The 229,064-nt window shown below is 43.7% G+C and overlaps 4 protein-coding genes and 1 long non-coding RNA gene across 8 annotated transcripts; 2 read left to right on the forward strand and 3 right to left on the reverse strand.

Annotated features, from left to right (window-relative positions):
* Positions 1-88,958: 88,958 nt before the first annotated feature.
* LOC149985101 (uncharacterized) lies at positions 88,959-90,121 on the reverse strand. Its single transcript, XR_016490382.1, has 2 exons — positions 89,885-90,121; positions 88,959-89,783 (listed from the first exon to the last, which is right to left on the reverse strand). It is a non-coding gene; the product is annotated as an uncharacterized LOC149985101 (long non-coding RNA).
* Positions 90,122-100,859: 10,738 nt separating this feature from the next.
* On the forward strand, positions 100,860-166,038 carry LOC110489695 (nuclear factor of activated T-cells, cytoplasmic 1). Of its 2 annotated transcripts, XM_036948320.2 has the most exons (10): positions 100,860-101,479; positions 105,121-106,237; positions 108,168-108,324; positions 118,227-118,429; positions 122,502-122,674; positions 124,005-124,145; positions 135,571-135,626; positions 138,156-138,288; positions 144,725-145,399; positions 164,342-166,038. In XM_036948320.2, exons 1-10 carry the CDS (start codon positions 101,347-101,349, stop codon positions 164,395-164,397), a joined length of 2,844 nt encoding a protein of 947 aa, XP_036804215.2. In that variant the 5' UTR covers positions 100,860-101,346; the 3' UTR covers positions 164,398-166,038. The 2 variants fall into 2 exon arrangements, with proteins under 2 accessions (XP_036804215.2, XP_090055684.1); XM_090199558.1 differs by lacking the exon at positions 144,725-145,399 and having other exon boundaries at positions 100,890-101,479.
* Positions 166,039-172,532: 6,494 nt separating this feature from the next.
* LOC110489712 (riboflavin transporter 2) lies at positions 172,533-179,768 on the reverse strand. Of its 3 annotated transcripts, none has more exons than XM_021562497.3 (4): positions 179,320-179,768; positions 174,357-175,441; positions 173,905-174,028; positions 172,533-173,601 (listed from the first exon to the last, which is right to left on the reverse strand). In XM_021562497.3, the coding sequence occupies exons 2-4, from the start codon at positions 175,394-175,396 to the stop codon at positions 173,389-173,391; spliced, it is 1,377 nt and encodes a 458-aa protein (XP_021418172.1). In that variant the 5' UTR covers positions 175,397-175,441; positions 179,320-179,768; the 3' UTR covers positions 172,533-173,388. The 3 variants fall into 3 exon arrangements, with proteins under 3 accessions (XP_021418172.1, XP_021418181.1, XP_090073070.1); XM_021562506.3 differs by lacking the exon at positions 179,320-179,768 and adding an exon at positions 176,610-176,927; XM_090216944.1 differs by lacking the exon at positions 179,320-179,768 and adding an exon at positions 176,317-176,428.
* Positions 179,769-186,336: 6,568 nt separating this feature from the next.
* Positions 186,337-225,426, reverse strand: LOC110489774 (microtubule-actin cross-linking factor 1, isoforms 6/7-like). The gene is made up of 40 exons (XM_036948417.2): positions 225,022-225,426; positions 219,813-220,594; positions 219,491-219,547; positions 219,137-219,307; positions 214,724-214,890; positions 214,389-214,548; positions 212,681-212,765; positions 211,972-212,216; positions 211,623-211,742; positions 211,259-211,366; positions 210,925-211,143; positions 210,174-210,377; positions 209,669-209,900; positions 209,076-209,302; positions 208,723-208,845; positions 208,523-208,624; positions 206,328-206,429; positions 205,960-206,124; positions 205,557-205,712; positions 205,161-205,358; positions 204,728-204,856; positions 195,769-195,939; positions 195,307-195,462; positions 194,899-195,105; positions 194,567-194,686; positions 194,240-194,409; positions 193,761-193,920; positions 193,398-193,592; positions 192,983-193,108; positions 192,278-192,421; positions 191,573-191,761; positions 191,048-191,162; positions 190,218-190,387; positions 189,768-189,930; positions 189,343-189,497; positions 189,132-189,206; positions 188,870-188,987; positions 188,333-188,487; positions 187,977-188,094; positions 186,337-187,852 (listed from the first exon to the last, which is right to left on the reverse strand). Exons 2-40 carry the CDS (start codon positions 220,512-220,514, stop codon positions 187,827-187,829), a joined length of 6,405 nt encoding a protein of 2,134 aa, XP_036804312.2. The 5' UTR covers positions 220,515-220,594; positions 225,022-225,426; the 3' UTR covers positions 186,337-187,826.
* Positions 198,583-202,987, forward strand: LOC110489783 (E3 ubiquitin-protein ligase TRIM35). Its single transcript, XM_021562694.3, has 6 exons — positions 198,583-199,976; positions 201,016-201,111; positions 201,200-201,430; positions 201,533-201,555; positions 201,642-201,769; positions 201,879-202,987. Exons 1-6 carry the CDS (start codon positions 199,581-199,583, stop codon positions 202,406-202,408), a joined length of 1,404 nt encoding a protein of 467 aa, XP_021418369.3. The 5' UTR covers positions 198,583-199,580; the 3' UTR covers positions 202,409-202,987.
* Positions 225,427-229,064: the final 3,638 nt, after the last annotated feature.

The following is a 229,064-nucleotide window of genomic DNA, read 5'->3' on the forward strand; positions in this document are numbered from 1 at the left end:
GCATTTCAAAGATGATGGTACAAAAAAATACACATTTTCTTCGTATTATTTTTGACCAGATCCATTGTGTTATATTCTACTACATTCCTTTCACATTTCCATAAACCTCAAAGTGTTTCCTTTCAAATGGTACCAATAATATGCATATCCTTGCTTCAAGGCCTGAGCTACAGGCAGTTAGATTTGGGTATGTCATTTACGTAAAAAATGGGAAAAAAAGGTGGCTAACCCTAAATCAGGGTCACACAGTGTTTCTTTAAATTTTTTAGAGTTACAGTTCATATAAGTAAATCAGTCAATTGAAATACATTTATTAGGCACTAATCTATAGATTTGATGACAGGAATCTACACACAATATACATTTTTGCAAATGTATAAAAAATAAAAAACAGAAATAACTTACTTACAAAGTATTCAGTCTCTTGCTATGAGGCTCGAAATTGATTATCCTTGAGATTTTTCTACAACTTGATTGGAGTTCACCTGTAAATTCAATTGATTGGACATGATTTGGAAAGGGACACACCTGTCTATATAAGGTCCCACAGCTGACAGTGCATGTCAGAGCAAAAACCAAGCCATGAGGTTGAAGGAATTATCCGTAGAGCTCTGAGACAGCATTGTGTTGAGGCACAGATCTGGGGAAGGGAACCAAAACATTTCTACAGCAGAAGGTCCCCAAGAAGTTTGGAACCACCAAGACTCTTCCTAGAGATGGCCGCCTGGCCAAAATGCGCAATCGGCGGAGAAGGTCCTTGGTCAGGGAGGTGACTGAGAACCTGATGGTCACTCTGACAGAGCTACAGAGTTCCTCTGTGGAGATGGGAGAACCTTTAGAAGGACAACTATTTCTGCAGCACTCCACCAATCAAGTATTTATGGTAGAGTGGCCAGACGGAAGCCACTCTTCAGTAAAAGGCACAGGACAGCCCACAGCCCCAAAAGGTACCTAAAGACCAAGATTGAACTCTTTGGCCTGAATGCCAAGTGTCACATCTGGAGGAAACCTGACACCATTCATACAGTGAAGCATGGTGGTGGCAGCATCATGCTGTGGGTCTGTTTTTCAGCGGCAAGGACTGGGAGACTAGTCAGGATCGATGGAAAGATTAACGGAGCAAAATACAGAGAGGTCCTTGATGAAAATCTGCTCCAGAGCTCAGACTGAGGTGAAGGTTAACCTTCCAACTCTACAACTACCCTAAGCACACAGCCAAGACAACGCAGGAGTGGCTTCGGGACAAGTCTCTGAATGTCCTTGACTGGCCCAGTCAGAGCCCGTATTTGAACCCGATCAAACATCTCAAGAGAGACCTGAAAATAGCGATGCAGCGACACTCCCCATCCAACCTGACAAAGCTTGAGAGGATCTGCAGAGAAGAATGGGAGAAACTCCCCAAGTACAGGTGTGCCAAGCTTGAGGTGTCATACCCAAAAAGACTCAAGGCTGAAATCGCTGCCAAAGGTGCTTCAACAAAGTACTGAGTAAATGGTCGGAATACTTATGTAAATGTGATATTTTCAGTTTTTTTGCTTTGTCATTGTGGGGTATTATGTGTAGATTGTTGTTGTTATTTTCGTCAATTGAATCCATTTTAGAATAAGATTGTAACATATACATCACAGAAGACTGAAAAAAAAGCATCACAGAAGACTGAAATATAACAAAACCACTTGACATAGAAACACCAGATTTTCTGTGCTTAAATGCTTGAAAAATGTTTATTAATTATGAAAGATATGAATAACATTCCACCCATGATGCCACTAAAGGGTGATTTGGTCATTTGACTGCAGGAAAGGGTTACTGTGATGGCACAAACATACTTACAGCATACTAGGTGAGACAGCCTCTGTTGGAACTGATAAAACGTGATTGAGCTTTTTCCTCTCCAAGATGTGAGATTTTGAGTTGGTCAGATGGAAAAACTAAGAAAGAAGGTTCCCTTTTTTTTATCTTTTTAATAATTCTGTCAAAGAATAAATGTATCTCTTGCAGCTGTAACACTGTAACATTGCGAGCCGTTGATAATTGAGAGTTATCCCATCGCCATAAAGCAGTCTAAGACCACAGTGTGGTGGGCAGACTTATGTACCTGTCTACAAACCCAGCCGCTTTGTAGGCAACATATTACTTTTGAAGATGAAAAATGGCTCAGGCAAAGTTTTGCACGTACAGCCGGATAAAGTTTATCTTCGGGCAAGCGTGGCTGCCAGCAAAACTTCCAGAGAACTTTAATCTTTCCTTTCGAAAGCTCACCTCTGATTTCTATTCGGAGGGGAGGCGGGTGCTGACAAGAAGCAGGCAGGGAGTGTTTTGACACCCGCCTGCGGGAAATGAGCACAGGAGTGGGTCTGCTGCTCTGTTGCAGTGCTCTGTGCTCTGCCTGCCGTGGTGTTGGCTGTTATACTCTGCTCCACCGGGGCTAGTTCATTAGAGAAGTTATAACTTGGTGGAAATAACTTATCCTAAGTAAAGTACTTCACCAAGCCAGCCCTAGCCACAGGAAGGTGCCTTTATTGAGAATAATCCATCAGGGTGATCTGATGAGGTCCTGATAAATGTTTAACCCAAGGGGTACATGATAAGTAGCTTATTAAATGTCACAGATATGTGATCCGCGCCGGGCGATATTACATGTGGTTGCCTCGCTCGCCCTCACACATCATCTGGGGGAAAATGTCATAACAGTGATGCCCTGCTGTTGTACAGCATTGACAAAAAAACACACCACAGCACCGAAGCACACTAGTAACGGTGAACACTATTGATATGGCCAGTGGATCAGATCTCGTTTTGACACACTGCCTAACTTTTTCAGCGAAATCTGACAAAGACACAGAGCCAGAGAAATAGAGCGAAAGAGAGAGAGATACAGCAAGAGATAAATAGATATACCGTGTATATAGATAGGGGGATACAGGAGAGAGAGAGAGAGAACTAGTGCCATTGCTGTCAGTAGAGGGCTTGCCTTAGAGGGAAAATGTCAGCACTGTCGATGAGAAGGAGGTCTTGATGTCACAATGATAGGTTTCTGTAATGGGCACTTTGAGAGAACTGCCTTCTCAGAATCATACAGTCTGGCATGTAATTCATGTTGGTGCATGGTGTGTCTGTGTGTGATAGAGGGGGAAAAAATTCTAGAAGAGAAACAGAGCTGTAAGCAGTCTCATATTTTTGTTGTTGAGGCTGGCAAGTTTTTTTGTATAGGATGTAGTTTATTTCGCCTCCACGTTAAATGTTGAATATTTTTCCAAAACTAAATTTAGCTACATAATTCAATGTGAAAAAAAATATGTAGATTCATTTTCAATGAGGGCAATCATTGATATGGTTCTTCTCACTTGTCTCTCCATCAGTCTTCAACTCGATCGGCGACATAGATAGAGAGAGATACATCTCTAGCATTTAAACCCTCTGCCCTCCTTCCAGATAAAACATGTGTAAGACATATTGAATCAGGGTAGAAATCATAAAATATACACTAGCGTTTAAAAGTTTGGGGGTCACTTAGAAATGTCCTTGTTTTCCATGAAAACATACATGAAACGGGTTGCAAAAATGAATAGGAAATACAGTCGAGGTTATAAATAATGATTTTTAATTGAAATAATAATTGTGTCCTTCAAAGAATCCTCCATTTGCAGCAATTACAGCCTTGCAGACCTTTGGCATTCTAGTTGTCAATTTGTTGAGGCAATCAAAGAGATTTCACCCCATGCTTCCTGAAGCACCTCCCACAAGTTGGATTGTCTTGATGGGCACTTCTTACGGTGGTCAAGCTGCTCCCACAACAGCTCAATAGGGTTGAGATTCGGTGACTGTGCTGGCCAGAATAACAGCTGACTGCTTCTTCCCTAAATAGTTATTGAATAGTTTGGAGCTGTGCTTTGGGTCATTGTCCTGTTGTAGGAGGAAATTGGCTCCAATTAAGCGCTGTCCACAGGGTACGGCATGGCATTGCAAAATGGAGTGATAGCCTTCCTTCTTTAAGATCCCTTTTATCCTGTACAAATCTCCACTTTACCACCACCAAAAGCAGCCCCCAGACAATCACATTGCCTCTACCATGCTTGACAGATGGAAGCAAGCACTCCTCCAGCGTCTTTTCATTTTTTCTGCATCTGACGAATGTTCTTCTTTGTGATCCGAACACTTCAAACTTAAATTTGTCTGTCCATAACACATTTTTCCAATCTTCCTCTGTCCATTGTCTGTGTTCTTTTGCCCATCTTAATCTTTTCTTTTTATTGGCCAGTCTGAGATATTGCTTTTTCTTTGCAACTCTGCCTAGAAGGCCAGCATCCCGGAGTCGCATCTTCACAATTGACGTTGAGACTGGTGTTTTGCGGGTACTATTTAATGAAGCTGCCAGTTGAGGACTTGTGAGGCGTCTGTTTCTCAAACTAGACACTCTAATGTACTCTAATGTCCTCTTTCTCAGTTGTGCACCAGGGCCTCCCACTCCTCTTTCTATTCTGGTTAGGGCCAGTTTGCTCTGTTTTGTGAAGGGAGTAGTACACAGCGTTGTACGAGATCTTCAGTTTCTTGACAATTTCTCGCATGGAATAGCCCTGATTTCTCAGAACAAGAATAGACTGACAAGTTTCGGAAGAAAGTGCTTTGTTTCGGGCCATCTTGAGCCTGTATTCGAACCCACAAATGCTGATGATCCAGATACTCAACTAGTCTAAAGAAGGCCAGTTTTATTGTTTCTTTAATCAACACAACAGTCTTTAGCTCTGCTAACATAATTGCAAAAGGGTTTTCTAATGATCAATTAGCCTTTTAGAATGATAAACTTGGATTAGCTAACACAACGTGCCATTGGAACACAGGAGTGATGGTTGCTGATAATGGGCCTCTGTACGCCTATATCGGTATTCCATTAAATATCAGCCGTTTCCAGCTACAATGGTAATTTACAACATTAACAATGACTGATACTGATGATACTGTATCTCTGATTTATGTTATTTTAATGGGCAAAAAAATGTGCTTTTCTTTCAAGAACAAGGACATTTCTAAGTGACCCAAACTTTTGAAAGGTATTGCATGTAATTTGATCAAGTAAGGATTTAAAGCGTCATTGTGCTTGTCAATAAGGGATGGTGGTGGATTGGCGGTATCATATTGACTTCTACGTATTAATACTCAGTGTCCTACTGGACCATCAGACTGATTGTTTGGAATGTAAATTATGCTACTGATGGCTCTGGTGACTGACGGCTTGAATTCCAATTAATCAGTTGCTTCATCAGTTTCCCTAATTCAGATCAAATATCTCCTGAGTGCACACTCCTATTTCAGTGGTATTAGGATAACCAAATGCTTTGGAAGTAATTTTCATCAATCTCATGTAAATGCCAATACTTCTTAAGGGCCCAGTCCAGGTTGAGGTCGTAATGTCTTGTGTGTGTGTGTGTGTGTGTGTGTGTGTGTGTGTGGAGCTTGTGTTGGTGTGTGGATAAGTTGACTTCATTCATACTTATTATCTACTGCATATTACCTTGTATAGCACTGTATGTTTTTTGTTGTTGAATGTGATGCAGTCCATGTTTTGGGTCTTTTGGGTTCTTCAGTGTGTGTGAATGTGTGCTTGCATGTGTTGTCTAGCGCATGCCCACGTTGCTAGTGCTACCACTCTTACCTAAAGTAGTAAAACATCAAGATGGCAATGCCTTGCCCCGGTGTAATGTCTCCAAACTCAATGCCCTTCGTCTTTTGTCTCTATGTATACTAATATGTTAGCTCTGTCTCGTTCACTGTAAGTCAAGGACAGGCTAGCTTCCTGTCGACTAATATTACTTGCCTGTGTAACGTGTTTATGACAGGTCATGTGATCCCCTATGTAATGACAGCTATCTCTCTATCTCCCACATTACCTGCCCTGAAGTGTTCTGCCCTATTGTGATGTATACATATCAGTTGATCTCAAAACCCCAGCTGCCTGCCATCAAAGCCCTCACCCCACAACAAGCCTTGTCAATTAGACAAAATAAAATCAAGTATTCATAAGTAGCCTGTAATGGGATATTGGCTGACAGATTTAATAATTCAGTTTTGCTGAGGCTTAACTGGCATTAGTTTGTAGCTAAGGGTCGCCTTTGTAAAGAATTCATCAGAGACAATGCGAGGAGTGAGAAGATGCACGTAATTATGCCTACCTCGTTTACTTGAGTTCGCCACAAATTAAAAGGTAGATCTCTAAAGAGTGATTGGCCGTTTAAGCATGCCGCGCAAGCAAAGGTACTGTAATTTGATTTATGAATTTGATCCTTCCCAACCCCTTATTTCATTCATCAATGTTTCAGTGGGAGCAATTATGCATTGGTGCCCCCACTCTTCATACCTCTATTATCCAGGCGGAATATCTTTGTCAGTGGGTGTGTAATGGTATTGCTAAATATTCTATAATGGCCAAATGAGACCTGCTCTAACACCCATTATTAGCTTGCCCTTTTCTCCCAAATTGAACTTCTTTTTTGAATAATTGCCTTTGACTAGATTAATGACAAGGATCATCTAAGAGGGTATGCAGGAACAGAGAGGTTGTCATGTCCGGCATCCATCTTGTGATCTCGGCCTCGTCTTTGACATGTCCTTTTTATTGTCCTTCTTTTGCCACATTGTGAGATCTCGTCTGCCTTCTGCCAATATGAATTCCAAGGGACAGTGGAGGTGGAGTATGGATGATCCAGCTATCAGGCTGTTCCTAGGTATGTCCTTGGCATATTGGACTTTTAATTGTATTCACATATACATTTCAATACCGGGAGTGGAGATAGTATTGCTATAGTGCTATGTTGCGAGGATTGTATTGGTCTATCATACTAGCTTACCTTGTTTTATTGTGTTGTGTATATATATATATATATATGTACAGTAAATGTGTTAGCTTTGGTAACACTTTATTTGGATAGTCCATCTGTAGATGCTCAACAGACTCTAATTTTCAACTAACTATCTACTAACCCTAACCCTAGCTCTAACCCTAACCTTAAGCCTTAACCTAACCCTAAACTTAACCCTTACCCTAACCCTTATTCGAAACCTATTCCTAACAATTTAAAGTACACATTTCAGTGACTACTGTATGAATAGTACTGCATAGTTCATTGGGTTTTTCTCACACACTGTACATCTACAGAATGCATTCATCAATTTGACAAAAAAAATAACCAATCATTTGAAGATATTTCAAATGTCTATATCTTTGAAGGCACACATTTTTTAATTATTCAGCAAAACATGGTCATGTACTTTACTGTAACTGTGACTATCTAGTTGAAATGATTTCTTTACATTATAGCACCATAACTATAACACTTACTTTAGCACAGCCGTCTCTGGTCCACATTTCAGTGTATGTGATGGCATTCCAGGGTTAGCATTTTCTAACACTAGCATGTCAGAGACGGCTAGCCTCTGGCTGCAAACCTCTAGTTGCAAACCCTACCCTGGTCTCTTGTCATGTGGGTTCTCTCATACAGGAAATCATGTCTGCAATGTCATAAATGCACTGGTACACTTCCTGTCTATGGGGCCTGCTGAATTTATTTGGGATACTTAGAGCATGAAGCAAAAAGTATCCACGATGTCATGCCCTGGCCATAGAGAGGCTTTTTATTCTCTATTTTGGTTAGGCCAGGGTGTGACTAGGATGTGCGTTCTATGTTCTTTTTTCTATGTTTTTGTATTTCTGTGTTTTTGGCCGGGTGTGGTTCTCAATCAGGGACAGCTGTCTGTCGTAGTCTCTGATTGAGAACCATACTTAGGCAGCCTGTTTTCCCACTATGGGTTGTGGGTAGTTGTTTTCTGTGTCTGTGTTTCACCATATAGAACTGTTTCGATTTTCATTGTTTCACTTTGGTTATTTTGTATTCAGTGTTCAGTTATATTTCATTAAAATGGACACTTACCACGCTGCGTTTTGGTTCGATCTTTCATACTCCTCCTCAGATGAAGAAGATCGTTTCACAAGAGACCAAATATATGCTTACACGTTTGTCATGAAAATGAACCATCAATCAAAAAACAACAATGCTTACTGTATACTCAGAAAAAAATGTGCTATCTAGACCCTAAAAGGGTTCTTCGGCTGTCCCCATAGGATAATTCTTTAAAGAACCCTTTTTGGTTCCAGGTAAAACCATTTTGGTTCCAGGCAGGAATCTACATAGAACCAAACGTGGTTCTCCTATGACCACAGCAAAGAACCTTTTTGGAACCCTTTTTTCTAAGAGTGTACATTCACTCTCCTCTCTTTTAAACAAGGCCTTTCTGAAGTGTAGCTGCTGTAGGAGGATTAGTCCTCAGTCATAATTGATTGGTAGATATGTTAATGTTTGAAATACACTGCGGCCTGCAGCTTTACGTTAGAGAACAAGCTAATCATCAGAAAGCTGGCAGCTGAATAAAGCCAGGTGTTGTGTGTTTAATCTGCCGAGAAGCCGTAGGGGGGGGCATGTAGAAACCTTTGGGGGGGGGGGGGGGGGGGATAGGCATCTCTCTCTCCCAGTGGCAGGAGAGAACAAACATAAATCTTCTTCAACAATCTATTTTCCATCATACTTATTCACAGGGGACATCTCAAAGTGGTCTTTACCCTTTCTGTCAATGGCTGCCCTCATACATCAATTTCATAGAGAATTATACCCCAGATCGATGTGGTTCACGACCGGTAAGCATTTGTCGAGCCCTGGTGTGTGCCGCCTCACTGCCTTGCTCTCAGTGTTCTCAGGCTGAGCTTGCTGACCATCCACCCATGCCTGAATAATTCACACCATATAGTGCAAGCAATTTAGGCATAACGTTAGCGTTTATTAAAAGGTCATATTCTAGATTATTTTATGCCTAAAAATAATAATATTACATCTAGATTTATGATAACATAACTCAAGAAAAGGAAATAAAGCTAATTATAAACATAAATAAAAATGAACATTTTATGTTGGGATTGAGGTAAGTGTTATGGACACAACACTTATGCATAGTATGCATAGGTCCTCTATATAAGGTTTTTCCTTTTTTAGTTGTAGCTTTTACTAAGGTCAAACTTTATTTGGATAGTCCAGATTTTCCATCTGTAGATGCTCTACAGATGGCCATACTATCAACAAACTGTCTGTTGATAAGCAACAGCGTGCTACGGTTACGGTTGTCTTTAGTGTCAGATATTTGTGCATACTACGTATCATTTCTTTAATTGACCCCTTTTCTCTGCTCTTTTCTGTTTGAGGCATTGTGTTTGAATGTGAAGGAATGTACTTAGCCATTTCACTTTGTGAATGTGTGTGGGGCTAACTCCTAGCCTGTCCTGGCTCCTTCATGGCTCTCTATTGTCGACCTGCCAATAGTGTAATCAGATAATACCACTGAGAGGTCAAAAGCACTGCAAGCTTTTAGCTTCAGATTTCTGTCACCTTTAACAAACTAAAAAAACTCCAACCTGAAAGCTTGATGCAAGAGCCTATTTCTCTGAAATATATTATTAGTAGAATAGGCTGTGGTTTGGGCTGAGCATCAAATGACCTACAAAGACAATGCATTATGCAACGAAGGATACTATATGTTCTTGGCATACATGTGAGTTAAGTCCATTTTTATTTTCTTGAATAAGTCAAATCAAAAGGAAGATAAATGAATGATGGAGTGTATCTAACAGAATGAAAACATCATCAAATTCATGACTGTTCCAGTCTGAGGTTATGTGAAAATTTCAGTTCCTTGTCTTTTCATTTTCCATCGTGAGCGCTGGCCTACAACGTTAAGTGGCCATTACTGGAAGGACGGTGTATAACAGTAAACTCCGTCCCCCTCATCACCAGGTGCCCTGTTTCATGGCCCATTAGAGAGAGGATAGTTTAAACTAAGACCTGCCTGAAGCACACCGCTACATGGGAACCCCACCTCCCTGCATCACAATGTGATGCACAATGTGATGCGTATCCACTGATACCAGACTGCCCTGGCCTACCGGATCACTGGACTGTACAAGCACCTGCAGTCCCACACAGGCAGATGGACACCTGCACTGTATCATGGTGTAAAATAGTAGAAAAAAACATAGTCCTACCTTGGAAGACCTGAGACACAAAACTGTGGTTTTTGTATGCTATACCACGGAGAATGGCTTTGTCCTCTTCCATCATATTCTGTGGAACCCAACCCACAAGGGATTGGAGTGAGGCCAATCACAGAACATACTGTCTACAATCAAGTTGAAGTCAAAGGGCATGATGTATAACAGCCGTCTTGTTCGTCTTTAACCCTGGTGTCACGATAAGCTTCTTGTGTGGGCTCTGACTTCGGTAACTCCCCAAAGTCTTCCCATGCTGCTGCCCTGGCAGGGATCCTCTCCTTGTGTAACCTTATTTACATTATACTCTAATGAAAACATCACCTTTAGCTTCTCCCCGAGTTTAAACAGGACAAAACTAGTATCAATTAGGCTCTGAAAAATGTTTCTACAGATGATGTATTCAAAAGCGAGACCTCTGTGTGTCTTTCTTTCATCAGGTTGCCAGAGGGGGGAAAAGGGCTCTGCTTTGTTTATGTTTTGCTTGGCAATCATTTGGAGACAGCCGGTGTCACCAACCAAATAAACGGACTGGATGGAGTACATACTGTACGTACCTCTTCATGTCATTATACCAAACTGTTCCGCCCCTTGTTTTGTAGTGTGGTGTTTTTGCTGATATAGTAAGTACCCCTGTAAAAAAAAAAAAAAAAAATGAAACTGTATACTCTTTGACCCCAAATGTCAAAAAGCCAGGAAATTGACCCTTCCAAACACAAACCAAAACCATTTCCATAATGCATGGAACTATGTCATTAGTATTCATCTATCCTAATATTCAATAAAACACACATTATTTGTTATGAGGTCATGGTGGATGTTAAAGGGGGAATGTATCGCTACGACCCGCACTACTAATCGAGTCATACACTTTGTACAATTCTCATTAGGAATATATTAATGGATACACAGTGTACATTTGAAAGAAGACACGCATTAAGAAATTGGCCGGTGTCTTGCTGCATTGGTAGCAGTGTTCTGTGGGAGTAGTGCAAAGAACATTTCATTTCATCTGTTTGAGCTGTGACTACAGCTGCCATCAACATTGAGCTTTTGTCCTTCAGCATATGCCATTCACTATTATTCTGTGTCATTCTTGGTGTTCTACGCTCTGTCCTTGAACCCCTGCACCTGCCTGTAACCATCACCTGTTCGATCTGATGCTGATAAGGGAGGTGACTGACGGACAGTAAGGAAGTCCAGGTGATGAGACGATCTGTCACACACACCCATCATCTTATGCGCCAGTGTAACCTTAGACTTCTGTGAGACACCGGAAAAAAAAGCAGCATCCTTGGCGACTGGGCCCTCTCGGAGAACCTTTCTACCGTTCCTCAAGAAGAGATGACACCGCCAAGATCTTTGCTTCAGATTTTGTTGTCTTCCCCAAGCACTTAATGTGATCAGAGAATTAAAATTTCAGCGAGTCATTTAATGATAGCCCTGAGCCACATGACCAGTGAAACCAAGCTAGGGTTTCCTACAGCGGCTCTACAAGTCATATCTGCTGCATTCAACACATTACAATCCCTCTTTTCTTTTTGTTTTTGTTTATATCTGAACGCACCCCTCCCTCCTTCCATTCCTGTCGTTGTTTGATGTGATCCGGTAGATTTATTATGGGCCATGAGGTCATTGTGATGCTCTGTAATTGGAGGGGCCGCTGAATTGTATTAATAAGTCCGTAGCGCAGTAAACTAGAGCATTTACATTTCCTTTGTTTTATTGAGCCGCTGTTCATTTTCTTTGTAACGAAGCTCTCGTTATGATTAGGAGGGCATATTTGAATGATCTTAAGTAAGATGAACAAATGTTGCCCTTGACCTGACAGAAAATATGTTGACGATAAAACTGCTTATGTCCCCGTTTGTATTATTAATTGCAAGACACAAGAGTGTTGGAAAAGCATGGGGTTGAATGGAGACATAATAAGGACATTATTCAGGGATGCTTTAGCTGATTAAGGCAGAGGATTAGCCGATCATTCCCTCCCTCCATCCCTCTCATCCCTTTTCCCTTCGAAAACCACCCCCTTTTCTTCAATTCTTCCCAATGTAGTTTTATTTTCTCATTTAGTGTAATGAATCAAATAGAGTGAGCTTGTTATGAGCTTTAGTGATTGGATGATCAGTGTGCCAGACCAATCATAAAGCAGCAAAGTGCATCATCAAGCAACGTTGCCCTGCCAAGCCACTTCACACTCTGGAAAATGGGCCGCAAACAAAGAATTCACACTTTACACTTGTATCGCTTTGATAGTAGTCTGCAGATGCACTTTGCTAATTTGCAAGCAGTGTGGAGCATTCCTAGATGGCAAAAGCATCAGTTACAAAAGTTGTGGGAGACACTATGAGTACAGTTCTAACAATGGTTGTAATGGTGTTGATAAATGCTAGCTACTAAGGTTCTGAGGAGGCATACAATCTTCTGTATAGGAATGTCTGGTTAGTACCTCTGTACCTCAGTGTTTGTGGGAGAATCTCAATTGCATCTCCTTGATTCTTTGAGTCCACTCGCCTCACCTCCTTCTTAAAACCCTTTGGATGATAAGGTCAGAGGTCCCGCCCCTCTGACTTTCACGTCCAACGGCTTTTGAGAAAGGAGGCGAGGAGAGAGGACGCGAGGAATCAAGGAGATGCAATTGTTATTTTCTCTCTGTCTATATCAACAACCTTGTTTGTTAACAGGAGTAACAGAGAGCATAATGTGAGGAGGAACGTTGAAGTGAGCTGGTATTAGAATAGCAACTGGAAGCAGATAATATTAGTTAAAAGAAGCTGTGCATTTTATGAATGTATGTCTCTCTGTAGCCTATCTCTATGTTTGTGTGAATTAATCTGTTTATGTGTCTGTTTCTTCATATCTGTGTGTCTGCGCATGTACTGTATGTCTGTGTAAGTGTAAAGTTGTCTGTGTGTCTGTATCTATGCGCCTGTGTCAGTGATTTTTTTCTGTATCTGTGTCAGTGTACAGTGTCTGTGTGTCTGTGTGTCTGTGTCGGTGTGCATTTGTCTGTGTGTCTGTATCTGTGTGTCAGGGGCTTAAGATGCTTTGTCTCATTAATGAGAGGCGTTCAGGTCTCCACTGGGACCTGTGGAAGATAATCTTCTCGTGTTTTGCTATGAAAGCGTTTCTGACCGTAACCGAAGAAACTCACTCGAACGACGGAGGGCAGAGCTGAATTATTCAGCATTTACAATCAATTTTACCCCCCCCAAACCCCCCACACCTTCCAACCTCACGCCACACACCCCACCTCCCATCATGGGAATGTTGACAATTCCCTGCACACTGACGTCTCAGGTCCTATAGCAACATGAGATAGTGTGAGTGTGTATGTGCATCACAAGTTTCATTAGTGTCATATTCAAGAGAACTGGTGTATTTTTTTGTTTGAGGACATTTGTAAAGTGTTTGAATTACTTTCTCTACACGGTTATTCCTCATGAAACTAAAGCAAAAAAATGACCATGATGTTTTGGATTTTCACGAAATGTAATCCATAGAAGGGTCCTTTGGAAGATATGTTGACATACATTTGACATTTGTATCTAAATGCATAATTGAGAAATAAGGAATCAATGTTTGCGTATTTATGACATTTATTATCCTGGCCACCATTAAGACTCTATAAGGTTTCGTTTGTAGGTGCTACAAAGCAAACATTGGAGTCATATGAAGCTTTACCACTTGCTCTGTAATTTGAGTAGTATTTTGATTTTAATAACAATTTTCTTACGTTCATTTATGGATATTGAAAAATATTAACATGACATCATACCATTTTTTATTTGGCACATTTTTAGAATATAATGTTAATCATAATGTACAATTAGGGATATCAACGTTCCAGAGTGGGGTCTCGGCTACTTTGCGTTATTATCCCATTTGTAAGCATTACCAACAGTGAATGTGAAAAAGGATTCAAAATGGTCACCCTCTGCCGGTGATTTGCAGGATGTGCAATGATACAAGTATAAGGAGGGCTGTGATTGGTTACATTGCCTACTATGCCAATTGCTCTGTGTAAAATGGGCCATAATTCTAATACTAGCAGAGGTCCCACCCTGGAACTTTGATATGCCCTTACATTATTACGTTCAACAATACATAGAATACATGTTCAATATTTTCAAAATGCATACATATATTTTTCAATATTCATAAATTGTATGAAAATTATTAAAATCAAAATACTACAGAGCAAGTTGTAAAGCTTCATTTGACACCAATGTTTGCTTTGTAGCAAAACAAATTAGAATGTTTTATTGTCACATACACCTGACAGGTGCAGTGAAATGTGCCGTTTTACAGGGTTAGCCATAGCAGTACAGCACCCTTGGAGCAAATTAGGGATAAGTGCCTTGCTTCTCTGTCCATCTTATGCTTTCTCTGTTTCCTCTTCGTTCACTCTCTAATTCTCTCTCCACAACTCTGCTGGGCTTAGGAGGGAAAAAAAGGGTGTTTTGTTCATTGCACATTATTAACTAGGCTTTTATGTGTGTGTGTGTCTGCGTGCATATGTGTGTGTGTGTGTGTGTGTGTGTGTGTGTGTGTGTGTGTGTGTGTGTGTGTGTGTGTGTGTGTGTGCCTGCATGTGCACCCATGTATGTGTGTACATATGTGCATGTGTGTATACGCACCAGTTTATGTATGTGTTTGTGTACACGTGCGTGTGTGTGGGGAGAGTGTATTAGCCGCCGTGGTATCAGCTTTCCAGTGGTATGATTCAGCCCTGACAGGAGGCAGCTATATTATTCTGTACAATAAGCTGCAGTATAATAGTGATGTGGATTACCTCAATTGTAGGTGATAACAGACAGGCAGTGGAGCGGACAGGCCGATACAGGACACCCACTCCTGTGTGGGAAGCCATATTAATTATTTCTTGTGTGCCCGTCAACTGTCTATCGGAGTGGGGGCCAAGGCCCCGGGGGTATGTACTGGGGGGGGTGGGGCTGTGACAAGTAGTGGTTTACGTTTTGTGAGTGATAAGCTTGTGATTCATTCACAATCATTTCATCAGGTGATGGATAGACTGTCTGTGTGTGAATGTGTGGGTATGTGTATGCATGCATGTGTGTGCGCGCATCTGCACGCACTCATGCGTGTGTTTGTGTGTATTTATCGGTCACAGATACTCTGATATGCCCTATCGAGCAGGAGGCCTTTGCTATGAGTAATGCAATGCAGTATGCAGGATTCTTTGTCAATGCTGGAATCATGGAGGAATGTGATACCTGGTTTAAGCATGATTAAATTGACACCCCATAGAGTGTCTCGGATACGTTTTTGTGCTCTTGATACTGCGGCCGGCGGCTTATTCAACACTGCTGCCTGTCTCACATTCGTTCAGAGTTTCAGCTGTCGTGCTGACATTGCATTGCAATTACAGAGAGTAAGAGGGTGAATGCAGTAAGCTCTGTGGGCAGAGTATCAGAACAGCACCACTCTCCTGCCTCCACTTTGGGATAAGTTTTCCTTTGATGCTAAAGAGCACAGATAACACAGAAATCAGCCAAATGAGGTGTAGCGGTCATGATTTTATGAATGTGTCCAGAATGGCACCCTATTCCCTACTTCTGACCTGAGCCCTATGGGCCCTGGTCAAAAGTTGTGCACTATTTAGGGAATATGGTGGCGTTTAGGACGCACAATCTATTCTGGTTCTTCAAGGAATCTCCCACAACAGGCCTGCTGCTATACAGTAAGCACTAAGCACATACACATGGCAGAGTTCCAAGCCATTCCTCTACATACTCATCTGTGGACCTCCAAAGGACTCAAAGGTTAAGGCTGGCTTCCTGAACATCTGCTCCTAACATCAAAGCTCTCTGGGCTATTTAAGTGTTTAGTGCCTCCAAGGCTTTGAAATTATGACCAGCATGTTCCTCCATGCAATATTTATTATTTACATAATAATAATGCTGCTATTGTTTATATTCACTTTGTTCTTTTTCCCTCTTTCCGGGATGCATGGCCCCCAGAACAACCACATTCATCAAATTTGTCATCAACAAAACTGAAATGAGAAATTAGTGAGGAAATAATTGACTTTGTCGGGCATTTTTATAGTTTTGAGCTTGTCCATGAGTGTGTGACCGTGTGTGCGTGCGTGTGTTCTCCCGGGTGAGTAGAATGGCAGGTCTATCCACTATCAGGTCACCATGTTTCCGTGATGGTTTTATTAGTGTCAGATAAGCAGGCAGCCAGAATAGGACTGAGAGAGAGAGAGAGAGAGAGAGAGAGAGCCACAAAGAGGAGCTTTGTTTATGGCCTTCATTCTTGGCCACACACAAGGCTTAGCAAGAGAGCATTTCCTGTACTGATTCATTCCCCCTTCTGTCATTTGCGTAACTTATGCCTCTATTAACAAAAGGGGAGAAATATCTAAATCTTTCTGTGGCTAAACTTATTTTTCCATTGACCTTCTCATGTTGCATGTTCAGGACGAGATCCATTTAAGTGTCAACCCATTAGTTATGACTTACTCACCTTAGCTTATTGGAAGATAACTTACAGATGTAGCTGTAGGTAATTACATTTTCAGTGCTGTGTCTTCGCTTTCTGTTTCCTCTTCCCTTCCCACTATTATGAATTATGAAGTGGGACCTTTGTTAGCGCCTTGTGCTAATTGAAAGGTAGCCTTTTTGTGTGTCTGCAGTTTGCCTAACTTGTGTGATCTCACAGCATCTGGTTTGCCGAAACCAGGCCAGGATTCAATCTAAGGCGTGTTATAGGGCAGGACACTTTAACAGGCCTTTAAAGGTTATCTGCATTTGAGCCGAAATGCGCAGCGTTTACAATGAATGCGATCTATGTGAACCTCCAGGGAAATTGTCAGCTGTAGTGACCTGCGCTATAATGCGCCTCGGATTGAACTATTATGCGCCTCGGATCCAGGCCTAAGTGTTAAACGTTTTGACTCTTTGCCAGATATTGTTCAAAATGCACACTTTTGTTTCTCCACCAGGAGTCTCACAGCAAAACATAATAAACTGGAGCCCTGAGAGCCAGCTACGTAGTAGCCCATTCTCCCGTCCTAGTGGGCAAAACTGTTTACAATTACATCATTAGCATGTACAGTATGCAGGTTATATGATGTATTTTCAACCAGAAAACCAATTTACAACAAGAAAATGATGAATGAATGAAAATGTCAGTAAGACCTCACCTGGCAACTGGGCAGCCTGGTCTCATAGACTAGATGAAACATAGTATAACGTAAATCAGGGACACTCAGATTAGGATTATATGACATGTTTGGTATGGTTACATAAAACAGAAGGTTACTTAATACAAATGTTTATGACATAAGAAATATAGAAAGCATATGCATAACCATGGTAGCAATTTTGGTGCGCATAGAATGGAATCGTGTGCATTCAGATGTGTGGTCCGCAGCAAATGTTCTTCACAATACACAATGTTCAGGACAACCTGACCTAACGTTAGCATTAGCCACCTAGCTAACCCTAATGATAGCCACCTAGCTATCGTTAGCGGAAACCACCTAGCTAACATTGGACACTACAAATTGTAACATATGATAACACGTATTGCAAATTAGTTGCATTTTGTACGAATTGCAATTAGTACTGTAGCATATCATAGTAATGGTACTTAGTAACATATCATACTAAATGTATGATGTACATACACAAATTAATACATACACTACAAGGCGGCAGGGTAGCCTAGTGGTTAGAGCGTTGGGCCAGTAACTGAAAGGTTGCAAGTTCAAATCCTTGTGCTGACAAGGTACAAATCTGTTCTAACCCTGAACAAGGCAGTTAACCCACTGTTCCTAGGCTGTCATTGAAAATAAGAATTTTTTCTTAACTGACTTGCCTAGTTAAATAAATGTTATGTCTACCCCTGAGTCCATGTTGAACTGGGATGCATGATCAATGAGGGGACTTGATGGACAGCGTGGTCACATTTGCCTAACATCCCAGCTACAAGAGTGAATGTGCTATTTAGCTGAGACGATGATGACACATGCAGCCCAAGCGTCCCTGGGGTGGCTCTCTATATTTGGGCCCAGGCTGTGTCACAGCACCACAGCAGCCTCTCTCTCTCTCTCTCCGTGTGTGGGCCTGCTTGTTTTGTCATCTTTTTCAAAGTGTTTAGGAATCATCTGCAACACTCTAACCTCAGCGTGTCTTCTGGCTAGTTGCACGTAAAGAAAGCACACATTTACAAGGCCACGAAAGATGCCCCTGTTCTGTTTAGGAGTAATCACACGCACATACACAAATGCACATCGCACAAGAACACTGCATGCAATTTTGAGTTTCTTGAATTGAGTCATGGCAATGGACTATGATTGGTACAGTTGTAAGTAAGAAATGGTTGTGCATATTGTATTTCTCCTAAATTCCAAAGAAAATAGTACAGTAAGTGACCCAATGGAGATTGACAATGTTACTGATGTTATGATCTCTCCCACTTTTTGTGTATGAATACTTTATACTCAGTGTCTGCCTGAAGTTTATCTTACTTGGCACATGTTGGTCAGTGTCTTTCATAACCACATATTGTAACCTACTATGTTGAAACTATGCAATAGTTGGCCCAGTGTCAGCAACTCTCCTTCCCTCTCCTCTCGTCCCAGACGCCATCTCCTAGGTTGCGTTGAGGAGAACACCTGAGACCGTTTCCATATGATGCACAGTGGCATTCGGGGAGAAAAGCCAGAAACAAGGCGGACTGTCTCACTAATGGGACACTTAGCCGTCTGGGCTTATGTCATCCTGTCCCAGTGCGGAGCATCCAATAGCCTCTCCTCATCTCCCCTCGCCTCCCCTATCTCAGCCATCCAGCCCCACGGCACGCCGATCGATCCTGCGGCCAGCAACCCTGCTGGCGGTCACGGCTCAGGCAACCGGAGATGTCAAGGCCCTGAGGTGTCCCCCTCATCGTCTGCGAACTCCCCCGCACACAAACCACCACACCCCGCCACTCCTGACCTTGACCTAAGTCCGGATAACCTAGGTCCAGTACTTTGTTGAATTGAGTTGGGATTGTGACAGAATAGCTACCTAAGATTGTTTCAGACCCACCGGGCACAAACGTCAGTACAGCATCTGGTTTCAATTTATATTTAGTTGAGTTTTCAACTAACATGAAATCCACTTGAAATCAACCAAACATTTCACACTGTCCATTGGATTTAGGTAAACATTTGGGTGGAAAAAAAGATGAAATTCCCTTTGGTTGATGATTTTTTTCAAATCCAATCCGTTTTCCACATTGATTTGACGCCATCACATAAAATGTTTTGGTTGAAATGACATGGAAACAACGTTGATTCAACCAGTTTTGCCCAGTGGGGAGTAACTTGTCTCGAGTGAGGACGACACTTCCAAACTCTCTTCCAAATCTGGATGATTCAACACTTCAGTAGATCTGGTGTGTTATCTTGATGTGGAACAGAGAGGCATACTTACACCAACAACATGTATGTTAAAAGCATCTACACTGAGCTTTATTGACAAATATGTTTAACACAAGTTGCTCATGTATAATGGAGCCAGAGGGGATGGCTGAGGTTTTACTTACTCCTAACCAACTGTGCTATTTTGTTCATTTTTTTTCGGTGTAGTTTGTTGTTTGTAACTTATCTTGTACATAATGTTGCTGCTACCGTCTCCTATGACCGAAAATAACTTCTGGACATCAGAACAGCAATTACTCACCTCCAAATGGAAGAAGAATGTTTCCTTAATGAGTCCGGCGGGAAGGATATACTACCAAATCCCCGTCATTTGAGTGAAGAAAAGATGGAGAAAGAGGGGGGGAGGCCTTCTGAGAATTCGTAAGACGAGCGAGTAAACTCCCACTGCCATCCGTTCTATTGGCCAACGTGCAGTCATTGGAAAATAAAATCAATGACCTAAGATCAAGATTATCCTACCAACGGGACATTAAAACTGTAATATCTTGTGTTTCACCGAGTTGTGTTTGAGCGATAACACGGATAATATACAGCTGGCAGGATTTTCCATACATTGGCAGACCAAATAAGCTACATCTGGTAAGATGAGGGGTGGGGGTGTGTCTATTTGTCAATAACAGGTGGTGCGCCAAAGTCTAATATTAAAGAAGTCTCGAGGTATTGCTCACCTGAGGTAGAGTACCTTATGATAAGCTGTAGACCACACTATCTACCAAGAGAGTTCTCATCTACATTATTCGGAGCCATCTATTTACCACCACAGACTGATGCTGGCACTAAGACACACTCAACCAGCTTTATAAGGCCATAAACAACAAGAAAATGCTCATCCAGAAGCGGCGCTCCTGGTGGCCGGGGACATTAATAGAGGCAAACTTAAATCGGTTTTACGTCATTTCTACCAGCATGTCGCATGTGTAACCACAGGAAAAAAAACTCTAGAACACCTTTACTCCACAAACAGAGATGCATACAAAGCTCAACTCCACCATCCATTTGGCTAATCTGACCATAATTATATCCTCCTGATTCCTGCTTACAAGCAAAAACTAAAGCAGGAAGTAGCAGTGAATCGCTCAATACGGAAGTGGTCAGATAACGCAGATGCTACACTACAGGACTGTTTTGCTAGCACAGACTGGAATGTGTTCTGGGATTCATCCAATGGCATTGAGGAGTATACTACCTCACTCATCGGCTTCATCAATAAGTGCATCGACGATGACGTCCATACAGTGACCATACGTACATATCCCAACCAGAAGGCATGGATTAGAGGCAACATCTGCACCGAGCTAAAGGCTAGAGCTACCACTTTCAAGGAGCAGGACACTAATCCAGACGCTTATAAGAAATTCCGCTATGCCCTCAGACGAACAATCAAACAAGCAAAGCGTCAATACAGGATTAAGATTGAATCCTACTACACCAGCTGTGATGCTCATCGGATGTGGTAGGGCTTGAAAACTATTATGGACTATAAAGGGAAAACCAGACGCGAGCTGCCCAGTGACGCGAGCCTACCGAGCGAAATGCCTTTGAGACAAGCAACACTGAAGCATGCACGAGAGCACCAGCTGTTCTGGACAACTGTGTGATAACGTTCTCGGTAGCTGATGTGAGCAAGACCTTTAATCAACATACACAAATATTGATGCTCTGTCATCTGAGCAAAGCCTCTATAATGAGGGGGCTGTATTAAAACAATGGGGGTAATACTGGTGCTCACATGCATAAGGCCTGATGAGAAAGGAGAGGGCTTCCTCAAAATCACCATACATGGCTTGCTTGGTGTTGCATGTCAGCAATGATCAAATAATCCCCATTCATATGTAATATTACAGAGGTACATAGCCAACGACAACAGAACACAATACAGGACAATGACTGGCGGTAGAAGACCTGGAATAGAGTCACATGGAACGTGAATGAGTTCAGGCATCCAGAGTCCACAAGATGAGTGACACACACACACACACACATACACACACACACACACACACACTCACACACACACACACACACACACACACACACACACACACACACACACACACACACACACACACACACACGCACACACACCTAAAAAATACAGGATACTGAAGCGTTGATACACTGCAAGCATGAAGTTTGTTTTCATCTGGACAGAATACGAAAGCAGTTATTGTGGACAAAAAGGAGGCTGATGCTATAACAGTGTTGTTTAGAAAACTTTAGACATACACAAAATGTGTGCATAGAGGCAGGCAAGTCTTGTTTGCGACTGTGTTGTATTTTAATATCTCCGTTATGCAAAGCTTACTAAAACACTGTGTGTGGTCCTGGCCTCTTCCATCTGGCCACGGTGGCCACTTTGTTGTCTTCGAACATCATTTTTCAACATTGGCCAGTGTTGCTTATAATAAGACCACGTTATGAAAATATTTAGTAGTCCTGACGTGCACTGACAAATTCAAATATCAACAAGGAGATATGGCAAAAAGAGCACCCAAAGCTCCGCTGCCATTGCTCCCATAAGCCAACATGAACAAATGAAATGAAGTTTATCGTGACTTTACGGGTCTATATTTTCTCATTCTATTTCGAGGATTTACTTTATAAACCTAGGAAATTCCCTGAGAGAGAAAGAGCCATTAGCCATAGGTGTTTTCGGAGCATAGTGGTCTACTGTGGCTGAGTACTTGAGTGCCAATGGGTCTTACTTTGACTACACTGTATTTATTACTGAGAACATACAATAAGTTAGTTGCTTACAGAGATTATTCTCTTCAACCCCGGTGAGCAAGGCCACACAGAGGAGAAAATGAGCAGGTTTAAAACAGCTCAGACAAGAGTCCAGTAAGTCCTTTACTTACGAATGACAGGTATGCTATTGTGGTTTCAGTTTGGCATTTACTGTATGTGGGGCATGGTGAGTACTAAAATAATCACCAATCATATATATATATATATATTATGTTTTTTGCAAAGCAGCCTGTAATGCTATAAGTGTCAGAAAGCATCAAAAGGGTTTACGACACCTAAACTGACACACCGTGCAACGAATCTGGTGTTATAATTCCACATTCTTTATGTCCTATGTAAGAATGAGCCTGGATGGCTTGGTGCCATACACTCGTCTCTCTCTGTCTCGCTCTCTCTCGCTCTCTCTCGCTCTTTCTCTCTCTCTCTCACTAATGGCTTTAGCATCCCTCCCTCTCTCGCAGTACAAACTTTGAGCCCATGCCGTCTCCCCTCTGGAGAAAACCAGGGGAGAGAAATATCAGTGTTGTGGGTGCTAATCATGTCGAGTGGTTTAAGCTTTTATAAACAATGTGTAAAAATTAGGCCATGCTAACAATCTGGTAATTCAGTAGCTGCCGTTGAGCTGCCACTATTCCATTCGGGGCGGGGATTATGAATGTGTGTGCAAAGCCGTTGCCCTCTTAATGAGGGGCCCATGATATTACAGCTGCTCACAATTAAAAAGGACTACCCTCCGCCCGCCAAAGCTCCCCTATGTAAATAAACGGTGGGACAGCGGAGGTGGGGCATGGTAAGCGCTGCAATAACACGGCTGATTTGGACATCTGGTGTCGTACGAGAAATGTCTCTTCCAAGGTTTTGACGTAATGAATTAATTAATCGGTCTTCCCCTGGGCCCGGGTGAGCTCACAGTCTAAGGCCGCTTCCATAGAAATATATAAAAATAGAATGGGATTATCAGTTCTAGGAAATCTATTTCTATGGCTGCATCCCTGCTCATTCTCAGGGGTGATCAGCAGGGCCGTGTTGTGGTGGGGTGGGGTGATCTAGGTCAGAGTGGTGAGTGATGTGAGGTCTCACCTCAGTGTTAAAGACCACCATACTAGACCTAACCTGGTGCTAGTACAGGCTTAATTCAAGTCACCTGCCAATGCTGTTAAAGGAAATGCTGTTAAACAAGAACAATTGGTCTATGTGTGGACTATGTATGAGTAGATGTTTGAGAGTCTATGTCCTCTCCTCTCCTCTCCTCTCCTCTCCTCGGAGGATAGTGTTTGACCGAATGTGCATCAAGACATCGTTCAGTAACAGGAAGTGGTTGTCATGCAGAAGTGTTGTCATGGAGAAACACCACTGACTTACAGGTCTCCATAAGACTTATACAATATTCCTATACAATGATTGGACGTGACCTCCACCTTTCGAATCACCACTTTTTTTGTTGTTGCCTAAAGCATAAATTCAGTATTTTTACAGCACCTTTTCCACGCAATGACCTGATACACTATACTAATGATGCATAGCAATCCAATGGGTATTGTGGTTGAAACAATGGCAATATCCGCTGTTTGACACCACTGCTTCCCCCACAGACAGTAATCAGTAATCAATCTGTCTGGATACATAGTTTGGTAACCTTGACTTTCTAGATAAAGTTGCACCTGTCAAAGAGAAAGGTCAGCTCCAGATGTTAATTAACCTGGAGGGGAATTAAGTAACCGGGGGTTTAGGCTTGACATTTAACCAAGACACCTAAGCCTATACATGGCACAGTGAGCATTTTATATTTAGACTGCTATATAGTTTCCATGTGCTGGAAACAATGGGCCGAACTGATACCAATATGATACACTGTCTGATGATGATTGATGCTATCACTTTTTCAAACAGGTAAAAAATAAACTGTAATATATTGGAATAATAATAACATTGGGATGTTTTACTTTTGTTATAATCATTGCTTAATGTACACTTCTCATTACTATCTCAGTGAAATACATTTAGTGATAGAATTTGTCTCGGTGTCTTTGTTTTCTTTTCGACATTGACGAGGTAGATCATACCTAGATCGTGAGTGCCTCCTGCTGTGTGGACTGCTTTGTGAAGGTGCTTCAGGGGTACCTGTCAGGGCTAGTACACAGGTGAGCGTTCCACACAGACCCACAGCATACAAAGCAGCAATGCTTAGGCAACACAGCCCAAAGCAAGTATCAGACATTCTAGAGACTGAATGCTCCCACCTTAAACAAAGTACAATTTACATAGGCTTTATGTAGAATGCATAAAGGGTTCATAAGCACTGCATAAATGCTTCACAAATCATAGACACCTTGCAGAGCAAAAGGTTAAGGAACACAGTGGAATGAAATATAGGTGGTAGTGGGGTAGATACTAAAGTAAAGAAAGGCTGAGGATCAACAACGATGTTATGTATCTCATTAAAATTAAACTGAATGAACTGTCTATACCTATATTTAAACCATGATACGGCCTATTTTAGAATGAAAAACACTTAGCTATACTTGCCACATGTAAGCTACAAGAGGAAGGATTCACACTTGTTTTCCTTCAGCTTCGTGGAACATGGACATGACAACTATCGTAGTTTACAAGTCGTGGTTATTCTTTTTTTTGACCGGTTTTCAGTGTTGTAAAATACTTAAGTAATACTTTAAAGTGTTTTCACTTAAGTCGTTTTGGGGGTATCTGTCCTTTCCTTTACTATTTGTATTTTTGAAAACGTATACTTTTACTTCACTACATTCCTAAAGGAAATCATATACTTTTAACTCCATGCATTTTCTATGACGCCCAAAAGTACTCATTACATTTTGAATGCTTAGCAGGACTGGAAAATTATCCAATTCACGCACTTCTCAAGAGAACATCCCTGGTCATTCCTATTGCCTCTGATCTGGTGGACTCACTAAACACATATGCTTTGTTTGTTAATGATGTCTGAGTTTTGGAGTGTGCCCTTGGCTATGCGTAAATTTAAAAAACAAGAAAATTGTGTTTGCGTAATATAAGGAATTTGAAATTATTCATACTTTTACTTTTACTTTTGACACTTAAGTATATTTAAAACCTTTTAGACTTACTCAAGAATTTTACTGGGTAACTTTCACTTTTCCTTGAGTCCTTTTCCATTTAGGTATCTTTACTTTTACTCAAATATGACAACTGGGTACTTTTCCCACCACTGCCGGTTTTCCGGCATAATTTCATGAAAATTCAGTAACAGGCATGAGTCCTTCCTCCAAAAGAGCTTCCTGTCTAAATGCTCCTTTCACCACACTCCAATGACGCAGTCCAGCTATGCCTGGCCTTATCCAACGGTGTGTGTGTGTGTGTGTGTGTGTGTGTGTGTGTGTGTGTGTGTGTGTGTGTGTGTGTGTGTGTGTGTGTGTGTCATGACAAAAGGCGTGACCCCGATGCAGACACAGGAGGCAGATGGTTGGAATTTAAGATGTTTAATCATCCAAAAGGAGTAGGAAAAAGAATGGTCGTGGACAGGCAAAAGGTCAAAACCAGTTCAGAGTCCAGGAGGTACAGAGTGGCAGACAGGCTCGAGGTCAAGGCCGGCAGAATAGTCAGGCAGGAGGGTACAGAGTCCAGAAACAGGCAAGGGTCTAAACCGGGAGGACTAGAAAAAGGAGAATAGCAAAGGCAGGAGAATGGAAAAAAAATGCTGGTTGACTTGAAAAATACAAGACGAACTGGCACAGAGAGACAGGAAACACAGGGGTAAATACACTGGCACAGAGAGACAGGAAACACAGGGGTAAATACACTGGCACAGAGAGACAGGAAACACAGGGGTAAATACACTGGCACAGAGAGACAGGAAACACAGGGGTAAATACACTGGGGAAAACAAGCAACACCTGGAGGGGGTGGAGACAATAACAAGGACAGGTGAAACAGATCAAGGTGTGACAGTGTGTGTGTGTGAGAGCAAGTATGCATACATGCCTCAGTATCTACAGCTGTTTGCATGCGTTTGTACATGAGTGTTTGTGGACGCGTTTACCTCTGGAACACACCATGCACAGCCTTTGAGAGCTAACGCGGCGTGCAAGGCAACATGGCCTCTATAGGGCGTGCGGGAGGGATCCACAGGAAGCTGCCAATTTACGTTGCCCAAACCTTCCCAAGCCATTGGCCTGATCTGAAACGTGCTGTGGCTCAGCCGTCGCCCGCCGTCCCCCTCATTTCACTTCTCATGGTCTGAAAACGAGCCTGTCATTAGTGGTTTTACCCTGTGACGTGGGGAGGCAGGGGGAGAGGAGATAGCGGTAGGAGAACCCCTCCCTCCTCCCTTCCCCTCTCCCCAATGGCGCTACTGTACGTGTATGACCCTCGCATCGCCATCTGGCCCACATTGGTGACTGCCACTGTCACCTGCTGATAATTAGTGTCACCTGCACATTGCGCAGTGCGATGAACACTCAGAGTTACCAGCAGCGGGCCGGGGCGTGCGGCAGCGCTTTTTAAGACAGCCCTGGTGCTGGTGGGAGAGAGAGAGAACAGAGGAGAGAGAGGGAGAAAGGAAGAGAGGACTCGGTCTCAAGGTGTAATGGAAAGGCTCAGGCCATCACACAGTGCTCTAATTATTGGCCTCCTCGCACGTTGCGACCCACAGACACGACTGACTGGTGAAAAGGACCATCTCCAAGCAGTCTGTGCACCTAACAGTGCGTCTATGACACAACCATGGCAGATAGGTCCAAGTCAGAGGACTTGACAGAGTGTCATGTCTGAAAAATAGTTTGGTGCCTGTTTTCTCAAGATACTGTACATGATTGTTTGTCTGAAAGTAATTTCTGATATTTGATAGTTTTGTCTATTTGTTTAAGTAGGCATTTGGGACTTCCATTTTGAACTTTTATCTGAGGATGTACTTCAATTTTCAGTGGCAGAAGAAGCTTATTTGTGGAATAACGTTTGTGGGATACGGTTAAGAGTTAAGCCCTGTCCGGGGGTGTCCTCGGAGTGGGCCACAGTGTCTCCTGACCCCTCCTGTCTCAGCCTCCAGTATTTATGCTGCAGTAGTTTATGTGTCGGGGGGCTAGGGTCAGTTTGTTATATCTGGAGTACTTCTCCTGTCCTATTCGGTGTCCTGTGTGAATCTAAGTGTGCGTTCTCTAATTCTCTCCTTCTCTCTTTCTCTCTCTCGGAGGACCTGAGCCCTAGGACCATGCCCCAGGACTACCTGACATGATGACTCCTTGCTGTCCCCAGTCCACCTGGCTGTGCTGCTGCTCCAGTTTCAACTGTTCTGCCTTATTATTATTCGACCATGCTGATCATTTATGAACATTTGAACATCTTGGCCATGTTCTGTTATAATCTCCACCCGGCACAGCCAGAAGAGGACTGGCCATCCCACATATGCTCTCTCTAATTCTCTCTTTCTTTCTCTCTCTCGGAGGACCTGAGCCCTAGGACCATGCCCCAGGAATACCTGACATGATGACTCCTTGCTGTCCCCAGTCCACCTGACTGTGCTGCTGCTCCAGTTTCAACTATTCTGCCTTATTATTATTCGACCATGCTGGTCATTTATGAACATTTGAACATCTTGACCATGTTTTGTTATAATCTCCACCCGGCACAGCCAGAAGAGGACTGGCCACCCCACATAGCCTGGTTCCTCTCTAGGTTTCTTCCTAGGTTTTGGCCTTTCTAGGGAGTTTTTCCTAGCCACCGTGCTTCTTCACCTGCATTGCTTGCTGTTTGGGGTTTTAGGCTGGGTTTCTGTACAGCACTTTGAGATATCAGCTGATGTACGAAGGGCTATATAAAATAAATTTGATTGATTGATTGAAGCCTTTTTTATCAAGGTAAATCTCAGATATTATATATTTTACTGTATTTATACAATGAGCTAATGTATATATTATATTTTTCCTCTTTCTAAAATGTATTATCAAAGATCTACATGCATTTTCAAAGATCAAAATGCAATGGTAAAATTCCTACATTGCAGTCTCTCATAATGCTAAAATATTTTGCTGACCACATTCCATGCTCTTGGTGACCATCGTGACCCAGGTCACAGGCAGCACACAAGGTTACCCAGTCACTCATATGTTTACACTTCCAAATCACCGACCTTTGCTTTCACAGGAAACTCTTCTGGCCTCATATACAGTATCTCAGTGATAAATGCTTCCCCTCAAATATTTAGAACGGGATCGGAAAACCACAATAACATACTAGTTTAAAATAGGCCCATCGAAACACAAGTGGCTAGTCAGATAGCATCCCTTTTTTTTTAGGTCTGGGGAAATCCTTTTCACACGCAGGGGAGGTGGATAGTCTGGGAAAGCTGGAATAATCTTACAATCTCTCCATTTCATTGCTGCATCACTACATTTATGCATTACGATAAAAGAAGGGTAAAGGCTTAATTAAAGGTGCTGAACACACTTCCACTGCTTTGTCATCACCTGATCTAATTACAGGTTGCAAACGCCGTCCTTCCTCTTAGCAATCATATCTGTGCTACTATGTAAATCCAAATAATCACAAATGTCTTACGAACTCTAGGGCAACATAACACCAGTCACGAGGCCCCATCTGTGCTGTTGCGCGGGCGTGTTGAGCGGCCGGGCACGCTGGGACCAGAGGTATAATATTAATGTATTTTCCTTGTAATTTGGGGAACGGGGAAAAATGCCCTGATTGTAGTTCCTAAACTGTCCCCAGTGGTCTGTGAGAAGCTGATAATTGTGAGCTGGATAGATGTGTATATCAAATAGTTTACAAAATGAAGCCAGCTGTGTTTCCCCTGCATACTGTGGCTTCCTGACACGCATCATTAAACCTTATTAGCTACTTCCTTTAGCAGAGATGCTCGCCCCATCTTCCACCCCTCATATTAACATTTTCTGTCCCTCCGACTGGAAATTATTTGCTTTATTGTAGAGTATCAACTCGGTCGTAGTTTTCTGACGCAGTGTAATTGGTACTTTGGAGTATAATCATGGCTAAGGACTGTGGCGATGGCTTACTGCAGATTGGGATCGTTGTGTTCTGAGTTCTCTCCTTTCATCTCCCTGTGTACTTTTCATCTCATCACTCTATCAATCTGCTACCTTTTCCCATAGGTCCCCTCCTCTCCTGTGTTCTCCCTGTTTCTCACAGCCCATTAGCTTTGCAATGGCTCATAGAGAATCAATTGGAAAGGATCACAATAAAAGGTAAATATGAGAGTGGATGCTGCAATGCTCCTGAGCACGCATGTGCGCATGCAGGCACACACGCCAATCAGACGCAGATTGTGTTCTACTGACAGCCCAATCTGAGCCAAATGGCAGATGATTTGTAGTATAGCGGCTGTCAGGAAAAGTATTTGGATAAGACCATGTTCAGGATGTCAAAAAAAGAAAAGCTACAAAGCGTAAATCAAGATGACCCATTCCATGAAACGAAGAAGAGTGAAACGAATAAGAGTGACAAATTGACTGGTAGGTGAAAACTACATGTAGGTGGATGTGTGAAGTGGATGAGTGATTGATTGACTAGAATACTGTAGTAATATACTACACTGTATTAGTAGATGAATGTGAATGATAGATTGTCGCTGAAGGTTACTAAATGAAAGTCAGGCTTTGATAAGCCCACGCTGTAGAGATGATGTACTGCAGGATGAAGAGGGCTGGCCTTGTTGATGTAACACAAAGTTGTTGAAATAATTACTGCCATGTACCTGGGTGGTCCCTCTGAGAATAGTGTGTGTGTGTGTGTGTGTGTGTGTGTGTGTGTGTGTGTGTGTGTGTGTGTGTGTGTGTGTGTGTGTGTGAGAGAGAGAGAGAGAGGGAGAGGGAGAGGGAGAGGGAGAGTGAGAGTGTGTGGTGGGTGGGGAGAAGGGGTTTAGTATGGGGGGTGGGGTGGGGGTGGGAGTGATGTTTACGATTGATAGCTTCATATGCAGAGAGATATAATAACAGCAAAGGCAGTGATGATATTAAATTAGAGCTGTTAACCCCTCCAATGCTGGATAGATTGATGGGGCCATCTTACAATGGGGCCCTGTTAATGGGCAGGAAGGCCTCTGAATGGCTGGGAGAACAAGTGAAGTAAAAAGTGACAACAACCAATCGAGTGATAAGTTACTGAGACGTCCTAGGGTCATTTGTCATAGGGTCACTGTTTGACCTTAAACATGGTCAGATTTTAAGTTTATTGCAATCAATTATGAGACTAAGTCTTATTAAATTAGGTATTTTACACAGTCATTCTCAAAATACAATTAAAATAAGAAAGAAGAACCCAGATGTGCATGGTATACTGAAACCTCTATTGTTTGTCAAATATGTCACAACACACAACAGGGATCCTGATATCCCATGTGGATCGATGACACCCGTTTGTTCTGTTAAAGACCGTTGGTCATTGTTCATCTGGGGAAGAAACGTATTTTAACCTAAATGTGTCACGGAATAATATTTTATAACTGTTTTCTACATTAACTACTATTCCGACTATAAAAACTAGTAGGACTCTTATGCCAAACTTCGATTTTTGATTGGACAAACAGATGAATGAGTGACAAGACAACAGAGGGCAGTGGAAAGGGATATCTTGTATATTTTTCTCGGAGAGGAACCCCAGATGCCCTTGAAGCTTTGTCGGGTGTGATTTGTAAATGAGATAGTAATACAGACCCTTGGTATTGCTCTTGGCGCCCCAGTCATCAATTAAATAGCGACAATAATAAATGTATACATTCAGAGCCATTTCGCGCAGCTGACAAATGATTTTGCCCTTGAGCTATTGACATTGCCCGGGAATAAGCTGTGTCTGTCCCCGTTGTGTGTTCTGCCTGAGATCCCCCCCCTCTTTTCCTCAGCTGCCTGCCGCACAGAGACAGAGGGTGTCCGACGACACGGCAGACGCATATTCATCACGAACATTGGCGCATGCATACAGTACACACACAAGCACACGCACACCAACATGAGCACAACGTATCAACCTCGGGCGCACAAACCTTCGGTCGTGTTTGTTTCAAAAGACCAATCCAAGGAGGAGCTACTAGATCAATCTCTTAGCTTTAAATGGGGTTTGGATAGATAATGGTAAAATATTCACTCTGAATTCACTGATAGTCTCTTTAGATTGGGGGTAATTGGGTATTTTGCACGGCCCCTATACACTGACTGAATATGTAATGGCGTGTCCTCTTTAGGCGAGACTTGAGAATTGAACACAGCTTAATCAAAAGGGATCTAGACGTAACATGATGGTCTCCATCTCTCAGCCCCCTCCATTTCTCTTCTACACTTCCCTCCCAAACTTAATTTCCACAAACGTCAAGATAATGATTTTTTTGCACGGTCGCTGAGGCAAGTGAACCACTGTCCTGTACATACAGTATGTATCAATAGCAGTAATGTTTGCATCTGTAATATATTGTGCCTCTCTTCATCACCACCCAGTTCTCAAGAACACTATAGGAAGGGACTGGGATTTAGTGACAGCCAGCACTCCCCTACCCTCTCGCTTAAATTTGACCATTCGAATGCAGAGCTCTTGCCAGGAATCGCTATTTATATGGTGGAATGTGGTGTATATGGTGGAATGTTGGATCCCACGTACGTTTACCCACATGCGTCATAGGCCAAGTGCTGAGCTTGAGTTTTTTTTCCATTATGCATTTTGAATTTGAACGTTGAAGTGTTGTTTTTCATTTCCACTTTAACATGTCACGTGATTCATTCAACCAATTGGGTGAGTAATGGGATACCCTTATGAGGTAGAAAACAATAATTTGGTGAGGGATTGTGCCTTCGGAATGATTCATCAATAGATGTGGTTTTATCTGAAAGGGGGTTAACATATTTAAATAATGTAATTTTCATGGGGAGGGGCAGGTCACATGGTGAGTACAAAGGGCAATAATGTGGGAGTATGTGAGCTGAATCAGGGCGTATGCTAAGCAAATCAATAAAACATTAAAGGCAGCATGTAGAGAGTAGCCCATTCGGTACCTGTCTGCCAAGGGCAATGGTCTAGCCACTCAGAAAAGAGAGAAGGATTGAAGTTGCTGGGCTTGAGGAATGCTCTGGCACTAAGATAATTGGAAGGTAGTAGCCTTATGACTACAAATTGGTTTTTTTTGCGCTTCATCAATAGGTATTTTGACATGCGGCGTCCATCACGGCGCATCTCACTCTCGCCGCGCTGAACAGAAAACGAAGTGTCCCAATAATTTCATTAAATCTCGCCCCCCCCTTCACCCCCAGCAACCTCCTTTATTGTTGGACAAGAAAAGCAATATGGTATAATTAAGTTTGATTGGGGAGCGTGTTTCCTGTGCGATCTGGAGATGAACGATGTTACCATAGCGACGTGCATCTGTGACCACTGGTGCGTGAAACATAAAGCGGGGCGGGCTTTAGACCACAGAAGACATCTGTTAACCGAGTGTATCGACACTGACCCAATGTGATAGACGAAACTAATGGCGCTTAAATGAGAAGCCACATAATTTGTTGTTAATCTGCCATTGAGGTAAAGAGGTAGAGGCTCAGGTTGGCCGAGTTTTGACCCAGTAGGCCACTAGGGCACTTACCTCAACTAGGTAATCACTGGAGTGCTGTAAACAGCTAGTGTATGTGTCAGCAAGCAGCACCAACATAGCCCAGGTGATTTTAGCGGCCTATGTGGAGTAGTGGATCGGGAACTGCATTAATGATCTATATGGTCCATATTTACAGACCAAAAAAGAGTACAGTGCCTTGCGAAAGTATTCGGCCCCCTTGAACTTTGCGACCTTTTGCCACATTTCAGGCTTCAAACATAAAGATATAAAACTGTATTTTTTTTGTGAAGAATCAACAACAAGTGGGACACAATCATGAAGTGGAACGACATTTATTGGATATTTCAAACTTTTTTAACAAATTAAAAACTGAAAAATTGGGCGTGCAAAATTATTCAGCCCCTTTACTTTCAGTGCAGCAAACTCTCTCCAGAAGTTCAGTGAGGATCTCTGAATGATCCAATGTTGACCTAAATGACTAATGATGATAAATACAATCCACCTGTGTGTAATCAAGTCTCCGTATAAATGCACCTGCACTGTGATAGTCTCAAAGGTCCGTTAAAAGCGCAGAGAGCATCACGAAGAACAAGGAACACACCAGGCAGGTCCGAGATACTGTTGTGAAGAAGTTTAAAGCCGGATTTGGATACAAAAAGATTTCCCAAGCTTTAAACATCCCAAGGAGCACTGTGCAAGCGATAATATTGAAATGGAAGGAGTATCAGACCACTGCAAATCTACCAAGACCTGGCCATCCCTCTAAACTTTCAGCTCATACAAGGAGAAGACTGATCAGAGATGCAGCCAAGAGGCCCATGATCACTCTGGATGAACTGCAGAGATCTACAGCTGAGGTGGGAGACTCTGTCCATAGGACAACAATCAGTCGTATATTGCACAAATCTGGCCTTTATGGAAGAGTGGCAAGAAGAAAGCCATTTCTTAAAGATATCCATAAAAAGTGTTGTTTAAAGTTTGCCACAAGCCACCTGGGAGACACACCAAACATGTGGAAGAAGGTGCTCTGGTCAGATTAAACCAAAATTGAACTTTTTGGCAACAATGCAAAACGTTATGTTTGGCGTAAAAGCAACACAGCTGAACACACCATCCCCACTGTCAAACATGGTGGTGGCAGCATCATGGTTTGGGCCTGCTTTTCTTCAGCAGGGACAGGGAAGATGGTTAAAATGTATGGGAAGATGGATGGAGCCAAATACAGGACCATTCTGGAAGAAAACCTGATGGAGTCTGCAAAAGACCTGAGACTGGGAGGGAGATTTGTCTTCCAACAAGACAATGATCCAAAACATAAAGCAAAATCTACAATGGAATGGTTCACTAATAAACATATCCAGGTGTTAGAATGGCCAAGTCAAAGTCCAGACCTGAATCCAATCGAGAATCTGTGGAAAGAACTGAAAACTGCTGTTCACAAATGCTCTCCATCCAACCTCACTGAGCTCGAGCTGTTTTGCAAGGAGGAATGGGAAAAAAATTCAGTCTCTCGATTTGCAAAACTGATAGAGACATACCCCAAGCGACTTACAGCTGTAATCGCAGCAAAAGGTGGCGCTACAAAGTAGTAACTTAAGGGGGCTGAAAAATTTTGCACGCCCAATTTTTCAGTTTTTGATTTGTTAAAAAAGTTTGAAATATCCAATAAATGTCGTTCCACTTCATGATTGTGTCCCACTTGTTGTTGATTCTTCACAAAATAATACAGTTTTATATCTTTATGTTTGAAGCCTGAAATGTGGCAAGAGGTCGCAAAGTTCAAGGGGGCCGAATACTTTCGCAAGGCACTGTATATAACATCAAGGAGAGGGTGTCACAGTGGCCACATAACATCCTTAAAGGGCGAATCAAACTTTGTCAGACGTTTTCATACCTTGGGAGGGTAGTTAAGTCGAGCTGTGTCCATGTCCCACTGTATTTATTCCGTACTATCCATCCAATCCGTAAGCAACACACCTTCTCATACACCCAAGTACTTCTCTGCAGCTGCCAACCACAGCATCTATTTTTTGTGATGTACGTTCCATTCCTGCGGTACAGTTGATAACAATGGCCAGGAATGCTAAGAAGCCAACAGCACATTATTCCTATCACTCTCTATTATCCCCAGCCTGCTCACAGGGAGCCTTTTGGGATCTCACCCTGGACCTGTTTTACTCTACTACTCTCTTCACTGCCTAAACATACGACACCTTTTGTACTACTCTGATTGTTGCAAAACCGCAGATTCAAATTCCTTTTACAAGCGTTACCACGGAGACCTGGTCGTATTCCCGCGAGAACTCGCTGGCACACAGACGATGCAGGAAGCAAATTTCAATCTGTGGTTTTAGGAACTTGTAGGGGATGATCAAGCAGGCAACGAGTTTACGACGCAGCGGTCAATTTTCCCAAACTTGAAGTTGTTTACAAAGTAAGAGAAATCTTTTAAAAAACTACAGTGCACAAAAAGAGTACTTAAAGGTCTGTAAATGAATGAAAGTAAGTAAAACTGTTCTAACTCCTCAAGCATAGATGCAGGCACAACCCCAAAAGTGAACTCAAGCCCTGATGTTAGCACACAGAATATAAAGGGAATGGCCAGTTACAAAGATAAACATAAATGACCTAAAATGTTTAGCATTAACACGATTTTAAGCATAAATGTGCTAATTAACGCATTTTAAATAGAAAATTCTAGTGTAACATTTTAACCTGGGAAATCCATTTCCCCTATGCTGGATGGAGGTATATCACCCAACGCACCCCTCCATTTCAGGATAATAGGACATGCCAATTAGCATCACCCCCTCTAACTAGCATGACCTGGTCGCCAGGCTGTAGACAAGGTACCAGAAATGACCTGCAAAAACTAAAATTGTAAAACATAGAAATAAGTATTAGATTAAGATTTAGAATGAATATATGCAACAATTCAATAAAGGTGTGTCTTTGGTACTTGAAATGAACACCATGTGTTGGGTCATTATCACAACAGTAGTAGGTCTGATTACCAACAATGACAAGACAGCCTAGAGGGAGGAGGTGAGGGCCCTGGGAGAGTGGGACCAGTAAAATAACCTCTCACTCAACGTCAGGAGCTGATCGTGGACTTCAGCAAATAGCAGAAGGAGCATGCCCAAATCCACATTGACGGAACCGCAGATGAGAAGATGGAAAGCTGATACTTCCTCGGCATACACATTACTGACAATGTGAAATGGCCCACCCACACAGACAGTGTGGTGAAGAACGCCTGACACAGCGCCTCGTCAACCTCAGGAAGATGAAGAAATTTGTATTGGCCCCTAAAAACTTCACAAACTTTTACAGATGCACAATTGAGAGCATCCTGTTGGGCTATATCACCGCCTGTAACAGCAGGGCTCTCCAGAGGGTGGTACAGTCTGCCCAACGCATCACTGGGGGCAAACTACCTAACCTACAGCATCTGATGTCACGGGAAAGCCAAAAAGATCATCAAGGACATCAACCGCCCTAGCCATGGCCTCTACACCCCACTATCATCCAGAAGGCGAGGTCAGTACAGGTGCATCAAAGCTGGGACCGAGAGACTGAAAAACAGCTTCTATCCCAAGGTTATCAGACTGTTAAATAGCCATCACTAGCCAGCTTCCACCCAGTTACACAAACCTGCACCTTAGAGGTTGCTGCCCTATATACATAGACTTGGAATCACTGGCCACTTTAATAATGGAACACTAGCTACTTTCATAATGTTTAAATAATGTTTACATACTGCTTTACTCATCTCATATGTATATACTGTATTCTATTCTACTGTATCATAGTCAATGCCACTCCGACATTGCTCAATCTAATATTTATATATTTCTTCATTCCATTATTTTACTTTTAGATTTGTGTGTATTGTTGTAAATTGTTAGATACTGCTGCACTGTTGGAGATAGGAACATAAACATTTTGCAACATCTTCTAGATGTGGGTATATGAATTTGATTTGATTTGATTGGGCATGAAAGTTTGGTCCAACTCAATGTTAAAGTTTGAAGGATAGGGATATTTAGCTGTGCAGCTACATGTGACTGTCACACAGCCTTTGAGTTAGAAATGACCAGATTTGAAGGTGAAATATCCCTTTAAGAATAACAGTAAAAGGCAAATGACAGCCCGCTTGGAGTTTGCCAAAAGATTCTCTGGTCGGATGAAACCAAGATTGAACTCTTTGGTCTGAATGTCAAGCGGGAAACCTGGCACCATCACTACGGTGAAGCATGGTGGTGGAAGCATCATGCTGTGGTCTGTTTTTCAGCGGCAGGGACTGGGAAACTAGTCAGGAAATAGGGAAATATGAACAGAGCATAGTAGAGAGAGATATTTGATGAAAATCTGCTTCAGCGCGCTCAGGACCTCAGACTGAGGCGAAGCTTCAACTTCCAACGGGACAACAACCCGAAGCACACAGCCAAGGCAACGCAGGAGTGGCTTCGAGACAAGTCCCTGAATGTCCTTTAGTGGCACAGCCAGAGCCCGGACTTATGCCAGATCAAACATCTCTGGAACAGACCTGAAAATAGCTGTGCAGTGATGCTCCCCATCCAACCTGACAGAGGTTGAGAGGATCTGCAGAGAAGAATGGAAGAAACTCCCCAAAAACAGGTGTGCCAAGCTTGTAGTGTCATACCCAAGAAGACTAGAGGATATAATCGCTGGGCCTTAAAACGTCTGAATACAGTACTTATATAAATGTGATATTTCCCTGGCTTTTTTCCTTCATACATTTGCAAACATTTATAAAAAAAACTGTTTTTACCAAATTTAGAATAAGGCTGCAACGTACCAAAATGTGGGAAAAGTGAAGGCGTCTGAATACTTTCCGAATGCACTGTATGTGGACATCCCGTTACTCCCAAGGGGCCCAAGAGGATTACGTCAAGTAAGTCATGGCCTGTCCCCATTAAACATTTTTGTTTAGTTCTGATATCAAATATGTTCCTTAGCGTCTGCGTCTGTCTCTGATAAACACAGACCTCAACACGAGACAACAGGAAGAGACTCACATAAAGTACTATCTTCTGTCTAGTTTGATGTGCCATGATGTCCAGTTTATGGACTTTGGTTTTTTGTTTTGTATTTGTGTAAACTCGTTTTGTCCCAGATGTACACAGATAAGCGACTGTTTAGTTTACTGTTTGTTTAGGCGTCCTCTCGTCTGTTATTGCAGCCATAATGACAAACAATAATAACAATAACAATATTTTATCAGCAAAATGATTGGCCTAAACAGTGAGGAGAATTTGTGATGCTAGCTGTGGTTTACACTCACTTGAGGCAGTATGAGGCCAGTTGAATGTGATGTGTTATTTGGCCTCGGTGAAGCACTCACCATCTCCCTAGTCACCATTGATAAGACAAGCCAGCTGAATGTGACAGTTCCTCCTTCATTGGCTGAAAAGGCCCTATGAGGTAACATAAAATGTGACTTTTAGTTTGGAGACAAGGAAAATGTTTAAGTGTATCCCCATTCTCTTTCTGCCCTCTTTTCCTATTTTTTTTGTGTTACTGGGCAACCAGTAGGATCCTTTCTATAGAGGCCATCTTGGATTATATACGGCTGGTATTGCCGGTATTTCCCAACCAAAAAGGTAAAACAATTAACCTCTCATTTTAGAGGGATATTTCTTTAAAATTGGACAGTCTGGGAATCAGTAATAAACCTAAGTGCCGGAATGAAGAAAAAGCTCCTTTTAAAGTCATCTACCTTGGGGAGCACACCACTGGAAACTCTCAGGCTATTTTTAATACTTGAAAGCAGTTAATTAATCCTATCCAACACATGTTACAGCAGCAGGCAAATGAAGACAAAGTCACTGTGGACTGAGGTTACATGCTTCTTATTACAGGGACTTGATAAACTCCACCCTAAGCCTTAGAAATGGCTTATTGGGAAGCATGGAAGAAAGTTATTCTCAATAAGCCTGTCATTTTACCAAAGAACTGAGCAGGAGAAATTGTGTCTTAAGTTAAGGGAAGTGTGTCCCTTTCTGTCCAATGAGGTAATTTTTAGACAATATTTCTGTCCTTTTAAAGGGACCCTTTTTGGCTCACCAGAGGCTAAAAAAAATGTATAGCCTCTTTTGAAAATCATTAATATGTATGAATGTAATGAACACGATGGGAGACAGAGAGCTAGTTTCAAGAGCACCACAGGAGGAGGCAGGTAGCTGGGTCCAGGGGCAGGCAGAAGGTCATACACAGGGGGTCCAAAAAGGCAACAGTACAGGCAGGGAAAAGGCTAGTAACGTCATCTGGGAGATCAGGCAATAGGTTGATAACAGTAAATCTAAAGACCATGCTGGGAATAGGCAAAAGGCATCGTTAGTGAAGCAGGCCAAAACTATCATACATGGGCGGATTAAATCACAGGTGAAAACCAGCCCAGCCCCCAGCCCAGCCCCCAGCCCAGCCCCCAGCCCCCAGCCCAGCCCAGCCCAGCCCAGCCCAGCCCCCAGCCCAGCCCCCAGCCCCCAGCCCCCAGCCCCCAGCCCAGCCCAGCCCCCAGCCCCCCCCCCCCCCGAAAAGAAGTGTGTCACAAAACAAACAATACCTCGCAATGATGGGGTGCAAAGAACTGAACTAAATAGTGTATGATAATGACATACAGGTGTGTGAACAGGTGATCAGAAATCAGGTGACTGTGATCTGGAGAGTGAGCTGCGTTCAGGGGATCTACTTGTTTGAGAGTGTGAGTTGGAAGCAGACATTACAAAGGACAGGGCTTATTGGTTGGGCTGTTCATGTTTTGAATGTCACAAACAGTTTGCAGTGTGGCCTAAACACAGGAAAAGCTTACCTGCCATAGCGGTATGAAGTTATGTATAGTACTGTACATTCTTTTATGAAGCAACAGCTTGGGAAAAATATTGAAACAACAAACTTACAGTATCTATATATAAAATACATGCATGACTACCACTTTACCTCAGAACATTTTTGAGAATTCAAAGCACTATTTTTCATAAGTCACACACAATACACAATAAGTGTACAATACATACATTTGTTAGGCTTCTGCTTTAGTCCCTCTGTTTCCCTCCTATCAGCATGACAATGACAAAATGCATGCTTCTTGTCGTGACAGAGAGGAGCACACTATAAAGTGTTGTGGAAGATTAAGGTTCGGAGAGATGAGTCAGGATTGGCTGACATTTAGCACAAGCGCGTCAGAATCCTCATTGAGCGCCTAATTCCAGTTATTACTCTGCTTCAACTGTTGCATGATGGGAACAGGACGATCAGCAGTGTCTGGCAAAGGATACGTAAACACACCTTGAGTCACTCGAGGAAGTTGATATGTATAGAAGTTAACTGCCAATCCAACTACATGAATTCAGTACAGCGAACAAAATGATTAGTTATTGTTACTTAATCATATTGTTGAATTCAGGCCTGTAGACATCCATAGCCCTACTTCAGTTGTTTAATTTAATGTGAAATGGGTGGATAGTGTCATTGTATTTCTTTTGCCTTTATTTAACTAAGTCAGTTAACAATGACGGCTTAGGAACAGTGGGTTAACTGCCTTGTTCAGGGGCAGAACTACAGATTTTTACCTTATCAGCTCGGGGATTCGATCTTGCAACCATTTCGGGTACTAGTCCAACGCTCTAACCACTAGGCTACCTGCCATATCACCCTAGAGGTGATATTCTGTGTACAGTGTACAGGCTCTCTGCCTATTCCTCTAAGTAATCCAGGCTATGAAAGCCACCTGTCACTTAGTGCAGTTTCACAGCATCGTCACGGGGCCCATCGATCTGTGTGCTTTCTTTTTGAGTGTCCCTCGCGTTATTAAGATGACAATAGTCTGTCAGGGTCCCCACTGTAATGCAGCGCACAGATCCATTATAACCCGATTAGATTCCCTTCTCCTGGAAGCGCCTCTCTGTGACGGAGAGCATAATCTTTAATGGAATTTGTGTGAAATTAAATTATACGAGCATCAATAAACATAACATAATTCAGAAGAGTAAATGGGCTTAATTTATTGGATGGGTAGGCGTAATGGCACCGGTGTGTGTAGAATGAAGATGTCAAGGAGAGGGGTTCAGAACAGCGGGCTGGCAGATACAGCATCCACCATGTGTGTGTGTGTGTGTGTGTGTGTGTGTGTGACATGAATGTCCTGCGGGCATGAAAATGGAATAGCAGGCGACTTGAATGGAAGGCACTGTGTGTGAGAGCATGTGCTCAAAGTTCTAAGGACTATACTTTAATGGGCATGGTATACACACACGCACGCACACACACAGACTGCGAGAGCGAGAGCGAGAGAGAGAGAGAGAGAGAGAGAGAGAGAGAGAGAGAGAGAGAGAGAGACAGAGAGAGAGAGAGAGAGAGAGAGAGAGAGAGAGAGACAGAGAGAGAGAGAGAGAGAGAGAGACAGAGAGAGAGAGAGACAGAGAGAGAGAGAGAGAGAGGGACAGAGAGAGACAGAGAGCGAGAGAGAGAGAGAAGGAGACAACGAAAGTGGAAAACCAAAATATTCAATTGGGAGACCGTGAGATAGAGATGGATAGAGACAGAGGAATAGAATAAGGATGAAAAGGTGTGCGGTGACGCTCGGAGGGGGAGGGCTTGATGGAGTAGCTCTGCAGCTGTAACAGTCAAGTGTTTGATTGTCCGGGTTGGGAATCGCGCGAGGTTGTCATTTTGCATCTTAACCTTTGGAGGAGCTTTCCTTTTTAGGGTGGGAGGTTAATAATCAAAAATGATCTGCTTCACTAGAGCAGATAAATTGTGTCAAACACAGCTGGGACAGAGTGGCACTGACTGTCTACCACAGCGTTAAATTGATGGTTGTTGCGGGAGAGGAGGGGGGGGGGAAATCCCCCTCGCTCTACTGTATGACATGAACAGACTTCTAGGTGTCACATTTGGTTCTGCTCTTTCGTTTTGTGACGAATCACAGTCAGAGTCGAGGCAGCGCGGATGTAGAGAGGGCTGTGGACGAGACGTGGGAATAGAGTGAGGCTGAAATGGAAGGAGTTCCTTCAGAGGTCGCTCAGAGCTGTCAAGTTGTTTTGACATGATTATTTTTGTCAGTCAGAATACACATGTTTATAAAGTGCATCCACAATGTTAGCTATGCTGAAGAGGGGTTTATGCACTGCAGGCGCACACGCACACACAGCCGCGCACACACACATGCACACATGCAGGAGCACACACAGACACACACGCATGCGCTCACATACACAGACACGCAGACAGACACACACAGACAGACGGACACACAAACACACGCACACACACACACACACACACAAAATGAGTCGCACACAAACCACCAGCTGTTGTCACATTTTTCTCCAGCCAACCTAACTGTATTTGAAAGATACTGTATATGAAAGGCTCCTCTTCTTTATCCCATAAATCTGTGCCGTGGAGGGTAAAACAGCGAAGTAAGAAAAGGAACAGAGACCAGGCTGGTTTACTTTATCATCTTTCACCCCCCAGATTTGTAGCGGTAATCGAGGATAACTTACAGTATAATCTTGTTTGTTCCTTTCTTAAGTGTAGCGATAGCATCTCTCCGGTTCATGGCTATGGAGAGGGGGAAGAGAGGGGAGGAGATGGGGTTGGCAGTAGAAGGAGGGAGGAAGGAAGAGCGAGGCTGTTGCATAGCATTCTTTGTGTAGAAATCCTATAGTGCTGGTGTTTTTGACCGGCTGCCCGGCTGCTCCACACCAGGATTTACGGCCTTCCCGCCTGCTTAATGTAAGCACAGCATTATCGGGAGAAACCCGGGAAGGAGAGCAATAAATATCCAAGATATAAGGGGTCAGCAGGGGTCAATCGGTGAGGAAGGTCCCTGTCATAATTTGTTTAAGGAGCAATATTCAATAGCTATTTTGGGGGGGGGTGGTCGATGGCCAGTGGGGAAAGTAATGCAAACACTTAATTATTCAGTGAGATGTGCTATGGTTCAGAGTCCGACAACCGTTGCCACATCTCCCAGTATAACCATAAATCTGGGTTTAAGCCACTTCATTTTCTCACCGGTTAGTGACACCATTCTGATGACTGGTGTATTTTGTTGTTTCTAACAATGCAATTTGGATATTTAGTTGCTGAATGTTTAACTCACATTTTGATTTTAGTGTTATCTGAATGATTCATGTCCATGCACAGTATATCAATTAAATGCATTTCGTATCCCATGAAACCACACACATCATTGGTTTTAGGCAAGCAATATATATTTTTTTGCGCATTGATGTGTCTTTCTGTCCAATGAGGTAATTTCTAGGCCATATTTCTGTCCATTTTGGGGACCCCGTTTTGCTCAAGAGCACCCCCAGAGGCAAATGTTATATACATAGCCTCTAATGAAGAAAGCAACACTTCCACACATTTTACCTGTTTACCATGATGTAGGCATATTTACATAATTCAAGTTAATTAAGACAGACACTTGAATTGTATATATTTGACTAAAAACCTTGATTTGATAAAAGGCACCATGTCCAATAGCTAACGGTGCATATTTAAATTACAGCATTTACTTAGAAATAGGTGGCTTCACTGTATATAGATTCGCAGTAGTTCTAATGGGATCTCCAGTCAGAAGTAATACTGCTCTGTCCATTGACCTACCATTTATTTGATATAAGCTGCATCATTAGAAGTCTGATGTTTAGGACTTGGCCCTGTGGGGGTGGAGAGGAGGCACTGATGGGACAGGAGATACATATCCTGCGTCAGGAGAGGCCTATAGAAATGTAAGCCTTGTTAATTATTGAAAAGGCTGGCAAGTGCTCAGAGTTTAACCGATAGAGTGAATTGGAGATGAGGGTCTGTTCGCTCACTGTCAGCCAGGGCTAAAACGTGTTAAAAACACTGTCTGGGCTAAGGCGCACGCACGCACTATCACACCACTTTTCCCATGATGAGGGTGTGGTTGATGGATTGTCCCGCTTTTCCCAAGGTCTGAAATTGGCATTCCCCCCCCCCTCTCCAGCCCTCCAGCTCAGCTTTGGACTGGTGGTGTAAGTGTATATTTATTTATTTCCCTTCTAATACTCTCCTTTATCTCCCGCATTGTTTGTGGGCTTGTGAGATTGATCAAAATGTCATTTTCTTGGGAGAGGAAGTGGGGAGAGAAATCAGTCTGCACTGTCTGACAGTCAGGAAACATCTCTCCGTCTTGCCTTCATACTTTCACCCAAGGCCCAGCATCTTTGTCTCTTTCTTCTGTCTTTCTCATCTCACCTCCTCTGTCTCTTCTTTACCAGTCATCCTTTCACTCTGTTTCTCTCTCTCTTTCTCTCACCTCACCTTTTGTTATTGTGTTGACCATGTTTTTGCTGAAATGAGTAAGAGAATTTGTGAGATCATTATTCCCTTTAGCAGAGGGATGGAGGGAGAGAGGGACGGAGGGATGGAGGGATAGAGGGACGGAGGGATAGAGGGATGGAGGCTGTGGCTGACCCCTAATGTAATGAGGGATCGTAAAGATAGTCGCTGCGCCCCACTGCTGGCAGGCCATGCTGTGAACAGGGCCCTTTGGTGACCTTTGACCTCGAGTGGTCATAGGTGAGTGCTTGGATGTGGACTTTAATGACCGAAGGCTCTCATGAACGGGTCATTTTTCGCCCCAGGAACTGGGGGGTCTTACAGGAGAACAGCCTCAGGGCGGTGTGTGTGTGTCTCTACTGTACGAAGAGCCAGAGGGTATACTAAAACACCCGGGGTGTATTCATTCAGACCAATACCATAGCAAACAGTTCCAAACACTTTGCAATGGAAACCCTTTACTCCAAACGAAAAAAACGTTTTGCAACAGGTCCCTGTTCTGTTCTGTTTGCTTCTGTTGGCTTCCGTTTGGTTCATTTGGTTCCTAGTGAATACACCTCTGTGCCATGTTCAGTATAAGAAAACGTTGTGGAACATTGCGGACATAATGTCATAAAAATTAAGCTGACATCATTTCTAAATGTCAGATTGGCATGTTTGTTCTTCATAAAATACACTGCTCAAAAAAATAAAGGGAACACTAAAATAACACATCCTAGATCTGAATGAATGAAATATTCTTATTAAATACTTTTTTCTTTACATAGTTGAATGTGCTGACAACAAAATCACACACAAATTATCAATGGAAATCAAATTATCAACCCATGGAGGTCTGGATTTGGAGTCACACTCAAAATTAAAGTGGAAAACCACACTACAGGCTGATCCAACTTTGATGTAATGTCCTTAAAACAAGTCAAAATGAGGCTCAGTAGTGTGTGGCCTCCACGTGCCTGTATGACCTCCCTACAACGCCTGGGCATGCTCCTGATGAGGTGGCGGATGGTCTCCTGAGGGATCTCCTCCCAGACCTAGACTAAAGCATCCGCCAAACTCCTGGACAGTCTGTGGTGCAACGTGGCGTTGGTGGATGGAGCGAGACATGATGTCCCAGATGTGCTCAATTGGATTCAGGTCTGGGGAACGGGCAGGACAGTCCATAGCATCAATGCCTTCCTCTTGCAGGAACTGCTGACACAGTCCAGCCACATGAGGTCTAGCATTGTCTTGCATTAGGAGGAACCCAGGGCCAACTGCACCATGCCAAACGTCCTGCACAGTGTTGGGCTGTAAACACAACCCCCACCTGTGGACGTCGGGCCCTCATACCACCCTCATGGAGTCTGTTTCTGACCGTTTGAGCAGACACATGCACATTTGTGGCCTGCTGGAGGTCATTTTGCAGGGCTCTGGCAGTGCTCCTACTGCTCCTCCTTGCACAAAGGCGGAGGTAGCGGTCCTGCTGCTGGGTTGTTGCCCTCCTACGGCCTCCTCCACGTCTCCTGATGTACTGGCCTGTCTCCTGGTAGCGCCTCCATGCTCTGGACACTACGCTGACAGACACAGCAAACCTTCTTGCCACAGCTCGCATTGATGTGCCATCCTGGATGAGCTGCACTACCTAAGCCACTTGTGTGGGTTGTAGACTCCGTCTCATGCTACCACTAGAGTGAAAGCACCACCAACATTCAAAAGTGACCAAAACATCAGCCAGGAAGCATAGGAACTGAGAAGTAACCACTCCTTTATTGGGAGTGTCTTGCTAATTGCCTTTAATTTCCACCTGTTGTCTGTTCCATTTGCACAATAGCATGTGAAATTTATTGTGGTCACCACCTGCAGAACCACTCCTTTATTGGGGGTGTCTTGCTAATTGCCTATAATTTCCACCTGTTGTCTGTTCCATTTGCACAACAGCATGTGAAATGTATTGTCAATCAGTGTTGCTTCCTAAGTGGACCGTTTGATTTCACAGAAGTGTGATTGACTTGGAGTTACATTGTGTTGTTTAAGTGTTCCCTTTATTTTTTTGAGCAGTGTATGTATATTTGATCGTTCCACAACATTGTGCCCTGCTGAATGTGCCCCAGCTGTAAGTGGTCAAACTACTCCCATCATGCCCTGTCAGTAGATGTCCGCCCCATTGGTCAAAATAAATAATGGAACAAAATACTGCATTGCTAAGGACGAAAATGAGCAAGGTGCGCCCTGGTCACTGCCAATAAAGTGCTGAAACGACTGCTTAGTCAGGTCCAACTAATCATGTCCCTTTGTCAATGTATTTGAGACCAGTGAATCGTTGTCAATGACATGAGCCATTACTGTCCTGACCTCCCGGCTCTCATGGGATAAATAACCCATAGATATCATTTAGAATTGACAGGCATTCATACATAAACATGACATTTTTTCTTTTTTGGGGGGGGAACTCATGGAGAGTCTGAATGAAAAGTTAGCAGAAGAGTGTATTTGGATGTGAATATCGGTCTGTGGGTTGAAGTCTTCCCTTAATGCATTCACACACATTAAGAATAAAATGAACACAAAGCAAGTTCATAAAGACCTCTTTTCGTCTTTTTCTCTAAAATATCTTTGGAATGTAAAAATAGCTCTCATTTCAATGTAGATAGTTTACCATCAAAAAAAGGGGAAGCCTCTTTTCAACTCTAAATTCTATCTTTGCGTTATCACTGGTCCTGTAGATGCACATGAAACAGAGCTGATAGTTTTGACTGGGGACCATAGATACTCTTTCTGTGTGATAGAGGGCATTGCCACCACCCCCTCTCTTATTAGCTCCCCCTGATAATCGCACACAGGAGGGACCCAGGAATTTCATTCCACATGGTTGGTGCTGTTTTTTGGGTCATTTCAACCTCTGTTTTCAATTGGAGAGAGGAATTTAAATTTCATACACAACCACTCGAAATGACTCATGATGATCTTCCTCTCCCTGAACCTCTTGCAGGCTTTGAAAATACATTTCCTTGAAACTTAAAGAAAATGACGCTGATAAAAATGTTATCTCGACGACTAAAAAGGAACCCGTTATTTTATAGCTCTCTCTGTGAAGCAGTGGCCTGTTTTTAGCTCTCTGTCTCTCTAATGGTGTTGTGCTGCTACACGAGGTCTCTGATGCATCATGCCAGGTGGTCATGTAAATGGTTGAGTCATAGAAGCACCTGTTGTGGCGAGAATAAAGACTGCATGATGATATTTTCACATGGATGGGATAGTCGACTTCCTTTCTTACCAGGTTACTCCAATATAACCAGGGAGGAATGAAATGCTGGTGAAGGCAAAGCTGCACTACCTTTGTATACCATTTCTTATTTCCTGTGAGCGGATTGTGAGATATTTTCTGTCCGGGGCAAATTTACACATAGCTGTAAAGAGGAAACGGAAAGCAATACACATTTGTTTTACTTTTTTCCCCCCTTGTTCATTTCCTGATTATCAACATCCTTGGGTGAATTTCCTTCAACAAGGATCACTCTTTCCTTCCTATCTGTAGTAGTGAATCAGAGAAGACTTTGTGGTGTTGGGATAAGGTTTCGTGGGGACAGAGTAGTACCAACCACAGCCTCTCGCTGTCTCTGAGTCAGAGGCTCCCGCCCTTATAACACATGAGCATGTGGCTTAGGTGCCATTGTGAAACCAATAACCATTTTTTATTTTTTATTTTTTTTTATTTCACCTTTATTTAAACAGGTAGGCTAGTTGAGAACAATTTCTCATTTGCAACTGCGACCTGCCAAGATAAAGCATAGCAATTAGACACATACAACAAGACAGAGTTACACATGGAATAAACAAAACATAGTCAATAATACAGTAGAACAAAAGAAAACAAAAAGTCTGTATACAGTGAGTGCAAATGAGGTAAGATAAGGGAGTTAAAGGCAATAACTAGGCCATGGTGGCGAAGTAATTACAATATAGCAATTAAACACTGGAATGGTAGATGTGCAGAAGATGAATGTGCAATTAGAGATACTGGGGTGCAAAGTAGAAAGATAAATAAATAAATACTGTATGGGGATGAGGTAGGTAAATAGATGGGCTGTTTACAGATGGGCCATGTACAGGTGCAGTGATCTGTGAGCTGCTCTGACAGCTGGTGCTTAAAGATAGTGAGGGAGATATGAGTCTCCAGCTTCAGAGATTTTTGCAGTTCGTTCCAGTCATTGGCAGCAGAGAACTGGAAGGAAAGACGACCAAAGGAGGAATTGAGATATACCTGCTGGAGCGCATGCTATGGGCGGGTGCTGCTATGGTGATCAGTGAGCTGAGATAAGGCGGGGACTTGTAGATAACCTGTAGCCAGTGGGTTTGGCGACGAGTATGAAGCGAGGGCCAACCAACAAGAGCGTACAGGTCGCAATGGTGGGTAGTGTATGGGGCTTTGGTGACAAAACGGATGACACTGTGATAGACTGCATACAGTTTGTTGAGTGTCGGAGGCTATTTTATAGATGACATCACCGAAGTCGAGGATCGGTAGGATGGTCAGTTTTACGAGGGTATGTTTGGCAGCATGAGTGCAGGATGCTTTGTTGCGATATAGGAAGCCAATTCTAGATTTAATTTTGGATTGGAGATGCTTAATGTGAGTCTGGAATGAGACAGTCTAACCAGACACCTAGGTATTTGTAGTTGTCCACGTATTCTAAGTCAGAGCCGTCCAGAGTAGTGATGCTGGACGGGTTAGCAGGTGCGGGCAGTGATCGGTTGAATAGCATGCATTTAGATTTCCCTGCGTTTAAGAGCAGTTGGAGGCCAAGGAAGGAGAGTTGTGTGGCATTGAAGCTCGTCTGGAGGTTAGTTAACACAGTGTCCAAAGAAGGGCCAGAAGTATACAGAATGGTGTCGTCTGCATAGAGGTGTACCAGAGAATCACCAGCAGCAAGAGCAACATCATTGATGTATACAGAGAAGAGAGTCGGCCCGAGAATTGAACTCTGTGGCACCCCCATAGAGACTGCCTGAGGTCCGGACAACAGGCCCTCCGATTTGACACACTGAACTCTATCAGAGAAGTAGTTGGTGAACCAGGCGAGGCAATCATTTGAGAAACCAAGGCTGTCGAGTCTGCCAATGAGAATGTTATGATTGACAGAGTCGAAAGCCTTGGCCAGGTCGATGAATACGACTGCACAGTAATGTCTCTTATCGATGGCGGTTATGATGTCGTTTAGGACCATGAACAGCCAACCACACACACATGAACGCATGCGCAAACCAGAGGATGCTGCTGAGGGGAGGACGGCTCATAATAGTGTCCGGAATTGAGAAAACATGGTTTCCATGTGTTTGATACCATTCCATTAATTCCATGAATTACTAAGAGCCTGTCCTCCCCAATTAAGGTACCACACACATATCTCACTCAAAAAACACGCATCACAATTTGTATTGTAAACTTCCATTAATTTATCTAAAATATATTCCCTTAAATACCAACCTACACTTACCAAATATTCCATACTTATGTTATCTTATTCTAGCCTATAACATTTATTTGATCTAATGTCTAACCTTATCTTACTACTGCTACAAAGTAAATCACTTGAGCTGTCAATCAGAAGTTTCAGATCGGAGACTTGGAGAGATAGGAAGCCAAAGGCCACAGCCAACTCCACCCCTTCCTGATCCTCAGAGCTCACACACCGCCTGCCCTGTGGAGTCTCCCCTACCTCTTACTCCTTCTCATCCTCCTCCTCCTCATTGTCCTCAACCCAAGCCTATCTCAGTCTCTTGTAGAACCTAGAGATGCCCCCCATTTCTGCTGCTCAGACAGAAGCTGGTTGTAGCTGTACTGGATCCAAGTAGTCTGTCTGCACCGGCCCTCCCAGTGCTTTGCACATCTGGAGAACTCAGAGAGAGGCTGGGCGGCCTTCTGCACTGAAGCATCACACCAGGTAGAGGCAGCAGGCTGGACAACATGAAGTAGGCTTTGGGGGGTTTGAGGTTGGCTTCTGTGCCTGTCCGGTCCATGGTGCATACTGGTCGATTCACTGAATGCAGGCAGCCATTCTTGAGAAATGGATAGTCATGGATGTCAGAAACAGGTTGCATAACTACAGTAAGTGTCGTTGACAACAAAACTGAGTACCAACAAAGGATTCTACGTTTAAACATTGCTGTATTCAAGTGTGATGTCATTGTATTCAATGGATGCGGACTAGGAACATACAGACATGTTTCTAGGACGCGGTAAAGAGGTCAACGGAACGCAGACCGTGGGGGATAGAAGAAGCACTGGCTGGCTTCTCATCAGATGAAAACGGAAAAATACTGCAGCTGGAGATTATGCAATAATTGCAACAGAGGACACCAAGCGACCACCTGGTAGATGTAGTCTCTTATGGTCAATCTTCCAATGATATGCCTACAAATACGTCACAATGCTGCAGACACCTTGGGGAAAACGTGGAAAAGGTAAGCTGACTCCTAGCTCATCCACAGCCATATAAGGAGTCATTGCCATGAGGTGGTTTAAAAAAATGTGTCACTTCCTGATTGGATTTTTATCTGGGTTTCACCTGTAACATCAGTTCTGTGGCACTCACATACAATATTTTTGCAGTTTTGGAAACGTCAGAGTGTTTTCTTTCCAAAGCTGTCAATTATATGCATAGTCAAGCATCTTTTCGTGACAAAATATCTTGTTTAAAACGGGAACGTTTTTCATCCAAAAATTAAAAGAGCGCCCCCTATATCGAAGAAGTTAAAAGAACACCAAATTGATCAGAAATACAGTGTAGACATTGTTAATGTTGCAAATGACAATTGTAGATGGAAACGGCCTCACAAGTCCTCAACTGGCAGCTTCATAAAATAGTACCCACAAAACACCAGTGTCAACGTCAACAGTGAAGAGGCGACTCCGGGATGCTGGCATTCTAGGCAGAGTTTCTCTGTGTTTTGCGGGTACTATTTAATGAAGCTGCCAGTTGAGGACTTGTGAGGCGTCTGTTCCTCAAACTAGACACTCTAATGTACTTGTCCTCTTGCTCAGTTGTGCCTCGCACTCCTCTTTCTATTCTGGATAGAGCCCGTTTGCTCTGTTCTGTGAAGGGAGCAGTACACATCGTTGTACGAGATCATCAGTTTCTTGGCAATTTCTCGCATTGAATAGCCTTCATTTCACAGAACAAGAATAAACTGATGAGTTTCAGAAGAAAGTACTTTGTTTCTAGCCATTTTGAGCCTGTAATCGAACCCACAAATGCTGATGCTCCAGATTCTCAACTAGTCTAAGGAAGGCGATTTTTATTGCTTCTATAATCAGGACAACAATTTTTCAGCTGTGCTAACATAATTGCAAAATAGTTTTCTAATGATCAATTAGCCTTTTAAAATGATACACTTGGATTAGCTAAAACAACGTGCCATTGGAACACAGGAGTGATAGTTGCTGATAATGGGCCTATGTAGAAATTCCATAAAAAATCAGATGTTTCCAGCTACAATAGTCATTTACAACATTAACAATGTCTACACTGTATTTCTGATCAATTTGATGTTATTTTAATGGACTTTTTTTTTCTTCTTCTTTCAAAAACAAGGACATCTCTAAGTGACACGGTAGTGACACGGTAGTGTCACTTAGAGATGTCCTTGTTTTTGAAAGAAGAAGAAAAAAAAAGTCCATTAAAATAACATCAAATTGATGTTAGTGTCACTTGATGTTAGTGTCACATCAAATTCACGGTAGTGTCACTTAGTGTATGTCTGATGTGGATATATTTATCTGTTTTCACTGCATAACATTTAGAAGTAGTCCCTTTTCAGGTTTAGAAGAAGTGATTGCTAAATGCTAACTCCCGTTCTTAATATAAGCTGTAAGCATACCTACATAGAGAAATGGGTGGTGGTAGTCAAAGTTGTGTACTGGTTGACAAAGTTCTGTTGGGGTTGACATCCATACAAGCGTTATACGATGTTTACCTCAACATAGTGTGAAATACACATATAAACAATAGCCTAAATGTAGGCATATTTTTCTGGGGGGAAATGAGGAGATTCGGGATCTTGCCCCCACGGCATCATTCCCTCATTAGTTGTCATGGCATTTCCATTGTTTTGGTCGAGTTCCATTGACCACATTACCGCATCTACACTCAAGAGTCGATGTTCATGTCATAAGGAATTCCCCTCGACGACGCCCACAAATTGGGGAAAACAAATGTTATTTCCCACTGTTAAAGAGCCAACTTCGTTGTTTATTTTTAGTTATACAGAAATAACTAAGCATTCTGAATAGCTGCTGTGTTGTTCAATGTACAATGTACCAGGTCAAAAATACAGACCTTCGGTTCGCAATGCTCCTAAGAAGGAAAATAGAGCCTGCGAGAAGAGCCCTGTGGCTTCCGGCTATTCACCGTGGGAGAGTGGGAAATGTGGGGACCCGGTGTCCAAGTAGGCTACACTTAGCTGTGTGTGTGGAAAACATTTAATCACAAGTAAAAACCCTTTCATTGTTTATTATGGTCCTTTTGTAACTCAACTCACTACTTGTAGATGTATAGTTTGTTTGTTTCTGTTGTTGGTTTTGGCTAGCTTAATGTTCCGGTCGGTAGCTAGCTAGCACTCACGTGGCTGCTAGCATAGTCATCAAAAGGGACTTGAAGGAGGCCCTACAAAATTACGTTTCCTAAGTACTGTCAAAGCTCGGAAGCAGGCAATGTTGAAAAGTAATCTTTAGACATGTTATTGCAATTGACTAAATCAAGAAGACAACAAGAAAATTGCATTCTAAAAAGGCAACATTTTTGCTGTGAGCAAATGGGGTAACCTAGGTAAGCACAGGTTTTCCCCACAGGTGGGCGGGGCCACAAAATTCTATCTAATACCGACTGGGACTATGTAAGTGTATTTTTATGATTCAGAGTGGCAATGGATTTAAATAAACACTGGCTGTTTTCAACCGCTGGCTGTTATCAAATTGATTGTGTGATGTTAACATGGAATTGTATTTTTATGATTTGGTATTGACATCACAATGAAATGCAGTGGCTTGAGTGATGCAGAATATCATTGCAATGGAGTTTAATATTGGCCATTCAGAAATGCACAAATAACCCATACTTTTTGTGGTATGCATGCAGATATTATTCAGACAAGCGGCACTCCGCGCTCACAGGTGGTAAATCATTGAAAATGATTAATTTGATCCAATGCAATTTTGTCTGTGAGAACAGACAGTAAAGCAACCACCAAATAATTTTCAACACAATGTTGTTGTTTTTTTCTTTGCTTCATTTCAGTATTATGATCTTGTCCCCTTATTAAACAGCTGCACTTTAAAGTAGCCAAGGAGCCCTCCTCCATCTCACCCTCCACAGAGGCCAACTTCTGGGCCAACTAGTATCAAAGTGAACATGATGAGTCCATAAAGACTGATAAAAAGCCTGCTAGAGCCAGGTAGTGCTGCTGGCCATCTCTCTCTCTCTCTCTCTCTCTCTCTCTCTCTCTCTCTCTCTCTCTCTCTCTCTCTCTCTCTCTCATTCCGACAGCCAAGCATGGCCCAAATAATAAACAGATGGCCATCACCAAATATAGCCAGCTCCAGTCCAACACTACAAAGGAACCCAAAATGAAATGATAGGGTATTAGCGGGGGAGATGCAATTTGCAGGTCAAAATGTAATGTTAACCTTTCACTGTGCAAATTGAAAATTAACCTTTGGGGTATTGAATTATCCGCAGCTGATGCCGTCTACTTGTGCAGGGCAGGCAGACGCTGTTTCTGCTGGAAGGAAGGAGAGGAGGAAGGAACGGTGATGAAACGGGCTTTATGTCAATTGTGTGCACTCTTCAAGAGGAATTTTAGTCAAGGAAATCAGGCGGAGATTGAGCATTGAGGGAGTGAAGACTCCACTCTGGAGTTCCTTGGAGTTCCTTGGTTCTCTCTATCTCACATATATTTTATTCAACCACATATTAGCTAGGATCAGGGTTAGTCTGTTGTTTTCCCACTGACCATAATTCCAACCAGCTCCACATAACAAATAGAAACAAATAGAACAGCCTAATGTATTTGTTTCGTTCCAGACACAAACAAAATGCCAGTCATTTTTCATCGAATTATGATTTCCTGACAAGGAGCCCAGGTCCGGAGTTATTTTCCAACCGATTTTCCTGATGAATGCATTTATACAAATCGCTGGCCTCTTTTCTACTGTTCTCAGAGAATTATTCCAGGCCTAAAACCCTCAGTGCAAAAGACTTATAATGCTAACCTTGTCATATTTAGTAGCTGTCAGCAAAATGACCACAGTACTGGGGCCAGTCCTCGTAAAGTGGCCTATTCATTATACTAATCTCATTAGTTAAGATCTGTTAAGTAGTGAACGGTTTTAATGCATGCTTTTCCATTTTAATTATTTATTGACTATAAATACATTTAAGTGCATTAGGGTCCTGGGGCGAAGAGCATGCAGAGAGGTCCCTAATATATAATGGGGCAAACACATTATCTAAATGTACACATCTAACTAATCATGCATCAGGCCATATCAATGTGAAGCCTTGACATAAATTTCTGTTTGACCTCTGACCTGGGTCATGCCCTCTCAGGGTTTCTGTCACACCGGGGTCTTAACGCTTCCTTGAAAACTACTTTTAAAAGAAAACGACAGATGCCATTGCCGATCAGCAAAACTCAAGCCCTCTCCCACCTCTCCCGAGAATAGGCCCCTGTATTGTTATATGTAAATGCTAACAGAGTATTTCTAAATTGTTCCGCGGTTAATCATGTTACAGATTAAGAATCATTTGTGGATTAGTATTAAATACATGAATAAGCGTTGCATATTAGCCCACATGGTGAGTAATGGCACGCTGAGGAGAGGAAGTGGAGGAGGCTGTTCTCTCTCTCTCTCTCTCTCTCTCTCTCTCTCTCTCAGTTTTTGCGGGGTACAATTATTGCTCTCAGACATATAGAGGACCTATAGTTATTGACAGTCCTCACCACAACACATTGGCACAAGGCATTGTTCTAGTTGACAGGGACACAAGCTCCTTGTCCTCCATGTCTACTTGCAGTGGATTGCTCGTTTGTGTAAGTACTTGTAAATGTGACTCTGAATTGTGTAAGTATATCTCTCGATTCAAACTCTGAAGGGTTAATGCTTCCGTGCTGCCATCATAGAGTTTTGGCAAGCAACACATGCCAGTGCAAATCAGGATTTATAACATAATTGTATGTGTCTGGTTACTGTATTAAGCCGATTAGCGGATTAAAAGCTTTCAGCATCATTGAACTGTACATAGAAATCTCTAAATGAAATGATGCAGTGTACATGCTTTAATGACTACGTCCTTTGTCTATTTCGCCAATTACGGTATGCAAACAGGGGGGCGAGTGTGACGCGTCTAACATGTGTTTTACAGCGTGAGGTACTGTGTTATTTATCCTCTCCTCTTCAGCCTAGCAACCTTGTTGTAGTGCTTCATAATTATCCTGCCGTTCCAATATATTATGGGCTCTATGCATTATGTCAGCAGAGGCAATCAATGTGGGGCTAACACGATTGGATATATTACAGTTATTTCAGGGGCTGGCTAGCTCACTGAGTAGAGTGGCAGGCGTATGGTCATAATTGCATTGGCTATATTTGTGAGTCAATACAAGCTGAGGGCAACTTAATTTAATTAGTGGCCTGTGATTAGGAGCTTTTCCCAGGAGTAGATGGATGAGGCCGTATGTCATAATCATAACAATGGTGTTAATGATGTACAGATCACTGTAATATCCACTCCGTGTGTGTGTGTGTGTGTGTGCGTGTGTGTGCGTGTGTGTGTGCGTGTGTGTGTGTGTGCGTGTGTGTGCGTGTGTGTGCGTGTGTGTGCGTGTGTGTGCGTGTGTGTGCTTGTGTGTGTGTGCGTGTGTGTGCGCGTGTGTGTGCGTGTGTGTGCGTGTGTGTGCGTGTGTGTGCGTGTGTGTGTGTGTGTGTGTGTCAAGTCATACTAATCATTATCCACAGCCTGCTATATTATTGAGTTCTAATTATTATCTGTTTCTCCTTACTTTTCTAGTTATTGACTTTTGGGGGTAAGCTCATTTTGAATGTGTATTATTTTAGAAAGATTATTAAATTGAACAACGCCCCTGTATACATTTATTTTTTCCAAACTGAGCTCCGCTATAATTCATTGTTTTAGTTTAAAATTAAAAGGAGCTAAAACGTCCCATGCCATCAGACAAAATACTTTTTTCACCATTTTTTTCAACTAATTTATTTATCAATCATATATTAGCTGTGGAGATGTTGTTGCCTTTGTTTTATATAGGGCTGTTGACAGGTGGCCTGAAGCTCCGATATTTATATCTTCAGAGTAGAAAAATGGGATGACTTGCCTTCTGTCACCGTACGACTTAATGAAATAACGCAATCACATCAGATTTTTGGCAAAGTTGGCAAATTCGTGTGAAAATGAGAGTGATGTTTTTGGTGACTTTTATATTGGGGGAATAAGCCCTAAACCCAGCATGTATTATTTTGATATTTACTTATTTATTTTACCTTTATTTAACTAGGCAAGTCAGTCAAGAACAATTTGTTATTTTCAAAGACGGCCTAGGAACAATTGTTCAGGGGCAGAACGACAGCTCGGAGATTCGAACTTGCAACCTTTCGGTTTCTAGCCCAATGCTCTAACCACTAGGCTACCCTGCCGCCCCAATTTACATATAAATGTGTTTTGTGTGGAAAATACATAAATAAGATAAATACAACGTTGTCGTCAATGACACCCTCAAGACTGCAATTTACAATTCAAATGTTAATGCAGCTGATTATATTCAAGAACAATTTCTTCTTGACCTTCTGACCTCAGGGAAGGTAAAAGAACAAGCCTGCTTGGGCTCAGATTCTGTTTATCTGTGGTTATTCACAGTCCTTTTCAAATCAAATCAAAGTTCATTTGTCGAAGCGCGGGGGCGTTAGTCGGGCTAATTGAGGTATTATGTACATGAATGTGTAGTTATGTATAGTTAAAGTGACGATGCATACAGTGTATATGATAAACAGAGAGTAGCAGCAGCGTAAAGAAGGGGTCGGGGGGGTGGGGCACACAATGCAAATAGTCTGGGTAGCCATTTGACTACCTGTTCAGGAGTCTTATGATTTGGGGGTAAAAACTGTTGAGAAGCCTTTTGGTCCTAGACTTGGTGCTCCGGTACTGCTTGCCATGTGGTAGTAGAGAGAACAGTCTATGACTAGGGTGGCTGGGGTCTTTGACAATTTTTAGGGCCTTCCTCTGACACCGCCTGGTGTAGGGGTCCTGGATGGCAGGCAGCTTTGCCCCAGTGATGTACTGGGCCGTACGCACTACCCTCTGTAGTGCCTTGCGGTCGGAGGCTTGCGGGTCGGAGCCGAGCAGTTGCCGTAACAGGCAGTGATGCAACCAGTCATGCTCTCGATATTGCAGCTGTAGAACCTTTTGAGGATCTGAGGACCCATGCCAAATCTTTTTAGTTTCCTGAGGGGGAATAGGCTTTTGTGTTTTGTGATCTTTGTTCTGTCAACTAACGTCCTCTAACAATTCCCTTAAAAACCCGTACAGGAGCATATACTGTACAATATATAACATATCAAATATCATAGAGCAAACTGTGTACTGTATTACTACTGCACCTATCAGTCTAATTCATGTTACACATACTTTAATTTAAAATATCCTGCATGTTGATGTTTGTTTCTATATTGCATGCCAGCCTTTGAACATGCAAGTATGAGTGTATACAGTGCCTCAAGAAAGTATTCACATTCCTTGAACTCTTTCCACATTTTGTTGTGCTACAGATTTAATTTAAAAGGGATTCAATTGAAATGTTCTATCACTGGCCTACACAGAATACCCCATCATGTCAAAGTGGAATTATGTTTTTTGAAATTTGGGGAAATGAAAAGCTGAAAAGACTTGAGTCAATAATTATTCAACCCCTTTGTTATGGAAAGCCTAAATAACTTCAGAAGTAAAAAATATCCTTAATAACAAGTCACATAATTAGTTGCATGGACTCACTCTCTGTGCAATAATATTGAATGACTACCTCATCTTTGTACCCCACACACACAATTGTCTGTAAGGTCCCTCAGTCTAGCTGTGAATTATAAACCCAGGTTCAACCACAAATACCAGGGAGGTTTTACAAAGACTCCCAAAGAAGGGGACCTATTGATAGATGGATCTTAAAAAATAAAAAATTCAAGCAGATATTAAATATCCTTTTGAGCATGGTGAAGTTATGAATTACACTTTGGATGGTGTATCAATACACAGTCACTACTGTGCAGTTGGCTCAGAGCAGGGCAGCACGACTGGCCCCTAAAAGTACACGGAGAGCTAACATTAAAGACATGCATGTCAATCTCTCATGGTTCAAAGTGGAAGAGAGATCGACAACATCATGAATTGCTTTCGTAGGAGGTGTTGACAAGCTGAAGGTACCAAGCTGTCTGTTTAAAATACTGGCGCACAGCTCAGACACCCATGCATACCCCACCAGACATGCCCCCAAAGGTCTCTTCACAGTCCGAGCTGTGAAGAGTCCAGAACAGACTATGGGAGGCGCACAGTACTACATAGAGCCATGACTACATGGAACTCTATTCCACATCGGATAACTGATGCAAGCAGTAGCATCAGATTTAAAAAGCAGGTAAAAATACACTTTATGGAACAGCGGGGACTATGAAGTAACACAAACATAGGCACAGACACATGCATACACACACACGTGACAACATACTCACTATACACACACACACATACACATGGATTTTGTGTTGTAGATATGTGGTAGTGAAGTATGGGCCTGAGGGCACACACTTATTATAATGTTTTTAAAATTATAGAACTGAAAAGTAGCTGCTACCACGCTTCATATTTTTAAGCATGGTGGTGGCTTCATCATGTTATGTGTATGCATGCCATTGGCAAGGACTAGGATAAAAATAAACAGAATAGAGCTAAGCATAGGAAAAATCATAGAATCAAATCAAATGTTATTTGTCACATGCGCCGAAAACTACAGGTGGGGTTAGAAGCTGTTTAGAAGCCACTTGGACCTAGACTTGGCGTGCGGTAGCAGAGAGAACAGTCTAGGACTAAGGTGGCTGGAGTCTTTGACCATTTTTAGGGCCTTCCTCTGACACCGCCTAGTATATAGGTCCTGGATAGCAGGAAGCTTGACCCCAGTGATGTACTGAGCTGTACGCACTACCTTCTGTAGCCTCTTACGGTCGGATACCGAGCAGTTGCCATACCAGGCGGTGATTCAACCAGTCAGGATGCTCTCGATGGTGCAGCTGTATAACTTTTTGAGGATCTGGGGACCCATGCCAAGTCTTTTCAGTTTCCTGAGGGGGAAAGGTGTTGTCGTGGCCTCTTCACGACAGTCTTGGTGTGTTTGGACCATGATAGTTTGTTGGTGATGTGGACACCAAGGAACTTTAAACTCTCGACCCACTCCACTGCAGCCCCGTCAATGTTAATAGGGACCTCTTCGCCCCTCCTTTTCCTGCAGTCAACGATCAGCTACTTTGTCTTGCTCACATTGAGGAAGAGGTTGTTGTCCTGGCACCACACTGCCAGTTCTCTGACCTCCTACGTATAGGCTGTCTCATTGCTGTCGGTGATCAGGCCTACCACTGTTGTGTTGTCAGCAAACTTAATGATGGTGTTGGAGTCGTGCTTGGCCACACAATAATGGGTGAACAGGGAGTACATGAGGGGACTAAGCATGCACCCCTGAGGGGCCCTAGTGTTGAGGATCAGCGTGGCAGATGTATTGTTGCCTACCCTTACCACCTGGGGGCGGCACATCAGGAAGTCCAATATCCAGTTGCAGAGGGAGGTGTTTCGTCCCAGGGTCCTTAGCTTAGTGATTACCTTTGTGTGTAATATGGTGTTGAATACTGAGCAATAGTCAATGAACAGCATTCTCAAATAGGTGTTCCTTTTATCCAGGTGGGAAAGGGAAGTGTGGAGTGCGTTTGAGATTGTGTCATATTTGGATCTGTTGGGGCGGTATGTGAATTGGACTGGGTCTAGTGTTTCCAGAATGATGATGTTGATGCGAGCCATGACCAACCTTTCAAAGCCGTTCAGGAGTACACATGTTTTTGGTCATGTAGTGTAAATTGGCTTGAAAATATATGGCAATAATTGAACATTACTATCTGGCAATATTCAACAACCATCTTGACAGAGCTTGAAGAGTTAAAAGAAGAATAAGGTGCAAATATTGTACAATCCAGGTGTGCAAAGCACTTAGAGACTTAACCAGAAAGACTCAGAGCTTTAATCGCTGCAAAGGTGTGTCACGATCGTCGTAAAGAGGAGACCAAAGCACAGCGTGATTAGAATACATTCTTCTTTTAATGAATGAAGAACACTTAAACAAAAGTGACGCTATGACAATGAGTGCAGACACAGGCAACTACACATAGACAATAACCCACAAAATACCCAAAGAAGATGGCTGACTAAATATGGTTCCCAATCAGAGACAACGATAAACAGCTGCCTCTAATTGAGAACCACTCTAGGCAGACATAGACATACATAAACACCTAGATGTTAAACAACCCCATAAACCTACAAAACCCCTAGACAGTACAAAAACACATACATCACCCATGTCACACCCTGACCTAACCAAAATATATAAAGAAAACAAAGAATACTCAGGTCAGGGCGTGACAAGGTGATTCTAACATGTATTGACTCAGAGGTGTGAATACTTACGTATATGAGATATTTCTGTATTTCATTTTCAATACACTTGCAAAAATGTATACAAATATGTCATTATTTGTTATTGTGTGTAGATGGGTGCCAACAAATATCAATTTTATTCGTTCAGGCTATAACACAACGCAATTTGAAATAATTCAAGGAGTATGAATAATTTCTCTAGGCACTGAATGTGTATTGACCACATGCCCCTAGAACACAGCACATCTAAAGGAAGTGGCTATGTCCACAGATGTCCACGTGGTGGCAGTGTTGTGACTGTCTGTCTGGTTTTGTCTGTGTGCATGTGCACGTGTATGTTTGTGTGTGTGTGTGTGTGTGTGTGTGTGTGTGTGTGTGTGTGTGTGTGTGTGTGTGCGTGTATGTTTGTGTGTGTGTGTGTGTGTGTGTGTGCGTGCGTGTGTTCGTGTATGTTTATGTGTGTGTGTGTGTGTGTGTGTGTGTGTGTGTGTGTGTGTGTGTGTGTGTGTGTGTGTGTGTGCGTGTGTGCTTGTGTATGTTTGTGTGTGTGTGTGTGTGTGTGTGTGTGCGTGCGTGCGTGCGTTCGTGTATGTTTGTGTATGTTTGTGTATGTGTGTGTGTGTGTGTGTGTGTGTGTGTGTGTGTGTGTGTGTGTGTGTGTGTGTGTGTGCGTCCGTGCGTGCGTGTGTTCGTGTATGTTTGACACTGTTGATCTGTTGATTTGACCCAGTGCTAATCAGTGTCAGAGGGCCTAGTCATGCTGTCCTGTTCTGCGGCTGACACCGACTGACACTGGGCTGAGAGGTGGAGGGACGGGAAAAATACCCTCTTGCCCAAACGCCTTCATTTATGGCCCTAAAATATCCCCATGTAGACTGCATGTTTATTAGTCATGTATCAGACGTTTGGCTGATAGACACACATGCTCATTACCCGTTAGTGTTGCTTCACAAGAGACCAATGAGAGTCATCAACAGTCAGCACGCATCACAGATAAAGCACAATGGGGTAGGGACTCACTCAACTCATAGCAAGAGAAATCAAGAAAACATGTTATAATAACTTTCATGTATAAGCCATTCATAGATCATAGATAAAACGTACAACAACGACGTGGTAAGTTAAATATTTTGGACTGGAAATAGTGGGAAAAGACTGGAAATTTAAATGTGTACCCCAACCCTAAATTTGACATATGCATATCAATAGCAATAGCAGGTGTAAGTAATAAGCTGAGTTTGCTGTAATATCTTATTAGATACAGCTGTCTGGATCGGGAAGAGAATCGGAAGTGTATAGATTGTGAGATTCTGAGTAATGTGTGATTGAAATTAAACACATCAAATTTGTTCTAACTGAAATTAAATAAATTGATATTTAATATGCAGAAACAACTAATAAATGATAGACAGAATCCCATGACTGGATAATGCATGCTATGATGTGCGCTTACTGCCCAACAAGGTAGATGCGCTGTCAGCGAACATTAAATTCCAACGGGACTTTCGAGATATGAGCTTTGTTTTGTTTCCCCCGAAACTTGGCTAAGGGAGGATACACGTGTTGAATCAATGACTTTTGATAGGGTTTTCTCTTGTGCTTTTGGATAGAGACAACAACAGTATAGGTAAAAAAGTGTGGGGCGGAGTATGTTTACATGTCAACAACAGTTGGTGTACTGCTGGACATATCACAATCAAACAGATGTACTCCATATGCACTCCGTATGTACTCCGTATGCTGTATGTTTTAGCTGTGAGCTGTAGACCATAATACCTTCATTGTGAGTTCACAAATGTGATTGCCCTTGTCACTTAGATCCCTCCTTTAGAGAACGCAAAGTGTGGCATGGATAGTAAACAAACAATCATAGAGGACCTGCAGAGGGCATGTCCAGATGGATTTATTTTCAACTCAGGGGATTTTAACCACTGCTCTCTATCCTTTGTTCTCCCCAACTTCAGGTAATTTGTTAAATGTCCCACTCGCAATTATAAGACTATTGACTTGCTGTATGCTAATGTAAAATATGCATACTTATGCAGTGCTCTTCCCCCTTTGGGGCAATCTGACCACAATACGATTCAACTCCTACTGAAGTGCAGATCAATTGTCCAGCGCCAGAAGCCCAAAACCATCATGGTATGAAAATGGTCACAGGACAGCTGTAAAACTCTGAGGGAAGTGCTTTGAGAGTACACTTAGAAAAAAAGGGTTCCAAAATGGTTCTTCAATTGTCCCCATAGAAGAACACTTTTTGGTTCCAGGGAGAACCCTTTTTAGTTCCACCTAGAACACTTTTGGGTTCCATGTAGAACCCTCTGTGGAAAGAGTCCTACGTGGAACCCTATCTGGATTCTATGGCAGTGGTTAGACACCGGTCAATTGGTCGATCTTCAAGGCATTCCAAGTCGATCAGCAGACATTTCTGTAGAAAAGCCAACAATAAACGCTTGTGATCCTTTTTTCAAATGTATTATTATTTGTGTTACGCTGTTGATTTGATTCAGAAGCCCTGCACACCGAGTAGGCAAAGTGTTCGCATTTTTAACAATTTAATATGTATGAAAGACAAACTCCACCTGCCAGGCAGACCGGGAGATCTTTAACTAAATCAAGTTAGCCTACTGCACTGGCCTATTGAACATGTAAAATCATCGTTCCTACAGCTTTATCGAACTCGCCACAGCAAAGTTTGATACTGGCCTATATGCAGTACCAGGGGGAGACTGTCAAAGAATAAAGCAAACACCTGCTGTTTTTATGAGTCAGTTCACTCATAAGAGGTTATTCAGCACTGTCAACATTGTTTTAATTCAACACTATTACAAAACATAAAACTTGCTTCTCCCTACTTCCACTTGGGCTGCAAGGATTGAGTAGCCAAGTGTATCGATAGCCCTGTGTTTTTTTTATTGTTCGCAGCTCCTCGTGTCTATTTTAATATCAAGGAATATTTCACTTTCTCTGGTCATAGGAAAATTCTTTTGAACGGTCATCCAACTCGGAATTTCAAGTCGAAAACTCTGGCATTAAACTCTAGCATCTTTCTAGAGCTCCGACATTCTGAACTGAAGATCACTGACGTCATGATCTGACCTAATACGACCGCAGAAACCTACCCACCTCCTGGTTCACTCTCTCCACCTGCCCATTACTCTTGGGGTGATAACCGGAGGTCAGGCTGACCGAGATCCCCAGACGCTCCATAAACGCCCTCCATAACCGGGACGTGAACTGGGGACCTCGATCAGAGACGATGTCCTCCGCCACCCCGTAGTGCCGGAAGACGTGGGTAAATAGCGCCTTCGCAGAATGTAAGGCTGAAGGGAGACCGGGAGACCGGGAGACCGGGAGGAGACGGCAGGACTTACAAAACCACAACAACCAGGACCGTAGTGTTCCCCTGAGACGGGGGAAGATCGGTCAGGAAATCCACTGACAAGTGAGAACATGGCCATTGTGGAACGGGGAGGGGCTGTAACTTCCCTCTAGGAAGGTGCCTAGGAGCCTTACTCTGGGCGCACACCGAACAGGAAGAGACATAGAACCTAACGTCCCAAGCCAAGATGGGCCACCAATACTTCCCCCTGAGACCCCGCACTGTCCTCGCCACACCAGGATGACCCGAAGAGGGTAGGGTATGAGCCCACCAAATCAGTTGATCACGAACACCAAGCGGCACGTACTTGCGACCAGTCGGACACTGAGGAGGCGCAAGTTCCGCCTGTAACGCCCGCTCGATGTCCGAGTCCACCTCCCATACCACTGGTGCCACCAGCCTAGAGGCTGGAAGGATGGGAGTAGGATCGGTGGGCCGATCCTCCGTGTCATGGAGACGAGAAAGCGCGTCGGCCTTCGTGTTCAGGGAGCCTGGTCTATAAGACAGGGTGGACCTGAATCGGGTGAAGAACATGGCCCACCTTGCCTGATGCGGATTCAGTCTCCTAGCTGCCTGGATATACTCCAGATTCTGGTGGTCGGTCCAGATGAGAAAAGGGTGCCTAGACCCCTCAATCCAGTGTCTCCACACCCTCAGGGCCTTTACCACCGCTAACAACTCCTGGTCCCCCACGTCATAGTTACACTCCCCCGGACTGAGCTTCCTCGAAAAGAAAGCGCAGGGGCGGAGTTTTGGTGGCGTACCCGAGCGCTGTGATAGCATGGCACCCACCCCAGCCTCGGACGCGTCCACCTCCACTGTGAAAGCTAAAGAGGGGTCCGGGTGCGCCAACACGGGGGCATCTGTGTACAGCGCCTTCAACCTATTGAAGGCTCTGTCAGCCTCTGCCGACCACCTCAAATGCACCGGTCCCCCCTTCAGCAGTGAGGTAATGGGTGCCGCTACCTGCCCAAAACCCCGGTAGTAATTGGCAAACCCTAAGAACTGCTGCACTTCCTTCACCGTGGTTGCAGTCGGCCAATTACGCACGGCCTTAACGCGGTCACACTCCATCACCACTCCCGAAGTGGAAATGTGATAACACAGGAGGGAGACGGCTCGTTTGGAGAACACACACTTCTCAGCCTTGACGTATAGGTCATGCTCCAGCAGTCTACCAAGCACCTTGCGCACCAGAGACACATGCGCGGCGCGGGTGGCCGAATAGATCAGAATATCATCGATATAGACAACAACACCCTGCCCGTGCAGGTCCCTGAGAATCTTGTCTACAAAGGATTGAAAGACGGCTGGAGCATTCTTTAACCCATACGGCATTACGAGGTACTCATAATGGCCCAATGTGGTACTAACCGCGGTTTTCCACTCGTCTCCATCCCGGATATGCACCAGATTATACGCGCTCCTGAGGTCCAGTTTTGTGAAAAACCGTGCTCCGTGAAATGATTCCACCGCCTTAGCGATGAGAGGTAGCGGGAAACTAAACCCCACCGTGATGGCATTTAGACCTCTATAATCATTGCACGGACGCAGACCTCCCTTTCTTCACAAAAAAGAAACTCGAGGAGATGAGTGAAATGGAGGGCCGAATGTACCCCTGTCCCAGAGATTCCGTGATGTATGTCTCCATAGCCAACGTCTCCTCCTGTGACAATGGGTACACGTGACTCCTGGGAAGTGCACCGTTTACCTGGAGAATTATCGCACAATCCCCCTGTCGATGAGGTGGTAATTTAGTCGCCCTCTTCTTACAGAAAGTGAAAGCCAAATCGGCATATTCAGGGGGTATGCGCACAGTGGAACCCTGGTCTGGACTCTCCACCGATGGAAACTCCCATACATCTTCCTTGACAATCCTCTGACCACCCCACGAAATCCTAGCATTGTGACTAGCCAGTCAGGGAACCCCCAGCACCACTGGAAACGCAGGTGAATCGATAATGAAGAGACGAATCCGCTCCTTATGATTCCCCTGTGTTACCATGTCCAGTGAAACTGTGGCCACCCTGACCAACCCTGACCCTAATGGCCGGCTATCTATGGAGTGCACAGGGAAGTGGGGATCTATCGGCACTAGCGGAATACCCAGCTTGATGGCGAGTCCGCGATCCATAAAGTTCCCAGCTGCGCCTGAATCGACTAGCGCCTCATGCTGGGAAGTGGGAAAAAAAATCAAGAAACAAAATAAATACAAACATGTGACCAAGAGGGGGTTCTGGGTGAGTTTGGTGCAGACTCACCTGGGGTGACCGAGAAGTGTTCCGCCTGCCTTCTCGACTCAAAGACGGGCTCCCCCAGCACCGGTCAGCCGTGTGTCAACTCCGACCAGGAGGAGTGCAGGAGGAGCCTCCTCCTCCGGTACCCCTCGGCACGCCCCCCCCCCCCCCCCCCCCCTAACTCCATAGGAAGGGGAGCGGGAGTGCTAGGTGGTGGAACAGACAGGACCCTCTCCGAACGCCCACGGGCAGCCAGCAGATTGGCCAGCCGGATAGACATGTCAATTAGTTTGTCGAGGGAGAGAGCGGCGACCCAACACGCTAGTTCCCTGCAGACGTCCTCCCGGAGACTACACCGGTAGTGGTCTATCAGGGCCCTGTCGTTCCACCCAGCCCCAGCGGCAAAGGTCCGGAACTCCAGCGCAAAATCCTGCGTGCTCCTCCTCTCCTGCCTAAGATGGAATAGTCGCTCACCCGCCGCTCAGCCATCTGGAGGGTGGTCAAATACGGCACGAAAGTGGCGGGTGAATTCTGGGTAGTGCTTCTTCGCCGAGTCTGGACCATTCCAGACCGCGTTGGCCCACTCCAGAGCACGACCCGTCAGGTTGGAGACGAGGACACTCACACTCTCCTCCCCCGAGGGAGTTGGTCTCACAGTAGCCAGGTACAGCTCGAGTTGGTGCAAAAAAACCTGGCACCCAGCCGCCGCTCCATCATACTCCCTCGGGAGCGCAAGACGAAGTGCGCCGGAGCCGGATGCGGAGGGAGGAGAAGGTAGACTCGTCGGAGGAACCGGAGGTGCAGAGAGGAGACCACTCCTCTCCCATCGGTCCATTCTCTCCATCATCTGATCCATCGCCGATCCTATCCGATGGAGGACGGTGGTATGATGGAGGACGCGTTCCTCCATCGATGGAAGGGGATTGGCAGCTGCTCCTGGTGACTCCATTAAAAGGTGCGGGATTCTGTAACGATCTGGGTGTAGTGGGTGCGAAGTCAGGCGCAGGAAGCAGTGAGTTCAGGGGAGTGCTCTTTAATGCACTAACAGCGAACATAAGCCACCCCACGAAACACAGGGTGCACACAAACCAAATGCCCCAAACACAGGGACTTAAACAGTCCAGCAAAACCCCACGAATTGGGAAACACGTAAACCTCATTCGTACACACCTGTCACACAAAACAATCCCGCACAAAGAACAGGCGGGCCTGGTGGTAATTATAGCCCGACTAATCAATCTACACACAAAACAGGTGCAACCAATCAACAGAAAGGGGGAAAAGGATCAGTGGCAGCTAGTAGGCCGGTGACGACGACCGATGAGCACCACCCAAACAAGAAGGGGAGCCACCTTCGGTAGGAGTCGTGACAACAACTACCTTATACACACAAGTGTAAAGGGATAAAGAATATGTACATACAGATATATGAATGAGTGATGGTAGAGAACGGCATAGGCAAGATGCAGTAGATGGTATAGAGTACAGTATATACATTTGAGATGAGTAATGTAGGGTATGTAAACATTATATTAAGTGACATTGTTTAAAGTGGCTAGTGATACATTTTTTACATCAATTTCCATTATTAAAGTGGCTGGAGTTGAGTCAGTATGTTGGCAGCAGCCACTCAATGTTAGTGCTGGCTGTTTAACAGTCTGATGGCCTTGAGATAGAAGCTGTTTTTCAGTCTCTCAGTCCCTGCTTTGATGCACCTGTACTGACCTCGCCTTCTTGATGAAAGCGGGGTGAACAGGCAGTGGCTCGGGTGGTTGTTGTCCTTGATGATCTTTATGGCCTTCCTGTGACATCAGGTGGTGTAGGTGTACTGGGGGGCAGGTAGTTTGCCCCCGGTGTGCAGACCTTACTACCCTCTGGAGAGCCTTACGGTTGTGGGCGGAACAGTTGCGGTATCAGGCGGTGATACAGCCAGACAAGATGCTCTCGATTGTGCATCTGTAAAAGTTTGTGAGTGCTTTTGGTGACAAGCCGAATTTCTTCAGCCTCCTGAGGTTGAAGAGGCGCTGCTGCGCCTTCTTCACAACACTGTCCGTGTGGGTGGACCAATTCAGTTTGTCCGTGATGTGTACGCCGAGGAACTTAAAACGTACGACCCTCTCCACTACTGTACCGTCGATGTGGATAGGGGGGGTGCTCCCTCTGCTGTTTCCTGAAGTCCACGATCACAGCATACTGTATACCAACTGAAACTCACAAGCAGTGCTCGACTTGGAGTGGAATAGGTTCCGGTATTCATTTTGGCTGCTGGTACTGTTTACGTTAACAGTAGGTGCAGGAGTTCCACATGACTTTTGAGCTAATATTCTATAAGAGGAACAGGAGTTCAAGCAGTAGAAAATGTGTAGTGCCAGTACTCGGCTCCTTTGAGCTCCTGCCCAAGTCAAGCAAGTTAATAAAAAATACAAAAATGTTCCATATTATGTGTATCTCCGATAAGCTACAGTACCCAGGAAAGGGCTAAGAACAGCCCATATGAGTGTATGTAGCCTTAGAAATAAGGCCGATTCAATCAATAACTTGCCAACGTCGGATAACATTCATGTACTGCCCATTTCTGAAACTCCTTCCTTTGATGATACAGCAGTAGTATTATAATAATATGACATCTACACAAAAGACAGAAATGCCTATGGGGGAGGGGTTGCTGTGTATGTTCAGAGCCATATTCCTGTAAGATTTCACGTCAAATGTACAGTAGTTCAAGAGATGTGGTTGCAAGTTCACCTGCCTCGTGTAAAGCTTCTTATTTTAGCATGCTGCTATGGGCCACCAAGTACTAACAGTCAGTATTTACAACTGTGACTAATGTCTGTATTATGACCCAGTTTATCACTCAACCAACTACAGTAGAGTGCATGCCAATAGCGTTGGATCTGTGACATCCACTTTTATTGATCATATTTTCACTAATGCTACAGTTCCCATTGGCTGCGGTGATCACAACAGTGTGGCAATAACAAGGAAAGCCAAAGTGCCAAAGGTTGGACCTAAAGTCATTCATAAAAGATTACACAAAATGTTCTTTCAGGAGTCTTTTGCTGAAGATATAAAAAATGTATGTTGATCTGATGTGTATGAGGAAGTGAATCAAAATGCAATGGAAGCATTTGTAGAGTTATTCACGCCAGATGTTGACAAGCTAGCACCTGTTAAGAGACTGCGATTACTGTCGAAAAAGTGTATGGTTCAACAAAATGATGCAACGGGCAGTATTGTACAGCCATGATCGTATGGAACTCCCTTCCATCTCCAATTACTCAAGCAAACAGCAAAATTATCTATAAAAAAGGTATAGAACAACAATAGGGATTGTAAAATAACAAACTATCACATTCTAACACACACAATCTACACACACATTACTATTTGGTTATATTGTTTGAATATTGTTGTATTTTACATTTGTGTGACTGTTCTTTTCTATCAGTGTATCAGTGTCGTATTACTCGTCTTGTTTTATGTTTTTGTGTGACCCGAGGAAGATTAGCTGCTGCTTCGGCAAAAGCTAATGGGGAGCTGAATAAATCAAACCAAATCAAAACAGTTCAAACTGACCATTGCCAGGAAGGCTGCGGGTCCGGATGGAGTCAAACCCCAGGTGCTCAAGAACTGTGCTGAGCAGCAGTGCTGAATCCTGCACTTTATCTGTATGTAGTCACTGTCTACCTCCATTGTACCTATTCCGTGAAAATTCTCCTGCATTGTGCCTGTATCTCAAAATGCCAATGGGCAGAGCCTAAACATTTCTGGCCTATTGCACTCAGCTGGTGCGTAATCTCTAATATTAAGGAAGTCTCGAGGTTCTGCTCGCCTGAGTTAGAATACCTCATGATACGCTGTAGACCACACTATTTACCAAGAGAGTTTTCATCTTTTCATCTGTATTTTTCGTATCTGTCTATTTACCAACACAAACCAATGCTGGCACTAAGACCATACTCAACGAGCTGTATATAGGGCCAGAAGAAAATGCTGATCCAGAGGCGGCACTACTAGTGACCGATGATTTTAATGCAGGAAACCTGAACCATTTTACCTCATTTCTACCAGCATGTGCAACTAGAGGGATAAAATGCTAGATCACCTTTAATTCCACACACAGAGATGCATACAAAGCTCTCCCTAGCCCTACATTTGGGAAATCGGACCATAACTCTATACTCCTGATTCCTGCTTACAAGCAAAAACTTGATGAGGATTTATTTTTATCCATTTTAGAATAAAGCTAACGAAACAAAATGTGGAAAAAGTCAAGGGATCTGAATATTTTCCGAATGCACAGTATGTGCATATCCTAACAGAATACATGGATTACAGGCAAGATCTGCACTGAGCTAAAGGCTAGAGCATATAAGAAATTCCGCAACGCCCTTTGGCGAACCATCAAAAAGACAAAGGGTCAATACAGGACTAAGATTGAATCCTACTAAACTGGCTTTGACATTCGCGGCTGTGGCAGGGCTTGCAAACTATTACGGATTACAAAGGGAAACCCAGCCGAGGAATGCCCAGTGACACGAACCTACCAGACTAGCTAAATGCCTTCTATGCTCGCTTCAAGGCAAGCAACGCTGAACCATACATGAGAGCACAAGCTCTTCCGGACGACTTCATGATCACGCTCTTTGTAGCCGATGTGAATAAGACCTTTTAACAGGTTAATATTCAGAGCATGCGCTGACCAGAAGGCAAGTGTCTTCACTGACATTTTCAACCTCTCTCTGACCCAGTCTGTAATACCTACAGGTTTCAAACAAACCACCATAGTCCCTGTGTCTAAGAATGCCAAGGTAACCTATCTAAATGACTACCGTCCCTTAGTACTCACATCTGTAGCCATGAAATGTTTGAAAGGCTTGTCATGGCTCACATCAACACCATCATCCCAGAAACCCAAAGGTTGCATGTTCGAATGTCATCACGGACAACTTTAGCATTTTAGATAACTTGCAACTACTTAGCATGTTAGCTAACCCTTCCCCTAACCCTAACCTTTCAGCTAACCCTTCCCTTAGCCTTAACCCTTTAACCTAACTTCTAACTTTAACCCCTAACCGTAACCCCTAGCCAAGCTAACGTTAGCCAGCTAGCTAAAATTAGTTTTAGCCACCTAGTCACATACAGTAGATTACATTAGCCACAACAAATTCATACCACATCATACGTTTTGCGAATTCATAACATATTTTACATTTTGCAGATTCATAACATGTTATATGAATTGTAATTCGTAACAGGGTTTGCATACTGCCCCAACAGATCCCCAGAGGACGCAATCTCTATTGCACTCCACAAGAACACCGAGGTGAGGATGCTGTTAATTGACTACAGCTCAGCGTTCAACACTATAGTGCCCTCCAAACTCATCACTAAGCTAAGGACCCTGGGACTGAACACCTCCCTCTTCAACTGGATCCTGGACTTCCTGCCTGGCCACCCCCAGGTGGTGAGGGTGGGCAACAACACGTCCACCACACGGACCCTCAACACAGGGGCCACTCAGGGGTGCGTGCTCAATCTCCTCCTGTACTCCCTGTTCACCCATGACTATTTCACTATAAAGTCTACACGTTGTATTTGGTGCATGTGACCCATAAAATGTGTTTTGACCCTATGAGCACAAGACGTTGAAAATACATATTTGGGGTAAAAATATGTTTAACCGATTTTGCTCACTGGGAAGGCTAAATCCAACTGTTGTCGAAAACATTGTGTTCCTCGTCAACTCAGAAAGGGAAAGATTCCACGGCAGGTTACTAACAAACTCCGCTCAGGATTTTGAGCTCTTTCAAATGTCTCCATCAGTCCCCCTTCCCTCAACCACTGCTCCCCATGCGTTTCTCAGTAGGTTAGGTTACCCAACGTCTGCATAAGTAGCACACTTCTCTTTGTTGGCGGGGTAAATTGATATTTCACTCTTTTATGCAAACTGACACAACTCTCAAAAGTATCCCTGGTCCCCATCTACGCATGACATCACCACGTCTGCCTTGAATTAAAAAACAAAATGGCAGGATGAGAAATATGAGCGGATATTTGAATTTCAGTCACTATCGCATTTCCCTTATTTCACAGTCTGCGTCCATGGAATGTGTCATACATGTGAATATACAATGATGTGATCAGTCAGAGAGCGTTAGAGCCAGGGCAGTGGGGAGAGGAAAGTGCTGTGAATGGAGACTGCTGTGAATGAGAGACCATGGAAATACAGTAGAGTCTTTCTTACCCAGGTGGATTTCACAAGGAGGCCCAGCACACATTAAGGCAGGCATTTTCAACTCATCCGTCATGTAGCCTAAGACTTATTCATACACACACGTACGCGTGTGAGCACGCACGCACGCACACACACACACATACAAACACACATGCAACAAAAGAATGAAGAGAGGTCATCCACGGGGTAAAAATTGGTCCTCTCAATGAAAGAAGAAAACTGAAGAGACAGAGGACAACTGTCATGGAAATGTTTTACACATGCTGTACACTCTTAGAAAAAAGGGTTCTATAAAAGGTTCTGAGGCTGTCCCCATAGGATAACCCCTTTTGGTTCCAGGTAGAACTACTTTGGGTTCCAAAAGAACCAAAAGGGAGGGGTTCTTCAAGGGGTTCTCCTATTGGGACAGTCGAAAAACACTTTTTGGTTCTGGATAGCACCTTTTTTCCCCAAGAGTGTACAGTAGAGGCCTAAAGACATTTGAAAGCATAAATACAGATCAGAATTGAGTAACACATAGATATGAATGGAGTGACAATAGATCTGTAAATGAAGGGGAGGAGACAGGTTAAATAAAGATATTTTAAGCCTTGAGACAATTGAGACATGGATTATGTATGTGTGCCATTTAGAGGGTGAATGGGCAAGACGAAAGATGTAAGTGCCTTTAAACGGGGTAGTAGGTGCCAGGCACACCGGTTAGAGTGTGTCAGGAACTGCAATGCTGCAGGGTTTTTCACGCTCAACAGTTTCCCGTGTGTATCAAGAATGGTCCACCACCTAAAGCACATCCGGCAAACTTGACACCACTGTGGGAATCATTGGAGTCAACATGGGCCAGCATTCCTGTGGAACGCTTTCGACACCTTTTACAGTCCACGCCCCAAAGAATTGAGGCAGTTCTGAGGACAAAGGGGGGTTCAATTCAATATTAGGAAGGTGTTCCTAATGTTTTGTACACTCAGTGTGTCTAGGTCCATCCACTGATTCAACACTGGATGAATAGTAGTTTATTGGCTATGGCATAGCTTCTCTTCCCATATCCCTTACTACTACACAATAATTGCATGCTTACCAAAGAACAACTGTACAGTGCACTATCCCTGAATTTCACTCATCACTACAGTGGACGAAACAACAAAAGGGCCGTGTCCATTGATTGAATGTCCACCAGGAGGTGTAATGAAAGACATTGGAATGACACATTTTTCATGCAGTACTTATAATGACCAGTAGATTGCGCCAATGGCACATGAATCAAGGATGCAGCTTTTTTTGGTTCACCACACTCCATTTCAAAATTGACCTGTATTTGACTTATTGTGCTGTGTGACCATATACAGTACGAGCTATCCATAAAATAACTGGTACCAAAGTGACTTTACATCCCTAGATCATCTTAGAAACTGTCAATCAACAAGAGCCATTCAGGCTATAAAAGTGTGGTTATCCAGCACTGAGTTCTGTCATGTCCACTATTCTAAAACTCTTAAATCCAGATGCATTCTCAGTGACAGTTGGCAGCACAGTACATCTGCTTGGTGCCATCTGTCGGTGGCCTGTGGGTGTCTGGACGTGCCAAGGTTAAGGACCCCATGTGGCAGGCAGCTGAAGGGACATCCTGCTCCCCCTTCCACCCCTCCCCTTCCATATCACCCCCCTCCACCCCCCAGCCCCTCAGACCAGGGTGAGTTATATCAAACACTTCTCCAACCTGACTGATGGTATTTTAATTACTCTTGTCTGATTCCAGTCAGCGATCCAGACACCCACAACTTTCCATCTGCTCATATCCAATGTTCTTTCCTTCAAGCCCTTGTCTGATTGCTTCACACATCTCTACGATGCCATGATGCAGTATTGTCACGATTGTTCCTGTGATTAAAAGTTTGTGGTCTCGCTCTGTCATGAGATGTGGAACGCGATATCCTTGAGACTGAGATATTAAAGCACATCTTTATCTGCTAATGTCTGTTCCTATAGTTTACTAGCTCCTTTGGTCTCTGGTCAAAAATATACTCTAGATAGCCTCTGTGAATTTGTAAGCGCCTTCATATGGGAATCTATTCAAAGGAAGACATTGTTTCTCGTTATCTGCGATATTACAAATGGAAAGTTATGATGAATAAACCTATGAGCAATATAACTGTGGCTGACTGAGCAAAGACATCAGAACAACTTCCAATTTTGATAGTTTATTCAACGTGAAATAAACTGTTGGAAGCCCCAACGTCGATTTATGGTTGTAATCTGGGTTATTATGAGACGAAATTAAGAGTAACCGCAAACTTGACTAAATTGATAAATGGAGTTGAATTAACAATAAAACAATGTTTAGCCAACCAATCGACCTTGCATCACGTGTTATTTTAAGGTAGCATACAAATGATCATTGATGCTATATACAGTATGTGTGTCATTTTGTGCACATAAATTGGACTGTGTGTCCACAGTCCACCAACACAATGAATGTAGGAAAAAGAGAGGACCTCAGCTTGGGCACACAGAACAATACTGCAGTGTTTTCCTAGTGGAGAGTCCAACTATTTTGCCAGTCAAATCTGCATACCTAGAATGCAGTGAGGGTGGGTGGCGTGGTGAATGTGGCACACTACTAACACTGTTCTGTCTGTTTAACCTGCTGCGGTTCACCCTCAAAAACACACTTCTGGACATATGCTCATGTGCTCATGCTCAAACATACAATATGTGTACATATGTGTCACAGCTCAAAAGGACAGTGTGATTAAAGTAGATCAGAATAACATACTGTAATCCAAGGAAGCCAATCATACTCTATATTTTTTTGTTTAACACACAACAAGTACAGAACACAAGTGTACATGAAGTATCAGGATATGCCAGGGGATACAACAACACATTACACCCATATTTGACTGTCAATCTTGGGTCCAGGGGACCTCCATGGCCTAGCATCAGTCCCGGAGAAATGCCCAGACACACTTTACCATTCTGGGCAATGAGCAAGTGGTGGGAGACAACGAGGATCTCCCTCTAAAATAGAGCTTGGTGCCAGTTTCCCTCCAAAACCACATCACGGAGGCATAACTGGGTTATAATAATGCGTTTGGTGAGTGAGTTTCATAACCGTCTAGACATTGGGCCAGCGCCGCCATGCCAGTCTAGCAGCCTTAATATGAGACCACCTCTCCACTCCAGCCAGCCAGCCAGTTCACATCCATGATGAGATGTAATGGATTTCAGAGGCCATTTTCCACCTCCAGCTCAATTCAGGGTCTGAGGAGCTTTTAGAAGTAAACACGCACACGCAAACTCCAAACACTAATGTGTCCCAACAGAGGACCCAGGGCAGAAATTGGAAGTCTCAGCCGTCTGGAGACCTCTCTAACCAGACCCTGGTATTTCTTTCTGGGAAGTGTGGAAAGCGAGCCACACTGAGTCACTCGACTTTGAGTCAGAGCCGGTAAAGACTTTTAGAGGGGGAGTAGTGAGTCGGTGGAGGCCAGTTGGGAGCATGTCTATTCTCAGTCCGGCTAGCAGGGATTCCCTCTGACAAGACCTAAAGCCTTGCTAATCAGGACTTCTGTAGAGGGAGGGGTGAACGGGAAGTTTGCATGAAAGGTGTGTGTGTGTGTGTGTGTGTGTGTGTGTGTGTGTGTGTGTGTGTGTGTGTGTGTGTGTGTGTGTGTGTGTGTGTGTGTGTGTGTGTGTGTGTGTGTGTGTGTGTGTGTGTGTGTGTGTGTGTGAGAGAGAGAGAGAGAGTGATTGAGAGAGCGAGAGAGCAAGAGAGAAAATGAGTGACCGAGTGAGTGTGACAAATCTTGAGTGCGCTCGGCCAGCTACACAATTTACTGTCTGCGTGTGTATTACTATGACATAAGAACAGCAAAGACGTCATCTAACCCCCATTCCGCACAAGCTGTTAAATAAGAGCAGTATAAACAAACCAACAACTATGACACTCTTCAATCTTCCCAAATGCAAAAGTCTGACTTGATAACTCATTACAGCGTTGAGTGTATGTCTGAATGTGTCTGCATGTTTGCATTTGCATGTGTGTGTGTTTGTATGTGCTTGTGTGTGTGTGTGTGTTAGTATTTTTGTATGTTAGTCTGTCTGCATATTTGTCTGGCAGCATTGCTCTCCTCAATCTCTCTACAAGAGAATGATTAAGGGCCCAGACGGTTTCCCAGAAGCCCCAGGGTTACGTAGGTAACAGCCGTGAGCAGTGACACACACACACACACATTCAAACATTCAGACATACAGCCAGCGGTGTCTTGACACATGGGAGCTGCTGAGTAACAGTGCCTCCTGCTGCCAGATAGGCCAAGCTAACAAACCGTGAAGGCATGCAGACTTCCACAACCTCTTACCCAACCTGGAACGCACTGGGGAGAGATGTGTCGTCTCAAATGGATGTAGTATACAGTAAGGCATTATAATGCCAGCGCTCCTGTGAAAATACTCCATCCTTCAGCTAGCGCACTGATGGTTCTCTTAATGTGTTAAATAATGGATAGCATACGTGGATGAGGAATTTAACCAGGGGCGCAACTTTGGTTTTAGAAGTGGGGGGGAAGGGGCATTACCTGGTGGGTGGGGGGTCTGAAGGTCCTCCCTCAGAATGTTTTGGGCATCTAAAGCTAATTTTCTGCATTTCTACACAGTCTAATATGACCCTTTTTGGGTCATTTTGGGGAAACTTTTATTGTAAATAAGAATAGAACATGTTTCTAAACACTTGTAAATGAATATGGATGCTACCATGATTATGGATAATCCTGAATGAATTGTGAATAAGGATGAGTAAGAAAGCTATGGATGCAAAAATAACATACCCCCCCCCAAAAAAATAAATACTAACCTCCCATGTTATTGTGTTGATGTGAGGTTAGAATGTCTTGGGGGTATGATATTTGTGCGTCTGTAATGTTCTCACTCATCACTAATCACTATTTACTCAGGATTATCAGTTAAGTGTTTAGAAACATATTTTAATGTTATTTACAATAAAGTGACTCCAAAATGACACAATACATGATTTAACATTAATTTCTATTGGGAAATAAAATTATCTGAAACTCAGATAGAAAACAGCAAATGCATCAAATATCCAGCTTGATATAGTCATTGCGTGCTATGAATATGGGCCCGAATACTTCACTTTTTTGCTAATTTAATACACACATAAGGGAATTTGTCCCAATACTTTTGCTCACCTAAAATGGGGGGACTATGTACACAAAGTGCTGTAATTTCTAAAAGGTTCACCTGTTATTGATGAAAATATACTCAATTGAAAGCTGACCATCAACACTTTAACTTTCTAGTCATTTTTTAAATTTTAATTCCAAACTTTTATATATAGAGCCAACAGAAGAAAAAAATGCTTCACTGTCCCAATAAGTACGGAGGGCACTGTAATTCATATCATAGGCCTAAAAGTACTGTAGAACTCTTTTTACTTGCACACAGAGGTGGAAAAAGTATTCAATAGTCATACTTGAGTAAAAGTAAAGATACCTTAATATAAAAGGATTCACGTAGCCCAGTAAAATACTACTTGAGTAAAAGTCTAAAAGTATCAGATTTTAAATATACTTACTGTAAGTACAGTGGAAAAGTACTCAATTGTCATACTTGAGTTAAAGTCCAAAGTAAGAGTAAATGCTATACATTAAATTCCTTAAATTTAGCAAACCGGATGGCACAATTTCCTTTTTTATGACTTTTATGTTGACAGCTAGGGGCACACTCCAACACTCAGACATAATTTACAAAGGAAGCATTTACAGTGCCTTGCGAAAGTATTCGGCCCCCTTGAACTTTGCGACCTTTTGACACATTTCAGGCTTCAAACATAAAGATATAAAACTGTATTTTTTTGTGAAGAATCAACAGCAAGTGGGACACAATCATGAAGTGGAACAACATTTATTGGATATTTCAAACTTTTTTAACAAATCAAAAACTGAAAAATTGGGCGTGCAAAATTATTCAGCCCCCTTAAGTTAATACTTTGTAGCGCCACCTTTTGCTGCGATTACAGCTGTAAGTCGCTTGGGGTATGTCTCTATCAGTTTTGCACATCGAGAGACTGAAATTTTTTCCCATTCCTCCTTGCAAAACAGCTCCAGCTCAGTGAGGTTGGATGGAGAGCATTTGTGAACAGCAGTTTTCAGTTCTTTCCACAGATTCTCGATTGGATTCAGGTCTGGACTTTGACTTGGCCATTCTAACACCTGGATATGTTTATTTTTGAACCATTCCATTGTAGATTTTGCTTTATGTTTTGGATCATTGTCTTGTTGGAAGACAAATCTCCGTCCCAGTCGCAGGTCTTTTGCAGACTCCATCAGGTTTTCTTCCAGAATGGTCCTGTATTTGGCTCCATCCATCTTCCCATCAATTTTAACCATCTTCCCTGTCCCTGCTGAAGAAAAGCAGGCCCAAACCATGATGCTGCCATCACCATGTTTGACAGTGGGGATGGTGTGTTCAGGGTGATGAGCTGTGTTGCTTTTACGCCAAACGTTATGTCTTGCATTGTTGCCAAAAAGTTCAATTTTGGTTTCATCTGACCAGAGCACCTTCTTCCACATGTTTGGTGTGTCTCCCAGGTGGCTTGTGGCAAACTTTAAACGACACTTTTTATGGATATCTTTAAGAAATGGCTTTCTTCTTGCCACTCTTCCATAAAGGCCAGATTTGTGCAATATATGACTGATTGTTGTCCTATGGACAGAGTCTCCCACCTCAGCTGTAGATCTCTGCAGTTCATCCAGAGTGATCATGGGCCTCTTGGCTGGATCTCTGATCAGTCTTCTCCTTGTATGAGCTGAAAGTTTAGAGGGACGGCCAGGTCTTGGTAGATTTGCAGTGGTCTGATACTCCTTCCATTTCAATATTATCGCTTGCACAGTGCTCCTTGGGATGTTTAAAGCTTGGGAAATCTTTTTGTATCCAAATCCGTCTTTAAACTTCTTCACAACAGTATCTCGGACCTGCCTGGTGTGTTCCTTGTTCTTCATGATGCTCTCTGCGCTTTTAACGGACCTCTGAGACTATCACAGTGCAGGTGCATTTATACGGAGACTTGATTACACACAGGTGGATTGTATTTATCATCATTAGTCATTTAGGTCAACATTGGATCATTCAGAGATCCTCACTGAATTTCTGGAGAGAGTTTGCTGCACTGAAAGTAAAGGGGCTGAATAATTTTGCACGCCCAATTTTTCAGTTTTTGATATGTTAAAAAAGTTTGAAATATCCAATAAATGTCGTTCCACTTCATGATTGTGTCCCACTTGTTGTTGATTCTTCACAAAAATATACAGTTTTATATCTTTATGTTTGAAGCCTGAAATGTGGCAAAAGGTCGCAAAGTTCAAGGGGGCCGAATACTTTCGCAAGGCACTGTATGTCCCCTAATGTGTTTTACACCTCCAGCCGAGGAATTAGATTTCTGAGTGCATGATATTCAGTTTCACCTGTATATATATAGTATGTTCTATGAATGGTCTTAAGTTGTAGTAATTTATGTCTGAGACTACATGAACATGGCTGGGCATTCAAACATATCTGTATCATCATCAGTAGTGTGTCCAAGGTCTTCCTCACATTTTTGTTTTACATGTTTGGTGTAATCGGGAAACCCCTCTATCAACTCTAGATACCATTTGGAAATCAACTTTAGAGGTTTGACAGACTGCCTTCATAAATCTTCTTAGGGCTGAAAGTGTAGAGCGCCAAATTCAAACAACAGAAATCTCATAATTAAAATTCCTCAAACATACAAGTATCTTATACCATTTTAAAGGTAATCTTGCTGTTAATCCCACCACAGTGTCTGATTTCAATGGGCTTTACAGCGAATGCGCCAGAAACGATTATGTTAAGTCACCGCCAAGTCACAGGAGAATTCAGCCATTTTTCCAGCCAAAGATGTGAGTCACAAAAAGCACAAATAGAGATAAAATTAATCGCTAACCTTTGATGATCTTCATCAGATGACACTTATAGGACTTCACGTTACACAATACATGTATATTTTGTTCGATAAAGTGCATATTTTTTAACAATCTTAGGAGCTGTCATTTTATTGTAAGGAACTGAAGTTTTATCAGACATTTTCTGTTTTGGCCTCTGTTGTGTGTATGTATGTATTAATGTAGGATGTATCCAAAAATCTCAGTTTACATTGGCGTGTTATGTTCAGTAGTTCCAAAACATGCAGTGATTTTGCAGAGAGCCACATCACTTCACAGAAATACTCATAATAAACATTGATGAAAGATACAACTATTATACATGGAACTTTAGATAAACGTCTCCTTAATGCAACCGCTGTGTCAGATTTCAAAAAAACTTTATGGAAAAAGCATACCATGCAATAATCTGAGTACGGTGCTCAGAGACCAAACAGCCAAAGAAATATCATCCATGTTGGGTAGTCAACATTAGTCAGAAATAGCATTATAAATATTCACTTACCTTTGATGATCTTCATCAGAATGCACTCCCAGGAATCCCAGTTCCATATTAAATGTTAGTTTTTTTTCGATATTGTCCGATTTATGTCCAAATTCCTCCTTGTTAGCGCGTTCAGCCCAGTAATCCAAATTCATGACGTGCGAGCAGACGAGAAGTCGAAAAGTTCCGTTACAGTCCGTAGAAACATGTCAAACGATATATAGAATCAATCTTTAGGATGTTTTTAACATAAATCTTCGATAATGTTCCAACCGAAGAATTCCTTTGTCTGTAGAAATGCAATGGAAACCAAGCTAACTTTCACATGACCGTGCATGGTCAGCTCGTGGGACTCAGGCCCCACTTCACAGTAGAAGCATCAAACAAGGTTCCAGAGACCGTTGACATCTAGTGGAAGCCTTAGGAAGTGCAAGATGACCAATATCACACTGTATCTTCAATAGGGGCTGATTTGAAAAACTATAAGCCTCAGATTTCCCACTTCCTGTTTGAAATTTTTCTCAGGTTTTTGCCTGCCATATGAGTTCTGTTATAGTCACAGACATCATTCAAACTGTTTTAGAAACTTCAGAGTGTTTTCCATCCAAATATACTAATACTATGCATGTATTAGCAACTGGGACTGAGGAGCAGGCAGTTTACTCTGGCCACCTCTGGGCACCTTATTCATCCAAGCTACTCAATACTGCCCCCAGCCATAAGAAGTTAAAATAATTTCAATCTTTGAAGCTTCTGTATCTGCAGAAGTTCACCGCAGCGCAGTCAGACTGGTCTTTCCTGGTTGCCTGACCCTGCTGAGACCTATGGTCCTGGTTAGATGACAAATGACAAATAATGACAAATAACTATCTTAGTGTACATGTATACATTATATTATCTTATAATAGAATTAATGGTTCAATTATTGAAATGATCATTATTCCCAGATCCCAGATTGTAGAATGCATTCCAACTTAAGATGGAACTTTGTATCCATTCACTGATTGTTATAATATGCTGCAAAATTCACCTTCACCTGGAAGACACTGGTCTTCCCTGTCTGTCTGATGCCTGCTGGGACACCTGTCACCATCTGATCCTGCAAAGACAGGATAAGTATATTGTTGTGTACTGACTGTGCACCATGACAGTGAACCTGTAGAGCTGTATTGCGTCAGTGTAAAAAGCAGGGAATTAGTTAGGGAAACTGACAGATCAATAACGTTACATTGCTATACTGACTGTGATTGGGGCAAAAATGATATCTAACGTTAGCCAACTTTTGGCTAGCTCTAATGGTACATCAACTGGCAAAATGGAGCCAAGTTAATTTACTTCTGTTGAAACGCGACAAAACAACGGCTACAAAACATTTGCATGAACACAATAGCTATTAGATACTGCTAACTGACAAATAGCTAGAGCCTACAGCTGAACTGGTATTGCAGCTACTAGCTAGCAAGTTCATTCACTTCAAACAGAACTTCAGTACACATAGTCCTAAAGCACACATTTGCATTTTTTGTATCACCAATGCAATGATAATACTGGGGGAGACAAAAATGCAATTTCAGAATGTGGGGGGGTGTCTCCCCTGTCCCCAGTGAAAGTTGCGCTTCTGAATTTAACCAAGGGAAAAAGCGTTCTGCATCAAACGTCTACAACCTCATTCAGAGAGCAAGTGTTTAACAGTGCTTTACCCTAGAAAGGAGGCTGTGTCAACAATTTTATGCTGTAGACGAGTCTACACAGCAAATCAAACAATACACTGTCATTCACTTGAAGTGTTACTGTAAAGTTCCTGAAAGGAAAGTTATGTTTTCCATATCAGTAATCAATTCCTTCCTTTTGCCTTTTGTTTGTAGAGGACTGAGTTGCCATTGCTTAAACACACATCTCCTGCATGTCTGTCAATAAACCCGCCCTGAGCCGGATGCACAGTTCCTCTCTGCTTAGCTACTGAAGGTCAGTCCGTCTGGGCTAATCCTGGAAAGAGGAGAGGACAAGGAGAGGAAAGGGGATGAGAGGGGACGAGAGGAGGCGATATACAATGTGTCCTGTTTTCTCTCTGTACTGAAACTTGTCCTAGACTCACCACAAGTCTTCCCAGGGCATCCCAATTCAGTCGTCTGTTTGTCTGAGTGTTTTCTTGTTGTCAAACGACATTGTTTGCTCTGATTGTGTATTCAAGGCTATATACAAGGTTAGACTAAAACTCATGCAAATCCAACAGTAGCATCAGTCAATAGATCTGCCAAAACAAAGATTTAACATGACAATATAACAGTGTGTGAACTGTTTTTAATTGAATGCAAGTTCTTAAAACGCCAACTTAGTTTCATATTTAATGTGAAATATTCATTATCCATTACAAATGTTGAATGTTTTGGTACCACCGTTGTATACCAAGCTCACTGGGATAGACCAAGAGAGACATACTAAGTTATCTGCAGTAGTAGTGGTAGGATTTTCCAATGTTTTCCATGGAGGAATGCCACTCATTATACCATTATACTATTTGGTTTCAGTGTAGAGGGAGCAAACTGCAGCATCAGTGGTATTCCACTTGATTGGGATCATTGTCTGGGCTTAGGAGCACTGCTCTCAAAAAGGGAAAAACACACCATAGCTTTTGGCTGCAAGGTGGATATAACTTCAAATGTATTCACAAAGATTTGACCTATATTCCCAATGGAGGGATATCTTTCAGCAGACAATAATTGTTGTCCTTTGATTTGGTAAGCTGATCTACAGATGTAGGATATTAATTTGATCACCCTGTTGCAGAAAACCTTGTAGTATATTTGAGGTTTATAAAGGCTTCCATTTCCACTTGGAAATTTCAGAATTGTTTTTCCCTTACGAAAAATGTATTGGCTCAAATTAAGATCCTACATCTGTACTGTAAGCCTATCATGTAGAAATGACTGAATGGAAATAAGAGCCCAATTTGTTTTATACTACACCACCACCACAGCTGTGTGTGTGTGTGTGTGTGTGTGTGTGTGTGTGTGTGTGTGTGTGTGTGTGTGTGTGTGTGTGTGTGTGTGTGTGTGTGTCTGTATCTGTGTGTCCGTGCCTGCGTGCACATATGTGTTTGTGAGATTGACTAAATGGAACGCATGCCCTCTGAGTCACAATGTCTTGATGATAAGTTTATCCTGATGCAGAGATGTTCTCACACTCACACTGTGCGCTCGTGGGTATGTGTGTGTGTCTCTTCCATTGTACTGTACCTCGCTTACTATCTACAAGTGGAGCTAAGGTAAAATAAGTTCAGTTCTGGGGGGATATGTGCTCTGATAAATCAAGTCATTTGTAATTACAATCTAAAGTGAAATTGAAATCCTCTTGTTATTTAATGGCAAGAAAGGACACTCCAACAGTACAAGTACTGTGTGTAAGCCTAATGGGCCAATCATGTGTGTGCACACATCTGTTGTACTGTGCATAAATAAACCTTACACTGTGGTCCAATGGTCCTCGCCAAAGGCATGCATTTGCATAATTTAGCAGAAACTCTTATGCAAGCAGCAATTGGGGGTTAAGTGCCTTGCTCAAAGATTTTTCACCTAGTTGTCTCAGGGATTTGAACCAGCAACCTTTCAGTTACTGGCCCAATGCACTTAACCTTTGGGTTACCTGCTGCCTACAGGGTTTCTATAGTCTCTCTAAGGCTGTTGAACCTTTGAGGATCATACAGTAAATTCCTCATGTGATACTGGCTCATGTCATATCAAAACCAGATAGAAGTGAATCAAACAAAGGGCTGTCTATAAATATAGTGTGAATCACAACGCAATATTTCTAACAGGGTCTGGAGCATATTTTGGTAATTTTGTCCTCTTAGTAAAAGAGCAGTAGTTAAATGACTTTGGTTAACACGAGAGACACCCATTACTATTAGACAAATATTTATCCTATCCTCTTCTGACAACATCAAGAATGTATATCGGGTGTATTCCTCTTTTTCTGTACCAAAAAAAAATGAAACACAATCAAAAATTCCCATAATCAAACTCCCCTCACACACACACACCTGACCCGCTAACCCCACAGCCCCCACGTGACTTCAGAAAACACACTCCAATCTGGACAGCTGCCACGGTTTCCCAGCAACCCTCTCAAACAGCAGGAAGCAGACGAGGGATTCCGTCCCAGGGCCTGCGAGAAAGCGAAAGCCTTGACTAGAAACAGGAAAACAGAGGGCAGCCTTGTATTCTCATCCTCCACGCACAAATATCTACCCTGTGTTTTAGAGACCACTTCATAGTGCCAAGTTCTGCTCCTATACAACCTGACCAGATATACCCTTTTCACTGAGCCAAGAGGAGCCAAGCTGTACTGATCCATACTGAAATAGAGAATGTCGAATTAAGTTGTGGAAAGAAAATATCCAAGCCAGCACAAATTAGTTCGGGTAGGCACGATAGTGTGACAAGCTCTTAGAGGCTTAACAAGAATATGACTTACTACTACAAAACCAGCCATGGCAAGGGTATTTTTACTATTTCTACTGCAAGTCACAAGAGACAGCAAAGGACAGGTCATGGAATCACAGTCACATGTGCACACATTGGTCCAAGTCTCCTTGTAAACAAAGTCCAACACACACAACAGAAATAGCTCAGTGTACACCATATTCTGGTTCATAGTCGTTGTTCTGTACTCCAAACTATGTGTGAAATTCAGATTCGGAAACATATCGCTCCATCTAATCTAACTACATAGTTGAAGTGAAGTTCCCTGTACAATAGAGAGCAGGATAAGGTCCTGTTTAGGCTTGTCTCTGTACAAGTGCCCTACTCTGCCTGAGCAGGATGGTACTCACTACTCATTCATTCAACAAGGGAAGCAGAGATGAAAACATAAACATAACATACCGTGTAGAGCATGAGTTTATGACCTGAACGGACCATAACGTATTCAGACAGTCATATATTTTGGAAGTGGAGGCAAATGCAACAAACTCAGCAGAGGGTGTCCTATATTTTGACCAGCAAGAACAACCTACAGAGAAAAAATACAATATATCAAGTGGAAAAAAAGAAGAAGGACGGAAAGCGCCAGAAGGATACAGTAGTAGATCATCAACAATCTAATTGAAGGTGCTCTTTGTGGGGTTATTGGTCACCCGAAAAACAAAAGTGTACCAAGGCGCTCTTCATGACGTTGCCTTCATCGCAGTGGTATGTTCAACAAAACAAAATCTGGAACAATAGAAAAAGAGAGCTATGCAATGTCTCTGTGTTCAGCATTGAGCCAGAACTGCTCGATCATTCTGACAATGCTGTGATGTAGGCTACATACAGTGCAGTGTTTTTCACATCTACTCACCTGTTGTACACTTAATGGAAACGATGGTTCGAAAATAGCCATGAAAACCTGGCTGTATGTGACAACTAGTCAACCCCAATGTCAAAGGAGAGAGTGCAGCTTGATTCAATGAGTGACCTACACGCGCCGCTTCAGGATTCGGAGATTGAACCTGAATTTGTGAGTGACCCTTTACATCGGCATAGCCAGGGCTCTCACTGCACTAGACTCTATAAAGGCATTTAAATGCACTTCAGAAAGCCTGGAGAACCCCGTCATAAAAATGGCCTTGGCATATGTCCCTGGGTTTAAATCATCGTAATAGAGCCTGATGTGACAGTCATAGCCCAAGGAAAATGAAACCATCCACGCTCATAATCCCATATCATTACTGGATTTGCAACAAAACTAAACTAATACACATTTTTTGAGGGAAAACGTGTATTTATATAATATCATCTTGTCTGAAACTGACATTATGGTCTTTCTCGTCCGGCTCGCCAAATGATTCTCCATGTTAAATCTCCTGTTGGAAAATTGGGTCTATATGACTTGACATAGCATGTTATTGGCTACAGGTTTGGATAAAACACACATGCATACATGTTGCTTTGGTTATCCACAGTATATTTTACAACACAACAGACTGTCCCAGTCACGAAAGATCAAGATGGTACAATACAACAGAATCTAACTTACTTCACATCTGGTGATACAGACGTGTTACAGACTAAAGTTAAAAAATACAGTGGGGCAAAAAAGTATTTAGTCAGCCACCAATTGTGCAAGTTCTCCCACTTAAAAAGATGAGAGAGGCCTGTAATTTTTTATCTAGCTAACAATAATCTAATTGCAGCATTAACCATAAATACCTTCAACAAAATACAGTTTGTATAAGGACTGATCTTTTAAATAGGATTTGAGAATAGTATGCAAATTCTTGTGAATCAAGTCGTTCCATCGCCTTGCCAACACACCAGCACAGTAACCTGGTCCTATTTCTGACAGGTCTATAGATTAAATTTTAGTCAATGGCTGTGTAACAATGACCATCCTGTTCTCTGAGTGTACAAACCAGACAAACACAGCACTTCACTTCATACCCAAATGAGGAATCTTAAAAAAAGGGGGAAAAAGTCTGTTGCTAAACATACTGTGATGTCCAGACATGCCTAAGATAGCTTACAGCAGTTCTTCATTGTGAGCTGTAAGACAGTGAATTTTGCAGCTCCATAAATAGTAACAGAGGAAAAAGAGTGTGAGGTTTGTAGCTACAGGCCCTGGGTTGTCAATGAGTAGGCGCTGCAGGCACCATTAACAGCGACAGAACAAACCACAATCATTCACACCTTGTTGTCTGTATCAACAACAGAATTATACTGTCTTCCGAGCCACTCTGCTAGATACCCTCGGAGAGGACATAAGGAAGTGAGACAAAAAGGGGTCTTCCCGTTGTTACAACGGTAGCCTAAATAACAAGTGTCACAAGACAGAACCATGTGATGCTTGTGGAATTGATCATCCTGTCCTTTCCACAAACTATCAGCAATGCACATTTTTGCAAAATAGGTCTACACACTACTCAAATATATATTGACATGTACAGCTACTGTAGAATAAGTTTATTGATGTTACGGACTGAAATAAGTCTTTGCTTATTTGAGGTGATAAAATGTATGTAGAGTTATGTTGAGTTCCTACAACTGCCATGTACAGTGCCTTCATATTCATACCACTTGACTTATTCCACATTTTGTTGTGTTAAAACCTTAATTAAAAATTGTTTAAATATATATTTTTCACTCATCTACACACAATACCCAATAATGACAAAGTGAAAACATTTTATCTAATGTTTTTTATGTATTGAAAATGAAATACAGAAATATCTCATTTATATAAGTATTCACACCCCTAGTCAATACATGTTAGAATCACTGTTGGCAGTGATTACAGCTGTGAGTTTTTCTGGTTAAGTGTCTAAGAGCTTTGCACACCTGGATTGTACAATATTTGCACATTATTATAAAAAAAAATATTCTAGCTCTATTACAGTTTTTTTCGATGGCTAAACGACAGTGGGCACAACTGGAGTCACATGTGCAAAACTCTAACTACAGTCTGCACTACCAACAGTCACCTGAGCTAAACAGTTCACATCACCTGCAAAACTCATTCCAAGCAACACAACTCTTAACACATGGCTCAAAACACGCTCAGTGCAGCCAAACACTATGCACAACCCTCACTGAGATAACACACACTGCCACTCAGAACACACTGAGAGTAAAAACACTAGCATCAAACACCAATACAGAAAATACAAACTATTCATCATTACAGTTTGAACAATTTCAGTGACTTCATACAAAGTAATATTTTCTTCAAAGAAAAGAGTGACATTATTTCACATGATTTATTAAAATTTTTAGAACATAACAATTCTTTAAGGTAAATGAAAATTAGCAGTTTGCTTCAATAGTCTGTAGTAATTTACGGAATTACAGTAATGAGAAAAAAAAGGTAGAAACTAAAAGTACATACTGTAATTCGAACAAATAATTGAGGGGCTAATCCTGCCTCTCTCTAGCATCAGGCCACAGGTTTTCTTCAACATCACATCTAATGTTTTCTCTTGCCATGCACCTGGGGAAGAACCTTCTGGAGTGCCTTATCCATCCCTGGCAGTCCTCTGGACTCGTGTCCTCACATCCGGCACGCATGGCTTCCAAAAGAGACATTTGGTCATGTGGGTGGTGACCAAACACTTTCCACCTCCAGGCAGAGAAAAACTCCTCTATTGGATTGAGGAAGGGTGAATATGCAGGCAGGTACAAAACCATAAATCTGTGATGTGCTGCAAACCAATCTGTGACAGCTGCAGAGTGGTGAAAAGCAACGTTATCGCAAACTATGACAAAAACTTGGGGGTTTCTTACTGGCTCCCCCTGTTCTGCTGGCACTAGCTGAGCATAGAGCTGTTCTAGGAAAGCTATAAGCCTTTCTGTGTTGTATGGGCCAATGAGTGGTGTGTTGAGAAGCAAACCATCATTGGCAATTGCAGCACACATGGTGATATTTCCCCCCATTTGGCCTGGAACCTCCACAGTGGCCCTTTGACCTATAACATTCCTTCCTCTGTGCCGTGTTTTGGCAAGGTTAAATCCAGCTTCATCGATAAATACAAATGAATGTGGTCTTTCCAGTGCTTCCACATCCATTACTCTCTGAAAAACAGTAAGTGCACAGTTTTACTGTAGAAATGCTAGTGTTTTTTTTTTACTGTAAATATTTTGTATAGCTGTGTACGTAACCTCAGACGTCTTACCTGGACATATTGGTATCTTTGCTCTTTTACCCGTTCACTGTTTCTCTCGACCGGTACAGTGTATAACTGTTTCATTGTAACTTGGTGTTTCTTTAGGACTCGAGCAATAGTTGTTGTGCTGACAGAATTAACATTTTCAAATATATCATTATCAGCCAGCACTCTATCTTGAATCTCCCGCAGTTTTATTGCATTGTTGACAACAACCATGTCAACAATAGCATTTTCCTGCGGATCTGAAAATATTTTTCCTCTTCCCCCTGTTGGGGGCAGCCTTTGGGTCCTGTTGTAAAAATATATTTTACAGTCAAACTTACTGTAATATATATCTGTGTAAATATTCTATAATTGCAATACAAAATAGTTTCCTGTAATGTTTTCATTTACTGTAAGGATGTAACTCTCACCTGTTTGCATGATGGAAAATTCGCATTACAGATGCCACTGTGGATCTTTGCAGATTGGGTTGCACCCTCAACCCTGCCTCTCTCAATGAGAGACCATGGTTCACGACATGGTCTATAAGTGTAGCCCTTATTTCATCTGAAATAACAGCTCTTTGTCTTCTTTGTCTTCCTCCACGCATCCACCCTCTCCCTGCCACCCTTCTCCCTCCACGAACCCATCTTCCTTGTTTCATTTCCAAAATTAGTCTTTCTGAGCTCTACCTATATATACTGTAATATGTGTGTGTGTTCACTAACAAGTCTAAAACAAGACACCTGCTTAGCCTTTCAGCTGAAATTGCAATCAGCAGTGTTTGAAAGGCACAAGGCTGAAATCTATTCCGTTTTGAATGTGTGGTTCACAGTTTTGACAGCAGTGTGTTAGCATTTGAACAAAGTGCTGGAAATCCACAGTGTTGTGCAGGTTGTGGTTAAAGTCATGGGATAAGTGTGTAGAGTTTTGAAAACTGTGTTCAAGCAATGAAAAACGAACTAGAGTTTGGTCCACATGAACTGCTGCTGTGCAGACTGTAGTTAGAGTTTTGCACATGTGACTCCAGTTGTGTCCACTGTCGTTTAGCAATCGAAAAAAACTGTAAGTTGGTTGTTGATCATTGCTAGACAGCCATTTTCAAGTCCTCCCATAGATTTTCAAGCCAATTTATGTCCAAATTGTAACTAGGCCACTCAGGAATATTCAATGTCATCTTGGTAAGCAGCTCCAGCATATATTTTACCTTGTGTTTTATATTATTATCCTGATAGAAGGTGAATTTGTCTCCCAGTGTCTGTTGGAAAGCAGACTGAACCAGGTTTTCCTCTAGGATTTTGCCTGTGCTTAGCTCTACTCAGTTTCTGTTTATCCTTTTAAAAACTCCCTGATCCTTGCCAATGGCAAAATACCCATAACATGATGCAGCAACCACCATGCTTGAAAATCTGAAGAGTGGTACTCAGTGATGTGTTGTGTTGGATTCGCCCAAAATACAATGCTTTGTATTCAGGACATGAAGTTAATTTCTTTGTCACATTTTCTGCAGTTTTACTTTAGTGCCTTATTGCAAACAGGATGCATGCTTTGGAATAGTGTTATTATGTACAGGCTTCCTTCTTTTCACTCTGTCATTTATGTTAGTATTGTGGAATAGCAACAATGTTGTTGATCCATCCTAAGTTTTCTCCTATCACAGTCATTAAACGCTGTAAATGTTTTAAAGTCACCATTGGCCTCATGGTGAAATCCTTGAGCGGTTTCCTTCCTCTCCAGCAACTGCGTTTGTGACTGGATGTATTGATACATCACCCAAAGTGCAGTTAATAACTTCACCATGCTCAAAGAGATAAGCATGGTCAATTATGTTATTGTTTTACCCATCTACAAATATTGCGGGGCATTGGAAAACCTTCCTGGCCTTTATGGTTAACTCTGTATTTGAAATTCACTGCTTGACTGCTTTTAGAGATAATTGTATGTGTGGGGTATGGAGATGTGGTTGTCATTCAAAAATGATGTTAAACACAAATCCATAGCTCAATCTCCCCAGACTATCTTTAATTTGAGTATTTAATACACCTCTCAGGACAGTTGTTTATCACATTTGTTTACTCTGTTTTGGAGTGTGCTCTCTCAGTCACAATCCAGTCTCCACTGCACAAGTGAGTGTGACCATTATTGTAGGAGGTACCAGCCAGCATCGAGTAAAATGGTTTGTACCAATTTATCTTATGGCACATAAATGACCAAGTATTTACTTAGAAAGTACATAATAAAATGGTAACACAGCAATACAAAATATGATTATTCTGTTATTCTCAAGTGAATGCCATTACATTTCCATCTTTCATCAACTGGATGGACCCCAGTAAGGTATGAATGCTTGGCATGTCTTTTAGATTTGATTAGAGACAAGAGGGGCTGAAGAGCACAAACTGGCATCAATAGGTGTCATAGCCTTTCTCTCCTCTGATTCAGCTGGTGTCAGACACCGATGTTTCAATTTGCGGCCAGTTGATATTGTCTGTTGGAGTGTGTTTGAGTGAGTCTGTCTCTTGGAGAGTTTTAGAGGTTCGGATGTTTAGTGCTGCGTACTACAGACATGTAGCACGAAACATCTGAACATCTAAAACCCTCCAACAGACAGAACTCACTCAGACACACTTCAGAAGTCTTTAGCCAAGATCAACTGGCCGCTATTCATGAGTGTGCACTTGAACCGTTAAGCTTGCATCCAGAAATGACCATAGGAAGAGTACCAGTAAAACCAACCGCAGCAGCAGTCTTCAATGCGTAAATGTTGAGGGAGTGAATGTCTGTTTACAAGACAGAGCAATAATCGTTTTGCATGAAAACACAAGCGAGGAGCAGACTGCTCGTAAATCTCAGCGCAAGACATTCCATGTGGTTGCTCTTTGCGCTGTGCTATGTGTGTGTGTGTGTGTGTGTGTGTGTGTGTGTGTGTGTGTGTGTGTGTGTGTGGGATGCCATTGGGCCAGATGTAGAAGCGTTATAAATTATGACGTCTTCCCAGGAAGTGTATCATTAAAACTATGTGCGCTGTGCTGTGTGTGTGTGTGTGTGTGTGTGTGTGTGTGTGTGTGTGTGTGTGTGTGTGTGTGTGTGTGTGTGTGTGTGTGTGTGTGTGGGATGCCATTGGGCCAGATGTAGAAGCGTTATAAATTATGACGTCTTCCCAGGAAGTGTATCATTAAAACTATGTAAAAACACAATTATTAATTATTTTAATGACACTTTGAGATGAGAATGATATACAGGAATAAATACAGGCTGGGAAACTGAAACTGTCGGGGCATCAATAGGTGTCATGGCACCGATGTTACAATTACAATCAATAGCACATTCACAAGAATGAAGTTCCAATTCCACTTGCCAGGGTGCAATGATTCCTGGTGTGACTGCAGTTGTAAACAACCGGTAACGGACCCCCGTCATTGAGCTTTTCCACAATTGTCTACAGCTCCTTTTTTCCCTACCAATGGTTAATACCATAATTTATCTTCTAAAGTATGTGATGTGGCTTTTCACCCAGAAGCTCCGAGAAAGAGAAACAGCCAAGCCACAGTCGAAACCAGAAATCCACTGTAGGCAAAGAAAACACTGCATATACTTTCCCCTCTAGCAGAGTGCTTACGCTGCCCCAACCCTACACCGCCCGTCCCACAAGGCTCGGGATGTCTGCTGGTGATTATGTGTGATGATCCTCTTTGCTTAACTTGCCAGCTAGTTTTTCAGGTTAAGGGGGAATCCAGGGTTTTTCAGGACTGGCTCTGGTTCAAGATGAATTACTCTGTAGATTATTCAAACTGTCACTAATTATGGAGTCCTGGGAGTAGTAGCACCGATAGCAATATTTCTGATCTCCGTCAGTAGGAGTGCTAACATGGGGAGCCAGGGAGAGAAGAGCACAGGGTGTCCTGCCAATCCTTTTATTATGGACAGGTTTTATGATTGAAATGGGGGAGAGCAGGGATTGGTGTATTCACACAGTTTCTCCTACAATTCTATGTTGCTTTGTGGAAAGTAACTAGGCAAGTCAGTTAAGAACAAAATCTTATTTTCAATGACATCCTAGGAACAGTGGGTTAACTGCCTTGTTCTTATATTTCTCCTGTCTTATCCGGTGTCCTGTGTGAATTTAAGTATGTTCTCTCCCTTTCTCTCTCTCTTTCTTTCTCTCTTTCTTTTCTTCTCTCTCTCTGAGAACCTGAGACCTAGGACCATGCCTCAGGACTACCTGGCCTGATGACTCATTGCTGTCCCCAGTCCACCTGGCCGTGCTTCTGCTCCAGTTTCAACTGTTCTTCCTGCGGCAATGAAACCCTGACCTGTTCACCGGACATGCTACATGTCCCAGACCTGCTGTTTTCAACTCTCTAGAGACAGCACGAGCGGTAGAGATACTCTGAAAGATCGGCTATGAAAAGCCAACTGACATTTACTCCTGAGGTGCTGACCTGTTGCATCCTCGACAACCACTCTGATTATTATTATTTCACCCTGCTGGTCATCTATGAACATTTGAACATCTTGGCCATGTTCTGTTATAATCTCCACCCGGGCACAGCCAGAAGAGGACTGGCCACCCCTCATAGCCTGGTTCCTCTCTAGGTTTCTTCCTAGGTTCTGGCCTTTCTAGGGAGTTTTTCCAAGCCACCGTGCTTCTACATTGCTTGCTGTTTGGGGTTTTAGGCTGGGTTTCTGTACAGTACTTTGTGACATCAGCTGATGTAAGAAGGGCTTTATAAATACATTTGATTGATTGATTGATTTGATTACAGGTCCTACCATGTGGGCAATATCATGCTACAGTGCGTGGTGTGGGTGCAGGCTTTTGTTTTAGCCATGCAGCAGCATACTATGTTCTACTAATCAAAGACCTTGGTTAAAAACTACATACTTTTTTTTTGTTGCTTGGCATGAATGAAAGTCTCCCAATGGCCCTTGCAAGGTGAGATGACCCAGCCTTGGCCCCTGGTCTCAATAAATGGAGTTACACAGGGCCATGCACAGACCTTTCAGGGGGAACAGACCTTTCACATAATTCATATCTCGAAATTCATAACATACAAACGGCCTCTGTAGCCATTTTTTTCTCTCAATGTTTTAGCATAGGCCTATATATTTATGCAACAACGCATTCATCACATATTGTAAGCAAGCTAGTTGGAGTGCCTCCTAAACACATGACACCGGAAAAGAGGGTGGGCTGTCAGCTGATCACTGATGTTGATTGATGTACATCTGCTAGTTAGCTAGCTCCAAAAAAATTCTGATTGTGATTTATCTTAAATGCTCTTACATTCTTAAATAATAGCTTTATAGTATATTAGTAATAATCTTCTAACTCTTGATATATGCCTGGCTAGTGGCTTGTGTAGATAGTTTTCTATATATACAGTGCCTTGCGAAAGTATTCGGCCCCCTTGAACTTTGCGACCTTTTGCCACATTTCAGGCTTCAAACAAAAAGATATAAAACTATTTTTTTGTGAAGAATCAACAACAAGTGGGACACAATCATGAAGTGGAACGACATTTATTGGATATTTCAAACTTTTTTAACAAATCAAAAACTGAAAAATTGGGCGTGCAAAATTATTCAGCCCCTTTACTTTCAGTGCAGCAAACTCTCTCCAGAAGTTCAGTGAGGATCTCTGAATGATCCAATGTTGACCTAAATGACTAATGATGATAAATACAATCCACCTGTGTGTAATCAAGTCTCCGTATAAATACACCTGCACTGTGATAGTCTCAGAGGTCCGTTAAAAGCGCAGAGAGCTTCATGAAGAACAAGGAACACACCAGGCAGGTCCGAGATACTGTTGTGAAGAAGTTTAAAGCCGGATTTGGATACAAAAAGATTTCCCAAGCTTTAAACATCCCAAGGAGCACTGTGCAAGCGATAATATTGAAATGGAAGGAGTATCAGACCACTGCAAATCTACCAAGACCTGGCCGTCCCTCTAAACTTTCAGCTCATACAAGGAGAAGACTGATCAGAGATGCAGCCAAGAGGCCCATGATCACTCTGGATGAACTGCAGAGATCTACAGCTGAGGTGGGAGACTCTGTCCATAGGACAACAATCAGTCGTATATTGCACAAATCTGGCCTTTATGGAAGAGTGGCAAGAAGAAAGCCATTTCTTAAAGATATCCATAAAAAGTGTTGTTTAAAGTTTGCCATAAGCCACCTGGGAGACACACCAAACATGTGGAAGAAGGTGCTCTGGTCAGATGAAACCAAAATTGAACTTTTTGGCAACAATGCAAAACGTTATGTTTGGCGTAAAAGCAACACAGCTCATCACCCTGAACACACTATCCCCACTGTCAAACATGGTGGTGGCAGCATCATGGTTTGGGCCTGCTTTTCTTCAGCAGGGACAGAGAAGATGTTTAAAATTGATGGGAAGATGGATGGAGCCAAATACAGGACCATTCTGGAAGAAAACCTGATGGAGTCTGCAAAAGACCTGAGACTGGGACGGAGATTTGTCTTCCAACAAGACAATGATCCAAAACATAAAGCAAAATCTACAATGGAATGGTTCAAAAATAAACATATCCAGGTGTTAGAATGGCCAAGTCAAAGTCCAGACCTGAATCCAATCGAGAATCTGTGGAAAGAACTGAAAACTGCTGTTCACAAATGCTCTCCATCCAACCTCACTGAGCTCGAGCTGTTTTGCAAGGAGGAATGGGAAAAAATTTCAGTCTCTCGATGTGCAAAACTGATAGAGACATACCCCAAGCGACTTACAGCTGTAATCGCAGCAAAAGGTGGCGCTACAAAGTATTAACTTAAGGGGGCTGAATAATTTTGCACGCCCAATTTTTCAGTTTTTGATTTGTTATAAAAGTTTGAAATATCCAATAAATGTCGTTCCACTTCATGATTGTGTCCCACTTGTTGTTGATTCTTCACAAAAAAAATACAGTTTTATATCTTTATGTTTGAAGCCTGAAATGTGGCAAAAGGTCGCAAAGTTCAAGGGGGCCGAATACTTACGCAAGGCACTGTATATATATAAATATGGTGGTTAGCGAGAGTCTAGACCACCTGTGTTGCTACATGAGCAACTCATAGGGGGGGGGGGGGGGGGGTGCTGATGCAGCTGCTCCTCTCTATGTCTTAGCTTACTGCCTCTCTCTTCTGTGCATATCGGGCAGCCAGACCGAATATTGATGGTGATGCAAATCAAGTGGTATCAGTTGTTAATCAAATGTCGTGCTGCTGTGCCAGTACTGTTGATACTTAAACTAGGTAACGCCGTACAGGGCAGACCAACAGGCGCAACCAACCAACGGACGGACGGGGTGAGGGTGACGAACTTGAAGACGTCACGATGACTTGTTGATATTTATCATGTGTTACCTGAATGTGTGTAAAGCCTTTTTTTTTCTTCTTTTGCCTGTATGAAGTGTTGCTAATAGGCAAGCGGTAGCCTATGTAAAGTACCCACGGTACATAGGCTACCGATAGGTTTAAACACATCCAAGTAACACATGTTGAATGTCAACAGAAGTGATTGAATCATGATTTAAACACACATAGCTCAGGGATACAGACATGTCCTCCCCCTGGGAATTGGTAACCTTTGCACTCATACTCGCAAAACAGGATAAACCTTGCGCTCCAGAATGCACCGCTGTTTGACTGTCAACCTCTGACCAGGAACCGGACAGAAAACTCTCTTCAATAATGAGGCAAATCGTGGTAAATACTTTACATTTTCGGCTAAATGATTGGCTACAACATTGATTGGCATTGCTGTTATGACTTTAGTTGTCCTTGATGTCCTTTGTTTTAAATGTATTATTTTGTTGTATAAATGTTTTTGCGTTGTTGTTTGCTGTTTTCTTCAGTCTTTCCCTTTTAAGTTCATTCTTTTGGTTGTTGGTGCATTGGGGGGTTCTTGGGGGGGAGAGGAAATCAATTGTATTTTTTATTTTTCTTCTTGGGGAGGTGGGGCTGTGGCATGGGTCTCGAATGGTTGAAGGACAGGTATTGGGGAACTGTGGGGGGGATCTTGGAGCAGGGCGTTGACCCTGGATGCTTCTGTGTGTCGCTCTGAATGGGGATCTGTTGGATGACTGGTATGATGTAGGTATTGAGCGGCTTCACTGTAAGTATATTGTATGTTTCGGATGTTCAATAAATAAATAAATACATTTTAAAAGTACAAATATTCACTAATAGAACTAAAGTAAAACATTTAATAAAGAGTAACACAATAAAATGACATAACAATAACGAGTCAATGTGTGGGGTACAGGGTAGTCGAGGTAGGGTAGGGGTAAAGTGACATAGATAATGCATAGATAATAAACAGCGAGTAGCAGCAGTTTAAAAACAAAGGGGGGGGGGGGCAATGTAAATAGTCCGGGTGGCCATGTGATTAATTGTTTAGCAGTCTTAAAGTTTGCGGGTAGAAGCTGTTAAGGAGCCTTTTGGACCTAGACTTGGAGCTCCGGTACCTCTTGTAATGCGGTAGCAGAGCGAACAGTCTATGACTTGGGTTGCTGGAGTCTTTGACCATTTTTGAGGAACTTGGGTGGCTGTCATACATGTCGATCCAGAGCATCGCAAACATGTTCAATAGGTGACATGTCTGGTGAGTATGCAGGCTGTGGAAAAACTGGGACATTTTCAGCTTCATGATCTCTGTGCATTGAAATTCGTAGCTTATGCCTACCCATACCAGAACCTCACCGCAACCATGGGGCACTCTGTTCACAACATTGACATCAGCAAACCGCTCTCCCACATGATGACATCTGTCATCTGCCCGGTACAGTTGAAAACCAGATTCATCCATGAAGAGCACACTTCTCCAGTGTGTCAGTAACCAGTTGAGCATTTGCCCACTAAGGTCGGTTACAACGCCTAACTGCAGTCAGGTCAAGACCCTGGTGAGGACGACGAGCATGCAGATGAGCTTGCCTGAGACGGTTTCTGACAGTTTGTGCAGAAATTCTTCTGTTGTGTAAAACCCAGAGTTTCATCAGCTGTCTGGGTGGCTGGTCTCCAACATTCCCTCAGGTGAAGAAGCCGGATGTGGAGGTCCTGAGTTGGCGTGGTTACACGTGGTCTGCGGTTGTGAGGTTGGTTGGGTGTACTGCCAAATTCTCTAAAACGATATTGGAGGTGGCGTATGATAGCGAAATTAACATTCAATTCTCTGGCAACAGCTCTGGTGGACATTCCTGCAGTCAGCAGGCCAATTGCACGCTCCCTCAAAACTTGAGACATCTGTGGCCTTGTGTTGTGTTACAAAACTGCACATTTCAGAGTGACCTTTTATTGTCCCCAGCACAAGGGGCACCTGTGTAATGATCGTGTGGTTTAATCAGCTTCTTGGTATGTCACACCTGTCAGATGGATGGATTACCTTGGCAAAGGAGAAATGCTCACTAACAGGGATGTAAACAAATGTGTGCATACAATTTGAGAGAAATACAGTACACGTTGCATTTATATTTCTGTTGAGTACAATTTCAAGAGCTTTGTAATGTATATGGTAGGTTAGGCTAGCCTAATTTTGGTATTTTTGAGGTGAGCATATTATCACATTTTTTTACCCAGGTCAATATTATTTGCATTCACCTGGCTATTATGTTGTAATACAATTCTAATGAGGTCATACACTTGTAACTGTGGCTATGGATGTTCAAGTTATTTATGAACTAGGCCAGGGGTCGGCAACCTTTTCTTGGCCAGGGATCCCCATCATACATTAGAATTTATTTGTATTATTATTAATATGTTTATTGTACTTTTTTACGGACTCATGTGTCCCCCGAGAGCCATGCGTCCCCCGAAATACGACCCTGCCAAGCCGCACTGCCTCTTGACAAACCCGGGAAGCCAGCCACACCAATGTCAGCGTGCATGCAGCTGACACCACAAGGAGTTGATATAGAGCGATGGGACAAGGACATCCCAGCCGGCCAAACCCTCCCCTAACCCGGACGACGCTGGGCTAATTGTGCGCTGCCTCCTGTATCTCCCGGTCGCGGCCGGCTACGACACAGCCCGGGATCGAACCGGTATCTGTAGTGATGCCTTAGACTGCTGCGCCACTCAGGAGGCCCGGAATGTTTTGTTTTAATTCACGTCTTGTCTTATCATCAGGTAAATGATCATGGAAAGTAGAAGTAATCAACATCTTCAAATAAATAGGTTGAGTTGATCATTTTTCATTATTTTGACCTTCCCACATTATTTTGACATCCCCACATTGTTTTTTTAACCTTTATTTAACTAGGCAAGTCAGTAAAGAAAAAAATTGTATTTACAATGACAGCCTACCAGGGAACAGTGGGTTAACTGCCTTGTTCAGGGGTGGAACATTTTTTACCTTGTCAGCTTAGGGATTTAACCCAGCAACCTTTCGGTTACTGGCCCATCGCTCTAAACGCTAAGCTATCTGCCGCCCCATTATAATTATAATTGGAAGAGGAAGTGTAAACTAACATAGCCAATTAGCTAGAAAGGTCACACCGAACACATTTTCACTAAGAGCAGCTGTTTAGCTGGTTAAACAACAGTTAGTGTGTTGGCAAAAATGTATGTCCAAGTCAAGAAAGCTTAACAGCGACAAAGCCTATTTCCTCAATATTAGTAGTTGAGAAATAGAAAGTTAGAAAGAAGACATTATCTTATTTTCTACTGTAGGTATGTAATAACACATGTATTATTTATGTTGTTGCTAGCAATATTCATAACAACATTGAAATAAAAAAAGATTTGTTCCATTTTCTTTTGTTTTTATATTTTTGCGGACCCCTTGCAGTGCATCAGCGGACCTCTAGGGGGCCTCGGACCCCCGGTTGAATACTCCTGAACTAGGCTATCTGCATTCAAACTGCCCAAACTGACCTGAAAGGTGAGCAATGTAAGACACAAATAAATAGTCGAGGTTTTTCAAAACACCTCCAGACTCCCTCCCACGTATACAACAATGGAATCTCTTGGCGGACTCGATCAAGCACCGTCAGTCCTCCAGAAAGGAGCTTGTAGGCAGCGATAACGTCATTCCTAGAGGGGCGGCGCGCTGAACAGGAGGTGTTTTCCTGCTTTAAAAGGGATGGAGCCAGCCCCTTCTGACATGCCCTGTGTCACAGCTACCAGGAGTCTCAGGAAATCTTAATTAGGCTAAAGCATAACAAAACGACAGCAAAACTCATCTAACCATCAGACCAACCCCGAGTGTGTGAGAAGTGCTGTGAAGATAACCCTTTCGCATACTCTACTCTCTTTTCCATCTCAGTTTCTCTTGGAGTGCTGTCACGTAGATGAAAGTGTTTGAATTAATCTCAAATCAGCATTCGAGTTTACTTTTTTATTGACAAATAATGCGTTTATTTTTGTTTTGATTAATGCACATTTCTACAGCCTGAAATCGTTTTTTTCTCGCAGTTCTCATATGATACTGCCTGTGATATTATTGTCAACCGTCACCACCACAAAAGTAGACCAATCGCAAGTTGAATGCAGGATATCAGCTGTTTGAGATTCAGCTCCAAATTCAACTTTGGACCAGTCCTCCCAGCGGCTTTGGGAAAGGAACGAGGATTGCAGTTTCTCAACTCTCTCGCTACCGAGATGAAGTCTGCAGAAGAAGGTAACCGGCTTCACTGTCTAGCCTATATTTTCCGTTAATTTGACGTGGCAATGTTCAAATGTTATTATCTGACTGGAGTGCTTGTGTCATGTTTACTTTAATGATCCTCAAATCGTGAGTTGCTATCAATGAAATCATGCTTATTATTATTAAGGTATACACTACAATAGTTTGGGAAGGTTTCTTCTGCACCAATCGGTGTCGGTGTTTTCAATACAGGAGTCTCCTAAGTGCGCAATTGATGCTGTGCGTATCGCGCTATACCTGACGCGGTGAGGGGCATCCATATGATAACCAGAGCCCGAAGTGCGCGAGTAACACTTTTATAGCAATGTGTAGGCGACATTTGAGTGCAGGGAACGCTGTTTTTGGTAGGATACACTCATTTGTATGTTTTTTCCCCCAGGCTTCACAATGCCCTATATGTCAATAATCAATCATTCACAGCCCACATTTTGCTCTATTTATTTGACCATGTTGATTGAAAATATTCCTGTATGTTTTCATGGTTGTGCTTTTCCACCTTGACAAATCTACATCATGCATGCACACATATTTGGACCATCCACTTCACTGACGGTGCTCTATCTGCCATGACACTTAATTCAGGAAGTAGCTGAGGCTATTCCAGTGCTGATGTCATGGACTTTTTGTGGTTTGGGGATTTAATTTGTCTTTGAGGTTTCTAGATGTGGACGGGTGGGGGCTGTGTTATTTATTCATTTCAGTCCCTCCTAAGACTCATAATTAATAGCAGACACATGTGCGTTTGTGTGTGTGTGTGTGTGTGTGTGTGTGTGTGTGTGTGTGTGTGTGTGTGTATGTGTGTGTGTGTGTGTGTGTGTGTGTGTGTTTCTATGTGTAGCTTGCTTGGCTGGGGTATATGCATAACCAGTCTGCTTCACCAGTCTGCTGACAACTGCAGTATTGCAGACATCCAGTCAGACTCCTTTCCCTGTGACCCTGTATGGTAGCCTGTACCACCATACACACACACACACACACACACACACACACACACACACACACACACACACGCAGCCCCTCTCTCTACGGTGACTTAGCCACAACAAAAAAAGGTGCTCGTGATAACTGACTGCAAGCCACGAAGCCGCTGATTTTCTGAGCCTACAGAGGACTTTATCTGTGACCACCTAGCTCTTCCTGAGGTTCACTCTGTCTGGGCCGAGCAGAGCCCCACCATCTGTGTGAATGAAACCAGATTGTATTTAGAGACATGCAGATTGACTTGGTCCCATGTTCTGGGGGAAAGGATTTATGGATGGTAATAACAAAACCAGAGTGAAAACATTTTGGAATATGGTGACGAGAGAGAAAAGCAAGCCATGCGAGTCACTTTAAACTGCAAACGCGTATACAGTCTTAATAGTGCCATGATTTTGCAGATGTGATTACTTACTGTCATAAGAAATTCCTGAAAGCAAGTCACCGAAACAGAGCATCAGTGATTGTTTTCCTTGGATTTTTAGATACCATTATTCCGCAGAGCTCTCACCCTCAATTTGCTTTCTGTCACTTTGTTAGTTCAGAGTTCAGCAGACGCAACCTGGAAATGCAAAGCTCAAGATCGGCAGCGATAACACAAATGAGTGAAAGTCCCGATGTGTGTGGGTGGATGTAGCTCATGTGTTAGAAACAGAGAGTGTGCTGAGGCATAGTGTGCGCCACACACGCACACACGCACACACACACACACACACAGAAACAGAAGAGGGAAAAACAACTTGCAGTCAGCCCTGTAGTCAGTAGGTGTGTACCACCCCTCCTCAAAGTCACATTAGGTGGAGTGAGAAAGAGATCTGCATCCTCAGCACTAGTGGAGGGTCTGTCAGGAACGAGCACCAGAAAGGAACAGCATCTCTAAAGACAAAAGGAGAAGACAAAACAGACAGACAGACAGAGACAGACAGACAACAGTTAGAGCTGAGGTGTTGGAGGCTGTTCTCATCACCCTTAAGCTGAGGCTAAGATGAGCTCCCTTCGTGAAGAACCGGAGTTTGACTTCGACTTTTTGTTTGAGTACAGCCAAGGGGGAGAGTGTGGCCACAGGCCTGACAGAGGTTGGTGGTGACGGATCTCTGGATAGGGGCTGGTGTCTGTTCCTGAACTTGTGGTTGCTCAAACTGTTTTGGTGATTTATTTTGCTCTGTTGTGTATGTTTTACCTTATGCAGTTGAGCCTAGTGTGATTATTTTCATCTGCTTGTCAGAGCTGACTTATTCCCATGCTTTTTTTCATGTTTCTGGTGTGTAATTAATAATACATAGGCTACTTAGACCATAATAAGTATAGGACAATACACGTTTTGTTGTCCTATCTTGCTTAGCAGAATCATATACGTAGAGGCATTTAGGCGCTTGTAATTTATTATGATTACACATTATTATAAAATCTAATAATGTAGTTATGTTTGCTTCCCTTATTATTGCAAGCTTTGTTCGTGCCCTTTGGCCCTTTTGCTAAGAACATTTCACATTTGCATTCCCTTCCTTTGCTTTCTCCACCATAATGTGCTTTAATGTAAGTTTGTGTGCCTATAAGGTTTCATACTACTGTTAATTGCTTCATTGAGCAAATTTTTTTTTTATGAACTACTAAATACATTTCGAATTTGACCTGCCACTGTTTCTGGAAATAGTCTGTCGTGAACTACTTTTAGACAGTCTACCCACGTATTCTGTGGTGCATGACAGGTTCATCATTTCATGTGACGTGCTGTTTGCGTAGCTTTGTGGTTAACAAACATAGCACACAAGCTGGAAGGGGATTGCCTTACTCTAGTACACTGCACAACATTTGGTTGGTATTCATTTGAGATTGTAAAATAAAATTACCCTTATCAGACAGAAATCATTATATTGTAACAATTGTGTGAATTGTTAAAGTAAATATTTCTGTGTTTGTGTGTGTGTGTGTGTTGTGTGGCAGATCATGTGTGTATGTATCTGTTGTGTGTGTGTGTGTGTGTGTCCAACCATTTGTGTCTGAGCATGTATTCTGTATGTGTGTGATGCCTCAGCAGCTGTAAACTTTCTGACTTAATCACGAGCTCAAAGCATAGCAGAGTGCTGTTAGCGTTCAACATGGGCGAGCCCTAATTCACTCAGTGAGTGAAGCCATCAATCAAATAAGGTCTCCATCACTGCTTCGCTGGAGGAGGTCCTATAGTCTAGAGAGCACACCGTGGATCTCTGCACAGCTCCAGACGGACTGTTAACAATCTGCTGATATCTCACACATTTCATTGGACCTTAATCAGTTCAATAGACGTAGGGTTTAAGAGATCATTTTGGGATTTTCGGCAATGCAGCCCATTATCTACTCCCCCAGAGTCAGGTGAACTCGTGGATACCATGTTTATGTCTCTGTGTCCAGTATGAAGGAAGTTAGAGGTACTTTTGAGAGCTAATGCTAACTAGCATTAGCACAATGACTGGACGTCTATGGGTATCTGCTAGCCTGCTATGTTTTATAACCTGTAATATAGCTTTTATAAAGGCGTTATGAATGCATAGGTGACCTAAAGTAAAAAAAATCCTAAACTTCATGAAAAATACTGTTTGTGATGTCTTGGATGGTGGCCTATACTTACAGTGCCCTTGTGTGTTTGTATTTTCCAGATGCATATAGCTACACTCCAAACGTCAGCCTGTCCCTGCCACTGGGCATGGGAAATCCCTGTCTGGCCACCCAGTACCACACACTGCAGTCCAGCCCCATTATCTCCGTGTCCTCCTGCCACCAGACAGGCTACGGTCTCCACGATCACAACAACCACAACCCAGCCCAGGGCTACTACATGTCCCACGGCCTGAGGCCTAACGGGGCCCCGGCCCTGGAGAGTCCTCGCATCGAGATCACAGCGTACCACCAGTACCCTGAGGAGGAGGTGGAGGAGAGCAGCAGCATGGACCACATCGTCCACCACAAGCGGGGGGTCAACTCCATTGTGACCCTGACGCTACCAAACGGCGATGGCTACCGCGACCCCAGTTGCCTCAGCCCGGCCAGCAGCGTGTCATCACGTAGCTGCAACTCGGATGCGTCGTCCTACGAGTCTGGCTTTTACAACTATGACAACTCATCCCAGAACTCGCCATGGCAGTCTCCTTGTGTCTCTCCGAAAGGCTCGTCCTCTCTCCTCTCCTGCCCACACGCTCCTCTCGGCCCCCCCTCAACCTCCCCACACCACTCGCCATCCACCTCCCCCCTGATCGGGGCTCAAGCCGAAGAGGGCTGGGTGGGACAGGCCCCCTGTGGAAGCTCCAGGCCCAACTCCCCGGCTTGCAGCGGAGGAGGTGGCAGTGTTGGCGTGGGGAAGAGAAAATACAGCTTCAACGGCACCACCTACAGACAGCCAACCTACTCGCCCAACCAGTCGTCCACGCCTTCCCCGCGCGGTTCGCCCAGGGTCAGTGTCACAGACGACAGCTGGCTGGCCAACACCAACCAGTACACCAACTCTGCCATCGTGGCAGCCATCAACGCCCTCACCACCGACGGACTGGTCGACATGGGCGAGGGTGTCCCCGTCAAGGCCCGCAAGACCAACCTAGACCACAGCCCCACCATGAGCCTGAAGACGGAGCCGGGAGGAGAGGAGATGGGCCTTGGGAGCGAGCTCCTCCAGGAGGACTACATCTCCCGCCTGCCTTTCAAGAAGGAGAGCTACTGTGGGGGCTTCCTAGACGTGCCCCAGCACCCCTACTCCTGGTCCAAGCCAAAGCCCTACCTCAGGTAGGTGGAAATAAAATATTGCTGGACTGGGAAGGCTTGGCTCAATTAATTGTGCTGTATAATCATTTATTATCAACAGTTTAAAACAAAGTAATTTTGACGTCGGCAGGGAATTCACTTAGAACATAAGGCAGCATTGTTAAGCGTTATTAGGCCTTGAAAAAGACAATGACGCTCATGGAGCTGTTGACTTATTTCAAAAGATTTATGGACTAACATCCACACCACACGAAAAACAGTTCCTCCACTTGCACCGCTATTTTGCCATCCCAGGTTTTGTCTTTTTCCAAAAATAGACATGTTTGTTTATTGCAAGTGCCAAATTGTTTTTGTCTTCATAGACCGCAGAGAAAGGCAGCAGTCGAAGCGTAGTCGCTGTATTGCGTCCAAGAGGGCTTCTCTTTGAAGATACAAAACATTTCGTAAATCATATTTCGCAGGGAGGAGTAGTGTAGCACATGTGCCCTGTTACCATAGAAACCCCCGCACAAACAATACACACGGATAGACATACACACACATACACACACACACACAGACAGACTCCCTTCTTAACAAGGCAACCTTTTCAGTTCACGGCGACCCTTTCTCTGTTTTCTCTTTCCTGCCCTGGCACACTTTCCTGTTGGAAATCAAATGTTTGATTAAGATAATGCAGAGACAGGAAGTGATGGTGACAAGCTTGCTCAAGGAAACAGTTGGTGGGGTAATCACACAACCGGCTTCCCTGTGCTGTCATGTGCCCCCTCTCTTCTTTGGCCACTAAACATGATGTAATGTTCGGCCAGAACAGATAAAGCCTGAGAGGGGGGAAATCAGTTAGTTTTGGGTCAACAAACACCCTGAAAGTTCCAAGAGGATGCCAGAGATTGCTTTTCATGGCCAGCCTTTAGGTCAGGGGTTTTATGCTTCACAGGCATCCGGCGCAGTGAAATATTGTCTCGCAAATGTTTGTTTTGGTTCAATATCTCTGCAGTCTTCACATGGGAAGATAGGCTAATTCCCTGGCGACATCTGAACAATGATATTATGAGTGGCCAGCTGTGACACTTTCTGAGATACCATGGTCTTTCGGGTTGCCAGACAGTTGTCTGGTTACTTGGTGAGTTTGTTTATTTAAAAATAAAGGACTGTGTGGGATTCAATGTTTTTTGATGATAGCTCTACTTCTATTATTGATACCATCAATGCACTTAGGTTATCTATGTTAAGCCTTTAGGCATGTTGTATCATTGTGCTGCTGAAATGACTATGCCCCCTCCACAAAAGAATATGCTATCTAAAACCTGAACGGGGTCTTTGGCTGTCCCCATAGGAGAAACCTTTGTTGGAACATGGAACCCAAAATGGTTCTACCTGGAACCAAATTGGGTTCTCCTATGGGGACAGCTGAAGAACCCTTTTGGAACCCTTTTTTTTTCTAAGAGTCCGCTTCTCGACACCTGTCACAGCAATATAAAAAAAAAAAACACAGCAGACTAACCAGACCACATGCTTCTTTCATTTAGTTTCATTTAGTTTTCATCAAAAGAGCCGTTATTGCCCAGGCTTTAGGAATTACATACGTCAGGCTAGGACTTCAATTGATTAGATTAGAGCCAATGATGAAATGGAAAGGATCAGGACATTATTTAACAAGGGAAACATAGATCTGGATTTAAGTGAAATGGATCCGTCTTTGTGCATGCGTGCGTGCTTGTAGGTAGCCTGGTGGTCCTGTCTGTTTGTGTTTTATCCAACTCCTTTCTGGTTTCGTTCATTGTCATGCCATGCATATGTTTCCATGTATTGCATGATGTCTATAGAAGAGTTGGCTACGGCTCATACAGCTGGGACCAAGCTATTCTGTAGATTCTTATTTATATTATTATATTATAAATACTATCTATATGTTCCACACAATACCAAGCACGGCCTCTCTTCCTCATAGCTCCCTGCCCGCCCTGGATTGGCAGCTGCCATCTTGCTCTGGCCCGTACAGTCTGCAGATCGAGGTGCAGCCCAAGTCCCACCACCGTGCCCACTACGAGACAGAGGGCAGCCGCGGGGCAGTCAAAGCTCCGTCCGGAGGTCATCCAGTCGTACAGGTACCTTTCTCAATAATGTGTGTGTGTGTGTAGGTGTGTGTGTGTGTGTGTGTGCACCTGTGCGTGCATACATCCGTGCGTGTGTTCTCTATTATTAATGTCCCTTGAAGCCGGGAGTCAACCTACTGCAGTAAGAGGTCACTGTGGCTAGCAGTTGCACATATTGACACAATTAGCATGGAGCAGGACCATCACCTCTCGGTATTGTGCTTGGCAATGATTCTAGAGCTCACGTCACTCTCACCACAGCGGCCCAACACAGAGCTCCTTTCTCTCTAAGGCCGTCACGCTGATTTACTCAAGGTGGGGACCCTGGTAAGCTACTAAGACAGTAGTGTGTGAATGGGGGGGGTTGTGTGTCTCATTATATATGTACTGTGAATAAATATAACAACACATATGCAACTTATATATAAATACATAGCAAATACAGTATAGCGTAGCACATTGCCTATTAGAAGGGCTGAGCAAACCCTCTTCTCTTGGTCCAGCTTGATGGTTCCTACTTCTCTCTAAAACACTCAACATGTGTTGTTAGCACTGCACCCCGTTTTCCAAATAGATCTTTTCAACACAACTTAACGTGCTGAGTTTCAAGTCTGACAACAGCTGTTGCGCCCAACAAGGTGTCGTAGACATAGCCTGTCAAGTTTCAGTTTCTCTCTCTAAATTTAAAGTAATGACACCCCTTCATTAAAACCCTTTGTGTAACGACATACAAGTGCACTGTTGACCAACATTCAGTGTTTTGGCAGGTGAAACTGAACTTGATTTAGTTTAGTTTATACCACTTTGTGACTCAGGCTGTATGTCAGTCTTTAAGGGGGTCTAAGGAGTGAGTCAGGAGTAGGGAATTAGCATCCTGTGTGTGTACGTGGGAGAAACTTTTCACAGGTGGGTGATGGTAATGGTGAGTTGCTGTCTTACGACACGGATACTTCAGTGAAGTGAATTGAAAAGGAAGTCTACACTACACGCCTGAATAAACCCTGACGAATGTCTACTGAAAGCGTCAAGCATCGAGGCCCTTTTTCCACCGAGGCCCGTTTTTGATTCCTCAGAACCTTATCTCCTCGCCTCCTTCTCAGCTGTATTGGAGAAGGTCCAAGGTCCCTCCCCTCAGGTCTTCTACTCCAATGGCTTTTGTGGAGGAGGAAAAGAGAGAGTATGTGAGGAATCGAGGAAAGATTCATTGAAAGAGCCAATGTCACTGGGGTGCTGGGGTCCAAAAAAAATTCAGTGTAGAGTACTCGATTGAAAATGTGTTTTATTAAAGAGGTATCGACAGCTGTGTGTCAGCCTATGGTGGCAATATTGCAATGGTTCAGCTAAACATAATGACAGCTGCTCTAGTGACACATATTCTCACCCACTCACATTGTTTTTTACTTTTACTTTTACGGAACAATGATATTGGAGGTGATTCAACACCTCTAATATTACATTTGGAGAGAATTAGAATCTCTGGGGAATTTCACAAGAATCAAGCCTCTGACTGGACGTTTGTTGGCAGAGAATGATTAATGCAGAAGGTCAGGTAAATACTTGATACACACGAAATGAAGACAGAATTTCATCATGTCTTTCCCCGTGTGTAGGATGTGGGGGCACATATCTCTTTCTCTCTTTCTCTCCTTTCTTTCTTTCTTTCTTTCTTTCTTTCTTTCTTTCTTTCTTTCTTTCTTTCTTTCTTTCTTTCTTTCTTTCTCTTTCTTCACTCATCCTGTGCAGTCCCCATGGAGGCTGGTTAGGAGTGATAGGGCATGTTGTAGTCCCTGGGGTGCCCTGCTGTTATGAGCAATGAGTGGCAGGCGATCGGTGGGTGGTGCAATCATGGAGAATGGGTGAGTGTTTAGTGATGTGGGAGGGGGGACAAGGAAGACAGGAAGAGAGGGAGATGGAGGGAGAGAGAGCACATGCAGAGACAGATGTGATGAGGGCAGACGGAGAGAGTGAGGCGGTGGAAGGGTGTAGGGAGGGCAGAGGGAGGCGTAGGGAGCGGCGCAGAGGAAAGAGGGAGAGAGGGAGGGCACAGGGAGTCACCAGGCAGGCAGGCAGCTGGGTCTCGGCTGTGTTACCCCCAGAGAGACTCTGCTTCCTGCTGATTAGGGCCCGGGTGGCCCTGGGGCTGGGTGGAGGGAGAGGAAGAGGGGTAGGGTGAGGTGAGACTAGTCCCAGAGCCCATCCGATGCCTCCTCCCCCACCACCATCCTGGCCCTGTGGGCCTCCGCATCACTGCCGATGTTGCTCCTCGTGAGCCGCTCATTCCTCAAACCTCTCTCCCACACCGACATTCCCAATGCTGGCTAAAGCTGCACAAACACCAGCACTGGGGTTTTGGCTCAGGGTTGGACAGGCACAACACCTATGAGTGATTGTGACATATCCCATTGCTGTGCGCAACAGTTTAAAAATAACATGTTGAAAAACATGATGAGACACCGTGTATCTAAGCTATCAGTCAATGAAGCATTGCAGTACACGCTATGACCCCAAGAGCACTGACTGACAAACACCTGGCTGAAAAACAGTTACTCAAAACAATGTTTGCTACCTTTACAGCGCCACTGTTTCTGTCTTCATGACTGCTCAATTTGCTATCACGGAAGTCCTCCTGTTGCTCCTACTTAATGAACGGAGGTGTTTTTCTAATCCAAGCACACAGGCTCCCCTTTGTTCAGGAAACGTCCCTTTGTAACAGTGACATCATGCTCAGCTCCTAGCTCCGTCTCCTCCACCAGCCCCTCTTGCAGGATGAAGACGTAAATCTGGGGAGGCCCACTGCCGCAGCCGCACACTCGCGGTAACCTCCAGATTACGGGGTACACTGACTGCACTCTGCTGTCCGTATCCCCTCACACCACACCGGTTTGCTTTCTGGCTCCTCGATCAGATATTCCATCATTTGTTTTTGGAGATCGCTACAGTGCAGACCTCCTCCCACAGGCCTCTCAGCCCCTTCTCGTGATGATGTACCACGTCCTGACCCCCGCGGCCACTTTTCCACTTTACTTACTGGCTGCAGACCACAGCGCCCATTAACGGGATGGAGGGTCCTCTGCTCTACCCCAACTAGCCTCCAATTTCTCCCCCTGATGATTCACCAGGCTCCCCTCCTCTCACCACAGTTATGTCCAACGTCTACAACATAGTTTCTAAAGGCATGCTCAGGAAAAATCCAAACCTGATCTTCTACCTTCCTTTACACCAAAGACCACCACGTCATGATGGGATGTTTTTTTTCTCCAAAGAAACTGATATTATGATGGAATTGAATGATTGCCAAAGTGGAATTACATGGAATTATATTTGCATTGAGGGGTAGCGACCTGGGACGTGACCCTCTCGGGAAATTTCATTCAGGTATACATTGAGACAGGAAACCACAGGAAACACGTAGACACGCACAGGGCACACAGTGTTAGACGACACCTGTAGAATATTAGACCCATCACACAGTGTTATAGTAAGTACTACATATGGATAGAGTATATCTAGAATGACATGAAGAACCTTAGCATATGTGCTGCTGGTTGAACATGTGCTGTTTCCCCTTGACATCTATGCTGGCTGTGTAATGTCTTCGGCAACAGCTACAGTAAATGTACGTTCGCTGCGAAGACTGTCATTTATTGTGTTTTAAACCTGGTGCCGCCTCTTGTTTAAAACATGAAAGATGCCTTTTGTTCTTCCGTGCAGACTCCTGGGTTGTGTTCATCGACGAACACCGTAGTGAAACGTTCCGCAACACATATGAAAATGAGCCTTTCTTATTGGACAAGTTCTGATAGTGCCTCCCTGTTTCATTTCACTTCGAGAGCGTTTTTTCTTTTTTCGTTTTGCCCATACTGAACACGACCATGAACTGCTCTACAAGAGGCAGTCATGGCTGTTCGTCTGTGCCCCGAGGAGCAGTTAGGCTCCCATGAAACTGTGTTTTAGGCCTCCAAGGGGCTTCCCTTACTCACAGCCTTGGTATATTGGGCAACCACTAATTACCATTGAACAGCAACTGGAAAGAATTGGACTAAATGACTGCATTTTCACTAGTTTGAGGTGAGGACCAGAAGCCGCCAGATTTACGAGGCAAAACACTGGTTGCCAGCCTTTATATCAGGGGTAGACTGAAATCATTTACACATCACTCTGCCCAAATGTAATACCCTGTACCTGGGCTAAAACGTAATGCCTAGACATTTTGGTAACAAGTCGTCCTTTTATTTGGAATTTGGACTTTGCTGGTCTAGACATGGGCCAGGACTTGAAACGTTGCCCTTGATTACATGACATTGGGGAATACGCTTAAATACACACTTTGAGGAATATAGCCCCTTTGTCGCTTGTATAAAGAAGTGCCATTTGGAACCAGGGAAACCCAACACATTAACAATTCACATGTAGATATATGCATACTCTATGACTATGAGGCACCGGAGAAAGAGGAGGAGGAAGGGGATAATGAAGACAGTATGGGGGGAGAGAGAGAGAAATTGGGATGAGTGTTTGAATTGGGTACAGCGAAGTCTCGCCGTGTGACTGTCAGCACTTGAGAGAGGGAGCGCGAAAATGGGGGAAACCTGAGCTGCCCTCCCTCCTCTCCCTTCTCCCCCGCTTCCAGTCTTCTCTCCCCTCCACTGCATGCGCCACGTGGAATACGAGTCATGACATTTCTCCAGGCGGTGATGAAATCTCTGGGAGCTGGAAAGAGAGGGAAAGAGAGTGTTCCTGTGCAGGCCCATATTCACACTCTCCCCACAGGCCAGACTGTGCTGCTACTCACCAGCAAGTCACATTCTTAAACAAACATGTGCAAATCTTTTCTCTGCCATTTTTCAACCCGGTCTGTCTCTAGATCTTGAGCATAACACTTACAAGTGTGAAGTCGAGTTTTTATGTAAACAGTAAGTAAACCAAGGTAATAAAGCAACAGCTAAAAAAAAAAAGATAAAAAAAAAAAAAAAACTTAATTAAGCTATCACTGACAAGGACACATGATTCTCATTAAGAGGACATAGCAAACATGGTTTGAGCCCATAGGAAAAACCTCTTCAGAGCACCATCATCTCAGGGCTGAATTTTAGCAGCTATGATGATGGATCTGTAATGGTTCATGTCAAATGAATGGTGGAAAAGGACCGGGTGAGCTCTGGTTCTGAGCTCAACACCCTCAGAGTTACACATCATCAAAACCCAGTCTGACCTAGGCAACCCAGCTGTGTACAACAATTAACACTTCAGCTGACATATACAACCTGTTTAATTTGAGATTTCGGTCTATCCTGCATGGCATGTGTTGGAAGAGGAGATGCTGTCTAACCTGCCAGTAGATGGGGGTTAGAGGTGTAAATTAATTTGGCACATGCAGTGGCAGAAGCTGGTGTAGTGTGACAGCAGCAAATTGGGCTTCGATTCAAATTTGGTTGAAGATGAATATACGTAGCCCAGATTGACTACATTCATAGCTTAGCTAAACTCATCTGGTCAAGATTAGGCTGTGCATCAAGACTCATAGATGGCTAGAGACGCAAATGTGAATTAGGATTCACAGGTGTGCGAAGCCTCTCTCGTTGAACCACACTTAAGCTTTACGACGGTTCCTCAACTTTGTCTTTTCTTATTGCCCTTGTGAGGATTTAAAATGAAGAAGTACATTTTGCGCTCAGTTTGTGGTTGGTGTGTGTGGACTAGGGAACGTCACAGGAGCAGAGAGGGAAAGAGGTAGAGGAGATATGGAAGAGGAGAGCTGAGGGCTGAGGGAGCACATATGGTAAATTTATTGAGGGAGGTCGCCCAGGGGGGATCACAACCACGTTCATTTGCTGTTGGGAAGGCCAGCATCACTTGGAGGGTTGCTTGAACTCATTAATCACTTCCCGACCCCACCGGAGGACGCCACCGTCATCGTGCGCTACCGCAGCATTGCCGAGTGAAGGGATAAAGACTACCCCCAACACACGCACTTCACCTCTTGTGGTTTATCCATATGCAGACACGTGAAGGCTGAGGCTAAGGTAATGGTTGGAGGTCACAAAGAAATTCAATAGCAAAGTCTACCGAGGAGCAAAGCTCAAAAGGGACAGAGGCCACAGAGTGGCAGCCTGCCTTTTATTAAATCATAAAGAAATTATGCCATTTTTACGTTTTTTTTTACATTTTTGCGTTTTCAAATTGGTACCTCGTGCCCGGTTCCATCGGTTCCGTTGTAGCATGATGGTACAACTTTTTCCTTCCTTCTCGGTCGACTTGTCTATGTGTAAGTAACTGGTAGCATGTGGCGGCTAAGCGTAATTACCACTGGTGACACCGAAAGTAAAATATAACAAGGCGAGCAGAGAGAGAGGGGTCTGCTGGTGAGATCACTGCCTAGATGAAGTGCTCTCTGGAGACACAGAGACTTCAAGAAGCGCCTGACCCCAGCGTAACTCACTGATGACTAGCATGTGTGACTAGCACACAGCTCAGGACAGCTGCTGGAGACACTGTGTGGAGCTGTGAAGACGAAAAAAGGGGAAAGTGAATGAGGAAAGGAGAGTATAGCCTGCTTAACTAGTTCCCTTGATATCTGAATCAAACAAGTGATGATATCAAGTCGAGAACTAGAAAACCAGATCGTTTTGTAATGATTGCTGCTGGTTTGTCCATTATTGAGACCCTTGGATTGCATACGTCTAGTACTGTGCTGTACTGTACTGTGTTGAGACTCACCAACAGAGAGCTACTGCATGAGCAGGCATGAGCATAACTCAATATGTCGCACCAGCCAAATGATGCCTTCAGTTTGTAGATCACCTCACCTCACCTCACTTGTTTTCACAGTCACCTGGCAAGTTTATCGTCAGTTTGTCTCACCAGAGCAAAATGAGCTCAGTCGTTCTTCACTGTCTTCATAGATGCGTGCTGATTGTGTCTTCGGTTGGTCGTTCCCCTTTGTACTTGGCAGAGTGGGGTCCTAATTATTGGTTGTTACCAAGTGTCAACATGTCCAACAAGGCAGACGAATTACTGTGGACACAAGATTCCAATTACGTATTTCTATACCTTCACATACTCCCCAATCCCTGACCCCTCGCAAAGGTAATTATAAATCCATTAATCAGATGATGTCATAGGTTACATGTGGTCTGTGTTTTGTTCTATGACTCAATCCGTTAAATAAACACGGAGTCGCTTATTCCGTTTGACTCGCTGTTTTCAGTCGGACACAGCCGCGCTGAACTTCCATAAGACTGAACTTTAAGAAGGGGTTTTTGAAATGATACACACTTTTATTGGGGAGATAATTGAGCAATTTGTGTGATTTTTTTCAGATGGACGCTGTTTGGTTAGACCTGTCTAGTGGAAGTGATTTGTTTTGTGACGGTCTCTGATGTGGTCAAGGACCTAGCTGTGTGAAGCATTGGAGGTCTGTCCTTCGTTACCCAGTGTGAGATTTGCCTGTTGACTGTTCGGAACGGGTCCCCAATATTTGGAGGGTTTCTAGGTTTGGAGATTCTTCCAAGTCCACATTAAATGCACACACACACACGCACACACACACACACACACACACACACACACACACACACACACACACACACACACACACACACACACACACACACACACACACACACTTGAACAAACGTTGCCTGGGAGCTGGGAGGTCTAAAAATTTGGTTGCACCAGAAGTGGTCCATTGGGTTAGCAAATAGGCCTGGGTCAGGATTCTTACCCAAAAATGTCTGGTAACATTCACCACATTGAGTAATGTGCACCTCTGCCAATTTCTCCTGAGGTTGAAGTATTTTCCCCCTCTCCAAATGGGTTTCAACCATCCCCCATGCTGCTTTCTGCAGACATTGTTGTTGTAGATGGTTGCAGTTGTTCTAGATCAGTGCTCTCCAACCCTGTTCCTGGAGAAATACCCTCCGCTAAGGTTTTCGCTCCAACCCCAGTTGTAACTAACCTGGTTCAGCTTATCAACCAGCTAATTATTAGAACTAGATGCGCTAGAATAGGGTTGTAGTGAAAACCTACAGGATGGTAGCTCTCCAGGAACAGGGTTGTAAGAGCTCTCTTCCAGATGGTTGTCCTGGTTGTTTTATGGTTGTTCTAGGTGTTTTTGTTGCTGTTCTAGATGGTTGTCCTGGTTGGTCTATGGTTGTTTTAGATGATTCTAGTTGTTACAAGGTTGGCTAAATGTTCAATGAACTGACAGACATCGCCTTCTCACATATCTCTTGTTTGGCTATTGAGGCCATTGGAGATCACACTGAGCAACGCTGTCTACTAAGTCTACTGTACTATCTAGAAGATGTAGTAACCATCCCTGGTTTTTTTTGGTGCACTTGCTTTTATTGGGGAATCAGTAGCAGCTTAAGGTGGTCCGTGAGAGGAAGAGGGGAAGTGTAAAACTGTTTGAAGTGGCGGTTCCGATACAGGGGCCTCCTTTCATCTCTGTGTGACACCGTCTCTGGTTCCGTTCCTGAGCTTCATAGGCCTTAATGGAAATCATAATGCAGGTTCATAAATGCCCAGAGGCCAAGGGGTTGTATGCTGGCAGCATGCAAGGCACAAGTATGTGAATGTTTTTAACGGGAGTGATCTACTCGTAGAGAATAAGCTAGCCTTGTTTCACTGTGATCTGGTGTTTTCTTTGTGTGAAAGTCAAGCTATCCGTGTAAATGTGGCTAGCGGTTTTTCTTCTGTATTTTGCAACCAAAAAGTAAGTAGCTGGAGCCTATCTCCTGCTTCTGTAGTGTGAGGCAGCTTAATATGACAGGACACTAGTCTATCGCAGGGCCTTATCCTCAATCGATCTCCCAAGGGCCAAGCAGAGATGCATCGGGACCCATTTTTACAGTCTTTGGTGTGACTCGGCCAGGGATCGAACTCCCACATTCCAATCTCAGGGCGGCACTATAACCACAAGGCCACTAAGTTTATGATTTCTTGGGGCCAAACGCGGAAGAATGTAGTCAACAATGGAGAACAAACAGACGACCTAAGAAATAGGAACAAATCGATATAGAGTCATGAAATTTTGTTTCAACCGAGTGTGCGTGACTTTTGTCCAGAATTGATATTTTCTCATAAACATTAGTATTTTGATATTGTGAGTACTAGACATTTATTGAGCACATGTGTGGAGCTACTAATCATCTAGGATTTATTGTTCTTGAGATATTGCTGATCATATTAAAAAGCAATTCCATAAAGGATTGCATTTAAAATACTTAATACGTATGGTGCACCAGCAGAAATATTCAACGTAGATTGCCAAAATACTGTTTATGATTACCCCTTATGAATTCAACTCCATTTCTGACATGGAAATTAATGTTTACTAACGTTAGTCCATTGCTGAGGGGATCAAATCCTCATAAACATTGTGCATTCTGCTCAGAGGCAGACTTTTAAATTATCATCTTGGTTTTCTATTTGGTCTCCAAAATGGTCACTTTCCATTGAGTCACTGTCGACTGCTATCCTCTCATTGGGCACTTTTTTATGGTGCCTGTGAGGTTTTAATGAACAGTGAAGTGATGGGAAGCCAACCTCTCCATCAGCACTCGTGTCTGGCTGCCCAGAAGATCTCTACCCCAGACAGACTACCTCCAAAATATCAAAACCCTCTTTAACCCTCCCCTAAAGGGATGTACATTAACAAACCGCTCCCAAATTCAAAAAACAGAAGACACCAAGAATCTGGAAACGGGTCTCCAACCCAACCGAAAAACAAATCCGACCAAAGGGCCTATTTTCTGAAACCTCCCCCCTAAAAACCTTTCATTAAAGTGCTTCTTAACTATCAGTAGCTGATGTGATGTTCAATCTCTATTTCCCCAAAATGACGGGTTGTTTATGAGGTGCTTTAAAACCTGACGTTGGGTCTCACCTGGACTTCTTTGTTCTCCCGCCAGCTCTACGGTTACATGGAGAGCGAGCCCCTTACCCTGCAGCTGTTCATCGGGACCGCAGACGACCGCCTCCTGCGACCGCACGCCTTCTACCAGGTCCACCGCATCACGGGCAAGACTGTCTCTACCGCCAGCCACGAGGCCCTGCAGTCCAACACCAAGGTGCTGGAGATCCCTCTGCTGCCCGAGAACAACATGAGAGCCATGTGAGTGCTTGTCCTTTCACTCTCCTGTCACTCGCTCTTAACACTAGGAAAGCTAGGCCTCGAAGGGACCCCACTTTGAAGCAACGAGCAAGCAATTTGACTGCAATATTCTAACAGTGTAATAAATGCATTTCATATTTAATTATCATTTGGTTGTGTTTATGAAGGTCTTGGATAACATTAAAACACAATAGCATTTTCATTTGTTTGTGTTACTGTAGGCCAGGGATACTCAACTAGATTTAGCCACAGGCAGATTTTTCCTTGAGCGGATGATCAGGGGACAGGTACATAATTACAAATAATATGTAGACTGCAAATTGACCGCAAGAAGCCCAAACAGATATAATATTTGACATAAACAGAATAATTTCAAACCTGGCTTACGTTTATATACGATCGTGTCTTTCTATTGTGTGTGGGAACACTCGGGAACAGACTTCCAAAATTAAAATAACTTGGAGCTGATTATCTGGTATTTTATTTAACCTTTTTTTTAACCTTTTTTTTAACCTTTTTTTTTTTGCTCGCAAAACTTGGGCGAGGGCAAATAAAATCACCGGCGGGCTGCCCGTTGGGTAACCCTGCAGTAAGCTATCTGCTGCTGCACGCTCACACGTGGAGCGCATGAAACAGCGGTTCTTGGAGAGATATATATTTTGAGCGTATCTCTTCAATTTTGAGAGTTTTCTGACAAAAGTGTTTTGGAAACCTCAGAATCTGCTCTTTCTGATATTATATTGGATTCAAAATGTCTTCCCTGCCAAAAAAAAACAAGGCACGTCCTCTTAAAACGGCTTATAACAGAAATTCTGTTTGCGACATCGAAATTCTAACAAAACAACGGACTTATTTAGGAGGGGGGCCATGACTAACAATGGCAGAGATGTTTCTATTTTAAATTAATATGCAGTCAAAAGGACTGCCTCTGCGCTTCTAGTGTTAAAAATGGTACCCTTGCAGTATTTGCAATGATCACCAACTGTGTGTGTTGGAATTCAGGAAGAAAGACAACCAAAGCATGCCTAATACAGTGCTGTACACAATGTAGAGTCTAAAAGGAATAATGCCCAGGAAATCCAATAGGCCCTATTTCTGTTGGTTTTCTCCCCATTGCACCCAATCTGCCGTGTGCATAAAAAATATACAATTCCTGAAATCACTGTGCAGTTTTAAACCACTCTCCAACTCCGGATCTCCAGCAGGTCAGAAGGTTGTTCTCCGCAGGGTTCCCAGGCAGCAGCTCCTGCCCTGGGGCTCTGTTCACGCCACAATTGGTCTGCTGTCCCGAGGCCCAGGACTTTCTCTGATGGAGAAGGCAGCTAAATCTCAACTCAACCCCAACTCAATAAGCTCCATCACCACCTACTGAACTGTAGCTTTATTCTCCTCTGTGTTTCATTGGTATAATGTACTTTTTAGAAGACCTGATGTAGATTGACTGGGTTTATATTAAGTTCAAGTGGATTTTAATATTTGTTTGGATATTGTGGGAGGTTACAAAGATATTTGGCAAGCACCATGAGATATCAGATCTCTTTGACTAGAAAATGAACTTTGTTGGTTTAACATGGTTGAACCTAACATGCCTTTTGATTTCCAACAATTCTATGCTGACCTTTTTTGAATGTATCAAATCCCGACAGGGGATACTTTGTGGAGCTTCAGCCATTACACTTTACAGGGCACCATGGATAAATCTGATATTCGAGAAAACTATTCAGATGACGTCAGCTTTTCCCTTTTTTCGTCACCGTATAAGCTAGAGGGAGAGAGGCAGTGAACGTATATAGTAAAAACTGAGCCTCAGGGTTGGGGGTAGAACAGTGTAGGCCAGGTTAGTGTCCATTAGGTCACATCACTGAAAACGTTTTAAAGTGTATCGCAGCAGAACAAGTAAATGAGCATTTCTTGGTCCAGGTAGTCCTTCCATGTTTCAGTCTGTTTTCATCTCTTTGGTGTCTAATGAACACAGCCCGTGTTTTCTCTCTCTTCTGGCTGGAAGGGCCAGGGTCTGTCTGAGGAGGGTTGGTCGCTGACGGAGTCTTTCCATTGAGCTGTTAACAGTCAGCCTGATAACACTCCGGCTAGCCCTTTGCTCTCAAGCCAGCTCTCTCTCGCTCACTCACTGTGTGGGACGTTACATAGACGGCACTGTAGACAACCGATGTCAGACTCCAGACACATATCAATCTATCTCTTTCTTCCCGTATTATTGCCGATAAAGTTGTATCTGTTGTTTGGTATCCACCCATTGAAATGGATAGCAGCCAGTAGCTTCTGCTTTATTACACAGCATGTTGTCTCTGAGAATCTAGACAATTCTGGGCTACTTCTATACTATGCTTTTGAATCAGGTGGCATTCACTGAACAAGTCGAGTTGGTGTTGGAAACAAAATAAAATTCCACTCAACTAGTCCAAATGTGTCCGTTCAAATGTAGATTTAACCGTCAACATGCAAATATTTTTGGGGGGGTTCGGTAACCCTTTCCTGCCACCTTTCCTGTGCAACTGACTAGGTTTCCCCCTTTCCCTTTCCACCATCGCAGTCAGTGACTTCATTCTTTACTGACACTGTTCCACCACAAGTGTAGGATACATCTTGGAGTGTTTTTTTTATGACCAACAGTCGCCATTGCTGTCCCTACAGATCTTGACTTTGAGCTGACTTCACCATATCACTTCTGCAAGCCGTGATTGGCTGCTCCACACCATAGTTCATGAGGAGAGACACTAATGTTCATTCCAACAGTCGTTTGACAGTCAAATAGAGCATGGCACACTACCTCTAATGTGTTTGTTTTAAAACCATAACTGCATGACTGAACACTTTCATCAGGCATGTGCCACTAAAGAAACTTGTTGAAATTCTTCTTTCAAAAAAAAAGAAAAAAAGAATCACATTCAGATAGACCAAAATGAAGGGGGAAAATGGATTTGTGTAAAACTTGACATTTAACATGTTCCAAGAATTCCACCCAAAAAAGCTTCCGTGTAAAAATCATTGAAATGCCAAGCCATATCCCATATGTCATTTCCTGACTTTTTTTTACCAGCAACGTTTTGGTTTTAGTTTAATTTCTTGAAAGGCCAGTCTGAAAAGTGATGCCTTTTTTCCCCTAAGGTAAATCCTCCCGCAAAAAAAAATATATTCAATAAAATAAAATAAAATAAATAAAGACAACATAGGAAAAGCTCAATGTGACATCGGTTAGTAAGGTTGAAACCGTAAATGTTTGAAATGATAAAAGTATGAACAGTGTAGAGGGAGCATGTTTTTTTGGAGGAAAGGCAGAGGGTTATAAAGTGGCTGTGAGAATGCAAGCGGCAGCCAATGGGCTTTTCCTCTGGAGGAGACAGTGGAGAGACCAATGGCCTGGGCCGTGTTCATTAGGCACCAAATAGACGATAAACTGAGTGAAACAGTTGCAAATCGTTTTAAAGCGTGTTCTGTTACTTGCCCTAATGAACACTGCCCTGAAGATTGCTCCAGAGAGCTGTATTCTGGGGCACCAGGAACATTATAAGTCACATCAAAAAATGTAATGTTGTTCTAAGAAGAACCTAGCTACAGATGGGGTAGCGACTCAGTAGTGTTCTTACGGGACTTCCGATATCTGTGACCCGGAAGTTTAGACGAGACGTCTCAGAGTAGGGAGTGTTGATCTAGGGTCAGTTTTGCCTTTTAGATCATAATTAATCATATTATATGCACTCTTACCTTGGGAGAGGCTTTGCGGATCTGGCGCCAGTCTCTTTGATCAAATAGAGCTCCAGGACTTGTTTGTGACAGTGAACATATTGTACATCTGCATTATAGATAGTCTCTGTGGTCTAATGATGATGTCCTAATAATAACAGACTGTACTTGTTATGTTTATGTTATATGATGATACAGTATGATGCAGTATATTCCATCTGTAATGTATGTCTCGATATAGACTCATGATCGTGGCCTGTAATAAACTCAGGATTCTTGAGACAAGATGTAGCATAGTGCTCCTACAGACAGTATATTGCTTAGTACCAGTATGCTGATGCTAAAATGGATCCTCTCCCCTGTGCGACAGCATTGACTGTGCAGGGATTCTGAAGCTGCGGAACTCCGACATCGAGCTGCGCAAGGGCGAGACGGACATCGGGCGCAAAAACACACGCGTGAGGATGGTGTTCCGTGTGCACATCAACCAGCCCAATGGCAGGACCATCTCCCTACAGGCCTCCTCCAACCCCATCGAGTGCTGTGAGTATACACGCACATGTGCACACATACACACATATACACACACATGGATTCACCATCGCACACACACACACACATACACCCCCACACACAAACACAGCCACAAACAGACACACACACACACACACACAGCCACACACACACACACACACACACACACACACACACACAAAATGACTGTTCCTTATGAACACACATCCACAGGTGCACACACACAAACCCAATAACACTCTCTTAGCACGGAAATCAGTATGAGGTGGCCTTTTGGACCCAATTCAAATCTTTATATGATGAAAGCTATTTGCCAAGTCATTGAATGCATTGTACTTTAATTGATAACTGTGAGGTCAGGCACATATGTTATTTATCCCTCAGTGCATTTTATGACTTTATGCCTAACTTATTGTGGTGAGGCTACCCTATTATCACAGGTTTATGAAGGGTCAATACCCAGCCCTAGATCTGGCGGGGTTGGAAGAGTGTATGGAAACCGCTAACTATGTCAATCAGTCGAGTGTGTGTGTGTGTGTGTGTGTGTGTGTGTGTGTGTGTGTGTGTGTGTGTGTGTGTGTGTGTGCGCGCGCGCGCGCGTGGTCATGTCCATCCTGAGGAGATGTGTGTGGTAGATGGTAGGAATGTGCCAGTCTTGTAGTTTATAGTCCAAGGTTGATGGTGGCACATTTTTGATTGGTGACTACATTTTATTTATTTTTTTACAATGTTCTAATGGATCATTATTACAGATGAATGAATCAAGTACATTTCACAGTGATGTAATGACGGAGCATTGTGTGTCTGGCTGTGAACATGGTCTTGATAACCAAGAACCCCGAGGTACATTGATAAAAGCAGAGACAGGTGGTGGTTAATGCATGACCAAAGTATGACTCGTTATTTGGCTTGTTCCTCCCTGAGTGAATATGAAAAATAATGAATCTAGAAAGTAGAAAAGCTGATTGTTTTCATCCCATTTTTATATATTTGACAGTAAAAACAATAAAACATCTGTTGTCTGAAAATCAGAAAATGGCCAGTGGTGTTTAAAAGCCATTTGTAAACTGATAAGGCGGTTGCTAACCAACTCCTGCTGTGACATGGCAGAGTTGGGGAGGTAGGGGATCTGGAGGACCGGGGGCGGATGGGGAGTGGGTAAGGAAAGTCTCAGCAGTATAGAGTGCTGTTGTATATGTAGTATAATGTGTATGTCCGCTCGCTGTTTTTTTTTTTTTGTCCAGCTATTGTGCCAAGTTGGATGTGAATTAACACTCTCTGCTCGTGTCTGTCTGTCTGCCTGCCTGCCTGTCTGTTTCTCTGTCTGTCCCTCCTCCAGCCCAGCGCTCGGCCCAGGAGCTTCCCCTGATTGAGAAGCAGAGCCTGGACAGCTACCCCGCCACGGGGGGAAAGAAGATCCTCCTGAGTGGACACAACTTTCTGCCAGACTCCAAGGTGGTGTTCGTGGAGAAGGCCCAAGGTGAGTTAGGACGCAACCAGAGCAGCTACACACTCTATCACTATCTCTCTCTATCGCTCTCTGTATGTCTGTCTTTCTCTCACACTTTTCCTTGATATCTCACTTTTAATTTATCCCTCTGTCTGCCTCTCTCTCTCTCTCTCCCTTCATTGCGTTCCCTCGGTCTCCTCCCGTCAAAATAGAGCAGGGTCTGCCAGAGAGCCACATGTGGTGTGCATTAAGGAGCTATATTTTTTAACCGAACCGTATTTACATTTGTAGAAGTTTCCATTGCCTGTATAGTGGCGCTCGCCACAAGTTAAGGAAGGAATCACAAGCGGGGCATGTGCAACCTCTCTTTCTTTCTTTGCTTCTCTCTCTCTCTTTCACTTATTTCAAGTTACCTTCGTACAGATGTAGGATCTTAATTTGAGACAGTTTGCTACAACAGGAAAATAATCCTGCAGCAACAGGATTATAATTAATTGACATTTTAGTAGGGGTTGATACATTTTTTGTAAGGGCAAATAGGAAATGACAAACTCCTGCAACAACAGCATGATCAAATTAAGACATGGCATCTGTACCTCTGTCCCACCATTTATCCTGTATTCTCTCTCTCTCTCTCTCTCTCTCTCTCTCCCTCTCTCTCTCTGTCTCTCCATCTCACACTCCTTATCTCTCTCTCATGCTGCCACATACACATGCACACACACACACTGTCTCCCCCCTCCTGTGGCGTGATTTGTTATTACTTATTACTTGCATTTCACATTTTTCCCATTCATTTCCTCTTTGTGTGGGAGGGAGAGGAGAGATGACTATGTGAAGACACTGGTGATCAAGTTTACAAACAGTCATTTCCTTGATTGGGTCCAGTGAATCAAAGGCAACTGTACTGGCCAAGTATGGCCTGTGTAAACACGTGATGACGATGATGATGATGATCATGAGGAGATAGTGGATAGTGGTAGACATTTTCCAAGGAAAGAGGAAAATCCTACCTTTTCTTCATTATAGGTTTATATAGATATACTGTCTGTGGTGTTTCTTGGCATTTGTCAACTGATATTTACTGCTCATGTTTGAAGACGTTTGTTCTGTAAGAAGAGAGAGTTATATTTGAGAGGTTTTCGTAATATCTTCATTTACCCTCGTAGGAATGATTAGGAGTTGCTAGACAAGCTATAGAGGAGGGGCTATTCAGAAAGACGACTATAGGTACATTCCAACTCCAGGATAACTCAGTAGAATGGTACAAGACTTGAAGCATCAGCCCTGACACGTCATTATGTCCTGAGAGGGTGTCTGTCTTCTATTGGGTGAAGATGGCAGGCTCTAGGACTCTCTGCAGCTGCTTTATCAGCTCTGAGCGAGGTATTTGCTTCTGTTCTTTTGGAGAGGATTTCCCCACGCCTGGTATTATTGGCCTTGGAGTCTCCCTGTCATGAACACCCCTGCTGCCAAGAGTAACCTCTCCCCCATCCCCATATCCTCCCACTCCCGAAACCCCTTTATCAACCCCTTACCCTTCCACAGCTGTGTCATTGTGTCTCTCTCGCCCTGATGGCTGGCTGGCTCACCCCTCAGCCCCTTAGAGCCCACCGGGGTGAGGGTGGGGGATTGACTTGTTAATATGCTGGGACTAACTCCTCATGAAGGTGAATCCCTGAAGAGAGGGAAAGAGAGGGAAGATAGGGGAAGAGAGGGGAAGAGAGGGGAAGAGAGGGAAGAGAGGGAAAGAGAGGGAAGAGAGGGGAGAGAGGGAAGAGAGGGGAAGAGAGGGAAGAGAGGGGAAGAGAGGGAAGAGAGGGAAGAGAGGGAAGAGAGGGGAAGAGAGGGAAGAGAAGTAAGAGAGGGAAGCCCTGTCTTGTCCAGAACCCCCTTTACCCCCTTCACCTTTCATCCCCCATGCCTTTTCCCCCCTCCTACTCCTTCTGCTCTCTCGTTCTCTCTTGCTCTCTCCCAGCCCTGTCCTCACTATCTTTCTCTCTACTCGTCGGCCCGTTAAAGCAATTAGCCAATGTGGTTTGGAGTTCTGTGCTTCAGGGATCCCCACACGGCTGCCTGCTATCGACAATTTTAGTGGCTTGTTTTCCTTCTCAGTGGTGTCAAGGGAGTGAGACTTCTGAGAAGGTGCACAAAGTGAGGGATTTCTTTTCATGCCCCCCTCCTTTCTCCCTGACCCTGTCTCAGTGTCCTGTCTGCTTTGTCTGCTCTTATGTAAACAATAAAGGACCCAGTACTTCCAAGGGTCTCCCAGCTCAAAGCTCATTATCACAGTACGACACGCACACTGACACTGACACTGACACTGACACACACACACACACACACACACACACAAACACACACACACACACACACACACACACGCACACACACACACACACTTACACAAACACACACAAACAGAAACCTTTGTATAATAGTCACTTCACCGGAGTTGATACATCTGTAGAAATGTTCTTATGCTCTATTTAAATATTTTATGTAGAATGAAAACTTGGCATTTTGATCACATAATATTGCAGTTTGAGAAGCGTTTTTGAGTTTGGAAAATCTCTTATTGTTGATTTAGGTCGGGAAGACTAAAGAGGAAAAAAATGGAAAAGCTATCCAATGAAATATATTCATATTAAAGTTGTATGCCGTGAATCGGGTTTTATATTACACTGGAAAAAGTTCATGAGTCAAATTCATAGCCTTACACTAATTACACACACGCGCACAGACACACACACACACACACACTATAGCCATCACTGCTTGTGTTCCAGTGGTGACATCCATTACGGCTGAAGTGATTAAAGGTGAGGAGAGCTGCTCATTTTCTAGAATGTGCTCCAATAAGCACCTCCCGGAAAATTCCAAAGAGCTATTCTTCAAGCGCTACAGAAGAGCAATAGACAGGACTTACAGTTTTTTTCGATTGCTAAACGACAGTGGGCACAACTGGAGTCACATGTGCAAAACTCTAACTACAGTCTGCACTACCAACAGTCACCTGAGCTAAACAGTTCACATCACCTGCAAAACTCATTCCAAGCAACACAACTCTTAACACATGGCTCAAAACACGCTCAGTGCAGCCAAAAACTATGCACAACCCTCACTGAGATGACACACACTGTCCCTCAGAACACACTGAGAGTAAAAACACTAGCATCAAACACCAATACAGAAAATACAAACTTTTCATCTTTACAGTTTGAACAATTTCAGTGACTTCATACAAAGTAATATTTTCTTCAAAGAAAAGAGTGACATTCTTTCACATGATTTATTAAAATTTTTAGAACATAACAATTCTTCAAGGTAAATGAAAATTAGCAGTTTGCTTCAATAGTCTGTAGTAATTTACGGAATTACAGTAATGAGAAAAAAAAGGTAGAAACTAAAAGTACATACTGTAATTTGAACAAATAATTGAGGGGCTAATCCTGCCTCTCTCTAGCATCAGGCCTCAGGTTTTCTTCAACATCACATCTAATGTTTTCTCTTGCCATGCACCTGGGGAAGAACCTTCTGGAGTGCCTTATCCATCCCTGGCAGTCCTCTGGACTCGTGTCCTCACATCCGGCACGCATGGCTTCCAAAAGAGACATTTGGTCATGTGGGTGGTGACCAAACACTTTCCACCTCCAGGCAGAGAAACTCCTCTATTGGGTTGAGGAAGGGTGAATATGCAGGCAGGTACAAAACCATAAATCTGTGATGTGCTGCAAACCAATCTGTGACAGCTGCAGAGTGGTGAAAAGCAACGTTATCGCAAACTATGACAAAAACATGGGTGTTTCTTACTGGCTCCCCCTGTTCTGCTGGCACTAGCTGAGCATAGAGCTGTTCTAGGAAAGCTATAAGCCTTTATGTGTTGTATGGGCCAATGAGTGGTGTGTTGAGAAGCAAACCATCATTGGCCATTGCAGCACACATGGTGATATTTCCCCCCCTTTGGCCTGGAACCTCCACAGTGGCCCTTTGACCTATAACATTCCTTCCTCTGCGCCGTGTTTTGGCAAGGTTAAATCCTGCTTCATCGATAAATACAAATGAATGTGGTCTTTCCAGTGCTTCCACCTCCATTACTCTCTGAAAAACAGTAAGTGCACAGTTTTACTGTAGAAATGCTAGTGTTTTTTTTTACTGTAAATATTTTGTATAGCTGTGTACGTAACCTCAGACGTCTTACCTGGACATATTGGTATCTTTGCTCTTTTACCCGTTCACTGTTTCTCTCGAACGGTACAGTGTATAACTGTTTCATTGTAACTTGGTGTTTCTTTAGGACTCGAGCAATAGTTGTTGTGCAGACAGAATTAACATTTTCAAATATATCATTATCAGCCAGCACTCTATCTTGAATCTCCCGCAGTTTTATTGCATTGTTGACAACAACCATGTCAACAATAGCATTTTCCTGCGCATCTGAAAATATTTTTCCTCTTCCCCTGTTGGGGGCAGCCTTTGGGTCCTGTTGTAAAAATATATTTTACAGTCAAACTTACTGTAATATATATCTGTGTAAATATTCTATAATTGCAATACAAAATAGATTCCTGTAATGTTTTCATTTACTGTAAGGATATAACTCTCACCTGTTTGCATGATGGAAAATTTGCATTCCAGATGCCACTGTGGATCTTTGCAGATTGGGTTGCACCCTCAACCCTGCCTCTCTCAATGAGAGACCATGGTTCACAACATGGTCTATAAGTGTAGCCCTTATTTCATCTGAAATAACAGCTCTTTGTCTTCTTTGTCTTCCTCCACGCATCCGCCCTCTCCCTGCCACCCTTCTCCCTCCACGAACCCATCTTCCTTGTTCCATTTCCAAAATGAGTCTTTCTGAGCTCTACCTATATATACTGTAATATGTGTGTGTGTTCACTAACAAGTCTAAAACAAGACACCTGCTTAGCCTTTCAGCTGAAATTGCAATCAGCAGTGTTTGAAAGGCACAAGGCTGAAATCTATTCCGTTTTGAATGTGTGGTTCACAGTTTTGACAGCAGTGTGTTAGCATTTGAACAAAGTGCTGTAAATCCACAGTGTTGTGCAGGTTGTGGTTAAAGTCATGGGATAAGTGTGTAGAGTTTTGAAAACTGTGTTCAAGCAATGAAAAACGAACTAGAGTTTGGTCCACATGAACTGCTGCTGTGCAGACTGTAGTTAGAGTTTTGCACATGTGACTCCAGTTGTGTCCACTGTTGTTTAGCAATCGAAAAAAACTGTAACTTGACCTAACTTGAGCTTTCTATGCCAAACTATGGAATGGTACTGTTTTCCATTGCTGCACAGAGAGGCCACCTCCTTCATGCTGTATATCAATGCCCATATTTGATATTTTGCCATTTCCTTTGGTTGTGGCGGTCTAACTGGTGCTCTCCAGTCTTTATCGGTAGGATGTTCAATAGATGGGGTAAAGAGGTCAATGGAACTCGACCAAAACAATGGAATTGCCATGGTAACGTGCGGGGTTGGGAAAGATGCCGTGGGAGAAAGATCCCGAATCTCCATATTGCCTCCCCAGCAAAATGAGTCATATGTGTATTGTAAATCAAATCAAATCTAGGTTTATTGTTGTATTTCACAATAGGTTAAGGTTAGAATCGGAGTAAAATACTTGGATGGATGTCAAACCCAATATATGTTCATGTCATCGTCCCCAATCAAGTGCGTTACAGTTAAACCACGACTACTACCACCGATTTCTGTACGCTAGCTATGCTACCAGCTCATATGAACTTGAGTTAGCAGCCACTTCTTCTCAACCTGAAACGGGACCACTGTGAAATGTTATGCAGCGAAAAACAGCCAAACATATCCAAATCGGATATATCGCAGAATCCTGCGTGCCATTGACCTTTCTACACCGCATCTATTGTTCAAACTAAAACGTCATTACCTGTACAGAGACAGTTTGATTTGGCGATAAACATATAGAAGCTTGTTTTCAACTAGATAACGAATTGTCCGTTTTCCAACAAAAAGTGTTTGATTTGTTGTCACAATAACAGTGGTTAAGATGTGTAGTCGACCGGTATCCATTTCAGAGGCTCATAAAGGACTGTTCCTCTCCCTCTCTCCCTCTCTCTCCCTCTCTCTTCCTCTCTCGTGTGTTGTTTTGCTTGTTTCTCAATCCCCCTGAGACTCCCTCTCTGTAAAAAAAAGAGCAAAGCTCAAGGATGGTGGCACTGCGGGAGGGTTTAATGTGCCCAGGAATATAATTATTTCTACTTTTCAAATGCTAAGGCCGTCCCAATTGCTCTGTATCAAGGACCCGCAGGATGACTGATGCAAACAGCATATGCATGTGTGTGTGTGTGTGCATGTGTGTGTGTACATGTCTGTGTGTGTGCTGCCGCTGAGGGGTAGGGTAGCTAGCCTACGGGCCTGTTTGTGTGTTCAGTAGGAAGTGTTTTCAGTGACTCATCTGCGAAGGATTCCCTGAAGAAAGGCGAAGCGGAACAGACGAGAACAGAGGGGGAGGAGGGAGGGATGGAGGAGGAGTAGAGGGGAGAGAGCACAGGCTGGGTGAGACAAAGTGCTTTTCGGGAAAGCCAGGGGCAGGAGAGACGGATATTGTCCAGTAGTGGATGTCCTGCATCCGTTCCTTGGGTGTGTTTCACATTGTCGACTCTCACTGTTGACTCTCACTGCTGACTCTCTGCTTAGTGAGTGAGTTCCAACAAGGTTTTGGTGATGGCTATTATCTTTCAACTCCAAGCTCTGAGACCGATCTGTGATATTTCACCCACGTTTTGTTGAGAGAACTTTTGAAGTTACCAGTTGCTTCATAAGTATGATGTTACCCTCTGCATGCCCCATGTGGGTTGAGAGTGATCATAGTGGATGTGTTAACGGAGATTTGTTTTGCTGTGTTTGAGAGTCTCACGCTCTGTACCAGTAAGTACTGCTTTATAGGCTTTCGGAGTGATTATATTTATTTTCCATATCTCAGAGACTTTCCATTTCGTTTTGCCTTGCTGATCAGTTGGATTAGCTATGATGTCTCTGTTATTTTTATTACAGTGGTGTGTGTGTGTGTGGGGGGGGGGGGGGGGGGGGGGGCGTGTTTGTGTGTTTTGACTTTGCTCAACCCTCTCGTTTTGGCACAGGAGCAGGAAGGCATACCTGGTGCACCTTATCGACTGTGTGTTCTGGCTTGCCCTGATTTCCATGCATGGAGGGAGTTAGGGAAGTAGGAGAGGAGAGGAGGGAGTGCTGGGGAAAGCCTACACTCTGACTCAGAGGGGAGGGAGGGAATTCCCTTGTGAGCAGGATAGCTTTTACATCTGGTGTGATTGGAGCTGTGCCTGGAGGTCTGGAGCATACAGCACAGATATAGCTCCACAGCAGGGAAAGAGAAGTCAGGTCTGCCCCTAGCCCAGCACCTCTACCCTGGATCCCACTTCTAACTTTCCCACCCTACCACCTCTGTTGATATATTTGTCAGGTTTCACTGGTATAAGGACTGGCAGGTACTGTACCAGGTGTCTTAGAGACGCAGAAGCCAACCCCTGGTCTGGTGTGTGATGGACCCTGTTTGGCCTCCAAATTTACTGACAGTTTTTGCCAGACAGGTGGCAACAGAATTTTTGACAAATTTGATAACTGACTGTATTATAGAAACAGGAAAGAGGGATAGAGAGAGATAAAAGACACCCCCAAAATTATCTCTGGGAGGGACGAAAGTCGAAAAATAAGGCTGGCTTGTTTCACAAGTGCCTCTGCAATTAAGACGGGGTGAATCAGATTTTCCCTTCCCAAAACCACCAAAGTGAACATTCTTTGGCCAGTGGAAGTTGATGAGAGAGATGTCTCTCTCTCTCTCTCTCTCTCTCTCTCTCTCTCTCTCTCTCTCTGTCTCTCTCTGTGTTTGGGCGTAAACCAACCACAGGTCAGTGCAGGCACAAGTGTAAGAGAGGCCTGATAAGAAAGGTTCTTCAATAAATACCAGAGTGGTCCCACCATCCTGTCTTGCGTTCCACATTGTGTCTCCTGTCATTAACCAAATCTCCAAGCAATTACCGTAGAGAAAGAAAACATTGTTATTGTAGTCATGTGGGAGCATGTACTGTATTACATGAGTCATAGAATAAACATAGGGACCGTGTTGTTGCTTAGAAATACTTAGTCCTGGGAGTTGAGTTGTGGTTAGACGGTTTAAACCTCTCTAGGGTATGTGGGACGCTAGTGTCCCATCTGGCCAACATCCAGTGATATTGCAGAGCGCCAAATTCAAATACAGAAATACTCATTATAAAAAGTCAGAAAACAAAACATATTTTAGATAGGTTTAAAGATTAACTTCTTGTGAATCCAACCACGGTGTCAGATTTAAAAACGCTTTACGGCGAAAGAATACCTTACGATTATTTGAGAACATTTGAGAAAAGTTGACAAATGATTACAAACAGTAACCAGCCAAGCAGAAGCGTTACAAAACTCAGAAATAGAGATAAAATTAATCCCTTACATTTGATGATCTTCATATGTTTGCACTCAGAAGACATTCATTTACTCAATAAATGTTCCTTTTGTTCGATAAAGTCTCTTTATATCCAAAAACCTGTTCGCGCGTTTTCTTCAGTAATCCACAGGCTCAAACGCAGTCAAAACAGGCAGACCAAAAAATCCAAATTGTATCCGTAAAGTTCATAGAAACATGGCAAACGATGTTTATATTCAATCCTCAGGTTGTTTTTAGCCTAAATGATCTATAATATTTAAACCGGACAATAATGTCGTCAATATAAAAGGTAAATAAGAAATGCACTCTCTCTGGATTGCGCATGAAAAAGCTCTGTGACACGTCAGGGTCCACTCATTCAGACTGGTCTTACTCCCTCATTTATAAGAATACAAGCCTGAAAGAATTTCTATAGACTGTTGACATCTATTGAAAGGCATAGGAACTGCAAATTGAGTCCTAAGTCAATGGATACTGTAATGGCATTGAATAGAAAACTACAAAACACCCCCCAGAAAATACTTCCTGAACGGATTTTTCTCAGGTTTTCGCTTGCCAAATCAGTTCTGTTATACTCACAGACACTATTCTAACCCTTTTGGAAACGTTAGAGTGTTATCTATCCAAATCTACAAGTTATATGCATATCATATCTTCTGGGCCCGAGTAGCAGGCCGTTTAATTTGGGCACGCTTTTAATCCAAAATTCCGAATGCTGCCCCCTACCCTAGAGAAGTTAAACCTCTCCGTCAACTGTGTCCGGATGATGCTTCCTTCGTCAGTAGGTCCTTTGGTGTGTTACTGTGCAATGTGAGTCTTTTGGACTCTCCCCACCAGTTTAGATACGTTAAAAGGCAGCTGGCTGATCTTTCCCCAAAGGACTTTACTTGAGACAATGGTGTGTGTGTGTGTAAATCTTTTGATGTAAATGTGTTGAGTGCAATTGTTATTGACCCATATAGGGAGTTGCCATGTCTCCTACTACCACTGCCCTGTGTTATGACCAGTCTGATAGAGGGAGAGTTTAGGAGGAGGCCGAGGTATAGATGGAGGGAGGGGTTGTGTGTGGGTAGGGGCTCTGCGAAGTAGGGAGGGGCGGTTCCGTTGACGGAACAGAAGCGTTTTACAGATGTTGCACAGAGAGATAGAGAGAGAGCATAACATTTTGCGGTTCAGTCCTACGGCACTCTCTGTCTTGAAAAGGTTTGCATGCCACATATGTGGCTGTCTCCCGATTCAGTGAAGGTGAAGGAGAGAGAAGAGGGGGAAATGACTGCTTTTACTCTTTTTGTTTCCTCTTGTTTCATCTATTTGAAAAGAGTAGGAGGGTCTGTTTAATGGCTGCTTCTGTAGATGACAAACAGACAGAGGGTGAAAGTGAGGTGAATCGAAAGAGAATGTCAACGGGATTGAGAGGAGTAAGATCGGGAAAGAGAGGGAGATGAAGACAGATGGGGAAAGAAAATGAGAGCGCGAGACAAATAGAGAAAAAGAGAAAGAGAGAGAGAGAGAGAGAGAAGCCTGAAAAACATGTTTACTTGTGGAGGGTTGACGTCTAAGGTTTCCCCTCTTGGAGGGAGTCCCAGTGCGGGGGTGGGCGAGATTCCCTCTTGGTTCCCCAGATGTAATTTGAGGAATGAGCATTCCCTATCATCTCTCTCTCTCTCTCTCTCTCTCTCTCTCTCTCTCTCTCTCTCTCTCTCTCTCTCTCTCTCTCTCTCTCTCTCTTCCCATCTCACAGCCTGACGAGCATATCAGCTCCATGGCACATCATGATCACCTGCACAAAGCATCACACGGTCATATAGTTGTACTCGTCACCCTACTGAAATATCACAGTTGTCTATTTACTCACTTCATCTTTCTCTTCTGTCTTCATTTCTCTCACTTCTGCCTGAACTCAAAATAAAGAAATCTGTCTGTGATCTTTCTCAATGTCTGGCCTTCTCTTTTCCTCACTTTTAATATTGCTTTTTGGAAACAGATACATGGTGACTTCCATCCTCCTAAGCTCTCTCCCAACACCAGCTCCACCCTTCTTCACGAGGGATAGCAGGCCAAGCATGACTGGGATCTTTTCCTTCTCTTTTTGCGTTGTGAAAAATAACACTTTGGGAGAACAATTTGGTGTAGAGACCACATCTTATTACTTGGGTCTTTAGTTATACTAGTACAGCTGCCCAATGGCCATAACATATTTGGTGTTTGTTACTTCACACATATCTCACAGTCCTTATAAAATTAGGACCACAAGCATAATGATATAGTCGTCAGCCAGTGCCATAGACATCAGGGCAGTGCCACAGACACACATTGGCACAACTGTATTGCCAGCCAACACTGCATGGTAGTGCCACAGACAAAACTATATTGCCAGCCAGCATGGCAGTGCCATACACACACACACACACACACACACACACACACACACACAGGCACTGCCAGACATTGCGACACAGACACACAAAGGCTGGATATTGTCATTTCTATTTCTGACAGCCACTAACGAGTCACAGACTGTAAGAAAATGTGCTGTGGTTTGGGCCTGATTGTATAAACAGAGCACAAGAGCGTCTGTTCGCGAAGGTGTGGCATGAAGTCCCGGAGAGACCCAAAGAATGTGAGAGAACTGCTACAGCTACAGATTCCCGGCAGCTGCTGCAGATCCCTGGGCTTTTATTGCATGACAGGGAGGCCTCGACACCACAACACACTCTCAAGATGAAACGAACAAAAGGCGTTTATGAAGCAGAGTTAAAGCTGCAATATGTAACTTTTTTGGCCGATCCGACCATATTCACATAGAAATTGTAGTTATAGGTCTGTCATTCTCACCGAAAGCAAGTCTAAGAAGCAGCAGATCTGTTCTATGTGCGCTATTTCTATGCTTCCTGTTCGTAACTTTAGTTTTTGCAATTATATTGTGTGTGATTATGTAGTGTTTCATATTTTCTGTTGTCCTTTTTTATAGATGGACACCACCTATGGGAGACAGAAGCCAAAGTTGACAAGGACTCCTTCAAGTCTGTAAGTATTCCTCAGTGTTTTCAGTAAAACACAGTACTGTATTAGTTGTAGTCCTGTTGTTAAGATTGAAAGTGTAAATTGACTCAGTCATACATTCCATGCATCTTTCTCTTCCATTATATTACCCACCTCTCTCTCTCTCTCTCTCTCTCTCTCTCTCTCTCTCTCTCTCTCTCTCTCGCACTCTATCTCGCCCTCGCTCGCTCTCTCTCTGTCGCTCGCTCTCTCTCTCTCTCTCTCTCTGGCTCTCTCTCTCTCTCTCTTTCCCCCCCTCCCTCTCTCCCCCTGTATTTCCTTCCCTCACCTCCCTCACTTCCCCTTACTCACTTTGCTGATGTAACCTTTGCTAAGACATTACCAAGGAGAGAGATTAGTCATGTTGATTAGTCCATGCAATCCTGAATGGAATTTTCACACATTTTTCTCTCTCACAGTAAACAGAGTGATTGCACCTAGAGTATCTTGCTTCATCACCAACAAGCACCCCTCAGTAAACACACACGTTCACACGTGCATGCAAACACACACACACACCACCACCTTCTCTCTACTACTGTCGGTCATATTCATTAGGGCACACCATAGCAAACCATTTTGTACTGGGAAACGAAAAAGGATGTTTCTCATTGGACAAGTTTAGGTAGTCCCTCCCAGTTTCAGTGCATTTTCTTCAGTTTGTTGCCTAATGAATACTGATGCAAGCCCAGTTGCCCTACCAAACACCTCAGCCAGCGTAGCCAGACATTTAGGTCACTGTTCAACTTCTGGTTCAGGGAGGAGGAGCGCTTGAACCACTTTGTCTGAGCTCGGCCTTCCGCGCGAGGCCTGGCCTCGGGTGGATTATCCCCTTCCCTTTTTACCTGCTGTTTTCACGAGAGAAGTAATGAGAAAATAAACCAGTGCACCATTCTACTGATGCCCAGTCACACATTTAGGCCTACATTCTGTTCAGAAAATACAAGGCAAAGGGGATTCGTCAGAGGGGACGGTAAATGTTGTACGTGTCCCAGAAAAGCTACATGTGCTTCTGGAGTTAATTAAGGAGAGACTCGTAAAGGTCTGTGGGTGCGTCTGTGTCTTCGGGCGCACGTCAGGTTGTGTGATGACAATGCATTTCAAATCATCCATGCCCCCTCCCTTTTTTTTCTCTTTCGCCAGCTGGGTCTCCCCGTGCCTCTGTCTCCCTGTAAACGAACTGCTGTCATTGACAGTTGCAGGGGGTCTCGAGTGAATCATCGCCCATGGAACAGGGGTCGAAATATGGCGGCGTTTCAATTGATGATGATGTTTTTTGTTGTCATGTGTTTTCACGTTCAGGTGGCTGGCTTTGTCGCGTCAGGAGTGTTGAATGCGGCCTCCTCCTCTCTCATGCTTCAATGTTTAATTGGCCTTAAGGGCTGGCTGATATTAAGGCTAGTCCCACATGTTGGAAAATTACAGTGAGAGGTTGGGTTAGGTCGGTGAAAGACAAATAGTACCGTGTGCTTATTTGGCGCACCGACAAACAAGCCACAGTGTTGCTGACCTTTTCTCCCCTGCTGCCCCCGGCCACCGTTAGGTCACCCATGCTCTGCCTGCCATATGTTTTCATTATTCCTGTTTTTGATCGCTCTGCTCACTGGGTGGGAGGATGGGAGGGGAGGGGGATGGAGGGAGTGTTAGGTCATCGACACCTGTGTCTGTGCTGTCTTTGACCCCGTCAGTCCGGGGTAGACCTGGCCTATAAACAGACACACAGACATGTAGACAGACCCCACAAAATATGCTGAGCAACAGGGAATGGCTTCCTGCTCTGCTCCACCACCCCATATGGCCTGAGCTGGCCCCCAGAGAGAGAGAGAGAGAGAGAGGGGGAGAGAGAGGGAGAGAGAGAGAAAGACAGACAGGCTCTAGACAGGCAGACACTCAGTCATGTCCCAATGGCACCTTTGTTATGCACCTCAATCCCTGCTCTGCAGCCTCCAAAGTTCACGTTCATTACAGAGGTTTCACCCTGGTCCAGGAGCGACACGCTGGTCAGGGGCTGTGGAAACAAGGCCAAAGGCCTCACATCTCTCCGCTGTAGTAGTCCAGGGATAGGGTTCGAACCCCAGGCCCTCAGGGCTTCAGGCAGACACAAACAGGGGCGTGGTACACACTCTGGGGTTCCTGCTGAGCCCATCCAGATTGGGCCCAAGACCCAGCTCAGAAAGCTTGTTCAGAACACTCCTCCAGGGTTCCCTGAAAGCAAAACAAGCATACATACCTGCTAATTAATGAGTTGACACTCAGTACAGTTGGAGTTCTGTTTGTGTCTTAAGAAGAGCATTGATAGGGGTTGTAGGCCTAAACTAGGGATGGAAGTTCAAACTAAAATCTTCACCATGCCGTCTTAGTCTGATCTCATAATGTTCAGGTGATGCATGTTTTTTTGACATCATTTTGAAAATCTGCTCCGCTCACACAAATACACTGTGCACTGATCTACAGTGCGTCTGGAGGGTTCGTACTGTACGTGTATCCATTCTGTGCCGTTGCTGTGTGTTGTAGACCGCGCTGGTGGTGGAGATCCCCCCCTACAGGAACCAGAGGATATCCAGCCCAGTGCAGGTCAACTTCTACGTCTGCAATGGCAAGAGAAAGAGGAGCCAGTACCAGCGCTTCACCTATCTCTCACCAAATGGTAACCCCAACAACCTTCAGGTTTACCGCCTCCCTTACACATGGTTTGGGGGTTCATGTGTCCTACTAGTGTTGCTTGGTAAATTATGAAGGGGTCATACATGCTCATGCGTTATACCTGCAATGTTACCCAATTGTACATTTCGGTGGTTCCTCCTAAATCCTTTTCGCTCCACAAAAACACACGCAATCTGTTGTGGCTTCGGTAGGGCCTGACACCGCTGCATCACTGGCTCTGTCGAGCGAGGGCAGAAGTGAAGCTTGTGAGTTGTGTTTATTTGGTTTGCGAGCTTGCATTCTCCGGTGATGAGGTGTGAAGGGTTGACTGACAGAGCCTCTGGGCAATGTTGACGTTCAATTTTAGAAGTCAATCCCTGGACCGTCGACCTCACACACAACTCATGGGAACATCCGTCACACACAACTCACGTTCTGCACTGCACACTCACGTGCCCCCTGGTCTCCCCATTTATAGTTGGCTTGACACATTGGAATGTGAAGAAGATATTGGGATTAGTAGTCCTTTCACCATCTTACATCACCAACTAAATACCTCTCATTCTGGGCTCAGAGTAAATTGGCCAAATCCAAGTTTCATGCACAGACACATTGATATTGATTGAAATCCATTGATGCTGCTAGAAACAACATTGTTAATTATTCACAGCTTTCTGCATCTCTCTCTCTCTCTCTCTCTCTCTCTCTCTCTCTCTCTCTCTCTCTCTCTCTCTCTCTCTCTCTCTCTCTCTCTCTCTCTCTCTCTCTCTCTCTCTGTTAATTCAATGTAAGGGCGTTATTGGCATGGGAAACATATGTTAACATTGCCAAAGCAAGTGAAGTAGTTAATAAACAAAAGTGAAATTAACAATAGAAATTGACAGTAAACATTACACTCACAGAAGTTCCAAAAGAATAGGCATTTCAAATGTCTCTCTCTCTCTTTATATCCCATATTAAATTAAGAATCAGGTCCAATAGTGCTTTAAGGCAGCCTTCACCTTTAAACTGAGAAAAGGTGCTTCGTAGACTCCCTAAACAATTCAATGATCACCGGTCGCTATTGTAGCCTATGAGAGAGAGACCGCATCACCACCTTGACAACGAACAGAGGGCCCTATTTGGAGACGGTTGATGGGAGCAAGAGAGTGAACGAGAGAGTGAGTGAGAAAGAGATTGAGAAAGGGAGAGGTGAGGAGGGGGGAGTAGAGAGAGAGGGGGGGAAGGGAGAGAGAGGGCGAGATGAGACAGGACATTTTGGGGTAACTGACCTTAGCAGAGCGAACGAGCGAGCGTTGGGGGGAGGACAGACAAACTCTGTCCATATTTGGCAGGCCCATACGAAGCAGGGAGACAGACAAGGAGATAAGCTGTACAAGGAGAAGACTTATCATGCTTTGACCAATTGCATCTTCAAGTCATTTTCACAGAGAGTCAACATGGTCCAATTAACAGATGAATGGGGTGTGCTCTCTGTTACGATGCCAAGTAAACCTCAGTGGGGACCACACAAGCAGGGGCAGTGTCTTTATGACAGAATACAATGTACCACTAGAGTCACAGTCAAAGGCACATGCTGTGGTTCACCAGATCTTCTTATTTCTTATTTTGATATTTATTCATCTATTATAAACTGGATGGGTTGGTAACACTTTTCTAATAGCAATAAGGTATTATAAACTTAGCCGTGGTATATTGGCTGTATACCACACCTCCTTAACACTTAAATATAATTTATTCAACACAATAGTCAACAAGCAATAATAAACAACTCAGACAATACTGAGTAGCGATAGTGGCGCATTTTGCTACAGAGCTCATTTCCATCCGTAGTCCCTGAAAGTCCCTGAGTTTGCCACTCATCTAGTTTGACTCCATGTCTGTCTGCCCATGGGCACGTGTCTGGGTGAAGTGGCCTCTACTGTATATGACTTCAGCAAACAGTGCCGTTTTCAACTGTGCCGAGGTCGAAGAGATTATATCTGTCCAAGATAAGATGCAGGATGGCATCAAAGCAAACAGATCTCTTAAGTCACAATGAGGGTAATTATAACAGTGGATATATAAATAGCAGAGGAGAGGAAAACCTGGTTGTTTGCTTTTGAGGCTTTCACTGTGTGAGTGTTTGAACACTGTGACCAGGTAAGGGGAGGGGGGGGGGGGGTGCTACATAGAGTTTGTTCTCATCACTTCCTCCTTCACCCATCTGAGTGGGGCTTCCGGCGCTCTGCTCCACTTTAATCACTGTTGTGGTCGTCAATGATGCTTTCTAAAAAATTACTTTTTGTTCACGCTCGGGTGTGTGCTCGTCTCTGTGCTCATCTAGAAACCGCCCCTTAAAAGTAGCCCCGCTTGTTTGAAAAAAGTGAGAGGGCGAAAACAATCGATCTGCGGCCCTCCGATCGCTATTGAAAACAACGTGTATATTCCACTGTAGTCACGGGATGTTTTGCTCATTCATATCACAACATTATCAGACAAGTGTGTGAAAAGGTTTATTGAACGTGTTGACAGCCCAAAGCTTTCACTGTAGAACCTCAAACCTGTACGGAGCAGCTAAATGCCCAAGTAAGGAAACAAGAGATAATATGTATTTGAATCGTTTCCTCTTTATCCTCTAAATAGATCAGTCATATCTCACGGGAGAGGCATTGTTTCTGTCGTGTAAACATCATCTGATTCTTATCTCCCCTTTAGTTTAGTCACGCCTCAGAGCTAGTACGGATATTATTATCAGATGCCGTCTGGAGGATTGGAAACGATTGAGTCTTTGCCAGGTTTGACAGGTGAAGATAAGCTTGAATGACAAGGCTGTCACAGGCCTGTTTCGTCCTACACAAGCAAGAAAGGAGTAGCGGATTTGAACCGTTACTTTTTCCAGATGTTATCGGTAAATATTCTTCCCGGATTTCGTACAGGGAGTTTTTCAAATTGCCAATTAGCATGGTAATCACGCCGTTGCATATTGATGCCAAACAACAGAATGTAGATTGTCTTGTGAAACTTTTATTTTTATTTGTCTTTGTGTCTCTCAAAATGCTCTTCATTGTCCTCGCTTTCCTTTACAATGTCACGTCAGTCCAATGAATTTGATGACGAAAGCTCAGTAAGCTTGTCCGGAAAGTGCATTGTCATGAGTTACAATTTCAGAGGAGAAAGATCCAAGAATCTAAGCAATATGTCACTCTGAAGTTACTTTTTTTTTGTCGACTCTAAAATGAGCTGCTGGCAGCCGTTCTGGTTTGTATAAATCACCACATATCCGATGTTGCGACGAACATGCAGCACAAGTGTCCTTGTCTACCTCCTAGTGTGTGTGAGTGAGCGTTACTTCTCTTTTCCGAGCTCATTTCCAATCTTGCGTTGAGTAAAGACGTGACACGCCGCCCTTTTTCTTCTCTTTAAAGAAGAGAAAGTTTCACAGAACCACATAAAACAACAAACGCCAAAAGTGCTGGCGCTGACGAAAGCCCAACCAAAGTCAGTTCTCGGAATGGCTTTCATTTCACAAGCCGTTTTTGGAGGTTCCTCGTGTAGATCGGGTTCTATTATTAACACCAACGGGGGGGGGCTGCTGATTCCTGGTCGTAGGTTTGTGGTCTGAGACGTGGGAGGGAGGAGAGAGAGGGGTATGTTCAGAAGAAACAAGAGAGACACGTACATGAAAACTTAACAAACCGCACGCCGTGAACGTCTCCCCAAAGATGTGTCATGCTAACCAAACTGGAGACTGAGACGTTTCCTTGTTTCCAAGTTAGGGCAGTGACAGACACACACACGCGCGTAAACACGCGCAGACACACTCACACGCACCTTTACATGGCCCACGTAGACTAGGACAGCCAGATTGCGACCACAGTGGGACGTGGTGAATTAGACACCTGCGAGTTGATGACTACCACCATGAAGCACCGCCTGGTCGCTAAAACTAGGGCCTAGTCAGGTCACGTGGTCAGGAAAAACTCAGGGCCCTAGGTATAATGCATTGTGCACACTCTTTCCACAGTGCAATCAAAACAGCTCTTTTATGGAGACAGTAGGTCATCCACTCCATAGTTCCACTCTGAGAGCAGAGCAGCCAATCATAATGAGAATCAGAGTGCATCCCAGAAAACCCTCTTGCCCGGCTGTCTCTTCCCTTCACACGACAACTTACCGGGCCTAGGCCCTCTGTGCTCAACACCCCGCAAACCCGTCCTCGAACCCTCACCCCCATCCCTGGGAGGAAACCAGTTCCTAATAAATACTCAGATCAGGCCTGATCACTTTAATGCGAGCAGACAGACACAGACAGGCAGAGATGTGGAGAAAAACATGTGGGCCATAACCCGCAGGTTGGGAGGAAATAGAAGCCAGCTGGAGATGGGACTCACAGGGTGAATCTGCTTTCATGGAACTGGGAAGGGGAAGGTTGTGTGTTTGGAGGGGGACACACATGCAGATGGCTGGAAGGAGTGGTCAGAGAGACGGGGGGGGGGAGACATATTGAGGAATGATCGGTTAGAGTGGGGGAGACAAATAGAGCTGGGTGGAGGAGAGGCAAGCTCGAAGGATCCCTCAAAGGATCTCATTCCGCAGATAATGTAGGAGAGGGGGAATGTGTGACAGAGCGTTTGGTGAGACTATGCAGCTTTACAGAATAAATCAGATTGCTAAGTATTCCATGTATTGCTATGTATGTAGGGTTTACACTTTTGGGACTATTCCATTGGTTCCATTGCAATAGGCAAGCTCAATCAAATGCAGCTAAAATACTAGACCTAGCGTAAACCCGGGTCTGTACTATGGAGAGCCTGTTACAAGGCCTAGTATGATGTTCCCTAGTAAGTGTATGGAGGTGTCATCCTGGGACTTTCTTAAGGATACAGACCATACCTAGGGAGCCTCTAAGACAGATGGACCGGCCCCGTGGCTATGACAAGACTGACGTAAATGAGCTTCCCACTGGGTAATCACACCAGCTCATATCTCCCCAAAGGAGACTGGGGGTGTGAAAGTGAATCTCTCAGTTACGTCCTGTCCCAACAATAATAACATCATAACATCACGATAGGGCTGTTTTTCATCTAATCACAACACTCATTTATTCAGACAATGGAAGTAGAAGTGCTTATTAGTATTATTACGACCTTCATCAGGATTGACTTATTCTTACTTTGTTAGTAAAACGTAACTATTACAAGAAATACACTTATGATGGCCTGTTTGTAGGCTGAATAGAGTGTCAGAAGAGATTTAGTAGGCTGAATAGAGTGTCAGAAGACTTTGCCAAAAGACTTATGATTGGCATCAAACACTAACCGCACCCATTAACACATTTCACTGTGTGCAGAAAGAGCAACAGACAGTGCATGTATTGTGACTCAGAAGCGTTTTGTTATTCATCTGGGTGTCTTAATTCAAGCCTACAGTAGTTGTGTCACAGTACTCGTGGCAGAATCGGAGCACGTGGGGGTTTATAAAGGGTTTTCTCAGAGAAACTGGGTCTTTTCATATTTTCCTTAGGGTTTGGCTCTGGTGTGTGTGTGTGTGTGTGTGTGTGTGTGTGTGTGTGTGTGTGTGTGTGTGTGCGTGCATGCGTGCGTGCGTGCGCAACTGGAGGATATGTTTACATATCCAATAAATAGTGCACACGTCATGGTCAGTCTCCGAAAGATGAACACGGATCTTGATCACACATCCAGGAAACCTACTGTACAATGATTGTCAGTCCAAACTAATCAGGAAATGGCGGAAACATCTCCCAAATGGACTCTGAGTGAGTTGGAAGACGGCGGCATGAGCAAGTGGGGTCATAGCACTCTCCTCCTGCCATTAGCTGAAGTCAGAGCTCCTGAAACCGCAGGCATACCATACTCTCTTAAGGAGCACGGACCACCCCAATCAAATCATCCTTTTTATCTCTCTCTCTCTCTCTCTCTCTCTCTCTCTCTCTCTCTCTCTCTCTCTCTCTCTCTCTCTCTCTTTTTGTCCTGAGAGCAACAATTGCTTTTGGAGCACGGAAGAGGCCTAGGGGTCCCGGGCTCCTGCAGCAGCAGTCCATACTCTTTAAAGCACTCTTTCATAGGATATCAGAGCTGAAGGAGAGTCCAAAGAAAATAGCGCCGTTTCATGATTAGAGCCAGCTGTGGCTTTCTGCTCTGATGACTCATCTATTTTTTTGGGATGGAGGGGGGGTGGGGGGGTTCTGAGCTGGCGTTTGAGAGGCCAAGCAAATGACACAGTGTCTCTTTTAATCGCTGGTTGTTTGTTTGGTTTTGGAGGGTATCCTTCCCACAATCCATCTCACTACAACTCCTTTACTCATACACTCAGTTGCTCGTTCAGCCACGTGGACCTACGCAACGTTTCTAATCTGTCTTTTTTCTCTCTCTCTCTCTTTCTCTCTCTCTCTCTCTCTCTCTCCCTCTCTCTCTCTCTCTCTCCCTCTCTTTTTCCAGTCCCGATAATAAAGTCAGAACCGAATGATGAGTATGAGCCTCTGGGGGCTCAGGGGCTGTCTGTTCATTCCAAGCTCTACTATGGCCAACCCAGGCTCACTCCTATCATACCTGTGGGGGACGCTGACACATGCCTGGTCGGGGTTTATTCTCCCTGCCCGCCTTGCCATGGCAGCATTGGCAGCATGCCCCCCTCCTCCCCCAGGTCCAGCCCAACACTGCACGACCTGTCCCCCGTGTCTTACCCCAAGTGCCTCTCCACCAGCCCTACGCACGCCCACAATGGCCCCTTGGCGTCCGCCATCCAAGAGACGCCAGGGCTGCACCCAGCGCCGCTGGTCTGCCCTTCCTCACCCGACCAAGCTCCACTGGGCATGCTTCACTCCCAGGGCAACAGCCCGCATCACCTTGGTAACCCCAGTCCCCATGGCTTCCACCCGCTCTACCACAGCAGCAGCCCCTCCACCTCCCCAGGGTCCCACCCCTCCACTCCAGAGGGGGCAGCAGAGAGCCCGTTCGCCCAGGCACCAGATTACAGCCCCACCCAGGGACAGAGCCAGACTCAGGCCAGGAGCAGCCCTCCCAGCCTGCTGCCGGTGGACGCCAGCCCCCGCGACCTAGCCGTCACTGTCAAGCGGGAACCCCAGGATCTGGACCAGATGTACCTGGACGATGGTGAGTCACAAGAACAAGGTTTATCTACCTAGACCTGTCAATCAAAGCTCTCTATTAGCTAGTGACATCACATCATCATTGCCATTATCACATTGGTGTGATAATTGGTGTTTTTTTTCCTTATGAAAACGCAGGGCCATAAAAAACACAATTCTCGTTTCTCTCTAGAATGTTCCATTTACAGTGCACATGACGTTAACTCTACACCTTTGCTTATCTACACACCCACACCCACCCACACCCTTTCCCCCGCTATCAACCAGGGGTTTACGTCAGATTTGTTCATTTTAGAAATTACATATTCTTTTTGTTTTCGCAACTACCGTGTATGTTGTCTGAGTTAGTAACAGCTTTATTTTAAGAGTCAATTGGGCCTTGATGGGATTTGCGAAACAATCTGTCAAAACATCAGAAGCAACGAGGTCAGGCAGGGAGCAAGAGAACAAAAACAGTGGCGCGCGCGTGCCGGCCCCGACTGTTGACACAAGGACTAATGAAGGAAGCAAAACAATAGGTAGGGGTTTCCTGAGCTGCAACGCTTCCCCCCCCCCCCCCCCCCCCCTCGGTGTGAGGTATGTCAGGAGGCAGGAGGCGCTTTGTTTTCCCGTGTTTTCCCTGCGGAGGGTGTAGTGTTGGAGCTGACGTCATCGAGGGAGGCTGGGGAGGCTGGGGGTCACTAGAGCCCCACTGGATGTGAGCCCAGGCACAGCCAGGGGAATGGGGGAATGCAGCATTTGTGTGTAGACCCCCTATTAACTCTCCATGTGTTCCCCCCCCTCCCTCCTCACAATCGTCCCTCCCTCTGGTCACTCCCAGCCTGTTATGGCCCTGTCTGGGTTGCTCATCACATTATTGTTATGCTCTGGTTGTGCGGTATGCAGCATACGTGGCGGTATGCCAGAAGAGATAAAGTCCCCTTGCATCCAAACAGGGTGAACAATGCGATTCCCCACTCAACTCAGGAACATCCCTCTTCCTGTGCACCTTTTGTTTCACTCCTACTGTAAACAGCAGTAGACCTACAGCACTGTGTGTGTGTGTGTGTGTGTGTGTGTGTGTGTGTGTGTGTGTGTGTGTGTGTGTGTGTGTGTGTGTGTGTGTGTGTGTGTGTGTGTGTGTGTGTGTGTGTGTGTGTGTGTGTGTGTTTGCATGCGTGCTCCAGAGCCAAGGGAGCACAGGGGTGATGGGCATTGGGGGCAGTGCTGTAATTGAGTTGAGACGTGGCTGTCAGCAAATCTGTCCAGCCTGATGAGTCCCGTTTGTCCTTGCCTCGTAAACAGACAATAGCGAGAAGTGAGGACGTCTGTCTGTTATCGACTCCATAAAATGAGCACAACACAACACTTGAGTAGGACATTCTACAAGTCTTTGTCACTTCACACATCCAGAGCTAGCATTTATCTTCTGACTCCGCGCCAGCTCCTGGCATGTTTCCCTCTACTGTACATTGAAACAAGAGAACACTGGCGCTAAATCCAAAAGGAAATACAATTAGCATTGTCATGTACATGTCTAATTCCTTTTCAAACTCCTCAGTAGTTATGGGCAGGCAAAGGAGCCAGAGTATGAGAATTAATCAAATAAGAGTGAAACTCAAGCTTTATTTTGCGCTAGGTAAAAGGTTGTTAGGGGGTCATTTACCCTCTGCTAAAGTTATAACCCTTAAGTAGTAACCATGTCTTCATAATCCACCACCGCCAACACCACCCCATCAACTGTCACTTTAGCGGAGCCCATATCTCTGGACCAAGTGACCAAATGTTATTGGGCCTGTGATTACAGATGCATTAGAGACTCACAGGAATGCGTATTGATTGGCAGAGGCCAACCAAGGCGTCCCTGGTAAAAACCTTGGCCCGCTGCAATCTCGCCTCTTCTAATGTCTTGAATGAGCTTCTGTGGTGGGCTAACTGTGCTCCTGGAGTACCGGTAAGTGTGTGGTGGTAACAGCATACTCCAAAGGCCTCTGCACGCTGGACCGGTCAGGTCCACCGGCCCCATTCCGGACCATTCCACTCGAATGAGTCTGAGATAAAATTAAAAAAAATAGAGCTGGGAGAAGTCGGTGAGTGGCGAGCTCCCTTTCCACAGTCATTACCTTCCATTATTATCATATGTTAGCGAGTTGCTCCATTAAAAGGGCGACGGTAGGGGATGACCTCACCAGGCGGTTGGGCGGGCGGTGGTGATTTAGCATTAGCCGCGTAGCATAGAGTCCCATCACTGGAGCCAGTGATTTGAGCTCTGCAGCGAGACGACACTTGAGCTTCCCCAGAGTGGAGCGCCTCCCACACTCAGGCCTCGGGCTCTCATCAGCCAGAGGAAATATCTCTCACTGGCCTTCGGCTCGCACTGCTAACCCAGCCCCCGAGAAATCACTCAACCTATCAACAGGCTGAGCTACTGTACCGCAAGGAGCTCTGTTGTCAGTGCGGGGTAGATATGTAGGAGATCTAGAGGGGGAGGGGATGACAAGTTGAACATAAGCCCCTCTAACTGCCCTTCAACCCCCTAACCCACTACCCCCTCCCAGCTAGCACCACTTCATCCACTACTTCTGTGATGGAGCATTGGAGCCTCGAGGCTAGCTAACAGCAGGACATTACGCACTGCCTGTCTGTAAAAGGGTGCCCCAAGGCTTTTTGGGTAATGTCCAGGAGCTGCGATTGTATTTAAATTGATGAATGATCTGTTGGCTAGTGCTGGGGATGTATTTAGGACTGCTGGCCTGTGGCTGCCATTGGTTCGCTGCAGCAGGGGTCTGTCTGTCTCACGATAGCCAGAAGAGTTGAGTGAGCGAATAAACCTGGACCAAGGTCCATGGATTGATGCTTAGGGGGAATGGAAGCAAGATGTATGTTAAAGTGAATTTTCAAAAGCTAGCCCTAGAGGTCTTTGTATTGTTTCTGGCCCATTGTCATACGCCAAACGCAATATATACATATCTAATGTGAGGTTTACATTAAACAGAAGTTTCTCAAGTAAAAAAAAAATACCTTTCACGTTGAGTCATACTCCCTCTAATCCGGGGCGATTTACAGTACATATGGCATTGAGCACAATGTCATGCAAACGACATCAATAAAAACAATAGAAGTGATGAAGAATGAGGAGGGCGGTATATTTACGCTCGCCTTGTTAGCCTGGCTAATTAGCCCATAAAACAGGGGCCTGTGATGACGCCACGTTTTTGTCACACGTCCTAGCCTGAGCTGCAGTTGACATCATTACCCCCTCCCGTCACACGCACACACATAGCCGCTTTGATCCTAGACTTGGCTGCTGTTTACACATCAGATTTGAAGGCTTTGAGCCACATTGCGCACCATGAAGGCCTCTTTGTGCCTGTGTGTGTGTGTGTGTGTGTGTGTGTGTGTGTGTGTGTGTGTGTGTGTGTGTGTGTGTGTGTGTGTGCACGCATGTGTGTAATGCAGTCATAGTATTCCCGACTTGGACATCTGTCTGATCCAGCGAGGCGGCCGCTCTGTGTCTTCTCTCATTAGCTTCTGGTGTGATGGTTGATATAATGAAGCGCAGCTGAACTAGCACAGGGCTAACGCTAATCAGCCAGCCAGACTCTTACCATCTGGTTACAGCCGAATACAGAGGGGCCTTATTCACCCACATGAGAAAAACACAACCAAATGTACACTGCTGATTTCTGACACTTGACATGTGTATTCTGATTGCCTTATATTTGAAGGTCAGCTTTCCAGTAGTTGTTTCCTCCTCAACTCAAATTTTGTACAATTGAAACGTTTTTTTTTTCTAAACTGAAAACAGACCCGGTGTTGCATGAGGCAGAGTGGCAGACGTCAGTGGCAACAGGTTTCTAGACAGACCTCGTCTTTCCTCCCTCTCTTTCTCTCTCCCTCTCTCACTCCCGCAATCCATTCCCCAACAACAATACAGAATTCTAACATTTCTAAGGATCCTCGTCCGCGACCGTTCCCCTCCAACGGCAACTCAAGCTTTTCTCATGGAAACTTTTACACATCCTGGATAGGTGCCCAGACCCCAGGACTCTGCAAAACCCCTAATGATGATTGAGAGCGTGTCCGCACCACTCTGAAAACATGCTGAGTCTCTAACATCGGAGTGTGTGTCGCGAGACTGGCGCGGAGTTGGGGTGAGGGGGTTCATTAAAGAAGCTGCGGTTGGGGTGAGGGGTGTCTAATGGGACGGACTCTATGAGCTGCTGTTATTGAGTTGCTCCCGTGTGTGTGTGTCTGTGTCTGCGAGCCCGCGTGTGTGTGTGTGTGTGTGTGTGTGTGTGTGTGTGTGTGTGTGTGTGTGTGTGTGTGCTTGCACACGTGCGTCCTGTCTGCGTGTGTCTGTGTCTGCGAGCCCGCGTGTGTGTGTGAGGAGGAAAGGTAGACCATCTGACGGTCAGCCGTTAGCGGTTAGAGCCTGTGCTTTCACAACACTCACCCTTTGACCCCCAGCTCTGCTGGGAGGGGGCGGAGCCTGGGCTAATAGAGGCGGGAGAGCAATACTCTCTGTTGGTTAAGTGCAGTGTCAAGACCTCCTATCCCCACGGCTTATGCTTCGTGTTATTGACAGGTATAATAGAAGGGGGATGGCTTCTTTATTATTTATGACTTCAGAGAGGATGTGGACTTTTTAATATTGTTGTTATTGCTGCGTTTTCGTGTTAGGAATCTTGTTTTCCTGGCAGGACCTTGAACTGATGGTGGATAAAGGAGGGTGTAGGCTTTTGGGACGTTTTATAATGGTAGGAAAAAATAATACAGGGATGTAGGATAGGCCTATGAGAGCCGTTGATGGCTTAGGAGATGGTTAGAGAGACGATGAAGATCACCAGGACATTGTGTCAACTGCAGAGTTCTCCTAGTGGAATCAAAACCATGTCTTGTACCCTGCGATTTAAACAATTATTTTTCTCGTTTTACTATTGTTATCATAGACTGGCCCAATGTACTATTAGTCACGATTAATATCCTTTCTTTGCTTTTCACATTATTTATGCATATAGTAGGATATGATATGCAATGTCTTAGAAATAGGATTAAGTCCAAAGCAAGGAAAGCCTTCAGAGCGATCGCTTCACTCCTTACACTTTTAATTGAACTATTTGATGTTCTGTAATATAATAAATGCATGCTGGACTCAATGAAACCCTGAAATCAGAATATACCATGATCTCATGGTCATAGCGAGATCCCATCGAGCTCTGAGGAATAGGTTACCTTTGCACTGTGCGTGTGTGCACGTGTGTGTGCGTGTGTGTGCGTGTGTGTGTGTGTATGTGTGTGTGTGTGTGTGTGTGTGTGAAGCACTTTGGATTACCTTTAGCACCGGGTTCTGTTTCCTCTCAGTGTGCTTTTATCTCTGTCCTCTTGGCCAGGCTTGAGAAGCTCTCTGGTTGCTGTTTGGGACCAGCTGCTTTCTAAACGGTTCCCCCTATTATGACATGTCATGGTGTTATAGGCTCTCTGGTCCAAGATAATGAGGAATGGGGAAATGGTCCTATTTAAGTGGTTACATATAATGGTGAAAGTATGATAGGCTGTCACCATCAGGCTTTGAATTGCAGTACCCTTGTCGTAAACTCATAAGGAAGGTGATTGGCGGGATGAGCTGTATGAAGACTCTAACTTTAAACATACTACATGGAAGTTAGATATATTTTTGTTGTATTCATTAATATAGCATTCATCCATTTTTTTTTCATAAAACCACACAATCCTTAGTTGTAAGCTAACAATGTATGCTTTTGCTCACGGGTGTGGGAATATGTGTCCCTTTCTGTCCAATTAGGTCATTTCTGGGCAATATCTATATTTAGGGGACCTCTTTTGTCTCAAGAGCACCCCCAAAAGACAAAAGTTCTGTATATTCTATTTAAATGTCAACCTATTAAGTTCCATTGGACTCTGGGTTTTTTCAAATGTGTTCCTACAGGCCCAGCAGCTTAACCGCAGTAGTCTGCTGTGCTTTCGGTCCGCTCCGTCATAATATCCACAGTCGCTGTGAAAGAATCCGTCTACCACGTAACTGCAGCTCTACATCGAAACAAATTGGGTCTCTCCATGTCAGTGGCCTGATGTAATTAGATGCGGGACCAGATTTCCTTTTTAATGGGTTTTGTGTTTATGAAAGAATGCTCAGATGTCAGGAATGCTTCTAGACGATTTGCTACTGTGAGAGTGTCTGATTTTTGTCTAATTATTCCATGCTGTGCGCACATGGTTAGGTACAGTGGATGAACTGATTTAGGTAGAAGCCAATCTATGGCGTCACAAACGCCACTTCTTTGAAGAGTGGCCAATTGACACGGTGGCTAGCTGTGCTCTCTCATCATTGATCTAATGAAAGTAAGGTGTGTGTGTCGTGTGCGGATGCGCGTGAGCGTGTGTGTGTGTATGTGTGTCGGTAGGACTTTTCTTACTCTGTTATTTGTACTTGCCTGGATGGGCGTGTGATGTGTGTTTATGCAGATTCTCCTGACGCAGCCGTTTAGATGGCTGGTTTCTGTGGCTTGCATTCCGAGGCTCCGAGAGTACACATCCAGAAGCCACGGAGCCACGCGATTCGCAGCGGGTCAAGCCCCAAAGAGAGGCCTGTGGCTTGGCCTGGGATGGGCCATGCATCTGGGTGAGGTGGTGGTGGTGGTGGTGGTACCTCTGCGCCCCATAGCCCCATGCATTCTCTCCACAGCATCTAAAGATGATTGATGTGCATGTGGTTTACAACACTGACAGGGTGATCTATATTGTTCTCCACGGGCTTTGATTGACTCCCATTTGACTCCCTTTTGGCCTGTGAGCCGTTGAGGTTATCTGTAGCCTGGCAAAGACATTATACTAAATATGATTGTAGCTTCCTCTTCTCCAGATCACTGACATATTGGCTTCTGAATGGTTTCACGGTAAATCTTTTCTCACTGCTGTGATTGTCTGCTGGCACACACACAACACACAATCTAAGCCCACGCGTAGATACACACACACACACACAGGCAGACAAACACACATTCCTGTGTTAAGTCCCCCTTTACAAAGCGGGTCTGCCACTGCCACACTGTAAGTCCTCACTCTCACACTCTTCATACCGGTGGTTTTTTGTTGCTGTTAGTTTGTTGGGGAATGTAAATACCTGTGGCATCGGTGAACAGAAGCAGATCTCTCATTTCTGACTCGTTAATAATAGGCCCCATCTGACATGTATTCGCTCAGTGGTATAGGATCCTGTAGTGACGGATGTCAACAGAAGAGGCCAGGCAGGATGGGGAATGACGTGGGGTTTGCTGCTCTTGGAAAAGCACCCTGTCTCCATTGTGTTCTGTTAAAGAGAGAGATGGGGAGAGAGAGAGAGAAGAGGGAGAGAGAAGAGGGAGAGAGTAGAGGGAGTGAGCGAGCGGAAGATGGGGACAGAGAGGAGAGAGAGAGTGGGGAAGAACGAGTAGTCCCCCAGTAGCTTCTGTCACTGGCCTATAAACTAACTGCACATCAGCCCCTGTTTCAATGGTGCAGGCCATTACACAAATCATCCCCTCCAGATATGTTTCAACAGAGAGAAAAGGAGTTCTCGTATACACATTTATAATTTTACAGTTATTTATCGATTTCTTCTGTATTTCTTTCTGTAATCATGTCTAGTTTTAGCGTCAGGATCGCTGGAGATATTTTCTACTTTAGAGTATATATTCTCCTTGTGGAATGGGAATCGTAGATAAAGAAGGAGACAGAGAGAGAGAGAGAGAGAGAGAGAGAGTAATATACTGTATGCATGCTTGACTGTAACCCACTGGGCACAGACCTCAGTTCAACATCTAGTTTTTATTTACATTTGGAGTTGTGAACTAACCGTGGATCCAACATGAAATCAACAATACATGTCACCATATCATTGGATTTTGGTTGAAAGGTGGATGAAAAAAAGACAATATATCAAATTAAAATCAAATCAAATTTATTGAAAATGGCCTTCGTACATCAGCTGATATCTCCAAGTGCTGTACAGAAACCCAGCGTAAAACCCCAAACAGCAAGCAATGCAGGTGTAGAAGCACGGTGGCTAGGAAGGCCAAAACCTAGGAAGAAACCAAGAGAGGAACCAGGCTATGAGGGGTGGCCACCTGGCTGTGCCGGGTGGAGATTATAACAGAACATGGCCAAGATGTTCAAATGTTCATAAATGACCAGCATGGTCAAATAATAATAATCACAGTAGTTGTCGAGGGTGCAGCAAGTCAGCACCTCAGGAGTAAATGTCAGTTGGCTTTTCATAGCCGATCATTAAGAGTATCTCTACCACTCCTGCTGTCTCTAGAGAGTTGAAAACAGCAGGTCTGGGACAGGTAGCACGTCCGGTGAACAGGTCAGGATTCCATAGCCGCAGGCAGAACAGTTGAAACAGGAGCAGCAGCACAGCCAGGTGGACTGGGGACAGCAAGGAGTCATCATGCCAGGTAGTCCTGAGGCATGGTCCTAGGGCTCAGGTCCTCTGAGAGAAAGAGAGAATTAGAGAGAGCATACTTAAATTCACACAGGACACCAGATAAGTCAGGAGAAGTACTCCAGATATAACAATAGGTAGGAGCAAGCCCATGTAATGCTTTTTAGGTTAGCAGTAAAACCTTGAAATCAGCCCTTGCCACAGGAAGCCAGTGTAGGGAGGCTAGCACTGGAGTAATATGATACATTTTTGGGGTTCTAGTCAGGATTCTAGCAGCTGTATTTAGGACTAACTGAAGTTTATTTAGTGCTTTATCCGGGTCGCCGGAAAGTAGAGCATTGCAGTAGTCTAACCTAGAAGTAACAAAAGCATGGATTAATTTTTCTGCATCATTTTTGGACAGAAAGTTTCTGATTTTTGCAATGTTACGTAGATGGAAAAAAGCTGTCCTTGAAAAAGTCTTGATATGTTCGTCAAAAGAGAGATCAGGGTCCAGAGTAACGCCGAGGTCCTTCACAGTTTTATTTGAGACGACTGTACAACCATCAAGATTAATTGTCAGATTCAACAGAAGATCTCTTTTTTTCTTGGGACCTAGAACAAGCATCTCTGTTTTGTCCGAGTTTAAAAGTAGAAAGTTTGCAGCCATCCACTTCCTTATGTCTGAAACACAGGCTTCTGACGAGGGCAATTTTGGGGCTTCACCATGTTTCATTGAAATGTACAGCTGTGTGTCATCCGCATAGCAGTGAAAGTTAACATTATGTTTTCGAAAGACATCCCCAAGAGGTAAAATATATAGTGAAAACAATAGTGGTCCTAAAACGGAACCTTGAGAAACACCGAAATTTACAATTGATTTGTCAGAGGACAAACCATTCACAGAGACAAACTGATATCTTTCCGACAGATAAGATCTAAACCAGGCCAGAACTTGTCCGTGTAGACCAATTTGGGTTTCCAATCTCTCCAAAAGAGAGCACTTAAAATAGCCTTACATTGATTACTTTTTCAAATCCAGTCAGTTTCCCACGTTGATTTAACATCATCACATTGATTTCTTGGGCCTCCTAAAGTGTCTACAAAATGGCATACTAATATATTTACATATCTATCTATTCCTAGAGAGAGATAGGAAGCAATGGGGCAGAAGCTGCTATGAGAATGGCTATGGGGGGGGGGGGAAATGAGAGGGAGAGGGGAAAATGTGAGAGTGAAGCAAGCAGCATGCAATCTCTGGTTAGATTCCCTGGCCGTTTCTCCCAATGCCCCTGTACTTCACACACAGACAGAACATATTTGCTTCTGACTGGGCTGAAGCTGTTTTTAACTGAATCGACAGAAGTCTAAGAAAGAAAAACACGGCTCAGAGTGGAGGAGTGTATTTCTCTCTCTTTTTTCTCATTTTCCCACTGAGCACCTGTAGAGCAGAGAATTACCACGCTGAGGTTGAATGGGTTTGCTTTTAAGGATCGTTCAGAAGCGGTGAGCGTTCAGTGTCCCATTGCTGGCTTATGAACCGTGGAGGATATAAATCTCAATTAGTCCCTAGACTCCCCAGACTGACCTCTTTCTCTCACACTACAAGTTTAAGTTCTCGTCTATTAACATGTATAGAAGGTGGAAGCTAAGCCGGTCCTGTCTACTGCCATACCTCACTAAGAGGTAAGACCTCTGAGAGCTAGTCAGGGGAGTCCAGGTTGAAACTCGGAGGTGATGTGAGATTGCAAAACTGCACTCTTGAAAACTTTTGTTTATTTCTCTTTAGATGCAGTAAATTGAGATTCTCTCTCTGTTTGGTATTCTGAATCACTCATGTCAAATCTGCCCGCACGTTCCTCGTGTCAGGTAAGGTCAGTTGTTAACGCTCCAGGTGAGCGGCGATGTCACATAGGTTTTAATTGAATCAGTAAGATTTACTGTATTTAGGAAAAAGAGCGGGACTCCCTCTCTGCTAAGACGTTCACATGGCGAACTCCCCGAGCGATGGCAAGCATTAAATCTACAGGTGAGGAAGTCGTATAGGCCATAATCAGGTGAAACCGCCACCTATGATTTACCAATGACGGCTCAGATAGGTTTTTTGTTTGTATGTGTGTGTGTGTGTGTGTGTGTGTCTGTCTGTGTGTGTTAGTTTGCATGTGTGCGCAGGGTTGCTGTGATGTTTGTAGGAAGAAGTTGGAACAGATATCCTGGGATCCCTATAGATGTTATAGGATCCAGGATGGCTGGATCAGAACCTCCAGATGTAGAAAGGTTGTCTGTCTGCACACTAGGTAAATCAAAAAAGAGGTTGACGTGAGGAGAGGACTTGCCAAGCCAGCCAGCCCACCCCCTTCCCTTTAACCCTAGCCCAGGTAAGTAAGTCCATCAGTCACCCTAAGTTGACCCTTTTGCCTCTCAGTCTACCAATCATAGCAGGTGGACGAAGATTTAAAACAGTGTAGACTCAGAGCAGATTCCAGGTCAGTGGACTGAGAGTGAATCAGATCTGAGACTTACAGTAAATATAAGTCTGACCTTGTAGGTCAGCTGCGGAGCAGCAGCAGGAGTGTTGGAGACAGGAGAAAGGAGGAGTTTCTCTGCAACTGCTTGAGCCTTTTGTGGATTTAGTGTTTTAGTGCTGCGCTGTGACTCCTGGAAGTTCCTCATGGCAAGATCTTCGCTGTATATCCAACATTGCGAGGCAGATTGAGACCGTATCCCTGCTGGCATTGGGATGGGTCGCTCCAGGAGTATATTGTCAAGTTCAAAGGCTCCCTTTTGTAAATGCATGAAAGAGAATGCAAAAGAACAAGAGCTCCTACCTCTTCACCGGGATGGAAAGAGCAACGGTCCAGTCGAAGGCCAAGCGCCAGGAGCTCTACACACACACACACACACACACACACACACATACACTCAAACGATAAGGTACCGCTCTAAGCCTCATGTCTATGATAGATAGGATCTAATAAAACTTGCACCGAGGTATGCCTTTTTGGATGCAGGGAATGTGGTTTTCTATATAAAACGTGGATTCCAAAATCTCACTTTACAACTGACAGGGAACAGGTGATTTAAAGAGGTAGAATACAAATGCTGATGTCATAAATCCCATTATATGCAGGTGTACGGCCAAATTCTCACTCAGGTGGCTGTAATCTCGCAAAGTATGATGGCTTCAATATGTCAAGGCTTTTTCTGCCATATTCAAAAGGGGAGATCTCAATCCATGTGCATTAGCCACTGTTGCCTCATTCATGCCTTTCCAATTCGGTATCAATCCGACCGGGCGTGTCTGATGACCATCGTTATTTTAGCACGAAACTTTAGGTCAATGAGGCATGCTGAACTTTTCAAATCCGACTCCTTTCATACCGCCACCATGCAGGCATGCGTTTCACTCACTCTCTCACTCAGATATTTGTAGACGTTGTGGTTGGTTGGGCTTTGCGCTTTATTGCAGTTTTATACGTAAAGAAATATACTATCAAATATATCATGGAATCTTGGTGCCGCTGCGTTACTTTGTACTGTTAGTAGTCGAGAAACTGGGGGAGGACACAGTGAAGACGATCAAGTGACTAATTTCAGTCCATCAATGATGAGCTCACAGGAGAGCAGCCCTAACCATGTAAACACCTCCCTGGCCTCGTCCCCGGAGAAGGGCCCCAGCGAACACACCCACCGCCCCCAGGGCCTTAGAGGAAGTGAGAGGAGGAGAGGAACGGGCGGCGGCGGCATCTCACAGAGAAGTAAGATAGGGCGGAGAAGCAGCAGTAGCAACACACCATGGAAGATCAGAGAGAAAGTGCCTTGCCAAAACAAGCAAATCAGTGTCGGGTGGTTCTCAGTGAAAAAGCTGTTGTTTTTAGATTGGCTGTGTAATTTTGGGGTGGCTGGCTATTGTTTTTCAGCCTGTTTCGGTCTGCGAGGCGGCGGTTGCAGCCCTCTGGCTACGGCCTGGTGTTTTCCGTCTGGGCTGAGCACAGAGCAGACGCTCGCTAGCTCTCTAGGGGTCCACCCGTTTAGCCTGGCAACGAGCAGGCTTCATCTGACGTCGGAGACCAATAAAGCAAGCTGTCTGAGACGAGGAGCACATCAGAGACTCACGTAGGAAGACACAGGTGGAGATGAGAGCAGCACTTCACTTTATCTTCCTGTCTCCCCACTCCTTGCTCTCCACCGTGGAGCAATACTCGGAGGTCCTGCAAGCAGTAGCAGCCATCAGAGGAAAGTATTCCAAGGACTCCCTCTCTCCCTCTCTCCGCCAGCGTGGCTCAGCCTCTGTTAACCATTACTCCTCTCCCCCCCCTTACCATTGGTGTGCACCTTGGCAGTGGAGGAAGCGGATTGGCCGAGGCCCAGGGCACACAGCAACGTCTGCGCAGCAGCCCAGCTGCTGCCGGAAGGGTTGTAAAACTCGAGCAGAGACCCTCACAGTCGACTCCAGCTACACCCCCCCCCCCCCCCCCCCCTCTCTCTCCACTCTCTCTCTCTCCCACACAATTTAACTTTTTCTTTCGTCTCCTCCGGTCAGTCGTGAGGCTGAGTGCTTCCACATGGGGAAAGGCAGGCTTCACACATTAGCAGAGTTGTGGAGATGATATATCCCCATCTGCACATATAATCACATCATTACACCCACAGGGCTTCCCAGGGTATCAGTCTCTGTTGTCTACCTGCTAGTCTGAGATGAATTTATGAAGTGTTCGATCACGATGAAGAATTAGCTTAGTGTAATTCCTCTGTGTCCAACTGCGTTTATCTATAGGGATGAGTTTGTATATGCGTGTGCGTGAGTGTGCTGCATGTGTGTGTGTGTGTGTGTGCTACGAGTGCACGTGTCTGTCTGTCTGTCTGTGTGTGTGTTCGTGCGTGCATGGCTATGTGTGTACCTGTTTGCATGCTCTGACCCTTTCACAACACTGGTTCTGACAGATCCTTATGAGAAGAGGAGTGAGTGACGTGCATCCAGCCTCTCCCTCTAGCTGTTGCAGACCTGCGTGGGAGGCTGCAAATGGTCCATTAAGCGTTTCTGCTGAAACCGAGAGCAGATTTGATATTGTAGGGAAACAAAAGTAATATGTAGCAGGAAATTCAATTGTCTCTCTTTAGCAGCTTCATACTCCAGTTCAGCTTCCTCACCAAATCAATTTCACATACACGTTGAGTTCAAACGAGGTTGAGCATTTGTTTTGTGGATGTCCAAACGGCTGTACTCCCCTCTTCTGCCTATTACAGTATTTTGAAATAGAGAAGGGTAATGCATTGTTTTGTTTGCATTACGCTATTGTTCCTAAATCATCTGGATTTTCATGCCATGGTTTGCATGTGTGTCTGCCTGCGTGCTCCTTTGTGTGTGCCTGTAGGTGTCTGTGTGCGTGCGTGCATTCATGGATGCTGTCTGTATGTGTTGGTGCGCTTGTGGGCCTGCGTGCCGGTGTGTGTCCATGTTGATATGAATGACCATTATGATTCAGATCAGCTTCTTCATGTGGAGCCAGGACACAATAAGTGGAAGCTGTGCTTGTCTTTCTGACAAGGCATGATGGGGCACTCGAGGGCCCGGGGAAGTGTAAGCAGAGGAAGAGTACGCCTATGTACAGCACCGAGGTCTCTAACCCTAACACCACTGGAGTTAATGTAGTTTATCCACCCTGTGAAAGTGTTTCAGGATGTTAGCTATGCCTTCCTTCATGGGCAGCCGGAGGCCGGAGAGAATTGAAACTCCCAAGCAGAGGATGCCTCTCTTACAACGCTTACAACTCAGAGTTCAAAGGGTATGTTTAGAAAGTTGAGCAGGAAGAAGGTGAAGCGAAGTCAGCGCTGCTGCCAGGTCATTGCCAGTCGTTGATTGGGTAAAGGGGGAATCGGGTTACGCTTGCAGGGACCACCAAGTGTTTTTGCGGCCTGGGAGGCTCTCCTCTCCGTCTCCTCTAACCGCATGGCTATCCTCTGTTCTCAGAGGATAGCCTGGATGTTATCGAACCCCGACGCCAACGCTATCTGCTAACCTCGGCTAACTCAATCCGCCGCGCGGGTCAGGTTTGGCTGGAGGAGCTCGGGTGGCGCGTTCTCCTCGCCCAAATGAAGTCATAATGCTTCTGCCTGGATAACTCAATCAAAATAGGGCCAAATTGCTCCACTTGCTGCTCTGATGGACTTCACTGTTGGTCTCGGATCAGTCTTTATCAGAATTGAACAATGACAAGCTCTTTAACCTTTTGGGTGCTTACTGCCTTGGCGTCCATTTCAGGCACATTACGGTAGCTTAACCTAACAGAAGGTTCACTTGGTGCTGTGTTCTAATTCCATGTACAACTGACAAACATGGTTTAGTCAAAGCTTGAAATTTAATTACATGGCATTGCAGTCCCTCTGCTGTGCACTTTGGGCCCTTTCAGAGGTGCCTGGTAGCTCCTCCTTGAGATGAGGGAAGTCTTTTTAATGACTGTTTATGCCGACAGAGAGAGTACCTTGGAGAGCTCTCTCTATACACTTGTTCAGTAGGGCCACACCCCGGAGGGAAAGCTGCTTCTTTCCCTGATGTACTGTAGCAGAGAGATTAGAGAGCCCAACCCAAGCCAATCCCATAGATACATCCATCTATTGCCTGTCCGCCCGTAGAAACATGGTTCGACGTGTACTCCCCACCGCACAAACACATAGAAAGTACTGCAGCAGGATAATTATAGAGGTGGGTAGGAGCGATGGCTGCTTCATTGACACACTGTATTTCCATACTACCTTCTCTCCTTTCTCCAAACATTGAGTACGTCTACATGCACAGTAAATCATTTGAATATAAAGCGGATTATGGCAGTAGGCTGATCATGGCAATAGTCCTGCAAAGACTTTGCTTATCTTCGTGCTTACCTTCCTCCAAATCAAAGTAAGCACACGCCGATTAAAACACCTGGTTTTCTGCGTAATCTTTTGAATTGTTAGGACATGGAAGCAGCTTAATCGGGGTTCCAGACTGTGTATTTGTGACTGTGTATTTGAGACTGTGTATTTGATCTGCACGTGCCAGCAGCAGTAGCGCCAGCCTCTCTCTTTTGCGCGAGTGGAGTGAGTTTGGATAAACTGAAAGTATGGAACTTAGAAGTTTAAGTTTTCACAAAACTTTATATGTCGGGAAACTTAATCAAAAAAATCAAAAAGGCTTCTCTGTGGTATAAAGATTTATTTTGATTTGCCAATTGTCTACACTGTACACTGTACACACTGCTACACTGTAGCCTAAATTCAGATGTGTCCATGTAAACAGGATTATTAGGGAAATCGTTATTCTTGCAAAATGTGTCAATGTTTTAAACAAACAATTATATTAATCTGACTAGCCACAATAATCAGGTTATTGTGTGCATGTAACCATACTGATTGTAGGAGAAAGAAAGAGGCGAGGAGAGAGGAGGTGAGAAATCAAAGTATCACAATTGAGATTCAGCCCTCTGTCACTTTCACGACTTCCAAAATGTGCTGTTAAACAGGCTGACAGCTCTGGCTGTGGTTTGGACGCGATTAGAGGTACTTAAGGTAATAAAGGATGCCGCTTTTAATCGGGGGTTTTTGCCGAGGATTGTGCTGTTTTGCATGAGTGGAATATGTTCAGTTGAATTTTCCACTGTTTTTGTTTATTCAACAAAGGACTTCTCACACTTATAGCTTTCCATACATGAGAAACCGGAACCGGAATTTTTTTTTAAAGATTCCGATGCTGTTGAGAAGCTTGTCAAGCAGGTTGGAATGACAGTAGTAGTGTTATCATCGATCAAAGTTTGATCCAAGGAGAGTCGCACATTGACATCTGTAGTGGTTAATAATATTTTCAGAACCTAAATTAATTTGACTTATATATAATGTAACTACATTTGATACTGACTGCCTGTCTTCCAAAGATTCACATTATCATCTGCATGAAGTGTCATGCTTTTTCTATTTTGTCAGTTGGGCATATTTGATAGGGTCTTACTCAGTCTGCGAGGAGACATTGCAGTCTTGCACCAACTCACAAGGCCGTGTGACACCTTGAACTGCCTTGATTTATAGCAAAATTCCATTTCGAACACACATTTTCGCCACTCAAATAGGACTTCTCACCATTTTACTGTGTCCTCATGCTTGCCTCCTTCATTTGAGAGAGAGTGAGGTGGATGGGGGGGGGGTGGCGGGGGGGGGGGGGGGTGAAGTGAGTAAAGCACTGTCATCCGGGTTAGTGTTGAGTCATGGAAGAAGAACGCAATGAGAGGACCTAGGCTGACCTCTGACCCCGTTTCCCTTCTTTCCTCGCCTCAGAAGACTGTGTTTCTCCTCAAGGACTAGACAGGGTGGCCTAGGGTACAGTAATACAACTGGGTCATGTCCATTCGGTAAGGTACCACATGGAAGAAAACTGCCTGAAATAGGGAAGGACTACCTTTACTTGTCCAATGAGAAACGTAGATTTCTGTAGATTTCTATTTGATTTGAAACCATTTCCATCACCATTTCCAAAGCGATTTCCATGAAAAAGATCCAGGGCTTGACGCCTTAACCTTGATAGTAGCCTACAACTTAGGACAGCCCCTACCTAGCAACACGGGTATATAATTAGAGACAGACTTCATAATAGGGTGGACCTTGAATACTGCAATAAAGTTTCACATGACATCTTATGGGGAGCTCTAAGCACAGTAAAACACCAAACACGAATACAAACTAATTTGTCCCTGGTCAGTCAATTATTTTGAGGCCTACCTAAGAATGATTATTTTCCCCTTGAGATACAGATAGCTGATGGCATTAGCAAGTTCAAAAATAACTCTTTGTGATAGTTGTGTGGTGTAACAGTTGGCCACATCCTGTTTCGGTGGCTTTCTGAACGTCAACAGGGCTCAGACAGGAGGCTGTCAAGGGCCGTTCAGTTGAACTACCTGTACAATTTTTATTTTTTTCCCCTGCACCTCGAAAGTGGAAAATATTAGTTGATAAAGTGTAGAAAAACAACACTGTGGTTAATACGTGGGTGTTGAGATGTCAGTGTTTTTATCCTGACTGACAAGAAGCGAGGAAGCTACTGCTTTTCTCTCAGAGAAAAGGTACATTTGTGGCATATGCTGCTGAGATGTTGGATTTTCCCTCCCTCACAATTCTTCTCTGCCCCAAGCTATTTTCTTGTTTCTCTCACAACCATGGAATTGGAGACTGGCATTAAAGTTTGATTATTTAATTGTAACACGCTTGTGTGCCTTTTTTTTGTTGTCCCGAGGAGGCGTAACTAAAAATAACCCCAACGTGTAAAAGCCTGTTTAGCCCGGAGCGGAATCACTGGTAAAAACAGCTAGCGGTGTTGGCTCAGGTTGACTTTTTCCAGTGGGAGTTGAAAGGGAGGTGAGCCCCAACTGTGTGTGTGTGTGTGTGTGTGTGTGTGTGTGTGTGTGTGTGTGTGTGTGTGTGTGTGTGTGTGTGTGTGCACGTGCGCACGTGCATCCGTGCATTCATATTCAGAATTATTTCATTCTTTTTACCTCTACCAAGCTGTTTCAGTCAATCATATTTCAAACACTGAACTTATTTATCATAACTCATATCCATAGACATTCATATTCATAGAAACACCAGGAGAATACAGTATTTAATCATGTCAACACTTCTACTGCCACAATAAATGAAAGGGTGCCCTCTTTTGGTCCCCCCCCCTCCTCTCTTCCTGTGTGTAGGGTGGTGATGTCTGTGTCTGTGTGTTTGGGGGGGTTGCGATATCTGTGTGTGTAGGTTGTCTCCACTGTATGCCTGTTTGTCCAGTGGGCCAGGAGCTGATAAAGTAGGCCTAGTCTGCCCAGTCTGCCCTGGTCTGTGGGTGCAGAGTGGATATGAGGAGGGTGCTGACTTCCGTTCCCGCCTCCAGTGATGTGGATGGTGACCTCACTGAGTTCCAGACTGAGTGGCCCTTCTCTCTTTCTCTATCTCTGTCTCTGTCTTTGTATCTATCTCTCTTTCTCTCTCTCTGTTCCTCTGCTTTACATTAGAGTGCCTTGAGGAGCCTCTAGTTTGCTCCCAGTCCTAGGGCCCGGGTCAGTCACTTCCCCCTCCAATGTGCCAAAGCACACAGCAGATAAAGAGAGGGGACTGCTCTCTGTCTGCCTGACTGTGGGAAACATGAGGGCACAGGATCTAGAACAGGAAAGACAAGAAAGAGAATAAGGGTGTGTGTGAGTGTGTAATTGTGTCTAAATCCCACAGTGGTGATTCACTGAAAATTCTTAAAGAAAAGCAATTTTATTGCTGGGTTTCAAAAGAGATTAAGAATGAGGTATATATTTTTCACTTTGCTATTGAGAAAGTGGAGATATTACTCTTACATGAATCCGCAGAAATCACAGTGACAAACTTTTAACCACCGAAATATCATGTGGTACACGTACAGCTGCAGAAAATGGTGGTGATGATGGTGAAGATGACGAAGATGAATAATGTGACAATGATGATGTTATAATGAGAGGTATATTTTGGATGGGTTTTCGAGTAACAATATCTCTCCTTTTGTCTCCACAGTCAATGAGATCATCCGAAACGACCTGTCCAGCATCTCAGTGCATCTCAGTACATAAACTCTCTGCAGATACAAAAAGGCACAGAGGCAAAGGAACCACAAACCAAAGCTCCTATATCCACATGAGGAACCCCTTAACAGAGAGCTTTCACATTACCACTTCCTCATTGCTACATTTCCCAGATGCCTGATTCGCTTGCCCCTCGTGACGCTGCAGAACGATTGGTCGACTGGTGGTCATTGACAGGAAACTGCAAAGCTCCATATGAACGAATGTTATAATATAATGTGAGACGGCCTTTGATATAATGGGAGGGACTGTGACAATTACTACACTTGCCTTAAATGACAACTCTTGCTCTTCCATGGACCAAACAGCTCAGTAAGACTGAATTACGTGTTTCTTTACTGATTGCCTCTTCATTATGTGTGTTGGACTCTAATATACGGACAAGCCAATGGGTGTGTCATATGTTGGTCAGAGCGTCCTGGCAAACCACAGCAACCCAGGCGGTGCCTTACAACATCACTCACTGACTAGAATGCAGTGTCACTTCGATCACGTCAATCATTTGTTTACAGGGAAACTAAAAATAGCTGGGAAATAAGAATGGGACGTGTATAGGTTAGTTTTGTGTATCAGTTTTTTATTTTTTATTATGTCCTTGTCCATTTATACCGAATGTTGTGTATGATATTCTTTGTATAAACATGTATTTGAAATGTACTTTGTGTATGCCTTAAATCTATTATGCAGTTTCGCCGTTTAGCTCCTCGTTGTTTTGTTTTTTTCAGCGTCTTCCTTTTTCTGAAGATCCGATGTGTACCACCTCGTTGCTAGCGTCTGTCTTGACACCTAGTGCCTCTTCTATCCTTCCGCTCTGGCCTACCTCTCCCTCTTCCCTTTAAAAAATAAATAAAAAATATTCAGAACTGCTTAGACCATCAGGAGAGAGCCTCCTACACATATCGAAGGAGAACAACTGGGTTGGCATGTACATACCATAGGATGATAAGGACAATCTAAGACTTCATCTTTATTCCCCTTGCCTGTATAATACAGCTGGAGAAGGGTTGGGCCTTCAGCCTTCAGCTTGGCAATAATTGGTTTCCTCATATCAAAGGATTTCTTACCTACTTATTGTTCGAGCTTCTTCTTTCTTTACTGTTAGAGACAGTGGCTCAGTAGGCTTCAGTCAGTATGTAATCTACTTTACCATAGTAGCAGCACGGCTTTCTCTTCCGTCACGACCAAATGTTATAGGATCTAGATTCACATGCTTAGTATGATAGGACAGACAGCCCTTACTGAGCCACGGGGTCTCTTCTTATAAAGGATGACAGATCCGCCATCGTTTTCTACGTCGTCTAGTGCAATGTCTTTCTTCAGCATGCAGAGAACACTAATGAGATATATGATTTAGCTTTACAATACCATTAAGTGGCTTCACGAATACATGTGGACCATATGATAGCATGGCTCTATGTAACAGATTGACGTATTGTGCCTTATTCGCTATTGTCTCTCTGCTACAACATGATTGTAACTCTTACTCATTTTCTATCCAGGCACAAAGGTGAAACATATTTCCTCCCTAATATGAAATATTTATGGAAATTGAAATGGTGTTTTATGTACACTCAATGTGTTCTATAAAAAATAAAAAAAATGAATCAATAAATGACATAACGATGACAATACTGACATGTGCATTGCTGTTATTCGGATTTTAATTTGATTTTTACCTTGAGCGTTTTACACACGCACGCACACGCGCACACACACACACATGCAGTGATACTCTAGCTGTTTCCTATTGCAGTCTTTACCAGATGGCATTGTCCATGAATCTATGCGTGTGCTATAAAAAAAAACTTCCTTTTGGCACAAATCAGTACCAGGAATCCTATATGGTGTTTTATCCCTCCGACTGTCTGGAATGACATAACATTTTTACATATCTAATTTACCCTCAACACTGAAACAGTATTTTCCGTACAGCGATGCAGAATCAATTACTTACGAAATGCATCTCTTCGAAGCACACGGAACTCGTTCTCTGCCTTATCCATCCATGCTCCATATGGCTATGCTTTAGTTTAAGACTTTCTCTATAACTCAACAGCTTTTGGTTTTTCTTGTGTTATAGTATTTGACCATTGTAAACCTTGGATGGTTCCTACCTGTCCCCGTATGCCTAATAAAGCTTGAAATGGACACAGCAGGACCTTGATGTGTATGGGCCAAATTCAATTATCTTGCCATTGCTTTATGCAAACTCTGATGATGCATTCATTTCCTCTAAGGTCTCTTGCAAGAAACAATACAGTCGTCTACAGATATGGCCTATCTATTAACAAAATGTTGAAATACAATTCAAATATATGGAATATATTTTCGAATATTTAGATAGGCAGTTATTTTTTGGGGGGGGGGGTGGAGATGCAACAAGGTATTTACATAAATGAACTGCAAATAGCAGGCATTGTTTGGTCATAATTCTTCTTCTTATGCAATTCAAGCCATTGATCCAAGATTCAAGCCTTTACCTTAATTCAGATTGACCTGACGAGCATGACTAGCTGCTATACTCGATTAAACATGCACTTCCTTCAGGTGTATGTCTTTGCAAGGACGTGTGTAGCCTACAGTACGGTTTTGCATGTGTGGAGTGGGTGGTTATGGGAGTGGCATAGTGTTTCTCGCCAAGGGACCTGTACCACGCTCCTGTGTACCACCTGCCAGTCCTCCAGACTTTTTCCATCTCGCAGCAAAGTTCCGAATGGCCCATCGTCATAGTGACAGAAGTCAGGCGGGCAGGCCTGGGCGGTGCTCCCCTGTACACCCACGGCAGTCCCAAAATAGCCCCTCTATTTACAGACGCAGTCACGCCTCTTTTTCCTGGCGCCCGCTCTCACCTAGGTCTTCCTCTGCCGGAGACAGCTACCCTTTGACACAGTTGAGAAATCATTGAAACCGCTATCATTTTATTAGAGGACCCATATAGTTGATTTAGAAGAACAATCGAACTGACAAACAAATAGTAATGGTCCTATTCATGTTCATGCTATAGGGGCATTTATTTGATGAAGTGGCCTAAGGCAGCGTGAGATACATCGGCAGATTTAACAGGTGTACCTACGTGGCTTGATTCTATGCGCTTCCTTTGTAAGTGACAAAAGATCCCAGTGATCCCAGTGAATGGTAATGATTCCAGCTCGTGCTATTTGGTCCCTGGGGGGCGCTCGTGCACCCTTCACCTGGCACGGGGCACCGCTAAGACGTTTCAGAGGGTAGATTTACAGGTTCTTTATGGCTCCGCTTCCTCTCTCGTTGTATTCCCACTGAGCCCTTGATTTCTGCTTTTATAAAGTGAATGCATAGCTAGGCACAGTGGTTCGGCTCTTGCCCTCTCTTCTCCTCTCCTCCAGTTCAGCCATCTGCAGATCGTAAATCCAGGATATAACTTACCTCTGTTATGAAGGGCATGTTGAGAGAGCCATGGGGGCGACTTTAAGAGATGCTTTAAGAGATGATTGCTTGACCATGCATACAGTTGGACTTTGATATTCTGTCATTCTAAGCAATAGAGATGTTTTAGATGTTTTTCTATTTTGGGTATGTGTGTGTGTGTGTGTGTGTGTGTGTGTGTGTGTGTGTGTGTGTGTGTGTGTGTGTGTATGTGTGTGTGTGTGTGTGTGTGTGTGTGTGTGTGTGTGTGTGTGTGTGTGTGTGTGTGTGTGTGTGTGTGTGTGTGTGTGTGTGTGTGTGTTTGCGTGCGTGCGTGTGTGCGCGCGTGTGCGTACGTGCATCAGTGTGTCTGGGGGTTCCACAGGTGCACTCTCTCTCCACATGGGCCCTCTGGATATGTGACAAGCTCAACAGATGACCCACTGACATGGTCACATCACTGCGGTCACAAAGACGAATCCCCTTTTAAAAGTGACTTTAAGAGACACTCAAAAAGACAGAGCCAGATGGACTGGAAAAACTGTGTGCGTATCTTTTCTTCATCTGCAATCATTCAACTTGATTCACTATATCTCTCTTTTGCGATGCGTGAAATGTCATGCAAGGATTCAAACAATTCTGACGAGGACATACTGTTGTGCTTGAGGATACTTGATTGGAAAAATCATTCAAAAATAGTCAATTTATTGATATCATCATAAGGTTTCAGTGTGCCAATCGATCCAATGCATTTAATTCCGACATCCCCTTCTGATTCCTTTTTAGTGCTCTAAATTCATGCGAAAACCCCTGAAACACACACATACTGTACAGTCATCGACCCTACTATTTGCACTCAAGCTTGTCTACCATACAGTTCTGTATACGCTATGTAGTTGTGTTGATGTTACAGTAGCAGCAGACACGTGGGCTGCTCTTAATGGGCTAAAAGCAGGGCTAGTCAGAGTTCAGGTGGGTGCTTAGTACTCTCTCTCTCTCTCAGCCATGGGCTCTCGGCTTAAGATGACTTCATGACAATCACTGGAGGCTTTTAGACGCCTTCTCTCGGCTCAATCTTCATATCCCCTGACACTGATTTCACAATGAGGATCCGGAGAAAAGGGGAGTGTCCAGCTATTCATTTTAATGATCCCTCTGTATTGATTGTTAGCAGGGTGGGGGCGGGACGAGGGGGTAATGATTCTTTGCTTTAACAGGCCGATCCCTCCTCTTAAAGGAGCAATCCACTAAATGAGCACTCTAATGGATGCCCGGCGTGACCTCGGGGTGACCTGCTGGCACACCCCTGGTGGATTGGCTTCCTGACAGAGAGGAGACTATAGGACTTCTCAACAGGAGGTTTAAGTCTGGTTCACTGTCCGAATGCAGTAAATGAGATGGACAGGACACCAGAAAAGAATCTTCACTGAATCCAAATTGCTCTGCACGGACACATTTCGGGCCGCAGCCTTATTCAGCGTGTAGAGAATCAGCATAGCCAGACTAGCTAAAGATGTGTGTTAGACGTGGAAATAAAATGCTTAGTGAACGTCTAGGGCTCTATTCAATCTGTATCGCTGAAGCAATAGAAATGTGAAAGTCATTTCTGATTGAGACAACGTATGCAGTGTTTACAGTGAATGCAGTCTCGGCTAACGCGGGAACATTGCCTTTAAATGTCAATCCCGGTGAAACGCTGAACTTCGGCGATACGGATTGAATAGAGCCCCCCCCCCAGTCTTACCTTCATGAAAATATATCACATAGAGCAAAACAATGAAGTAACTTAAGAAAATAGTGTCTTACATCACAACTAACCTTTATCATTAATAACTGTTTACTTTTCCTCACATTCTGTGGTCCAACAGGGTTTTCCTCACCTGATACCATTTGGGATCCAGAAATTCCCCTCACATGAGAACTTTTGTGATCCATCTCAAATCGGTTTTGAATGCCCTGCTTCGAGGCCTTCAGCAGATGACTCGCAGAGGACTCACAAGGAAGTGCCTCCACGTTTTAGAGAGCCAGTAAACACAGAGGTATTTCCTTCTCTGACCGCAGCTCGGACATTCTGTTTCATAGTCCCTACTGTGTGCATTGTAGCACAGAAAACTCATAACAGCCGAGTATTATGTTAACAGAAGCCCCTGCACTCTCTGTGATGTGTGTGTGTGTGTGTGTGTGTGTGTGTGTGTGTGTGTGTGTGTGTGTGTGTGTGTGTGTGTGTGTGTGTGTGTGTGTGTGTGTGTGTGTGTGTGTGTGTGTGTGTGTGTGTGTGTGTGTGTGTGTGTGTGTGTGTGTGTGTGTGTGTGTGTGTGTGTGTGTGTGGCCTCATGGTTCACGAAGTGTAGAGCAGTAAAGCTTGCCACTCATAGAGTACCTAACTCATTCATTTCATTCATCTCACAAATGTAATTTATTTGATGAAGTATTGCAGAAAATAGATATAGTACACTCTGGTAGTACACTCCTGATGTAGGTCAGTCAGCTACAATTGGTTGACAAGGGGTGGGAGAAGGATGATATTAGAAGTAGCCATCTACTTTGTAAACCCATACTGGACTTAACCGCAAGGCAACCCTGTCATCTCCAATGATTTCCTGCCTGATATATAATATAGCCCATATGAATGTTTTATCAGAAAATATTTGCTTTTTTTGCTAGGTGCCTACCTTGTGTTGCTTTTAACTTTTGATTACTTTGTGCATGGTCAAACAAAAGGAGTAGACAAGGTCAAGACAACTCTGTAATGGGCTAAACGGAAAACAAAAGTCTCTAGCCTTCCCCAAAGGGCCCAAAATGATAGTATGAAGTTGCAATAAAAGTGTTTTGATGAGTTTGGACAAAGTGGTAATTTTAAGGCCTGGAGTAAGCCGGCCTTTGCTCAATAAGACTTTCAAATGCAGCCAAGCAGGTGGAAAGAGTAGAACAAAAACAGACATGACATAATCATATAAATAATAGTGCCTAGCAGGATTCCTATAGGAACCATATGTTTCCGTCCGTCAGGAAATATAGTGTGTCAAGCATCACAGTGTAATTTTTTTTTTTTAAGCAATATTAAAAGCAGTCGCCTCAAGAGTCTCTGCATTTGAAGTGGTGAATCAAATCTCATTTGGCTCCTCTGATCGCTCAGCATTCCTTTAGTATTGCCTTGAATCATTTAGAGAAATCCCTTTTAGGTCTGGTCCAGACGTCGGGCTTTCCATCCCTCCCTCTCTGGCTTTTACCAGACGTCGCGTTGTGAGGGGAGAATGGTCGATTGCATAACGCCAGGCGAGACCTGATCGTTCCTGGCCTTAACACAAAATTCAATCATTCTCAGCATTCTCCAATCCCACATCGGCCCGTTAAAGAGCAGCGGGAGCTAGGATTTCCCCTCATATGTTTTCAATTCAAATTAGGATCACAACGTATGCTGTACGCATAATCAAAGGGAGCCAAGAGAGGGAAACGGACAGTGTGAGATATGAGTCAAGAGGGAGAGACTGAGCGAGATAATTGGTTCGAGAGACAATAGGAGAGAGAGAGGAGAGAGAGAGCGAGAGCGAGATGGCCATTGCTACTCCAAAGCACCCACCTTCACGTAGGTCAGGGCAGTCCACCTGCATTTCAGTTTGCACATTCACAGAAGCAATAGCGTTCACAGAAGAAGCATCCTAATTGGCCAGGGCTCTCTCGACAAAATAGAGGATAAGTCAAAGAAATCCCTGCATATATTACTCAGCACCTAAAAGTTCTCTAACCTCTGTTATTGATGGGCCCCTGCACACTTCAACCATTAAAGCCACAAATAGACATAAGAGCATATGTATGACATGAGACGACAGGAGATGACGAATCCACTGGGGCCTGAATCAGGCTATGACTTTGTTCCTCAGTGCTCTCTATCTGTAGGGGGTCTGTAGAGAAAAGGAGCACACACCTGCACCCATCAACTGCTCTCACTCTAAGTTACTGTGAGTGGGTGAGACTCAGGAAATGATCGAGACATGACTCTAGTGGCATGGGGCAATACTCAAGAGGCATGCACAACTCCTACAGTATTTTGAGCAATCTCAGGAAGCATTCAAAAAGCAGAAGGAAGGGCAAATAGAAAATGACTCATGTAAAAAAAAAAAAGAAGGCCTCCTAAAAATATAGAAACAATTACCCTTCATCATTATCAATGTGATAGTGATATTTATAAAATGATCTTGAATATATAAAAGGGCTATATTCATGGTAACATTAATGTGAGTAAATGTGTTGTATATCAATACAGTTTTTTAAATCCTAAACCATACTGTAAGTCTACACCGATGATCTAGCTACTGTACAGGACTTACATTTAAATAAATAACAGGAACATGCCTACACAAAATGAACTATACACGCTTGTTAAGAAAGCAGTGTTAAGGGGGAATAAAATACATTTAAAAAAGTTGTATTCATAACTAAATACTTTTCCATTAGATCTTGCAGTCAGATTGAAGGCATATGTGGTATCCATAGGTCTGAGCTGTATGCAAGGATGTGGACCCCTGCCCTGTTCAGATCTCACTCTCAGCTCGTGTTACCATTATCCTAGCCTGACACCTACTGGTCAAATTCTGGAAGCGAAGGATCTAAGTATGATTACGATTACAGTGATGCTTTATACCCATGCTAGTGATAAATAAACTACAGAAAGTTGATAATGAAGTAAGCAATTTCTAGAGAAATACAAAACACATATATATATATATATATATATATATATATTTTTTTTTTTTTTTATGTATACATTTTAATTGACTCAAGCCATAAACATAATTGCAGTGCAATACATTATGACTGCAGTAAGGTCGTATACAAAGCATGAAGACAAATTTTGGTTTTGGAAAAAAAATACATTAAACATAGACTGGTAAAGAATAAACATAAATGACCTTTTGGTTGACATTTGCAGTACTAGAAACTCCAAAATGAAGGCACTGTTTTGTCCCTGTAACATATTCCAAGGCATTCAGCTTCTTTTAAAGAAGAATTGCAAAAAGCTTAGCAATTAAATATTATCATCTTTGTGGTCTTTGTAACAATAAAAGTTGGCCTCCCACACTTTACAGATTTCAGATCTTAATTTGAGCCAGTTTGCAACAGCAGGAAAATAATCCTGCAGCAACAGGAAATGTAAATTATTATGTGGATTATAATTCATGGAACATTTTATAGGGAATGAAAACATTTTCACAAGGGAAAATTAAGTCTGAAATGTCAAAGTGGAAATTGCAAACTTCAGAAGCCTTAAAACCTCAAATACACTACACATTTTATAGCTCCTGCATTGCAGAAAAAGCTATCTTGCAACAAGGTGATTAAATTAAGACCCTATGTTTTTCAACTTTATTCAACAGAAAACAAACACAAAGGGTTTGGTGCCATTTAGTTTCTAATCTGAGGATGTGCTTCAAAGAGATCCTTCCGCAACCATAGGGAGATATTTCATTGCTTTGGCAACAGACTAGATACGTCAAAATCAGTTTAAAGAGGCAAACTCACATGAAGAAATATACATTTCCAGTGTCAACAATTTTTGTTTTCTACAGTGAGTTTCAACAGTAAGCCACATCTTGATCCCTACTTTGCGCACATGGTGTTACAAGGGTCCCCTGATTTGAAGAGTCCATAGACACTGACCAAGGGAAACATGGACAGGGCACCCAGCATGGAGCCAAGCTGTACTACTGCTCCACACCACACGAGGGCACTGTGGCCCTCATCCCGAAGGATCACCCCAATGATCACCTTCACATAGGAGAGGGTCAGGACAAACAACATCCAGGCGATCACCTACAACAGAGAGTAGATAGACATAAACAAACAAAATACTAGCATTGTGTCAATATTCACGGTACATTAGAGGATCATTAACTACATACCGAATAGCATGGACATGAGTTCGATTGTTTACTGTTGTTTAGGAAGACTTTGCTTGACCTCAAAACATCTCATTTTCACTCAGAAACATGTCGTTTTCAATGGCCCAATGAAATCAAATTGACAGTCATGCAGTGTTCAGGTGTTATCAGCAATCTTGCAACTTAACACATGTATTTTCTCTATTTCATGACGTAATAACAGAAAGAGCCTTACTATGAGTGCGGTGCCTGAGACGCTGTGAACCAGTAGAGGACAGGGGCTCAGTGCAGCCATGGCCATGATGTAAGTACCAAACCCTGTCCCAACTATTGTCAGAAGCCCAATCAGCACCAACGACCTGGAAATAAAGAACAAGGACAAGCTAGAGGGTGAGTTGAGGAAGTGGGTGGGAAAATTCAAGGTGTTTGGATTATTTAAATGATCCGTTGAAGTACTGTATGTTTCAGGATGAGACAGTACAATGTTACTTAATGCTGTTTATTCTGTATTTTGTTATAGACGTCAACTTGATTCAGTGACTGACAGTCATTCTATTCCAGCCATTACAATGACTCCTCCCCATGTCTACCTTCAACAGCCTTCACTGGTGACTGCATAGATCTGAAAGAGGCTATGTTCAGTAAATTATTGATCAGTCAGTTATGCTAATCGAGAGTTGGGTTTACCTTAAGGGCAGGAACATGGCGATGAAGCAGGCCACGGGGTTGGCCACGGCTGCCATGGTGGCCGCCAGATGGTAGGCCTGGTTCCCGTAAGGCAGACAGGAGTAAGACTGCACTGAGGGCAGCACTGCGTTGGTCAGGGCATTGACCCAGGCCAGAACCACAAAGATGAACGTCACCTCCGGCCCACTGTAGAAGCCCGTCCCAAAGGAGCTCTGCCGGGCTCTCCGGTGGCCATCCGGAGAACTGATCATGGGCTTCTCCTCTTGAGGTCTGTGAGACAGGGACAGGGCTTGGTCACTCTTCTCCTCTGCCAGGCCTCTGTTGAAGTAGTGCTCGCGCTTCCTCTCCCTGGCCACGGCCGGGTGGTGGTTGAGCAAGAGGAAGGCGGCCAGACACACCACCATCATGGCACTGAGGAAGAGGAAGAAGACCTGGGCAGAGAAGTTAGCGGGCTGGTATTGAGCCTGGAGCTCTCCACTGGCCCCTACCGTGGAGTTAATCCCTAAGGTCCCATTGGCTAAGCTAGCCACTGTAGCATTCCGACAGTGAACCACCCCCACCCCCTGCACCAGAGCCACTATGGCAGGCACCAAGCCACTAACGCCCTCCCCTACAAAGTACGTAGTGAGGTACTGGGGCCCGAGGCGCATCATGAAGGGAAGGAAGGTGACCGAGGAGGTGCAGTCCACCACAGAGAGTAGGAAACAGAGCACTAGGAGGGGGACACTATGCGTAGCGCCCGCTAGGGACACCGTGTGCTTCCAGAAGAAGGCCAGGAGGAAGGTGGCGACCACGCCCAGGCCCACTATGGAGTAGATGACGGGCCGCTCGTCCAGCTTGCCCGGGCGGAAGCGGTGCATGAGGGTGACGAAAAGGGGCCCCACGTTGGCCATCTGGATGAGCACAGTGAGGTAAGAGGGCAGGTACCAACCCTCTGGGATTTCGGGCACTATGAGGGGCAGCTCCACCCACATCCCGTTGATGGCCACCCAGGAGCCCATGCCAAAGAGACATGCCAGCACGTGGGTTAGGAGAGTCATGGTGAAGGGCAGGGGCACAGCCAGTAAACAACTTGCATAAAGGACCTGAAACACACAAACAATGCACAATTTCATGATTAAAATGCAACAACATACGTTGTCATAATACTGATCATGTACTGATATTTTATTTTTATTTGGGGGGGGGGTATAAATCAGCATTAATATTTTAGATAGATTGTAGCTTCCATCAATGCAATTGTCTGCATCATTTCCAATCCCACATATATTTTTTTGCAAATTCATACACATCTTTAAATATATATATTTCCTTCATTACCCACTCCCCCTTTTGGAGCAAACTAGTGAACAACATGAACTGGCATTTGTTGGGGTGCTGAAAGGCATAATTACCAAAAACTATTAATTGTACCAGAACACAGAACTAAATCAAAATACCCATTCTCAGCTCTGCAACATCATCACAATGACAACATTATATGAACACATTTCCTTAGTTCCCTTGGTTCTCCTCAAGGTTAGCCTATGTGTAAGTATTGGTGGGGGTATCCTCTCACCCACGTTGTCATTGGTTACCAAAGTCAGCCTGTCTGCTACACAGTATGTGACCATAAGACTCAGCAGCCTTCCCTCCCCCGTCCACCCCGAATGTTGAGTCTGGCACAGAGTACCTGACCTTTCACACACAAACTCACTAGTCTCGGGAACAGCCCCATATACACAGGCTGAACCTACACTTCATCCTTTTCTGTGCAAGTACAACGTGGTAAGAGGGTGTTACTGTGACTTCTGCTGATTCATAGTTGCCTGTAATTCAACGTCTGAAACTGAATAGTTGATGAGTCACCTCACTCAGTGTATGAATGGAGAGAAACACTGTTCTTGTTTACATACGTACTGATACACACATACCCACACACACATAACCTTAAGAGTTTACAGAACTACTGTATGCTCACAGTAACTCAGTTCCTCTTCCTGGTTTTTCTTCAGTTTGAATCCATCCTACACGGAAGACATAATAATTCCATCTGCTCCACACTGTAGCTGAGACAATTTGTTAATTCGGCAACGTGGGATGTGAGTGATGAGGAAATAGTCAAACCAATAATACTATTGGTTTGACTATTTCTCTATCCCATGTTGCCTAATTAACAAACAGGCTCAGCTTCAGTGTGGAGCAGATGGATTTACAGAGGCTTGTGGAATTATTTTCTAATTCCCCTTAGACTCAGACGAATGATAATCTTACCTTGTGATGGAGTGGGACTGCCTATTATATCTCCTTCTCTCTTGGGTAACTTCTCACTCCACTGTGATCAGAGTATTATTACATTATCCGGCAAGTGTGTACATTCAGTTCATATTCCCTCCCCCCTCGTTATCGCTATTACATACACACTCACGAATTCTGTGTATCCCATTCAATTGACAGAACAGGAAGTACACCGGCTCCTCTTGTCTATGACACCGTAATCCCCGGATTTAAAGGAGCCTCGTTCGAAAAATAATTTCGCCATGTGCTCTGCAGCTCTGCCTCCCTGCAGCCCCTAGAGCACTAGAGAAAGTTGCAGTAGCAGAAGGGGGAGGGGTCAACTACGTACCCTCCCCCTCTCCTCCACCCCTAGAAAATATGACCTTGGCTCTGCCCCCCCTAAACAGAAAACGTTGGCTGTAGCGTGAGAGAAACAGGGAGAGCAAGAGAGAGAGAGAGAGAGGGAGAGGGAGGCAGCTGCCAAGTACTCTACTACACACCAGTCATAAGAAGCTGTGTATTTATAACAGAATGTCAGAGGGCAGTTCTGACTACTCCAGATAGTTTTTTTTAGGAGACTGTAACCTGAGACTGTGACACTACTAACAGTGTCACTGCTCCTAGTTTCCAGTACAGGTTTCCTTTTGCACTGACCTGAAAGGCTGATGATGAAACAAGTTGTCACTGTGCTGAGTAACTGAGTAACCTACTCAAAGGAAATGCAGTATATGCTACTTTGACCACTCTGTGTAGCTGTAATGTCTATGACTTGACTGTAAGACAACACACCCAAAACACATGAAAAGCAGGATTGACTTGTTTGCTCAATCTTCTTCCTGTCCCATATTCTCAGCACGTCTCTCCAACAGCCTTGAATCCTTGGAGAGTCATTAAATGTGTTTACCCCATAGAGATTGATACATGTGTTTATCTCTATGTTCTACCCTCTAGTATGGCGCCTACAGATGTTGTCACAGTCATATTGTGCTGTTGATCTTTTCTAATTGTTAATTTGACATGACACAATTTTGGCTGGGTTCAATCCATAACCGGATTACAGCTCGCTTGACATTCAAAGGTAATTTCCAATTGAGTTGGCATCTGCAGCGTTTACCTGGAATGTTGTCGACAATCCTCTGTTTGGAGTGCATCATGCCTCTACCCTTTTCTCACATATGGATTCAGTCAGCTAACATTTTCTTTAGTTTGCTCTGGTCTAATGATTGTCTCCTGATTCAGATGAATGTTGGGCTGCGTAATTGGATCCAATACTGCATTATGTAGCTGGAGCATATGAACCAGTCTAATGAGAAAAAAGTTACCCATGTTAGCATACAATTGAAAGCATGCAATAACAAAAACTCCACAATACTAAAGGATTATTACTTAATTGTTTTTCTATTTCCCCAAGAGAAACAGCAGGTGATTCCTCAAGCTCTTACAACTTGCTTTGTTTTTGCCAAAAAACAGCCTAGAGTGAACATATGTTTCTTCACAGTGAAGAATTGACTGTGAAGTGCACTTTCGGCAAAAATACATACATTTATAAAATCACACGTCACCGTGGCAAACTCTGTTTGATGAAACAAGTATTTGAACTATGCCATTTTTGTTTGACTTGTTCACAACAAATCTTCAGTAGAAATCAACAGGAGTATTATTAAGTAGACCTACGGGTCCTACTTAAACGCTATTGAATATACGGTACATCGCCTGTAGACCAGTAGATGGTGCTAAAAGCATCTGATTTCGTTTTTTTCCTTTGCCTCTTTATGAAAGGTCTCCCAGAACAGTTATACAAGAGAAAGACAGAGTGATATGAGGACTGATGAGAAAGTGCATTAATCTGCATTTGACAATTAACATGCAATGCAATGGCGATTGCATTTCAACTACCCCATGTAATTTCAAGGAAAAACTCTAACATCATCCATACTGTATTTCACGCATTTCAACTAGTTTGGTATTGTATAGCTGTAACCAATCTCCAGCCATTATTTCTACTTTACATGAATAATCATTGTGACAAAAAGACCATTCCTATTTGTTCTTCCTTGTGCAACCCTTGGTAAAAGTTTCAGTATGTTGTTGACTGTAAAATAAGACGTAGAAATAATTGCAATCAAATTAGTTTCACACAGATTACTTGCCTAGAAGAAGATAAACTAATTGGATATACTGTACTGTATCACTAATTGCTAGAAAAGGGGGTATGCAACTTAACGTGAATTGACATTTTAAATCCTATGAGGTATGTCGTCTTAGGTAAGATGTAAAGTAAGAAAAATACAAAGTTCCTCAATTATCTTTGAAGAGACCTGATGAACTTTGTTGCATCTCTCAATCCAAAATGTTATGTAATTTCTTTTCCAAATACAGTCAAATATGCTTCTGTTAGTCCATCCCAATTACCGTGTAAACTTGATAAATGATAGTTATGCACACCTGAAAAGTAATTGTCATGTGTCAAATAAAATCTATAAAAAGACAGTAAAATAAAAGTGATGATTTTATAACTCATTAAGCAACCAGGAAAAATACCACCCCATTATATATCTATACCAATGATCCTCAACCTCAGATGGCCATGTAACATGATGGTATTCAACCCCTAACACAACTCTTCTCAAAACACGATATAGTAGTTCTTCATCTACTAATGACAAATTTCCAATCCTGACCAAAACACCTGACAGGAAGCGCCTACCTGACTCTGTAAGCTTCCTCTCAGTCAGACAGAGTTAGATGCAGTTGATGGATATTGGCTGCCGGTGTTTTGAGTCCCACAGCACAATGTGATGGTCCTCTGACAGAGTATGTTTGTGTGAGGCTGCCGTGATGATACGCTACGCTCTGGAGCAACCTTGTGCAGGTTGCTGATGTGTCTGTCTGTTAAATAACAGTGGGATGGTGCTGTGTGTGTATAACTACTGTACCAGACAATCACGTGACTCGGGGGGGCTTTGCTGCACTTTGGTTCACAGGGGTCCATTCAGGGAGCCAATGTCCTGGGCTACAGAGGCTGGAGAGGGGGAGAGGAGCTGGGCGGCTGTGAGGTAGGGTGGGGTAGTAGGGTTGTGCCCTCCCTGCTGGTTGGAAGGGTTGGTGTGTAGCCCAGCCTAGCCAACCATACGACAGCTTTGGACAGCAGCTTGTGATTTTTGACTTCAGAGGGGGGGGCTGCATGGTAGCTTTTGTTCAGCATAAATTCCATGATGTCAAATGAATGGACCTGATTGGCCTGGAGCTTGATTAGATGGGAGTTGATTTGCGTGCAGAGAACGAGCACCCCTCCGCCTTCTATCTCAACCCCCCCCCCTCTACTCAATTAAGGCCAGATATTTATTTGGGCCAGATATTAATTTCCTCAAATTATTTTCACCCTGATTTGATGCTTATTCCTTAAAACTTGAGCATGCTTACAGTACAGTAGATGCAGTTTACTAAGCATCTGTCATCTGAACATGCTACCAAAGAGAAGACATTTCTAGCAATCATTTCTAGCAAACACCCACACTACCAAGCTTATCACATTTTTTGGTGCTGGGAGTTACTGAGCCCAAAATCAACATTGTAGAAAACATAAATAATAATCCTATACAGATCCTTTACCTCTGCACATTTGTTGTCAGCATCCTTTGTCACATTTATGTTTCACAAGATTTTAATGCAAGGCGTATACTTTTATTGTTTGCTGCTGATAAAGTTCTGGAGTTACGAAAACACATTGTTTATTATTTTTGAAGTTTTTAGCATTCTTTTTTCAAAATTTAAGCTGCTCCGAATACCACAAAACATTTTTTTTACTAATAAACAAACAACTCCCTGATTGTTCCCTGAGCCCTCCCCATCCCTCCCAACATACCGTCCCATGTGCCCACCCATCTCCAACTCTGCCCACCCGCCACCCTTGCTTAACCTTTCCTATCATGCAGGGCTTCTACTTTTTGTCTGATAAAGTTCTAGAGTTACGAAAACATTTTCTCAGATTTACTTTTTGTAATCCAGGATGGTTTGTCAGATTCATGCGCTCTATAGCCATGGGCTTAAGTTGGATGTCAGGCAGCGTTTGGCTGTGAATCGCGAACCATCCTCAGTAACACAGTTCACATTGGTCTCTCATTAAATGAGCTCTTTCCTGTCTTTGGGAAGGGATCCAAGCTGTAAGGCATTGTTCTGACTATTCTTTCCTTCATTATCAGCACAGTGAGAGTGTTGAGTCTGCCATGCAGGACAAAATAACTCACACTCGACTGTGCAGTTGAAGGAGCCCATGGTCTGCCTGGATGGATTTTTTCTCAATTGCTCTCATTGGGCTCATTCACTCAAAAGTATAGTCAGCGAAGTTATTTGCCTAGGATGCTGAGGTACTGAGTAGCGTAACTAAATAGGTACAGTGCCTTGCGAAAGTATTCGGCCCCCTTGAACTTTGCGACCTTTTGCCACATTTCAGGCTTCAAACATAAAGATATAAAACTGTATTTTTTTGTGAAGAATCAACAACAAGTGGGACACAATCATGAAGTGGAACGTCATTTATTGGATATTTAAAACTTTTTTAACAAATCAAAAACTGAAAAATTGGGCGTGCAAAATTATTCAGCCGCCTTAAGTTAATACTTTGTAGCGCCACCTTTTGCTGCGATTACAGCTGTAAGTCGCTTGGGGTATGTCTCTATCAGTTTTGCACATCGAGAGACTGACATTTTTTCCCATTCCTCCTTGCAAAACAGCTCGAGCTCAGTGAGGTTGGATGGAGAGCATTTGTGAACAGCAGTTTTCAGTTCTTTCCACAGATTCTCGATTGGATTCAGGTCTGGACTTTGACTTGGCCATTCTAACACCTGGATATGTTTATTTTTGAACCATTCCATTGTAGATTTTGCTTTATGTTTTGGATCATTGTCTTGTTGGAAGACAAATCTCCGTCCCAGTCTCAGGTCTTTTGCAGACTCCATTAGGTTTTCTTCCAGAATGGTTCTGTATTTGGCTCCATCCATCTTCCCATCAATTTTAACCATCTTCCCTGTCCCTGCTGAAGAAAAGCAGGCCCAAACCATGATGCTGCCACCACCATGTTTGACAGTGGGGATGGTTTGTTCAGGGTGATGAGCTGTGTTGCTTTTACGCCAAACATAACGTTTTGCATTGTTTCCAAAAAGTTCAATTTTGGTTTCATCTGACCAGAGCACCTTCTTCCACATGTTTGTTGTGTCTCCCAGGTGGCTTGTGGCAAACTTTAAACGACACTTGTTATGTATATCTTTAAGAAATGGCTTTCTTCTTGCCACTCTTCCATAAAGGCCATATTTGTGCAATATACGACTGATTGTTGTCCTATGGACAGAGTCTCCCACCTCAGCTGTAGATCTCTGCAGTTCATTCAGAGTGATCATGGGCCTCTTGGCTGCATCTCTGATCAGTTTTCTCCTTGTATGAGCTGAAAGTTTAGAGGGACGGCCAGGTCTTGGTAGATTTGCAGTGGTCTGATACTCCTTCCATTTCAATATTATCGCTTGCACAGTGCTCCTTGGGATGTTTAAAGCTTGGGAAATCTTTTTGTATCCAAATCCGGCTTTAAACTTCTTCACAACAGTATCTCGGACCTGCCTGGTGTGTTCCTTGTTCTTCATGATGCTCTCTGCGCTTTTAACGGACCTCTGAGACTATCACAGTGCAGGTGCATTTATTTATCATCATTAGTCATTTAGGTCAACATTGGATCATTCAGAGATCCTCACTGAACTTCTGGAGAGAGTTTGCTGCACTGAAAGTAAAGGGGCTGAATAATTTTGCAAGCCCAATTTCTCAGTTTTTGATTTGTTAAAAAAGTTTGAAATATCCAATAAATGTCGTTCCACTTCATGATTGTGTCCCACTTGTTGTTGATTCTTCACAAAAAAATACAGTTTTATATCTTTATGTTTGAAGCCTGAAATGTGGCAGAAGGTCGCAAAGTTCAAGGGGGCCGAATACTTTCGCAAGGCACTGTATACAGCCAAATGTAGCAAACATGTTTCCCAGCATTACAGTAAGTAGAGCAGTACAGTAAATTACCAACGCTCATCTGATTTTGTTTTGCAACTCCCTCTGGTCCTTCTGCAGGGCATTCTACATCATGTGTTATCCTGACTGAGACACCCTCTGTCCAGAGGTGAAGGGTTAACGACTAGGGAGAACAGAACATTGGTCTATTTTGAGGCATGGATAGTGTATCATAACTGTCCTGATGTTTTTTTTGTCAGACAATGTCAGGCTTCAACACACATGGAACATCATTTTTAATGTGGCATTTTGATGTGTGCGTGCGAAGCAGACCTGTGTTGAGATTGCATTGTGTCTTCTTTCAAATACTTTTCGCTGTGCTTGATTGAGCTTGCCTGGCGGAATGGAATCAACAAGGAAATATAGTCCTAAAACTGCAAACGCCACCCTTTCAGCACTCCAAGCAGGCTCAATCGAACACAACTCTGGGCTCTATTCACTCCGCACCGCAGAAGTTCAGCTTTACAGCGGGATTGAAATTTAAAAAGGCAACGTTCCCGCTTCGGCGGAGTCTGCATTCACGGTGACCTTTACATTTCTATTGTGGATTCTGGAACGCTTCAGCTTTACAGATTGAATAGAGCCCTAGATCAAAGTATTTGAGAGAAAGCAAACACTATTTGAACCCAGGTCTGGTGGGAACTCGTGAATTGGACACAAGTCCAGTCACAGGACACTATGGTGGTTTCACTTCAGGCCAAGCCGGTCAAGCAGGTCACTCTCATGACCTGAGTTGGTGCTGGCTGTGTGTGTGGAAACACAATTGACTGTTTTCTTCCCCTTCTCTCTTTCTGCTGGGTCTTGTGGCTCCATTTTAAACAATACACATTTGTGTGTTTTGGGTGACATGTATTAACAGGAAGTTGGACATTTATGAAGGGTCTTAGTGTGGAGAAAGCAGAAACAAAGATTACAGAGTAAGACGACCACCTGGGAATGATGTTAGATCTTTTTCTTTCCATACTCTTATTAGGTACAAGAACAAAAGACATGGTCATTTGAGACTAGGAATAGATTCTTCCCTGATTTTATGTTCCATCATCCTTCAGCACCCTGGTCGTGCTAGCTGATGCTATCAGGATGATTTCCTGTCTCTAATTTATTTCACAGAGTACTAACATAGAGTATACTATACAATTCATTATTAGCATACGTGTCACTTCTCTGTAACAATTAACTATGAGAACCCTGTGTGTTTAAATGGAGCAGAGATGATGTCTGAAGGTCAGAAATAAATGATAGGAAATTAAAGCTAAAAAAAAGTGTGTAATAAAATATGAAAAATGTTCTTAATTTCATTACAAATGGTTTATTTTTACAATAATATACTTAAAACATTATTAGTGACATGATTCTACAGTGTTCCTAAATTAGATACCAGAACAAGTGCTGGATATAGAAATTGACATGTGCAGTACAGAAAGATAGGGGTGCATAGCAGTAGAATAATCTGGCTATTGTGTTTTACAGTACATTGAGATCTGTACTGCCCAATGTTCTAACATTGGAGCGTAAATTAACAGTGGAATGAATCATTTTTTTGTTTTTCTTCATCAGAACTGCATAAGCCCAAACCTTGTTGTGTACACACATGTAAAGTACACACTCCACTGCTTTTGTCATATAAGATTTAACCCTTCTTCGACCAGTCTCAATAAAATCGAAAACCCACACTTAACACATACCCACACACACTTGCTTACAGTGGTAAGCATACAGTAAACCATAGAGAAGGCAAGCACTATACAAGACTGAGCAGGGACAAGTCCAGATGCCACCTACAGACAAAAAAAATGTACAGTGTCATTTTTAGGACATCGTCAGCCTCAAGCCTCATCTGAGGTAGAGTTGAGGGTGTAGACTTTCACAAGCATGTCACCTGATAAACAGTTTTCTTTGGGTTTGTAATATTGATCGGAATTGTAGCACAGTCATGGTGAGTGAATCAATCCTTTGTCTGATAGTTGTTGTATGCGGAGGTGTAATTGTTTTGAGAGACGCATGTGAGGAACGTTTGCTATAGGTGGGACCGTTTGCTTATATGCCTAGGCTCAAAAAGAAGAAATGGACATACAGTAGGAAGTCAGATACACCTTAGCCAAATACATTTAAACTCCGTTTTTCACAATTCCTGACATTTAATCCAAGTAGAAATTCCCTGTCTTAGGTCAGTTAGGATCACCATTTTATTTTAAGAACATGAAATGTCAGAATAATAGTAGAGAGAAATAATTATTTCAGATTTTATTTCTTTCATCACATTCCCAGTGGGTCAGAAGTTTACATACGCTCAATTAGTATTCGGTAGCATTGCCTTTAAATTATTTAAATTTGGTTAAACGTTTCGGGTAGCCTTCCACAAGCTTCCCACAATAAGTTGGGTGAATTTTGGCCCATTCCTCCTGACAGAGCTGGTGTAGTTGAGTCAGGTTTGTAGGCCCCCTTGCTCGCACAAGCTTTTTCAGTTCTGCCCACAAATTTTCTATGGGATTGAGGTGAGGGATTTGTGATGGCCACTCCAATACCTTGACTTTGTTGTCCTTATTAAGACATTCTGCCACAACTTTGGAAGTATGCTTGGGGTACTTGTCCATTTGGAAGACCCATTTGCAACCAAGCTTGAACTTCCTGACTGATGTCTTAAGATGTTGCTTCAATATATCCACATAATTTTCCTCCTCATGATGCATCTATTTTGTGAAGTGCACCAGTCCCTCCTGCAGCAAAACACCTCACAACATGATGCTGCCACCCGGTGCGTCACGGTTGGGATGGTGTTCTTCAACTTGCAAGCCTCCCCCTTTTTCCTCCAAACATAACGATGGTCATTATGGCCAAACATTTCTATTTTTGTTTCGCCAGACCAGGGGACAATCTTTGTCCCCATGTGCAGTTGCAAACCGTAGTCAGGCTATTTATGGTGGATTTGGAGCAGTGGCTTCTTTCTTGCTGAGTGGCCTTTCAGGTTATGTCGATATAGGACTTGTTTAACAGTGGATATAGATACTTTTGTACCGGTTTCCTCCAGCATCTTCACAAGGTCATTTGCTGTTGTTTTGGGATTCATTTTCACTTTGCGCACCAAAGTACGTTCATCTCTACGAGACAGAATGCGTCTCCTTCTTGAGCGGTATGACGGCTGCGTGGTCCCATGGTGTTTAAACTTGCGTATTGTTTGTACAGAGGAGTGTGGTACCTTCAGGCATTTGGAAATTGCTCCCAAGGATGAACCAGACTTGTGGAGGTCTACAAATTTTTACTGAAGCTGATTTATTTAGATTTTCCCATGATTTCAAGCGAAGAGGCACTGAGTTTGCAGATAGGCCTTGAAATACATTAGCCAATTAGATTCTTCTAAAGCCATGACATCATTTTCGGGAATTTTCCAAGCTGTTTAAAGGCACAGTCAACTTAGTGTATGTAAACTTCTGGAATTGTGATACAATGAATAAGTGAAATAATCTGTCTGTAAACAATTGTTGGAAAAATGACTTGTGTCATGCACAAAGTCGATGACCTAACCGACTTGCCAAAACTATAGTTTGTTTACAATACATTTTTGGAGTGGTTGAAAAACGAGTTTATGTAAACTTCCGACTTCAACTGTAAATTAATATGTTGGTTTGCATAAAATAGTCCGTATTAAGACCCGAATGGAAGAAAGAAAGTCAAGATCTCATTGAGAACTACACGTTTGTATTTTGGGAGGGTCACACCCCGTGAAACGCTGTAGAAATACAGTTGTTCATCGTAAATAAAATAAACATCAGTCTATTTCTCTAGTCCTAAACACTGAAGCTAAGTGAATGAAATCAGAAAATGTGTCACCACACACACACATACAGAACCAAACCGATGCACTGACTGTAGTTCAGTAAATAAAAAGTGCATTTCATGGGGAGAAGTTAATGTGTGAAGAACATAACTTGCCATATAAAACCTCCAGTAACTATACAGCAGTAACATAAAAAGTACATCTACAATATCACAGTAATGTTCCACTTAAACATTGAACCCTTTAACATCAAAAGGCAAAACCAAACCTGAGAAAATAATCTCAACAAAATAACGACGCATCTTCATACATTTTTTTTATCTTAAAATGTAGCATTTAAAACAATACTTGAACAGGACGTCAAAAATAAATCTTTAACAGTGTAGCATCAGTTCAGGTTAAAGTGGAAACATGAAATAACAATGTGGGCCCCGCCAGCAGTGTTTCATTAGCCTGGCCCCAGATCTGTTTGTGCTGGCTTGCCAACTACTATGGACGTTGTTGGCGAAACAGTACAAGCAGATCTGGGACCAAGCTAGTGTTTCCTATTATGTCGTGGAAAAAGAATTACCCCGGTGAAAGATGATGGAACCATTCATTGGCTGTGTAGGTTTTTTGGAGTCATCTTTTGGACGGCCTGTGTCTTGTTACTAAACACAGGGCATACTAGCACACCTTCACGTATTTGCATGTGAGCGCATTTTACAGACACACTTATTTAAAAGGAGAAATGCACTACACACAGTAACATAAAGGAACTAATTATGACAGTCGCTGATGAAATCCTGACTTTATAAAGCTTCGAAAATGAAAACCCAGTTTCTGCTCATACACGTGTTTGTTCTTGTGGAGTTTCGTGATTTAGCTTCAGGCCACATCGTTGCTTGATCGCAGCTTGCCCTGACATCATTATAAGGGCACAGGGTAAAACAAATATTGAAGCTAGATTGTAATCTATACTGATAACCGTCATGCAATGTGTATCCATGCAGACTGTTCCAGTATCTCTACCTCGGACTCTGTCATATTCGGAAAACCAGTGTTGAAGTTGCATATTGATATAGATGATCGAAATGACGACTATATCAATACAATGACTCAGAGAGGAGTGTAGTGGGATATGTCCAGGTTTAGGTCAGAGGTCATGTCCATATCCCTAGCTGAACAATCAGAGGCTCTTCACAGAGCCTACAAACACAGTGTCCAATAGAGAATCAGGCCCTTTTGTATCACTTCTGAAGATTGTGGAGTTCCCCTTAGTGGCAGTCTATGGGCTTGTGACTGAGGCCTTGTCTTGTTGGTCTCTCTCTCTCTCTCTCTCTGGACCCCAAGGCTGTAGTGGAGCTCATCACTGTAGCGTTCACATGATGCGCATTGTGGACATACCTTCCTCATCATGTGGGCAGTCTTTCAGCTTCCTCTTAAAATACAAAAAAACCAAACACCATTATGTCAATGGAGTGGCTATCATGTTGAACTTATCTGAACTGTACTATAATTGCAAGTCCAATTCCGTTCATAGAGGGTTGATTTACTGTACACACCTGATTGCGAAAGAGAATCCTCATCCGCAGTGGAGAACTGTAGATCTGACCCCAGAGCAGCTATGGAGCTCCTGGGCCGGATGCAGCGGTCGCCTGAGAGACTCCTCCGCAGTAAGGCCTGGAACATGGAATAGAGATGATCAAACCATGATACTAGCCACCTCAATGACATGAATAGATGATCTTAACTTATTGCTTTGAGGACTACCATACTTCTACAAAGGAGAGTGTGTTGGTTTGGGGCTAGTACTAAAGTTACAGTGGTAAGCTTACCTTGTTGGTTTGTAGGCTTATACACAGGTAGTGATAATAGTGTTTTGGGGTTTGGTAGTATACTACGATAGACGTGATCTTACTTTGCGTGTTAGGGGGCTGCTTGGAGCCGAGGCGCTGCTGTAGAGACTCAGGCTGGAGTTGGACCTGCTGACCGTCAGGGTTTTAGATGAGCCTCCTTTCTGGGAGTTGTCGAATAAATACTTCTCCTTTATCTTTAGGTTCGTCCGACCTTTCACTGTGAAATAAATAACAGAAATCAATGGTCATTGTGAATCTGGCTTCATTAAAGCAAGCGTTTTGGGAGGATGTAGTGGATGCAATGCAAGTGGAAATGGACTTTAATTAAAGGCATGTGGAAAGAGCTTTACAGTGCTTCTCAGGTCACCACGGGCGCTGTCCCCATGCTTTCGAATGCACTGCTAAAAACTGATACAAGCTTTCCCACTAGCATTGCTAAAAAAAAAAATGCTGGCCAAGAGATTATGGATGTTGCTAAATGACCAGCTAACAAACTTCAAAATGGTTCGGATGAAATGTCAACATTTAACTAAAAGTTAAAACCTTATATTTGAGAATTATTCATCAATCAATGCGGTCCTACTTTAAGTCCCACTAACCTCTACAAGGGTCATTCTTGACCAGGAATTCATCAAGTGCTGTCCAACCTCCTCCCACTCGTACCATCAGGGTACTGCGCAGGATACGCACCATCCGCAACTGTTGGGAATCCCCAAACTACAGCAGAGGCCAACGAAAAACATAACTGGGTTCAATAGTCTGGCATTAACAACCCTATGACCAAAGTTCTCTGGGTTCAGTTCAACACATGTTCATTGTTACAATGACCGACATGCAATCAAAAGGTTTACGGTCCCTCACCCTGTAGCGGTTGGCACTGATCTGCTCCACCTGGAACCTCTTGGGACAGTTGCACTGAGACACCTGTCGACTCACCTGAGGGAGATACGGGAGTCAGTGAGTCAGATAACGTTCATCAAACACAGCTGTGTTCAGGTGTAATACGTGGAACTGTATGCTGTTACACCGTTGGAGATCCTGGGCATGAAAACAACTCTGGGAGACATTTCACCTCCTCGTTGATCTGATCTGCATCTAGCGTCCTCCTGTAGGGATCCCGGCTGGGATGGAGGGCACTCACAAACTCATAGTAGTCAATGAAGCCGTCCCCATTCATGTCAAAGATATTGGCCACTGCATTCATCTCCAGGGAGTTGGTGGGGAATTCTAAAAAGGTAATATGTGGATTTGTTTTAGACTTTTAGACTTTGAATCAGTGATGGGAGATGACATTTAAATACGATTTTAATAACAGACTGATCAAAGGTTTCTGCTGATTCAATAAGGCCATCGTTCTATCCAGGACATTAGTACCAAGTGGCAGTTTTATACACAAATCAAATCAATAATGGATGGGCGTTTATATTGATTAAATGGATATAGGGTTTGAGTGACCGACGCTGAGAGGCTAGGAGCGGGTATGAGGGCAGGGCTTACTGGATGCCAGGACATTGTCGATTAACTCCTTCTTGCTGATTCGTCCATCCTGGTCCCTGTCGATGTTTCGGAACACATCTAGGATCCGAGACTTGAGGTGGCTGATCCACTGCATGTAGCGCTTTCGCCAGACGTTGAAGTCAAAGTTCGCAAATTCCTCCATCTGTTTGTTGAAAATCAATAACATTAGTGACAAATGACATTAACACTGTACATAGAGTCATTTAGATCCAGATTTGAAGCTATTGAAAGGGAAACTCGGTAACACTTCCAATGAATACCCTCTTAATAATGCATTTTTACTATGTCTTATTAACTAATGCACTTTAATGCACCAAAAGCTGCTCACAAACGTTCACAACTAACGTTCATAAAGCATGTACGGGAACGCAGCATACCGCTGTGAAGCAAATAGTTAACATATAGCTGGCAGTATGTTGTGGCAGTCACCTCTTGGAGTCTCTGCTCGTGCTGCTCTAGGCGGCCCTGTCTGGCCAGAGCCAGGAGCCAGAGTTTCTGCCAGTGGCTGACCAGCTGACTCAGCTGAGGGGTCTGAGGATTCAGGTTCTCCAGGGGGAGAGGGATGACTGTAGGCTGGAGTTTCAGAGTGCTCCTCCTCTCTGGAGCAAACACAGGAAGATGGATACCTCAATTAGCTTAGTATCTACAAACTTCCTTTTACATAAAAATACAAACTTCCTTTTGCATAAAAATAAAAAATAAACATATTTTATTTGAATATCAAATCATTTCTGGGGAAACATTACTGTGGTCAAAAATGTACAAAAACAGCAAAGAGCAATTTCTCAAGCAAGAATTTAGCAAGGACTGTCTGGGAGTGGTCTGATTGGGTGGAGGGGGGACTGACAACGAGCAGTTATTGGCAGAGAGGTTTGGAACTCTCTTTAGTCTTTTAAGTAATTTACCACCTGGTGATGTCGATAGGCAGGCCAAAACTCAATCCCATCAAAATAGGCAGAACTTTCAGGTGGTCTTTTCAAACAGCTCTTACACTAAAAAGGCATTATCATCATTTTCACACCATTATTCCAACTTCATAGTGTGAAAATATATACAGTATAAAACACAGGACAATTACTTACGTGTTTGACTACATTGGGCCTTTAGTGTAAAATTTGTCCATGTTTGACATAATCCCTCAAAAAATGTGCACGTCAACATTTTAATATGGCTCAGATTAGTGCTGTAAGTGAAACAGGTATTCAATAAAATACAAAGTCCCTAAGCCAACAGGTTGCAAACCCTAACCCTTCACTTACTTGTCAGTGCCTTGCGGCACGGCGAAGCCTGCTGTTTGGGGATCAGCTTCTGTTTGCAGGATTTTGTGGCATGTTCTACATCTGGTAGTTTTCGGTTCAGCTCCTCCATGAATACCTGGAGAGAGGAATGGTGAGTTATTATTCGAGTCTTAACTAAAAAGAAATTGAGTCTGTAAAGAACAAAATAGATAGCATTTTGTGAACTAATACTCACACTTGACTTTTCCCCCCATTAATAGCTCTGACTTTGCTGATAGCTACTTTATTGAGGGACAATGTCCTTACTATGTGATATGTGGTTGTCCCACAAAGCTATCTTAAAATGAATGCACTAACTTTAAGTCATCTCTGGATAAGAGAGTCTGCTAACTGACTAAAATGTCAAATGTAAATGTATTTGGTTATTGTATACTGTGTGGATTGCAACTGTTTAGCTGTGTTTGTTAGTCCTGTGCTCTGTATGGTTTGTAGCTCGTAGAGACTCTATGGTTCGTGACTGTGAAACTCTGTGTTCATGTACTATACCATGTGTTGGACGATGAGTTCCTGGTTGTGTTCTATGCTCTCAGCCGGTGGCTCCTGGTCTCTGAGGTCGAGGGCCTCCTCGGCGGATGAGATCCAGTCCAGTAGGCGCTGCAGATTCTCCCGCTCATCCTCCAGAGCAGACAGGCTGGCCTGGATCCTCTGGCCCTGCTGCTGGGCCCAAGTCTGCACCTGAATCGGAGAGAGAGAGAGAGAGGGAACCACAGCAAAAAATTACTTCTGGATTCTGTGTTGTCTACAGGGAATCAGCAAGACCACCTAACAGAAAATGACTAACTGCAGACTGACTGACTGCAAATTGACTGACAGGCTGTCTGGCTGGCCAACTCACTCATTCCCTTTGCACCGGCTAGCACATCATAGGCACCAACAAAAACCTAATTTATCTTCAAAATGGATCAAACATTCACAGTTTCTTTGGTGGGGGAGGGGCAATGTAAATATAACCTAGCGTAGCAGGTGTAAAAAGACACCTGAGCAGAGATCCCACTTCAGTTTTTAGGGGAAGCAGAAGTTTGGCTGTAAAATACTGTAGCCCTGAAAACCGGATGTTAGTGTTTTCTGGTGGCTCCGCAAAGGCTAATTTAAATACCTCAAAGAAATAAGGCTACACTGACACAATGCTTAAGTCATTATCATTACATTTTTGTCCAACGTAAAATCCTAAGTAGGTAAGAGTGGTCTCACCTCTTCGTAGCGGGTCTTGGTGACGCTGATCCAGGACTTGAGTGTGATGATGGAGTCTGGGTGACAGGAGGACAGGATTTCCTCACTCAGACACTGGATGCTCTCTAGCTCCATCTCCTGGAAGCTCAGGGAAGTGATTGACTCCTGGACACAGGGCGCAAACACAGAGCACATTACACCCCCTGTCTACTGGGTAATGCCATCAAACTATAAAACTATGAGTAAATACAAAATTATCTGAAGCGTGGAATCTTGAAAGTCAGTAAAGCTGAAAAGGCAACCACAAAACTGAAACTACCTCCCTCCAGCCATCTGAGTCCATCACCATCTTTCAGTCGAGCCCTACCTCTTCATCATGGCCTGCCCTTAACCCCACTATCCTCACACACTCGTGTTTTTGTCCTTTTGTTTGGTTTGGCATTGTTTTGTTTTGATTTCATTTTCTTGTTTTTCATTTCTACAATTTTAAAGCAACTTTGGGTACTTGAAAAGCGCTTTATAAATACCATGAACTATTAGTATTATTATAATGATTATTATTATTATTATTATTATTATTATTATTATCAAAAGTTAGATAAAGCATCAGGCTTTTATAACTTGTATCTCACAACCTCTACAAGCCCTGATATGAATTGTTATTATGCTATTTATACACCTTAATAATGGAGGCTACAGAGATATTAGGCCTAAATGTCTACCTACCTCATGTTGTTTGCAAAAGGCTAGCAGAGCTTCCTCCTCCTCAGGGATGACCCCGTACTTCAGCACCCTCTCTGCCTCCGCCAGATGCTCCAGGAAGGAGTGGACCAGCCTGTCAAACTTCTCAGCCTGACAGAGACACACATATGAAAGGACAATGAGATAAACCGTCCTTAATAGAAAGACATAACAAGGCATTATAAAGCCTCATGCGTGTTTATAACAAGTCATAAATCATTATGCCTGCAGGCTTTAAGTAAAGTGTTTAGGAAGGATACACTTTGTTGTCCAAGAGGGGGGAAACTGTCTTGAACAATTTCTGGGTATACCCCGTCCATACTATACAAGTACATTACATAACACTGAAGACGAGTCAAATGTGATCGTAAAATGTGAATAAGACAGTATGGTGAGTTACCTGTTGAAGGGCTGCCTCCAGCCTGGCCTGCTTGGATACGGACAGTTTACACACATCCTCCCAGCGTCCCTCCAATTCGTCCATCTGCTCCTGCAACCAATGGGCATCAGCAGTGCTGCTCCTGGTCAGGTCCCTCACCGAGCGCTTCAGGGTCCTAATGCACCCGGCTCGCTTCCCCAACTCCTTCTGGAACACCTGAGAAACAAGAGAGTCCAAGAGAATGTCAGCGTGAGAGGAATTTCATACCCTGTATTGCTGTCAAACAGCTTTCAGGTGACGCCTCAAGAAAGGTATTGTTATGGTGTCCATAGAAAAGCCTCAATATCTTATCGAATCACATACACAGAATGTATAAATAATGACCTTGTGCTTGTCGATCAGATTGTTGACCATGTCTTTTTCCCCACTGACAGGTACGTCTTCAGCCAGCTGTGGCTCTGCTCTGTATAACCAGTCATTCAAGGCTTGAAGGGCGTCTGTGAATCTGCCTGAAAACAGCAGTGCCTCCTCCAGTTTGTGTTGCCTGAGGAAAATTTGACTGGATCATAAACTCTGTCAAAGTTGGCCAACCGTGTTGCCCAAATTGATTCCGGCCACAATCCACTCCCTACCCCTATCCTTGGCTTTGATGTTTGCAGATCCCTTCAATGTGTGCAGATCTGTAAGGTGGAAGCAAAATTGTGGATAGTCCACAACTATTTGGATTGGATTGAACTATCCCTTCAGGTCTACAGATATTGAGGGCCTAGAGGAACAGGTAGGGAGTGAATTGGGACCAGTATTTTAAATAATTTATCTGTGTGGAAATGCCATTTCCCTCAGCAGCGCATTGTGTCCCTCACCTTTCCATGGATTTGCCACTGATGGTATCCCATGAGTCCCGGAGCTCAGAGAGCAGGTTCTCCAGGTGCTGTCTGTCCTGGGCGCTCTGAGACCTCTCATGGAGGCCCCGCCCACTCTTTAGAGTGGCCTCGTACATAGGTCGCTTCGAGCGCAGAAGCTTCTGGAAGTCCTAAGTACACATACAGAAAAATACAGGAATAAAAGGTAAATATGTAATTTTGCTGAACAAAAACAATGGACAAAAACAACGGATTTAAATTATACATTCTAAGCTAGAATAATATTCACAAGAGCTACAATTGTTTCTATCATTTCTTTAGGCCTACCTTCTGTTCGGTGAGCTGCAGTTTAATTTCCTCGTGGTCCGCGGCGATCTCTTTATGTGTGTCCAGCGTCTGCTCCACCTCAGTCATCCAGTCCACTAGGAGGCGCCAAGATTCACTGAACTGAAATATTAGAGGATAACGTGTGCTCGTTATCACGAGAGCCCTTCTAAATTGGACTATTGAAAATGAGGCATTAAGACTGTTTTGGAGGGTTACTATGAGTTAATAGATAGAGGATGTCGGGGGAAAAAAATATTATGTGGGGTGGAAAATACAGAATAGTTCATAATTACCAAAAAAACTATATTCCAGAGATGGTTCTGTATCTATACCTGTTTTGCATTCTTCTTGACGTCCTCTAGTGTTCGGCCCCTCTCTGTGGTGCACTGGTGAAGTTTCCTGTAGCGGTCCTGTATGGTCATGATCAGGTTGTGAACCACGTCACAGTCCTCCTTCCTGCTCAGCTCGGTCAGCCTGGAGCCTGCAGTCTCCACCACTGTCTTCTTCTCACCGTAGCAGTTCACCTCACTCACCAGAGTCTGTAGGGAGGAAATACACTAGGATTTATCATATACACACACAGAAATCATTCGCACATGCACACACATATGCACAAACACATACTCTCACACCCATAGACACACAAATGCATGTGCACATGCATGCTAATACACACAAACACAAACTCACACACAGGCACAGACAGACAGACAGACACACACACACACACACACACACACCCGGTGTTCTTGAAGCTGGCCACAGACTGTGTCCAGGACGAAGCTGGGGGCAGGCAGGTCTCCTATGGCCTCCTCATACTTGGTCATCCTGGTCAGCAGCTCCTGGACATTACAGTGGAACTCCTTTGCCAGGCTCAACCCTTCGGTTAGCTTAGCCTAGGAACAGAACAGATATCACACTTTTACCCAGGTCATTCACAAATATACTGTAGTTAATCATCATATTCTTAGGCCCCTCATCAGTGTCACTTAGCCTGGTCCCAGATCTGGGTTGGAAGAAAACTGACTGAAAAAGGGAGGGACTACCTGAACTTATCCAGTAAGAAATGCTCCTTTTCATTTTCTGTAGCTAAAACATTGTTGCATGCCCTAATCAACACAACCCTGTATGTAAGGTTGACAATGGTCAGAGGGGTTGGCTAAAGCACATAGATCTGGGAGCAGCCTAAGTATCACTCTCACCTTGCGGTCCTGTACTTTCCCGTAGACGGTAGTCCACTTCTGCTCCAGGATACAGAGGCTGTGTTCCGTGCTGGAGCCCCGGGTCACGTTGCCGCTCTCCAACATCCTGCGGATGGCGTTCCTCACGTCTGTGTAGGCATGGAGCTTGGAGTCCATCTCGTTACACAGCTCCTGGGGCGGTACAGAGAGGGAAGCTCAGCATCCACTATGTCCACTTATATACAGCAAGTCTCCCACTTTCCTTTCAAACTGATATGTATATATATTTATTTTTTTTATGGACAAAATATTATTCTTTATGTATGCAGTCAAATGTCCATCTGCTAACTAGTTACTGTCCACCGTAACTGGGTAGAACAGGAGAGAAATAGCCTATTGACTAATTGTCATCTTTTTGCAAATCGGTTGATATACAGTGCCTTGCGAAAGTATTCGGCCCCCTTGAACTTTGCGACCTTTTGCCACATTTCAGGCTTCAAACATAAAGATATAAAACTATATTATTTTGTGAAGAATCAACAACAAGTGGGACACAGTGGGACACAATCATGAAGTGGAACGACATTTATTGGATATTTCAAACTTTTTTAACAAATCAAAAACTGAAAAATTGGGCGTGCAAAATTATTCAGCCCCCTTAAGTTAATACTTTGTAGCGCCACCTTTTGCTGCGATTACAGCTGTAAGTCGCTTGGGGTATGTCTCTATCAGTTTTGCACATCGAGAGACTGACATTTTTTCCCATTCCTCCTTGCAAAACAGCTCGAGCTCAGTGTGGTTGGATGGAGAGCATTTGTGAACAGCAGTTTTCAGTTCTTTCCACAGATTCTCGATTGGATTCAGGTCTGGACTTTGACTTGGCCATTGTGTGTAAGATAAGTTTATTTTTGAACCATTCCATTGTAGATTTTGCTTTATGTTTTGGATCATTGTCTTGTTGGAAGACAAATCTCCATCCCAGTCTCAGGTCTTTTGCAGACTCCATCAGGTTTTCTTCCAGAATGGTCCTGTATTTGGCTCCATCCATCTTCCCATCAATTTGAACCATCTTCCCTGTCCCTGCTGAAGAAAAGCAGGCCCAAACCATGATGCTGCCACCACCATGTTTGACAGTGGGGATGGTGTGTTCAGCTGTGTTGCTTTTACGCCAAACATAACGTTTTGCATTGTTGCCAAAAAGTTCAATTTTGGTTTCATCTGACCAGAGCACCTTCTTCCACATGTTTGGTGTGTCTCCCAGGTGGCTTGTGGCAAACTTTAAACAACACTTTTTATGGATATCTTTAAGAAATGGCTTTCTTCTTGCCACTCTTCCATAAAGGCCAGATTTGTGCAATATTCGACTGATTGTTGTCCTATGGACAGAGTCTCCCACCTCAGCTGTAGATCTCTGCAGTTCATCCAGAGTGATCATGGGCCTCTTGGCTGCATCTCTGATCAGTCTTCTCCTTGTATGAGCTGAAAGTTTAGAGGGACGGCCAGGTCTTGGTAGATTTGCAGTGGTCTGATACTCCTTCCATTTCAATATTATCGCTTGCACAGTGCTCCTTGGGATGTTTAAAGCTTGGGAAATCTTTTTGTATCCAAATCCGGCTTTAAACTTCTTCACAACAGTATCTCGGACCTGCCTGGTGTGTTCCTTTTTCTTCATGATGCTCTCTGCGCTTTTAACGGACCTCTGAGACTATCACAGTGCAGGTGCATTTATACGGAGACTTGATTACACACAGGTGGATTGTATTTATCCTCATTAGTCATTTAGGTCAACATTGGATCATTCAGAGATCCTCACTGAACTTCTGGAGAGAGTTTGCTGCACTGAAAGTAAAGGGGCTGAATAATTTTGCACGCCCAATTTTTCAGTTTTTGATTTGTTAAAAAAGTTTGAAATATCTAATAAATGTCGTTCCACTTCATGATTGTGTCCCACTTGTTGTTGATTCTTCACAAAAAAATACAGTTTTATATCTTTATGTTTGAAGCCTGAAATGTGGCAAAAGGTCGCAAAGTTCAAGGGGGCCGAATACTTTCGCAAGGCACTGTACCTTCTGTCTCTCCAGTGTCTGTGCAGCAGGAAGGAGCTCTACAGCACAGTGGCATTGTGACATTTAACAAAGATGATTAGGGCATTTTGGGACTGGCACTGAGCACTAGCACCCGGTCCTCTCTCAGGACCCTCTGGGGAGTGCCAGTGTTGTAGTACTCCACTTTAGCAACTTGATTACAGCACTAGGCCCAGCACACTGACACTGTGCTGTCAGCTCAAGAGGAAGAGATTATTCTGGGACAGGCACTGGGCTCTAGCACCCTCTCCTGTTCCCAGGACCCCTGGGGAAGTGCACAACACACTAGCACTCTGTACTGTCAGCTCCGTTACACCCTGAGAGTGGTGTGAGACTGGTGGAGTGGTCTTGATGCTCTCTAGAAGGCATCCGTCACTGAGACTAGTCCCAGGGATAACAGTAAGAGAGAACACTATGTCAAACTGCCTAAACTCATTAGACCCTAGGGGGATTGACAGCCATCCTCAGCCCCAATAAGGCTCCTAGCTACCTGGGAGGGAGAACATTGGACAGTGTGAGATAAATAATGAATCACTAAGCCTGGGTCCATCGCATTGCCTGCCTGCCTGCCACTCCATCTTAAAGAAAGAGAGATGGCAGACAATGACATTTAGTAGAAGCTCTTGGAACTGCTTGCTAAAAAGATTAAAGCATACCTTTGGGACAGGTTGACCCTGAGTGGGATTCACTGTGACTTTTTCCACCAGATTTTAAAGGTAAAATGTTACATACTGGATTACAACAGTGTCATGGGGTGACCGTGCCTTTATTTTTACACCGTTTTAAGCAATACCTTCATAATTTCCATGTCTTCACCATTAACAACCATTGCTTTTTGCAATGTCTGGGTACTTATTGACATCCAGTGGTAAAGAGGTGTGCTCACATAGGTAAAAGTCCTCACAAAATGGTTGTTTTTGTTGTTTTGTAATTAATTCTAGTATGAATTAATGAGTAACATTTGATTTTCGCGTCAAATCGCCATTTGGCAACTCATCCCTTATGGGATTAATTGGCACATATAAACAAACATTACAATAATTCACTGTGGCAATTCAATGATATTTCTTCTTCTGGTGTTCTCTGCATTACGCATCGCAGAAAGAGTGAATAATGTAAGGTAAAATAATCAATACATAATAGTAAATAAGGTTATCCAAACATTTAAAAAAATATATACATACATAAATACCTGCATACACACTGTATATGTACACACATACATACATACATACATACATACATACATACATACATACATACATACATACATACATAAATAACATATACAGATAAATACATACAGGAAAAAAAAAGAAACAGAAGGCATTTGAACCCAGTCTGGCACAAAGATACGTTTTATGTGTGAGACAAGCCTATGCGCAATCTATATGCACACGTACCATTTACCACATAGAAGCTATATATATGTACAATTTAATTATAGGTAGCCCATTTTCTTTATTCCAAGCTTTTAACTAAATATAACGCAAACGGAAATACATAATGGACAAAAAAACATAGTAGTTCGTACAATATTTTGCCTATGATAATTGTTTACCATATAGCTATAATAATAAAAGGTTGACATTATTGTCGGTAGGTACTATACTGTACATACGTCCAAGCCTGAGTTTCTGCACCGAGGCAGAGTTTAGTTTCTGTTTTGTTTCTTGGTAACTTGTGGGTGAGGTCCATTTCAACCAATGAGGAAAGAATAGCACAGACGATCCCTGTGTGTGAAAAAGAATGGCTGCCAGTTTGTCTCTCTTGGAGGAGCACCTCTCTTGTCCCGTTTGCGGTGACATCTTCAGGAACCCGGTGGTCCTCAAATGCAGCCACAGCTTCTGTGAGGAGTGTCTGCAGAAATACTGGAAGGAAATGGAGAATCCGCTGTGTCCCGTATGCAAAAAAGAGTGTTCATCTGAGGAGCAGAGTTTAAGCCTCGCCTTAAAGAGTCTGTGTGATTCCTTACAGAACGGGGGTGAAAACATCAGATCTGATAACAACTGCCAGCTGCATGGGGAGAAACTTAAAATCTTCTGTTTCGACGATAAACAGCTCATCTGTGTTGTCTGCTACACGTCAAAAAAACATAAAGGTCATGACTGTTATCCCGTTGAGGAGGCTGTGCCGGATTTGAAGGTGAGACCATTTTGTAAACTTTTTGTTTACTTTGCTTGCATTTAACTGGCAATGTACCTCTCTGTGACAAAACCAGTTGCTTACTCAGCATAATTGTGTAAATTGAGTGGACTTCAAAAAATAAACGTAGCTGAATTTGAAAAAGCTCGTTGCGTAAAATTAGAAGTTCATGTTTGCTTGTGGAAGGCGATGGCAAAAGACACTGCACACACGCACTTTATTTTTTTGACATTGATGAGGATGAAAACCACTATCTACTGTCTTTGAGAGCACAATTTCAGTTGCTCTTGTCCTATGAGGAGTATATCTGTCTGTAATAAAACACTTGTGGGGGAAAAACTCCTTCTGATTAGCTGGGCGTGGCTCCCAAGTGGGTAGGCCTAATGAATTTATTTCAATTGACTGATTTATATGAACTGTAACTCAGTAAAATCGGTAATTGTTGCATGTTGCTTTTATATTTTTATTGAGTTTAAATTATACACCGGATAGGTGCAGTGAAATGTGTGTTTTTACGGGATCAGCCATAGTAGTACGGCGCTCCTGGAGCAAACTAGGGATTAAAGTCCCTCGCTCAAGGACACATCGACAGATTTTTCTCACTTCGTCGGCTCGGGTATTCGAACCAGCGTCTTTTCGTATATGTGCATGGTAACATCCCGGCTCCATGCACATATACTGTATCCTGCAGGGTTCAATCCCTGACATAATCTTTCCATTTTTTTTATCCCACTCTTATTTAGCACATAAAAAAGAGATTAGAGGGCTTCAGATTATTCAATACAAAAACCCAAGGCAACCAACCAGCTGCAATACGATTTTTAGTTACATTTGGGCATGTTGAATTGTATTTTCAATCAACCTAAAAAATTCAAGCAAATTTGTGATTGTTGGTTGAGCTAATACGCCCGAATGTTGCGCAAACACAAAATGTTATTGCATCTGGTTGCCTTGGTTTTTGAAGCTGAATCGACACACATTATTTTTTACAGCGTTGGTAACAAAAGCAGATGTTTGACAATTATCACTTCCAATCTAGAGTGAAATCCAGGCAGTCGTTTCCACTTTGAAGAACAAACTAGAAAACAAGAACACAGCCAAGATGTGTCATCAAAGCTGGGTGGAGCACATAAAGGTAGCTATTATAATGCATTTTAAGTAACATGAATATTTGAGTGAGTGTTTGAGCAATGTTCAAAGTTGAGTTGAATGTTCTATTGTAGGGCCAGGCCCAATTTGCAGAGGAGCAGATCAGCAGGGAGTTTCAGAAACTCCACCAGTTCCTAGACGAGGAAGAGACGGCCAGGATCGCTACCCTGAGAGAGGAAGAACGGCAGAAATCTGAAGTGATGCAAGAAAAAGCTGAGGCATTGACCAGAGAGCTCACAACCCTTTCAGAGACGATTGTAGTACTAGATAAGGAAATGGAAGTTGACAATATCACATTCCTGCAGGTAAGGGGTCTGTCAAAATGTTAAAAATCCCATTGCTGTGAAACTGTTTCTCTCACAGTCGCCTGATATTAAGTGACGTTTGTCCTCGTTCTTTTTTCATAGAACTACAAGGCCATACTTAAAAGGTAAATCACTTTTTTTTTTTAAATAAGTGTCTAAATTATTATTCTTTCCATTCCACTGACGCCATCCATTATTTTTTTTACCATAGAGCCAATTGCACATTCCCAGATACTGAAGATACTCAGGTAGTGTCAGGAGCACTGATTGACGTGGCCAAACATGTGGGATCTCTCAAGTTCAAAGTCTGGGAGAAGATGCATGAGTTTGTTGACTACAGTGAGTGCATTTCCCCCCCCCCCCCCCAAAAAATTGGTTTCTCTACTGTATGTCTCCCACCAACATAGTTCAATATTAATATACAATATCTCTGCACACATCCCTATAGCTCCTGTGACCATGGATCCAAACACAATGTCCACTAAGTTCACACTCTCTGATGACCTCACCACTATGACATACTGTGACGAGAGGCAGAGTCTCCCAGACAATCCCGAAAGGTTTCTTAACGTAGGAGTGTTGGGTTCTGAAGGGTACAGTAAAGGCATCCATTACTGGGATGTGGAGGTTGGAGATAATGATAACTGGATCTTAGGAGTAGCCAAAGAGTCCATTCCACGCAAGAAGCAAGTCAAAATGGAGCCTCAGAGTGGATTGTGGATCATCAAACACATCAGTGGCAAATACAAAGCATGTATAAAATCGCATGTTCAGATCAAAGTAGATGAGAGCCCACAAGTGATCCGAGTTCGACTGGACTGTGACAAAGGGGAGGTGACATTCTGCGACATCACCAAGAACACGACTCTCTACACCTTCAAAGACAAATTCACTGAAAAGGTGTTCCCGTACTTTAATAGTGGAAGTAAGATTTGCCCACTGCGCCTTTTTGTAGCGGGAAAGGCGAAAACTAGCTAATTGCCAGGGTCAAGTGAGGACAAACATATGCAATTATGTAATGACTTTATGTACTGACATTAGCTGGAAGGTTGTGAAAATTGTTTGACTAAAACTCCATGTAATTAAGACTTTCCTTTATTTTTTATTTATTTTATTTATTTGTTATTTTACCAGGTAAGTTGACTGAGAACACATTCTCATTTACAGCAACGACCTGGGGAATAGTTACAGGGGAGAGGAGGGGGATGAATGAGCCAATTGTAAACTGGGGATTATCAGTTGACCGTGATGGTTTGAGGGCCAGATTGGGAATTTAGCCAGGACACCGGGGTTTCCACCCCTACTCTTACGATAAGTGCCATGGGATCTTTAAATGACCTCAGAGAGTCAGCACACCCGTTTAACGTTCCATCCGAAAGACGGCACCCTACACAGGTTAGTGTAATCACTGCCCTGGGGCATTGGGATAGTTTTTAGACCAGAGGAAAGAAGAAGACACTGCCATCTCAGAAGTAATGAACAAGTGTTTTAAGCAGTTGATACAGTATATAAAAAATGTAATGTCAGTAATCAAAATAAATGAAATGTACGTTTCAATTGCACCTTCCTAGTCATTCAATAACACTTGCATTTACACATTCACATAAAAAGTTTGAATGTACTGTCATTAAAGACATCAACCACTAGATGGGGATATCCAGCTATATAGACATCCCTATTGCTCAATGCCACACTGTAAAATGTGCGTACAGTCAGAGTAGGTTCCTCTGAGCTGAGACAAAACCTTGAAAAAAAAATCATACAATGACAATACATATTAGGTTTCAATGAGATCCAGGTGGATGGGTAAAGGGCTCTCACCCTATAGTACTATGAATCTCTGAACTTGGATTTCAGTTTTTGATCAGGGCACAGGACCGTTTGTGGGCAGCTACTAAATGGGTCCAGTGGCGACCCATCATTCAGGGCAGTTGAGTTTTTTGTTTTGTTTTGTTGCCTGTTTGCATGTTATTTTGGCATTAATACAGTATGTGTCATCAGTTTGCAAACAATGTAAATTAAAAATGTCATACATTGAGTCAGTAAAGCTGCATACAAACATGGTCTCTCTTTTTTTTTTTTGCATTCTTGAGTGAGGCAGCTTCAAAATGCAGGTGTTTCAGCCTAGCTCAGCACTTTCTGTGGTGGTGGGGCAGCCAGCAGAATATATGGAACGTAGGAGTTGGTAATGTTCTCTCGTTGCACTGTAATTGGCTCAATGTTCTTTCACTCATGGGGTCACCTCCCTGACCAAGGCCCTTCTTCCCCGATTGCTCATTTTGGCAGGGCGGCCAGCTCTAGGAAGAGTCTTGGTGGTTTCAAACTTCCAAAGGTTACTGTGTCCTTGGGGACCTTCAATGCTTCAGAAATGTTTTGGTACCCTTCCCCAGATCTGTGCCTCGACACAATCCTGTCTCGGAGCTCTATGGACAATTCCTTTGACCTCATAGCTTGGTTTTTGCTCTGACATGCACTGTCAACTGTGGGACCATATATAGAAAGGTGTGTGCCTTTCCAAATCATGTACAATCAATTAAATTTGCCAGAGGTGGACTCCAAGTTGTAGAAACATCTCAAGGATGATCAATGGAAACAGGATGCACCTGAGCTTCATTTCAAGTCTCATAGCAAAGGGTCTGAATATTAAGGTATTTCTGTTTTTTTAAACTTTTTATTAATGTGCAAAAATGTTTAAAAAAACGTTTCACTTTGTCATTATGTGGTATTGTGTATAGGTTTATGAGGAAAATGTTTTATTTAATACATTTTAGAATAAGGCTTAAAAGTTAATGTGGGAAAAAACAAAATGTGGGAAAAGGGAAGGGGTCTGAATACTTTCTGATTGACTATGTCCATTCTAGCTCTCTCATTAATGCCTTAATCAAAATACAGATTGCCTCTTATCTGCTCGTCGTACCCTCATGCCATAGTTCGTACATCTCAATGGTCAGTTGAAACCGTATTTGTTTAAGCAAGTCAGCCATATCAGCTATGTTTTTTTCAAAGGCAATAAATGAAGCTAAATTAACTGCTTTGCTGCCAGACAAGGCTCCGCTGATATCAGTGGTAAGGCGTTGGGACTGCTGTTAGGACAGCTTTATGTAGGCCCTAACAGTTTGTTGGCACCGTTTGTCACCGTTATAGTGCTTGTTTAATGTATTGTTTAGAGTTGTGTTTTGTAGTTTGTGTGGCTTTGCTAGCATGCATTAAAAAACTGCGGGGGGGTTGCCTCACCAAGATGTACATGCTAAAATCGCCACTGGCTAGGTCAGTTATTGATTTGGTGTTTGGCCTTACCAGATGTGCGTTGAGCCTCTCGCTGGCAAAGTCAGGCATCCCCCACACTGTCTTACTGGAGGACAGCCTCAGGTCTGTGTTCTCCAACCACTGAAGAAGATCCTGGATCTCCATTGTAACATCTTGGACCTAGGGTAGAACAAAATCATAAATACACCTCTGAAAACCATATTTAATTATCAATTACTAATCTATTATGATTGCAATATTTTAGATTTGACTAAGTCTGATTCACCCCTAGAGGGCAACACAAAGCAGATAATCATTCAGTACTAGTGATATTGCAATGTTGGGAGAAACCTAATAAGTAGTTTGTCCTAAGATTTCTAATAAGTTTGGCATCTCTTTGCATATGTGATAGTGAATAAGACAAAGAGATGGAGTGATCATGAAAAATAACTTGCCACTTGGTCTATTCCCAATCTCTCCTCACCTGACTGAGGTTGTTCTCCAGCTCGAGCTGTCTGCGCTCTGTCTCACAGCGGACAAACTCCCAGCGTTCATTCAGCTGCTCCAGCTGTGGGTGCAGACCGTGAGGGCTGTCCCCAGTCCCCACCTCCAATAGGCCCCGTCCCGCCTGGTTCAAAGACTCCACCGTACGCACGTGGGACATAACGTCATTACGCAGCACCTAGAGTGGAGAGGAACATAGCAGCACACTTGATGACAATACTGTAATACACATGATATTTGCATACAAACATCTTATGCTCAGAGAAATTATCCAATAGTATCATCCTTCCTCAAACACACACATACCCATAGGTGTCAGAAGCTTTAAAATGGCATTGATCCCAATACATTGTGTTGATTAATTTAAGTCACAAACCTTGTGTTTGGCCAGCTCTATCTCGCATGCCTGCAGGTCGATGCTGATTGGCCGACTGCCCTGGAGGAGGTCGGCTGTGTGGGAAAGCCAGGTGTGCAGCTCATCCAGAGTGTTCTGGAACTGACCCAGACCCAGCAGGGAACACTCCAGCTGATGCTGCAACCACAAGTAGTGAAAACACATTAACGCATTGTCCGACCTCTTCAATACCATAACCCAAGCCATTAAAAAAAAATACTGAACAATTGTCGGTTTCCTGAACACAGGCTAAGCACTATCCTAGACTAAAAAAACATCCTCAATGGCATTTCTTAATCCAGTACTAGGATTAATATGTGTCTGGGAAAACCAGTCCCAGCCAATTGAATTGCACATATTGATGAGTGATTGAGTGGAGTATAACCTGTCTGCTGACAGTCTCTGCCTCCAGGCTGTCCCAGCGCTGTCTGAAGTCACACAGGGGAGAGACAGATCCGGGACGCTCAGAGCCTGGAGACAGCCTGCACACAAAGCGGTGGTTCAGGCTCTCCATCTCGATCTTCTTCTGGTATAGCTCCCGTTTAAACTCCTGAGGAGAAACAGCACATGTTTCATATACACTTTACAGAGCTGGCAATGTAGAAAGAACTGTCAGATTCAGCAAAAGACTCAAAGGCTTAAAGTGACAATTATGGAATGTCTTGCTTATTGCTACTGTGATATTTTATTGGTTTGAATTTAGGAAAGAGTGGGAGCTCTTCAGTGGGTTCTGTTTGTGTAGAGTAGACTCACCTTGAGATCACACAGCTGCTCTTTGACTGACTCCAGGTCAGTTCCTACCAAGAACTCCTCTGTGGATCTCAGCTCTGCTGACTTGAGCCACTCGAAAAGCCCCTGTGGAAAAACAAGAAATGTATTGTTTGTATATGTTTAAAAACATAATTCCTTCATATACACACAAGTTCGTGTCACAAGAAACTATGAATAGTTGCTACAGTTGAAGTTGGAAGTTTACATACACCTTAGGCAAATACATTTAAACTCAGTTTTTCACGATTCCTGAATTTTAATCCAAGTAAAAATGCCGTTAGGATCACCACTTTATTTGATGAATGTGAAATGTCAGAATAATAGTAGAGAATTATTTATTTCAGCTTTTCTTTCTTTCATCATATTCCCAGTGGGTCAGAAATGTACATACACTCAATTAGCATTTGGTAGCATTGCCTTTAAATTGTTTAACTTGGGTCAAACTTTTCAGGTAGCCTTCCACAAGCTTCCCACAATAAGTTGGGTGAATTTTGGCCCATTCCTCCTGACAGAGCTGGTGTAACTGAGTCAGGCCTCCTTGCTCGCACAAGCTTTTTCAGTTCTGCCCACAAATTTTCTATGGGATTGAGGTCAGGGATTTGTGATGTCCACTCAAATATCTTGACTTTGTTGTCCTTAAGCCATTTTTCCACAATTTTGGAAATATGCTTGGGGTCATTGTCCATTTGGAAGACCCATTTGCGACCAAGCTTTAACTTCCTGACTGATGTCTTGCGATGTTGCTTCAATATATCCATATAATTATCCTACCTCATGATGCCATCTATTTTGTGAAGTGCACCAGTACCTCCTGCAGCAAAGCACCCTCAACATGATGCTGCCACCCCGGTGCTTCACGGTTGGGATGGTGTTCTTCGGCTTGCAAGCCTCCCCCTTTTTCCTCCAAACATAACGATGGTCATTATGGCCAAACAGTTATATTGTTGTTTCATCAGACCAGAGGACATTTCTCCAAAAAGTATGATCTTTGTTCCCATGTGCAGTCGCAAACCGTAGTCAGGCTTTTTTATGCCAGTTTTGGAGCAGTGGCTTCTTTCTTGCTGGGTGGCCTTTCAGGTTATGACGATATCGGACTCGTTAACTGTGGATATAGATAGTTTTGTGAAGATGCTGGAGGAAACAGGCACAAGGTCCTTTGCTGATGTTTTGGGATTGATTTGCACTTTTCGCACCAAAGTACATTCATCTCTAGGAGACAGAACGCATCTCTTTCCTGAGCGGTATGACAGCTGTGTGGTCCCATGGTGTTTATACTTGCGTACTATTGTTTGTACAGATGAATGTGGTACCTTCAGGCGTTTGGAAATTGCTCCCAAGGATGAACCAGACTTGTGGAGGTCTACAATTTTTTCTGAGGTCTTGGCTGATTTCTTTTGATTTTCCCATGATGTCAAGCAAATACGCACTGTTGAAAGGTAGGCCTTGAAGGTAGGCCTTGAAATACATCCACAGGTACACCTCCAACTGATTCAAATGATGTCAATTAGCCTATCAGAAGCTTCTAAAGCCAAGACAATTTTCTGGAACTTTCCAAGCTGTTTAAAGGCACAGTCAACTTAGTGTATGTAAACCTCTGACCCACTGGAATTGTGATACAGTGAATAATCAGTCTGTAAACAATTGTTGGAAAAATTACTTGTGTCATGCACAAAGTAGATGTCCTAACCGACTTGCCAAAACTATAGTTTGTTAACAAGAAATGTGTGGAGTGGTTGAAAAACAAGTTTTAATGACTCCAACCTAAGTGTATGTAAACTTCCGACTTTTGAAGAGGTGAAATAACTTCCATATTGAACAATGAAACATGCGATCCTGCTGACTTGTACAAGTGGCGACACTGAGGCTGGCTTCCCAGACCTCGGGCATAGACTGTGTCTCTCGCAGTTAACACCATTTGTTTCCCACTGGCAGGGAAGTGCACAGTCTGTCAGTCACTCATCACCAACAACACTACAGGGAGCTAGAGTTTTGTTTCTGCCATTGCAATGGACATAAAAGACTAGTGGAGTTTATTGTTGGCTGGTTGCCACTGCACTGGGGGAGTTAAGAGGAGAAGCGGCAGCCAAGCAAAGCTAAGTGACAATACGGGTATATTAGTGACCGGCTCCCACACACAGACACACTCACATACACGCACACATACTGTACACACGTACCTGCATGGTGTCCTGGTAATGTAGAGCCATCTGTAAAGATTCCTCCAGTGTTTTATGACACTCACTCCAGAGTTTACTCAGGTTGTTCCATGTGCAGTAGAGCTATGGAGTCAGTGATGTAGTTGTTTAGAAACACATTGGAAAATGATTGTCTTATGGAGAATGAATATTAACAAATGTTACCTCCTCTCACTCCTCACCTCATCTAAGCTCTTGGTGACATCAGGTTTGTCTGTATCCCCACATGCTGACATCAGGTCCATTCCCAGAATGCCAAGCGTGTCCAGGTCCCCCTGTAGACTGTCGATGTCCTCTCTGAGTGTCTGTAAGGCGATATTGTCAGGGGTGAGAGACCTCACAATGGAATCAGTAAGAAGGGCGATAAATTGAAGCAGACAACGTAAAGTACATTCGTTGAAATAGATCGTCTTGGATCATCCTAGTACCTGACAGAGGATGGAAAAAAAACACATTCACTGGAAATTGTACTGAACTATTTCATTCATCTTAAAGCAGCTAAGATCAAACCAACAGCTCCACTGTCCACAGTTACCTGCATAGTCTCCAGGCTCTGGCGGATGGTCTCTGAGTCTGTCCTGCTGGCGTTCAGGTCCAGGACAGCCTGTTGGGCATCGTTCAGGCCGGCCGTCACATCACTAACATCGCTCCAGAACTTGAGAGCCAGGTCCAGCAGGTTGAGCAGCCAGCCATCTCTTTCCTGAGCCTGCCTCTGAGCCTCCTCCCACAGCTGAGTCAGGCTGGACACCCGCTCCTGGATTGCTAGGGAGAAGACAGAATACAGTCATTATAATACATTGCATTTTAGTAATTTAGCAGACACTCATACACATGTTAACCACATATCACAATCATTGCAAGTCACAGTGACATCTGCATTTTCTCTCAAATTACTTTCTCTACACACTCCAATTTTTTTTTAACCCATTCTAGGTAACCTAGGCAGCATCTCTGTCCAAAGTTGTTTCAAGATAAATCCAAGATTCCCCCTCTCCAGATGTGTGTTGCTAAACAGAAAAGCTCCAAATTGATTTAAACAACTCGCATGAAAGAAAGTTACACACCCTTTATACTCCCGACAATTGAATGCAAAGAACCAACATTTAGGGCACTTTGTGGCGAGTGTACCTGTACCGATGGAGGCGTCCCCAGCTGCCTGTGTGTTGGCCAGAAGCTCGTCAGCCTGGGTCCCTATACTCCCTAGGCCCAGTTCCAGCTTGGAGAGCTCAGCCAGAGTGTGCTTGTTGTCCTGTAGCTGCTCCTGGATGCGTGGGGTCTGACCCTGCAGAGAGGCTGGGGACTGCATGTGACCAAGCAGACCATCCAGACTCTCTCTAATCAGCGTCATCCTCTCATTCAACTACAGAGACAAGACACCATTATGTCACTGTGTGTATGTGACGGTCAAATGTTTACATGTGTATAGTCTATTCTCAAGGTATGCAGAGTCTGGCGAGACTGCTATATGTACTGTATTTACAGTAAGTATACAGTACATTCACCATGTGTATGTCTTCATGTTTGTGTCTTTATGTGTGTGTGTGTGGGTGCGTGCTTGAGTGCGCTTTGGGTGTGTGTGTCTGTGATATATGTGTGTCTTCATGCATGCGTTCTTGCAGCAGTGTGTGCATACCTGTGTGTATCTGGGCAGGGACTCTTCCAGTAGATTGGCAGCCTCTCTGACCCTGTCCCTGATGGCCCTGTGCTGCTCCTTAAGCTCTGTGGCGCTATGACATAACTCCTTCCCCTGGGCGGGACTAAGCTCTGACAGACGTTTCCCCAGCGAGCACAGCCGTGCTATCAGAGGTCTATGCTCTGCTATGGACTCCCTTAGGCCCTAGGTGAGAAACGGTTAGGGGTTATAGAAATAGATCCTTAGACACATAGATCTGGGTTGTAGTCATTAGGGCACACAGTAGTAAAAAGGACAGTTTCTTATTGGACAAGTTCAGGTAGTTCCTCCACATTTTCTTCCATTTGGTACCTAATGTTTACGACCCAGATGATTTTTTGGGCATGGTAAAGGAATTGTTGAGTGCACGTAAATGGCTATGTTTGAAAAGCGAGGGGTCTCATTTCTATCCCTGAGAACTGTTGAAGAGGAAAGGTAACACGGGTCACCTTGTCTCCCTTTCCATTAACTACCTAGGAGAATAGAGATGTCTTTTATATACCTGTGGGAATGTTCAATGGTTTCCTTTCAAGTAGATTAAAGTACTCTAATGAACGGAGCTGAATAATCTACAAGGGAAGAACAGTAGAACAGCACATTTGAGCAGAAAACGGAGGGGGAGCTATGAAATCTAAAAGGGCATCATTGTTGAACGGGGGGAAAAAAACGTTTTAAAGAATTGGCACTCCACTCAAAGGCAGGTCTCTGCTACCTGTAAGAGGTCCTGTTGTTCTCGGAACGCCTTGTAGCTAATGGTGCTCAGGGAGAGCTGGCCAATGAGCGCTTGGGTTTCCTGTAGCCACGGTGACACCTCAGCAAGGCCCTCAGTGAACTGGACCAAGAGGGACTGGGCATGCTCCAGCTGCAGGACCACATGGGAGTTGGTGGCTGACGTGGTGTTGCATTGTTCCTGTAAGGCATCCAACGGGATCTGGGGAGATCGGATGACAACAGCTTTAACGTGACCCGTCTGCTATTAGCTTGTCTCGTTAGTTTGAACGTTTTATAGTCAGATGTTATCATGGGTAAGATGGTACAGTATGTACCTGCAGGTCCCCTATTTCCCCTTCATCACCGTATGTCTGCAAGATTTCAGCGATCTTCACCATCTTCTCAATGTTGAACTTGTGTTGCAGAATCTCCACCGCAAGGATCTCCATGTACACAACACAAAAGCATGGCATATTTTACAATCTAAAATTAAGGCAATGTAAAATGCTGTGCAAACACACAAGCATTTGCAAACCAAGACACATGTTCAAACATCACACATCAGACCTCTATACAAATCTACATAGGTGGTTGTAGAACAAAACAAAGCATATGTAGAGGTGGATGAACAGGCTTGTATAGGCATGGCCCTAAGGGACAAAGTAGCTTTTAAAATGCAGTTGCAATGGGTTTCTTCACCTTCTGTTCATAGAGTTGGGCAGAGATATGCTCAGGCTCCAGAGTAATAGCTTTGAGTTGCTCCAGGCTCAGGGCAGTGTCTCTGAACCAGGCCACCTCCTTCACCACAGCCTGCTCCAACTGACAATAACATACACATACAGACAGGTTAATAAAAGGTTAATAAAAGTACACATTGCTGTCTAGTTGAAGTGTGTGCCGAGTTCCTACTACTTCCTCCTTATCAGAAGACTGTCAATATTGCCTAAATGCACGGGACCCAATGAGTAGTCATGACCCGGGTGTAAGCAGTCCATCAACCTCATATCAGTTATGCACACGGGCAACATTGCTAAGTCCCGCCTCTTACCCTCTGTCTCTCTGCAGCACAGAGCACCGTGTCTCCACCCCCAGTCTGCCCCCCAGCAGGCCCCAGCAGTTCTCTCTCGATGCGGCCCAGCCACAAGTGGAGGTCTTCCTGGCTGGAGGTGCAGCGGCTGGATGCCTCCAGGGCCTGCTCCAGTCTCTGCAGCACGTCACCACTAGTCAGGCTCAACACCGAGCAGCGTATCCTCAGGCTGTCCACACGCTCCTGCACCTGCTGGGCTTCCTCCTCTGTGGGGACCACACCAAACACAAAGACGTGTAGGATTAGCATGTTGCTAGTCTTAGCATGTGGATCATCTTATCATTTTGGTGCTCGTAGCATGTTGATACTCTTAGCATGTTCATACTCTTAGCATGTTAGTACCCTTAGCACGTTGTTGCTTATAGCATGTTTTTACTATTAGTATGTAGCACAGGAGGTTGTGGCACCTTAATTGGGGACGACGGGCTCGCGGTAATGACTGGAGTGGAATGGTATCAAATACATCAACCACATGGTTTCCATGTGTTTGATGCCATTCCATTTGCTCCGCTCCGGCCATTATTATGTGTCGTTCTATCCCTCAACAGCCACCTGTGACATGTCGCAACTCATGTTGTTTCTCTATGTAAGTCATCTGTTGATGGATTTTGTTTATTGCTAAGGGTAAACATATACAAACACGTTGATTTTGCACCATCATTTATGTTACCTGAAATCATCTCCTTGAGATCATGACCGCTCTGTTGAATTTTCACCAAGTCAGTGTTTTTCGCCTTGATCTCTTCCACCACAGCCTGAGGGGTATTACAAAAATGTGATTTCTCCGCCCACCAGCCTCCACTGGTACATAAACATGCAGTATATGGCAGGGTATACAGTGCCTTGCGAAAGTATTCACCCCCTTGGCATTTTTCCTATTTTGTTGCCTTACAACCTGGAATTTAAAAGATTTTTGGGGGTTTGAGTAATTTGATTTACACAACATGCCTACCAATTTGAAGATGCAAAATGTGTTTTATTGTGAAACAAACAATAAATAACTTGAGCGTGCATTACTATTCACCCCCCCAAACTCAATACTTTGTAGAGCCACCTTTTGCAGCAATTACAGCTGCAAGTATCTTGGGGTATGTCTCTATAAGCTTGGCACATCTAGCCACTGGGATTTTTGCCCATTCTTCAAGGCAAAACTGCTCCAACTCCTCAAGATGGATGGGTTCCTGCTGGTGTACAGAAATATTTAAGTCATACCACAGATTCTCAATTGGATTGAGGTCTGGGCTTTGACTAGGTCATTCCAAGACATTTAAATGTTTCCCTTTAAACCACTCGAGTGTTGCTTTAGCAGTATGCTTAGGGTCATTGTCCTGCTTGAAGGTGAACCTCCATCCCAGTCTCAAATCTCTGGTAGACTGAAACAGGTTTGCCTCAATAATTTCCCTGTATTTGGCGACATCCATCATTCTTTCAATTCTGACCAGTTTCCCAGTCCCTGCCAATGAAAAACATCCCACAGCATGATGTTACCATCACCATGCTTCACTGTGGGGATGGTGTTCTCGGGGTGATGAGAGATGTTGGGTTTGTGCCAGACATAGCGTTTTCCTTTATGGGCAAAAAGCTACATTTTAGTCTTATCTGATCAGAGTACCTTCTTCCATATGTTTGGGGAGTTTCCCACATGCCTTTTGGCTAACACCAAACCTGTTTGCTAATTTCTTTCTTCAAGCAATGGCCACTCTTCCGTAAAGACCAGCTCTGTGGAGTGTACGGCTTAAAGTGGTCCTTTGGACAGATACTCCAAATTCCGCTGTGAAGCTTTGCAGCTCCTTCAGGGTCATTTTTGGTCTCTTTGTTGCCTCTCTGATGAATGCCCTCCTTGCCTGGTCCATGAGTTTATAACCCAACCCTGATCTGTACTTCTCCACAACTTTGTCCTGACCTGTTTGGAGAGCTCCTTGGTCTTCATGGTGCCACTTTCTTGGTGGTGCCCCTTGCTTAGTGGTGTTGCAGCCTCTGGGGCCTTTCAGAACAGGTGTACAGGTTTATATACTGAGATCATGTGACAGATCATGTGACACTCAGACTGGACACATGTGGACTTAATTTAACTAATTATGTGACCTCTGACGCTAATTGGTTGCACCAGATCTTATTTAGGGGCTTCATAGCAAAGGGGGTGAATACATATGCACGCACCACTTTTCTGTTTTTTGAAATAAGTATTTTTTTTTCATTTCACTTCACCAATTTGGACTATGTTGTGTATGTCTATTACATGAAATCCAAATAAAAATGTATTTAAATTACAGGTTGTAATGCAACAAAATAGGAAAAACGGCAAGGGGGGGTGAATACTTTTGCAAGGCACGGTAGGCTTGCATACAGAAGAAACGTATACATAAATGATATCCTACCCTGGCTTTCTCCGTACCCTCGGGGAGGTGTAGCATTTCCCTCTCAGCATTGCGTAGCTCGGCCAGGTCCTGCTCCACAGAGATGAGCCATTGCTGCAGGCTGTCCACCCTCTCCTGGAAGAGCTTGGCCCTGGGCAGGATGAGCTCCAGACTGCCCCGCCTGTCAACCCCAATACACAACACCCATTCATTACATTACAGCTCAGCCCACGCTGCCAACAACATGATAGCATAGCATAGCATAGCATTGCAAAGCAAAGCAAAACACAACACAACATGACATAGCATACCATAGCATAACATGAAGGGACAGCACCACAGTTCAATGAGCTGACCTGTTCACTGCATCTACCAGTAAGGCCTCCCATTTGTGTCTGAGCGTGGAAAGCTGGACCCGGACCTGCTCCCCCTCCTTGCCTGGGAAGGCCTCGGCCATATGAGGGCCCTCCAGCATCATGGTCTCCATACTATGCCTCCGGTCCTCCAGGAGGCGCTGCAGGAGCTGTGAGATGATAATGGATACTCAGCCATTGCCTTATTGTTGTTATGACCAGGAGTTTTACCTGACCACAGTACCTGACCAGGGAAAATGCCAGTCTTACTCATTGTCTTTCTGATGGTGAAACTCGTGGATATTTTCACAATGATAAAAAGTCCAAACCTGTGATAAATTGGGGAAGAGCTACTTTGGAACATCCAGTGTAATCTTACAAATGCTTGAAAATAGGCTACAACTATTGAGAAGTGAAGTGTAAAGCCAGAGAATACCTCAAATAGATGTATTAGGAGTTAGGACAACTACAGCTCAGACGACTCGGGTCTTAGCTTCAGAGAGTCATTGCTACTTGCTAGTCCTGAGAATTTACATTTGGGTACATGTGCCTTATTCTTGTCTCTCCTTCCTTTGTGTGAGTGCAGTGAAAGCACCATCTCAAGTGTTAGACTTGCATTGTGAGGAGCCAGGCAGGTTTCACCTCACCCACTGTACTCACAATGGGAGCTGGTTCACATTGAAAGGTAAATTGCTGGGAAAAAATGAACCCCAGGAATTGTTTGAGTGAACCTTCACTATTCAGCCCTGAATTCAGGGGATTTCATACAATAAAGGGGGCATTTTACTATTTCCATAATCTCAGTGTAATTTTCCATAGATAAAGTATCCTCTTGCAATTGATCAAACATTATAGTTACTTAGCCGTGTGTGCTTTGTGTAAGTTCAGACATTTTGTCCGTTTGTACCGTGTTGTAAATTGCTGTACCAGTCAAAAGTTGATACACATTTACTCATTCAATTGTTTTTCTTTATTTTTACAATTTTCTACATTGTAGAATAAAAACTATGAAATAACACATATGGAATCATGTAGTAAACAAAAAAAGTGTTAAACAAACCAAAATGTAATTTGGATTCTTCATAGTAGCCACCCTTTGCCTTGATGACAGCTTTGCACACTCTTGGTATTCTCTCAACCAGCTTCATGAGGAATGCTTTCCCAACAGTCTTGAAGGAGTTCCCACAAATGCTGAGAACTTGTTGGGTGCTTTTCCTTCACTCTGAGGTCCAGCTCATCCCAAACCATCTCAATTGGGTTGAGGTCGGGTGATTGTGGAGGCCAGGTCATCTGATGCAGCACTCCGTCACTCTCCTTGGTCAAATAGCCCTTGCACAGCCTGGAGGTGTGTTGAGTCATTGTTCTTTTGAAATTGTCCCACTAAGCGCAAACCAGATGGGATCTTATCTGTCGGAAAGATATCAGTTTGTCTCTGTGAATGGTTTGTCCTCTGACAAATCAACTGTAAATTTCGGTGTTCCTCAAGGTTCCGTTTTAGGACCACTATTGTTTTCACTATATATTTTACCTCTTGGGGATGTTATTCGAAAACATAATGTTAACTTTCACTGCTATGCGGATGACACACCGCTGTACATTTCAATGAAACATGGTGAAGCCCCATAATTGCCCTTGCTAGAAGCATGTGTTTCAGACATAAGGAAGTGGATGGATGCTTGTTCTAGGTCCCAAGAAACAAAGAGATCTTCTGTTGAATCTGACAATTAATCTTAATGGTTGTACAGTCGTCTCAAATAAAACTGTGAAGGACCTCGGCGTTACTCTGGACCCTGATCTCTCTTTTGAAGAACATATCAAGACCATTTCAAGGACAGCTTTTTTCCATCTACGTAACATTGCAAAAATCAGAAACTTTCTGTACAAAAATGATGCATAAAAATTAATCCATGCTTTTGTCACTTCTAGGTTGGACTACTGCAATGCTCTACTTTCCGGCTACCCGGATAAAGCACTAAATAAACTTCAGTTTGTGCTAAATACGGCTGCTAGAATCCTGACTAGAACCAAAAAATGTATCATATTACTCCAGTGCTAGCCTCTCTACACTGGCTTCCTGTCAAAGCAAGGGCTGATTTCAAGGTTTTACTGCTAACCTACAAAGCATTACATGGGCTTGCTCCTACCTATCTCTCTGATTTGGTCCTGCCGTACATACCTACACGTACGCTACGGTCACAAGACGCAGGCCTCCTAATTGTCCCTAGAATTTCTAAGCAAACAGCTGGAGGCAGGGCTTTCTCCTATAGAGCTCCATTTTTATGGAACGGTCTACCTACCCATGTCAGAGACGCAAACTTGGTCTCAACCTAATAAAGACTTATCTCTTCAGTGGGTCATATGATTGAGTGTAGTCTGGCCCAGGAGTGGGAAGGTGAACGGAAAGGCTCTGGAGCAACGAACTGCCCTTGCTGTCTCTGCCTGGCCGGTTCCCCACTTTCCACTGGGATTCTCTGCCTCTAACCCTATTACAGGGTCTGAGTCACTGGCTTACTGGGGCTCTCTCATGCCGTCCCTGGAGGGGGTGCGTCACCTGAGTGGGTTGATTCACTGATGTGGTCATCCTGTCTGGGTTGGCGCCCCCCCCCCCCCCCTGGGTTGTGCCGTGGCGGAGGTCTTTGTGGGCTATACTCAGCCTTGTCTCAGGATGGTAAGTTGGTGGTTGAAGATATCCCTCTAGTGGTGTGGGGGCTGTGCTTTTGCAAAGTGGGTGGGGTTATATCCTTCCTGTTTGGCCCTGTCCGGGGGTGTCCTCGGATGGGGCCACCGTGTCTCCTGACTCCTCCTGTCTCAGCCTCCAGTATTTATGCTGCAGTAGTTTATGTGTCGGGGGGCTAGGGTCAGTTTGTTATATCTGGAGTACTTCTCCTGTTCTAATCGGTGTCCTGTGTGAATCTAAGTGTGCGTTCTCTAATTCTCTCCTTCTCTCTTTCTTTCTCTCTCTCGGAGGACCTGAGCCATAGGACCATGCCCCAGGACTACCTGACATGATGACTCCTTGCTGTCCCCAGTCCATCTGACCGTGCTGCTGCTCCAGTTTCAACTGTTCTGCCTTATTATTATTCGACCATGCTAGTCATTTATGAACATTTGAACATCTTGGCCATGTTCTGTTATAATCTCCACCCGGCACAGCCAGAAGAGGACTGGCAACCCCACATAGCCTGGTTCCTCTCTAGGTTTCTTCCTAGGTTTTGGCCTTTCTAGGGAGTTTTTCCTAGCCACCGTGCTTCTACACCTGCATTGCTTGCTGTTTGGGGTTTTAGGCTGGGTTTCTGTACAGCACTTTGAGATATCAGCTGATGTACGAAGGGCTATATAAATTGATTTGATTTGATTTGATGGCTTATCGCTGCAGAATGCTGTGGTAGCCATGTTAGTAAAGTGTGCCTTGAATTCTAAATAAATCACAGACTGTGTCACCAGCAAAGCACCCCCACACCATCACACCTCCTTCTCCATGCTTCACGGTGGGAACCACACATGGGGAGATCATCCGTTCACCTACTATGCGTCTCACAATGACACAGCGGTTGGAACCAAAAATCTCTAATTTGGACTCATCAGACCAAAGGACAGATTTCCAAATGTCTAATGTCCATTGCTCATTTTTCTTGGCCCAAGCAAGTCTCTTCTAATTATTGGTGTCCTTTAGTAATGGTTTCTTTTCACCAATTTGACCATGAAGGTCTGATTCACGCAGTCTACTCTGAACAGTTGATTTTGACATGTGTCTGTTATTTTAATTCTGTGAAGTATTCATTTGGGTTGCAATCTGAGTTGCAGTTAACTCTAATGAACTTATCCTCAGCAGCAAAGGTAACTCTGGGTGTTCCTTTCCTGTGGCGGTGCTCATGAGAGCCAGCATCATCATAGTGCTTGATAGTTTTTGCGACTGCACTTGAAGAAACTTTCAAAGTTCTTGAAATTTTCCGGATTGACGGACCTTCATGTCTTAAAGTAATGATGGACTGTCATCTATCTTTGCTTATTTGAGATGTTCTTGCCATAATATGGACTTGGTCTTTTACTAAAAAGGGCTGTCTTCTGTATACCAACCCAGAGACTGATTGGCTCAACGCATTAAGGAAAGAAATTCCACAAATTAACTTCTAACAAGGCACACATGTTAATTGAAATGCATTCCAGGTCTACCTCATGAAGCTGGTTGAGAGAATGCCAAGAGTGTGCAAAGCTGTCATCAAGGCAAGGGTGGCTCCTTGGAAGAATCTCAAATACAAAATATGTTTTGATTTGTTTAACACTTTTTTGGTAACTACTGTACATGATTCCATGTGTTATTTCATGGTGTTGATGTCTTCACTATTATTATACAATGGAGAAAATAGTAAAAATAAAGAAAAGTAGGTGTGTCCAAACTTTTGACTGGTTCTGTACCTTCTGCTCTTGTAGCTGTGCTTTCACCACTTTGACCTCTGAAGATGGAGGCTTCTGATTGGCTGTCAGCTCCTCTATCTCACAGACCCAGGTCAACAGTGCTTCCAGGGATTGATGGAACGTTTCAGAATCTGCAAAATCATCTCTCAGACTCAAGGCAGATCTCATTCCCTGGGGGAAAAGAGAGCATGACACGGCATTAACACTGTTTATAGTAACTATACAATATGAAACCACGGACATCATGGAACCATGCAGTAATATCAGTGTTACCTTCATACTGTGCAGAGGCGATTGAGATAATGCTAAATAGTCAATTCCATAAAAAACAGAGCAATGCACTGGATATCTTACCCTCCAACGGTCCAAGCTGGAATCTTGGTCTGAACTAGAATGTCCGTCGCTATGCAGCTGGGATAGACATATAAAAATCAACACACTGCACAAACTACTTTTCTGAAAAATAGCACAGATCAAAAACATAACACATTCTGTAGCACATGCTGCTGAAGAGATGTTAAGGAGATTGCAGAGTGGTAAAGATGATAAGTTGAATTTCAGACGTTCAATGAAAGAATGGAATGGAAAGGGGGGGGGGGAGGAGCCAAATCCTAGTCTACTGTACTGAATAATAAGACACTTTAGAGAGGCTGTTTGCTGTTGAAGTTATATTGACCTCAGCGAGTTCCTCAGCTGCTCCAGTCAGAACCCTAACAGTCCTGGTGACTATGGGATCTCCGCCCTTCTCTCCAGAAGGGTACTCCGTCACCTCCACAATTTCTGTCACAACTGTCTCTGTCACTTCCGTCACCTCCGTGACCTCATGGGAGGCCAAGGTCTTCCAGGACCAGGGGCTGCCCTCTCTAGAGTCTCTCCTCTGGAGACTTCCTTCTCTGGAGTCTCTCCTCTGGAAGCTGGCCCTCCTCTCCGCTGAGCCTGGGACTGAGCCAGGCTGGGCTAGAGGGGATCTCCCATAGGGGATCTCTTGGACCACGGCCTTCCTGGTCAGGGTGCTGTTCCTGGATGTCTTGATAGGGGAGGGGGTGCCTTGCCAGGCATTGTCCAGAGTACTGATGGTGGTGACCGTGGGGGTGGGGGAGGGGTTGGTCCTGAGGGGTTTGTCCGAGGGAGGGGTGTTGCTGTGAGACACCTCATCCTCCACCTCATCCTCCTTTGTCCTGTCTGTCACCCTCTCCTCCTCCTCCTCCTCCTCCCACTCTCTGACCACCTCCTCCCGCCTGGCCTCCCCATGGTGTGTCAGGGGCGGAGCTTGCCATTCGCGGCGCCGCTGGTAGCACTCCTTCAGGAAGTCCTCGTCGGACCTCACCTGCTTGGACTTCTGGCCCAGGCAGCTGGGCCGGCTGATCAGATTACCCATAATCCTTCAGCCCAGCGGATAGTGAGGTAATAGGCGAGAGTGTGCCCCTCTGCCATGCATGCAGGAGATCCTTCAGATGCCTAGAGTGAGACAAGGGGGCTTGGGGTGAGCATCCAACTGTAAAATCATTCCTCTTTGACCCCCCCAAAACAGTTTGATTTATGTGAAATGTTTTGTTGATCTCTGATGTTATTGGACCAACTTTGAATAATGCTAAATATCATATTATTTGCAATGTGCAATTACTTGTGAAAGTAATCACTAACTTAAACATGGTGAAAACCACTACAACTGCAGAAACATATCCATGAGAGGTTAACTACCTATTCACTCCATCTATATCCACACGCCGCCACAGCCCATTTGTTGAGAGAGAGGGAGTAGTACAGTAAAATCAACTGAAGCACAGCAGAGCCAGGGACTCCTGGCTGGCTTACTGTGCAGACAAGGCTGGTTCTTTGTCATCCTTGGACCACATGCACTGATATGGGCTCTCTTGGTCTTGGATGGCCTGCAACGTTCTGGCTATTGAAATGTGTGTGACAGGCCTGTCCACTGAAAGCAGAATGTTGAAGGATACCCACTGTTAGGAAATCCACTGTTGAGCTCTGGCAGGCAGGAACAGTTCTCCCCTGCCAGCTCTAGCCCTCTCCGAGCCCAGCCCGGCCCTGGGGACACTATTTAGCCCATAATCAAATATGACATGCATAAAAACGGCCCCTCTTTTTTTGTGTGTGCTGAGGAGGGGGTGGAGGAAGTAGGGGTGGCTGTGCTGGGGGAGGAGGAGGGGGGGGGGGGGGGGCGTGACGGTTGAGGGCAGTGGTGCGTAGTCGGGGAATCACAGATAAAAGATGTCTATGATGACACAGGACACCGTTCCGCTTTCCGATCTGCTTGTGATGACCTGACATAACTGCAGAGACACTGGGCTCAAGAAGCATTGTAAACAGGTTGTACTGTACAGTATTCTGAATGATAATAGGAGCATGATGGCTGCTGTGGCTGATCACTAACAAATCATATCATCCCAACAATTTGGACTGTAAGCCAACATGTATTTAACCTCTTTACATGGCTTACAATGCATCCTTTTCCAAGAGTTCATTGACTAATTCCAACATAACTGCCATGAATTTTTATCCATGACTAGGGACGGTTTCAGACTGTCTGTTACTTCTCCACAGTATGGTCATTGTAATGACAGAGGGTTCAAAGAAGAGTGTAATTATCCTGGCCTATAGGGGCTGAGGTGGACCCATCGGGGCAACCAGGGAGGGGCTCTGCTATACTCTGCTGTTACTGCTTCCTCTGAGGTCAGAGTGGATTAGTGCCTGTGGATCGACAACAGGTCATTCCAGGTCACGGCTGGTCGCAACTGGTCTCAGATGGTCAGGTCAGATAAATTGGGGAAGTTCGCTCCAAAAAACCTGCCAAGAGGGTTTTCTGTTTTCTGGCTCGCTGGACCAGAAGACGCCAGATTTTACAGTGCCGTCTTGCTGGCTGTATCCGCTCTTTGTTTTTTGCTTACAATGAATATTCAGTATTGACAGGTTAGGAGCTCGAAACAATTAGCTGAATGACTAGATTCGGCTGTTCTCTTTCCTGGAGAGAAAACAGCTTGTTCGGCTTGTAGTAGGACACAACCTCATTGTGTCTCTGTCAGCAATTTCATGTCATACTGTAATTCTATTCTATTCATAATTCTATTCAGTTCATTCTGTTTCACAGCCATGGTCCACATGAAATACCAGGATGTGCCTGTCTTCTATTATATAATAAGGCTGTCGCTGAAATGAAAATTTTTGATTAGACCTCTCCATGTGCATTTTAGTAATTAGAGTCGTATTATGCACATGTCTGCAGCCCAGATGATGTAGGCCATTGCATGGAACCCAGGGGGAATCAGAGAGGAGAGTGGCTCACAGACAAAGCCCCAGCTCAAGATCAATGATTACCCTGTTAGCCTTAATCACAGCCTCATATTCCCCAGAGGAGAACCAGAGAGTATCTGCGGCCAGGCGGCTGTGTCCATGTTCAGGAGGTTAACAAACCAAGGCAAAGGGTGTGCCATGTCTGACTGGCTATTGCACCTGATGTGCTCCCATATGGTGCAGAAGTCTAAGGCACTGCATCTCAGTGCAAAATGTGTTACTACAGACCCCGGTTCAATTCCAAGCTGTTTCACAACCGGCTGCGATTGGGAGTGATAGGGCGGTGCAAATTTGGCCCAGCGTCGTCCGGGTAAGGGTTTGATCGGGGTAGGCCGCCATTGTTTTCTTAACTGACGTGCCCCGAGTTCAAAAAAAATAAATGTGTAGCCTGGAATTCGAACTGATATGTCCTGTTTCCCCGCACTGTTTCACTTCAAAATAGAAGACAATGGAAACAGAGTATATCAGGTTGGATCCCAGGCTACATGAGTGTGCTCCTGTAAACTATTCCTATGAGACATACTGCATGTAGCGTGAAGATGCTGTGAGTCATCCTGCTGACACACGTACTACATTAACAGCGAGATGCCATCTGAAAACAAACACCGAGGTTGCTAATTACCGCATCAATCTAATCAAATAAAATCGAACAGTCTTTTGTCACATGCTTAGTAAACAACAGGTGTAGACTAACAGTGAAACTCTTCCACACGGCGCTTCCCAACCACGCAGAGAGAAAAATAGAAAACAATAGCACAAGGAATAAATGCATATCGAGTAACGGTAACCTTGCTATATACACAAAGTACTAGTACCGAGTGGATTTGCAGGAGTACGAGGTAATTGAGGTAGACATGTACATATAGGTATGGGTAAAGTGACTAAGCAACAGGATAGATAATAAACAGTAGCAGCACCGTATGTGAAGAGTCTAAATGTAGTGCAAAAAGGGTCAATGCAGATAGTCCAGGTAGCTATTTGTTTAACTATTACAACAACCAAACTAACAGTTATGTATTTCAACTCCACTGTATGGTAATTGGGTCATTCTAAGAGCCCATCCTCCAGGTCCATCAAAATCTAAAATAATCTGCAAGGCCATACAGAAATGTAACTAAGAATTCAAATGACCCAAGCAATCATTCTGCAACAGGCTAACCAATTGCTCAACTATCCTGTTTTGACATATTTTAATAAGACCACATGATACGAATGTGCACAGTAGCTAGTTCTGCGCTAAAGCTGAAGCCAGACAACCACTTCACCGAACCCATATCTCAGATGACCCGGTCCAATCCTATCCACCACTTCACCTCCCATAGAAATGACCCTCGATTTAGACTCCGCCCTTTGTGTGCTCTCAAGACTGATGTATGATCCATCCCTGCAGACCATTTCCCGATGCATCCAATTTAGTCACAATAAAGGGCTACTCTGCAATATATGGAACACACAGTGAGACCTGAAAGGGCAGTGAAAGGTCTGACACTATGAACTCAATCGTTACAAATTGAAATCTATGTGTCACTGATAAAGACACGAGACCAAGCTGGATGTGTGTGTGCTTCTGTTTCGGCGAGTATCTGCGAGAAGCACAGTCCCACACCCACACCCACACCAACATACACTCACACACAAAAGAGAGTCTGGTGTTTTGGTACAATAGTTTCAGCGTGTATCCAAACCCCAAAAAATGGATCCAATGATGGGCAAAGCCGACCATTGATTCCATTAACCATGGAATAACAATCATGAATTACAATCTTAGAGCCCCACAAAGATAGGCCAGTCACTATTCACGGAGGGTCTCTATGTGGTAATCAAGATAAGAGGTCTTCTAATTAAAGCTGACAGCTGTGCATTCACCAGTGAGATTTCTTATGACAGATATGAAAAAAGGTCATCCGTTCATGACTAAAACAGAACAAAGCGTGCCACAAACGATTGTGTCAAACTGTTTGGTTGATTTAAACACCTCACATTGCATCTAGGAAATAACATTACATCTCGAATAAATTAAACCCATAATGCAAATTGGCTATGGTAAGACATTATGTGATGGTTGCATCCAATGGTGAAATTGTTTGATATTTTGGTGAATTGCATTTAAAACAGCACATGCTGGTTCTAACACCACAATGCAATTTTTTACCATTCTGATCCTGACAAAATGTAGCAATGGTGCATATAATTTTCCCAATTTCACATATCACACTCACTACTTTCTTCCTGAATCAAATCTGTAAATTATAACATTTTATTTTGCACATTATTTCTGCACATTACCATTATCGTGAAGACATTATACTTACAACTGTATCAAACAATCAAAAAGACATATTTCCTACGTGGGGAGTAAAAATAAAAACATACGTCTAGGTTCACATTCACTGTTCAGACTCGGAACTGTCCCTTTGAGCCAATGTGGACCAGTGAACCAATGGACACTTTGCATCATCGCAAGCGCTTCCGAGCTACAATCACAGATGAGTAAACTCCTACTGAACTTTTCCTATAAGCCAATCCAGGCCTGGTGGCAGTTTTGGCGGTTTGAGATTTAGGTGACGCACACTTACCCTGGAGCAGAGACGAGCACAACGGCTAGAGCAAAGGAATTCAGCTAGTCCTCAGTCACCATTCAAAAAGGAGAGAAAAAAATCCTGCCTTGTTAGAGCATCCTTTAAATGGCCTCCCTCCCCTCCCAAGAAGTCTCCTCACACACATGCATATTCTCTCACACACATACACTCACAACTCACTCAGACATCCGCATATCAAAACACACTTTCTAAACAAAAACACACAAGGCCTGATAACCCATGCTTTCCCGTTGCCCACAGCCACAGGCAAACAATGTCCTCCTCTCCCCTCTCACAGCACCACCCTTCTCCCCTCCCACTGGCTCCGCTCCTCTCCTTTTCTCCTTTGTTGTTGGAGCTCCGATAGAGGAATTCTTTCCTTGTTCACACCACCAATAGGACGATGGTGCACCCGGATCAAGACAATGTAGTACCAACGGCTCAACTAGATTCCCTCAGTTCCCAGACAGGAATAGTTCTCACATTGAGGTCACACTCTGGTAGCTCCATATGACCGTAGACCAGTGGTACAATCTACACCGCTTGTGCTCCTGTACCAGACAGTTAGACAGCGAAGTGCTTCCCTTTACCTTTCTCCTTTCGCTTTCCCTCCCTCAATCCCCCCCCCCCCCCCCCCCCCCTTTGTTAGCCCCTCCCCTAGAAGGTTTTATTTTGGCTCTGAAACTCCATGCTGCTTCTGGTGAAAAGAGAGAGAGTGAGGAAAAAGCTTTCTAAAGAGCCCCGGGCCGCCCTCCTCGAAACATTCACATGCCTCCAGCTGCCTCCAGTCCCTTCTCTCTGTCTCTAGCTCACACAGCGCCGGCAGGGGCGAGCAACGCAAAGGCCACAAAAGGAGGGACCTTCACCCACCCACACCCAACCCCCCCATCTCCATTCAGAGTCAGTGCAGCAGCCTCCACAGCAGAAACAAAGACAACTAATTACTGTAAAACATCTCTGATTTACTTTTTTCAAATCACTTCCAGACCCTTACAACTCCAATGATAAATCAAAAAAGTGTAAATGAAGACGAAACTGAGAAAATTGGATGTGGGCAAAATAGACCTCTCTGACTCCTGGGAAAGCAATGATGGAACCCTGTGGATGTCATTCATCAAACTACATTTGCGTCTAACTACATCTCAAATATACAATAGCATCTACATGTGATTTGTCTTTTTACATTAACACTATGTAACCTAATTGCTTTATTTCCTGTCCTACCTATTACATGGAGACTAAGACTAGGGAAACCAACACCCCAGTTGAATGAAACCAGCTAATCACACATTCATGTGATCACCTGGAGATTATGTGTGTAGTGATCTCTCCCCGGGATCAAAGCTGGGATTATTACTAGCTGTGAGTAAGTGGACAGGTGCAGGGCAGCAGGTGCACTGGAAGCCCTGGAGGACAGGTGCATTTTAGGTCACCCCCTTCAAAGAGGTGTTAATTCCCTGAAGCCCTGAACAACCTCATTTAACATGTCTGTCTGTCTGTCTGTCTGTCTGTCTGTCTGTCTGTCTGTCTGTCTGTGTGTCTGTCTGTCTCTCCTTATCTTTCTCTCTCCCTCCTCCAATATTCTCACCCTCTCTCACTCTCTCACACACTCTCGGTCTCCCTCTTCCATAATCTACACAGTCTTTCAATGTAGTCAATGTCTAGAATGATTAGTCAGAGTTGAAAATGCATGGCAGATGGAATAGGGAGCGAAATATTGACTGTTTCTGTGCAAAGACAGAAGGGGACACGGAATCACATGTCCCTCCCGTTTCACTGTGCCAAGATTAGCTGATTACCGATACACCATCTTTCTGTAGTGTAAACGTAACGTGTTTTACACTGTGCCAAGATATTGTCATACCGATATTGCATGTCTTCATGCAAGATTTAACCTTGCTTAGGCTTATTTTCCCAGGAGTGAATGTTTGTTTATGACAGTGTTACTTGAACACTTTGAAAACAGCGAGGGACAAGGAGTAACTGGGAAAGAGGTGATAACATGAATCACAAAGGAGACTGAAAATGCCCTGGCTGCGAAGGAAAAGTGAACTCAATAGCGTCACACCCATGAGGTCAAGTTATTTAACCCTGTGACTACTCCATCCCTGTCTGTCCGAAATTATACTCGTCTCACATATTAGGACCTCCCATACTTCAGCTTCTCTGTCCCAAAGATCTGAACTGGCAGGCAATGACAGAAATGCACAGACATCTGCAACTGACAGAGAGATTGATACTGTAGCCAGACAATATCAAGCTTTCAAAGTAGTAGCAATACACCAAATATGGGTTTGGTTGGTCCCATAAGAGAGCAGCAGTGTCTTTAGCTGTTTAACAAAGAGCAAGTGAGCCGGCCCTCCTTCTCCCTGAGTGGTTCTGGCATGGGTGATACCCCGGTATGCCAGTGCCACTGTTCTAAACCCACAACACCTGATCCTGGTTTTCAGCTAGCTCCAAATCCTCTTAGAAATAATTGAATCGTTTCACCAAACCCGCTGTCCCTTTCCATTTCACACCATGGCCTCAACCACACGTACACCCCCTGTTCAAAAAGACTGGCTGGTGTAGTTGAAGAACCACTGGCACACTGGTTGTCAATGGGGCTATGAAGCAACACACTATTAACAGGCTAGGCAGCCAGGCAGTTGATCATTTCTCTGTTTCTCTACCATTAACCTCCCATCTAAGACTGGGGAGTACGACTGGGGAGTGAAGGTTCTGCTATGGGGAGATGGGATATTCAGGTCTAAAAGTACACAATTCCAAATTGGTTGCAAATGGGGCCAAATTTGGTCACAGACCCCATGTGCCAGAAAACCTGACAGCACTAAGGTAGATGAATCCTGCTGGCTGCATGGCATGTCCCCCCTTCTCCTCCACAATCTTCCTTCTCTTTCCCTCTCTTCTCTGCCTTACAATTAAATAAGACCTCAGTGGCTCCTCTATGGCTCTACTAGACTATGTGGTAATTAGCACTTCTGCAGCCATGCACACCCCTCACATGGGGAGCCCTCTTCACGAGGAAACGAAAAAGGGGTCCCTTTTATGGGTCAAAACTAAAGCACCATTCAACACCATTATACACACACATACTCACATGCACGCACACACACACACACGCACACGCACAGTTATTTATCACTAAAGGGATTGCTTCCCAGAAATGTGTGGGTTTGGGTAAAAAGGAGTTAGGGGCTTCCCGGGGGGGCCTGGATACTGGAAATCTTAGTCACAGGATGGAGGGTGGAGGGATTCAACAACCCAACCCCCATATGTGATTGGTCTGTTCACAGGAATTTAATGTTTTAAATTAAGGCTAGTCAGTAAAGAACAAATTCTTATTTACAATGCCAGCCTAGGAACAGTGGGTTAACTGCCTTGTTCAGGGGCAGAACAGGATATTTTTACCTTGTCAGCTCAGGGATTTGATCTAGCAACCTTTCGGTTACTGGCCCAACACTCTAACCACTAGGCTACCTGCCGGAAGATTAGATTGTTAAGAGTCAGAACAGAAAAGAAGCAGCTACATTGTCAATAACATTAGTATTCCTGTGCAAATGTTGATCACAACAAATGCTAAAGAATCACAAAAACACAAACAATCCCGGGACCATAAAGAAGTGGATAATCACAATTCAAAACATTATGAACACACGCACGCACGCACGCACACTCACATACATACACACACATGCACACACACAATCCCTTCCTCCCTCCCTATCTGTACCACTTGGTGATTCACAGCAATCAACACAAACAAATATTTCCAAGTCATTATCTGCCTTCATCAGAGAGGGACTACTGTTTGCCCACTGCCATCAAGACAGAGGAGAGGAGAATAGACTGCGCTCTCTCATCCCTCTTCATTGTCTGTTTGCAGGTTATGTGTGCAGGGCTTATTTGAGATGCAGAATTGCAGCGGACCCAGGGAAATTAGAGACCTTTAGAGACAGATGGACACAAACACCCTTTATCCAGCAGTTCCTCATTAGTCAGGGGACACAACAAAGAAGAGAGGAACTTTTGGCCTTATT

This window comes from Oncorhynchus mykiss, chromosome 2 (genome assembly GCF_057628025.1).
Source record: "Oncorhynchus mykiss isolate SJ-2025 chromosome 2, ASM5762802v1, whole genome shotgun sequence".
Lineage (NCBI taxonomy): Eukaryota > Metazoa > Chordata > Actinopteri > Salmoniformes > Salmonidae > Oncorhynchus > Oncorhynchus mykiss.

Bases quoted from the DNA above. Each gene is read 5' to 3' on its own strand.
- LOC110489774 (XM_036948417.2), bottom strand. From the start codon at position 220,514: ATGGGTAATCTGATCAGCCGGCCCAGCTGCCTGGGCCAGAAGTCCAAG. The intron at 212,766-214,388 runs GTAGGATATCAT...AATACCCCTCAG, and splicing joins AGGGTACGGAGAAAGCCAGG to GCTGTGGTGGAAGAGATCAA. The intron at 192,422-192,982 runs GTAGGTAGACAT...CCCTGTGTCCAG, and splicing joins CCTTTTGCAAACAACATGAG to GAGTCAATCACTTCCCTGAG.
- LOC110489712 (XM_021562497.3), bottom strand. From the start codon at position 175,396: ATGACTCTCCTAACCCACGTGCTGGCATGTCTCTTTGGCATGGGCTCC. The intron at 174,029-174,356 runs GTAAACCCAACT...CTTTATTTCCAG, and splicing joins GCCATGTTCCTGCCCTTAAG to GTCGTTGGTGCTGATTGGGC. The intron at 173,602-173,904 runs GTAAGGCTCTTT...TCTCTGTTGTAG, and splicing joins TCTCAGGCACCGCACTCATA to GTGATCGCCTGGATGTTGTT.
- LOC110489783 (XM_021562694.3), top strand. From the start codon at position 199,581: ATGGCTGCCAGTTTGTCTCTCTTGGAGGAGCACCTCTCTTGTCCCGTT. The intron at 199,977-201,015 runs GTGAGACCATTT...CTTCCAATCTAG, and splicing joins AGGCTGTGCCGGATTTGAAG to AGTGAAATCCAGGCAGTCGT. The intron at 201,556-201,641 runs GTAAATCACTTT...TTTTTACCATAG, and splicing joins TACAAGGCCATACTTAAAAG to AGCCAATTGCACATTCCCAG.
- LOC110489695 (XM_036948320.2), top strand. From the start codon at position 101,347: ATGCAGGATATCAGCTGTTTGAGATTCAGCTCCAAATTCAACTTTGGA. The intron at 101,480-105,120 runs GTAACCGGCTTC...TGTATTTTCCAG, and splicing joins GATGAAGTCTGCAGAAGAAG to ATGCATATAGCTACACTCCA. The intron at 118,430-122,501 runs GTGAGTGCTTGT...CCTGTGCGACAG, and splicing joins GAGAACAACATGAGAGCCAT to CATTGACTGTGCAGGGATTC.